The sequence below is a fragment of the Diceros bicornis genome, chromosome 3 (assembly GCF_020826845.1).
Source record: "Diceros bicornis minor isolate mBicDic1 chromosome 3, mDicBic1.mat.cur, whole genome shotgun sequence".
Classification (NCBI taxonomy): Eukaryota; Metazoa; Chordata; class Mammalia; order Perissodactyla; family Rhinocerotidae; genus Diceros; species Diceros bicornis.
In genome coordinates this window covers 83,309,991-83,557,177 of record NC_080742.1, presented here as the reverse complement: position 1 = coordinate 83,557,177, position 247,187 = coordinate 83,309,991, and the positions used below count along the sequence as shown (strand labels likewise).

General features: G+C 44.3%; 5 protein-coding genes and 2 pseudogenes across 9 annotated transcripts; 2 read left to right on the top strand and 5 right to left on the bottom strand.

Moving 5' to 3' along the window:
- Window positions 1-30,802: 30,802 nt before the first annotated feature.
- LOC131397590 (WD repeat-containing protein 91-like) lies at window positions 30,803-44,362 on the bottom strand. Of its 3 annotated transcripts, XR_009216786.1 has the most exons (4): window positions 44,212-44,362; window positions 42,663-42,842; window positions 32,884-33,096; window positions 30,803-32,202 (listed from the first exon to the last, which is right to left on the bottom strand). XR_009216786.1 is itself a non-coding variant. In XM_058530703.1 (3 exons), the coding sequence occupies exons 1-3, from the start codon at window positions 44,332-44,334 to the stop codon at window positions 32,173-32,175; spliced, it is 333 nt and encodes a 110-aa protein (XP_058386686.1). In that variant the 5' UTR covers window positions 44,335-44,362; the 3' UTR covers window positions 30,803-32,172. The 3 variants fall into 3 exon arrangements, 2 of the variants coding, with proteins under 2 accessions (XP_058386686.1, XP_058386693.1); XM_058530703.1 differs by lacking the exon at window positions 32,884-33,096; XM_058530710.1 differs by lacking the exons at window positions 30,803-32,202; window positions 32,884-33,096 and adding an exon at window positions 33,418-33,475.
- Window positions 44,363-56,355: 11,993 nt separating this feature from the next.
- On the bottom strand, window positions 56,356-56,647 carry LOC131397633 (protein S100-A10-like; annotated as a pseudogene).
- Window positions 56,648-66,162: 9,515 nt separating this feature from the next.
- LOC131397572 (stimulated by retinoic acid gene 8 protein-like) lies at window positions 66,163-82,790 on the top strand. 2 transcript variants are annotated; one of them, XM_058530690.1, is made up of 8 exons: window positions 66,163-66,383; window positions 68,684-68,759; window positions 69,414-69,498; window positions 72,428-72,652; window positions 73,533-73,818; window positions 77,592-77,665; window positions 79,440-79,551; window positions 82,555-82,790. In XM_058530690.1, the coding sequence occupies exons 1-8, from the start codon at window positions 66,192-66,194 to the stop codon at window positions 82,627-82,629; spliced, it is 1,125 nt and encodes a 374-aa protein (XP_058386673.1). In that variant the 5' UTR covers window positions 66,163-66,191; the 3' UTR covers window positions 82,630-82,790. The 2 variants fall into 2 exon arrangements, with proteins under 2 accessions (XP_058386673.1, XP_058386677.1); XM_058530694.1 differs by lacking the exon at window positions 79,440-79,551 and having other exon boundaries at window positions 82,555-82,644.
- Window positions 82,791-84,670: 1,880 nt separating this feature from the next.
- Window positions 84,671-136,587, bottom strand: LOC131397557 (solute carrier family 23 member 2-like). Of its 2 annotated transcripts, none has more exons than XM_058530668.1 (13): window positions 136,341-136,587; window positions 129,599-129,745; window positions 126,442-126,599; window positions 113,683-113,842; window positions 107,813-107,994; window positions 106,434-106,554; window positions 105,133-105,289; window positions 104,053-104,306; window positions 96,882-97,046; window positions 96,362-96,470; window positions 96,170-96,265; window positions 94,671-94,844; window positions 84,671-84,782 (listed from the first exon to the last, which is right to left on the bottom strand). In XM_058530668.1, exons 1-13 carry the CDS (start codon window positions 136,380-136,382, stop codon window positions 84,751-84,753), a joined length of 1,797 nt encoding a protein of 598 aa, XP_058386651.1. In that variant the 5' UTR covers window positions 136,383-136,587; the 3' UTR covers window positions 84,671-84,750. The 2 variants fall into 2 exon arrangements, with proteins under 2 accessions (XP_058386651.1, XP_058386641.1); XM_058530658.1 differs by having other exon boundaries at window positions 129,599-129,742; window positions 136,341-136,441.
- Window positions 136,588-189,693: 53,106 nt separating this feature from the next.
- On the top strand, window positions 189,694-211,532 carry LOC131400090 (solute carrier family 23 member 1-like). The gene is given in 11 exon segments (XM_058534805.1): window positions 189,694-189,734; window positions 191,903-192,062; window positions 197,755-197,936; window positions 198,861-198,981; window positions 200,132-200,288; window positions 201,118-201,171; window positions 201,174-201,370; window positions 209,107-209,271; window positions 209,637-209,745; window positions 209,842-209,937; window positions 211,273-211,532. Coding segments are annotated over 11 exon segments (1,542 nt in total).
- A 1,362-nt stretch (window positions 211,533-212,894) lies between these two features.
- On the bottom strand, window positions 212,895-227,102 carry LOC131400083 (WD repeat-containing protein 91-like; the record flags this gene model as incomplete). Its single annotated transcript, XM_058534791.1, is given in 12 exon segments — window positions 212,895-213,046; window positions 213,617-213,725; window positions 215,869-216,037; window positions 216,198-216,292; window positions 217,677-217,792; window positions 217,795-217,823; window positions 218,594-218,787; window positions 220,566-220,714; window positions 221,561-221,579; window positions 224,356-224,503; window positions 225,905-226,035; window positions 227,019-227,102. Coding segments are annotated over 12 exon segments (1,395 nt in total), but the record flags the coding sequence as incomplete, so codon positions are not given.
- A 9,077-nt stretch (window positions 227,103-236,179) lies between these two features.
- Window positions 236,180-236,584, bottom strand: LOC131397611 (protein S100-A10-like; annotated as a pseudogene).
- Window positions 236,585-247,187: the final 10,603 nt, after the last annotated feature.

Here is a 247,187-nt window from a genome sequence, read left to right as displayed (position 1 = left end):
ATGCATCTTTCAGGTCCAAGACAGTGTACCATTTTCGTGATGGGGGGAGGGAGCTGAGTAGGTTATATGGGTTTGGCACGGTAGGGTGTAAATCCTGCACTCTCTTATTTACTTCTCTCAAATCCTGGACCGGCCTATAATCATTAGTTCCAGGCTTTTTTACAGGCAGGAGGGGGGTGTTCCAAGGAGACTGGCAAGGAACCAGGATTCCTTGTTGGAGCAGCCTCTGGATATGGGGGCGGATTCCTTCTCTGGCCTCTTTACTTATTGGGTATTGACGCACCCTTATCGGGAGGGCTCCGGCCTTAAGATCTATCACGACTGGGGGAATTCTCGTAGCCGTCCCTAGTCCCCCGGTTTCAGCCCATGCCGTTGGAAATTCGATCAGCCACTTATCGGTATTGAGCCGAGCTCTAGGCTTAGGCTGCTGATGGAGCCGATATTCTTCCTCTAGCTCCAGGGCCAATATCATGGTGGTAGGTGCGGACCAGGATACTGTAGGCCGAGGTTGAGCAAAATCTATTTGAGCTTTCAGTTTGGTTAAAAGGTCTCGACCTAGCAACGGGGTCGGGCATTCAGGAATCACTAGGAAGGAATGGGACACCCTTCCTTTCCCCAAGTCCACTGTCCGGGAAGTAGTCCATGAGTATTGTTTCTGCCCAGTGGCTCCAACAACCAGAGTCTTTTTAGTTTTTAATTTCCCCAAAGGTTGCTTCAGTACTGAATATTCAGCCCCAGTATCAATCAGAAAACTCATAGGGGTCCCCTCAACAGTTAGGGTTACCCTAGGCTCGGGGAGGGGGCCCGAGCCCCGTCCCCGCTATTCTTCGTCCTCTCCTAAAGACAACACCTTGGGTGTGGCCCTTTTCTTGGGGCATTCCCTTGCCCAGTGTCCTCTCTCCTTACAATAGGCACATTGGTCCTTGTCCAAGGGTTGCCGTCTGCGTGAGCCTGGTCGTGGGGCGTTGCCCAGGTTCCCTGACTGTCTGTGATCTGGCCCTGTCGCTTTTATCACTGCGGCCAGTATTTTAGTTAGTTTTTTTTCTCGTCTCCTGTCTCTCCTGTCTTCCCTCTCCTCAGCCTCCCTTCTCTCTCTCTCTCGCTTTTCCTCTTCACTCTCCCTTTTATGATACACCTTTTCAGCCTCCTTTATTACGTCCCGCAGGTCGTAGTCTTGCAGCCCCTCTAGCCTTTGTAATCTCCTCTTTATATCTGGGGCTGACTGTCCAATAAAGGCCATAATGACAGAGGCCTTCTGCCCTTCCGAGGACGGATCAAAGGGCGTGTACCTGCAGTAAGCCTCCATCAATCGTTCTAGAAAAACGGAGGGGGGTTCAGTGGGTCCTTGCTGAATCTCTCTTACCTTAGCCAAATTGGTGGGCCGCCTTGCGGCTCCCCGGAGATCCGCCACTAGAGCCCGGCGGTAAGCGGACAGCGACCCCCTACCTTCAGCCGTGTTATAGTCCCAGTTGGGCCGGTTGTGCGGAAACCCTTCTTCCGCCTCAGCTATCGTTGCCGGCTGCCCGTTGGTGCCTCGGATATTCTTTCTTGCTTCCTGTGTGATTCTTTCTCTCTCCTCCGTGGTGAAGAGTGCCTGTAAGAGCTGTTGACAGTCATCCCAAGTGGGCTGATGGGAAAACATTAGGGACTCTATCAGGGCGGTTAATCCGGCGGGGTTTTCTGAAAAGGGGGGATGGTTATTTTTCCAGTTATACAGGTCTGAGGAAGAGAAAGGCCAGTACTGGAGGGGTGACAGCTGGTTGGGCCCCGCAGGAGCTCCATACTCTCTTAGCGGGAGCGCCACTGTGGTATCAGGCCCGTCCGGAGTGGCTCCGCGGCGGCTTCGGGTTCCAGCGGAGGGACCCGAGTCAGTCGCCCTCCGTCCTGATTGCGATCCTGGAGCGGGGGAGAGGTAAGGGGGAGGCGAGAAAGGGGGCCATTCGGGAGGAGGCTCAATCTCAGGGTAGACCCCGGGGGGGGGCCGAAGGGGTCTCCGACTCCGCTGTTCGAGTTGATTTCGATTTTTGCCGTGTCTCCGCATCCTGCAGCGCCAGGACTCGGGGGCTTAGTTTTTCTGCTTTTACCCATGGCTTAACCCACGGGAGTGGGTTCTGCACCAGATCCTGCCACACTGTAATATATGGTCGTTGGTCAGGATGGGACCCCGGTCTCTCCTGGAAAACAATAGCCCTCACCGCGAGGATAACAGTTAGATTAAACGTCCCCTCAGGGGGCCAACCCACATTGAGGGAGGGCCACTCAGAGGTGCAAAAAGTCTGCCAACGCCCTTTTTTTATTTCTACCGACAATTCGTGCGCTCTCGCTCTCACTTCAGTCCAGTGGTCTAAGGTCAAAGAGAGGGGGGTCGTCATAGTCTGTCCCATCCCGTCAAATGAGGTCCACGTAACGAACAAAAACAGAACAATGAACATCAAAAACACAGCAAGACAAAAACAACTTTGCCCGGTTGGTGTCTGTACAAGCCAACCGAAGGCGGTTTCAGACGGGAGGGGTTTTCGTGTCCTCCCTGGGAAAAAGAGTGCCGTTTCTTTTTCTACCTGAAAGGGGGTAGTCAGGCTTTCCTGACTCCCCTTGTCCCTTGGGGCGTCCCCCAGGGTTGCAGCCTGCAGTTCCCAGCACGTCTGCCACTGCAGCCGCTGGGCCCTCTCGGCCCGAAGCGGCGGCTGCCCAGATACCGAGACCAAAGCAATGCTTCGCGGCGCCGCACACACTCGCACACCCAGTCACTCAGGCTTACCTCCAAGGGGTCTTCGGAGTCTGGGGTGACCGCGCAGATCCCGGACGAGCCCCCAAATGTAGGATTCCAAAAAGGAAATCCAACTCCAGTCTCGGGAAGGCGCGGACCCACAGACACAGGAGACCGAGCTTGATGCAAATGCACGAGGTTTTATTAAGCGGAGCTCCGGGTCGACACGTATCTCTCGCAGGAGACAGAGGGGTCGACCCTGAACCTTAAGGGGCAAGCTCTTTTATAGGATTCGGAAGCATAAAGCGGGAAAAGGTTGGCGCGGTCTTACATGATTGGCTAATTTAAAACATTTAAACAGTTACATTTTATGGCGCGAATTGCTATGGCGCGAAGCAATTATCAGGTTACACACACGCGTCCCCATCTGGACCCCCTCCACCCTGACCCTCCCAAACTTATCCCTCTGGAGCACTCTCTTGTTCTCAATTTTCCCCGAACAGTTTAGGGCGAGTCTTCTATGAATAGAGTCAGTCAGGATCGATAAACGTTCCCCCTTATACCAGGAATCCTTAGGGTGTGGAGGTGCCTGTCTCTAAGGTATTAACTTTTAAATTTTTAATATAATTTACTTCCTTCACTACCTGGCCCTTTACAGAAAAAGTTTGCTGACTTCTGCTCTAGAACATCAGTCCAAAAACTTATGTTTAAAAAAAAAGCAACACTCAATTTAAAAAGTCTTCAGCATATAATTTATCATCTTAATTACACAATGTAGGTATGATTTAAATAAATTTAAATAAAGTATAACTGAGTACTTTTTTTAACGCTGTTATCTCCTCTTCGATTGATACCAGTCTTTGCTTTCCTCTTCCAGAGCTCAGTGTGCTACAAGCTTTTCTTTGAGTTCACTCTTCCAGAGCACAGGCCTGATTCCAGGGCCGCTTAACAGGAACAGTCATAACAGGCAATTTGCCATTTATAATGTTTTCTCTCTGCTCTTATGTAACTAACTGCTTCTGCTAACCCGTCAGCTTGTCTCTGTCTCTCAGTGTCCAGGCTCTTCTGTTGGACAAGCAGGGCCCAGGGAGGAATCTTCAGGTGGGGTCCCAGGACCTGGATGAGATGGAACTGAGCTGGGGCTGTGGAACCAAGAGCTGAAACCAGCTTATGGAGAGTAGGGTTGAAAACCAGCACTCTAATATAAGCAGACACACTCTAAAGTTAGAACACAGGTTGCCAAAATTTAACTGCTGCTTCAAGCTGCCCCTTCTCAACAGGAGCAGGTCCTGCAGCCAGCTTTGGTGTCTTTATAATTGCAGCTCTTCCTTATGGCACATTCTGGGTCCTCAGGCCAGGTCACTGAGGCTCGGAGTGGAGGATGGGGCTTCAGGAGGCTGGGCGAGCAGAGACCAGTGAAAGTCAGTTGGATTCTCATGCAGAGACACCTCTGGCAGGATAGGTCCTAGCCTTATAGACTCTATCACCTTGAAGCTATCTGATGGTGTGCCCCTTTTGCAGCCTTCTCATGTCACATTGTGACCCACATACCCAGAGGAGAGTATTCCAGAGCCCTGCTTGGCAACCCATGGCTCACCCTGCAGGCCATCAGAGGATCTGGGAAATCAGAGGATGACTGATAAGTGTAAACCACAGGCTATGAGTTATGTTCTTAGTTGCAAGCAACAGAAACTGACTCTGATCAACATTAGAAAGAAATGGGTATTTATTTGAAGAACACTGGTAGCTCACCGAATGAAGAGTTGAACAACCAGACATTGGGAGGGATAATAATAGTGGGTCTAGAGATCACAGTGGCAGCGATCCAGGAATGTTCTCTTTGAGGGTATTACTGTCAGGTGACTCATCCCCATTCACCTTACTTCCTTGTGCCATCAATCAGAAGTCAAATGCCAAGGAGATGGGATCTGATTCGCCCAGCCTGGGTTATGTGTCCTACAGGCAGACCACAGGGATTGGGGTGGAGGTGGGGTCCTGCTACTGTCAGCTCTCCAGGAGGCATAGAGAATGGGGAAGGGGCAGTTTTTCCAAAGGAAAGAGAAGAAAGGTAGTAGGAAGATGCAGGAAGGAGGTGGCCACTCCCCAGAGCTACCATGATAGGGAGCATCCTGGATGGATGAGCCCAGGGAGTATTCCCACGCAAATTCTGTGCTGTTGCAGTAAGAGAACTGGCCACATGGTCAGTAAGAAGTACAATAATGGAGTGTGCCTACTTCCAGTGCTTCATTGGCCACTGCAGAAGCACATTCCACCTCCATCGCCCCTACTCAGCACAAACATTGAAGGCGATTGTCTGCTGCCCATCCTCTTCCCCAAGAAACAGAAGTAATGTAGCCGGTAGACACTGTTTTTGCATGATTAATGCATGCTTTCTGGGCAGGCATTGTCGTCTCCCCCTAACCTTCCACAATTCTAGAAGACACATCACTAAGGGAAGCAGTCAGGAACCCAGAACTGATCGAGTTTTACAACAATAGGGTTAATTTCCTGAAGGCCTGAGTTTTCAGACTGAGAGTCCTGCCCTCCAGCATGGGGACTCACCCAGTTGGCCAAAACCCCGCAGAAAGAGGGGACTGACACAGACCTGAGAATGAGAGCCACACCACTCGAGGCCTGGGGAGCTGGGTAGAATCATGAGCAGTGATGTGGAGCCTCTCAGAGGCCGTGGTTCAGGGTGACTCCCCATGACTGCATGGGGGAGAGTCCCAGAGAACACTAAATGCCCTGAGCAGATCCAGGGCCATCGGAAGGACAAAGAAAGGGAATGATGAGACTGGGAGAGGCTGCGGACCAGATTAATTTCTGATTTCTAGGAAAATACTAGAAAAAGAGGGGCATGGAGGGTGATTTTTAAGCCCCTTACATCAGACTTGGAATTTCTATAGAACTGACCCTCTTCCAGGAGAGAGAAGGGGCCATTCCAAAAGCACCTGCCAGGGGTCTGCCTCTAGGGTAGGGGGGTTGTACCAGAACTAGCAGCCCTGGTGGCACTTGGCAGGTTTCATGAGCCGTCAGGCAGGGGCACCTCTGCTTGATGCAGCCAAGACCGAGGGGCCTCCAAAACAACAAGGGGGCTGGTCTTAACGTAAACTGAATTCAGGGGAGGGTTCTGAACCCACAGCAAAGGTGAGAGAACAAGGCGTAGTTTCCAGACGGCTCTCAAGAACCGAGGGCCTATGTGGGTCCTTGCTGGCTCTGCTTCTAGGAAAATTGACATTTCATGAGAGACCAGACCCATAAACCCGTGAACTCTCAGCCAAATGTGTGGAAGTGAGGTGTGCTTGGGAAGGTCTCAGGAGACCAGCCAGAGCAGAAGCAGGAGCCATAGGGGTCCCCCAAGGTTCTAGACCCAGCTGACCCCAAACCCCTGCCATGGCAGACAGCTGAGGCCCAGGTTGAGGTCAATGACTGAGGAAGAAGCAGATGTGGCTGGAGATTGGAGGCAGGATCTAGCCCATACTTATTGTTGTCTTTGAGGCAAAGACCCCAGGGAAAGCACCTCCATTTAGGTGAGACACTCAGAGGCTTACCTGGAATCAAGGAAAGTTCTGCTGGGTCCCTGGTTGGAGAGGAGAGGGGGAGGGGCAGGTACAGTGCCCAGGAGGGAGGAGACAACTTTGTCCAGTACCCAGTGTCTGCTGGCTGTCCCTGAGAGACCCCGAGGAGTGTCTCACCCACAGAGCCAGGCACAGTTTGTGTGGGGTAGAGCCCAGTCTGCCCCTTTTTTGTGGGGACACAAAGACTTACTAGGAAGACACTGTGGAAGAATAATGTTTTGGAAATAATAATAGTGCCAGGTTCATCAGGCAAAAAAGTCACCATTTATAGAGGGAGGGATTTCACCCCCCAGGAAGTTGAGTGGTCAATGTTGATGGGAAATGGATAGAGCAAGAGCACTGAAGGGTCTCCTAATGTGGGGCTGTGGCCCACTTCCTTGGGGAGAGGCCAGCAAGAGTCCAGCAGGACCCCAGAGAGAGACCATCTCTATGACAGGTGGCAGGGCCACAGACAGCACCCCCCAGGAGACTGAAGCAGTTAAACAATTCCTGGGTCCTCGAGCCAAAGAGTCAGAATGAGGTGGTCAAGATGGCTGAAGGGCCTGAAAGGACAAGGGTCTTTTCAGTGGGACATACATACACTGAAGAACATCGCAGACAGACAATAGACACATTACAGGACACCTGTGAGTGCAAGTGACTCAGGGCCTTCCCTAAAGCCTTGGCAGGACGCAAGTGCTCCCAAATTTAGCCGCAAACTCCAGGAAAAGGTGAACATCCACCATCCCAGTAGAAAGGAGGTTCACCATAAAAATTAACATTATTTGCTTTGCCCACCTGCATTTTAAGATTGAAATTCATATCTATTACGGACACCTTAGGGAGAAAGGAGGGCTCAGCCTCTACATCACCAGAAAATTTCTCCAGGAGTAGCAACTGAGGTTGTGTGAGCCACGGACGAAGCAGAATCAGTGTTTGTCCTCCCCACACGCCACCTCCATCAAATGCTCAAATTGGGGATCAGTTATCACGCAGGGTGCTCCTGGTTGGCCATTCATTACACTATCTCCAATGTTGTGCTTACACCGGTGGTGTCCTGGCACTGGGCTCCATCACAGCTCCTCTGCTATCCAGGGGTTGACTGCAGCGGAGTCGGTCGGAGCCCCAGTCTGAGGACCTGCCCATCTCCTACATGTCCTCCCCACTCTACTGTAAGCACCAGCTCCTCTTTGTGAACTAACTGCAGCTGGGAGGTGGGGGAGCCCAGGGCCAGAGACCTTCTAAGATGTGTGCTATAGACTGAATGTTAGGGTCCCCCAAAATTCATATGTTAAATCTTAATGCCCTATGTGATGATATTTGGAGGTAGGGCCTTTGGGAGGTGATTAGGTCATAGGGTGGAGCCCTCATAAAGGGAATTAATGCCCTTATAAAAGAGACCCCAGAGAGCTCTCTCACCCTTTCTGCCATGTCAGTAAAGAGCAAGGACATCTATGAACCAGGAAGCAGGTCCTCACCAGACAGCAAATCTGCTGGTGCCTTAATCTTGGATTTCTCAGTCTCCAGAAGGGTGAGAAATAAATCTTTATAGTTAAAGCCACTCAGTCTACGGTATTTTTATTATAACAAAATAAGCAGACTAAGGCAATCTGGCATGTGTGGAATTCCCCTTGATTAGCTTTGTAAGAAAAGAATAGGAGTTTTGGCCTCTGGCCTTTTGTTCGCTCAATTCCTCTCAACAGGGGTTTGACGTAAATACTTGTTGCATGCAGTGTCCATCTGCTCTTTGATCACTTTTAAGGGGGTTGAGTAGCAATGGAGCTTGGGCTACATATTAAAGATGCTTCTCCTGAGGATCACACAAGGTGGCCATCATGGGTGGTTTCTGCCCAGCTCTGCCCAAGACCCACGTGTCCTCAGTCCTTCACCGAATGCCAGCCTGGCAAGATGTTCAAAGGCTGACTTCAGGGTCCAGTAGTGTAAACATCCCTTTCCCTTTTTTGCCTCTACCTTCTTGCCAAGAAATTTTCTTTCTGGGAAGTAGAATTCTAGATTATGAAAGCTGGAGGGAACTGTAGAAGAAACGAACGTCCAGAGAAGGAGGATAACTGCTTGGTCCACACGCCACATCTCAGTGAATGACACCAACATCCACCAAACACCCAAGCCAGAGCGTGGTCCACCATATGCAGTTCTTCCCAAGTCCTGCCAAATTCACCTCCTAAATATATCTCCCATGTGTCCAATTCTCTCTAATGGAAGCAAACATATTAACTTCATCTAAGCCAACTTCATTGCTCCTCTTTCAGTTCTGCATCACCTTCCTTATGATGGTATGCACAGCAGTCTGGATAAACTCAAACATAAATCTAGTTGTGTCATTGTACTTTTTAAAACTCTTCCTGCCTCGCCTGTGCCCTGAGGACACAGTAAAACTAAATCTTACCATGGCCTACGATGTCCTTCATGGTTTGGCTCCTCCGAGCCCCACTGCTCACCGCTCCCCATCCCACAGTGTCTGGCACACACAGTAGGACTCCATGAATAGCAGGCGGATTGCATCAAACTATCCAAGCTTATTCAGCATGTCTCAATCATTAACTCATGACTCTGAACTCTTGGGCCAGGATTTTTTCCAGAAAGAGGTGGACTTCAACACCTCCCCTTCCACTGTCCAGGATTCTGGCTACAAAACAATAGGGGATGTCTGAGAGTGCAGGCCAGGTTCTGGTCTCCTCTGCCTGAGCCCTGATTGACAACATGAAGCTGACCACTTGCTGGGTAGACCCCAAGGCAGAAGATGCTGCTGTTATTGCCACATGGGGAGGCACAGGGCTGGCTTTTTTCTAGAACTTTAGAAATCTCATCACTATCCAGAGAGCGACACAGCCCCACAGAGAGAGGCATAGCTTAACCAATGTCCTTAGCCTCCATGCTGGTTTTAAAATGTACCTGGGATTTTGCTTTCACTTCAGTATGGTGGGGCCAGCAGATCAGGAGATGCCTGCCATTGAAAAGATAGGGTGCTACTCACAGTTCCCAAGAGGAGGGGGCACAGCATGCCACACAGGGCCACACAGGGGAGCACCAGGGTCAGTCAGGAGGAAGGAGCGAGGGGAAAGCATGGGTAAAAGCTTTTATTGTGGTTTCTGCAGGGAGGGATGAGCAAGGCAGGGTAAGTAGCTGACCAGGCTTAGATGGGCGAGTTTGAATAATTCTGGCAGGCTCTGAGGCTTAGCTGCTGTCCCAGTTGTCTGGTGTGCAGCCCTGGAATGATTAGGGCAGGGGGTCAGTGACTGGGCCAGATAAAGGAGGGAGTTGAGGGTATGGGCTCTGGATTGGTTGGTTTGCATGTGAAAGGCACCCTCACAGGGAAGTCATTTGCTCCCTCTGAGAACTGGCTAGCCCTGGGAGCCACAGTCTTTCCCTGGTCAGAAAGCCCCAAATGCCAGAGCATCAAGAGTACAGGAAATAAGAAAATGTAGTTAATATGATGCTAGGTGGAAAGGGTTTGAGTTTCTCAGGAGCACGCTACTCCCCAGAGCAGCTACTCAGTGGTCTTACTTTTGCCATCATGCCCTTAGCAACGATCCCAAAAGGCCGTTATTCCATGAAAAGGGTCCATGGAAAAGGGCAAAGAAAGACTTGTTGGAGAGTGAAGTGAGAGTGATAAATAAAACCTTTCCTTGCCATTCTTTCTGAATAAGCTTTGCAGCTTGGCAGCTTGGCAGAAAAAAGAAACGTCAAAGCTGAGAAAGAAGGGAGAGAGCATGCCAGAGATCTCAGAGGAAAGTGGGTGCAAAGAGCTTAGAGCTCAGGAGGGTCACTTGGCTCTTGGTTGTGGATCAATAGGACAGTCGCAAATGTCAGCCCCCGCTGTCTGCTTCCCTCCCTTGGATCTGCTCTTCATTGAATCAAGGTGTGTAGAAGGCCGGGAAGGGGGACACAGCTGCTGATATCAAACCAGCAGCACAATCAGGCTTGGGATCTTGGGTTTGTGGAGAGGGAGGATATCAGAGGATCGTGTGAACAGCTCTGAAAACTATGAACAGGAGAGGGGGAGTGTGAGGGAGAAGTCCCAGTCAGGGCAACTGAAGAACGAGGTGAACAGAACCTTCCCTCGCTGAACTCAGAAGTCCAGTCAGTCCAGGATCTCATGGAAGTTTCTTGAAGGAAACTAGCACACACCTGCATAATACCCTCCTCTTGATACTGTCTTGTTTTCAGTTTTCAGGTTTTCTTCCTTCACAGGATCATGAAAGTGCAAGGGTTGGACCTTTATCTGCTCTGTGTCTGACGCCCTGGAGAAGTCTGACAGCCGCTCCGGCTGCTGCAGGAGATGTGAACGGATTTCCTGAGCAACTCCACTCCCTGAACCAACACTCTAAAGAAATTTTTGGGTATGCTCAGATTCCTGACGGGGTCTGAGAGCCCTGGGCCACCAGGTCAAGCACACTTCTTCTAAGAAAGCCTGGCAAGAGTGACTTCAGTGGCCAGGACAAAAGAGGGTATTTGGTGGGTGCTGTGCGTGTGTGTTTGGAGGGTGGAGGCGGGGGGAAAATGATACATGAAATATTGGAGTAGGGCAGGGAGAAATCCAAAGGCATCATTGATATTAGGTTCAGCTGTAGGTGTTTTTTGCAGTCATGTTAAATTTTAGCCTTAAATTACACACTCTCTAAGTAGAAGTGATGGCTTAGAAGCCTTGGGAGTTAGAAGCAGTTGTCTTGGCATAAAATGATCAAGTCGCAAGCAGAAGCATGTGAAGAAGCCGGGACCCAGGCCAGGACACAAGTCTAGTCACAAGAGTCTCCTGACTGAGCTGTGGCTCAGGTCTCATCTTCCCTCCTGTCTCAGAAGTGGCAGCCACCACCCTTCACAAAGTATCCCTCCCCCAGTGAAGTTCTGACCCATTACCTCCTGACCCCAAAGTCAGTTGCTTTCATGCAACAGAGCATCCTGCTCCTGAACATTGAAAGATGACTAGCCTAGCACTCATAACAGTCACTAAGCCTTCAATAATTAGCTCAAAACGTGCTCCCAGACCAATGGCCACTCTGGGAATTCAGATAGGACACGTAGAGAATAACGGAGATGACTTTAATCTGAGAAAAATGATTTTTGAGGGGAACAACAAAAAAAAAGTCCTTTGGGGAGGGTTGCATTTATGCTGGATCTCATTCAGCCTGGGAGGGCTTTATGAAGGAGGTAGACTGGAAGGAATAGGAGGGAGGCTGTGAAATGAAAGAACTGGGGGATGAGGGGGCAGTTCTGAAGGCTCAGAGAGGTTAGATGCCTGCTCTCTTTGTTGTATCTACCCGTGAGTCCCCAACGAAGTGGCTCACGTTACCTTTCAAAGAATGGTTCTGTGGAGTGAAACCATGTCATAGTCCCAGTGGATGGCACTTTTGATGATTTTACACTTGATGACACACCTTCTTCCACAATCGTTTCCTGGCATAGAGATAGGGGAGTTGCTTCACTCAACTGCAGGCCTGGCCAACGGAAGATGGGACAGATCTACATTCCAGTTTGGGGATGGTGGGAGCTGTAGAATGAGTTCAGTGAGATCATTTGGGATGTTCTGTACTAGAATCACTCATGGAGTTTTCTGCCGAGACATAAGTTTTCTGTGACATAGGAGAGTGGCTCTTTTTGGCATTAGTTCACTTAATTCTGGCCAGGTGCTCTGAGTTGCTCTAAAGAACCCCAATGCCCAGGCCGCTGCCCTTCCCCTTTCAGCTCCTACATCATTATGACAGGCTCAGGCCACTGTTTTGGCTCTGGGGTGACCTTTTTGGTGCTGAGAGGGATGTCAGCTAACAGGCAGCACAGCATTGACCTGTCCCTTGGGGGACGGTGCTTCCATCTGGAGTCCCAGAGGGTGAGTGTGCAGCACACCAACACGCTGTGAGCCCCCTCAATGCAAGTGAGCCACACCAGGGCCTATGCCACTCAGCTCTCTCTTGTAGTCTTGGTCCGAGTCACTCCTGAGCCCTCTGAGGATGGCTTCCATGGAGCAGCGAGAGCCTCTCTCTCAGCGGTGCCATCCTCCTAGCTGGCTCCATCTTCTTCACCCTGTGCTTCCTTCAGGAGAAGGTGCCAAGGAGCTGCTCTGCAGCTGCCTGTTCTGTGTGAGGACCTTGGGTCTGTGAAGCTGAAAGCCCTCAAGCCTGGGCACACCGAGCACACACCAGCCTCTGCTGACCCTAGGGTGGATGGACCCAGGGGAGGCAGGGCACTGAGCCCCAGAACTCCTCCTTGGAAGTGCTCATGCCCACCTTCCAGAGCAGAGGTCTGCAGAGCATGCCCTGGGTATGACAGGAAGCACTGGAGCTGGGGAGTCCTGGCTGCAGGAAACAGCTTCAAGCAGAGAGTTCCATCAGAGAGCTTCCCTCCACCCTAATCTCACCACTGAGGTCAAGAGGGGTCGCTGCATGGTAAACAGCACACGGAGACTATAACCCATGATTGGGCTCCCAGCCAGCATTTCCTGGGCTGACGCAGGCATTCCTTCCCTGTTCCCTACTTTAACCCCTTGCAGCCTGCCAGAGCTTTGTTTGATAGAGAACAAGGGTAGCAGTGACACCCAGAGGAGAAATAGACACCAGCTCTCTTCTCCCCAGAGATAGGAATTGGCCTGCCCTCTACTTCACCAGAATTCTGAGCAGATCCCATCTTCCTGGGACTGGGCTTGAGTGCTGTCCACGGTTCTGACATCCCAGGGTGGGGGAAGGACAAGCTGGACTGGAGGACAATGGAAGGGCCTGACATCTGACATCTGCTGCCTCAGGGGCCTCAAGGCCATAGCTGCCAATCACACGTGACTTCCCAACCCTCTAATGCTGTTTCCCTGAGCCCAGACCCAAGTCCTGGCCTTTGACAAAGGGCCTATTCCTCTTCCGTCCTTCAAGGAGAGAGCAAGGAGAGAAGAGATATTGTTCTCAATCTACAAAGCCATATCAACTTATATCAGAAATCTAAAAGAGAACTTTAGCTTCGAGGCTTTGCTCAAGCACACCTATTAATGAGCATTCCTTCCTTCTTTGCATCCTCCCTGTCTTCCAGCGATCGACCATTCCACAGGTTATAGAGCACTGACCATCACTTAGTATGTTTTTGTTTTTGTGTGTTTGTGAGGAAGACCGGCTCTGAGCTAACATCTATTGCCAATCCTCCTCCTTTCTTTTCCCCAAAGCCCCAGTAGATAGTTGTGTCATAGTTGCACATCCTGCTAGTTGCTGTATGTGGGACGCGGCCTCAGCATGGCCGGAGAAGCGGTGCGTCAGTGCGCGCCCGGGATCCGAACCCGGGCCGGCAGTAGCGGAGCGCGCGCACTTAACCGCTAAGCCACGGGGTTGGCCCCCACTTAGTACGTTTTGGGCATCATGCCAGGCGATGAGTACACCAGAGTGGGCGAAACCAGACACACAGGTCCCCGCCCTCATGGAACTCATCGTCTAGTGTGGGAGACAGGCATTAACCAAACACTCATACAGATCAGCACATAATTTCAACTGTGATCAGTGCTATGGAGGAGAGATGAGTGCTGCTGTGCGACTTTATTACAAGAGAATTTTACCTAGTCAAGGAAGTCAGAAAGACCTTCCCTGGGAAAATAATGACTGTGATTTGATATATTTTGCTGAGTTGAGAATATTTCAGGCAGAGCAAGCACATTGTACAAAGGCCATGGGGCAGGAGAGAGGTTGGAAGCTTGAGGAACTAAAAGAAAACTGGAGTGAGGGGAGTGAGGAGGAGACAAATGCAAGTTGAGGCAGGAGAAGTGGTCAGAGGCCAGATGTGCAAGGCCTTTTTGGCCATGTTAAGAGTTTTATGTTCATCTGAAGAGCAATGGGAAGTTACTGATATGTTTTAACTAGGGAGGTGACATGAGGAGCTTTAGATTCCAAAAAGATCACTCTGGCTTCTGTGTGGAGAACAGACTGTTAAGGGGAAGAATGGACATGCAGATAACAGGTAGGAGGCTCTTGCAGGAGTCTTGGTGCTAAAAGATGGTGTCTCAGACCAGAATGACAGTGAAGGTGGACAGAACTGAATGGAATGAAGAGATACTAGGAGGTAAAATCAACAGAACTTGATGATGGATTGGGCATGGGGGTGGGTAAGGGAGAAGGAAGTATTAGGGGTGACAAGGGTTTCTGGTCTGTTTGATGTGATGGAAGGTGAGGGTTTTTATTGAGTTGGGGAAACCTGGATGGGACCAGGTTTGCAGCAGAAGAGCAAGAGTGCTGTCATCGAGTTCAAGGTGACTTTGAGACACCCAAGTGGAGATGTCAAGGAGGCAGACATACATATAGAGGACCTCCCAGGAGAGGGCTGGAGGTGTCAGTTTTCAGATTCAACTCTGTATAAATGGTCATTGAAGTCATAGGCGTGGATGGTCAGGCCCAGGGAGAGAATACAGAATGAGGAGCAGACACGAGGCCAACGGCACGACAATAACAGCTTAGGAAGGGCCTCAGGGTACCTGCCTCAAGGGTGCACACTTCAGTCCAGGAAGAGCAGCTGGGAGGAGGGGAGAGCCGCTTTTCCTGCTGCCCAGGCTAGAGTTCCAGTCGCTGTGGCCCCACCTGATCGAGGACTGTTGGATGAGATCCTTGGGAGCAGAGACAGAAAGTGGAGACCAGAAAGACACTCATGCTGTGGGGACGTGACCCTGTGGAGCTAGCTCTTGCTTCCTTTGGAGGTGCAGGGAAAAGCAGTGACGGGACATGTCATAAGAGAAAGTGCCCATCCCCTGGGACAGAGAAGCCTAGAGGAGGAGCCCCACACTCTCCCAGGGGTGAGAGGCAGCATTTGTGTCTGAAGAGCGAGACAGGGGGGAGACGCAAAGCCAGGGAGCAGCCCACTCAGCCCAGCCACAGCTCTACACCGTTCTCATCCAGGATCACTCACAGTTCCTTCCTTCCTTCCTCTTTCTTTGCAGCAGTTCCAGGGATGCCTCCTCAAGCCAACAGGCAGGCCAGAGTCTCCCCCCAAGGAGCCTGCACCAGGAGCCCCTACTGGCAGCTCCAACATGCAGCCACCTGCTCCAGGAGCTGAGGGACCTGCCCCTGCTGCTCAGACCTCAGAAGACACTCCTCCCAGAGGGCCACGTGCATCTGAGCTCCCCTGGGAGAGCTGGGAGCAGCAGCAGCAAGATGCCCACCTCCCTGGGCTCCTGCCATGGTCCTCTGAGCACAGCGGAGGTGTCCTAGCCACTGTGGGAGGCATCCCCCCCGCCTCCCGAGGTTCTTTGGTGTTCGTGGCATGGCAGGAGATGGGAACCGTCACCCACTCACAGCCATCTGTCCTGTCTTCTCCATCCTCCCTGGGGCCCAGTCTAGACCTTTTCTAGAGTGGGCTGGAAAGTCCAGGCCACTGGCCAGGATTCTGACTGCAAGCTCCACCCCTGTCAATGGCCTTCACCGTGTCCTCAGAAAGGTCTTTGTAACTCATCATATCCTGATTCTTATCACTGTGTCATCAGAAAGATCTTTCCAACTCATCATATCCTGATTCTTATCACTGTCATCAGAAAGGACTTTCTTCCTCACCATATCCTGATTTTTTAAAAAAACTGGACTTAGGAGGGAAGAGAATGTCCTGAGAAGGCTGAGTTCACAGCAAGGACTAATGAGGAATTGGATGACTCTCTGTCCCTATAGATCTTTAGGAAGAGGACAGGCTGCCTTCCACTGAATAGCAATTGGGGACAGCACAACTCTGAGGACAACTGACCCATGATATTTGCAGGGCCCAGGGCACAAGCACAAATGGAGGCCTACCTACCGTGTGTCTACTTGTCAGAAGATTATAAGTCAAGTTAACAAACTGTGAAATAAGTATGTTCTATCATCCTGCCCTGACAAATGCACCTTCATAACAACCTGGTAGCTGATTTGCATTTAGAATTTTCTGACTCCTTGGATTCTATGCTCAAATGCGGTGGCACGGGGAGAACAGGCCTCAGTTCACAGCCTGATCCCCTGTTTGCCTCACCCTTGGCTCCATTCCACACCCTGAGAGCCTTAGGTGCATGCAAGTGGAGGCCCAGTCCGCACATCCAAACTCTGTCCACCCCTCCCCCGTGAACATCTGCCCTTGGCCACTCCTTCGCTGGGCCTAGGGGTGCACACCTGGGGACAAGGCCTGCACAGGCTCTGCAAGTGACCATTTGGGCAGAAAGGCCAGGGTGTTGGAATGAGAATGTGGTCTGGAAATGGGGCTGTGGCTCCAGGTCGGCATTTCCACTTGGCCCCACAGACTCTTTGCCCCATGGGGAGAGGGCATACCTAGAAGACAGCTAGACTGGACCCCTCTAGCCAGGCCTAAGCGTGGTCCTGGGCAATGCAGCTCATCCACTCACTCTCTCCTCTACTGACAAGTGATCAGCAGGTGGGCCTTCAAGCCTCAGAAATGGTGCCTTCATGTTCCCCTGTCCAAGTTCTTTCTCTTACCCCCGTTCTCCAACATTCCCTCAGTCCGACTCCCCCAAGGAAAGAGATGGCACACTCAAATTAGATCATTTGCAAAGGTGGAGATGGAATATTAGGCCACCACAATGGATATGTAGAAACCCAGAGGTAGTAAGAGTGGAGGAACCATTTCCACTCTTAGGCCCTAGGACAAAGAAAGGGAAGAGGTACTGGAACCCAGGAGGAGAGAGCCATGTTGAGAAGGATGATTTGTGAAGTGCAGGGATGTTGGCTGAGGGATACAACCAAGCCAAGGTGCCTCACAGGTAGGGAGCCAGGAGACTAAAGATCACTGCCTCACTCTCCTTCCTCCCTCTAATTTCCTACTGGTGCTCCCCATGGGCCAAACTCAACCAAAGCCAGAGGGTACAGGATGTTGATGTAGCCCATAGAGGTTGGCCTCCTGGGGCTGAGCATAGGATGGAGAGGGGCAAAGGGTGGGTCTGGAAGGAAATGGAAAATATCCAGCACAGACACTAATAATGACTCAGATAGAAATGATCAGTAACAGGAGATGAAAGGTGGGCATTTATGAACAGAGTTTGCTCTCATGACCAATTAAAACTGAAGTCTTGATAATAATGTGCATGTTCAGTGTTGTGCATCATGGTGATTGGGCATAAGTGGCATGTAGCCCCTGTAGATAATGCTACACCAGGGTTTCCGAACTCCAAAAGGTCAAGAGTCCACCCAAAGACACCCAGCTAAGTGTAAGACTCAGACTAGAATCCAGGCCCACCCCAGCTCACAGCTTTCCCCACATCCCTCTCCAGTACTGACAAGCAAAGTCTACAAACAGGGCAGGGAGGAGAACAGGTTGGGGGAAAATGGAACCAGGCTGGATGTGAAGGGACAGTGCACAACTGCATGGAAATAGCCAGCCAGCAGTTGGACAATACCCATAGGAAAAAATTGCTTACATGTTCCCTATGTTTGAGCACTGGACCCAGATGTGGGTAAGGGGTCTACACCTCCTCTCAACGACGCTGGCTCAGGGACCAGGAGTCCACATGAAGGCCAGGAAGCCACATTCCAGGAAGGAGCATTCCACCATTTCCTTTTCACACCCACTTGCTCAACCCCCTGACGACCGCACCACACATCCTGTGCCTTTGCCCTACCGTCTGCTCACAGAGAGATCTACTGCCCTTTCCTTAGTTCATCTAAAATCCAACAATGAGCAGTATACACCTACAAGGACCAGATTCAAAATGAAACATCATAAAACTTCGATGGGCTAAATCAGAAGAAAATTGAAAGGCATGATGCAAACCAGCTGCGATATTGAATACTATAATGGGAAATCCTACACAGTTTTCCACTGAAACATCATTTGATCTGAGCATATGCACCAGCGAGAAGTGAGTTTCCCTGAATGTCTGACATGAAGCCTAGTCCAGGGAGCTGTTCTCAGTCTGTGACTTAGCTCAGCCCCACCAACGAACAACCACGAGGCTCATCTGGAACAATGTTGATCTGAACGGGAAACGTGTCACCTTTTTCATCATTACTGGCAGATTTCTTAATTAACTTGTGATACTGTCACTGTTTGGGAGTGGAGCCCTACCTCCACTATTTTTAGGGGCTTATCCTAGGAACCCACCTGTCCCTTAGCCAGTATGTCCTCATGCATATCTTGAATGGGGGTACCATGGGCCACACAGGAAAGGGACACTGTTTATGTGAGGCATCCGGGAGAATCGCGCCTCACTTCTTCTTTTTTTTTTTTTTTTGTGAGGAAGATTGGCCCTGAGCTAACATCTGCCAATCCTTCTCTTTTTGCTGAGTAAGATGGGCCCTGGGCTAACATCCATGACCATCTTCCTCCACTTTGTCTGGGACGACGCCACTGCACCGCTTGACAAACGGTGCATCAGTGCGCGCCCCGGATCCTAACCGGCGAACTCGGGGTCGCCGCAGCAGAGTGTGCGCACTTAACCACTTGCGCCACCGGGCCGGCCCCTCGCCTCATTTCTTAAGGGCTCTTTGTCTCCATATCCTCTTTCCATCTCCCCTACCACAGAGTTTCCAGATCAGCTCCTGGCCTTAACGAATCCATCAACAAACACCATGGCCCTAAGAAGCCAGCTGAGGAGAAAGGCTTAGTAGATTGGGCCAAGGACGCCAGAAGCCAGATTAGCCATGAGACTCTGGAGCCTCACAGTCAAGAGGCCTAAGTGGCACTTGATGACAGTGAGTCATAAATACCAAGTCCCAGTGTGGACCAAGAGTTTTGCCATGTTCCCCAGTCATACACAGCACCCCTGGCCCTGGCCAATCGTCTGGCAAATGGTGCCACAGTCACAAAGGTAAGTGAGTGGAAATCCATTAGAACGGGAAAGAATTTTCAAAGTCACTTAATCCAAACCCCTCATTTTATAGATGAAGAAGCTGTGATCCAGAAAAGCAAAATGACTTATAACGTATTCAGCGATACACAGGTGGTTAGAGGCTAAACAGAATTAGGATCCAGGTTTTTTAACACCCGGTTTATCACATGTCAACAATATGAATCATGACCACTGGATACATAAAGCTTAAGTCCCAATTTAGAGTCAAGAAAATCATCTTCATCTACAAAGAGGACAGAATCATTATGCTATTGAAGGGATTCTCTGAAGACACAGAGGGTGCCTCCCACCGAAGGAACCATCTTCACATCATTTATAATTACAGTAGAAGATTCAATGTGATGTTTTTCTATAGTTTAAGACCCTCACATTTAGACTGGAGAAGAGGGCTGAGGGTGTAACAGAGGTTTCACTGAAGACAGTGACAAACAATGGTAAACAAGATGGGGATTTAATTGAAATTATAAGAGTGAACACATAAAGAGATTAAGAATGAGGATTAATAATAAAACTTCTAGTGTTATTCACAAAGGAGATGAAGAATCTCATATTTTAAAAAAATTAGTCTCCACTGACTACTTCTATTTCTTCACTTCCCATTTGCTTCTTAACCCACATAACCGAACTCCCACCTTCCCCCTGGGAAAGGCTACCAAAGACCTCCAGTGTTCCAAATCTACCAACTGAATTCAGTCTTCATCCTAACTGGTCTCCACAGCATTTGACATAATTGATAAGGACACTCTTTTCTCTCTTAGCCTCCATGAAACCATTTATTGTCTGGTTCTTCTTTTCTCTCCATTTCTTCTCAGTCTCACTAGTTGATGTTCTCCAAGATCCCATTTATGGTTCTTTTGTTTTTTCTCCCTCCTTCCTAAATGATTCCAGTTCCATACTGCCCACATCCTGACAACTGCTAAATGGTTTTCTCTAACTCTGTCCTCTTTCCTGAGCTATAGTTTTGTGTGTGTGTGTGTGTGTGTGCGCGCGTGCACATACATATCTTTTTCACTGTATATTACACCCCACAAAATCAAACTCATCATTCTCTGCCTCCTGAACCAACATGCACACAGCTGTGCAAATCAAAGACCCCAGTCATCTCTGTCCCCTTTTCTTCCTTGACCTCTTCATCCAGACATAAGTCCTGCCAATTATCTCTCAGAAATGTCTTTTAAATTTAAATTACTCTTATTGGGGAAAAAAAAAGAAAAACATTTTAATTACTCTTTCCCTCATTGTCTCAATTCAGACTCGTGTGCACTTTCTCACCAGGACAACCGCAACAGCTTTGTTTTTTATCCTAGTAAAATATACATAACATAAAATTTACCATTTTAACCCTTTTTGAGTATACAATTCAGCAGCATTAAGTACATTCACATTATTGTGCTATCCATCTCCAGAACTTTTCCATCATCCCAAACTGAAACTCTGTCCCCGTTACACAGAAACTCCTCATTCTCCCTCCCCTCCAGTAACCACTATTCTACTTTCTCTATGAATTTGACTATTTTTAGGTACCTCAACAAGTGGAATCATTTCATTTTTTTCCTTTTGTGTCTGGATTATTCTCAATAGCTTTTTCACTGGTTTCATTATCTCCAGTTTTTCTTGTCCTCCAATGCTTTTTGTATAAGACAATCCAAATTACCTTTCTAAGATATGGAAAGACCTACGCTTCCATGTTGACTACAAGAGAAAGCCTACGCTCCTTAGCATGGTGGTCAAGGCCTTTCAAAATCTGGCCACAACCTGCCTTTCCAGCTTCAGCTCTTGCTGCTCCTCCAACAATACCCCACTCACATCACTCTATCCAGTAAGGCCTGTCTCACTGTCTTGCACCTGCCATCTCCCCTGCCTGGAATGCCATATCACCTCCACCCTGTGTGCTCTCCTCCAAATCCTTAATCTTAACTTAGTAAACTCTAATCATCCTTTGAAGCCCAGCTTCCATGTTCTTTCCCCTGGGAAGTTGGCTCTGATCCTCCATGACTGGACTAAACCCTCCCTCTACCATGTTACTACATCACTTTGCACATCCAGGCTTTATGTACTTTTCGTTATTACTTATATTTCTCAACCAAAAGCTTTAAGAAATATTGGTGTCAGTCTCACCTTAGAGCCTCTGGTTTCCTTAGTGGTCTTTTCATTCTTGGCAATCTAGCTGGTGGGTACTCAGTAATCATATGGTCAAGGAATAAATAAGCAAACTATACATCCATCCATATTGGATTAAAATTCAGCCTTCTCTGATATATAAGGACATATTAGGTGGTCCTTAAAAGGCTTTGTAGATACGGATTCCAAAATACACTTTAGATACCCTGCCACATACCATATATGAGCATCTTCTCTCAAAATGAAAAGCTGGGATAACAGTTGTTATCACAACATCTGGTTATGATTAGTAGCTCTTTAAGTGTCAAATATAATGACGGTAGTTACTCAAAGTTGTCATCTTGATAGTCTGAGGCAATCAAACCCAAAGCATTGGTTTTCCCCCAGGAGGATTGGTAGCAGAGTTCAAACCTGGAAGCTACTTGAACTGAAGGTCTTCTTGAAAGGAAATTGTGGGTGCCATTCCCAGAGGAAGTGATGTCCAGAGTGCAGTGTGGCTTGTGGGAGCTGCCTAGGGGCTCCTTGACCAACACTAAAGAAATCCATGCAGCCAAAGCTTATGCCCATTATTTCCAGCCACCAGTCTAAAGCTTGGCAGCAATATTTCATGAGAAGAAAGCATGTTGCAGCAAATTATTATACAATCACTCTTTGCATTTGTATTGTACTCTAGCTTTCAGAGCACTTTCATTTACATTATTTCATTTGAGCCTCCCAGCCACATGAGTGTATGATTTCAATGCGTCAATGAAGAAACAGACACCAACACTGGTCTTGTGGTCTTCCCAAGGCCATACAATGAGCAGGAACACTTTTTGCTGTTTCGTATCAGGAACCCCTCAGCTAGAGCCTGGGAACCTTGAGGTTATTTAAGGTTATTAATACATAGGTTGCAAGTATTTTCTCCCACTCTATTGTTGATCTAATTTTGTTTATGGTGTTTTGTTTCATAAAAGTCTTAAATTTAGGTTAGTAAATTGATCAATATTTTTCCTTTTGGGTCTTTTGGGTATTTTGTGTCTCGCTTGCAAATGCTTTCCTTATCCCAAGGATATAAACACATTCTTTGGCTTCTGTTATGTTTCTGTTATGACTGTATATTCACTGCTGGACTGTTTGGTTAATGGTCATCTCCACCACTCGAGTATGAGCTCTAAGAAAGAGGGAGTCACGTCTGTTTCATTCCCAACTGTATCCCTAAAGCATATCACAGTCTACTGGCTCTGTGCTCAATAAACGTTTAGAGTGAGAAAAAGGACGATGTGGGTATTATTAACAAGAAACACAGATATCCCTGGAATAAAGTCAACATACGGAATTTGGCTATTATGAATTTTATAAAAGAATTCTGTGTACATTCTCTTAAATTTTACACTTAATTTTGAATTCTGTCTATTGCCAACTTCTGTAGTAACTCCCAAACAATCGTAAAATCTTGATTTTTGGAAGAAACTTTAGGGATCATTTAGGCGTCCAACTTCTTAGCTGGTGTGGCATTGCCCTATATGGCTCTGTCCCCCTATAGGTTGTGTACTTTGTGTGCACAGCTTCATGGGCACCAATCCCTTTCCCACATGACTGAAGCATAGTTTAAGAGCGCCCCCTACTGTTGGCTTTCTATGGGCCCAAACTTCACAGTGAGCACTGATACCTTCATCCCTCTGACAGCCCAGACCCCAGGATTTTCTGCCACTTCTATTTACTAGAAGCTCCTGGTAACCTCCACCACCTCTTTTCCTTTCTTTTCTCTAAGACTGATGAGCATTTCCGGGCAACAGCAAATTACTCTGACTGGGGCCAATTCAGATAAATGCTAACCTCACCCAGGCCCTATTCTTTAATTCCTAGTCATTCTTTATTCTTCAGTCTACTGCAATTGGCTTCCACTACCTCCACTGGATTAAAATGAGTCCCTTGAAGATCATTACTGATCTCCGGCCAATAAAATTTAGTAACAGCCCAGCACCCAAAGCCTCCTTTCTTCCTTCCCTCATTCATTCAAACTGAATGTTAGGCATACGCTGAGCCCTGGGTATATGTAGATAAAAAGCAATGTTCCTTCATCAGTGAAGGCATATATAAGGCACAAAGGAAGGTAGGACCACCTAAATCTGCCTAGGAGTGTGAGAGAAAGCTTCAAGGAGCAGATTGCCAATACGAGGGTAGGAACAGTGTGCACTTGAGAGAACAGATTGAGAGAACAGATATGCAAGGAACAGGGGCACAGTCACATGAAATAGAGAATATCATTCTGTTAGGCGAGAGGGCACTGGGGGCCACACCAGCAAAACTTAAATTTCTAGGAAGGTATTGGGAGCAGGGGGGTGGAGAGTTTTGACAGGGAAGTGACATGACCCATTTTAGATGCTCTAAACCACAGGTGCTAGCTTGTCTGTTGATAGTTAATCATCAGCTCCACATCCTGCTACCCTCTCCTCTGCAACACAGTTCTCAGATTCCTTATAACTGGATTCCAGGTTAGATCCTGCTGATAAGAGGCAAGTAGGTGAAATTTGAAAGGTGGGAGAGAAGAAGCCATATTTCGAAAGGCAGTAGCTGTGGTCAGGTGCGTGGCACTTGGCAAACATGGGGTTTCGACAGCTGCTTCCCAGAGAGTTGGTGTTGCAGGCAGCTGAGAGCTCTGTGGTGGAGGCTTTCCTATGTCTCCTGCCCTTCCAGATCTCCTGAAAGCCAGCAGAGGTCCTCCTGACCTTTCTTTTCCCAGCCCTTCCAGTGGTTGTGAAATCCCTTGTTTCCTGATGAAACCCTGACACAGAATACCATTTTGAATAATTCTGCCCTAGAAACAGTCCTACATTGACACTATACACTCAATTCTCCCTCATTTCAGACCACTCATCTCTATTTTTCCCAAGATTTCTATCTCACCTCTGTCCCCTATAAAGATGAATCCAAAACTATATTTCTACCTCTGGCCTTTCTCCTAAGTTCCACACCCAAATTTCCAACGATTTCCTGGACACCTCCACCTGGATGACCTGCAGAAACCTAAAACTCGATAAATCCAAAAATAAGACTCATTTTCCTTTTAAATTAGTCCCTTTTCATGAGTTCACATTTCTTTCGAGCACAATACAATTATTTACTCCAGTTATCTGGTTCAAAACCACAGTCATAGTATATTTCACTCTCATTCAGGTAAAATATTTATGGAGAGACTACTATGTGCCAGGCCATGGCTGAGTGCTGGGAATGTATGGTTAACAGGGAGATGTGTTCCCTGCTCTAAAAGAGCTTAGAGTCTAGTGGAGGATCTAGGAGAAACCTAACAAGTTCTCAGATTGTTTTCTTTTTATCCTTTAACTATATCCAATAACTTGCAAAAATTCAAGATGCTGAAATCTCTCTTGAATTCTTTCCCTTTCTTTCCATTCTCAACCCCCTTATCAACCAATAACCTACACGTGGATATTCCTCTGGTTTCCTAGATAGACTTTTTCTTGTATCATGGACATTTTCTGTTTTGATAAAACATACACGCACAAACCATATTTTGCAGACAGTTTCAAGAGGTCATTGATGGCCCTTTTGAGACCAATCTCTAAATCCCTCGAGTTTTTCCATTCACCCAGAGAACCCCACATCAGTGCCCCTCCCATCTTCCCCATTCCCACCTAGGGCTGTATATTTTAAAAGCACCATCCTATCATGTCTCTCTTCTGCTTAGAAATTGTCAGTGGTTCATTTCCAACAAAAGCAGTGCTCAATCTACCCTCAGGCCTTCTCTTCACAGTCCCGTACACAAACCCCAGGTTCCTTCCAAACTGAGATGCAATCCCTAACCATGCCCTATGCAATCTCATCTTGAAGACTTTCTTTGCTCAGGCTGTCCCCCCACCGAAGTCTCAGCTCATCCAAAGCTCTCACTTTGAGCTACTGACATTTTGAATTTCTGACACTCATATTTGGTCTTGTTTCAGAGTTTACCCAAACTTTTTCAGAGTATGAGAGCAGAGATCATTTTATCTTTGCATCCCTGAACACCTGACATAATGCCCAGCCCAAAGTAGATGTTTGAAAAAAATGTTAGATTAAATTAAACCCAAATCTCTCTTTCACATCTTAGTCCCAGTTCCATCTTTCATCCTATTTCCTCTCCTACACACTGTCCTTCAAATATTTGAAGACAATTACCACATCCTTGTTCCTTATCTGTACAAAATCCAGGAAGACACTGGCTAACTTAGTAGTCTAAATTCAGTGTAAACAAAACTCAATATAAGCACAAAATAGTCAAGAAGTCCATAAGGATTCTATTTCCCAACCGACCTTTGACTCATAAATAATATATTTATATATAATAATATATAATAATAATATATAATAATAATATATAATAATATAATAATATATAATAATAATAACTATATTTATATATATAAATATAGTTATCTCTTCATAACCTTTCTTCCACCACTACTTAGCTAAAATAAAGAGGAAACAGATAATATCACCCTTATGTTAGTCATTTTATAAATATAAACAAGAAAACTGGCAAAGCACTTGGAGCTTTGGAACAGAGACAGAGTATGACTAAAGTCATGGATAAATGTAGTTGAGGATGTATAACAATTAGCTCTAGCTCTGCTACTAAATCTGTGACCCCAGATAAAAACCCAACTTTTGAAGGCTGATTTGCCTACTTTTCGCATATCATAGAGACCGATAAAAGCAGAGAAATTCATGCTACTGAAGCAACATTTTAAAAAACCTTCTGGACTGGCTGTAACATGCCAGGCATTTTATTAACAGTATTTTAGCTTTCAAATACTAAAGCTAAAAATAAGAAAGCCACAGATCATTGTTTCTCTTTAAATGCTCTTAATTATTTATGAACTTTGGACTTTTGAAATCACCCAGCCCACACACACAGATTCCATTTGGCCTTTTACTTTCTACTGGTCTTGTACATCTACTCCCCCAACCATGAAGGGAAGATCTGGAAGGAGAGGCGATAATGACACTTACTAACACCTGCCTAATACACTGGTTTCCCACAGAGATGGAGCAAACGGGGAATATATTCTTTAGAATGGCCAATTCTTATTAGATGTGCACTGAATTTTTGGGCAAATGTTTATGTTCTTTCCCAAATTATTAGGTTTACCACCAATAGAAATAATTATGTTACTATTTAAAGGGATTTTTCCTAATCATATACTCATTTTTTAATCAATTTGTTCAGAAACAACTATGGAAATGTATTTTCAAAGGCAGCTCTTCCTGGTAGGAAACTGCCTGAGTGTCTGGAGGCTATGTCAGGGCTCAATTAACAATATGTTAACAAGCACAAAGAAGTGAGCACTGATTTTTGTGACAAAATAAGTATTTGTTTTTTTTAAAGAGTTCATGCTAACGACTTCAGTCATCTTTCACCACTTGGGTCGAAATAGCTACATCTGAGAAAGGATATGTCTCACAATTACGTTTAAGGTATATAAGCTGTCCAACTTTCTGAAGTTTATATACCCTAAATATAATAAGGACCTTAAATCAAATGATGTTGGTAAAAATCTGATAGAAAACTTAAATAACATGTGCAGTGTATGCCATGTTGTGAAGTTCAGGCAGACTGTTGGAGAGCACTAGCTGCATTCGGCTCCATATTGGGTTATCATAGTATAATCCCTGTGAAAATACATGGTTGACACTTATCATCTATTCACAGAATACAATTCATATACAGTTAAGGGTAGGCTATTTTTTCCTCTTCTGCAATTTCTAGAATGGTTCTAATTCACTGTAGCCTAGAAAATGACCCACATCCATCTGACTTACAATCCCCCCTACAACTGCAGTAAAATTTGCCTTTAACATCTGGACCTAAACCTAACCATCAAAATAATCCCCTGTATGATGTCCTTTGGGAAACCAAACTACTGAGTGTAAATCAAAAGAGCTTCATTGGAAAAGGGGATGTCAAAAAAAGAGAAGCCACTTCAAGGTAAACAAAACAAGCATGTGGGCAGGAGCCACTGAAATCAAGGACTACATGACACGGCAGCTAGAGCTCATCGGCCAACAGCAAGAAGCAACCTCTATCTTATTGCCTGACAAGCTATGCCTGTCAGCTTATAAATCAGAGCACAAATATGAGCTAAGATGGTAGGTTAAATCTATGTATTTAATTTGATTTCTTCCTAAAGGTCTCCTAAAATTAAAGAAAAAAGCAGGGGGGACATGAGAGGAAACAACAGAACAAAACATGGTGACCTAGAGAGCAGATGGTTGAGGGAACTTATTTGGCTGACCTGAGAGAGGCCAGCCTCAAGCTAACACTGAAGAAAGCTGAGACCCAATCGAATTTATAGCACAAAATCCTCAAGAGCACAGACACTGACAGTGCCTGGTAACCCTAGAACTAGGGATAAACTGTACAGGGATGGGGCTAAAATAAAGATAACTGAGAAAGCTGTTTTAAGAAGTTAGTTCCCTAGATTCATTCCCCAACTCCACACCATAGTACAACCACATTTCTCCTAAATGGGCAAATATTTGGAGACTCTGGAGAGTCTTTTCCTCTCTGGAGAGGAAAGGACTCAAAACAGAGGGATTAAGTAAATATATGCATAATGAACACAGAGATCACCAACACAGCTTGGCAGTCAGACCCTTACCCTCTAGGCCAGTCAGTGTAAGACTCTTCTCTGCGGAATCTGACCAGCCCAAGAGACAAGATCTTAAGACACTGAAAACAGGAGTTCCCCAACTGAGAGCCCATCCAGATCTTCCAACAGTGAAGTTCAAAGTTGGCAAGCCATATTCTTGTTTTCAAAACTTCCCATCAGCTTTTGAGTCTTATTCATGAGCAGCACCAACGATTACCAGGGGTCTGAGAAGTCTCTGATATGGAAGATAGAGATCAAAGCAAGAAAACAGATAAAAACAACTTGGAGAAACAGAAAAAACACAAGGAGAATAAAATGTAAAGATAAACAATAAAGTTGAGATAAAATTTCCTAGAAAGAACAGCAAAAGGCAGAGATGGAAAGTTGGAAAAAAGAAAAGCAGAAGAGAAGTCCAGAAGGTCTGATACTGAAAAATGGGATTTTTAGAAAAGAAGAACAGAGAAAATAATTGCAAAAGATTCACTAATGGAATAAGTCAACAAAACTTTCAGAACTGAAGGACATGAGTTGCCAGATTTTAACACCTCCTGTGTGTCCACTGTGTCCATCACAATGAATTAAAATGGACCCATGCCAAGGAACACTGTGAAAGTGCAGAACTTTCAGAAGACACAACTTCTACAAGCTTCCAGAGAGGGAGGAAAAAAGGTTACTTATAAAGGATCAGAGATGCTTTGTATTTTTTCAACAGCAATACTAGAATCAAGACGACAACAGAGTAATAATGCCTTCAAAATTCCGAAGGAAAAAAACATCTACAACCTAAATCCTGTATCCACCAAACTCTCAACTGAAAGAATATTTTCAGACATGCAAATTACTAAAATATTTATCTCCCACACACCTTTCTTACTAGAGGATGTCACTCCAACAAAATTAGAGATTAAAAAAAAAAAAAAAAAAGCTAACATATGGCATACAAGAATATTGGGAAAACAAGACCCAGGAAAGGAGAGAGGTGAAGGGATATAGAAGGAATGACAGCTGTGCACCAGATCTGAGTACTGTGACCCGAGAGACAGACATACTGAGGGCTGTCAGTACCAAAGTCCCCACTGCTACCTTTCCAGCAGACTGCCTAAGTCACTTTAGTCCAGGTTCTTTTCTAAACCTATCTGATTTTCACCAAACCTAATGAAATTTCTGTTCTCCCCTCCATGCCTGGTGAATTGATCAGCTGACGCCTATTTTAAACCACCCCACTCCCACCGGTCGTGATTTGATCTACTCCAGAGGATTGGAGGGGAGCCACGCTAAGCATAGACACAGAGAACAGAAAGCAGACCACTCTTTCAGACCCTGTCTCTGCCAGACACCCAGGACCGGGCTCACACGACAGCCCTGTCAGGCGCCCCGACTGTGGTGAACCCTCTTTTCAGGATTCACTCATGACCTCACCCACTGCCTTCCCCAGAATTGGCTTTTATAAATTATCAGACAAGCTAAAGCCAAACTATGACCCAGAGACTCTGTTGAGCTTATTTTCTCCTAAAAGCTTTGATCTAATAGTGACAATATTGCCCTTTTCCTTACACAGCTAGGTGTGAGTTTACTACTCCGCATTTTAAAATTAAACAATGTATTATTCAGGAATACATACTTAAGTGGCCAAACTCTAAAGAAAAGAAAGATTAAGACAGAAATCAAGATAATGGTTATTTATGGATGGTGGGGAAAGAAAAGAAAGTATAACTGGAGAGGGGCAGATAGGGGGTCTTTTAAGATACTGCAGGTCCTATTTTTAACTCAGGTGGTTGGCAAACAAATTTTTATTGTTTGATTATTCTTTAAATGATATTTATACATTTTATAAAGTCTTCTGTAGGTATGGTTCATTAATCATAATCACAGAACAGCCTTGCAAGGTAGAATTTCTTTTTTTTGGGGGGGAGCAACATTTTTATTGATATACTCATATCTCAGGAATATCCAATCCCCCTCCCCACCCAAAAGCCTTGATTACAATTCACTGCTACCTGAATATGGCTTGTGTGTTGGTTCATCACTTTGCAGTGCAATGTGAAGACTCAGGAGACAGAAGCAAAGTTCATAGGCCAAAGAGAGCATGCAGTTTCTAGTCCTCTCCTCTCATCACAGTAACATTTTGGTTGATTTTTAAAAAAACAATTTACTATTCACCTGTAACATCTATTTGTAGTGACACTCGAGACTATCCTGTTTACATTTTTCAAAACTGTGTTGAAGTTGTTGTTACTGTTTTTTTTTTTTTTTTTTTTTTTGGTAGAAAATGAAAGTACAAAGTAAAGGTAAGAAGGAGAAAATCAATTCAAAAGAACAGGATGTAAGACCTAGAAGGTCTACTTAATTCATCCTACAAAGATTCTCTTAATGGATGTGGCTGAATAGATGCCAATTCCAGCTTGGACTTCTGAATGTAATCCAAACCATTTAGATTCCCAGGAATCGGGTAGGGAAGATTTCATTTCTGTCCTCTGCCCTCTTTTGGTCAGCAGAGTGACCATCTCTCCATCATTAGGAATTCCCTAGAATGGCCAGTCATAAAAGATCTATCTGTGGCTTGTCTACATCAGTGTTTTCTGGTCTCTTTCCCGTCATGGCACTCGCACGAGGTGCTGCTACCTGTGCGGCACATTGGCTGCTGCTCCCACCAAGTCTCCCCAAGACAATCAGCATCTCAGCACATGACAGTTCTCTGCTCCCTCCTGGCACATGAGGCTTCTCTGGGAAGCTTTGGTCTACAGAATACAATAGCATAAGAAGAGGTCTCTACTGGAAGCCACTTGAAGAGGAACTTGTGAGGACAAGATGGGCTGATCTTCAAAGATGGCAGTGACTAACAAGAAATGAACTCTTTTTCTAATTTCTTCTTCTCAGCCACTCTCCCTATCGTGGAAGATGTAAAATCAATGGAAACACCTGATGACTGTGAGAATGGAAACACTCTCACAAAATGTTTCAGACTCACATGCAACAAAACGGAGAAACAAAAACAAGAACAACCCAAGGGTCATCATCAAGTTTTCTGTTTTATTTATTATTTTAGTTTTAATTCTGAAGAAAAGATACATTTTCTTGTTTTTAGTTTTAGCGTCAAGTTATAACCATGTTTCTGTTTTCTTTTCTCCTGTCTTTTCAATACTGCACAAATGTCCAGAAACTACAGGGTTAAGTAAAAGCTGCAGGCAAGGAGGTCAGAGATTTGCTCCTGAGGGTGAGCAGATGGCCCCACAGCAGTGCTGTCTCAGAGTGGCCTCCTCAGGGGAATTTAAGGTAAAAGAAAACAAGATTCTGACAGAGGAGAAAGACTGAAGAAATCACTTATATTTTGGCTTTTAAATTATGGATAGGTATTAAATCTGTGAATAATTTTCTTTAAAATGTTTAAATTTACTTTAAATCTAAAGCCAAAACTTTTTTCTCCTTTAAAAAATCACTTCTCCCCTCCTGATAACCTCTTTAGCAATAGGCCAGTTACTAATACAGATCAATTTGTCTTTCTATTAACATCCAATAAATTCTTTTGCTTAACAACACAATCAAATCCTCTCCATCAACTTACCAAAAGAATTAAAAATTAAATTAAAAGCACTTTCCCTACAATAGTGATAAGCTGAAGACAAGATGGATGCCAGGACCACTGTTTTCCCCATGCACTTACTTAGCAATCTCACTTCAATTAACCTGGTTTTCAAACTTCTGCAGTTGATAATGCGTCTACTTGACCTTTCCTATGGATTAATCGTCATTTTCTGCTAAGCAGATTATGTCATTATTACACTCAACAGACAAACAGTAATTTTCTAAGTATCCAGACTGCCCTTTGATTTCTCTTTTTTTCCTCCTTGAAAAGGCATTTTGAAGAAACATTCAACAGTGTCGCTCAAATGCTGGATCAACAGAAACTTTTACAATAAAAAACAGATGGTAATGACCCTGTGATCGCACTGCATCTGGGGGTACGGAGAAAGAAAACTGATCAGGAACTGGATTCTTGAGAACATAAGAGATGAGGAGGGAGCCGTGGGTGGGCTGAGAGGGAGAAAACAGGGTGGGACAAATCCTGCATTTTCTAATGGTTTCTCCTCCTTCCCTAAGGGTGGTCCAGTGTTGAACTCTGTAGTAAATCTGTGGGGGTTTTGCTGGGGGGTCTGAAGGCCGTCTGAAAGCCTGGAGGTGGGGAGTGGAAGCTGGAAGGATTGGAAGGAGGAGGGTAGGGATTCCAACTGGCTCTGTGCAGAGGGATCTGTGTGCTGAAGGGGGCGCCGTGGTGGGTTTGTGACGGAGCAGCACCGGGGCCGTCCATCTCTGTGAGGGCCTGAAGGGATTTTAGCCAGTGTGGAGGACTGTCACCTTGAAGAGAGTCTAAACTGTTTCCTGAAGATGCTGGAATACCTAAGGAGAGTGAAGAAAAGAAGGAAAATGGTGAATTTGTGCAGAAAGAATAAAAAATTCATCAAACAAAAAAATCATAAGATGACTGTTTTATCCAAAAAGAAACGGAGAAGCAATTACAGTGTTAAACTCCTTCCAAATAAGACCTTTTTCATCTTATGTTTCCTTTATCCTCCACCCACACGACATATTGTCACACAAACCCACGCCTCCTCTTCAACTACACAGACATCGTCCTCCACTGTCACAGAGGCAGAGCTGCAAAAATGAGTCCCCAGAATTGTATGACGTTACTGCCCAATTGTGCTTCTCCTTCTCTAATCGGGATACGTAAACAAGACAGCTTTATAATAAAGAGCTTTATTTTAAAAAGTGGAGTATGTTCCTTTAAGAGGGTAAGTCAGATCCTTTTGTACTTTGAGACCTACAAAATACACACATGCTGCCAGACGTTAGCACCTACTTACACCAAAAGAAGCAACCTAGGCACCAAATGCCTTATGACACAACTAGGCCAACAGAATTAACTGAGACTACATGACCCCGGAGAGTGAAACAAGCCACCCCCACTCGTGGCTTTGTGAAAAGAAGCTTATGGTGAGGAGACCTCTGTTTTTATTTAATCTGTGCTAAACACCAAACTGATGGCAGTCAGTGGCGCTGAAGGAGTGAGAAAGTTACCTGTGATGATGGCTGGGTCTGTCCAGCTGCCAGGGCCGTCCCAACTCAGGCTGTCGGTGGTGGCAGTGTTGGACGCTGGTGCACTGTGGTGGGTGTTGGAGAGGGAGGCAGAATTGGGCAGTCCATCAAAGTTGATGTTAATGTTGGGTAGAAGTGCCCTGAGTCCGTCCTGCCATTCCTTCATATTTAAACTCTCTACAGAACTGCTGATGTCTGGGAGATTTACCAACGAAAAATGAAAGAATTAAAAGCTGACGTTAGAAACGTATGTTGTTCTTTAGCGGTTAAGCGGGGGAAGAATTATTCTTTCTTCACTGAGCATTTAAAACGGGTTGTCCTGGCGAGATACACTTGGTTAGGATTTTGCTCGTGAGCTCGGAGCCCCTGAAATAAGGAGGAAACACTTGCTCCAGGATCAGGAGAGGGAGCTTCTGGTCCTTCTTACAGCCTCTTCACCACTTTGCGTTTGTAATCGATCATCCAGTTTAAAGACTCAATGCTCCAGAGCACACTTTAGTTCCAGCCACATGGTAAAGTTTCAGTTAGTGAGGCATTTAGCCAGCTGAGCTGATTTATGCTATAAAACAAAAGCCTGCAAAGTTTAACACAGGAGCTTGTTTCTGAGCCCGTTAAACGGAAGAGAAGTCATTTTATCTGCAATAAAAATAAACCCATAGAAAAATAATTAAGTTCTTCCTGACTATAAAGCTTGGTGATGCATTTCAGAGGAGAAAGGCAGCAAGGAATAGGCTTTTGAATCTGAAAAAGGTTTTTCTGCTGGTCACAAAGGCCAAGGAAGCAGGGGCTGACCCCCTTTCACACGGAATGATTTCCAGCACAGTCTGCCTACTCCACTCCAGCAGTCCTATCAATCACTTAAAACACGAGTCCAGGAGTCCACAGTTCTCTGGTTCTATTTATGAATAGCATCAAATACGATAAGACACCATCAACGTAAAAAGGCTTTTTATAAATTGTACTAAACTAACTTGATCTACCACCATCCAGAATCCACATACTGTAACTAATTGGTTGGGGAGGAAAGTGTAAAGTGTAACTACTACTTAGAAGAACTGTTCTATTGAAAGTAGGAATGTAGGTCAAACTACCAACTGGAGTTTTTGAGAAGAACATAGAAAATTATTTCCAGTTCTACAAAATTGATTAGCAATCACCATTAATGATGATGATGATGATGATACTCTATCAAGCACAGTCTATGCTATTTGGTGAATTCAAAATTTTCTTTTTATAATTTTGCTTTGCACCAGTCACTGTTCTAAGCCAAATTATATGCTTCAGCAACTGAAGCATTTCACCCACTGACCTTATTTATAAAAAGACAAAAAACTACAACCAAACCCAACAAAAGTCATCTCTGAATCTACTGAGATGAAGAAAAGGCAATCTGTGCCATAGAGACAAATCAATAGAAGGGAAAATAAATTCTTCAAACTACTTCCATTTCACAGCGAATGCATTTTCCTAAAGCTCACTGTTCTATTTGCATCCTACTTTACATTTGCATTGTGTTCTACAACTTACAGGGCACTCTCATAGTCACTTATTTCATTTGATCCTCATGATATAAGGTAGGCAGAGCAAGGGGAATAATCTGCATTTAACAGACAAATAAATAGACTCCAGAATAATTTGCCCAAGGTCACAGGACTCGTATAGTGAGGACTTGACCCCAGACCCTACCTGAGTTGTTGTTTTCTAAATAAACTCTTGACCTACTTTGTATAGACTATTAATTGACTTTTTAATGGGTCAAATATTTAAGGCAAAACTCAGGGGCCTATGAGCCCCATGATTAAAAGAAGGCAAAAAAGAAACATAGCAGTATTACAGTATGTCCATCAGCCATGATTAGCAGGATAAAGAACTATTTTGGCTGAAGGAACAAACTGGACTTTGTTTTTCTAATTCTAATCAACAACACAACCATCAGTTTCCCCCTGCCTCCAACTGCATGAGGCATTAACAAGATCACACTAATAAAGGCCCAGAATACCCACAATGACAGGAAGGTTTCGTGGCTATGGCACATTCTAACCTTTACAGTAGCCAAATTGTCAGACTTCAGATGGTTTTCAATTAACCAGAAACTGAACTCAAAACAAGGAAAACTTCCTAGGAGGAAAATAAAATCCCCCTGATGTAAAAAGATGATGTGAAACTACATGGGAAAATAAAACAAAAGGCTATTCCAAGTATTTGTTTTCTCTAATACAATTTGTACAACCAGGTCAGGATTTTCTGTCTTGGAATTCTTGCCTCTACCTTCTTTTGGATTCCCCCTCCTTATGGTCTTTTCATTAAATAATAAACACATAGGCCTTATTATTTAAACTAGCTGGATGCAACTAAATTCACAATTTGCCAATTTCTCTACTGTCACCTTTGGGTGGGGACAACAGGCCCACATATATTCAGCCCTGATCCTTAGGCTACTCCATTCTCCACTGCAATCCCTAGGGCCGAAGACTTCTGATTTCACTGTAAATTTCTCTGTTAGCGGCCAAACACACCCCAACTGGGGAGCAGTCACTGAGAGTCCCAGTCACAAAATATTCCTAAAAGAGTTTATTCTGCTCTTCAGTTTTTAAGCCTTATCTACTGTCACTCCCCAAAGTCTCACTCTGCAACTTGATCTTGTTTTCCAAAAAGCTTTTATCTTCCTTTTCTTCACTACTGTCCTTTACATTTCCAAGTCAGAGGCTCCCTTCAGTGTTCAGCTTACTTAGTGAAACAAATCCTTGTTGGTGCAAAGGTTGTACCTCAGAAATCTAGTTCCCATTATGGTCACCCCTTGCCAATGTGACTCTCAAACCTTCATGCATTTTTAGAAGGACACGGCATACAGCTTGTCTCAGCCGCTACACCCCTCTCTACGCACACCCCTACCTCACCCTATTTTATACTATTTCCTATCAGTTTGGGGACAGAGTCCGTCTCCATCAGTATATGATTTTAAGAAAGCCTAAACTTTCTCAAACTTCAACAACGTATCTCTAAGCAACTCAAATATAAATGGATAATGCTTGTCCTATATGATAAACCAAACTTGAAAGAGCACACAAACTTTCTCCTATTGGAACTTGAAAGAAAGCCTTCATGATATAGGCATGCTGTACTTTAGGACAGCTACAAAAATCATTTAAATTTATTAAACAAAATTCACAGGGAAAATGACTACTTTGTGAATGAATTCTTTCAAACTGATTTATAAAATCAGTTTTTTCATGAAAAACGTTACTCAAACAAAAAGACCTCACACTCCAATTTCTAGGACTATGCCTTTTATAAAGCATAGACCTAGAAATATATTATAAATATTTATATTATAAATATAAATAAATATATATAAAAATATATAAGAAAAATATTATAAATATAGACCAGCACTGCAGAGCAGACTTGCTGGGGGAAAGACAAAAACCTAAGAGTTTAACAGATCTGAAAATAGAGATTAAACTAAGTGAAAAATTCTTAGAATACAAATGAAAAAGAGTTCCGAGAACAGAAGAACTTCAACAAAATAACAACAAAACAAGTGATGTCAGCATCATGGCTGACTGAGCTTTCCCATAAACTCTTCCCCTGATAAGATGCAACAAAAGAAACAGTCACAGACCAACAACAACTCCTAGACAGCGAAAAGCAAGATCGGAAAGATCACACTGCCGCACATCTGAGAGAGGAACGTGCTGGGCCCCCAGAGGAAGTGGGGAGAGGTAAGGAGAACTCCTCTCCTTTCCCAACAGATCAGCAATCCCGGTCCTCGCGGCTCCCAGACAGGGGGGAAGGGGAGCCCTCTGCGGGGAAACCATAGCTCTTTGGGCTATCTCAGCCAGTGGGAAACTCACACACAGAGGACTCAGAACAGCTACAGGGCTACCATCAGCATCTGAGCACCCCAGGAGAGCAGATAATGAGGGGTGAGCAAGAAGCCCCCCATGCCAGGGACCCAGCAGGCAAAAGAGAGAGACCCCCGACCTCCCCTCATGCTGGACACAGCAGCACAGCAGACCGGACCAGACCAAGCGGCCAGCGGATCACAGTGAACAGCGGGGCCAGAGCGCAGGGGGCTCAGATTACACAGCCCTTAACCCCCACACGGTGGCAGCGGGTGGAAATTACAACCAGATATTTCCAGGATAAGGAAAAATAAAGCCAACATAGGAACCACAATGCAAAGGTACATGAAAACACCAGACCAGAAGGAAAATGACAAGCACCCAGAAACCAACCCTGAAGACACAGAAATCCATAACCTAAATGACAGAGATTTCAAAATAGGTATCATAAAAAAACTCAATGAAATACAAGATAACACAAACAATTCAATGAGATAAGGAGTTTCTTCACAAAAGAGATTGAAATCATAAAGAAAAGCTAATCAGTACTGATGGAGATGAAGAACACAATGGAGGAGATAAAGGAGAATCTGGAATCTTTAAAGAACAGAGATGAAAACATGGAGGAAAGAATTAGCATTATAGAGGATAGGAATACAGATATGCTCCAGATGGAAGAGGAGAGAGAACTAAGACTAAAAAGACATGAAGAAAGTCTTCTGAGAAATATCTGACTCTATTAGGAAATGTAACATAAGAATTATAGGTATTCCTGAGGGAGAAGAGAGGGAAAGAGGAACAGAGAGCCTATTCAAGGAAATAATAGCTGAGAACTTCCCAAATCTGGGGAAGGAGCAGGAGATAGCAGTAAATGAAGCCAATAGGTTACCTAAATACGTCAACAGGCAAAGGCCTACTCCACGACATGTAGTGGTAAGGCTGGCCAAAGTCAATGACAAAGAAACAGTATTAAAGGCAGCTAGACAAAAACAAAAAATAACGTACAAAGGAATTCGCATCAGGCTCTCAGCGGATTTCTCAACAGAAACTTTACAGGCTAGGAGAGACTGGAATGACATATTCAAAATACTGAAAGACAAAAACTTTCAGCCAAGAATACTCTATCCAGCAAAAATTTCCTTCAAATATGATGGAGACATAGTAACTTTCCAAGATAAACAAAAGCTAAGGGAGTTCATGGCCATGAGACCCCCACTACAAGAAATACTCAAGAAGGACCTCAGGCCTGAAATAAAGAAGAGAAAGGGAAGACAAAGCTTGGAGCAAGGAGAAAATAGGTAGACAAAATCAGAAAAATAGTAGATCTTTACTGGAATAGGTTAGCAACCACTTAAATACCAAAATCAAAGATCAATGGAAGGAATTCACCAAAAATAAATATAACCTCATCACTGTAAACACACACCCACAACACAAGATAGAATAAGGTATAACAACAACGACTTAGAAGGGGAAGAGGAAAGTGATTGAATTGACTTAGTATAAGGAAATAAGAGGCCATCAGATAATGGACTATCTTATACACAAGATTTTTTATATAAACCTCGAGGTAACCACTAAACAAATAATCAAAACAAAATCACATATGATAAACAAAGAGAAAACTAGAAGAGTCATAAGACAGAACAACCAAAGTCAATTGGCAATCCGAAACAAATGGGATGAGAAACAAAGGAAATACACAAGAACCAGAAAATAAGTGACAAAACAGCAACATTAAGCCCTCGTATATCAATAATTACCCTAAATGTAAATGGATTGAACTCTCCAATCAAAAGATACAGAGTGGCAGGATGGATTAAAAAGCAAGACCCAACAATATGCTGCCTCCAGGAAACACATCTCAGCTCTAAAGACAAGCACAGGCTCAGAGTGAAAGGATGGAAGACAATACTACAAGCTCATGGCAAACAAAAGAAAGCAGGTGTTGCCATACTCATATCAGACAAAGTAGACTTCAAGATAAAACAGGTTGAGAAAGACAAAGAAGGGAAATATATAATGATAAAAGGGACACACCACCAAGAAGACTTATCACTTATAAATATATATGCACCCAACATAGGAGCACCAAAGTACATAAAGCAACTATTAACAAACCTAAAAGGAGACATTAAGAACAAGACAATAATAGTAGGGGATCTTAATAACCCTCTTACATCAACGGATAGATCATCCAGACAAAAAGTCAATAAAGAAATAGTGGACTTAAATGAAAAACTGGACGAGATGGACCTAGTAGACATATACAGAGCACTCCATCCAAAAACATCTGACTACACACTCTTCTCAAGCACGATGGAACATTCTCAAGGATAGACCATATGTTGGGAAACAAAGCAAGCTTCAATAAATTTAAGAAGATTGAAATCATAACAAGCATCTCTTCTGACCACAATGCTATGAAACTGGAAATCAACCATGAAAAAAAACTGGGAAAGTGACAAAAATGTGGAGATTAAACAACATGCTACTGAAAAACCAATGGATCATTGATGAAATTAAAGGAGAAATCAAAAACTATCTGGAAACAAACAAAAATGAAAATATGCCATACCAAATCATATGGGATGCAGCAAAAGAGGTCCTGAGAGGGAAATTCATAGCAATACAAGCCCACCTTAACAGAACTAGAAAAAGAACAAACAAAGGCCAAAGTCAGCAGAAGGAGAGAAATAATAAAAATCAGAGCAGAAATAAATGAAATTGAGACCAAAAAAACAGTAGAAAGGATTAATGAAACAAAGAGTTGGTTCTTTGAGAAGATAAACAAAATTGACAGACCCTTAGCCAGACTTAGTAAGAAAAAAAGAGAAAAGGCTCAAATAAATAAAATTAGAAATGAAAGAGGAGAAATTACAACAGATACCATGGAAATACAAAGGATCATAAGAGAATACTATGAGCAATTATACGCCAAAAAATTGGACAATCTAGAAGAAATGGATAAATTCTTAGACTTATACAACCTCCCAAATTGAACCAAGAAGAAATGGAGGATCTAAATAGACCAATCACAAGTTAAGAGATTGAAATAGTACACAAAAACATCCCAAAAAATAAAAGTCCATGACCAGATGGCTTCTCTGGTGAATTTTACCTAACATTCAAAGAAGATTTAATACCCATCCTTCTCAAACTATTCCAAAAAATAGAGGAAGATGGAACACTTCCTAAATCATTCTACGAGGCCAACATCACCATGATACCAAAGCCAGACAAAGACAATATAAAGAAGGAAAATTACAGGCCAATATCACTGATGAACATAGATGCAAAAATCCTCAACAAAATATTGGCAAACCGAATACAGCAATACATTAAAAAGATCATACACCATGATCAAGTGGGATTCATACCAGGGACGCAGGGATGGTTCAACATCTGCAAATCAATCAACGCGATACACCACATCAACAAAACAAAGAATAAAAACCACATGGTCATCTCAATAGACGCAGATAAGGCATGTGACAAGATACAACATCCATTTATGATAAAAACTCTCAACAAAATAGGTATAGAAGGAAAGTACCTCAACATAATAAAGGCTATTTATGACAAACCCACAGCCAACATCATACTCAATGGGGAAAGACTGAAAGCCATTCCTCTGAGAACAGGAACGAGGCAGGGCTGCCCACTCTCACCACTCCTTTCAACGTACTACTGGAGGTTTTGGCCAGAGCAATTAGGCAAGAAAAAGGAATAAAAGGAATCCAAATAGGCAACGAAGAAGTGAAACTCTCACTATTTGCAGATGACATGATTTTACATATAGAAAACCCTAAAGAATCCTTTGGAAAACTATTAGAAATAATCAACCATCACAGCAAAGTCGCAGGGTACAAAATCAATCTACAAAAATCAGCTGCATTTCTGTACGCTAACAACTAACTAACAGAAAGAGAGCTAAAAAAGATAATACCATTTACAATTGCATCAAAAAGAATAAAATATCTAGGAATAAATCTTACCAAGGAAGTGAAAGACCTATTACAATGAAAACCACAAGACATTATTGAAAGAAATCGATGATGACCTAAAGAAATGGAAAGATATCCCATGCACATGGATTGGAAGAATAAACATAGTTAAAATGTCTATACTACCTAAAGCAATCTACAGATTCAATGCAATCCCAATCAGAATCCCAATGACATTCTTCATGGAAATAGAACAAAGAATACTAAAATTCACATGGGGCAACAAAAGACCCCGAATAGCTAAAGCAATCCTAAGAAAAAAGAACAAAGCTGGAGGCATCACAATCCCTGACTTCAAAACATACTACAAAGCACTAGTAATCAAAACAGCATGGTACTGGTACAAAAACAGACACACGGATCAATGGAACAGAATTGAAAGCCCAGGAACAAAACCACACATATACAGACAGCTAATTTTCGACAAAGGAGCTAGGAACATACAATGGAGAAAGGAAAGTCTCTTCAGTAAATGGTGTTGGGAAAACTGGACAGCCACATGCAAAAGAATGAAAGTGGACCATCTGCTATCGCCATTCACAAAAATTAACTCAAAATGGATCAAAGATCTGAAGGTGAGACCTGAAACTATAAAACTCATAGAAGAAAATATAGGCAACACACTATTTGACATTGGTCGTAAAGGAATCTTTTCGGATGACATGCCTAACCAGACTAGGGAAACTAAAGAAAAAATACGCAAGTGGGATTTTATCAGATTAAAGAGCTTCTACAAGACAAACGAAACCAGAATCAAGATGAATAGACAACCCACCAGCTGGGAGAAAATATTTGCAAAGCATATATCTGACAAGGGGTTAATCTCCATAATATATAAAGAACTCACACAACTGAACAACAAAAATACAAACAACCTAATCAAAAAATGGGCAGAGGAAATGAACAGACATTTCTCCAAAGAAGATAGACAGATGGCCAATAGGCACATGAAAAGATGTTCAACATCACTAAACATCAGGGAAATGCAAATCAAAACAACACTAAGATATCACCTCACGCCCGTCAGAATGGCTATAATCACCAAGACAAAAACAACAAATGTTGGAGAGGATGTGGAGAAACAGGAACCCTCATACACAGCTGGTGGGAATGCAAACTGGTGCAGCCGCTGTGGAAAATGATATGGAGATTCCTCAAAGAATTTAAAATAGAAATACCCTATGATCCAGCTATCCCACTACTGGGAATCTATCTAACGAACCTGAAATCAACAATCCAAAGACGCTTGTGCATCCCTATGTTCATTACAGTGTTATTCATTATAGCCAAGAAGTGGAAGCAACATAAATGTCCCTCGACTGATGACTGGATCAAGACGATGTGGTATACATATACAATGGAATACTACTCAGCCATAAAAAAAGACAAAATCGCCCCATTTGCAACAACATGGATGGGCCTGGAGGGTATTATGTTAAGCGAAATACGCCAGAAAGAGAAAGACAAACACTGTATGATCTCACTCATATGTGAAATATAAACCAACACATGGACAGAGAAAACTGTATTGTGGTTACCAGGGGCAATGGGGGTAGGGGGTGGGCACAAGGGGTGAAGGGAGACATATATATGATGATGGACAAACAAAAATGTATAACCCAAAATTTCACAATGTTATAAACTATTAAAACCTCAATAAAAAAAAAAAAAAACACCACCCAGACTTACAGGCTTAAAGCAAGAGGGGAAATAGGAATGAGGAAGAGAGGTCAGATGATTTACAGATCAGACGGAAAAAAGAGCAGGAAAAGAGTCAAAAATAACTTGCACTGTGACTGTTTCACCTTTTCCCAGAGTAACATACAGAGGCCTCCCTAGGGGTTAAAAGAAAATCTATTTCTGGATCAAAGAACTCTCTCCACCAAGGGAGCCACGTATCAACAAGCACCTGGATTGTGTAGACAAGATAAAAGCGGAACAGGCTAGTTTTCAGTTTGTTGATGGTGGGTCTGTATATATCCTCCAAGCGGCTGAAGAGCCGACGCTCCAGGTAGCTCCAATAATCCCGAAGAGCAGCCAAATCATACACCTGCATTAACTGCTGCAGCTGGTCCACAATCTTGTCCACCTGGTGAGAGAAAGATGGGCTGGAGAAGGTGGCGCAGGACAGAAGGGAATTCTCTCCTCACTCCAGTTAATACAGCTTTTTCCTCTTGCTGTGGCTTCTGGATGTTAACGTTTTTTTAAACTTAGCAATCTATAAAACTTTCAAAACACAGTAGTGTAATAGCGTTTAAGTTATTATCTGTTACATATGTGGTTTGACTCTCTAACAAGCATGGAAATTTCAGGTGTAAAGGTGCTCTGGCTAAGAAAACAGGAGATCTGGGCCCAGGTCTTAGAGCTGCCCCTGACTTACCCAACCAACTTGGCAATGTCACCTCAACGCTCCATTCTCAGTTGACTAAGATTTCGAAAAGTGAACAAAGAGACAGTGAGACAAGCTCCACGGTCCTCCTCCCAGCTCCGCCATGCCAGGATTCCAAGGCTCACGGATCCTGAGACCCCTTGGAGACCCACTGCCTGACTGCAAGTCATCAACACACCACCAAAGCCCTGGCTGCTGCTCAGAGTGTCAGCCAAAGTCACCTCCTTGTGAGACGCCATCACATCAGAACACAACCTGGAAAAGGTTTTGGATACCAATACCAATCCAACACCCCCTTTGTACAGATCAGGACACTGAGGCCTGGAGAGCTGGAATGATTTGCTTTTGCCACTAAGTAGCCACTACCTTTGGCAAGACAGGAACTCAGGTCTCCTAACTCCCCTCCAGTGCTCTTGCTGCGGGCTCACTACCTCTCTCAATTCACCTGCCAACACTGACTGAGGTCAGCAAACATACACACGAATCACACACATATAAATTCCAAGAACTTCTCAACAGAAAATCATGTCCGAGGAGGGGAGGTATAATGTTTTAAAATGTACAGTAAGGGCTTCCTCAACTGCCCAAGCAAAACTGCCAAGGAGTCACTGACACAGCCATTTTAAACAAACATCCCAGACACCTGAGCCTTGCTAACACTGTGGGCTGCAGACCCCTTTACTCTCAGCGCCCTCGGAAGCCAACTTTAGAATATCTCTGTCGCCAAAACTCAACCATGTACCCAACCTTAGCTCCTAAAACCTCATCGCCACCCTGGCCAACGACAGGCCAGCCCCTGCTGGGAGGCAGATGGAGAACGGAGCCTGGACCAGGAGTCAGGGCACCGGTAGCCTCGGCGATGCTCCTGACTCGCTGGGCCACTTCAGGCAGGTCACGTCCCCCCTCAGGGCCTCGGTTCCTCCTCTGTCAAGCGAGGGCCGGACGCGCCGACATCGACGGTCCCCCGGCGCGGTGACAGCGCCGCTCCCGCCCCGGAGGCAGCGCGGGGGGAGAGCCCGCCCCGGGCTCCCTCGGGGTCGCCTCTGTCCACGCCGCGCCCGACCCTCACCCGGAAGCCCCTCTCCTTGTCCGCCTTGATCTCGGCGTCCAGCTGCCGCAGTGTGTGCGTGAAGCCGCGGAAGAGCAGGTACTCGCGGACCAGCTCGTCAGTGCGCTCCACGGCCTCCGCCATCGCTGCGCCAGCGCCGTGAGGGGACGCGGCGGACCAGGGACGGAGGGGCGGGGCCTGGGCCGCGGGGGCGGGGCGGGCGCAGGCACGGTGTATGTGTGGCCGCGGCTGGCCTACCAGCTCGCATGCACGGCGCGCGGTGCGCCTGAGGCCCCGCCCCAGTCCCGCCTTTGGCCCCGCCCGGCTGTTTCGTCATCAGCACCCTCCCGGGGGAGCGACTGGAGGACGCGCTGCTTGCCCGAGTTTCCTGGGGGCGCTGGCGGCGGCTGCCGTCCAACTCAAGGAGGCGTGGGCCCTGGAGAACATCCCAGATAGTCACGAGGCGGGCTGGCGCTGAGGTGCCCTGCTCATTGGCGTTACATCGCGGAATCCTCTGTGCCCTGCCCTCCTTTTACAAATGGGGGAAACAGGAGTCCTAAGGGGCGGAGTGACCTGTGGGAAGTCCCACAACCAAGTGTGTCGTCAGAGCTCTAACTCCCCCCAAACCCCTGCTCTTATTAATATTAATTAACTACACGGCCAGGTACCCAAGGTACACTGTTAAGAGGAAAAAGGCAAGATTCAGGACAGTATGTATAATATGGTCCCAGTTTCTTGTAAAAAACAAAGAAAAGTATGTGTTGGTATATTTTAAAAATTCAGGAAGTTTATACGCTAAGCGCTTGTGGTTGTTTTCTCTAAGAGATGAGACTGAGTGACTTGGATTTCCTATTCTTTACCATTCTCTGTTTGAAACTTTGTTTACAAAGTGTATATATTTTCGTAGGCATAGAAATAGCCAGTGTCTTTGAACCTTACTTTCCTTGTCTGTAAAATAGTGACAATAACACCTACCTTGCAGAGTAGTCATGAAAATTTAGTGACTTAATGTATGTAAAACGCTTAGCAGTAAATAGCCCACTGGTGAAACTCAACGTTTGTTCCCTTCTCTTTCCCTGTAATGGAATGGCTTTTTGTATTTGTCAAAGCACAACTCAGAATCTTTCTGGCACTCTGTCATGACCCTCCAATCCAACAATATGGACATTTAGCTCCAGGGGCAGCTCAGATCTCTGCTGGAGAAACCTGAAAAGATAACAAAGAGCAAGCCACAGCAAGACAAGGTAGAGACTGGTTCCACCTCTCTGCCTGCCTTACCTGTCTCCACAGGTGTAAGCATCCCCCAGGCAACCAGCCTTGCCCCACAGGGCAGGAAAGGAGAGTGACTATGGGGAGGACAAGACCAGATCCTACACTCACTGGGATCTCAGATCTTCAAAAGTGAACCTGGGAAATCTGGACTAGTAGCAACCGCCAAAACCTCCCCCTACAGGAAAGTTGTAAGTTAGATTTCCTGAGGCTTCTGAAGTGTGCAGCCACAGCTCCCACCTCCCCCACCTCCAGCTTCGCTGGCCATTCCCAGACCAGAGCCTATAAAACCACATAAGATTGGTTTTCTGATCAATGAAAGGCAGTTCCTCTGTGCCTTAGCACAAGCTCTTTCCTCTGACTGGAATGTCTTCTCCTAGATACGCACATGGAGATCTCATTTGAGCAGACAGAGGAGGCTTCACAGATTTGTGCAAGTGTCATGGGCTCAGAAAGGCTCTCTTTGACCATCCTGTAGAAGACAGTACTCTGACCTCCAGTATTCCTATGTTACCAAACCCAAACACAGGTTCTTTTACCTGCTGCACAGTAGGGCCAATAACTGAAATGTCAGGCTTATGGAAAGGAAAGAGGATTACTATCGAAAGGCAGCCAGATGAGGAAATGGGAGTTAGAACTCAGATCCACCTCCTTGTAGGGAAAACGGTAGGGGTTTTCATCTGGGGTTTTAGGTAGGGGAGGGGGATCATGTGGCCTTGCTGGTTGGCACCTTCTCACCAGCCCGTGTTTGGCCTTGTGAGGCTGAATCTTGACATCTGGACCTTGACTTCCTGGGAAAGACAGCTCACTCATATACTAAAGAGGGACAGAAAGCCCTGGTTAGTTTGAAACAACAGTTTGATTATGCTGAATATGCACAATTGCAGTTAGCAAAGCTTATCTCAAAGTTTTTTTGGCTCTAGGGAAGAATTTTTTTAGCTTCTTCTTGCTCGGTTTCATTTATTCCCCTGGCCCTGATACATCTTTCTCCATAGTACTTATTACCATGTGACAAACTAGATATTTAACTTATTTAATTTATTGTCTCCCCTCCCACTAAAATATAAGCTGCATGAAAGCAGAGATTTTTGTCTTAATTGTTTGCTACTATATCCCCAGAGCCTAAAAGGGGGATAACAGGCTTATAGTAGATGCTCAATAAATATTAATTCAATGCATGATGGAGGGCAGTTTCAATGAGGGCCCAGCCACCTTCAGACAGGACAGCCCTATTGGAAGGAATATAAACTCTTGGATTACTCCTGTGTGTGGGCTTCTGACTGGTTCCCTGTCCAAAGCATTCCTCTTCCCCCGTCTTCCCTTCATACCATTTTACTCACTTTTTAAAGATTTTTGAATACATTTCACTGAGTTGTCTTATGCTGTGGAGAAGGCACTAGATTCTCCAGCTCCTTCAGTAGCACCAGTTAGTTGATCTGATTAAGCCTTTACTGCTTATGCTCTGGCGCCTGCTGTGAAAGTAGCAGGTAGCCTGGGGTTCATTTAACAAGGTTCTGTCCGGGGCCCGCAGCAGTTCCATTATACAAAGAAAATTATGTGGGTGCCCACAAGGTGAACCACAAGTTATCTTCCAATCTAATAATCTCTCTTTGCTTTCGAGCCTTAGAGTTGGGAGAGAAGGGAGGACAAGGAATATGGGGATAGCAGGGGGAAAACATTTAATGGGCACCTACTAGAAGCCAGGCACTGTGGTAGGTGTCAGGGACATATTAATATGCAAGACCAGGGACTCTGCCCTCAGGACTAGCTCTGGCTGTTTGGAGAAGCCAGACGACTGAAGCACACACACTCTGGCTGCAGCGTGGAGGCTGGATTGGATGGGAGCAGGGCTGGAAGGAGGATGGAGGCCAGTTGGGAAGCTGTGGCATTCCAAGCAAGAGATGAGACTAGACTGGTGGCAGTGGGGATGAAGAGCAGGGGGAAGATCTGAGGATTATTGAGGAGTGTGATCAGCTGGACTTGCTGACTGATTGGCTAAGGTGAGTAAGGAGCAGGTGTGGTCAGTGATTGGCAGTTTTCTGGCTTGAGCATCTGGTGGGTGATAATGCCATTCATGATCAGAGAGAACTCAGAAAGAGGAGACTGTGGGACATCCAGACACACTCTTTTGGGACAAACAGGGACCCTTAAACAGTAAATAAGACTGGATCCTGGAGCCTGGGCACCATCCTACCTCACCCCTGTGGAGGCTTCAACTATTATCTATGCATCGATAACTCCCAAATCTTACCTCCAGCCCAGACCTTCCTCCTGAGCTCCTGCCCGAATACCTGGCGATATTTCCATCTGAATATCCTACAGGCATCTCAAACTTAACTGTACCAGTTCCGTTCAGAAGCATTTATGGAGGCTCTGAGTTCAAAATGGTGAATGAGGGCTTTTGTCCTGCTACTTTAGACTGTAGAATTCAGCTCCTGTTTCTCCAAAGTATAATTGTGTCACCACAAAATCAGGATTACCTCGGGGTCTTGTTAAATTACATTTTCCTGGGACCAAGCCACACCTACTCAATCAGAATTGCTTGGGATGGTGCCTGCGAATCTGCATTTGGATCAAGCTCCAGGTGATTCTTAGGGACACGGGTTTGAGAATCACATTTCATGGTGATAGAGGGTGGAAGGGTCAGCTGCCAATCCTCAGGGCTTCCATGTATCAGTGACTATTTTAAGCTTAATAGTGATAGTAATACTGATAACATTTTGTAGCTGCAAAACAGTTTTACATACCACTTTTACATATTTCATTTGAACCTTACGTGGCCCTATAAATTCCTTTTTTCCTCATCTTAGAAAGAGGAAACTGAAGTTTAGGGAGACTAAATGATTTATTTAAGGTTTCAAATTCACAGATCTGATTTCAAGTCCACCAGTGCTCTGCTAAGAGCTTCACAGCAGTGTCATTGAGTCAGTCAACTTATGAGACAGGGCAGTTGAGTCAATGAGGATGAACTACCCCTTTTCCTGAAGAATATTAGAGCACAGACCACCATGCAGGGTCTCTAATAGCTGGAGCATTCTGCACAGAGCAGGGATCAATCTCTTTAACCCTGGGTAACCAAAGAAAACAAGGCAGAGGTGCAAGAGCCCCTGTAGCTCTCCCAGGGTCTGGGGTTGCATTGGACCTGGCCACCCACTTCCGAAAAATTGGCCATGAAAACCCTATGAATAGCAGTAGAGCATTGTCTGATACAGTGCTGGAAGGTGAAAGGATGGTGCAAAAAACAGGGCAGGGCTCCACTCTGTTGTACACAGAGTTGCTAGGAGTCGGAATCAACTCTATGGCGCTAACCACACAGGACGCACTTGAGGGCATCAACTCACAAAATAGATATTGCGTCAATCAGAAAAGTTTTTTATTGATGTCGTAATGGTGTATAACATTGTGAAATTTCAGTTGTACATTATTGTTTGTGAGTCACCATATAAATGGGCCCCTTCACCCCTTGTGCCCGCCCCCCTTTCCCCTCCCCCCCAACCAGCAAACTATTCTCTCTGTCCATGTGTTAGTTTATCTTCCACATATGAGTGAAGTCATACACTGCTTGTCTTCTGTCTGGCTAATTTTGCTTAACATAACCCTCCAGGTCCCTCCATTTTGTTGCGAATGGGACAATTTTGTCTTTTTTATGTCAGTAGCATTACATTGTATGTATATACCACATCTTCTTTATCCATCATCAATTGATGGACAGTTGAGTTGCTTCCACTTGTTGGCTATAGTGAATAATGCTGCAGTGAACATAGGGGTGCATAAGTCTCTTTGGATTGTTGATTTCAAGTTCTTTGGATAAATATCAAGTACTGGGATAGCCAGATCATAAAGTATTTCTATTTTTAATTTTTTGAGGAATCTCCTTACTGTTTTCCATAGTGGCTGCACCAGTTTGCATTCCCACTGGCAGTGAATGAGGGTTCCCTTTTCTCCACAACCTCTCCAACATTTGTTATTTTTGTCTTCGGAATTATAGCCATTCTAACGGGTGTAAGGTGATATCTTACTGTAGTTTTGATTTGCATGTCTCTGATGATTAGTGATGTTGAACATCTTTTCTTGTGCCTATTGGCCGTCTGTATATCTTCCTTGGAAAAATATCTGTTCATATGCACTGCCCATTTTGTGATCAGGATTTTTTTGTTGTTGTTTAGTTGTGTGAGTTCTTTATATATTTTTGAGATTTACCCCTTCGGATATGTGATTTGCAAATATTTTCTCCCAGCTGGTGAGTTGTCTTTTCATTTTGATCCTGGTTTCCTTTGCCTTGCAGAAGCTCTTTAGTCTGATAAAGTCCCACTAGTTTATTTTTTCTTTTGTTTCCCTTGTCTGAGTAGACATGGATTTCGAAAAGATCCCTCTAAGACTGATGTCAAAGAGTGTAAGGCCTATATTCTGTTCTAGGAGTTTTATAGCTTCAGGTCTTGCCTTCAAATCTTTGATCCATTTTGTGTTAATTTTTGTGTATGGTGAAAGATAATGGTCTACTTTCATTCTTTTTCATGTGGCCGTGCAATTTTCCCAGCACCATTTATTGAAGAGACATTCCTTTCTCTGTTGTATGTTCTTGGCTCCTTTGTCAACGATCAGCTTTCCGTAGATGTGTCGTTTTATTTCTGGGCTTTCAATTCTGTTCCATTGATCTGTGTGTCTGTTTTTGTACGAGTACCATGCTGTTTTGATTATTATAGTTTGAGGTTTGTATAAATAATCTCTTACATGAGATATTCCATTTTCTGATAGCCTCTTATTTCCTTAGACTAAGTGGATTCCATCCCTTTCCTACTCCTCTTCTAAGTTATTACTGTCACAACCTGTTCCATATTGTGTTGTGAGCTTTTGGTTAAAGTGATGAAGTTATATTTATTTTTGATGTTTTCCTTCCAGTTATCTTTGATGTTATAATTAAGTATTTTCTAACCTGTTCTGATAGAGAGCTGCAATTTTTCTGACTTTGTATACCTCTTTTCTCATTGCTCAAGGCTTTGTATCCCCTTTCTCTCTCTCTGTTTTTTTTTTTTAGGTGTAAGGGCCTTCTTGAGCATTTGTTGTAGGGGGGGTCTTATGGCAATGAACTCCCTTAGCTTTTGTTTACCTAGAAAAGTTTTTATTTCTCCATCATATCTGAAGGATATTTTTGCTGGATAGAGTATTCTTGGCTGAAAGTTTTTGTCTTTCAGAATTTTGAATACATCATTCCATTCTTTCCTAGCCTGTAAGGTTTCTGCTGAGAAATCCACTGAAAGCCTGATAGGAGTTCCTTTGTACATTAATTTTTTTGTCTTGCCGCCCTTAATACTTTTTCTTTTATTGACTTTTGCCGGCTTTACTACTATATGCCTTGGAAAGGGTCTTTTTATGTTGATATAGTTAGGACATCTATTGATTTCATTCACTTGTAATTCCAGCTCCTTCCCCAGGTTTGGGAAGTTCTCTCCTATTATTTCTTTGAATAAACTTTCTGCTCCTTTTTCTCTCTCTTCTCCCTCTGGAATACCTATAATCCTTATTTTGCATTTCCTAATTGAGTTGGATATTTCTCAGAGAATTTCTTCATTTCTTTTTAGTCTTAGTTCTCTCTCCTCCTTCATCTGGAGAATTTCTGCATTCCTAGCCTCTAGGTTTCTAATTCTAGCCTCTATATTGTCAGCTCTATTCTTTAAAGAGTCCAGATTTTTCTTTATCTCCTCCATTGTGTTTTTCATCTCCAACTTTTCTGAATGTTTTTGCTTTATAGTTTCAATCTCTTTTATGAAGAAGTTTCTTATTTCATTGAACTATCTGTATTTTATTGTAACTCATCGAGCTTTTTTATGATAGCTATTTTGAATTCTCTGGCTTTTAGATTATAAATTTCTGTGCCTTCAGGATTGATTTCTGGGTGCTTATCATTTTCCTTCTGGTCTGGATATTTAATATATTTTTGCATATTATCTGAGAGCATGACTTTGTTTTTCCTCATGGTGAAAATATCTGGGTCACAGCTTCCTCCTGCCGCCAGTGGGTGGGGGTCAAGAGCTGTGTATTCTGAGCCTGTCGCAATCTGAGGGCACTCTGGCCAACCAGCTGAACTGGACAATCAGGCGGGGGAAGGGGCGATTTCTTTTACCTGCCCGATCCCAAGGTCTTCTCAATCTTTTCTCTCTTCTATCTGCTCTCCTGGGGTGCTAGCTTAATGAAGATACCTCCACAACAGTTCTATCACCTCTGTGTGGGAGTCTCCCATGGGCTGAAAGGGAACTTAGAGAGTGACAGTTTTCTTGCAGAGGGCCGCCCTGCCCCCCCCCCCCCCCCCGAGAGCTGCACTGTGCCAGGGTCGCTGCCATGGAGGAAAGAGAAGAGTTCTCCTTACCCCCTTCCACTTCCTCCATGGGGTCCAGCACCTCCACCTTCAGACATATGGCTGTGGGGTTCTCTCGGACGTCTTTTGTGTTGTGTGCATGTCCTCTGTTGGTATATGAATGTCCTTTTTGTTGTATCTTAGGGGGGAGAGTCTAAGTGGAACGCTCACTCCACCATGATGATGATGTCACTCCTCTCAGAAAAGGTTTTAAACACAGAAGTCAAGTGAGTGACTGTGGGCAAAGCCCATCAAAGCTCTCCTGTGCACCTTGGCCAGCAGATGTCTTGTGTTCTGTCCTATGACAAGGCCATTCCCAAAATGAGGTGGGGCTAGACCGCTCAAAATTGGGCCATTAGGGGCATCCCAGCCCCCCCCCCCCTTTTCCTGGTGCTAAGTTCACCAATGGACCATCTGATTCTCCTGGCACTTGACAATGTGAAGAGTTGTGGCATTCCTATGTCTTTCTCCTGGTAAATTAAAAGAGAATTTCTGATTGTGATAGCCTTCCAACATAGGTGGAAGGGGATGTCATCTATGCCAGTGCTACCATAAACACTCTCTCTCTGTGTGACAGCTGTATTTCTCATTGAACAATGAAAAAACTGGCATCTTGGTGTCTCCCTCAGGCCCCTGTGCAGTGCAGTTATCATGAATCAGCCTTTCAGAACCTGCTCACCCCTGGGCACTGCAAGAACCAGTTCCAGCTGGCCTGTTCTTCACACCAGCTCCACATGCAGGAGTCTATTGATGATTTCTATGTGGAAAAAGAAATGTGAAATAACCGAAATGTTCAACATTAGGGAAAAGCTTAAATAAATTATGATATATCCATCCTATGCTATATTATATTGTCATTAAAAATCATGTTTTTTTCCAACGACTATTTAATTACTTAGAGAAATACTCACACTACGTGTTAAAAATGTATGTTTCACACTCCGAAAAAACTTCTGGCAATTTCTTATAAATTAAACATGCAGTTACTGTGTGACTCAGTAATTGTACTCATTTATCCCAGAGAAATGAAAACTTACCTTCACACAACAATGTGTACACAAATGTTCATAGTAGCTTTATTCATAATAGTGATAAACTGGAAAGCACTCAAATGTCCTTCAACTCTTTTTGGTAGAAGCTAAAATAAACAAGAGCAATGGGCAATACTGGGACCCAGGGCATGGCCAGTCTACCTCACCTCTTCTGGTTAAACAAACTGTGATGCATCCACACCATAGAAATCTATGCAGTGACAAAGAGAAATGAATTAGTGAGGCATCCAGGAGATCCTGGATGGATCTCAAGGAAATTAAGCTGAGTGAAAAAAGCCAATCCCATAAGGTTACATACATACCAAAAGTTATGATTCCATTTATATAACGTTTTTGAAGACAAAATTTAGAGATTTTGGAGAACAGATTAGTGGTTGCCAGGGGTCCTAGGTGTAATTATAAAGGGGCTTCTTGTGGTGATGGAACTGTTTTGCATCTTGACTGTGGTTGTGGGTGTGTGAACCTACATGTGTGATAAAATTGTAGTGAACTAAACATAGAGACACACACACAAATGTGTACCAGGAAACAGGGAAATCTGAATAATATCAGTGGATTGTAAATGTCAATATCCTGGATGTGATAATGAACTCTAGTTTTGTAAGATGTTACCATTGGGGGAAATTTCATATAAGGTACATGGGATCTCTCTGTATTATTTCTTACAACTGCATGTGAAGTCTACAATTATCTCAGAATAAAAATTTTAATTTTAAGAAATGCAATATAAAACTGTAGATGCAATGTGATTGATTTATATAATATTTTTGATATATAGGTACACAAAATATTTACAATTATTGGCTTTAGGTAGTAGAGGTGTTAGATTTTATGGGTGATTTCTGACTTTGTCTTCATACTTTTTAATATTTTTCAAATTCCTTACCATGAACACACATTAATTTTCTTTTATAAATATAATGAATATCTTTAAACATAGCATGTTCATTTGTCGTAACAACCACATCTTAGTGCCAACTCACACAAAGCTTTTATCAACTAACCCTCTAAAACTTTTAACTATAAACTGCTGCTAAACTAGGAATTCCCAATCCTGTGCTTATATGATTCCATTTTTGGAACCAAGTAAATGACCCCATTACTGACCTCTGATTATCAAGTTGGGTGACTTGTCTGGCTCCCAGCTTCCTCATCTGCAATATAAATACTTTGGATTATAAATGTCACTGACTAGGTGCCCCAAGAAACTCAACAGTGGGTTTGGAAGCATTTAACCGTTTTTCGAAGTTGTTTTTTTCTCTTTTGTTCTGTTAGTGAGATGCAACCACCAACCATTCTGAAACTGATCAAGCCTCACCACAAAAGCTACACGCATGACCTTCACCTTATTTTTAATGCTAAGATCTCTCCAGGAGGAGCTTAGGCCTCATTACCATAACCTGCAGTGTATGTGGAAGCATGTTTTCCAACTGAGACTGTGCAAGCGAATACCCATCTCTCCCTTTTGAATATTCATTCCCCAACCAAAATAAAGTTCAGCGCTTCCCTTGGTTTGAGGATGTCATGACTTTGGAAATGATTCCCCATGGTCTCCTATTTGCTGCAAATACACTTTACTTTGTGAGACAACTTCCACTGGTATAGAGTCTTATTTAACTCACCAGGAGGTGAGCCCACTTGGTTCAGTAACAGAAGGACCCTGAGGTTCTTCCCGCTCTTACAGTCCACAGGCCTCATGCTGGTGTCAGGCACCTGCTGGGAACATTGGTCTGTCTATTTAGAGGTAATGAGTCGCAAAGACTGAAAATGAGCCACCTTCTCTCAGGCCACTGTGATGATATCCCTTGAATATCCCTCATTCTCACTAGCTCAAGTGAGAATGAGAACCTGCCTCTCTCTCACCCCTCTGCCTCCCACGCCAGAAGGCAGCAAAGTCCCCATAAGGGACTGCATAGGCCAGTAAACCGCCAACAATGGCATTAGACTGCCAGCAGTAGGAATCCATAGATTTATGAGTCTATAAAATCATTCATTTTAACTCCTGGAGCAATTCAAGTCTCCTAGGTTAATCAGTAATATTGCCTTCACAAACATCAAGTGGAGGACAGCATAGGGGAATCCCATCTCTGTTGCCACACTTCCTGAAAAACACCTCCTTGTCTTATATATATATATATATATTTTTTTTTTTTTTCTACTTCTATGGAGAACCCTCACTAGTACACCTTGCAAAACATTTCTTCACTTTCAACTGAATTCGCTGTTCCTTTATGGTTGTCTGATATACGGAATACTGTGCAGCAATGAAAACAAATAAGGTAGATCTCTATGTACAAATATGAACTCATCTCCAACTATTATTGTTGCGTGGAAACAGCAATTCGCAGAGTGATACATTTATGTAAATTTTTGTCCTCCCAAAACTCACAAAACAACTTTATTTTCCAAGGGAATATCAGTAGACATGCAAATGTCTAGGAAAGGATCTGGAAGCATTCATATCAAACTAATAATAGTAGTTAATTCTGTAAAGGTTGAAAGACCAGGTTGAGGTCTAAATGCTTTCATTTGTACAAGGGGAATGTGTATTGTTTGTGTAATTAAAATTAATTTTATAAAGAAAATTAATCAAGAAGTTGACCAATGATTGAATTATGAGAAGTGAACTCACTGAACCCATGGTCTTGCCCATCCTTTCATTTCATCCTTCTAGTTCTCCAGGCTCAAAACCTGGGAGTCACCTTTGGCTCTCTGTTTTCTGTCGTGCCTCTCCCCAGTCAAAGCATCAGGATATTCTGTTGGTTTTGACTTCAATATCTAATGATTTCTAAACTCCTCCACCACCACCTCTCATATTTTCTTGCCTGTATTATTTTAATGGTCTCCCTGCTTCCACCCTTGTTGCCTCACTGTCTGTTCTCAACATAGCAGCCGGAGTGGCCCAGTGAAAACCCTACACCCCTCCCCATTGCCCCTCTAAACTCACCTCTCACTATTCTCCTCTCATCCTCTCACTCTGCTTCAGCTACAGGGATGCCTTGCTTTGCACTAGGCACACTCCTGCCCCAGGGCTCTTGCATCTGCTATGCCCTCTGCCCAGAGCACTCTCTCGCATCGTATACACGTGGCTTACTCCTTGGTCTCCTTCAGCTCGTGGCTCAAATCTCATCTTTTCTGAGAGTCTTCCTTGACCACCCTATTTCAAATGGACCCCCTCCCCTGTACTCCCTCTCTGCTTTGTTTTTCTCCATAGCACTTAGCACCTTCTTCTTCTTTTTTTTTTTAGAAACTAAAAAGGAATTTGTTCATTGAGGCAAGAGGATGCAGTCAATATAAAAATAAAAAACTTATCTGGCTTTACCTGACTTTTCTTTCTCTGCTTGTCGAACGGGAGTTGGATTTTATTTGTACATTTTCTAAGGGTCACAATCTGCTCCTGAAGTCCTTATGCAGGGGAAGCTATGGGGCAGATTCCTTAAGCGACACTTTGGGAGAACTCTTATCACGGTGAGAGTAATTGCTCAACGCTGTCTACCTCTTTCCCTTCTACTTCACGTGTACTACAAAATAGTCATTGCACTCGTGGTGAGCCCAGCAATTAGGGAAAAGAAGCTCTGGAAGCCCGCTTTGCCATCTCACCACTGGTCCAGGTCCTTCATTATTTTGTCCACAGCCAGAGAGTCTTTTCAATTTCCCAAAAATCCAGGCATCTCTTATTCCATGAGTTCTCTCAGGAGTAGTTTGTTAAATAGCCTTTATCCCCAACAAATTTGTGAAACACGAACATCATGGTTTCCACGATGTCTTCCGCTTGAGATGGCATTTTGGTGAGGTCTGTTGAAACCTTGGCTGGGAGGTATGGTGGGATTGCTTGGCTAGCTGGGGCATGGGGTAGTCTATCACCTTCTAATACACTGTAAACCCATTTATCTTATTTTTTTATCTCACCACACTAGAATTAAAACTTAACAAGGACTAGCATTTATGTCTGTTTTGTTAATCATTGTATCTCCAAGCACCTAAAACAATGTTCAGCAAACAACGAACATGCAATAAATATTTCTTGAATGAGTAAAGACTATATTAACCACAAAGTTTCACGAGTGACACTATAATAATGGGGAAAATACCATATTGAGACACCATTGATTAGCTTTTGAATTTTGAGTAAATCACTTAGCCTCAACTTTCTTTCCTTTTTTTATTGTGGTAAAAAAAAACACATGAGATCTACCCATAACAAATTTGTAAGTGTACAGTACAATATTGTTAACTATAAGCACAATGTTGTATAGCAGATGTCTAGAACTTTTTCATCTTACATGACTGAAACTCTATACTCATTGAACAATAACTCCCCATTCCTGGTGGCAGCTCCTCCAGCCCCTGGAAACCACCATTCTACTCTATGTGTTTCTATGACTTTCACTATTCTAGATACCTCATATAAGTAGAATCACGCAACTTGTCGTTCTGTGACTGGCTTATTTCACTTAGCATAATGTCCTCAAAGTTCATCCATGCAGTAGACTATGACAGAATTTACTTCTTTTTATGACTGAATAATATTCCATTGTGTGTATATACAACATTTTCTTTATCCATTTATCCATTGATGGACATTTGGCTTGTTTCCACTTCTTGGCTATTGTGAATAAAGCCACATTGAACATGGGAGGGCAAATATCTCTTTGAGATCCTGCTTTCTGTTCTTTTGGATAAATACCTGGAAATGGGATTGCTAGGTCATATGGTAGATCTATTTTTAATGTTTTGAGAAACATCCATAGTATTTTCCACAGCACTTGCACCATTTTACACTCCCACAAACAGTGCACAGGGTTGCAATTTCTCTATATCCTCACCAACACTTGTTATTTTCTGTTTTTGGGTTTGTTTTTTTAAATATATATAATAGCCATCCAAGTAGGTGTGAGGTGATATCTCATTGTAGTTTTGATTTGTATTTCCCTGATGATTAGTGATATTGAAGACCTTTTCATGGACCTTTTGGCCATTTGTATGTCTTCTTTTGAGAAATGTCTTTTCAAGTCCTTTGCCTATTTTTAAGTCAGGTTATTTATTTTTTTGTTATTGAGTAGTAGGAGTTCCTTATATATTTGGGGTATTAACCCATTATCGGATATAAAAGTATTTTCTCCCATTCCACAGATTGCCTTTTCACTCTGTTGATTGTTTCCTTTCTTGCATAGAAGCCTTTTAGTTTGATGTAGTCCCACTTGTCTATTTTGCTTGTGCTTTTGGTGTCATATCCATGAAATCATTACCAAAACCAATGTTATGAAGATTTCCCCCTATGTTTTCTTCTAGGAGTTTTATAGTTTCAAGCCTCAACTTTATTTATCAGTATTTGTATAGCTCCTTCCACATTTCAAAGCACTTTCATGTACATTAAACCCATAAAACAGAAACCCCAGAAGGAGGTCCCTTGGACATTGGTGCTGAGTTGTGAAGACAGGTCCAGAGCCCTTGGGAGTTTTACTCTGGAGATCAGGAGAGGGTGGGAACTCTCACCCTGGGACATGTCTTTGGGGGTCATATATCTGCCCACTTATAGCAGGAAGTGTCCAGCCATACTGACCTAGCAATGCCTGCTCCCTACAAAGGAGCTCACTGTATTCACAGGCTTCCCTGGAAGCCAAAGTCTGGCCCTGTGCAAAGGAAAGGGTGGGCAAAAGCTCTTCCGGGAATGCATCTGAGTCTCCTCTTGGCAGAAGTGCTGGGAGCCCCTAACTGGAGTCAGAGGGTGCCCCTCCATTGACCTTTGCCTTTCTCATCCTTCCCTAGGAGCCACTGTTCACAGACCTCAGTTCAAAGCTGATGGTCTTTTGTTCTGAAACTTACCAAATCATGCAAATTTCTCTCTGACCTAAGGTCATCGATATTCATTGAACTAAATGCCACCCAAGGAGGCACAGAGAGCAGAAGATCAGAGAGAACCTTAGGTGTTTGTGTCTTAGCCAAGTCACTGCCCTTCTCCGAGTCTGGCTTCCTCATCTACAAATGGAGATAAGATTCTTCACACGGTTGTGCGTGAGGATTAGGAACACAGTAGATGCTCAGCACACGATCCATCACTCTCATTTTTTGTGGAGGATAAAAAGATGATAGAGTCTGAAGCTCCTGCCCTTTTACACATGAAATGGATAAAAACCCACTATGAAACAAGTGCAAAAAGCTATTCCTCCAACCAGAAAGTCAGAGCTGAGGGGCATAGAACAGGGCACAGAGTGCCTGGCTTGGCATTAATGCAGGGATCTTAGAAGGCTTCCTGGTAGGACTGGTGCTGAACTGGATCTAGGAGAAGGGAATGCTCTCCAACTAGTGAAGGGAGGGGGTGATTCAGGGCAGGATCTATGCTACTGTGAGGGGTGGTATTTCAGGCCAGGATCTGTGCTACCAAGTCATAGGGGGACAGTGGAGGGGTTGTATTTCAGGGCAGGATCTATGCTATTGTGGGGAGAATATTTCAGGGCAGAATCTATGCTACTGGGAGGGAGGGGTCAGGGTCAGAAGGTGATGGCATGTGTGCGTTGATGTTGCCGGGGAGAACTCTCATTGTATCCAAAGCAGGTGAGAGGTCACCAGGAGGTCCCCAGGGTTCGCGCTGCAGGTAAATAATCCTCTTAGTAACATCCCACCCAGGACTGCATTTCTTCTTGGTGCAGATCTGCTCTCCAGTGAGGTGCACCCAGGGAGGCACATGTGTGTGGTGGTGGTTGACTAGGATGAAAGCCTGGGGCAGGTGGGTTTCAGAACCTCTGTGTGTCCTCTCAATGCAACGGGAAGGCTCTCCAAGACAGAGGTGCACAGACTCCTGAACACCCTCTGCTCCCATGGGGGCCCTGCAATGCAGTGAGTGGGCTGGCGCTGGGAGACAGGGAGCAGTGCCAGGGGAGAGAAACAAGGCCGTGGGGGAGAGAGGGAAAACAGCAATTCCTCAGGGGCCCTAAGAGACCCTGGATCAAAGGCTGCCTGAGTGCCAGAAGGGACAAAGCCTTGACCCAGGCAGAATTTTGGAGTGAAATGAACATTTTACATTTGCCTTGAAAGACAGAAGAAGAATTGACTCTTACTGGGTGCTTTCTTAGTGACAGTTTCTTTATACATAACACATCGTTCACTTTAACATTCCACCAAAATCCTTTTGAAGATGAGTCTGCCCCTCACCCAAGTTGAATTTCAGGAGTGTCTGCTCAAGCCAGGTACCCTATTTGGTAGGGTTCATTTGTGGTCCTCACAGTCACTGCGAGTTGGACCCTGGGTCAGAATCCAAATCCATGTGCTGCCAAACCCATGCTGCTTCTGCTGGGCTGTGTGACCTCTGTTTAACCCTTGCCCGGGTGAAGTAACTTGCCCCAGGTCAGAGAGCAGCAAGAGGGCACCTGCCTGGCTGCTGCTCCTAGTGTTAAACTGAAGTAGTGGGATCATGACCATCATGAAATACTTAGGGGTGCAGGGATTCAAGCAAAAAGGGGCCTAAAGACAATAGTTACCTACATTTTTGGGGAAAAAAGAATTTTTTCCTCTAAACCAGAAAGATGCCTACTTCCTATTGTCCCAAAGAGTGAGCACTTTTTCCCTTATCTTCTTGATAATTTTAATCCGAGCTTTTAAAGATCTCTTCTGTGCAACCCCTCTTACATCTCATCCCCCATTTCTTCTTCCCTTATTTAAAACATCATCTCCTGTACCCCTTTTATGCATCTTTTTCCTTCAGACCGACGTGTTTTCACTTTTTCCCTGAGACACGAGCCCGTGCTCTGGACCCTGTATTTAAGGAGGCTTCTCTAAGCCGCAGGATAACCCTATAAGGCAAGTGTCACAGCCCCATTTGAGGGATGAGGAAAGTGGGGCTCAACGTCAGGTGAGTGGAACCTTGGAGGACATCCATTTAGTCCTCCGTGGGCACATACAGGCCGTGTGGGGCATCTGAGGTGACACAAGTAGCCCCTCCCTGTCCCACTTGGCTTCCACTTGAAAAGGAGCCACCTGGCAAGGTGAGAAGGTCAGCCTTGCCCCCCTCTTACCTTTTTGCGCCGCCTTCTGACAATTTGGTAACTGTTTCTTCCACTGCTGGCGCCCTCATTGGCCCGCCGCCGCGCGTCCCCATTGGCTGTGGGGGCTGGAGACCCACTGCGATTGGTCCGCTCCTCTGTGCCAAGGCGCTAGGTCTGTCTTCTGTCCTGGGCAGAAGCCGCGGTCCGCACCCTGGCTGGTGCGCGAGGCCCATGATCGCTGTCACCGCTGTCACCGCTGTCAGGGCTTCAGGGGGCCCGCGTGTCCGGGGAGTGGGGACGTCGTGTGCATCGCTGCCCATCTCCCTCCAAGCGTGAGTATCGACTAAACGCTGCGGTTCTGGTGCCCGCTCACCTCCGGAAAGGTGCACTTGGCCATGTGGGTGTTTATGCACATGCTGATTGATTCAAGCCGGTGCCTCGGAACAGGGGAACATTTAGGTCTGGGGCCAGCCTTTAATATGAACGTTTGTATATGTCATCGTGACGACCTATGTATTTCTGAGGATGATTCTGGATTTTTTTTGTTTTACATGATCTGATAAGCATAGGGAATCAAAGGAAGCTGCCAGCAGGTTGCAAAAATTATCCAGTGTATTGCATGTGTTTGCCTAGGGTTTGCTAAAGAGAATGGATCACACTCAAATGTTTGTGGAGTGATGCTTTAAAATGATGGAAAGTTTCTCTGAACCTTGGAGAGGGAAAGGTCATATATTTTTATTTAGTCTAGGGAGTTTTAAAAATGTCAGCTCCAAGTGGGTATTAAGTGGTGTTTTAACAGGAAAGTATTTGGTGATGAAAGTATGCTTTGCTTCAAAGATGAGAAGTAATAAAACCATGACATGACGGTATGAATTTTCACAAAACGCGGTTTTAGAAGAATGTATCAAAGAAACTGTCTTCTAACCTTGCTAGACTGAAGGTTATGCTTAGCAAGCTGATCTGATGAACAGGCTTGAACACAGTGAAACATTTATAAAAGGGAAAACATGTCAGAGCTATGGCCATTCTGAAATGCCTAATATTATTTTTGGCCTCAGTTCCCTGAAGAATGAATGGGCTTTGCACAGGAAAGGGCTCAATAAACATTTCTGCACTGAACTAGTCTCCAGAATTCCATCAGATGCAGCTTCCCACGCTGTTGTATGCTCCCAGCTCCCCTTCTGTTGGAGTATGAGCAGCTTGTGCCACTTGCCCTCGCTCCAGATAGTCATAGAATTATGACATCGACCTTATAGTGGTGGAAAAGTCTAAAGTATAATCTACTTAAAGACTTTTTCACTTCCTTTATACAGATGAAGAAATTAAGAATTTAGAGAAGTTTCTTTGCTCATACGAAGTCACATGGCTGGTTAACATAGACCTAGAGTTATAGTCTCTAGGTCTCCAGCCAATCCATAATCCAGCCTTCCTTCTCCTACACCAGTTCATCCCATTGGACCCGTACCATTTCTGGGTGCGTCCCCGTATCATCCCACCCACTCTGGATTCTTAGAACTAGCTTCCTTCCACCTACTGTCTCTGTACTAGGTTCCCTCGATTCTCACGTTTCAGATGCCCAAACACTCACACTCACGCCTCCAAACATGACCACTTTCCTGAGTCAGAATAGGATATCCAGGTTCTTGCCGCTGTATAATGCCTCCCCACATCTCTTACGTGGCAATTAGGCAGCATCACCTTCCAATGTTTTTTTTTTTTTTTTTTTGCTGAGGAAAATTCGCCCGGAGCTAACATCTGCTGCCAATCATCCTCTATTTTGTATGTGAGCCAACACCACAGCATAGCCGCTGACAGATGAACGGTGTAGATCTGCCCCCAGGAACTGAACCTGGGCTGCCGAAGCAGAGGCACTGAACTTAACCACTAGGCATCAAGGCTGGCCATCAAAGGCGTTTCTAAGCTTCTGAAATGCATGCCTCTCACTGTGAATCTTGCCAAGAACTCAATTCTTGAGACTGTAAATGCTTAGGATCCAGAGGGATCTTTTGGGTTAGGGTGGACCTAGCTGTTATTCTCTGCCCCCAAGGTTTTCTCTTAATCTTCCTTTTCCTTTAGCTCATTCAGCCCAGCACTTCTGCTTGTTCCCACCCCTGGGAGATTCTGTCCTAGTGGTCCAGGCAGCAGAACTCTTAGTGGATTTAGTCTGGGAGGAGCAGCTGGGAAAGGGAGTGTTGGAGTTAATGGTGTATGCCCGCACATGGCGTGCACCCTGTGAGGGACACCTTGGATGCTGGATACGTGGATCCTGACCAAGGATCTTACTGATTTGTCGGCAAAACAAGATTAAGTTAGAAACCAGTGTGGGCTAGGGCTGGGAAATTTCTGAGAGGAATTGGGACTCAAACTGGGAATTGAAGACAAAGTGACTCGAGAGAGGTAGACTCTGGTTGTAGGAGGGGGTGGCAGAGAGGGGTGGCATTCTAGGTGGGAGGAAAGGCAATAGAGGGTGGGTGGGAGAGCAAATGTTTCTTTTGTTAATAGCGAGAGAAAGGGGAAATGGAAGATTCTGAGTTTACAAGGCTATTAAAATGCAGATTTCCAGGCCCCTGGGATGGCATCTCAGACTACACTCTCTACACTGCTCTAATTCCTTATAGTGCTGGGAGCAGTTTCCTTAACATGCTCTGCATCTGCATAGGGCTTTGGTAGAAAAGGTTTGTTTTTGTTTTGTTTTTCAATAAAAGATGACTTCTTGATCTCATTTTCACAATACGGTTAGTTTCCCCATTCCTATCAAAAGACCCAACCTCAGAATAAGGCTAGGAGGGTCTTATTCTCCCCACACTCCCTATCTGAGATTGTGACTTCTGTGGTACTTGTCCTGGGCGATCCACCCCTTCACACAGCTCAGAGGTGCTGACAGGTCACATCCAACTGCATCATTGTAATGGAAAGCTCTATCTGAAAAATGTTGACCTAAGCTCCTGTCAGGGCCACAGTGCAAGTCAATGAAAATAGCTTCAAAAGAATGCCTTTTGTAGATCATAGCAAATTACTCCCAGTGGAGAGCAGGAGGCAGCATGTAGGGGTAGGAGATTTAAAATTGCACGAGGTCTAATCAGGCTTGACATCTACTTGGCTTGATTCTCCCCTCGAAGTGGAGTGGAAGGATCTTTTCCCATCTTCCTTGAGGTGTTCCCCCCTCTCATCCCAGGCGGGGGAAATATCTCCCAGCTCCTGACCAGGGCACCTGAGGCAGGTGGGGTGAGGTGGAGGTCACAGCTCCCAGCAGCCAGACAGGCTGCTCTGGCGCCCTCTTCACCCCTAGAGGTGGGCAGGGAAGGCTGCATCTAGGGGGAGCCGGTAATGGGAGGGTCTGCCCCCTATGGGAGAGGCAGACGGCTGCCCCCTTATGCAGTGACTGATGTCCACACAGCCATCCAGATACTTCAGGGGGAGTGTGTTTAAGTAGAAGCCTGGGAGGAAACCCAAATTATCGGCATTGGCACTGGGAGAACTCCAGATTCCCCACAAGCTCAAAGGCCTTGGTAATAGTATTCTCAGACTATTAGAGAATTCGAGATCCTGGGAGGACCCTGGGATTTTTACTTCCATTCTTCTAGAACAATGTTTCCCATCAGGGTATCTTTTTATGTATATTGACCTAAATTCCCTGGGGTCCAGGTACCTTCATTTCTCTTTAATGTAAACAAGTAAAGAAAACCTATGTTCTTAGGGTCAAAAGTTTCCCATTTTTCCCTAGGCAGTTCAAAACTTCCACTGTTTCACCTTGCTTCCTGTTAAAGATCTGTCGGTGTCTGGAAACTGGAGACTATAAAGATGTGGCCTCTGACTTAACCTAGCCCTCGGGTTGGGTGGGCCTCTGCAGATTCTGCGCCATCCTCTCTGCACTGATGGTGTAACCCCTGGTGATGAATGTTACAGGAGTTACCGGGATCCACGCAGTAAAGTGGCCCCCACGTACCCTCCTCCTGCCATTGCTCTGAGAAGCAAACAGAGGGAAAGTAGACACACTGGGAAGACCACATTGTTGATGGAAGTTTGCTTTCTGACCTAAAAGATGTTTTAAAATCCCACACTGCCTGATTGGGTTCACTACCTCTGTGGGCAACTCTCCTCCTAGAACTTAGTGGGAGAGCTTTCTTCCACCACCTTCCCCAATATTCCTGCTATAGAAGAGATACTCTTCCCAGCTGCTGCCAGCTGTGGTGCTACTATGAGTGCCCTAGTGTAGATGGCTCAAATCGTGAAAGTATCAGAATCGCCTGGGACGGTATTGCCCACCGATGCCTGGGCCCACCCCAGTAGATTCAGATCCAGTGTTTCGAGGTGGGGCCTGGGCATGTGTATTTTCAGCAGTCTCCCCAGGTGACTGACATACATCTAAATTGGCAGACCCCTGGCGAGGTCATGCATTGTCCTCGTGTAGCAGGACTGAGCTCAGGGGAGAGTGGACCCAGCGGAGACCTCCTATTCTAATTCACTCAAAATCTCAGCACTGAGCACCCACCGGGGATATGGAGGGGATGAAGACACAGCCTCTCTGTCCAAAGAGCTGGCAGGGCAGTGGGGAGCCAGCCTCCCTCTGAGTGGTGGGGGGAGCGCCTGATGGAGGGGTCCATGGCTCAGGTAAGAGACCCTGGTCCCTGTCTCTTAATACTATTACGTATCAGTCCCAGAATCACCTCTCCTAGGAAAGGGCTCCTGGTTTGTAAACTCATATGTGACAAAAGACACCAATGATCATCTTCAGAGCCCACCAGAGACAGGACAAGGCGAACCCACTTCCACTTCTGTCGTCTTGTGACCTTTTGCTTCCACAGGTAGAAGAGTGTGTTTTCTTCTTTTTGAGACATAATATGTATATACAGAAAAGTCCACAAATCTAAAAAATACACCTTGACGAATTTTTTTCATAAATATACACCTGTGTAACCACTACCCAGATCAAAGAGGGGTGCATTCTTCACCTCGAAGAGTGGGACACATATCTGTTCAGCTTTTAACAGACTGCAAAGCGTGAGATCTCGGGGAATGGCTCCTTCTCCTTGGCCACAGCAGTCAATTAGCAAGTGCCTGATGAGTCTCTGCAATTTCTGGAAGCTTCCCAGTGTAAAGCAGCAGTGCTGATCAAATTTAAGTCCAAATGTGAGCAGTTTGTGTTTTTAGGAATCAAGCTTAAATAACAGATTTTGTGTGTTTGCTTTTTATTGTGTATCTGTTATTGACTATATTCATTGGTCTGGGACCTTTTACTTGGGAGTGGTAACTCTTTCTGTCTGCTTCAACCTGCCTTCCTTTTCCTTTAATGTGTGTCTTTATTATTTAGGGCAAAAAAAGCATAATATCACCTTGCAGCCTGTAATGGAGACCTCTGGAGGAGGCAGCATCCCCAGCGGCAGAGCCGTGCCCCGGCCTCTGGCGCAGCTGCAGAAGCTTGAGACACGGGTGGCCCGCAGACGCCTGTCCCAGGCCCGCCACCGGGCCACCATGGCAGGGCTCTTCAGCAACCTCAGGAAAACCGTTTACTCCCAGTCTGACGTCACAGCCTCAAAGGTATGGGGATCTGAGTGTGGGGAGAAGTTTCCACACATAGAGGAACTGAAGAGCGAGGTGGGGACTGGCCCGGAGCTCCCCCCACGCCTCCCGACAGCTGTGGCCTGGGTGGGGTCAGCGATCAGCTGCGGACACCTCATGATGCCACGTCTGCTGCTGCACGAGGGGAAAGAGTGAGAGCCGGCCCGTACCTACCAGCTGCAGACAAGCTTGACGTGAGAAGGGAAATCCGGGCCTGAGAGGCCTGGTGAGCCAGCGACTCCTCCGCCTGTGCTTCTCATGGGCAGTGCTGAGCCTCCGGGAGCTGCTCCCAGACCCGGTATCTCCACCCCAAACACACACACACACCACACATGCGTGCACACACACCCACATATACGCGCATGTGTGAGGCTCTTGAGTTTTATGCACCAACCAGGTCTTTCCCCCAGGCAACAGGGCTCTCCAGGTAAGCATTTATCTTTCCTTTTCTTAATTTTGCTTTTCTCGTTACATGGCTTTTTATAGCTAATTAGTGCCTCTGGCAGAGCACGGAGGAAGGTTCGGGTGGTTTTGGGTGGTGGTAGAAGGAATGGAGTTGATGTTACTGGAGGAAGCACTGTAGGAGGTCTCCAGTAGTGGAGAGATCCTCAAGAGCCTCTAGCTCCTCTACCCTCTTTTAACAGAAGAGGGAACTGGAGTTGAGAAAAGCCCCGTCAGCTGCTTGGTGGCAGGACCAGGAAGTGGCCCCGTTCCCAGCTCTGGACGTGGCATCTTTCCACCGTCCACCTCTCCAGACCAACTCGTCATCCTGTGACTGTTTCCAGCCAGTGGGTTTTGCTTCCTGGGCTGGTGCTTTCAGCAGAGTGACACTAATGGAGAGGGATTGTTTGATGGGCATGAGCTTCTCGCTGCTGGGGCTGGCACAGGACTCTCGCTGAGGCATGCAGAAGGGCTCCTCAGCAGCGCAGCGCCAGGGCCTCTGTGGAAATTAGAGAAAGGCGCCCCTGAGCACCCTTGTGCAGGGATCCACATAGGGGCACGATTGTGGTTAGCTGAGAGAATCAACAGAGATCCCACCGGCTCTTGTAGCAGGGCATGGAGGGTGGGAGGCGTGGGGGGCTGTTCCTTCTCTCTCTGGTGAGCCAGGCTCAGGGGCTCAGGATTCAGGGTTTGAGTGGGGGAGATCCCATGTCTGGGCCTCACAGCAAAGAGCCAGTCTAGCATAGCTCTGCTCCATGTCCCCTGCATGAGGAGGTATATGGTGCAGACTTCCAGGGGTGCATTAAAACCCAAAGTCCCAGGCCGGCCTCATGGCTTAGCAGTTAAGTGTGTGCACTCCGCTACTGGTGGAGTGCCCGGGTTCGGATCCCGGGCATGCACCGACGCACCGATTCTCTGGCCATGCTGATGCCGCGTCCCACATACAGCAACTAGAAGGATGTGCAGCTATGACATACAACCATCTACTGGGGCTTTGGTGGAAAAAAAAAGGAGGAGGATTGGCAATAGATGTTAGCTCAGAGCCGGTCTTCCTCAGCAAAAAAAGAGGAGGATTAGCATAGATGTCAGCTCAGGGCTGATCTTCCTCCAAAAAAAAAAAAAAAAACCAAAGTCCCTGTCATCGGTCAGTGAAGAAGCCTGCACAGACTGGCAGCATGACCATAGAAGGAACAGGCATTCAGGTCCTCCAAGTAAGAAATGGAAGTCAATCTAGAGGAAAACCATTGTTACCTCCTAAAATTTGTACCTCATGAGGTGGTGGTTGAGAGCCTGGCTGTTAACTGGCCTCAGTCCACGTGAGGGAAGTTACTTGCTAGGTCAGTGAACACATCTATTAAACAGGGACAATAGTCATGGCTTCCTCAGAGGCCTGTCGTGGGGTTTAACAAGATAATGGCATGAAAAGATGCAGCATTGTCATAAGTAGTTAGAAATGTTCGTCTCATTTGCCAATGGATTACCTCATTCATTCCTCACAATTCTATTCATATCATCCTCGTTTTACAGATGAGAACACTGAGCCTCTAGAAAGTTAAATTATTTGCCTTGAGTGGCACAGCAGTAGTCTGCTGAATGCAGCTTAGTTGTTGCCAAACACTTTAGTATTTCAGAGAGAAACATTTCTAGAATACAAATTAAACTCCATGCCTTCTGTGCCTCAGATCAAACCTCCTCCTTTTTTTTACTGACCACGGCAAGGACCCTGACTTTGCATCTGCGGGAGCGTGGCCTCAGACTGGGGAAGGGGCTCCTGTGTCCACAGAGCCATGTCTGCGGTGGAAGGCCGGCTTTTCAGCATTGTCTGTCTCTGTCCTCAGTGGCAGGTTTTGAATAAGGCGAAGAATCACATTCAGGAACTGGAACAAACCTTGGATAATCTGCTGAAGCTGAAAGGTAATAGAGCCTTACCCGCCATCCACCCCAACACCCAGGGGAAGGCTGGTCGGTTTTTCTATGAAAACAGAAAAGATTGGGTTAAACTGAGTGAACAAAAATATTTATTGAGGGCCTACTCTGTGCCAGATACTGCGCCTGGGCTGGGGGTGTGATGAGCTTCACGCCCCTGTCCTCAGGGGGCTTGCTGTCTACCGGGACAGACAGAAGCTCAGGCTGTGTGAGCATGATGAGTTCCTTTTTGGGGTGCTGGTGAAGGGAACCTGATCTCATCTCGAGAGGCCAGAGAAGAAGTGGACCAGGGCTTGTCAGACTCACAAGCTAAGGGCAGAACCCGTCCCCCTTCCTTGTCACTCAGTTTGGGAGACATGGCTGGCTGAGGATGGGGGTTTAATAGGCTGGTGGAAGCTGAACTCTGAAAGGGATATTTTCGATGTCTTGATTGAGAAGGGCCAGTTCTAGAACCCCTTCCCCCTGGTCTGGTGTTCTCCCCTCACACCTAGAAGGAGAGGTGAAACTGGGCTCTTGACTCCCTAATACTGAACCTGGGCAGCTCAGGGACCACCCACGGTCCATCCAGGCCAGACAGGCACAAGAGACTCCACAAAGGCCTGACTTTCTTCTCTGTGACCCTTGCCTTCAACTCCCCAATAGAATCCTTCAACCTGGAGGATGGGAATGCAAACAGCTTAGAGGAGGTCAAGGAAGAATATGCCAGCATGTACTCCAGAAACCACAGGTAAGACCCTCAAGCACCAGGAGAACCAGAGCCCCCTGTTCTTTTACTGCTCTGCTGTGTCACAGCAGCTCAACTTTCCCGTCCAGAATGCGGAACAGAGGACGAGCTGCTGCTTGCCTATTTAGAACAGACTTGTGCCAGAGAAAATTCTTCTATTTTGTTCTAACAACATGCATTGCATGTTTTTGCTGATTACGACAGTAATCTATGCTCACTATAGAAAATGTCAAAAATACAGAAAAGCCCAAAAAGAAAATAAAAATACATATTGTCTCACTTCTCAAGGAAAATCACTGTTAATTTCAAAGAATATCCCGTTTTTTTAAATTTTGCACATTATTTTATAGAGAAATGAGTTCATAATGTATTATAGCTTTAAAAAAACTCAACTAACAGCTTTATTGAAGGATGCATGTAAAAACAAGGAAACTCCAAATCTCTTCCTACTTTTCAAGCCTCATAGGAACATAAGAAAAGCCAAACTGGACTTCAGAGAGGAAAGGAAAAAATAGTACATCCAGGTTCACACAGGCTGAAAGGGAACCTCGTTCATAGTGTCGCACCCAGACTTTGAAAGAGAGAGACTGACTTGAGAGGTGTCTTTCTTTACTTCTATGAGCTCACTTTTGGTATTTCACTCTCATGCTCTCTGGGCTCTTTATGTGTACTGTGTAGACGCATCCTTTGCTGTGCTCTCCAAGGATGACGTAACCCCCTGCACCACATCTTCATCCTGCAGGGCTGCTTCAAGAGCAGCCTGGGTTTTTGGGGGCAGTGGCTGGGCCCTCGTCATCTCTGGTGGCCCCAGGGCGTGCGCAGCGCAGAGGCATCCAGGTAGGCCTTAGGTGAGACTCAAGAGCACGAGCAATTTTACCCACTCTGCAGATGGGAACGCAAACTGCTTGCTATTCAGAACCTACCACGAGCCTGCCTAGACGAAGTGATGTCTCCTTTTGTTTTTGGTGGGGTTGCTGATGACTTTTATTTTCTTCTCTGTGCTTTTTTGTTTTCAGATTTTTAAAAAAATAATGAACGTGTATTATATCCTAAGGGAGATAATCAGGAGAAATGATGAATTATTAAAATTAAGTAAAATTCACATTGTAGCCACTGTGACAATACAGAACAGTATAAAGAAGGCCATGTCACCTATAATCACACTCCATACAGACAACTTCAGTCACCATTTTGGTTGCAGAGGGGAGGAGGCAGGTGTGGTGTGTGTACCTGTTGAATGTATGTGGCAGCGTGTTTGTGGCCACATCTTACAAGTCAGCCTGGGCCCTGCCTCACAATCAGCCTGGAGATGGTCTCAGAGAGGTGCACGTCTGCATTGGCGTTTCCCAAGCGGTTAACCGCGGATCCCACCGCATTTCTGACACGAGCTGTCCTTTCCTTACTGGTTTAGGACACAAACTTTATCACGTACTACAGTCTTATCAATGCCTATGTCACTTGCCCAGGTGAGAATGGCTAAATTTCTTTTAAAATCATGATAATTAGGGAGAATTTTTCACTAGAAATGTTATAAAACTACAATAATTAAAACTGAGGTACCCGCATAGGAAAGGATTACTTATATTTTACGATTATTATATTTTAGTTACTTAAGTATTTAAATTATGAGTGAGCTTAAGTGCCTTTGTTCAAGATTATTTGTATTTCTCTTCCTGAGAACTATTTGTGCCTATTCTTTGCCCGTTTTTCTGTTGGGTTGCTGGTCTTTTTCTTATTTAATGGTAGAAGCTCTTTATGTATATTGAGAAATTAGATCTTTTTCTAGTATATGACTAGCAAACAATTTTCCCTTGGTCGTTTGTTTTATTCTTTTGCTTTTGATGTTTTTGGTTTTTGTTTTGGCCATGGGAAGAAGTCTAATCTACTAATCCGTTATGGCTCCTGAGTTTGGGGAAATATTCAGAGCTTCCTCCACTCTCAGATTTAAAAAAAAAGATTCCTCCTATGTTTCCTCTGGTGCACTTGCTTTTTCACTCAACATAACACCTTGGGGATTACTCCTATTGGTATAAAGAGATTCTGGGTACAAGTCCTGGTTTTCCAAATTGTGTCATGTTGTTTCGTTGTTTTAAAACTGTCTTTTGAGGAGCAGAATTTTAAAATTTTGATAAAGTACAACTTATCCATTTTTTCTTTTCTTGATTGAGCTTTTGGTTTAAACCTAAGTATTTAACTTAAGTATTTCATGATTTTTGGTGCTTTTATAAATGGTACTTTTTAAAATTTCAATTTCCAATTGTTCATTGCTAATACATAGAAATATTATTGATTTTTGTATATTGACCTTGTATTCTGCAACCTTGTTAAACACTCCTTTCTCAGTTCTAGTTATTATTTGTAGATTCTTTGGGATTTTCTACATAATCACATTGTCTGCAAATAAAGACAGTTTTACTTCTTCCTTTCCAGTCTGTATACCTTTTACCTCTTTTTTCTCCTTATTGGACTGGCTAGAATCTCCAGTACGATTTTGAACAGAATGGTAAGAGTGGACATCCCTGCCTTGTTTCTGATCTTAACAAGAGAAACATTGTCTTTTACTGTTAAGTATGATGTCAGCTGTAGGTTTTTTGTAGACGGTCTGTAGCAGGTCGAGGAAGTTCTCTTCTATTCCTAGTTTGCTGAGAGTTTTATCATGAATGGATATTGAATTTTGCCAAGGGCTTTTTCTGCATCTATTGAGATGATCATGTGGTTTTTCTTCTTTGGTCTGTTGATAATGGTGAGTTACATTGATTGATGTTCAAAGTTTGAAGCAGCCATCTTGCATTCCCAGGATAAACCCTACTTGGTCATGATGTGTTCACCTTTATGTATGTGTATATTGTTGCTAAAATCGTGTTTAGAATTTCGGTGTCGATTTCATGAGGGACATTAGTCTATAGTCGTCTCGTTTCTCTTTCCTCCCCAGTTTGTTCTCAAATAAGTTTTATCAGAAGGGCTCTGTCACTTGGTACCCAATTGAGGCAGTTGGGAAGGATGCTGAGGAGGAAGAAGAGGAGGAGGAAGAGGAGGAAGACCAAGAAGAAGAGGAAGAGGAGGAAGAGGAGGAGGAAGACGAGGAGGAAGAGGAGAAAACAGTGGAGCTCTTACACTCCCCAGTCACCTTGTTGCCAGACCTCATGGAATTTGAACGGTGTGAAATGCTGGGAGAGGTGGCTTCGTGCACAGCTGAAGCTCCTGTGGGGAAGGGGATAGAGGCTCCAGCTGGGGCATGCTGCAGCCTCAGTGCACTCTCAGACCAGGCCCTGAGTCATGGAATCTCCAGAATTTCCGTATAGCTGGGACGTGGGAATGGGGTTGGTGCCAGGGATAGAGAAATAGTCTTGAAGCTACATTGGCATGGCACATACACTGTGTTTACTTAGACCGGGTCTTTATGTGGGGTGCCATTGAGGGAGCTATTGATGGGGATTATGAGGGCTAACACCCCCACCCCACTGCCACCACACGCCCCACAAATCTGCTTTCAGCAGCATTACTGGTCTTACAGGAAGAAAGACAGCAAATGGCTGGCTCAGACTCCCACTGCCCCTCCACAGACTCGAGACTCTTGACATCCATGTTGGCTTCCAGAGGCATTGGCCAGTAGAAGGAGGCTCACTCCACAGCTGAGCCTGACTTTCAGGCCTCAAATTAAAGCGAGCATCATATGGTGTCTGCACATTCATGGGCTGGGAATTTTAAGCAGTTTTCCCATGGGGGAGAGCTGAGCCAGCCACACCTCTCATCCTCTCTTCTATCGGGGAGATCTTCATGGGGGGAGCTCGGGGAGGACTTGGGGAAGGACCCCAGAGCACAAAGCTATATCATTCATGGCTCCCAAGATGGCTTCTGTGTTCTAAGCATTGCGGACACACAGAGACTAGTAGGGCTAAGCCTCTGGTCCAGCACAGACCTGTGGTAAGGCCTGTGTGCTGTGGACCACCCCATGAGCGGAATCCCGAGGAGACGGCTTGGGGAGGGACCATCAACCACTAGCTTTAGTTCTGGGAGATGGTGTGTTTCTGTTCCAGGTATCTCAACTTTTACAAGCAGACGATGGACCTTCTGATCAGGAACGGGATTGTCTCCTCGCAGGAGGTGACACTCCCCATCGTCTCTGCGGCCATCTCCCACCTGTGGCAGAACCTCTCTGAGGAGAGGAAGGCCAGTCTCCTGCAGGCCTGGGCGCAGAAGCACAGAGGCCCCCCGGGCCTCGCAGGGGCCTGTCAGGAGCCAGCCTGTGCTGAGGGCAGCGTGAAGGACAGTGGAGTCGACAGCCAAGGGGCCAGCTGCTCGCTGGTCTCCACCCCGGAGGAGGTGAGCAGACCCTGTGGGAGTTGGGTAGAGGGGTGCACAGGAACAATTTGGAGACACCAGGGATCTGCTCTGGTCACTGAGCAAGTTTGAGGTGCCGTTTGGATTCTGGCTCACGCAGTAGGTTTTTGCTTTTCCCGACATGATCTCCAGGACCACAGAACAGCATTTCTTTTCCTCTCGTTAGTTTCCTGGCCTTTCCATGGGGATTTTGACGAGAAGGCTTAGAAGGTTCTATCAGTTGGGATTCTTCTGGCTACAAGTTACTTGCTCATTAAACCATGAAGAAATGTATACTCACAGCCAGGGAGGTCCCGGGGCAGGGAGGGCTTCTGCAACCTTGGTGATGTCGCCACGGACTCAGCTCTTCCCTTCTCCCTGCTCTGCCTCATCTTAAGGCTGGTTTCTCACCTTTTCTCCCCTCTCTGCCATCCCCACTCCCTGTGACTGTGGGATGGCAGCTGGTAGCAGCCAAGCTGTCATTCTTCCTTTTCTACACCAAGTAAGAGAGAGAAAGATTCCTTGTGGCTTTTTCTTAAGGGTCAAGGAAGAACTTTTCCAGAAACTTCCACCGGCCCTCTCCTGTACTCTTATTGGCCAGAATTGGCCTGATTGCCAGATTACTGAGCCAATGACTGGAATGATCTAGATAGGATTACATTTATACCAATCAGGCCCAATCCCTGAGAGGAGGCTAGTTCCCACCCCAAAGAGCATTGCTGCCACTCCGTGAAGAGAGAGGAACGCATGTCAAGGAGGCTACCTCAGGGCCACTGTAAATGGGGTCTCAGAGTGCAAGTTGTAAGAACGGCCATGGTCAGCAAAGCAGAGCATCCGGTGGCGTTAGCAGTCACTCTGTGCTGAGGTCAACGTGGGCCCCTCAGCTGCTCTTCCAGAATTAGGACAGCCTCAGAAGCCTGCTGCCACCACACGGGCTGTGTCTGCCCTCACTTCTCCAGCCCAGGGGCAGGCAGTTCTTGGCTCACTGCGCCTGTCCTGTGCTTTGCAGGACATCTAGCATCCATGGCCTCCAGCAGGTACAGCCCTGGAACGCCCCCATCCTCCGGGAAGTTTCCCAGCCATCAGGGCCCAGGCCTGGAGACAAGGGGATGTCGGTTACTAGTCCAGTCCTTCCAGTTTACAGACGAGGCCTAGCGAGTAGGGAGACTTGTCCAGGATGTCCAGTTCCTGCCTCAGGGATCATATCTGCTTCATCACAGATTTTTTCAAAGCTCTTTACCCTTTGGTTACCTGTTTATGGTCAACCCTCCACGATCTTCCCAGATGCTTCTCAGCTGGAGTTTAGTACAAAGGCAGGTGCTTGGCTAATACCACAGACCCACTGAATCAGAGTCCCTGAGGGGGGGGGTGGCTCAGAATCTGCATTTTAACAAGCTCCCCAGGTGACTGATGCACGTGGGCCGTATTGGAGGGAACTCCCGGTGCAGATCTGCAACAGTCAATCAGCTACCGCCCGTGCCCCCGCCCCCAGTCGTCACTCTGCCGGACTTCTCATCTGTTTGTCCACTGATGTTGGGTCCACCATGAGAGGAATGAGTTCTCCTCCATTGCGGTCAAAGCGGGGCCAGATGACCAGCAGATGAAGACCTCATTCCCGAGGCATGCACCAGCCAGCCTAGACACCTTTGTAGCCCCAAAGTGCCTGGCTCTGGTGTCTCACAGCAAAGTAGGCAAAGGAAGAAATATGCCAAACGCATGAACAACTCAGTCAAACTGTAAACTGACTGTGTGTGTGTGCGTTTGCAAGCATGTACCTTTCCTTAAGGAAGAGCACACCCAAAGAGAAAACCCCAGAATCTAATGTCCCCAAATCATGGAGGCAACTTATCTGGCCTTTTTCAGGAAGGGCTAAGGGCTCATGTTCTTCTGGTGTTGAGGAAGCTGGCAGCAGAGTCCCTCAGTCGTGCCCAAAGTGAGGCTCTGCTCGCACCACCGTCCCCAGGCTTAGGCCAACCTGGGGCTGGTGAAATGTTGGCAGAACACAGAACAGTTACGCCCAGGGCAAGGCTGGAGCCCAGGCAACTCCTGTTGTGGGTTCTAAATTAGTGCAGTGAAACCTCGGTATCTCCTGGTTCATCTGGAGTGGTGGTGCTGTGGAACAATAGTGTTCGGGGCCAGCCCCTGGACTCAGGGTCAGGTGTGCCAGGAGGTGTCTGGATGGTGCCCCTTCAGTGCTGAGAGGCGTGGCCTGTAAGTGTGCTGGGCACTCCAGATGGACCAAGCAGTCTGGCCGTGCCCCTTGGACTGGCTTGTAGAAGGGGTTTGCATAGGTGGGGACAGTGTGTGGCCACAGCTTTGGTGGGCTGATGGGTTGAGGACAGGAATTTAGGTCCTGGGTCCCTGCCTCAAGCCTATTGGGGAGGAACATGGAGCCGATGGGCTTCTGGGCTGGTGGACACAAGAGCTCAGGCCTTTCAGTGACCCCTTTCCAGATCCTCTTTGAGGTGACCAAAGGAATAGCAAAAAGAAGGACACCAGAAAATGTCCAGAAAACCAGGAGGGGGCCAATTCACACGGCCAGAATCCCAAGGGATTCAGTTCAGGGGAAGCAAATTGTAAGAAGACATGAAGGGCAGACACAAGGCCTACAGGGAAAAAGCAGAGTGTCCCAGGTAAGGGGAAGGGAGAGACCCTGAGGAACCTGCCAGAACCTGCCAGAACCTGCCAACTCAGGGCTGGAGAACTCCCTCTCTTCAGAATGGCTGTCTACGTAAATGAGGTGCCAGATAAAACAAAGCATGCCCAGTTAAAATTTTAGTATAAGAATGTCCCATGCAAAATTACTCGTTCTTTATCTAATATTCAAATTTAACCAAGCATCGTATTTTTTATTTGCTAAATCTTGCAATCTTAAATGTATATCACATTTTGTGGAATAGTTCATATTCTTCAACAAATTAAAGAAAAGCAGGACTGAAAATTATCTAAATAGCAAGGATCCAAAATCGAGAATCTATGATATAATGTGTCTAGAGAAATGACTGGAGGGAACAGATCAATATGTCAACAATGGGCATCTCTGGGTGGAATTGTTTTTCAATGATTTTTATTTTCTTCATCTATTTCTATTTCCCAAAATTTCCACAAAGAACATTGTTTCTTTTATAAAGCAGATAATATTCAATAATAGCTAACATATTTGAGCCACTATTGTATGCCAGGTGCTTCACATATAACATCTTATTTAATTCTCAGGATGTTGCTGTTGTGATTCCCCTTCATAGAGGAGGATTGGCGAAAATGAGTCACTTGCCTGAGGTCACACAGCTTAGCAAGTGGCAGGGCTGGGAGTTGGCTCACCTGCAGCCTAACTCCAGAGCCCCCTGACCCCTATATTCTGCTGCCCTGGCATGAAACTGCTAGATGGTGGGTCCTGGGCTCAAACAGTCTTTGCTCCTCGGGCGGTGTGGACGAGACTGTGCCAGTGTAAACTGAGGCTTGGCTCTGGCTGCTGCATCTTGCACATGAGCTCCCACCTTCTTTAGAAAGAGGACATCGCCGTCCCCAGGGCTTTCTTGTCCCTCTCAGCCACCTCCGGGGTTGGCAGTTTGTTTTGGGCAGGCAAGAGCTGAATGTGTACCCCCTGGGAAGGTCACCAAGCAGAGACCCTGGGTGTGGGCCCCAGCTTTAACATGCTTGCCTTTCGGGGGTGAGGAGTAAGAGAGAGCCTTTGTGCTCATCTCCCTGCAGCAGCCCAAGCAAGAGTCAAACCGTAGAGTTATGTCTGACACACGAAGTTCTGTGTTTTCTTTCAGATCCTTTTTGAAGATGCTTTCGACGTGGCAAGTTTCCTGGACAAAAGTGAGGCTCCAAGTACCTCTAGCCCCAGGTGAGGAAGGGGGTGTGAGACAGTGTGTGTGTGAGTGTGTATACGAGTGAGTGTATGAGTGTGTGAGTGTATGTGTGTGTCTGGGCATGTGTGTGTACCCCTGCTGGATGTTTAGGAGCCTCTCCTGCAGCACCCCGGATGGGTGCATAATTGAATGGAAGTTCTTGGAGAGCCACTCTTTTCTGTGATTCGAAGGGCACTGCAGGTCCCAGGATTGTGCCATTACGCTGGGGGTGAGATTGTCTGGGGCTTCATCAGAGTAGAAAATTCTTCCATCCTGGCCTGGGCTGAGACACGACAGGCTATCAGCTCCAAATTGTGTGTGTTGCACTGTTTTCCCAGGGCAAGGTGGTTGAGGGCACGTTACAGCCGTCGGTCCAGTCCAAGAGGTGGGCAAAGGGCTCTGGGGCACGGAGAACAGGGCCGACGGGAAAACAGGCCTGTGCGCTGAGCTTAGGGGAGTCTCTGAGCTGCGCAAGGGGGAGCAGCTGCTTTTCACGGTGCTGATGTGTTGGATGTGGAAGGAGGGGAGGAGGCATGGCTGACCCCGTGAAGTGAGAAGACACAGAACAGGATCTGGGGAGACTATAAAACAAACAGCTTGACTAAATCTCTAGGCCAGGGGCGTTTTATCAAAGAGAGCTAGTTTAGGACTGAAATTCCCTCATGTTTTGAAAAGCTGTGGTCTTATGGCCTGAAGGACCAGGCCCTCCAGAGACCTGTGCTGGTGTCATGGCTAAAAAGAAGCCTGAACACTTAGTTGTTGTGCTTTGCGAGAGAGGGCAACATTCATGTCCCCATAATCCCAAAGAATATCTCCATTCACCCCTGAGGCCGTGCGGCCACAGCTGTGCCTGGGAACCTGGCCTCCTGCGGGCAGATCAGACACCAGCATCCGTTCCTCCGCTCCTCTTGCTCCACCTCGGCCTAGACAGACTTGTCCAAAACCTCCAAAGCAATTTTTTGTGTGACTCAGCTCTTCTCAGCTGTGTGTGGAGACTGATTTTGCTGAAACTGGCTGGAGGCACACATTCCTCTTTCTGAGCGGTGCTCGGGCTGCCAGGACAACTTTGTTGAGAAGTTGCCAAAGTGTACTTGTCAAGCAATATTTGGAACCCCTTACCCTGCTGGTGGAACAAAGAAACAACTCACTAAAATTCTTTTTCTACTTTCCCTAGAAAAGGCAGGGGCTGCTGCCAGAGGGTTCCTCAGCTGACTGTGGGACCTCCTTCCAGGAGGAAGTGAGGTCTAAATGCTGGCTGTCTGGGCACGACTCCCAGCTTCTCTGCTCTATGGCCCTGGTTCTTGGGCTCCTCCCCTTGTCCCAGCAAGGCAGTGGGAAAGGAATCTGCAAGACAGGCCTCCTCTCTGTGTCAGGCTTGTGAGCCTGTTAGACCTGCTGAGTGGAGGCACGTCAAGGGGCTGAACTCAGACGGGCCGTGTGCTCCCTGAGCTGCCTCAGCAGCCACAGGTGGGACAGTGCTGTACCAGGCTGACTTGGAGGCACAGAGGAAATCCTGCTGCCTTGTTCCAGAGGCGGCAGCTCAGACACTGAATTAGGACACAAGACCCCGTCCCCCTAAAGTCTCGCTTTCCCAGCAGATTCCAGGTATGACTTTGGAACGGATGCAATGCCAACCTTCCAAGAAGGGCTCCAGGCTATCCAAGGATTCACTTGGTTTACACTGTCATCCAGATACATTAGGGGGCACAAGCAGAGGTGAGAGTTGAGGATTCTAAATATTTGCTGTTTCTTCTTCCTCTCTGTTGTCAGTTCAGTGTTTGCCAACTGTGACCCAGAAAATCCAGAAGAGAATTTTCAGCTCTATATGCAGATCATCGATTTTTTTAAAGGCCTTTGCTGTGTTAATCCTCAGGTCAAACAGGTAGGACAGAGCAGAGTGCAATGAGACCCCCGCTCCCCTCCCTTAGGATGGCGAAAAGGGCTCTTGAGGGAGCCCTGGCTGGACCTCACCCAGATGACATTACAAGGAGCCACTGGCAGGGGCGTTCTTTCCTTCTCTCTGGCCTGCTCCATGGATGGTCGACTTCAGCCTAATGCGTCCTGTGGCATGGAAGATGTCGGGGGAAGAGAGACAGGGGGATGCTCTTGAGGGCAGACCTGAGACTGGGAGCCCCTTGAAGTAGAGACCAGACCCCAGGGGCCTGGCTCTTCGCAGGCGTTCCTAAACGTTGTGTGAGTCCTTGACACCTTTCCAAGAGGCTGAACTGTTTCATCATCTTCTGAGACCCTGGGGTGATATTTTCTTTCAGCTTTTGAAGGATATTCATTTCTGCTTCCAAAAAGCTGACTCTGCAGCTTATGGTGACATAAGATCTGGGGGTCTTGGTTAGAAGGTTCATTCCTGGAAGCTTTCATGGGGGGAGGGGGTTATGCCTGAGCCGGCAAGGGGACAGGCCCTTTCAGATTCGTACCCATGGATTTTCTCACTAAATAGAAAACATACAACTGTTTATTTCAAAAGAGAAGTGATAAAAGTGAAAATGTCTAAAAATCGTTAAGACGGCTTTTCAATAGGCTGAGGAAAATGGGGCCCTCTTCCCACTAATCTTTACGGTCCTCTGCCGAGACTACATAAATCTCATTTGGAGCTGAGGGCCCTCCCTGCGCTGTGCTCGCCTCCTCCCACCAGTCCTTGGCTGCCCTTCCCTCACCGCTGTGTCCCACTTCCTCTGGGACACGGTGAAGTCAGCCCACTTTACCAAGGCCTAGAGAACGGATTAACGGGACAATCTTAGCTTTCCTGCTTCCTTTCTCCACACACAGCAGAAGAGGAAGAACTAGCAGGGACCAGGGGATCCGTATAGAGCAGAGGTGCTCAAACCTGAATCACGCGGGAGCTTATTGGAAACGCAGATTCCTGATGCCCCAGCACCCAAGATTCCCCTTCAGCCTTGCGAGATGGGACTCCAGGAACCTGCATTTTGAACAAGCTGTCCAAGAGGTTCTGGTGCAGGAGGCCTCTGGCTTTGATAGACGCTGATGTAAAGAGGGAAATTTCCTTCTCTTCCCCATTCACCTGACTCTGTCAGCTTCATGGGAGGTGGTGGATGAAACTAATGAGCACTGTATTGGTTTCCTGGGACTGCTGTAGCAAATAACCACAAACGTGGCGGCTTAAAATAACAAGAATTTATTGTCTCATAGTTTTGGAGGCCAGAAGGTCAAATTAAGGTTTTGGCAGGGCCATGCCATCTCTGAAAGCTCTAGGGAAATATCCTTCGTTCCTTTTCCTCGCTTCAGGTGGCTCCCAGCAATCCTTGGCATTCCTTGACTTGTAGCTGTGTCCCTCCAGTCACTGCCTCTGCCTTCACATGCCTTCTTCTGTGTGTCTCTGTCCCTCTCACCCAGTTATTTGGATTGAGGGACCCCCTAAATCCAGGATAGTTTCACCTTGACATCCTTGACTACTTACATCTGCAAAGACTCTATTTCCAAATGAGGTTCCAGGTGGACATGAATTTGGGGGGAGGACTATTCAACATACTTCAACACCCAGTTCCAGCAAACACTTCTCACAGCCTCTTGATTTCCCAAATCTGCAGCTTAAACATGCCTCAGACACCATTTTCAGGGGCTTAAGGAAGTGAAAGGTTCTACATGACATTCAAGCACTTTGTGTGACAGAGATTTGAGTGGGTGGTTCCCTCCTAGGATGCTTGGCCTCCCAGCACCCCTTATGCTCTGATTCCCTCTTTTACCAACCTTTGCCGTTGTCTTCACCCTGAACAAGGGGCCCTGGTGATTTTCCCCAAGACCACCTGGTCCCCCTTCTTGGAGACTCTGGCTCCCCATGTACTCCCACCTCCATCAGTAGAGGACCGTTCTACTGTCCTCCGTTCTCTCTGTCAGCTCTCTGTCACTCTCACAGAGTGAGGACAGTTCTCCAGAGCTGGGAAGGCTTCGTTTGTGGGGTCATCCCCCAATCTGGCCGTCCCCCTTGGGACCAGGTCCCACATTCAAGAGATGGATGACTGGGGTGAGGGATGCTTCCCAGGGCACAAGGGGATCAACCTCTGACCAGCAGGGCTAACAAATTACAAGGGTCATTTTCTACTGGTGGGGACAGACAAGAAGAGCAAAAACCTGGGAACATACCTTTAGAGGAAGAGGGAATGTGGAGTCAGAGAGGTTGGCTGGGTCATCATAAAGGGAATGAAAAATGCTTGCTACACAAACATAGTGCTACTTACTAAGAAAATTATTTCCTAATAGCTAACCCAGGCACATGGTTTAAAATTCGAAAGTTACGAAGAGATATACAAAGAATCGGCAACAAGAATCCCTTGGTTAATACCCCATACTCTTCCCCAAAGGCAACTACCATTCCCAGTTTCTTTTATAGCCATCCAAAGATATGCTCAAATATTCATATATTCTTTCAAACACAAATGGTAGGCTGCCATGCACGTGGCTTTACCTTGCCCTTTGTAATAGCATATGCCACAGAGAGAGAACAATCTCATTCCTTTTTTTGAACCAGCTGCATGGTATTCCATTGGTGGGTGCACGATGGTGTAATTCACCATCTTCTACTAATGGACATTTGCATAAAGCTATAAGATTTTCCCTGTCTCTCTCATGCGATCCTGGAAATCTCCAGGATAGGAAAGAAGCCAGTTCTGCTGTATCCAGGAAAAGCCTTTCTGGAGATTCTAGAGTATGGAGTTGAGTGAAATAGAAATGGGACCTTCCCCCATGTGGCCCTCACCTCCTGGCCAGAAGCTGGAGAAGAAGATACAGCTGAAGAGACGTGGAGTAGCGACTGAGGGAGCAGGGCACGCCTGAGATGGTGGGGGCTTCTCACCTGCCTGGGGCCTGGGGTCCTTAAATAAAATTTAATCCTCTTCCACCTTGTGTTTTGCAGGAACCGGATGTTCCCTTTGACGATGAGATGATAATGTTGAGGTGCATGGAGACCTTTGACGATGAAGATTTGTGATGCAGAAGGGCTGGGAGGGGGAGGGAACGATGAGTGTGCACAGCTTCCAAGTTTGAATGCTGGCAGCCCAGGTTGCACCTGCCTCAGCCTTCTGGAGAAGTTTTGGAGTGGGCTGTCCCAAAAGCATTTTGATGGTTTTAGTTTCCAATTATTATAAAGTATCTAAATGTATCACACGCCTGTGTTGGTCTTTCAGGATTGTTTGGTATAAGAGGCTGGCCTGCTGCAGGGCACCCTCCCGCTCTCACTCTGCTCCTATTCAGGGGTGCTGGGTGCAGCTGAGGCCCAGGCCACCAGCCTTGCAAGAAGAGGACAGGCAGGATCTGTTCCTGGAGGTGCCATAACACTGGGTTCTTGCAGCACACTCTGGGTTCAGGGCATTGTTCTGATGAGTCTAGAGTTCTGGAGGCTACCCACTCATCCTGCATGTTCTGGGAACCCAGGAATGGTGCTGACCTCAGCCCTATGCTACAGGACATCAGGGTAAAACCAGCTACATCTGCTTCTTCTGGTAACAAAGACTCCTACTGGAGTCCAAGCCAGATCCCATAGTGTTCTGAGCACTTTCTGGTGAGGTTTCTGGGCAAAGAGTGTATAATGTCCCTGGGCGTGTACACTGGATGTGATAGTTAATTCTATTTGTCACCTTGGCTAGGCCATGGTACCCAGATATTTGGTCAAACATTATCCTAGATGTTTCTATGGAGGTATTTTTGGATGAGATTAACAGTTAAATCAGTAGACTTTGGGTAAAGCAGATTACCCTCCATTATGTGGGTGGGCCTCATCCAATCAGTCAAAGGACTGAATATAGCAAAAGACTGACCTCCCTGGAGGAAGAGGGAAATCTGCCAGTGACTGCCTTCAGACTCGAACTGCAACTCTTCCCAACCTGCCAGCCCATCCTGCAGATTTTGGACTTGTTAGCCTCTATGATCACATAAGCCTATTCCTTAAAATAAGTCAATCTCTCTCTCTCTATATATATATGTATGTGTGCATGTACATCTATCTATCTATATACATATGTATAGACATGTGTGTGTGTGTGTACAACCTGCATCCTATTGGCTCTGTTTCTCTGGAGAACTCTAATCCACTGAGTGAACAGAGAGAATGGGTTCGCCTGGTTCTTTACAGTTTACACATCATAACAACAGTGGCTGCCCTCCACTGAAGGCTTCCCAAATGCTTTGACTGTTTCATCTCCACATGATACCTTGACATGCAGGTTAAGTCTTAGGATCTAATCCCAGTCTGTCTGATGCCACAGCCCCAGCTCTCACTGCCTCACCGCACCATCCTATGGCACAAGAGCCGAACGACCCCTAAGGACTCCCCCGGGGGATATGCAGGGATCGGAGCTTTGCCAGCATTACACTGTCCAAATCGAGGGGCAGCCAGGGGCTTTTCAGGCAGCTTGGCAGGCAGGGCCTTCATGCTTGGGGGTTGCCTGAACTTGTGTTGGGAAGAAAGGAAAGAGGAGTGCCCATGGCACTGGTGCTCAGGCCAGCCACCCCCAGTAACTCAGCAAGCCAGGAACAAGCCAGCAGGTGGAAAAGAAGAAATGTGTGTTACAGAGGTGCCAGCACATAGTAGGCCTTTAAGGAACACATACTGGCTCTAACTAGCCCTTCCCTCATTGTACCAGCACAAACCATGATCCTATTTAGTCTAAGCCTTTGACTTCATTCCCAGAGCAGTATGTGCCAGGGGGCCCCTGGTCAGAGTGGACCTCAGCAAATGCTGTGTCCTTTCTCCCCACAGTGAGGTGCTAGGAGTGTTGTTCCCACCTTCACTCCTCAGCACCAACAGCCCTCTGCTTCCCTCCCCCTCTCCTGCAGGGTGCATTGGATATTGGCACAGCCTGGGATGGATTTGTTGCATAAAAATACCCTGAGGTGGTACTACCACTCATTCTCCTTTCCTCCCCACCAAGGACTCTCCCTCTATCTTGACTGATGAAATATTCCTGTATCAGCCAGTACTATATCTGTCAGAGAAAAAAATCAAAAGAATAGATACAAATGTAGCTATAGAGATTTATTTGAAGGAATTGTTTCACACAATTGTGGAGACTGCAAATCTGAAATTTGTAGGGCAGATCAGCAGGCTGGAAACTCAGACAGGAGTTGATGCTACAGTCTCCAAGCCTGTTAAAATAATTAAACAAAGAGGCCATTAGGTTGAGGTGGATCTGATACCTTGGAAGCCTACATAAGCAAACCAAAACTAAGCCAGAGTCAATGTACTCGAATCCAAGAAAGTGACATTTCAGAACAACCCATCACAGAATGATGTCAGCATCCATGGACAGAGTGACTTTTTCCTTTTGTCTCTCCCCTCTGAGTTACAACTAAATGGACATTCATTAACCGACAGAAAATTCCCTACACAACACAACAGGATTCCTGAGAGATCCACACAGCTATACATCTGAAGATGGGTGGACTGGATCCTCGGAGAGCAGTGGGACTAGATGACCAGATCCCTCCCCATCCCAGACAGCAGAGATCCAGGTTGCAGATCCTCACAGAGTGGCTGGAATGACTGTGACTGGAGGTGGGGACAGCCTGGCCTGCACATGAATGTTTTTGGAGTGGTAGCCCAGCCCACGGGAGCACCCACCTACCAAGGTGGCCTGGCCATGCAAATGCTCCCTACTGAGAGGCGGCTAAGCCCACACAAAGGTGCCTCACCTGTTGAATGCAGCAGGTCAGACAGACCTGCCCACTGAGCAAGTTGCCCTGCCCATGTGAGGGGCAGCCAGTCTGTGTGAACACAGAGCAGCCCAACTGGCACAACTACCAGTGGACAGTGTGGGATCAGAAAATGCAGCTCTTGCCCTGCCCAGCAGTGGTGGGTGGAATCTGTACCTAATATTACCAAAAATGCACTGGCAGAGGATCAATTCATCAAACACGATGAAGAACTACACTAACACTGCAGAAAAGAAGAAAAATGACAAGTCTCCAGAAACCAAACCTGAAGTCACAGAAGACTACAATCTAAACGACAAAGGATTCAAAAATAGTTATTGTAGACTTAACGAGTTACAAGAAAAAAAAGAACGATAGTTCAATGTGCTAGGAATAAAATTAATGAACAAGAAGAATACTTCAGCAAAGAGATTGAAGTCCTTAAACAAAACTATACAGAAATTATGGATGTGAAGAGCACAATTAATGAGATAAAAAAATAATGTAGAAACCATAAAAAATAGGGTACATATTATGATGGACAGAATTAGTGACTTAGAAGATAGAAATATAGAAATGCTTCAGGTGGAGGAGGAGAGAGAACTAAGATATAAAAAAAATGAATATTCTTACAGAAATATCCAACCCAATTAAGAAAAGTAACATATGAATTATAGGTATCCCAGAGGGAGAAGAGGGGGAGAAAGGAGTAGAGAGCTTGTTCAAAGAAATAATAGCTGAGAACTTCCCAAACCTGGGGAAGGCACTGGATTTACATGTACAGGAAGCCAGTAGAACTCCTCATTAGATCAATGCAAAAAAGACCTTCTCCAAGGGATTTAATATGAAAACTGTCAAAATCAATGACAAAGAAAAATATTAAGGGAAGCAAGGCAGAAGAAAATAACGTACAAAGGAACCCCTATAAGGCTTTCAGTGGATTTCTCGGCAGAAATCTTAGATTCTAGGAGAAAATGGAGTGATATATTCAAAATACTGAAAGACAAAAACTTTCATCCAAGAATACTCTATCAGGCAAAATAATACTTCAGATATGACAGAGAAATAAAAGCTTTCCCAGATAAACAAAAGCTGAGGGAGTTCATTGCCACTAGACCTGACTTACAAGGAATGATGAAGGGAGCCCTCCTACCTGAAACAAAAAGGCAAAGATTTACAAAACTTTGAGCAAGGAGATAAATAGACAAAACCGGACTATTACAGCTCTCTATCAGAACAGGTTATCAAACACTTAATTATAACATAAAAGGTAAAAGGAAGAAACACATCAAAAATAACTATAAACACTTCGATTTAGTCACAAACTCACAACACAAAAAAGAAAATTTGTGACAACAATAATACAGAAGGGGAAGAGGAAAGGGATTGAACTGGCTTAAGCTAACGGAGATAAGAGTCTATCAGAAAATGGACTATCTCATCTAGAGATCTTTTATACCAACCTCATGGTAAACACTAAAAAAAAATCAGAGCAAGTCACAAATCACAAATAAAGAGAAAACTGAGAAAACCATCACAGAAAACCACGAAACTGAAATGGCAGTCAGAAATACAGGGAAAAGAAAAAATGGAAATATAGAATAACTGGAAAACAAGGGATAAAATGGCAGCATTAAACCCTCATATATCAATAATCACTCTAAATGTAAATGGATTGAATTCTCCAATCAAAAGACACAGAATGGTAGGATGGAATAAAAAACAAGACCCAACAATATGCTACCTCCAGGAAACACAACTCAGCTCTAAAGACAAACATAGGCTCAGAGTGAAGGGATAGAAAATGATCCTCCAAGCAAAAGACAAAAGTGAATGTTGCCATACTTATATCAGACAAAGCAGACTTAAAGATAAAAAGACAATGAGAAACAAAGAGGGTCAGTAAATAATGATAAAAGGGACATTCCACTAAGAGGACACAATACTTACAAATATATATGCACCTAACACAGGAGCACCAAATATATAAAGCAACTATTAAGAGACCTAAAAGGAGAAACTATCAGCAACACAATAATAGTGGGAGACCTCAATACCCCACTTACATCAATGGATAGATCATCCAGACATAAAGTCAACAAGGAAACAGTGGCTTTAAATGAAACACTAGACCGGATAGACTTAATAGATATACATAGAACATTCCATCCCAAACCAGCAGAATACACATTCTTCTCATGTGCACATGGAACGTTCTCAAAGATAGACTATATGTTCTGAAACAAGCCAAGCCTCAATAAATTTAAGAAGACAAATCATATTGAGCATCTTTTCTGACCACAATTATGAAACTAGAAATCAACTACAAGAAAAAAGCTGTGAACATGACAAATATGTGGAGACTAAACAATATGCTACTGAACAACCGTTGGATCAATGAAGAAATCAAAAGAGAAATCAAAAAATACCTAGAGACAAATGAAAGTGCAAACATAACATGCCAACTCTTATGGGATGCAGCAAATGTGGTACTAAGATGGGAAATTTATAGCAATACAGGGCCACCTCAACAAACAAGAAAAATCTCAAATAAGTATCTTAAACTATACCTAACAGAACTAGAAAAAGAAGAACAAAGACCAAAGTCAGAAACAATAAAAATTAGTGAAGAAATAAATGAAACAGAGACTAAAAAAATGATAGAAAGGATCAATGAAACTAAGAGCTAGGTCTTGGAGAAGATAAACAAAATTGACAAACCCTTAGCCAGAGTCAGTAAGAAAAAAGGAAAGAAGGCTCAAATAAATAAAATTAAAAATGAAAGAGGAGAAATTCCAATGGATACCACAGAAATACAAAGGATTATTAAAGAATACTATGAAAAACTATATGCCAACAAGTTGGATAACCTAGGAGAAATGGATAAATTCTTAGACTCGTACAACCTCCCAAAACTATATCAAGAAGAAATAGAGAATCTGAATATACCAATCACAACTAACGAGATTGAAACAATAATCAGAAACCTCCCCAAAAACAAAAGTCCAGGACCAGATGATTTCTTTGGAGAATTCTACTAAACACTTAAAGAAAATTTAATACATATCCTTCTCAAACTATTTGGAAAAGTTGAAGAAGATGGGATGCTTCCTAACTCACTCTATGAGGTCAACATTATTCTGATACCAAAACCAGACAAGGACAACACAAACAAGGAAAATTACAGACCAATATCACTGATGAACATAGATACAGATATCCTCAAAAAAATACTAGCAAATCGAATACAGCAATACATTAAAAGGATCATACACCATGATCAAGTGGGATTTACACCAGGGACACAGGGATGGTTCAACAACCGCAAATCAATCAATGTGATACACCACATTAACAAAATGAGGAATAAAAATCATGATCATCTCAATAGATGCAGAGAAAGCATTTGACAAGATCCAACATCCATTTATGATAAAATGGGTATAGAAGGAAAGTACCTCAACATAAGAAAGGCCATATATGACAAACCCACAGGCAACACCATACTTGACAGTGAAAAACTGAAAGCCAACCCTCTGAGAACAGGAACAAGACAAGGGTGCCCACTCTCACCACTCTTATTCAACATAGTACTGGAGGTTTTGACCAGAACAATAAGGCAAGAACAATAAATAAAGGGTATCCAAATTGGAAAGGAAGAAGGAAACCTCTTGCTGTTTGCAGATAACATGATTCTATATATAGAAAACCCTAAAGAAACCATCAGAAAAGCATTAGAAATAATCAACTACTACAGCAAAGTTGCAGGGTACAAAATCAACTTACAAAAATCAGTTGCATTTCTATACACTGATAATGAACTAGCAGAAAGAGAAGTCAAGAATACAATCCCATTTATAACTGCAACAAAAAGAATAAAATATCTAGGAATAAATTTAACCAAGGAAGTTAAAAAACCTACACTGAAAACTATGTCATTATTGAAAGAAATCGAAGAAGACCTAATGAAATGGAAAGAAATTCCATCTCGTGGATTGGAAGAATAAACATAGTTAAAACGCCCTTATTGCCTAAAGCAATCTACAGATTCAATGCAATCACAATCCCAATCCCAATCCCAATGACATTCTTCACAGAAATGGAAGAAAGAATTCTAAAATCTATAGGGAACAACAAAAGACCCCCAATAGCCAAAGGAATCCTGAGAAGAAAGAACAAACCTAGAGGCATCACAATCCCTGACTTCAAAATATACTACAAAGCTATAGTAATCAAAACACATGATACTGACAGAAAAACAGACATACAGATTAGTGGAACAGAACTGAACGCCCAGAAATAAAACCACACATTTATTGATAGCGGCTCTTTGACAAAAGAGCCAAGAACATACAATGAAGAAAGGACAGTCTCTTCAATAAATGGTGTTCGGAAAACTGGAAAGCCATGTGCAAAAGAATGAAAGTAGACCATTATCCTACACCATACACAAAAATGAGCTCAAAATGGATTGAAGACTTGAAGCCATAAAACTCCTAGAAGAAAATATAGGCTGTACCCTCTTTGACATTGGTCTTAGCAGTATCTTTTCGAATACCATGTCTACTCAGGCAAGGGAAACAAAAGAAAAAATAAACAAATGGGACTATATCACACTAAAGAGCTCTTGCAAGGCAAAGGAAACCATGAACAAAATGAAAAGACAATCCGCCAACTCGAAGAACATATTTGCATATCATATATCCAAAAAGGGGTTAATTTCCAAAATATATAAAGAACTCATACAACTGAACAACAAAAAAACAAAGAACCCAATCAAAAAAATGGGCAGAGGATATGAACAGACATTTTTCCAAGGAAGATATACAGATGGCCAACAGACACATGGAAAGATGTTCAACATCACTAATTATTAGGGAAATGCAAACCAAAACTACAATGAGATATCAGCTTATACCTGTCAGAATGCCTATGATAACCATGACAAAAAATAACAAATATTGGAGAGGATGTGGAGAAAAGGGAACTGCCATGCACTGCTGGTGGGAATGCAAACTGGTGCAGCCACTTTGGAAAACAGTATGGAGATTTCTCCAAAATTAAAAATAGAAATACCACATGACCCACCTATCCCACTACTAGATATTTATCCAAAGAAAATGAAATCAATAATACAAAGATATTTATGCACACCTATGTTCATGGCAGCATTATTCATAGTAGCCAAGACATGGAAGCAACCCATGTGCCCATCAACTGATGAATGGATATAGAAGATGTAGTATATATATATACAATGGAATACTACTGAGCCATACAAAAGACAAAATTGTCCCATTTGTATCAACATGGATGGATCTTGAGGGTATGATGTTAAGCTGAATAAGCCAGACAGAGAAAGATAAACACCGTATGATTTCTCTCATACGTGGATGATAAACAAACACATGGATAAGCAGAACAGATTAGTGGTTACCAGAGGGGAAGGGGGTGGGGGTAGGGAAAAAGGGATAAAAAGGCACATGTGTGTGGTGACGGATAAAATCTAGAGTATTGGTGGTGAACACAATGCAGTCTACACAGAAACTAATATATAATAATGTACACCTGAAATTTACAAAATGTTATAAGCCAATATGACCTCAATCAAACAATTTAAAAAAAAGAACAACCCACCACAAATAGCCAACTATCTTTCCCAAATAATACAACTGTTTAAGCTATAGCCCATCAAACAATTTCTTTGCTTTGCTTCAGTGTTTTCTCTATAAAATTCAATGGGAGAATTGGAGAGGCTTTGAAGAACAAAAGGGCAGAAGAGGGGATATGACTGCTCTTGACTGATTTGGGAGGCATCCAGGCCCCCCTAGAGCTAAGCCCAGGTCCTGAATACACAGCATATTTATTACAGCACTTTATATGGGCAGACCCTACCACTTTAAGTCTACCATATGACACATTCACAAAATGAGACTTTTTAAAAGATAATAGTAATAACAGTAGGTGTGTATGCTGACATAAATTATTCAAAGAAAGAGAAAATTTGATGATGCAAGAGGAAGGGGGGAGGAATTTAACTTTTTGCTACAGTGAATCATTGAGTAGGAACGAAGGGATGGGCTCTGGAGCACAAAGGGAGGGAATTAGCTCTAGAGAAGAACCAGATGGTCCATTCATTGTAACAGGAGGGAAAGCCGAGGATAGGGGTGCAGAAGCTGTAGGTGGAGAGATATGGATGCTTCTGATTGCAACCCCACAGAGCTCTCAGTGAGACAGGAAGCTGAGGACAGAGGTGGAAGGGGCTTCTGAAGTGAGAAAAAGAGAGAGCAATTGGACTTGGGAAAGGTGGCATGACTGTTGGGCAGCATTGAAGACCCACATGAAGTTCATGGTTATGAATCTAAGATAAGAGCAGTCAGCTCAGTTCAGCTGCATGGGCGCAGGCACAGAGTAGGTGAAGGTTGCTTTTGATCAGCATTAAGGTTTTTCCAAGTGAATGCAATGAAGAGAGAACAGACCAATGGTGTTAAGAATGCAAGAAAGTGATTGTTATGACTGACCATGGAATTGAAGCTGGGTAAGGAGGGAAGAGAGGACAAGAAGGAGGTGGGAAGACAGTAGATTCAGATCCTGGCCAATTAAAGGGTTATTGGAGTGGAGGGACTAAAGGTAGCAAGCTAGAAAAATAGAGGACAGGGGGAAGTGGTCAGAGATTGCTCTAAATTGAGACTGCAGGAGGTGGATTGCAAGGTCCAGACTGGAATGTGGCCATGAGAATGAGCTGCTGAGATGGTGTGAAGGACCAGGTTATTGAAGGAGGAACAAGAGGCCAGGGTGGGGGAAGGACGAGCTATGTGGATATGAAGTCATCAATTATTAAGACAGGAGGATGGTTGGAGAGACAGTGACCGATGCACTGACATCCTCAAGGAAGGGGGATTAGTGACCGGGGTCTGTAGCTGTCACCAACAAAACAGCACACGGGAGGAAAGTCTGATGGCGTGAGCTTCAAAGCCGAAGTAGAGTGGAGATGTCCTGTAGGAGGTGAAATGAAAGTTCTTCCCCATTTTCACTATCCTAAAATAAAGTGTTAACTTCTGTTTGTTAGTCAGCTTCCAGAAGAATTTTACAAAAGTTATATTTCATTTGAGTATATTATCTTTTATAGCAAAAAGGAAAATGTGTAGAGGCTTATCTTTGTAAAGATAACTGTCAGTTTTTCATGGGCTAAGGCTTCAAAATGTCTTCTCAGAACAGACTGGACACATTATAAAATCAGCACAAGATGAATATATTAGGAATAAAAAACTGTTCAAAAGAGCAGAATTGGTTTAAAGACTTCACTGGCAAATGGTGAAAAAGCAATACACGACTTTTCCCCAACTAAGGCTATATGCAAGGAGGATCCCTTCCATGCTGAGTCCAGCCAGTGTATTTGGAAGTGTGGAAGTGACAAGGTGACCAGGAAACCCTACTGCCAGTGGGAGCTGACGTGGCTTCACAGGGAGAAAATTTAGAGTCAATAAAGCAGATTTGTGCAACTATGACATACAACTATCTACTGGGGCTTTGGGGGTGGGGGAAGGAGGAGGATTGGCAATAGATGTTAGCTCAGAGTTGGTCTTCCTCAGCAAAAAGAGGAGGATTAGCACGGATGTTAGCTCAGGGCTGATCTTCCTCGCAAAAAAAAAATAAATAAATAAAGCAGATTTGTAAAGAGTTTGATCTCTGTATATCAATTTCCCCAAGGATGGCAGCGTCTTCAGGCTCATATTCTTCAGGAACCGCTGCCATATTATAAAGTTACTACTATAGGATTTTTAATTAGGGATGGTAGTAGGCTGAATAATGGCTCCTAAAGATATCCACGTCCTAATCACCAGAATCTGTGAGTATCACCTTATAGGGCAAAGGCACTTTGCAGATGTGACTAAGCTAAGGATCTTGAGATGGGGAGATTATTCTTGATCAACTGGGTGGGCCCTTACTGTAATCACAGGCGTCCTTAGAAGAATGAGGCAAGAAGGTCAAAGGAGACAGAAAAAGGTGGGAAGATGGAAAAGGAGGTTGTAGAGTTATGCTTTGAAGACGGGGAAGGGGTTCCAAGGTAAGGAATATGGGCCAACTCTAAAAGCTAGAAAAGGCAAGGAAATGAATTTTTCCCTGGAACATCTAGAGGAGTCAGCCTTGCTGACACCTTGATGTTAGCCTTGTAAGACTCATTCCAGACTTCTGACCTCCAGAACTCTAAGGGAATCAGTTTGTGTTGTTTTAGGACATTAAGTATTTGGTAATTTGTTAGAGTAGCCCTGGCAAACTAATACAGGTTAATTAACATAAAGTCTTCAAACTCAGCACTTAGAAAATTACTTTGCATAGGATACCCTGGGATACCATAGTCCTCCCTGGAATGTCTCTGGTAGACACAGTGGGGAAAGCTCTTTTCCCTTTGTCTCGGCAGTCACTGTGGATGGACGTAAATCTGGGGTGGTGTATGGCCATCGTCCTCAGCTGCAGTGGGAGAGAATGAGGCTAACAGGCATGGAGAGGCAGTGATGGGACAGGGACAGAGTACGTGTGTGTGTGTGTGTGTGTGTGTGTGTGTGTGTGACACAGAGACAGAGAGAGAGACAGAGAGATAGAGAAAGAAACATCAGTTCTCATCCTTAAGATCCTGGTTCATATGATTCCTCCTATGGTTTTGTGAGCTCTCCCAGTGTGCTTCCTTTCCAGTTAAAAGAACCAATAGATCTCCCATTTTTTGAGTTACACTTTTCTCATTTCCAGCCAAAAGGGCCCTAACCAATTCCACAGAGATCTCCTGTGTGGCTCAGCAGGGAATTTGGAGGCTAAGGCCACCCACCTGGCTGCACCAGGGCAGAGCTGTCTGATTTATTTCACTTAGCATAATGCCATCGAGGTCCATCCATGTTGTTGCAAATTGCAAGATTTCAAACTTTTTTATGGCAGAATATATTCCACTGTGTGTGTGTGTGTGTGTGTGTGTGTGTGTGTGTGTGTGTGTGTGTATACCACATTTTCTTCATCCATTGATCCATCAATGGACACCTAGGTTGTTTCCATATCTTGGCTATCACAAATAACACTGCAATGAACATGGGGATGTAATATATCTTTTCGAATTAGTGTTTTCATTTTCCTCAGATAAATACCCAGAAGTAGAATTGCTGTATCATATGGTAGTTCGATTTTAAAATTTTTGAGGAACCTCCATACTGCTTTCCATTGTGATTGTGCCAATTTACATTCCCACCCGCAGTGCAGAGAGTTCCTCTTATATCCTGGTTTCTGTGGCACCCTTCAGACACTTTCTTGGGGAATCCTGGGAGCAGAGGGTAAGCTGGCACACTCCCACCTCACCTTTCCTACCATGTTCCAATCTCGGCAAGAAGGGGAGGTAGCGAGTATAGGAGGAAGTGCAGAACTTTGTGCCAATCCCATAGGGGAGGCTGTAGACCTCTGATGCCTTTGTAGTCTCCTCAGACTCCTCGTGGATTTGATCCCATGTCAGGAGACCTCTCTCCTCCGGACTTCCTAATAGGAGACAGTGAGCAGTCAAGACTGGGCCCTGATGGAGCTGGGCGGAGGTGGGCTGGAGGGAGCCTCTGGTGCCCTCTGCAGGCTCTCATGACATCTCCTCTCAGTGCCCTCCAGCTGCCAAAGGGCCTCCTCAAGAATCACAGCTCAGCTTATCAGGCATCCCGAGCTCCCACTGTGGGGCTGACATGGTGCAGATCTCCAGGGGACGATCTTATATGAACCACCATCCTCTCCTCATCTTCAGGAGTGGGCCTCTCCATGTTTAATGTTTCTGGAATGCAGATGCATTTTATACTTGGTAGAGAGAAGTAAGTGGAAAATAGAATACTGTGAAGCAGGGGCTAGCATAGAGGTCCTGTTGAGAAGCTGTGCCAGGATCAAGAAGGGAGCATTGAAACCCATCAGTGATGGCAGCTCTGCACTCTTCACCTTCAGTGTCCTCAGCACTTATAGACTCAGTTTGCTCATCATCACACTTATTACCCTGTATTGTAGTTGTCTGTTTTCTTGTCTCTCTCCCCTGTTAGCCTGTGGGTTTCTGGAAGGCAGCAGGCATGTCTTTCTGCTCTTTGTATTCTCAGTACATGGCGTCTAGAATACAGCAAGTGCTCAATGGGTTTTTACTGAAAATACGAATGAATGAGTGAATGAATAAATGAATACATGTGTTCTCTCCTTCACCAACTAGACTGCAGGCTCTGGGGATGGGACTGAGTCTTTTTCTTTTTGCTTCTAGTGTATTTCTCATCTTAGGGCCGCGTTATGGGCAGAATTGTGTCCCCTCAAAAGTCATATGTTGATGCCTTAAACCCCCATCCTTCAGAATGTGACTGTATTTGGAGATAGGACCTTTGAAGAAGTGATTAAGTTAAAGATAAGGTCTTTAGGGTGGGCCCCAAATAAATCTGACTGGCGTATTTCTAAGAAGTGAAGATTAGAACACAGAGAGAGAGACACCAGGGATGCATATACACAGACGAAAAGGCACATGAGGACACTGCAAGAAAGTGGCCATCTGCAAGCCAAGGAGAGAGGTCTCAGGAGAAACCAACCTTGCCAACTCCTTGATCTCAGCCTTCTAGCCTCCAGACTGTGAGAAAATACATTTCAGTTGTTTAAGACCCCCAGTCTGTGGTATTTTGTTATGGAAACGCTAGAAAGTTAACACATGCCCATACAACCCACTGAGACCCAGGGCCTACTCAAGATATGCTGTGGCCAGCCTCACATGGCAATCCGGAGCAGAGAGGCAATGTGGGTGGCCCAAATACTGACCATCTACCCAAACTGCTAGCTTATAGAATGAAAGTGAGCCGTACCTGGGATGGTGTTGTCCAATAGAAAGCCCAGAAATCCCCCTACAAACATGTCCGTGGTCAGCAGCACCTGGATGACCTGGTCCAGTTGGAGAATCCCTAGAGTGGAAACAAAAGTGACAGGGATTCCCAGGGACAAAGGGTCCTAGTGGCTTTGCCCCTAGAGTGGTCACAATCTAGAGAATGGTGAATTACCTGTTTGGAGCTTCTCAACGTTCTTGTTCACCCAGGTGGGAATGGCAAGCCCACAGAAGATGGAGAAGCCAAAGACAAAAATGTTCCTGGACGAGTTCATGTCCACGTACTGCAGGAGAGAGGCCCCCATGGCAGCCCAGAACCATCAGCTCCTGTACTGCACCTCAATCTAACATCCCTCAAATGCCCCCTTCCCTCCCACCACCACCACCAGAGTTCAGTAGGAAGCTGGACTCAGAGTGACACATGCTCTCAGTGGGCCAGCCAGGCCCCAATTCCAACTTGACCTTGGCAGTTGAGTGGTTTAGATGATCTAATGCACGCTGATGCAATTTCTGTTTATCAGAATTTTGGATGCTTCTGGTATTTGTTTCTTCCATTTGGGATCCACTGTGGTTCCTGGAACCGAGGATGCCCTACTCCTCCTCCCCTGCCCCAGCTCTGTTCCGTTCATCTCATCCCCATGGGCTCCTTTCAGGAGATGTAATGCTGCTGCTTTTCCAAGGGTGCCTTGCCTAACCTGCAGATTGGAAATCCCCACGGCAGCGATGACTCCGAACATGACCAGGAACATGCCTCCAATCACGGGGGGTGGAATGGTGGCAAATGCAGCCCCGATCTTCCCTAATACTCCCATCACAAGGAGCACGCAGCCCGCGGCGACAATCACCATCCTGCTCCCCACCTGTAGCGCTCAAGGAGAGGGGGTACAAGGAGCTCAGCACCATCCAGGCCACATGCCCAGAAGACTCAGCCCTGGGGCTGGGGCATCACTCCAGTGGACTTTTATGAACAGCACCACCTAACCCCCAAAATGAACCCCCTTTGCTCCCACATGGGGTTTGGGAAAGGATGAGGGTGTGACCTTGGATCTCAGCCTCTGCCCTCGCCTCTCCACTCTACTGCTCTCACACTTGTCTTCAAGTCTTGACTCAAATGCTCCTCCTCTAAGAAGCCTTTAGCTTCAGTGAGGCAAGAAGTCTCTCTTGGGAGGCAGTGGCCCAATGCTTAAGAATGGAGGTTTGAGGGTCAATCGCAGCTCTGCCTTTAGCTGTGTGACTTTGGGTACATTACTTAACCTCTCCAAATGTCAGCCTCCAAATTTACCAAATGGGATTAATAATACTTATTTCACATTCTCATTGTATGAGGTCAGCATTATCCTGATACCAAAGTCACATAAGGACACTACTAGAAAACTACAGACCAATAACCCTGATGAATATAGAGGGAAAAATTCTCAACAAAATATTAGCAAACCAAACTCAACAGCACATTAAAAGGATCATACACAATGAGTAAGTGGGACTTATTCCAGGGAGGCAAGGATAATTCAACATCTGCATATCAATCAATGTGGTACACCACACTAATAGAAAGAAAGATAAAAATCATATGATCATCTCAATAGACGCAGAAAAAGCATTGGACAAAATTCAAGATTCTTTCAAGATAAAAACTCTCAACAAATTGGGTATAGAAGGAATGTACCTCAACACAATAAAGGCCATATGTGACAAACCTACAGCTAATATCATACTCAACAGTGAAAGGTTGAAATCTTTTCCTCTAAGATAAGGAACAAGAAAAGGGTGCCCACTTTCACTACTCCTATTCAACATAGGAGTAGAACAGAGTACTGGAAGTCCCAGCTAGAGCAATCAGGTAAGATAAAGAAATAAAAGTCATCCAAATCAGACAGGAAGAAGCAAAATTATCTTTGTTTGCAAATCATAAGATCTTATGTGTCAAAAATGTGTAAAAAAGACTCAACCAAGTAACTGTTAGAACTAATCAATGAACCAGTAAAGTTGCAGGACACAAAAACCAACATACAGAATGAGTTGCATTTCTATACACTAATAGCAAAATATCTCCAAAAGAAATAAAGAAACAGTCCTCTCACAATAGCATTAAAACAACTAAACACTTAGGAATAAACTTAACCAAGGAAATGAAAGATCTGTACACTAAAAACAGTAAGACTCTGATGAAAGAAATAGAAAAAGACACAAATAAATGAAAAGATATCCCATGTTCATGGATCTGAAGAATTAATATTGTTAAAATATCCATACTACCCAACGCCATCTATAGACTCAATGCAATCGCTATCAAAATTCCAATGGCATTTTCCACAGAAATAGAAAAAACAATCTTAAAACTCATATGTAATCACAAAAGACCTTGAATAGCCAAAGCAATCCTGAGGAAGAAGAATAAAGCTAGAGGCATCACAATTCCTCATTTCAAACTATACTACAAAGCCATAGTAATTAAAACAGTAGGGTACTGGCATAAAAATAGACACATAGACCAATGAAACAGAATCAAGAGCCCACAGATCAACCCCTGCATATACAGTCAACTAATATTTAACAAGAGAGCCAATAATACTCAATGGGGAAAGGATAGTCTCTTCAATAAATGTGTTGGGAAAACTGGATAACCACATGCAGAAAAATGACATTGGACCCCTATCTTACTCCACTCACAAAATTTAACTTGAAATGGATTAAAGACGTGAATGTAAGACCTGAAACCATAAAACGTCTAGAAGAAAACATAGCGAAAAATTTCCTTGACAGTGGTCTTGGTGGTGATTTTTTGGATTTGATGCCATAAACACAAGCAACAAAAGCAAAAATCAACAAGCGGGACTACATCGAACCAAAAAGCTTCGGCACAGCAAAAGAAACCATCAACAAAATGAAAAGGGAACCTATGAAATGAGAGAAAATATTTGCAAACTATATATCAGATAAGGGTTTAATATCCAAATGTATAGAGGACTCATACAACTCAATAATAACAACAAAAATGATTTAAAAAATGGGCAGAACTGAATAGATATTTTTCCAAAGAAGATATACAAATGGCCAATGCGTACATGAAAAGATGCTCAACATCACTAATCATCAGGGAAATGTAAATCAAAACCACAATGAGATATTATCCATACCTGTTAGAATGGTTATCATCAAAAAGACAAGAGATAACAAGCGTTGATGACGATATGGAGAAAAGGGAACCCTTGTGAACTGTTGGTGGGAATGTAAATTGGTGTAGCCACTGTGGAATACAGTGTGAATGTTCCTTAAAAATTTAAAAATCAAACTACCGTGTGATCCAGCAATACTACTTCTAGGTATTTATCTGAAGAGAATGAAAACATTAACTGGAAAAGATATATGCACCCCTGTGGTCATTGTAGCATTATTGACAATAGCCAAGATATGGATAACCTAAGTGTCCATCGATGGATGAATGGATAAAGAAAATGTGGTGTGTGTGTATATATATATATATATACACATACATACATATAATGGAATATTATTCAGCCATAATAGAAGAAGGAAATCCTGCCATTTGTGACAATATGGATGGACCTTGAGGGCATTATGCTAAGTGAAAGAAGTCACAGAGAGAAAGACAAATACTATATGATATCATTTATATGTGGAATCTTAAAAAGCTAAACCTGTAGTTATAGAGAGTAGAATGGTGGTTACCAGAAGATGTGGGGTTCGGGATATGGGGAGATGTTTTTCAAAGGGTACAACTTCCAGTTCGATGATGAATAAGTTCTGGGGATCTAATGTATGACATTTTGATTCTAGTTAACAATACTGTATTATATCTTTGAAAGTTGCTAAGAGAGTAGATATTAAATGTTCTCACCACGGAAGAGAAGAGGTAACTATGTAACATCATAGAAGGGTTAGCAAATGGTGGTAATCACATTGCAGTATGTAAGTGTACCAAATAAACACATTGTACACCTTAAACTTCCACAACATTATGTGTCACGTATATCTCAATACAGCTGAGTGGAATAAAAGAAAAATCAGTGCGCCTGGAGCACAGTGACACAGGGAGAGAGAGGAGACAGGATGGAGAGTAAGGCAAAGGATCTACCATGTAGGGCTCTAAGGGCGATAGAAAGGAGTTAGAATAAAATCCAAAGACAGAGCATCAGCAAAATGTGGTTCATATATAGAGAGGAATGTTAGCCTTAAAAGGAGAGGAAATTCTGACACATGCTACAACGTGGATGAACCTTGAGGACATTATGTTAAGTGAAATAAGCCAGACACAACAAGACAGATACTGTGTGATTCCACTTATATGAGATACCCAGAGTAGTCAAATTCATAGGAACAGAAACTAGAATGGTGGTTGACAGGTGCTGGGGGAGGGGGAATAAGGAGTTGTTTAACTGCTATAGAGTTCAGATTTGCAAGATGAAAAGAGTTCTGGAGATCAGCCACACAACAATTTGAATGTATTTAACTCTACTGAACTGCACACTTAGAAGTGGTTAAGATGTAAATTTATGTTATGTATATTTTATCACAATTAAAAATAAAAAATCCAAAACAAAGGAAACTCTCAGTAGAGTTGTGTCAAGCAGGGTGGTGACATGATGTGATCTACATTTCAGAAAGTTCTGTCTATAAATGTCGCTTCATTATTATTAATTGACACATTTCCTCAGGACAAATTCGATTTTCTCAACAAGCAAATATTATGGAATATGTGTAAACTAAGATTTTTCCTTAAACTCCATGGAGGTTCATTTAGGATACAAAACCGAGACGAGGCCCCCTCCCGTGGTGTTATACAGCATTAAGTGGCCCTATCAAGAATCTTACAAGTGAGGTTTTTTCTAGTTCATTTCACCAGAAGATCGTTGCACTAGAGTCACTACTAACTGCTATTACCTGGTTGTATAGAGCTTTTCGAGAAGCTAGGGGTATGGGAATGCTAAGGAAGTACATTTCACCCCCTTGGAGTAGATCTTAAAATTAAGTTTCTACAAAGGTTAAAAAAACAAAACAAAACACTTTACTGTGAGGATCATGGACCATGGGCCATATCCCATCCCATCACAGAACATGTCCCAGTGCCAGGTGCACAAACTGTCACACTGCTGGACATTACTGCTTGTTGTGCTAGTCAAGGGTTATAGCTGGGGTCTGAGTGACAGCTAGTACCAGTGAGACAAAAATGACCTCTGACCTTGAGGCATTCAGCATAATCCTCAAAAGTTAGACTTGTACTGCAAATGTTTGAATATCCCATCATGAGTCTATTGTCAATGAATGTATTTAGATAGTTCTTGAACCTTTTCAAATTCGTTTGTGTCTACTCTCACTCCTTAAAAGTTACTCTAATGTAGTCTCAGCTTTGCAAGATGAAAAAGTTCTGGAGATCTGTTGCACAAGTATATAGTAGACTATATTATTAGATATTACTATACCGTATTATATGACAGTATATTAAGTAAATATACTTAACACTACTGAACTGCACACTTAAAAATGGTTAAGATGGTAGATTTTATGTTATATGTCTTTAACCATAATTAAAAATATTTTTTTTAAAAGATACTCTAATGTCACTACTTGAAATCCATTGAGGCAGCGATAAAGTAGCAGATTCTGCCTTTGCCTATGTTTCTTTCTAGTCTAAGAGCTTCTTTACTTAACTGTCTTCATTAGAAGACATGTGGTAAGAATTTCCCACATCAAAAGCACTTTTTGCCTTGTTTTGTTTACAACCCTAACAATGCACTGTGGGAACAAGAGCACGAATCCCAGCACAAGAGATCAATTTGTCAGGTCAATCAGACCCTTTGGACATGCTGATGGTCTCATAAAGATGGCAGTCATCCCCAATCCTGCTACCACAGAATTTATCATGCAGCCCTGGGCTTCTTTTGTCCTCAGGATTGACATCTGGGCTGGGAGCATGACTTCTGGGAGAACAGATAGGAGATTTCTGGCCTTCAGCCAGATCCCACCTCTCCCATCACCAACACACATACAGGGAGAGAACCAAGAATTGGTCAGAGCTCTTTCCTTGCAGGTGCAACATGAAGCAACACCTTAAAACACCACAAGGAGGAGGTGTGAGTCCAGACTAGAGTTAATCTATCTCCTACTGGATTCACAGCCTGCTTTGTGTCTATTATATTTCTTTCCTCCTCTTTCCCTCTTCTCTAAAGGCCTTAGTTTAGAAATGATACATCAAAGAAATGTTCTGTTTATTGAATATAATTTTCTGTTCTGCACCAGATTTGTTCTCTTCAACAAGAAAAATATTTGCTGCTTTATACCTATGTAGCCCACTCCAGCTGTATTTCTGTGTGGATCAGTGGCCCTCATGTGGCATAATGTTCCCCTCACTTGCACTAAAGGTTTAGAAATCTTGGGCAAGTACCAAAGAGTCCACAGTGTCACAGCACACAGAACTTGCTGTAGGGGTGGGTCCTGGCTCAGCTGTTTGCTTACAGATCCTAGCCCCACTGTGGGTCAGAGGCCATGCAGAGTTCAAAGGTGGACAGATCTGATGCTAGAAAGATGCAGTGCCACCTGGCTGCACATCAGAACCACAGAGGGAGCTATCAGAAAATGCAGATTAGGGGATGTGGGTGGGGGGATCTTGTTTTCCAAAGCTCACAGGACTTGTGCTGGGAACCATTGCAAATATACCTGAAGCATGTCGAAAGCAACATGAATAATACTATTCTTTTCTAAGTCACCTTAGAGAGCACATTCCAGAAGAATTCTGGCTGTCAGATGGACTTTCCCTGTGGAAAATGGGGAACCATGAAGAGATTTTAAGCAGGGAGTCATCTAATTGAGTTCTAGAAAGATCCTTGGGCAGCCATGTGGTATCTAGATTAGAGACCGGAAAGACCCTTAGAAAAGAGGGTGTTAGGGAGACTGCAGTGTCCAGGCGAGAGATGATAAAGCTGTGGCACTGGGAATGGGGAAGGGAGGACAGGAAGGGCAGCAGGCATGTTGAGAAAATAGAATCCACAGTGAGGATGCAGGACAGTGAGAAGTTAGACGACTTGGGTGAACGCACTAAGACGAGGTTACGGGAAGAGAAGTAAGGATAGGGGCATGCACTGAGCATCACAGAGGCCATACTGAGTGTGATGTGCCCTTGGGACATTCCGGTGGAGGTGACCAGGTGGCCTTTGAATATTCAGGTTTGGAGCTTCGACACAGAGTTGGGCCAGAGGTAATGGACCACCCACCTAAACCTCAGAAAGTAAGGACTTTCCTCAGTGCTCATAGGCCACTGACGTCTGCCAGTGCCAGATAGACTTTCTGCCTGTGGAAACACCACAGCCAAGAAGGTCAAGTATGGTAGGCAGAAAGATGCCATGCCCTAATACCCAAACCTGTGAATATGTCATCTGGTTTGGCAAAAGGAGCTTTGCAGTTATGATTATGTTCCGTTAAGTGTTTTGAGATGGAGAGAGTATCCTGAATAATCTGGGTGGGCCCAGTCTAATTACATGAATCCTTATAAGCAGGGACTCTTTCCTGGCTGTGTTCAGAGGGAGATGTGACCATGGAAGAAGAGTCAGAGAGACGCAACATTGCTGGCTTTGAAGATGGAGGAAGGGGGCCCTGAGCCATGGAATGTGGGCAGCGTCTGGCTGATGGAAAAAGCGAGGAAATGGATGTTCTCCTGGAGCATCGAGAGAGGAACACAGCCCTGCGAGACCCATGTTGGACTCCTGAACTCCAGATCAGTAAAAGAAGAACTTTGGGTATTTGAAATCACTAAGTTTGTGATCATTTCTCACAGCAATACTAAGAGACTAATACTTTGATGACAGATTCAGGTGTCCAGCCTGCCCCAAGAGGCACCATCAGCAGCCTTACCTTGGTGATACTCAGTGCCCCAATATTCTGGCTGTAGGAGGTGGTGCCATTCCCGGACCCCCAGGCCCCTGCTAGCAGGCAGCCAATGCCCTCAATGCCAATGCCGCGGTTGATGGCGTGCTTCGGAGGGGGTGGGGCCCCCGCCAGCCGGGCACAGGCATAATAATCGCCTACTGACTCCACCATGGAGGAGATCACTCCTGCTATGATCCCAAATACCCCAGCCGGGCTGACGGTGGGGAGGCCCCACTGTCCTGCGAAGGCAATGCAGAGGGAATATTAATCCAGAAGACAATAGGCTGCTGAACCCCAAATCATTTCTTTGCTGGAGAGGTCTCTCAAAGGCTTTAAAGACAAGGCAGCGTGTCTTCCAACCCCACAACTGTCCAGAGGCTTTGGCTGGGACTCCTGCCTTACCATTCATCCCTGAGGTGGTCAGACGCCCTGACCTTGATGTCACTGTGCACAAAAAGAGCCAGCAACAGGGCCTCTTCCCAGGAAGGCCTTGAAGCATTGGAAGCTGAGATGCTTAGTCAGGGAGGCCCTAGAACCACAGTCCATGAGGCCAGGCCAGCCATCCCTGGAACCTGGTTATTTGTATACCCTGAGCTAAGAATTGCAGGGAAAGGAGACCAGAAGCGGCCTAAGGGATGGCCTTGACCTTGTCTCCTCAGAAATGTTCTCATTCAGTCCCAGGCCTCCCTTGTGTGGGATCCACTGAATCCAGCAGGATACTCAAAGTTCTGGCTAGGAGGTCAAGACCTCACTGCCCTCACCCCACTCCCAGGCTCATGGGTCTCAGCAATGTGAAGAAGGGGATGAGGGTTGTAGGCCAGCTGAGAGGTAGGTCTGGGAGTGGGAGCCTTTGGCCTGGCACCCCCAAAGGATTCTTAGGGCAACCCAAGGGTCTTGTTTTCTTAGGGGAATGATATGGACTCCCTAGGGCCTGTCCCTCCTTGTCAGATCCCTTGGAGGAGATCTCCCCCACCGGCCCTATTCAACTCTCCCTCCAGTGCCTGGGCCCCATGGGCAGTCCTGGGAAATGTGTCCCAGGCAAGAAGGGGCCCATCTTCTCATTACCTGGGTAAGGGAAGCGAAACCAAGGAGCCTGGCTCAGGACGTTGGCTTTGGTGTCGGTGCGGGCCCCGTACCCATAGGCTGTGGGGTCCACAGGGAGGGCGTTGGTGACTGTGAGCACGAAGCAGATGAGCCATGAGATGCAGAGGGCCAGCAGCACCTGCCAGAAGGAGCCGCCCTTCACTGCTGGGTCTCACCCCCAACCCAGGTCAACAACCTCCCAGAGGGTGGGGCAAAGGAGGTAGTTCAGGAAAGCCCTTTGGAAGGAGGAAGTGTTGGGTTACTCACCCTTCCAGTGACAACAGGAATCTGGTGTGTCAGTGGATAATTAGCATATTAAAGGAACGTAGCAAATAAACTAAGGGGAGACCTTGTGTCAAACACATGGAAATGTCTGGTAAAGTGGGCACAGCTGGGTTCAGAGGGATTACCATCTGGCTCCCTTTCCACAGTTTGCTGGTCACATGACCTTGGATCAAACTCTCTGAGCTTCAGTTTCCTCCTCTCTACAGTGGAATGACGACCCCTGCTCTGCAGAGCCGGAAACAGGATTTCTTCAAGTAGAATCCTCAGACACGTTGATTTTTTAATCTCTGGTGGCAGATGCCAGAAATCTGTATTTTTAACAATGTCCCCAGGTGATTCTTATGCACATTGAATTTTAGAACCACTGGCCTACAGTGTTGTTGAAGGAGCAATAAGATCATTGTGTGGAAGGATCTTTTTACAATGTGAAATGTAGTTTACAGCTGAATGAAACCTGCAAACATATTTTTGTGGTTGACAACTACATATACTTGACAGTGTGGTTCAAGAAAGAATTCAACAGGGAAGGCTCTGAAAAGGGAGGTACCATCCTCACCCTGGGGTATTTGGACTATCCATAGTCCACGAAGAAAGAACCAGATCTAAGCAACTTAGCCCTTATTGTTTTATAATTAGCGGTGAACCTTGCTGTGTGCCCCAGTACCTTGCTATGAGGACAGCTCAGGGAAGGTGAGAAGGCTGTCTCACACTGGTGCGCAGAGCAGGGACCTAGGGCAGGGTTCTCTGCTCCTGGGAGAGAAGCACTGAGGGAAGACGTGGGACGGCATTTCACCAAGGGTCAGGAGGCATCTCCACTGGCCACCGTCCTCCCCTCAGACTCCTTCTCCTTCTCTAGTGGATTGAGGAAGGCTGAGGAAGAGAGGCCACTGCAGGTGGGGGAGCATTTTCTTTGGGGGCCCTCTGGGAGTGTGAGAGGCTGTGCCTCATTCTCCAGGTGAGTCAACTCAGAATGGAAGGGGGTGGGGAGTGCTTCTTACAGGGAAGACCTGAAACAGGTAGAACTTAGAGGTGTGCCACTTCCTCTCTCGTCCATAAATGGGCACGGGCACCATGACGTTTTTCAGGTACTGAGAAAACAGCACGATGAGGAAGATGGTCCTGAAACAGAAACAGACCACACCCAACCTGGTGAGCGGGGGCTCCTCTGAGTGAGGGTCCAGAAAGCTGGGCCACCACATGTCTCTAGGATTTGGGGCAGTGCCCAAGCTGGGAGGGTCCCCATCTAGTCCCCACTCTGCAGCACAGGCAGCATCCTGCCATCTCTGAAAAGGTGGGCTGTTGCCTTTCAGAAGCTGCTGGTGGCTGAGGAGGAGGAGTGGGAGGGGAGGCTGTTATTCCTTGGGGGTCAGCAGCTGGTTGGATCCAGCAGGTGGAGCCAAGGAGGCCAGACTCAGAGAACGTCTTCTCTCCCAGGTTCTTCTGCAGGTCCTTGTGGTCAGACCAGAGCAGGCACAGTGAAAGACAGCGTTCAGTGTCATCCTCAAGTCCATTTAAAGCTCTGTTTAAATGCTTAAGGCCTCTTTTTCCAGGATGCTTTCCTGATCTTCCCAGCTGGCTGTCCTCACCCCTCCCCTGAACATGCATGACATTCTGTGACTCTCATCACTGTCTCCTGGTGGCATAGGTACTGGATCCAAGTCTTGTCTCTCTCCCACACTCTACAAGATGGTTGAGAGCTGAGACCATGTCTTTGCAGCATCCCCAGGGGCCAGAAGTTTATAAACATTTGCTCAATGAAAACCTATTTGGCAGGGGACTGGTAGTTTCAACATTTTGTGAACACTACACTAAGTATTCTTATACACTGCCTGCGATGAACTCCAAATTCGTTGTCTGTGAGCACTAATAATGTAACAAATAGTAACAATAATAAATTATAAGTAGCAATTTTCCTGCTTTTTAAGGTATCATAATGTTCATAAAAGTATTTCTTTTTTTTTTTTTTTTTTGTGAGGAAGATCAGCCCTGAGCTAACATCCATGCTAATCCTCCTCTTTTTGTTGAGGAAGACCGGCCCTGAGCTAACATCTATTGCCAATCCTCCTCCGTTTTTCTTTTTCCCCCCAAAGCCCCAGTAGATAGTTGTATGTCATAGTTGCACATCCTTCTAGTTGCTGTATGTGGGATGTGGCCTCAGCATGGCTGGAGAAGCAGTGCCTCGGTGTGCGCCTGGGATCCGAACACAGGCCGCCAGTAGTGGAGCGCGCGCACTTAACCCCTAAGCCACAGGGCCGGCCCCGTAAAAGTATTTCTAAACCACAAGAGTTTGCCAATATCCAGGAATCTTATTCTTCTTACTGGGTAACCTTCCACCAAAGAGAACTTAGATGGTGCTCCCACCCCAGAGAGTACTTACACGGCTGCAATTCCCCAGTGGATCCCGGCGTCATTGCCTGCGGAATGGAAGAGAGGCAAGGCCACCAGGGAGATGGTCGGAGCAATGGTCAAGGGGCCAATGAAGCGCATGAGAAAGCCGATGAGGCCTGAGAAGCCCGCTAGAATCTGGACACAGGAAGCGACCATGACGGCGCCCTGCAACTGAAGAGGAAGAGTGCAGCTCAGGCACCTCAAAGCTTGCAGCAGGACTGTGGGCCTCAGCCCAGCCCAGGCCCCGAGAACAGGCCCCGCTGCTGCAGCCCACCTCTAAATCTGGTCACCCCTGGGTGGTGCATTCAGAGGCAGTGCAGAGGCAAAGCTGGACCCTGAAGGAACTGAGGAAAGAAGAGCTCTGATCTGGCTCCTCTCTCCAGTTCTGGATTTCCAACCAGCTGTTGGACACTTTCCCTTAATAGGAAGGTTTTCAGGGAGTAGCCTTCACCATTATTGAATGATCATAGTGATGATGGTGATGCTTGTAAAGCAGCGTCACTCAGCAGTGTATTGGGTATGTTGCTGCTTCACTTTTCTCTGTTTTCCCACTTTCTATTGCAGGGGTTGGCCCTATTTTTCTGTAAAGCACCAGATAGTGAACATTTTAGGCTTTGTGGGCCATATGGGCTCTGTCATACTTTTCCAGACAAGAAGTGAACAAATGAGCCTAGCTGTGTTCCAATAAAACTTCACTTGCAGGCAGTGAAATTTGAATTTCATATACTTTTGACATGTCATGAAATATTACTCTTTATTTTATTTTTTTCGATGAAAAAATAGAAATCTTTAATTTAAAATAGAAAACTGTTTTTAGCTTGTGGGCTCTCCAAAAACAGGCACCTGGCCAGGTTTGGCTACTGGTCTGTGGTTTGCCAACCCCTGATCTCTTGGACTGATTGAGTTTGCTTTACTTCTCCTTTTCTACTTTACTGGTTTGGATGTTATACCTTCTATTTTGTCCTGGAAAACTTTCCTTGCTTTGAAGTCCACTGTTTCTGAAAGTAAAATACTGACTCCTGCTTTTTTGCAATTTGTGTTAGCATGGTATATCTTTCTCCATCATTTTACTCTTAATCCATCTATGTCTTTCTAGTAAGTTAATTTCTTGAAGACAACATATAGTTAGGTCTTATTTTTTGAGCCACCCTGACAATGTCTGCCTTTTAATAGATGCATTTAGACCATTGACGTTCAAAGTAACCATCGAAACAGTTGGATTAATATCAACCATATTCGTTACTCTTTTCTATTTGTTGCCCTTGTTCTTTGTTCCTATTTCTATTTTCCACTCTTTTTTTCCCTTTGGTGGTTTTAATTGAGCATTTTATATGATCCTGTTTTCTCTCCTTCCTTAGCATATCAGTTATACTTCTTTTTTTTTAACTTTTCACTGGTTGCCCTAGAGTTTGCCATACACATTTACAGCTAATCCAAGTCCACTTCCAAATAACACTATACCACTTCCTAGGTAGTGTGAGTACCTTACAGTAACAAAATAATCCTGATTTCTTCCTCACATGCCTTGCATCATTGCTGTCATTTCTTTCATTTATCTATAAGCACATGTAAGTATATAAATAAAAACCACCATGATACTGGAAGATGAAGTGTAAATTGGTCTAATGTGTTGAAAACTGAACTTACCATTTCTTCTCATGGTTTTCGCTTTTTTCTACTACCACCATTTCCTTAAAGTAGAATCATTGTTCACTTTTACTTCTCCTTTATTTCTTATATCTGAGTAATTTATGACATTGCTATTGGTCCTGTATTTGCATCACTTTCATCTGTGGCTGGCATTGTGATGTGCAATTGGCCTGCCAGCATCAGTGGTTTCAAGCCTTGAGATGTGTGTGGACAAGTATAACTCAGGGAAATATGGAGAATCTACCTTAAATTCCAATAGACTGGCTCAGTGAATTTACCTAATCAATCAATCAACTAATAAAATGTGGTTGAAACTTATAAGAACTTTTTTCTCTTGTTTATAGCACTGGAGAAAACAGTGGACCAGCTAGGGGAGCAAAAAACCACGGGTGAGACTCTGGGTTTGGACACTAGGAGGTGCTGTGGGAAACATACTAGAGAGGACTGTCTAGACCCGGGTAAGAGGAACACCTGTCCCAGGCCCTGGGTCTCAGAGCAGGGCTTGGTGAACCTTTTCTACAAAAGGCCAGAGAGTAAATCTTTTAGATATTGTGGGCCACATGTAGTTTTATCACATATTCTTTTTTTAAACAACCTTTTAAAATGTAAAATCCATTCTTAGTTTGTGGACAGTAAAGATACAGACCACAGGCTGGATTTGTTCCCAGAGGCATAGTTTGCTGACTTCTGCTTTAGAGGACTGCATGTATCACAAGCACAAAAGTAAACAGGAAACGTATTAAAGGAAATATGGGTGTGTCTGTCCCTGGGGATGCCGTGCTCAATGCAGGCGCAGCAGGGCCCATATCCTAAACATCCTCTCTCACTGCTAATACTGGTCAAGCCCCAGGGAAATTCTTCCCCATAACTCTTGCCCAGTGTGCTCAGAACACAAGGTAACTGCTCCTGAATGTGGTGAAGGTTCATGCCATTGCAGAGGTGGAGGCAGACACTTCATTAGAACACAGGGAGGATTGAGCAGTACGAGTGCTTAGGTAGGAGAAGAGACAAACCACTGTGCCAGATCTTTCTTCTTGGATAGTATGAAGGTAATAGATTCCTGCCTAAGGAATTATAGTTCTCAGGAGATCTGAAGGAAAGGGAAATCCCGCCACTGGCATCTGGCATAGCAGGGTAAGGCAACCCTGCTTCTCGTTCTTTGCTTAGTTTCAATTTGGATAAACCAAAGCCGAGTATACATTCACTAGGGGATAGAAAAAAACAAACAAAAATAACCCTCCACAAACCGAACGTGTTCCGTGATTCATTCTATGATGATCTAGTAACACTAGGTTGCACTGAAGAAGAAGTACATCCTGATTTGGAAAAGCTGGTGCAACACACAACATTCTGAGATTGGCCAATCCACCTGGCAAAAATCCAGGGCCCGCCAGCTTGACAAATGCAAGTATATCTTGGTCTGGAACTACATGAAAAAGTTCTTGAAAGATTAAAAAGCCCTGTTAATTCTGGTCTACCCTGAGAGAAGAAGGAAGCACAACGGCTTGATGAGATTATTGACGTTCACCCACATCTGGGTGCCCTTTTGGACTGTATCTCAGAGCACAGGCACGTGTAAAAGGCTGTTTTGGAGACTGAAGAACAGCAGAACGTTCTGGCTGAGATTGAGAAGTTCTGGCTCATAAAGGTCTACCGTGTCCTTACAAGCACGGTGCTCTCCGAGGAATCAGATGTCTCAGTGGTGGAGTTCACGCTGAATGAGGACTGACCTGGATGGAAGCCAGGTTCTTCTGCTCTACTGGGGGCTTTTGGTGTGGATGTGGCCTGGAGCAGCTACCCAACACTCTCCCTTTGAAAGACCATTACTAACTAGTCTGCTACTGGGCACTGTTTTTGGATTAGCCCACTACTGAATGGTACCAAATAACTCTTAGGTCAGGGATCCCAATCATATCTTGAGTGATGTCAGAAAGACATTCAAATAAGCAAGGGGCTGATCAACAAAACTTGCTGATTCAAGGGGTATAGCTATATTCAGGAAAAGAAAAGGCAGTTACACAGGAGGGGTTCATAGGATCCATCAGCAAGTGACAGTCATCCCTCCCCTGGGGTGGACACTACCTCACAAGATAATCTAACTCAAGCAACACAGACTTGGATCCTACTGTGTGAGTCTTTGAGTTCAAAAAGCACTGGTTGGAATTTTGCTAAAGGTGCTGCTCAGCTGGCTAAGAAAGATGGAGACTGGAAGAGTATAACATTTCAGCAGAAGGACCTTGATGGAAGAAGTAAGGCATGTCTAAATCCAGCCAGTGGACCGAGTTATGTGTGATGTGACTGACTGCACACATAAATACCTGGAATTATCCCTATGTAATTATACAGGTTCGTGGGCTATGGCCGATGGACTAGCAATGTGATCTGGCAAGTGGGTCATAGAAAACTCTACCGAAATTTCACCTTTTGTAGGACAGGACTTCATATTCAAATCTCCAATACTGTTAGTTCATGTTGATGCCCCTAAGTCTTAAAAAGAAGAGGGAAGTATGATTTTGAATGTAGTCACTAGGGCCCACGAGATAACACCTCAGGCCACAAGCCATGTGCCTGTGGACTCACAAACAACATAATTCTCATCTGCATCTGCAGTCACTTATGCCACCCAGGATGATCCAGATTGTCAACAGCAGTGGGCACATGTGCCTTTGGTAGGAGAATGTGAGGATATATGGCCTAACAGAGAGCTGGCAGGCTGCCTATACTGGACATTTCACAGAGCATGGGAGGTTTTAATATTTTTTTAAACTGATATTGACAGTGTTTCTGGTCTGAGCTTTGCCTGTTCTGCAATTGAAGCCCTGGTCCAGACTACTATAAAAGACTGGTGGCCCAGATTGCCCACCAACAAGAATATCAATTTATATATCAAATAGCTTAAGGATCACTTTTCACAGACTGAACAGGACAGGAGTGGACCAAGAAATATAATATCAACTGATCTTTTCATGTTTCATATTACTTCATAAAAGCAGTGAAATTATTGCAAAATTAGAATGTTCCTGAAGCAACAAAATGTACGTGACAAAGGCATGAAGGGCTGGCTTTCCAGGCTGGGATAGTGTGAGATCCCGCTAAACATGGGGCACAAAAGTGAATCACCAGAGGCGCCGTTTCTAAAGGATGCATTGAGAAATGAGAGGGTAAAGAAACCTTATTTCCCAGGACTAGGAATTTGGTCGTCTTCCTGAAGATGGAAATAATAGAAAGCACTTTAATTCGACTTGGAATTCTGATGGTATTAATGGGCCACATTGGAAAGTACAGTGTTTTCAGGGTGCATCTTAACCAATGGAGAGGATCCAGTGACAATATACTTACTAAATCATTGGAAAGTACCTTGGGGAAGGACATAAAGGAGAGCTGAACAGTGTTACTTTTGCCCACTATTTGAAGGATAGCCGAGAATGATTCAAAATCTCTTCCTCCAACAGCAGCAGGGGAATGGGCTAAGGAGGGCTCCCAGTGGGCAAAAAGAAAGATGGCAGCAGAAAGAACTAGAGTCACCAAATTACTGTATTGAATAATGCTCCTTTTCCCTTTACATTTAAAATAAGTTGGAAATAAGAAAATGATTTTTTAGCAATATTTCTTAGATACATCTTCAGTCTGGGATGAGGGATGATAGCACCAGAGTTGATTCTACCAAACTAAGCACATCTAATAAAACTGGACCCAGAGTATACTGGGCTGTACTGGATGGACAATGAGGAATGAACATTGTGAAAGTAGCCATTGCTACCGTGATGCTGGCATATTAGGACATAGTCTGTTGCTTGAACTTTTGTGTATGATTAAGATGAGTCATGAACTAAATATGAAATATGTGAGTGTTTCCCACTAAACCTATTTTCACTCTCCATCCATTCCACCCCAGCAGCCCCAAGCCCTCTCTTGCTCATCATCCTGTTTTATTTTCATCATTGCACTTATAACTCCCTGAAATTTTCCTTTTCTATTTACTTATTGGAGTATTTGTCTCTCCATCCCACTCCACCCCACCACATACACACAATAGAATGTTAGCTTCACGAGGGCAGGTTCCTTGTCTGTCTTACCTACAGCAGTATCTTAAAGCCTGGAATCTTGCCCAGCAGTGAGTTGAACAACAAATGTTGAACAAATGAGTCAACTCAGGAGCCCCTGTTGAGTACCCTCCATTCCTCCCACCCACCTCCCTTGCCCCATTACCTCCCGGATCCTCTTCTGCCATTCCTCGGTGAATTCAGAAGAGCTGGTGTTCACCTGGTTGGCATTGAGTGTCCACTCGGGACACTTCCAGGCAGGAAGGGAGAGCATGGCCAGGGAGGGTGCCACAAAAGCAAATGTCCCTCCCTGGAGAATGGGCAGCCTGGGGGAGGGGAAAGGATGCAGTTACTCATAAGATCCTTTAGTACTAGTCTGTCACTGGCACCAGTGGTAGCCTTTTAATCCCAATTCCTACCTCAGTTTCCAGGCAACACATGACCCCCGTTATTCTCAGTTTACAAAGAACTCCTGCCAAGCTCCAACTCAGACCCACGAACTCTCCTAAACTTTGTACTGGTAGGAGAGGTGGGGAGGGGAAAGACAAGCAGACCTAACCCCAGTCCTGGAGATGCAAGCCCAGGAGGAGAGAGTCAGGTACTGGGAAAAGATTTGGAGACAGCACAAAGCTCAGCGAACACAGTTAGTGGGTGCCATTGTCTTCCCCAGTACCAGAGAATCTTCGCTGGACCCAGGATTAAAGCACAGCTCACACATGTGGAGTTCCCCCATTAACAAGAGATGCACAGCCTAGAGTCTGGGTTGCCAGATTCCTTTGTGTCTTCAAAAATGAACAGCAGTCCCAGACCGCTACCTTCAGGCTCCTTTTTATCACATGGACAGAACAGGACTGAGGTTGTTCTCAGGGCATGTCCCCCATCCAGGCCCTTCTCACTCCTGGTCAATGTCTCACTCTGGCCTCTGTGAGAACTTCTAGAAGTGCCTCCTTGCCTTGTCTTCCCTTCGAGGTGAACACAGCCTGACAAGTCAACCTCCAATAATCCTCTCTTACTAGAGGGTCAGAAGCTGTCAAGTCTGCCCGACCTGGACATTAGAATTTGGGAGGGAAGAGGTGGAACAGAGAGACCTTAGCATCTTGATGGTATTTGTCACTATGGCTCACCCTGGCCAGGTACTTTTTCTTAACAATACTAGCAGGGTATTTTTGAACTCAGGATTCCATGAAGACAGCGTAAAGCATTATTCTTGAGAATGACTGAACACATTTTATGTAATCAAATATAAAGTGTATGAAAGAATTTTGCTGCCTAAGTGGCGTTTGTGTTCCGGAGGAACACAGGGATCAGCGATGCTTGGGCATCACCCTCAGACAAGTTCAAGGGCTTGTCTAGGAGTGTGCCCTGGCATGGGGACTGCCCAAATCTCCGGGTGAGGCCAGTGCGCAGCCAGAGCTGAGAACAATTGATCTAGATTCATAAATTCAGACTCATAACACTCCAAAATGGAATGGAATACACTGCACACACACAGGGCAGGAACACACGGATGGTCGTATGAGTATGTGTTTGTAACTCCTTTAACTTAAAAATTATGAATCTAAGTATCTTGAGAGAGAAGGGAAACATGCTTTACTTACATCACTGCAAAATGCCTTTTGAACTTCTAAAATGAACATGGAATTCTTTGTATAAGGGTATAACCAGAGAGTACATAATATAGGACTTGTGTTTTATGTTTTTGCTATAATTCTCTATGCACATTTCATTTATGCAACAGAAGTTTATTGAGGATCTACTGTGTGGCAGGCACTGGGTGCCAGGTATTGGAGATTCCATGGCGAGTGAGACAAAACTCCTACTTCTCTTCTAGGTACACATTTCTCTGTTAGCACTAGTACTAACAAACTAACCATTTGTAGTAACTGACTCTCAGGGATTTCTTTAAACACTTTAGGATTATGCTTACAAACACTCCACCATGTTAGTATGCCACCACTCCCCCATTTCAGTATTACTGGGTTCCATGAGGGCAGGGAGTCACTATTTTTCCTTTCCATCCCTCCTGCACTGAGCCTAATGCCACAAAAAACCTGCTGACATTGGGTTTTATCATTTTATTTTTTTTTAGTTTAATAGGCATGTAATGAAACCCTAACAACTGTTAATTTGCATTTCATTAAGTCATAAAGGGTGTGCACTCATTCATGTGATTTCATGTCTGTTTTTCCTTGTGTGTAAGCTGTCTATTCATTACATAGAATTTGTATACTGTCAAAAAATATTTATAATATTTCTTTTTGTTTAGGAAGAGTGTGGCTGAGCTAATATCTGTGCCAGTCTTCCTCTATTTCATACGTAGGTTGCTTCCACAGCATGGCTTGATGAACGGTGCATAGGTCCTCGCCTGGGACCTGAACCTGCGAACTTCGGCTGCCAAAGCAGAGCACGCTAACTTAACCACTATACCACCAGGCTGGCCCCTATAATAATTCTTTACTTATGATAGTGAGCTTTATTTTCATTTTTAAAAAACGTTTTCTGTTATTGTATGCAGGAATTCATCCCTAACTCAGAAATTATTTAAAGGAGTGTTTCAAAATTTTCAAGTAGTTGAGCACTTTTCTAACTCCATGTTTCATCTTTCAAGATTATTAGATATAGTTGGGGTAATATGATATGGACTTTCTGCCTTTCTGTGATTGCTAAATACCTTTTATGTTCAAGAGCAAGATTACTTTTTTTTTCCATTTATTTGCTTCAGTGTATTATCATGTCCTACCTTTAGATTCACACAATGTATCAATAAATTCTTCCCCCATTATTCTACACTCAGAACTTCCAATTCCATTCGTTCCTCTTTCTCTCCCCACCTCATTTCATTAGCATTCCCATTTCTTTCCCATAACTTCTTATTGATACCCTTTTGATAGATAGATAGATAGATAGATAGATAGATAGATAGATAGATAGATAGATCTATATATATTTCCTGTATTTCTGCTAGGTTTTCTATTACACACTTTCCTGGAACATATTTGGGATATATGCACTCAGTATCATTACTAGGCTTTCATTGTTCAGCGTATCTCTTACCTTTTATGATGACTTTAATGTGTATCTCAGTGTTCTTTTAAATTTCATCTGCTAGCATGATGGCAACTCCATTTTTTTAAATTTGCCTGTGAGTATGATTCACTGTTATTATACATGTGCCTTCTGACTTAAATGTCTCTCTTGTAAGCCACAGACTGCTGATTAAAGAACTCGACATCTTAGAACTAGAAGAGCCCTGTGAAATTTATCCAGCCTGGCCTTGCCATATTTTGGATAGCGGATCTGGGGCCCAAGGGCACTGAGTTAGCCAGCATGAGAGCTTGGGTCTCCTCACTGGTCATCACTCCCCTGTGACACCGATAAGCATAGCGTAGACCTAAGGCGATTTTGAAGCTGGCTCTACCTTACTAGTGTGTGACCTAGGCATGTTGCCCAACTTCTGCAAACCTCAGTGTCCTCTTCGATAAAATAAAGATAATAGTACTCTCCCCAAGGAGTAGCTGTGAAGAAAAAATATATGTAAATGCTTAGCCCAGTGCCTGGGGCATAGAAGAGCTCAATAAATAGCAATAATTGTCATTATTATTCTCTCTGAAATGTGTGGGTACTTCCTGAGAAGGTAGTCCACGTCAGGACATTTTCTTAATGTTTCCTCTAAATAGCAGATGTTACCGTGTGGGCCTGTTTTATACTGTTGTTTGGCATTCCCATTTCTTGCAGGTTAGTTCTCTAAGATTTGTTTTCTATGATCCTTGTTTTCTCACGTTTTGTTGGAATCCATGTGCTTGAGCTGGTCCTAGGCTGCATCTCTGCATCAATTACCCCTTGCTCTGTGGCATCCACTCAGCCCTCAGGTAGCACAGCCTTACCTGCACAGTGCTTCACAGCTTTCACTTTACTCCTCTGTGTTATTTCTTCTGTTCTAGTTCTTCAAGTAGACAGTGTCCATCTACTTTAGGGGCTCACATGCATATTTAAGGGTTAATGTCTGATGCATGCCTCTCTTCATGTGATGTCACATGTGTCAACTGGGATGGAGTTGCTTTTATTAGATCTACTAATTATTTTGAAGCTTATCATTCTAGTAGTGTTGTTGGATTGATTTCTGATCCTCTCTCTCTCACTATCTCTGTTTCTTTTGTTTGTTTGTTTTTGTTAGATTTTATTTGGAGGGAGTGGCCTAATAATGTCCCACAAGTCCCAACATGCTATGTATTAACTTTAGCTTTTGAGTTACACTTCATCTTGTTCCAAATAGTATTTACGGGGATTCACAAATATGATATGATACATTAAGGACCTGCCACTCTATACTCAGACCTTCCAATTTCATTTTCTACCTATTCCTTCTCCCCATCCCCACCCCTTCTCACCCACAGCTGGCCTCATGAACCATTATAGAAAAAAGGCAGTCTGGGCTCAGAAGCATTGAGATCTGGGTACAAATCTCCACTGCGACCCTTATAACATCCCATAGAAAACATGGGCAAACTCTCTCTGTCCATCCTACTGCTCTCTCCATCCTTCACCATCTCATCTGTTGGCTTGAGTACAAAGAAGAGAAAACTCCCTACCATTTTCCCTTACAACAATGACCTGCATGTGTTCTAATAGGAGGTAAAATGTCAAAATCTGCAGTCTCAGGAATGTATCCTAAAAGTCTGATAAGATTGGTATTTTAGGTTGGCAAAACCACAGAAATGTATCCCTGGGGGTAGTATTAACATCTAAGTTTATACAGTCTTTACAAACTACACAGTGTTTTCCTATCATTATCTCAAGAGTACTTCAGAGTGGGTAGCGTGATATCAGAGAAAACTGATGCCGGGAGGAAGCCAGTGGCAGGGTTCAGCTGGGAAGTGGGGGAGCCCTGATCAGAATGTCTAGAGTCATGGGGCCAAATTGCAACACTGTGTTTGTTACAGGGACAACTGACAACAGGACTTGTGGTAAGAACAATCTACTTGAAGAGTTTATGCTAATGATCAGGTGGGACATTTTTCTCCTCTCTTTGTAGTCCCATTTTGGCCCATAAAACAGGAACATCTAACCTTTTGGAAGTATTGGGAAAGTAAGCCTCAACCCTTCTCTCTGAGCTCTCATGTACTCTTGTTAAAGAGAATGTTATTCATGATACTTGTTAAAGAGGTTAAGGTAGATTTTGTTCGAGGGGAGTGGCACTACAATGGGGTTTTGTGGTGGGATAGAGATCAGACTCAAGTCCCCATACAAGGAAAAGTGGGAATTTATAGCCAAGGAGCAGGGTGGGTGTCAGTGGATGGAAAATTACTAAGAGGAAGTCTGCTGGATTTAGCAACAGTATGGTCATAGTCAATCTTGTATGTTAGATACTGTGACTAGACAGACCTCTCCTGGTTAAATGCTAAATAGAAAGTAAACCCAGTATGACTTGGGCCTGTACAAAATCCTGCAGAGAAGGAGGAAGGGAACATAAGTGTTTGGACTTCTCAAAATCACAGTGGAAACTAGAAGACAGTGTAGCAATTCTTTCAAAATTCTGAAAGAAAATTATTTCCAATCTAAAATTCTATACCCAGCCAAGCTATCAATCAAGCATGAGAGTAGAATCAAGACCTTTTCAGTTATGCAAAGTCTTATAAAATTTACCTCCCATGTGCTTCCTCTTAGGAAAATACTAGATAATTGTGTTCCACCAAAGAAAGAGGAAGATACGAAAACATGAGATCTATACTTGAGAACTGACATAAAGGGAATTCCCAGGATAAGGGTGAAGAGGCATCTCAGGATGACAGCTGAGCACCGGGCATAGACAGCAACTGTTCCAGGTTGCAGCAAGTCAGACAGTTCATCTAGAAGATGAAGCTAATAGACTGTGTGATGTGAATGAAATTATTAAGAAGAGGTTTAGACAACAGGCAGAGAGTTTAGAATTGAATTAGAAATAAGTACATAGAAAATTAAGTATATTAAAAACAAGAAAGATATTAGCTCCAGGGTAAACAACAAGTTGAGCAGGAAAGGAACTTTGTGATTCAGTTCTGAATAGCATCATAGTCATAACGTAAGCACAGAGTATTGATCTGTGCTGGGAGTGTGGAAGAATAGGAAGATGGGAAGTGTGCTTGTATGTGGTGGTGGGGGGTGGGGCTGTGAGAGAAAGAGAAATTATACTCATCCATATCGGCACCTCAATCAGTAATGCCTAAAACAGAAGCATATTAGTTAGAGACTTGGAGGAAAATGCATAAATAATTAGCTTGAAGGGATGAGAGTGCTTGTATCTGTCTAGAAGAAAAGGGAGGAAGATCTCTGGTGGGGAAAGGAAGCCTGTCCATCTGTCTTCTTTAAACCCATGACTTCTCACTGTCCTGAGTGTGCCTTTGACACCTGCCCCCAAACTGGCAGTGAACTGGGGGCCACTGGTCCAGTCCTTCCTTCTGTTCTGCCCCAAAGACATGCACAGTTGCCCCCTTTTTTTTTGCAGGGAAAGATTCGCCCTGAGCTGACATTTGTTGCCAGTTTTTTTCTTTTTTTTTTTTTTGCTGCCCAAAGCCCCAGTATATGGTTGTATATACTAGTTATAAGTCATTCTAGTTCTTCTATATGAGCTGTCGCCACAGCATGGCAACTGACAGATAGGTGATGGTGTGGTTCCATGACCCGGAAGCAAACCCAGGCTGCACATGGTGAGCGCTGAACTTTAACCACTAGGCCATCAGGGCTGGCTCTGCCATTGTTTGCTCTTAAAGGCTTTAATGCTAATAATTACAGGGAAACAAAGATAAAAGCAGGTGAGCTGACAAAGTTTGAAGAATCTCAGAAACTTCTCAAGGATTCACAAGGCTGGGGCCTTGAACCATAGCTCCCAGCCCCCCTTCCAAGATGGTAATGGGCAGCCAGCTGGACTTTGGCTCTCAGGCACAGATTCAAAGGGTGTGGCTCATGAAACATACCCTGATACTTTTCTAAAAAAACATTTTAAGTGGTTTTTATTTTTCCCAGTTATAAAGTAACACATGGACTTTGAAGGAAAATAAGTGGAAAATAAAGAAAAATATAAAGAATAAACTTGTCACCGTAATTCTACAACCAGAAATAACCATTAACATTTTGTTCTAGTCTTTTTTTTTATCTTTAACTAGATAAACTTTATTAGCACACATATAATAATACCTTTCATGTATAATGTATACCACCCAGAAATAATCTTTAATATTTCTTCCAGTCTTTTTTCTGTCTTTAACTAGATAAATGATTGTCAGTGCACATAAAATTTATACCTCTCATAATTATGAATTACATTGGTCACTATCACAATAGTGAAAACCTCAAAACAACTTAAATATCCTTTAATAAGAAAGGGTTAAATAAGCTAGAATATATTGATATATTCTAGAATATGGAATATTAAGTGAATATTTTTAAAAAGTGCTATTGTAGAAATGTGTTTATTGAAATGGAAAGATATTTATAAAGCATTGCATATGTTTATAAAAGGGGGAGGAGTGTTTTTTACCACAATTGAATTTTTTTTAATTGTTAAAAAAGGAAGGGAAGGTCAAAATTTTGTGTGTGGTACAATCCTTTTCTTGATGTGAAAAATAAATGTTCTGTACTGAGCTTAATGTGCATTATCTAATTTAATTCTCAAGGATTTGAAAAAATTCAAAAACAGGTCCTCTTCACAGAAACATGAAAACTCCAAGAGGAAATAAATGCAAATATTGTCAGGGGTGGAAAGATCAGGGAGCATGAAGTCTCCCTAGGCAGGACAATATGCCCTGAGTGTCCAGGAACCTGGAGGGGTTGAGGAGGAACGGAAGCAGGAACCCTGAGGAGGTTTGGGGTGGGGCCATGTGGAGTTTGGGGGGCTCGTGGGTAAACGGGGAAGAGGTCCACAGGTGAGGACAGATGCATCTGGGGCTTGAGTTGCTGGAATCCAAACTCACCTCTGACATCATTTTGATGTTCCCTTCTTGGAGCCAATCCAACGAGTGGGCAAAAGATAATATCACAGGGACTTTTCTTTGAAATAGATCAGGATGGGGAGCAGAGCCTCAGGAATGTAGGATGGGACTGATGAATTCTTCTTGAATTTAAAAGGGTCACTGTGTTGTGAGAAATCCTGGGCACCCCAAGAGCCCCACCTACTTCACTCTTGGACAAAGAGCACTTTGTTCATCTTTTGACTGAGCTCCCTACACCAAGCAGGTCAGGACCTGCTAAACTGTGGGAAAGCCCATTACGGGACTTCCCTGTAGATATCTACCCAACTTAAACCCACAGGAAGCAGAAGCACCAGCACCCTCTTTGGGACACATCAACCCCCTCTCCCTCCTCTGATGTGACTGATTGCCAGGTCACTCTTCTACCCCAACGGCCACCACTGTTCCTGCTCCAGCCAAAGCTCCAATGGCACATCGTTTCACCTAGCTGTCAACAGGGCAGGAGAAAGGTGGCTGCACACCTCTGGCATGGGGCACGGCCTTTCTGCATAACCAGGGACAGGTGCAGAGCTAGGGCAGGGTAGGGGTGGGCCTGCAGGGAATTTGTTGGGTGGAAAGGACCTAGGCCAGGGCTGACTCAGGCAAAACTGTATGCAAGCAAACATAAGGCATCTGAGTGCACTTTGTGGCAGGAGTACTTGCTCCACACTTGCGATAATGGAAAGGAATGGAAAATGGAAAGGAAGTCATATCACATGGAATGACTCCAGAAAAACAAATTACCGGGTAAAAATCATGAATACTTCCAGAAGTGGAGTTAAGACGCAGAAGTGATTGCTTCTTATCATTCCTTTTTGGTTATTTAACACAGTTTTAAGTACTAAGACCTTCTGAAATCTTATTGCGACTGCAGTGCTTTATTTCTAATCTAGAAAAGTACACCATAAAATCCTGGTTAGCAGATAATCAACAACCAAATCTACTTGGCCTTTGATTCATAAGCTGTCAGTTAGGTTTTACCATCTATAATATCTTAGGCAGTTACTCATCAGTATGTGAAAGGGAAGCCCATTTTGACGGGTGGAACCAAACTCAAGTGTATTCCTGTCACCACTTTAGTCTAATGACATTACCATGATTTTATTTCCCTCTTTCTTTCCATGTTTAATTAGGGTGTAAGTTCTTTGAACCCTAGCTCCTGATTAGTTTGTGTTTCTCAAAGAACTTACCAGAAGGCTAAGACCACATGTACTATTACTACTGATTATCCACTTGAAACATGGCACTTCATCTTCTTTGTCACCATCATAGCTGTCCACAATATTAGATATGTAAGGGACTTTTAGATATTATATAGTTCAACTCCTTCATCTGACAGATGAGAAAATTGAGTCTTAGAGAGGACCAATGACTTGTCCAACTTCCCACAGCACAGACACCAGGACTGGCATTCAGGCCTCCAGTTTCCAAGCTCAATGCTTTGCGATAATTATAATTAACACCATCTCAGGTTTAAGGGGAGGGGCTCCCCCATCCAGAAGAGCTTTGTGTTTGTAACTCTCCATGGGGCCGGGGCAGGGCTGAGGGCCCCTGAGAATCCAGGTAGCTTGTTACAAGGCCTGTCTAATGCTCCTGCCGCATCTGACATTCCAGGGGTCAATCCTGGGAAAGAGAGAGGCGTCTTGGATTTTAGGGGCCTGAGAGACAGACCAGATCACACCCTGTACCTCTTTGAGTTCTTCATGGAGAACTTGGAAGAAATCTTGGCTCACAGAGATGGTGACAGAAGAAGGAAGAGGGAGAAGGGAAATAACCTGCCAAAGATGTAGGCACTAGTCTCCCACTCCTTGGCGGAGAATGGGAAAACTTAAGCACTGGCACAGCTCCTGGAAATGACTTGCAAAGGAAGCACCTTGTAAAGTGCCTTTGACTTGATTTAGCAAAAGACCATGGTAGGAATTAATATTCTCCTCTGGATGCTGCCTGAAGTCAGCCTGTCCTGGAAACAATGGGCCAACCGCCTATCAGGCTACACCTGTGTGGCTTGATTCAGATAATTGATAAAGAACAAATGGATATTAGTTTTTCCTGTCCAGTCATTTTCTCTTAAGACAGGTCAGGCAGAAGCACACTATAGGGAATGTTTTCCATTTTCCTCTGCAACTCCAGGGCTGAATACAAGCCTGGCATAGATTAGGTCAAAGCAGATTTACAGTGACGGGCCCCTCACTTGCATGGCTCCTTCTAAAGGCCAGGAAGGGGTCCTGCAATGTGTTCACTAGCCGTACACTGTCGTAAATTTGCAAAAGTAAAAGGTTTCAGCCACAAGTGTCTTTAACTACTGTCTCTTTCCACCGCCACCTCCATAACTCTAACCCTTGTGTCAGATAGCATTTGAAAGGCTATGGGCACTTTTAGGATCTGGCTAAGGGAGAGTTGAGTCAGGATAAATTTAGTTTGAATGTAGTGGGATATGTTTCATGGTTCAAGATCACTAAACTGATGTGGGGCACATTCATTATGATATGAATGTGTCCTATGGCACCCACCCCTTGACATTTGTGGGTGGTAGACGAGAAACAAGGTTTGAAATGTACAGTGTCAGAAGCTAGTCTGTGGCAAATTTTCCAACCATCAGATATACAAAATTACCAGAGAAGGTCTGGTTCTCACTGATGTGCAGGCAAAATGGAAGTTTTCTCCTTTCAGGAATATACTTAATAATGCAACATGTGTGATAACAAATGCACCATGCATTTAAAAAAAATTGACAGGAATCACACTGTAGGGCACAAATCTATAGCAGAACTACAGTTTGTGTGTGAAGGCGTGATACTGCATCCCAACTAGCAGTCATAACAAGCAGATTTGCACTGACCCCTGCTAGAGGAATGACTGAATTATCTTTACTTCTCTCTGTGAAATGAAGAGGGGATTGAATGGTATGCAACCACAAAATGTGGGGAAAAATGTATTACAGGGCACTGTAAAAAAGTTAAACAAACAAAAAAAATACCATGCTATGTTTTGTAATTTGTGGCATTTGTGGTGTTTATCTGCTTTTAATAATTTGTAATTTGTTGTGATTTTTTCTTTTTCAATTTAATAATATTCTATTTGTCCATGAGTTCTATTCATAATTTTGTGTTCTTTTTCTTAAAAGGGACACCAAAAACTGTATAAGCATCAGGCTGAAGAAAACTTGGGTCTGTCCTTGGAGTAGGTGCTAAATAAGTGTGAGAGGAAGAAGATACAGGACTAACAGATTTGGGGTGAGGGAGGTGAGCAGGAACCGTTGGGAGGACCCACAGAGAGGAATTTCCTGAGAAGATGGTACCCAAGGGAGCCACTGTGTGGTGTGGAATCCAGGTGGGGCAAGGTGTGGTGGTGGAGAATGTGAAGAGAGGATTTGTGCAAATGAGGAGGGGAAGGTTCCAAAGATATGTTTTCCAGGCTTCATTCACAGTTTTGTCCAGGCCAGCTCCAGAGAAATAGGACTCCATTTCACTCAGGCTAATTATAGCAGTTTACATATGAACACAAAAGACTAGATGGTTTAAAAAAAAAGTGACTCCACCAATCATCACAATTGATTATCTCAATGATAGCATAAGGGAGCGGGGCACATGTCATCATGAGCCTTTTCTGACAGATCTCAAACCACATATCTGGTTAAGTGAACGCCTGCTGTCTTGTCTACCCAGAACAGAACTTGTCTTCCCAAATGGGAGTTGCCATATTTGTTGCCCTGGTGGGGCCAGAGCTGGGCATTTGGCTTAAACTGGGCCAATCAGAGCTCTTCCCTGGAATTTTTAAAGTGTGAGACCAGCCAGAATAGTACTTGCCTGCTTTGGAGGGGTAAGTGAGAGGACGGCCAGCAGCCTTGTCTATGGACACGTGCAGGAAGCCTGTCTGCGAGAATGAAGCACAGGCTTTGGCAGAGTAATGAAGAGACAGTCTTGTCTTCAGTCTAGGAAAGCAGAGCCCCCGGCACTTAGCCCGATGCTCTAGAGGGCTCCACTCTGGCCTCCTCTGGGGAGGCGACTGCAGGGCCAAAGGGTTATGCCCACCTCAAGTCTATGCGCCTCCTCCCCTTAGAGTCCCCAAAATTCTCTGCCCTGAGCCTCTTCCAGAGCCTGCTTGGACCTCTTTCCCAGGTCTGTCCTGCTAAAGGCAGACGACGATGCTGATGTGCACATCCTCAGGACTGAAGGATGGCCAAGGGGCAGCCGTTTGGGGAATCTGGTGTGTGTGTGGGGGTGTGTGGATGGAACTTGGATGTGCAGGTTAGACTGTCACCATTCTTGCGTGTGAGACCATTTGTGATCTGGAACAAAGCGTGAGGTGGGAAGAGAAGGGGGAAGGCCACAGGCTGAGGGCCAGCCCTCCTCATGCTGTAAGGTTCCAAAGCAGAACTTGAAGGAATCACGGAATTCTAAATTCACACCTGGCCTTCCAGGTAGGATGATCAGAAAATATTTTATTTAAGAGCTTGTAAGCTTGGTGTATAACTCTCTGATATTTAGACATGGAGTGTGTGGGTCTCCATTTGTCTTGGGTCTCACGAATATTAGGGGCAGACCTGAGTAGAGACAAGAGATGAAGAGAAACTCCTAATGGCATCTGAGTCCCTGGCTGGACATGTTCCTGATGCGTAATGCACCCTGTCTTTCTCTTGGCTTGATCTTGTAAGGTAGTAAAGAAAAAATTTTTGCCTAAGTATATCTGGATTTGTGTTACTTAGTAATCAAGAATTCTAGCTAATATAGACAATAAATGTTGAAGCTAGGACTTGAACCCAGGCTCTGACTGCTGGCTCTGTGCTCTCTCTATCATGTCACACCAGCTTCCTAACTGCCTCTCTTGCTATAAGCCAAGCAAGACTTACTGATACACTAGCAGTAAGTCTGCTACTAGTAAAAGTAGCAGATACTGATACACTACTAGTAAAAGTCTGAACCCACAGGGAGAATTTTACTTACCTGATTCCTAAAAGCACTTGCAGGAGAGTGCAGATGCCAGAGACAAAGAACATGGTGCTGATGAGGTAGCTCTGGGTCAGGGGGTCATGCTGCAGACACAGGTCCTTGGCTAGGATTAGTGGCACTGCCACGAGCCCCCCCAGGGCCGTAAGGAAGTGCTGTGGGCAGAGCAGAGAGAGTAGACAGGCGTGTAGATGCTGTGGCTTCCTGCTCCACCCTCATTCTCATTCCAACTCTCAGAGCCAAGAGTTCCACCTCCGGTCTCAGAGGATCCTGGCCATGAGTGATAGGCAGAGATCCAGGCAACCAGTGGGATCTCGGAAGGCCTGGCAGCAAGTAGCAGGGGCCCCGCCAGAGGGTCTGCGGTTCAAGGGCAGACCCTGGGCAGGACCCTAGTGATGGGAACTGATATCTTGGGTAAGAAACCAAGGCAGAAACACAGCCCAGGTGGACATAACAGGAAGCACGGAGAGGGCCTCAAGAACAAGAACAAGGCAAGAGGCTCATTATTATAACAAGGCACACGGTGAGGGCAAGACCATTGACCAGGAAGTCCTGATCACTCTCTCCAGGATAGATTCTAGATTAAGTCACAAACAGCTTTAGCAAATTTAAGAAGTTTGAAATCCTACCAAGTATCTTTTCCAACTAAAGTGGTACGAAACTAGAAATCATTAACAGGAGGAAACTGCAAAATTCACAAATTGTGGAAATTAAGCAACAGACTCCTGAACAACCAATGCGTCAAAGAAATCAAAAAATATCTTGAGACAAATGCAAATGAAAACAGAATGTACCAAAACTTACAGGATGCAGCAAAAGCAGTTCTAAAAAGGAAGTTTAGGGAGGCCAGCCCAGTGCCACAAGCAGTTAAGTGCACCTGCTCTACTGCAGTGGCCCAGGGTTCGCAGGTTCAGACCCCGGGTGTGCACTGATGCACTGCTTGTCAAGCCATGCTGTGGTGGCATCCCATATAAAGTAGAGAAATATGGGCATGCATGTTAGCTCAGGGCGAATCTTTCTCAGCAAAAAAAAAAAAAAAAAAAAGAGGAAGATTGGTCTCAGATGTCAGCTCAGGGCTGATCTTCCTCACAAAAAAAACACAAGGAAGTTTACAGCAATGAATGTCTACATTAAGAAAGAAGAAAGATCTCTAATAAACAACCTAACTTTACTTCTCAAGCAACTAGAAAAACAACAAACTAAACCCAAAACTAGAAGAAGAAAAGAAATAACAAAGATCAGAGCAGAAATGAATGAAACAGAGACCAGAAAAACAACAGAAAAGATCAACTGGCTTTTTGAAAAGATAAACAAACCCTTAGCTAGACTAAGAAAAAAAAAAGGAGAGGACTCAAACAAAATCAGAAATTAAACAGGAGCCATTACAACTGATATGACAGAAATACAAAGAACCAGCAGACACTAGTATGAACAATTATAGGCCAACAAATTGGATAACTTAGAAGAAATGGATAGCTTCCTAGAAACATATAACTTACCAAGACCAAATCATAAAGAAACAGAAAATGTGAACAGACCAACGACAAGTGAGGGGATTGAGTCAGTAATCCAAATGCTCCCAACAAAGAAAAGTCTAGGACCAGCTGGTTTCATTGGTGAATTCTACCAAACATTAAAGAAAAATCAACACCAATCCTCAAACTCTTCCAAAAAACTGAAGAGGAGGGAACACTCCCAAACTCATTTTATGAGGCCAGCATAACCCTAATACCAAAGCCAGATAAGGACCCTACAAAAAAAAGAACACTACAGGCCAATATCCCTGATGAATAGAGGTGCAAAAATTCTCAACAAAATACTGGCAAACTGAATTCAACAGTACCTTAAAAGGATCATACACCACAATCAAGCAGAATTCATCCCTGGGATGCAAGCATGGTTCAACATACACAAATCAATAAATACGACACAGTGCATTAAGAAAATGAAAGATAAAAATCATATGATCATCTCAATAGATGCAGAAAAAGTGTTTGACAAAATTCAGCATCCTTTCATGAGAAAATATCTACATTATCCATTATACTGGCTCATAATAATATTTTAATAATAGTATGACATTTGCTCTTATTTTATAGAAAAGTACAAAGAAGCAAACAAAAATGTGTACCACAACCCTGCTATCCCATATTGAACAGTTTGTAATAGTAAAAGAAACATGTCTACGAAATTAGAAAATTCATGCTATAAAATGTTACAGAATAAATAAATGAAAGTTGAAAGCTACATTATCTTTCCTAGTTCCTCTTCCCAAGGCTAAATACCTTTCTTAGTTTCTTCTGAATCTTTCAGAACATACAAACATACTACATATACTAATTTCTACTGTTCAATCTCTTTTTTTTGTTTGTTTTTAATACAAAACAGAAAACACATATAGACAGTTATCTACTTTGTTTCTTTCATTTAATATATCTTGGGGGAACATTCCCTAACTGCAAGGTAAGTATAGCCTTCTCTTTTTAAACAGCTGCATGAAAACATCGTTTGTTAGGATGTGTGCCACAATTTATTTAACCTGTTTTCTATGATGGATATTTTGATTATTTCTCAGGTTTTGTTTGTTTGTTGTGTGTTTTGCTTTTACTGTTACCAATAATGTTACAAGAACTTCTTTGTACTTATCTTAATGAATCTTGTCAGCATATCCGCAGAAAAATTCTTAAGCATTGGGGACTGGGTGAAAGGGTGTATGTGTTTTACATGTTGAAAGAAATCACCAAATTGTCATCAAGAAAGACTGCACCAAATAACACTTCAACAAAAGTGTCAGAGAGTGCTTGTTTCCCAAAACTCCCCAAGCGTTGATTATCAAATATTTTAGTTGTTGCCAATCAATTAAATTAAAATTGGTATCTTGAAAAGAAAAAACAATGACCCAGTTGGTGTCCTTGATGTTACTTATCAGCCCAGCATGAGAGAGAATCCTCCCTAATCCCACCCCCATCCCCAAACTCCTGGACAGAAAGAGAGACCAGAGGAGCTTTGAGTTCCCCTAGAGGTTAATTACATGGAAGACAACAGTATCAGCAACTGAAGTCGTGGATCTTGACTAATTAATTTGACCTGGGTGTATATTGATGTGGCTTTTGAGGCAGAGTCTCTTTGGATGCAGTTTGCTGGGTGGCATTACCTGGATCCCCAAGAAGATGCAGAGATACCATGGTGGGATGTCCAAGATGCCATATCTCAGGTTGCTGCTGCTGGGACTCCCCGACTGGCCATCCTTCTTCTTGCCTTGGCCATCATCGTGGGAGCTGAGGAAGCTATCACCCCTCTGCTGGGAACAAGAGAAGGACAAATCTGGACATTTCCAATGGAATCAAATGGAATTCCACATTTCAACCACTCTGATGGACAGCCTTCCAGAGGCAAGAGGCAAGGAGACAGGGACAACTCTTGGCCGGCTTGGGATTTACAGGTCCAGACTGAAAAGAGCAGTGATTGTCTATATTATACATCTGCACAGGCCCTCTGTGTGAAGTCTGGGGCCATGCAAGAGGCATGGATGCCTTGCCTGAACCCCTGACAGAGAAGCAGCTTTGTGCAGGAGGAGATGGGGGCCAACTCCAAGGTCAGAAAATGAGCAGGTTTCCCTCCCAGACAGTCAGGTAAATGAAGATCCTGGCCCCAGAATGAAGTAGATGCCCTCGGGCTCTGTGCTTAGATCTGCCAAAGCCCTCACCACAGCGTGGTTATTGCATGGATGGTTTCTTTGTCCATCTCTTCTGCTGGATCATGAGTTCTTAGAATGCATTGACCGTGCCTTACTCTTCTTTGTTGCCCCAGCTTCCAGAGCAGTCCCTGTGCTCAGTGTAGACCGAATGAATGGATAAATGTCACACACAAATGTAAATGGGTGCAGTGCATACAGAATGCTCTAGGGGCAAGAGCCAACTTACATTCCTACCAGTTTAACCAAAATTAACTTTGAATTATAAACTTTCCCCTCCAACTTATTGGCTACATAGCTTACCAACCTTGGGCAAATTACTAACATTTATAAGCCTCAATTTTCTGATCTGTAAGACAGAAATGTCAATAACATCTACTTCATAAATAGTTGAAAAAATTAAATTGGAGTGTGAAGAAATGGGGAGATGCTGGTCAAAGGGAATACAAATATTATAACAAATAAGTTCTAGAGATCTAATGTACAGCATGGTGAGTACAGTCAGCAATCCTGTATTCTATACTTGAAAGTTGCTAAGAGAGTGGATCTTAAATGTTGTCACCACAAAAAAGAAACGGTCATTATGTGATGTGATGCAGATGTTAGCTAATGCTATGGTGGGAATCATTTTGCAATATAGAAGTGTATCAAAGCAACATGTTGTACACCTTAAACTTACGCAATATTATTTGTCAATTATATCTCAATAAAGCTGGAAAAAAATTGGAGCAGGAAACACAAAGTCCAGTGCCTGGCACAGTTAATTGTCTAATAAATATTAGCTGTTATAATTAAGATAAGCTTCCAGTCTCATGTTTCAAAGACTTTAAATTTGTGCTTAGGGCTGACATTTGAGCATCCAGTTGTGGGTGACAGGAGCATGAGAACAGTGTCTCTGGTGTGGCCAGAAGGTGGCAAGGTCGCCAGCATGAAAATTAGGCAAGCCTAGGAGATATGCCCCAGCGGGGTTGGCCCTGATCAGACTACAGAGGGCAGGGTCTGCACAGTGACACAGCCAGGTCTGCCCTGAGGGTGGTGTGGGCTTCTCCTGGAGAAAGTTCCAGAAAGGGACTGTAACACCCACCTCCATGCCTCAGCACCCTTTACTTCAGCCAAGCCTCAAAGAACAACTTCTGAACCAGGGATGCACGATGATTCTCGAGGGTGCTGAACACTCATACTCTTGGATCCTTCTTCCATAAAAAAATGTATTATTATATTTTGTGGCTACATTGGAATAAAGACAGATTTTATTATATATGAAAATATTTTCTTTGATCTAAAAGTTCTTTTTTTTTTCCTTCTGATTTTAAAAGAAGTGAAAACATTTTTGTAGGCCCCTAAAAGAATGATGGGCCCTGGGCACTGTGTCTGCTGTACCTAATGGGTCGGTGGCCCTGCTCTGGATAAGTGGGAGAAGGAGAGAGGGGAGGAGAGCCTTTATCCACTTGCTTAGAAGTGGAGAGGGAAGAAAGCCACCAGGTCAAGAACTGGGTGGTTGTCCCCTACCACCTCCAGGACAGCACTGGTCCCTAGGGAACGTTATATTTGAAGACAGGGTTTCTCAACCTCAGCACTATTGACATTTTGGATGGGATAATTCTCTGTTGTGTTGTGTATGTGTGGCCGGGGTGTGGGGGCTGGACTGTGCACTGTAGGATGGTAAGCAAAGCAGCATGGGTGGCCTCTACTCACTAGATGCCAGTAGTACTCCCTCCCCTACAGTTGTGCCAGCCAAAAATGTCTCTGGACATTGCAAATGTCCCTGGGGGTGGGGGGTGGTAAAATCACCCCTAGTTAAAAATTGCTGTTTTGAATATTGACCAGTTCCCACTACGGAAGTCCTAACTAGGGACAGTGCTGCCTGTCATGGGGAGGTGGGCAGGCAGACCATCCCATCTCCTGTGTGGAGACAGAGGAAGCCAGGCCACCTCCTCCATGGGGTTAGAGCATTAGCAAACGCTGATGCTAATTTCTTCCCAGTGCCACCTCTGGGGTCCACATCACTGAACATGGGGAAGGCGTGGCATAGCGCGCTGAGCCTCCGGGCAGCCGGGGGAGCCCAGGGCTATGGTCAGGCTGCTGACAGTGGGCTGACTGATCCAGCCGAGCACAGCTCTGCAGAGTCATTTTGTTCCTGGGGTTCTGAACAGTGTTTTCTCATTAATCTTCTAACACTTATGTCCTAAAACATCAGTGTAGGAGTTTTGCTTCTGCTCGTCTATTTAGTGATGCCTGGAAGTATGCATTCCTCACCTGCACCAGGAAGCCTTCCCTGACCTCGCCCAACATCAGCCTCAACTAAACTAGGCCTTTCCTCTTCAGAGGCTCCTACAACACCATAAACATGTTTACTCCAGCCCAAAACATGCCTGATTGCAGCCACGTTTCCTTGTCTGAAAGACCATAAAGTGTCTACTGCCATCTCCAGCACACAGTTAGTGCTCATGTAACTATCTGTTGACTGATGCAATAAATGAACGAATGTATAAACTAGTGACTGTAGAGAATTTTTCTTAGTAATTTTTATTAATAAGTCCCTAACTAACTAGTTGGAACTCTTTTGAAACATCATGCTTATCCTATTTAGACTTCTGAGGAGAAGGATGTACTGATGCTGCTCGGTACTTGGGTTGCACAGGAAAGTTGTTTTGCCTAAGGAGGATAAGGCTGGTCAAAGACAGACTGGAGTATGCTGGAGAGAAGGATCTCTGGGCTCCTGAGCACTTATCACAAGTTTTTAGTGAATGTATTGAGGAATCAGTGATGGTGACAGAGGAAAAACAGGTTGAGGAAAAGAGGAGAGGGAGAAGGAAAGAGAGAGTGATTGAATGATTGATTGGTTGGTTGATTGATTCTCCGTAGGCTACATGGAAAAATAGAGCATGCAGTTGGAAATTGACACGGTCTGTCAGTCCCCTGTTTAGAGGCCACAGGCACATCACTTCACCTCTCCCAGCCTCAGTCTCCCCATTTAAATCTGGATGGTTGCAAGGATACAGGAAGACTCCAGTGTGTGCAGTGTATGTGGCATCCTGTTGTGTGTGCCCATGCGTGAGCTCACAGGGCTGCGGCTGGTACAGCTGTGTGTGTTCCACCAACAAGCTCACCTCACAGCCTCTCTCAGGACATCACAGAATTCTCAGGAAGGTGACAGGGAGGGAAACACTGACTGGGGGGAACTGTTGGTTCTGGACCTCCTGGTGTTTTTCCTCATAGGAGCCAATGACTCAAAGACTGTCCCCAGCCTGAGGACCTCTTACTGTCCTAAGTTCTGTCTGGATATCAAATTGGACCATCTGAAGGATATGGAAACCACCTCTGCATCTGCTTTAAAACAATTATCTGGGAGCCAGCCCTGACGGCCTAGAGATTAAAGTTTGGCATGCTCTGCTTCAGTGTCCAGGGTTCGGTTCCTGGGCGTGGAACCACATCACTCATCTGTCAGTAGCCGTGTTGTGGTGGTGGCTCACATAGAAGAGCTAGAAGGACTTACAACTGGAATATACAACTATGTACTGAGCCTTTGGGGAGAAAAAAAAAATAAAGAGAGAGAGGAAGATTGGCAACAGATGTTAGCTCAGGGCATATCTTTCCCAGCAAAAAAAAAAAAAAGCAAAAGAAAAAGATGCATAAGCTCGACTTTAAAACAAAACAAAACGAAACACAATTATCTGGGAAATTGACCTTGCATGAGGCCCTACATGAAAAAAAGTTGTTTAGAACTTAGAGATTGGAAAGTCCTGTCTTCCTTGAGAACAGCTGGTTCTTCTCTTCTGGTAAGAGTGTGTGACTTCTGGGAAGGCCATCAGCCATGGCTGTAGAAAGCACAGAGCCTGATCAAAATATGCCTCTCGTTTTAAATGACCTCATGTCACTTTTGCAAAGAGATGGGGCAAAAAATACAACAAGCAGGTACACAGTGAGCTAAGACTCCTGTGGGTCAGGGATGAATCATTAGCATATTAAAGACACACTTAGAAACAAGGATGTCCCAAAGGTATATCTCTGATGGAGGAGGGAGCTGTCCCATCTTTGGGCATATCTGGATCTGGGAGGTGCTTTTCTCCCAGGAGAATCCCCAGCAGGGAGGAGTCTGCATGTGTGACTCACACAGCGGCAGATGGAAGCTTGCGAGCCTCTTTGATGAGAAAGAATGTATTCTCAGTGAAGCTTCCCTGCCAGTGAGCACTGGGGTGAGAAGAGAGGCTACAGCTCTTCTGGCTGGAGGTGAGTTTATCAACTCAACACCTGGGCTATAATTTCACTGAAAGTCTTGATCAAAAGAGGCGTTCTGATGCACGTTGGCATTTTATAGAGCTTTATAGTTTAGAAAGAGCTTCCAATGCATCCTCTCATTTGATTCTCACCACCATTGTATCAGCCCCAATTTACAGGTGAGGAGACTGAGGCTCAGTGAGGGTCCATGGCTTGTCCAACGTCCCGCTGTAAATGGGAGAATGGAACTGTCCTCTTTTGGTGTCGAGGGCAGTTGCCTGCAGGTGCGTCCCTGTGCATACAGCCCTCCAGCTCCCTGGAGCAGATGAGCAGAGCAGGAGGAGACCCTGGTGCAGGGAGAGCAGCAGTGGGAAGGGGGAGCTCCTGGGGTAGATGGAGCACTTGCCCCTCTGACTCCATCCATATCCCACACAGCCTTCGTTCCCCCACCCGACCCTCTAGGTTCCTTTCCTAACATTCCCATTCCCTTGGCTCTAGCCAATGGAATCCTCCAGGTTTCTTCACAAATGTGACCTCAATTATCCTGCCACAGAGCCTTTGCTCACCCTGTGCTCCCACTCGACCCCCCTTCTTCCCCTCCCCACTCCCTGCTTCCAGGAGCTCAGTGCCTCTTCCCCCATCACCTCTCCTGACCCCGCACCCCCATGCAATTTTTCTCCCTTGTACTCCCAGCACATTTTGTCTCTCTCTTATGTAATTTATCATTTTCTCCCTTGTATCAGAAGTATTTTTGGTGCACCCTGATTTCCCCTAGCTAGGCCATAAGCTGTCTTCCCCATGTTTATATCTCTAGAAGTTTCTAGCAGAGCAACACGCATGTGAAAACCAAAAACATCTCAGAAAAGTGACTTCTTAACCTAGATGCTGAAACTGAGGTTTTGAGGACAATGAAGAGAAGACAGGCCACTGAAGGGGAGATGGTACATTCCCAGTCCCCTCCAGTCCCCAACTGGCCTCATGTAAGCCCCAAATGTGGGAAACATCCCAGCCTTCAGAAAATAGAGTCTTCAGCTTATTTCCCAAGATTTCTTTTGTTTGTTTTTGGTTTTGGCTTCCATGAGGCAGTGGCAGAAAGAATTCTGAGGAGAAGAAAGGAGAATTCTCTTGGGTGCCTCCCACAATTTTCTAGAAGACATTCCAGGGCCCATTTACCAGAAGGCTGACCAGTGTGGGCAGGGTCTGGCACCTGGCTCCAGGGGACAGCTCTGGGAACCCAGCCCAGGTTCACAGGTGGCACCTGTCCCACAGAGGCCGTGCTGGGCCGCATTCGGGCTACAGCCCTGGCCTGGTGCAGAGGGGCTCTTTCTACCTGTGGTGGGAGTGGCAAGAACAGAGGGCTTCTGCTCAGTTCCCCCTGTCAGTTTCAAGTGGCCAGAACAGGGTGGAGAGGTGCTGGGGCCAGGACTAGCTAGCGAGGCCTCCAGACGGGTTACTGTGACTATTCCTCTGGGCCTCAGCCGACTCATCGGTCAAGTGGAAACAGATGTACCTGTTGCATTGGCTCAGGAGGACGAAAATTAAGTATATAGAGTGCCTGGGGCATACGAGTTGTTCAGTAAACGTTAGTTCTCTCTCTCTCTGCTTCCCTCTCTCTTTCCCTTTGCTTTGCTTCAGAAAGGGCTTCTGAGCAAAGAAATTGTGAAGAACCTGGAAACAAACATTTAGATTCAACAAAAACCAACCTAAGAGCAAAGGTAAAGCAGAGGCTCTTCCAGCTGCTCCAGCTCCTCCTCAGTCCTTTGTAATTCATCACAGAGGCCTCTGCCTCTGGTGACCAGGTCGGGAGGGCAGCTGCCACCCCCGTGTAATCATCTGAAATCTCGTCTAGACTGTGAGCCACCGTCCTTAGCACTAATGATGAATCAGGGCTTTAGGACTCCCTGCTGGGTTCCCCTCTGCGTCTGTCTCTTCCTTTCTGCTTGCCCCCCTCTTCTCTTTCCCTCTCTCTTCTACCAGCACTCACCAAGAAGTCGGAGTGCTCGCAGCTTGTCATGGTAGAGTTCATGGCAACTTGAGGTCTTCTCCTCTTGGCGTCCTCACAGGGTGAAAAAAACGGGAAGCCGCTCCGGTAGAGAATGATTAACTTCCGAATGCCTGCCAAAATAATAAGAGACAGACAGGGATCCGGGGCCTGGCTCTGGGGAGGGTGGGGCCTCCAGGCCCCATCTGCGGATCTACACAGACTCCCGCAGCCCCCCGTCGCCCTCTCCAGTCATAATTTGGTAAGTTTGGGTAATTGGAGAGAAGTTGATACCCCATGACACTAAGGAAACAAATCAGGGCACAGCCTGGCTGGGTGTGGCAGGAGATCATTTTCGGGCAGCCAAGATCTCGGACGTATGAAAGGAGGGGGGTGAGGGGAGGCTGTGGCTGAAGAGTCCTTTCAGTTTTCTAAAGCTGATTTCTAGTGACTGGTTGAGCTGGAATGAAAGCACTGCAAAAATAGCCCAAACAGCCTGGCCCCTGAGATGCATTAATAAAGTCATCAATGAGGGAAAGTGTATTACTGTTGACCTGGGGGCAACCACTAAAGCTCATGGGTGCAGCAAAGGCCTCAGGTGAGAGATGGAGAAGAAAAATGCTTCTAATTCTTAGGGGCTTGTCTCCCTAACACCCAAAGACATCTAATAATCCACCTTTTAGAGAGACAAGTCCAGGAAGGCATAGTCTTTCTCTTATTCTGTGCAGGGCACTTGAAAGGCTCTCCTCCAAAACGCTTGATAAACCCTATTCCATGAAGCGCAAAGCAAGCCAAGTACCAGCTACTCATGATGGTATAATGTTCTGGAATTGGTGTCACTGGGTCTCAAAGTTCAAAAAACACGCAGGACACACAGACATCAATGGGAGTTGGTCCAAAAGGGAACACTGAGAAAAACAATATGTTTGATGAGGGAGAAGACAGACCTGATCTGAGCTGAGACAGAAAAGCTAAGGTCAGAAGAAAGTCAAAAAATGACCGATAACCATTCTATAGGTAAGAGAAATAAGGTGAGTTTACTTGAGCCAGAGTGAGGATTATAACCCCAGAAGGCCTGAGAAAGCGTTCCAGAGAAGCATGGTTTTCAGTACAGTCTTACATCTTTTTTTTTTTTTTAATATTTTAATTGATGTCATAGTAGTTTATAACATTGTGAAATTTTTGTTGTACATTATTGTTTGTCATTCACCATTTAAATGTGTCCATTCACCCCTTGTGCCCACCCCCAAGCCCCTTCTCCCTGGTAACCACCAAACAGTTCTCTCTGTCCCAGTGTTAGTTTATCTTCCATATATAAGTGAAGCAATGTGTTGTTTGTCTTTCTCTGGTTTATTTCGCTTAACATCATATCCTCCAGGTCCATCCATGTTGAGTTGTTGCAAATGGGACGATTTTCCTTTTCTTATGGCTGAGTATTATTCCATTGTATGTATATCCTACATCTTTATCCAATCATCAGTCGAGGGACACTTGGGTTGCTTCCACTTCTTGGCTATAGTGAATAATGCTGCAGTGAAGATAGGGGTGCATAGGTCTCTTTGGATTGTTGATTTCAGATTCTTTGGGTAAATACCCAGTAGTGGAATAGCTGGATCATAAGGTATTACTATTTTTAATTTTTTGAGGAATCTCCATAATGTTTTCCATAGTGGATGTGCCAGTTTGCATTCCCACCAGCAGTGAATTAGGGTTCCAATTCTCCACAACCTCTCCAACATTTGTTATTTTTTGTCTTGGTGATTATAGCCATTCTAACAGGTGTAAGGTGATATCTTAGCATAGTTTTGATTTGCATTTCCCTGATGATTAGTGATGTTGAACATCTTTTCATGTGCCTATTGGCCACTGTATATCTTCTTTGGAAAAATGCCTGTTCATATTCTCTGACCATTTTTTGATTGTGTTGTTTGTTTTTTTTCTTGTTCAGTTACGTAAGTTCTTGATATTTTATGGAGGTTAAACCCTTGTTGGATATATGCTTTGAAAATATTTTCTCCCAGGTGGTGGGTTGTCTTTTCATTTTGATCCTGGTTTCATTTGCCTTGTAGAAGCTCTTTAGTCTGATGAAGGCCCATTTGTTTATTTTTTCTTTTGTTTCCCTTGTCTGAGTAGACATGGAATTAGAAAAGATCCCTCTAAAACTGATGTCAAAGAGTGTACTGCCTATGTTTTCCTCTGGGAGTTTTATAGTTTCAGGTCTTATCGTCAAGTCTTTGATCCATTTTGAGTTAATTTTGTGTATGGTGAAAGAAAATTTCATTCTTTTGCACGTGGCTGTCCAGTTTTCCCAGCACAATTTATTAAAGAGATTTTCCTTTCTCCGTTGTATGTTTTTAGTTCCTTTGTTGAAGATTAGCTGTCCATAGATGTGTGGTTTTATTTCTGGGCTTTCAATTCTGTTCCATTGATCTGTGTGTCTGTTTTTGTACCAGTACCATGCTATTTTGATTATTATAGCTTTGTTGTATATTTTGAAGTCAGGGATTGTGATGCCTCCAGCTTTGTTCTTTTTTCTCAAGATTGCTTTAGCTATTCGGGGTCTTTTGTTGCCCCACAAAAATTTTAGGATTCTTTTTTGTATTTCTGTGAAGAATGTCATTGGGATTCTGATCGAATCTGTAGATTGCTAGAGGTAGTATGGACATTTTAACTATGGTTATTCTTCCAATCCATGTGCATGGATATCTTTCCATTTCTTTATGTCATCATCGATTTCTTTCAGTGTCCTATAGTTTTCATTGTATAGGTCTTTCACCTGCTTGGTTAAATTTATTCCTAGATATTTTATTCTTTTTGCTGTGATTGTAAATAGGATTGTCTTCTTGAGTTCTCTTTCTGTTAGTTTGCTATTAGAGTATAGAAATGCAACTGATTTTCGTAAGTTGATTTTGTACCCTGCAACTTTGCTGTAGTAATTGATTATTTCTAATAGGTTTCCCATGGATTCTTTAGGGTGTTCTATATATAAAATCATGTCATCTGCAAACAGAGAGAGTTTCACTTCTTCATTGCCTATTTGGATTTCTTTTATTCCTTTTTCTTGACTAATTGCTCTTGCTGGAACCTCCAATACTATGTTGAATAGGAGTGGCGAGAGTGGGCACCCTTGTCTTGTTCTTGTTCTCAGAGGGATGGCTTTCAGTTTTTCCCACTGAGTATGATGTTGGCTGTGGGTTTGTCATATATGAACTTTATTATGTTGAGGTACTTTCCTTCTATACCCATTTTGTTGATAGTTTTTATCATAAATGGATGTTGGAGCTTCTCAAATGCTTTCTCTGCATCTACTGAGATGAACATTCCTCATTCTGTTGATGTGGTGTATCACGTTGATTTATTTGCTGATGTTGCACCATCCCTATGTCCCTGGTATAAATCCCATTTGATCATGGTGTATGATCTTTTTAATGTATTGCCGTATTTGGTTTGCCAATATTTTGTTGAGGATTTTTGCATCTATGTTCATCAGTGATACTGGCCTTTAATTTTCCTTCTTTGTATTGTCCTTGTCTGGCTTTGGTATCAGGGTGATTTTGGCCTCATAGAATGTGTTAGGAAGTGTTCCATCATGTTCAATTTTTTGGAATAGTTTGAGAAGGATAGGTATTAAATCTTCTTTGAATGTTTGGTAAAATTCTCCAGAGAAGCCATCTGGTCCTGGACTTTTATTTTTTGGGAGGTTTTTGATTACTGTTTCACTCTCTTTACTTCTGATGAGTCTATTCAGATTCTCTATTTCCTCTTGATTCAGTTTTGGGAGGTTGTATGAGTCTAAGAATTTATCCATTTCTTCTAGATTATCCAATTTGTTGGCATATCGTTTTTCATAGTATTCTCTTATAATCCTTTGTATTTCTGTGGTATCCGTTGTAATTTTTCCTCTTTCATTTCTAATTTTATTTATTTTAGCCTTCTCTCGTTTTTTCTTGGTCAGTCTGGCTAAGAGTTTGTCAATTTTGTTTATCTTATCAAAGAACCAGCTCTTTGTTTCATTGATCCTGTCTACTGTTCTTTGGTTTCAGTTTCATTTATTTCTGCTCTAATTTTTATCATCTCCCTCCTTCTGCTGACTTTGGGCTTTGTTTGTTCTTTTTCTAATTCTGTTAGGTGTAGTTTAAGATTGCTTATTTGGGATTTTTCTTGTTTGTTAAGGTGGGCCTGTATTGCTATGAGTTTCCCTCTCAGGACTGCTTTTGCTGCATCCCATATGAGTTGGTATGATGTATTTTCATTTTCATTTGTCTCCAGATGTTTTTTGATTTCTCCTTTAATTTCATCAATGACCCATTTGTTGTTCAGTAGCATGTTGTTTAGTCTCCACATCTTTGTCACTTTTTCAGCTTTTTTCTTGTAGTTGATTTCTAGTTTCATAACATTATGGTTGGAAAAGATACTTGTTATGATTTCAGTCTTCTTAAATTTATAAAGGCTTACCTTGTTTCCCAACATATGGTCTGTCCTTGAGAATATTCCATGTGCACTTGAGAAGAAAGTGCAATCTGATGTGTTTAGATGGACTGCTCTCTACATATCTATTAAGTCCCTCTCATCTAGTTTATCATTTAATTCCACTCTTTCCTTATTGACTTTCTGTCTGGATGATCTATCCATTGATGTAAGTGGGGTGTTAAGATCTCCTACTATTATTGTGTTTTTGTTAATATCTCCTTTTAGGTTTGTTAATAGTTGCTTTATGTACTTGGGTGCTTCTATGTTGGGTGCATATATATTTATAAGTGATATGTCTTCTTGGTGGAATGTCCCTTTTATCATTATATATTGCCCCTCCTTGTTTCTCATTACCTGTTTTATCTTGAAGTCTCCTTTTTCTAATATAAGTATGGCAACACCTGCTTTCTTTTGTTTGCCATTAGCTTGGAGTATTGTCTTGCATCCTTACACTCTGAGCCTGTGTTTGTCTTTAGAGCTGAGACGTGTTTCCTGGAGGCAGCATCTTGTTGGATCTTGTTTATTTATTTATTTATTTTTGAGGAAGATTAGCTCTGAGCTGACATTCGTTGCCAACTCTCCACTTTTTTGCTGAAGAAGCTTGGCTCTGGGCTAACATCCGTACCTATATTCCACTACTTTATATGGGACATTACCACAGCATGTCTTTGATATGTGGTCCGTAGGTCTGCCTCTAGGATCTGAACTGGCAAACCCTGGGCCACCAAAGTGGAGCTTGCGAACTTAACTGCTACGCCACCAGGCTGGCCCCAGATCTTGTTTTTTAATCCATCCCACCACTCTGAGTCTTTTGATTGGAGAATTCAATCCATTTACATTTAGAGTGATTATTGATATGTGAGGGCTTAATGTTGCTATTTTATCATTCATTTTCTAGTTCTTTTGCATTTGTTTTGTTTCTCATCCCAATTCAGTTTGGTAGTTCACTATGATGGTTTTCTTAGTTTTCTCTTTATTTATCATATATGTCTCTGTTCTGATTATTTGTTTAGTGGTTACCATGAGGTTTGTATAAAAAAATCTCGTAGATGAGATAGCCCATTTTCTGACGGCCTCTTATTACCTTTGACTAAGTTGATTCCATCGCTACCCTCTTCCCCTTCAAAATTATTGTTGTCATAACTATTCCATCTTGTGTTGTGAGCTTGTGTTTAAAGTAATGAGGTTATATTTATTTTTGATGTTTTCCTTCCCTTAATCTTTGATGTTATAATTGATTGTTTGCTAACCTATTCTGATAGAAAGCTGCAATTTATCTGACTTTGTCTACCTATTTTTTCCTTGCTCAAAGCTTTCTATCCTCTTTCTCAATTTTTTTCCAGGCATGAGGGCATTCTTGAGCATTTCTTGTAGTTGGGGTCTTGTGGCAATGAACTCCCTTAGCTTTTATTTATCTGGGATAGTTATTATTTCTCCATCATATCTGAAGGATATTTTTGCTGGATAGAGTATTCTTGGCTGAAAGTTTTTCTCTTTCAGAATTTTGAATATATCATTTCACTCTCTCCTAGTCTGTAAAGTTTCTGCTGAGAAATCTGCTGAGAGCCTGATTGGAATTCCTTTGTACTTTATTCTTTTTTGTCTTACTGCCCTTCATATTTTTTCTTTGTCATTGACTTTCCCCAGCTTTACTATTATATGCCTTGGAGAGGGTTTTTTTTGTTGTTGTTGATATCTTTAGAAGATCTATTGACTTCATTTACTTGTATTTCCAGCACCTTCCCTGGGTTTGCAAAGTTCTCATCTATTATTTCTTTGAACCAGGTCTCTGCTCCTTTTTCCCTCTCTTCTCCCTCTGGAATACCTATAATCCTTATGTGGCATTTCCTAATTGAGTTGGATATTTCTTGGAGAATTTCTTCATTTCTTTTTAGTCTTAGTTCTCTTTCCTCCTCTGTCTGGAGCACTTCTGCATTCCTATCCTAAACAATGCTAATTCTTTCCTCCATATTTTCAACCCTGTTCTTGTAAGATTCCAGATCCTTCTTTATGTCCTACATTGTGGTTTTCATCTCCAACATTTCTGATTCATTTTTCTTTACAGTTTCAATCTCTTTTGTGAAGAAGCTCCTGATTTCATTGAATTGTCTGTCTGTATTTTCTTGTAATTCATTGAGCTTTTTTATGATAGCTATTTTGAATTCTCTGTCATTTAGGTTATAAATTTCTGTGCCTTCAGGGTTGATTTCTGGGTGCTTGTCATTTTCCTTCTGGTCTGGAGATTTATTATATTTTTGCATAGTGCTTGAGGGTATGGGTTTATTTTTCCTCATCCCGAAAATATCTGGTCACAGTTTCCACCTGCTGCCACTAGGTGGGGGTCAAGAGCTGTGTATTCTGAACCCACCGCAGTCTATGGGTTCTCTGGACAACCCGCTGAGGTGAAGCATGGCTGACGTGAAGCGCGGCTGTGCTGAAGTCGCTGAAGCTGAGGTGCTGCTTAAGCTGAGGTGCCGCTGAGGTAAAGCACTGCTGAGCTGAGGCTGATGAGCAGCTGAGCTGAGGCTGACGTGCGGCTGAGTTGAAGTGCTGGGCGGAGTGGGGAGGGGCGCTTACTTTCGCTTCCTGATCCCAGGGTCGTCTCATTCTTCCCTTGCTATCTTCTCTCCTGCGGTGCTAGCTCGATGAAGGCACCCCCGCAAGAGTTCTGTTCCCTCCACGAGGGAGTTCCCCATGGGCTGAGCGGGCACTTGGAGAGCAAAGTTTTCCTGTGGAGGGCTGCCTCTTCCCCCTCGAGAGCCATGCGGTTTTGGTCTCAGAGTCGCTGTCATTGGGGAAGGAGGAGGTTTCTCCTTACCTCCTTCCACTTCCTGTGGGGGTTCTAGCACCTCCACCTTCGCATGCAAGGCTTCAAGGGTCTCTCAGATGTCTTTTTTGTTGTGTGAATGTCCTCTATTGCTATATGAATGACCTTTCTGTTGTATCATGGGGGGGGGAAGTCTATGGGGTAAATCTCACTCTGCCATGATGCTGACGTCACTTTCCAGTCTGACAGCTTTTTAGAAAAAAGTATATGTGATTCATCATTGACCAAAATGTTGTTATGTGGTGCATGACTGTATTCATTTGAGTGAAGGATCTTATGGACAAATGGGTGTTAAATTGTTCCCCAATCCTCTCGGATTGTTTTTGCCATCTTTTAGACAATTAATTCTGTTGTGGAAAAATATGTTGAGGTGGTTAGCATTAGAACTAATGTTTAAGTTACTTTTAATGCTCTTCGAAATTTAACAATCATTGTTAGCAATGGGTAAAATATTAGCACATATTGTGTTAGTAATTCTAGAAAAAGGACTGGTCTAGGATTGGAGATAAAACTGTAAGTTGCAAATGACTGAAAACCCAAATCAAATTGGTTTAAGCCAAAAAGAGAATTTACTAGCTGAAGTGTATGGCTAGATATATGGATTCAAATATCCCTGGGAACCAGTCTTTCTCCATCTCAGCTCTGTTCTCCATGTTAGCTTCCTTCTCAGGCTCTGTATAGTTGTGAAATGGCTGCCAGCAGCTATAGAGAAGCATCCTCCAGGTTCAAGTTTAGTGAGGAAAAGAGAATGCCTCTCTCCCCAAAGTCCCAGCAAAAGTCTTATTGCATCTCATTGGCTCTAACTGGGCCCCATGCCCATCACTAATCCAACCAAGGCTGTGGCCAGGAGTCTGCAGTGCTCCAACTGCCCCACACCCTCCTGCAGGGCAGCCACGGGGCAAAGTAAACTCTGCCGGGAGCACACGGACTGGTTGCTGTGGATCAGGATGGTTCCCAAGAGGAAAATGAGAGAAAGCTAAATGGATTCTGAATGGCAAAACCAAAAGCTGCACCCACAGTTTAGTTTGACCTACTCCTAGAAGCTCTGCTGGCCTTCTTCATGCTTGTTGTTAGGTGTGATTTGCCTCACGGCAGTGTCTTGGCACATTTCCTCCTACAACAGCCAACTGCCCATTTATGTGACCTCAGTGAAGAAAAGGTCTAAGTCAAGCCTATTTGCTTATCCTACTCCACACATGACGATGGTGCATCCAAGGGGCCATCATGCATCGTATACGGAGAAGCCCAATGCTTTTCTCCTACCAAAGTGCCTGGAGCCTGAGGAATTGCCGTAAATTTGGGATTAGAAGTTTATGTTTGAAAATGTAATGGAAGAGTTTTAACTCCATCATGTGCTTGAGGAAAGATCATAGGTTCCCAGAGAAACCTCATATTCTTAAAACAAATTCCTCTCATTGCTTGAGCTAATTACCAGAACTAGATTTCTGTAACTCAAAACACAGAGTCATAAATAATTCATGTAAATGTATTGGGTGTGTCGGGGGAAGAGGGAGAATCTCCCTCAGCCCTTTTCCTTAAGGTTCTTATGGCTGGCCAAATAATTAACAAGACAGGTTAGCAGGAGAAAATAATACCAAGTTTAATAACATGTATACATGGGAGAAACTCAGAAATGAGCAACTCGTCTCTCTGTCTAAGCTGCTTGCTTAAGTATTGCAGCTAAAGGCGAGGAGCGTGTTGGGGGCGGGTAGTGGCCTGGGACTTCAGAGGGCAGGAAGACAATTCTTTTCAGGGTCATCTATAGATATGTGGTCAGGGAGAGACAGAGTTTTTGATAAAAGAGGCTTGGTGCCTTTCCTATTGTAACCTCTATCCTACATTATCTTTACAGCCATCATGATAGAAGATCTGTTCTAGGAAGGAGCCACCATGTCAAATTCTTTAGGCAGTTAGTGGGGGAGGTCAAATGTCCTCAGAGAAAACAACCAAGGTAAAGAGATATATTTCAGGGTGGCCAAATCTTGGTCTCCCACAGGTGTATATTGCAAACCTCGGGCTGGTGTGTGTATGGGGTGTCAGGATGATTCCAGCTGCAGCAGGAGGGCGAGGCCAGCAGCTGGGGCAGCTGAGGCTGTGGCACAGTTATGGGGTACCACAGTGGCTTTAGTGTGAGAGATGGTGGCAGAAGCTAGGTCAGGCCAATGAGTGGAGAGACCACCATATGTGGAAGTGACTTCTGAGGGGCGGTAGGTGGAAGACAAGGAACAGTGCTGGCTTTGCTCCTCACCTGAGCTGCTGAGGGAGGTGGAGACTATACAGACAGCAGCAATGACCACAAGCCACAGGGTGAACTCAGAAAGGACTTGTGCAAAGAACCTGTCCAAAGAACAAGCACCAGCCCAAGAGTCGCAATATACACCCAACACATTCACATTAATTATTTATGACTCTATGTTTTGAGTACAGAAATCTAGTTCTGGTAATTATCTCAAGCAATGAGAGGAATTTCTTTAAAGAATATGGGAGCCCTCTAGGAACCCATGATCTTTCCTCAAACACAAGATGGAGTTAAAACTCTTCCATTACATTTTCAGACATAAACTTCTAATGAAACAAAGAGTGTCAGGCCCAGAAGAGAGGACTTGAAGATGAAGAGTGAGGAAGCTTCTAGAACACATTGAACAGGCAGCCAAACGAAGTGGCTAACAGTAGACCATCCTTGTGATTTACCTCAATTGTGGAGCTAACCCTGCATCATCTTTCCTCACACTCTAGGGGAGTTTAATTGTACACCTAAACAATTGAGAGGGAGGGGAAAGGGCAAAGCCAAGAAAGGCAGGATCTTCAGTGTGGGGAGGACAGCATCTTGGAGAAGTCCCCTTCTTCCGTGTTACACCAAAAGGTGACAGAGAAAAGAGCTGTCCACCATGAACCCAACTTTGCCCATGCCCACAGGTCTGTGAGGGTGGAGCTTGTGGTGGACAGTGCAGGCAGCCCCTTGCTCTGATTCTCACCAGCCAGGCCCTCCTGTAGCAAGGAAGTTTGTGCTGCTCACTGTGGAGATCCACTTGAATATTAGCACCTGCTCTCTGTCCTCACTTTGTAACTTGCCCAGCCCAGGAACTGCACATTTTGTGTGTTCAGGGGAACCCAACATACACAGGAGTCCATGCCCTCCTGAAGCTAAGCAGTCTCACATTCACTTCTGAGGTGAACTTGGGGCCCCTGGGTGCCATTTGTAGAGGATCTATGTTTCCTCTCAGGGATAGCATGGGGAAGCCCCTCTGTGTCCACACTCTGTGAGCCATCTCCCCCGGAGCCTTGTCTTTCCATTCTCCAGACCCAGAGGGTTTGCATGTCTCCGTTCAGCATCTCCTTGATGCCTGCAGGCTGTGGAACAAGACTGTCTGGGTTTGAATCTCAGCTCCTTTGTTTGCCATGAACCTCAGGCACATAGCTTAACCCATTAACACTTGAATTTCTTAATCTATACAATAAGGATGTGAATGCTAGTTTGTCATGAACATTAAATAAGATAATACAAAAGAGTTGTAGCAAGTGTACATAGTTAAGTGTTGGCAAGAGATTCTCGCATATTGAGATATATTGGGTAACTCTTCAGGTTCAAAACTCATTCAGCTTGTACTAAAAAGCCAGACTTATGGCCTAGCAAATGTACATTGTTCCTCTTCTTAACCATTAAAATAAGAATGCATTCTCTTACTATAAGAATCCCCTCCTATGCCCTATTGTTAACACCAGTATTGGTAAGGCTCAGATTAGTCCCTTTCCTGACATCAGGGTAATGTTGACCTGCTAATTTGCAACTGAATACCTCTTTGCAATTTTGATGAAAATGTATCCTGGGTGTGTTTAACATTTTGGTCAATGATGGATCACATATACAACAGTGGTCCCATAAGATTAGTACCATATAGCCTAGGCATGCAGTAGGCTTTACCATCTAGGTTTGTTATTGCACCAGGTCTGTTTTTGCCCACTACCTAGAAAACCAAACACTGAGACGATGGGATTGCAGCAGAGAGAGAGCGGGTTTATTAATCACAAGGCAGCCAAGTGAGGAAACGGGACAATGAATCTCAAATCTGCTTCCCCAAAAATAGGGACTCAGGGATATTTATGGGGTAGGGGGCAAGGCGGTCTGAAACGATTGGAGGTGAGGAGAGATGTGGTAGTTGATGATCTGTACAAGTGTAGTCAGGCTTCATGCCTCTTTGTAGGACACATGTTCACAGAATGGTGGCATTAGCATGCCCTGAGGGTGGAGTTTTAACCTCTTGACATCAAAAAGTCTCTTATAGGACATATGTCTGTGTGGGCCCAGTTGATGTTTGGTGGTCTCAACTGGACTGAAGTGGACAAGGGGTTCCAATTCCTGAAAAAAATGGCTCAAACACCCATTACCAAAGTGACCCAGGCTCCAGGGAGATGTTATCCATAGGAACCTAGTGTGAGTCAGATAGGATATTGCCTAAACAGTACAGTTAACAATGGGTAAGTTTATCATGCAGATTTAAGTCCTTGCCTTCTGTTCTGATAAGTTACTAGGTAAGGTCATCCTCCCCCTTCTTCCTGGTACAAGGAAGAAGATACCTTTACAAATGGAGATTTCCTTTACAAATGTAAATGTTTCTTACAAATGGAAAGCAGAACTAAGAATGGGCTTAGCAAGGACCCTCCCAGATACCTGGAGATGTCTATGGTGATGGCCTGTTCTGGGGGAAGATCTCCCATCCCAAACTCTTTTGGTCAGTTAATGGGGGTGGGGGTCAAAGTGTCTTTCAGGCAGAGACATATTTTGAGGTGGCCAATTCTGATACCCCATAGTTACCAGCTGCTTAATCATCAATGGCTAACTGTTTGCCAGTTTCAGGTTTGTGTAAGTATACTCTGTGATGTTTTGTAGGGGGAAGAGGGAGAATCTCCCTCTGCCCTTTTCCTTAAGGTTCTTATGGCTGGCCAAATAATTAACAAGACAGGTTAGCAGGAGAAAATAATACCAAGTTTAATAACATGCATACATGGGAGAAGGCAGGGACACTGTGTTTCTCAACACAATAGCAGAAATTCTCGTCTTAAATACCATGTTCAGCCAATGACAAAGGAGGATTTTGGGGGTGGGGGGAGTCAGTTACAGGAGATTGCCACTAAAGCACAGTAAACAAGAGTAAGGTTTATTATGCAGCTTTAAGGCCTCAACTTCCACATTGATAAGCCTCTAGAAATGAGGCCATCCCCCTCTCTTCTCAAAACAGAGAGGGAGATACCTTTACAAATGGAGATTTCCCTTATAAATGTAAATGATTGTCTGGCAACTCCTCGCAGGGCCATCCAGAGAATGTGGCCAGAGAGACAGAACTTCTGATAAGAGGGGCTTGTTGGTGCCTTTCCTATTGTAACATTTACCCTACGTTATCTTTACAACCATCATGATAGATCTGTTCCAGGAAGGAGCCACCATGTCAAATTCTTTAGGCAGTTAGTGGGGGAGGTCAAATGTCCCTAGAGAAAACAACCAAGGTAAAGAGATAGATTTCAGGGTGGCAAAATCTTGATCTCCCACAGTTTGCACAACAACGATACCACCTAAGGACGCATCTTTCAGAATGTGTCTCCATTGGTAAGCAATGCATGGCTGTACCTATTTTCATATACTCTTGATCTGAAAGGTCAAGAAACCAACATTAACCTTGGAGAGCAGGGTTTTCTAACAACTTCTTTATAGAGCCCTGGCTTGTTTCTTGTTTCGCCAGAGATTGGAGTTGTAGAATTTTAGGTTTGGATTTGCAAAATTATTTACTTCAAATTTTGATATGTGCAGCTTGGAAAAGCTGCCTCAAGTGGATTGTGGCTCTGGATTTATGACTTCCTGGTCTAAATGATTCCCTTACTCATGTTTAATTGAATCTCAGTTTCCAGGAAAGGGGTTGGAAAACTATGACTCACAAGCCAAATGTGACCCACTACCTACTTGTGTAAACGGAGCTTTACTGGAACACATCTGTTATTGCCCAAGGAGGGTTGTCAGCCTGCTGCAAGACATGCCAATAATAAAGAGGCAAGGTGGTAGGACAGAAAGTGTTTTATTACAGCTTGCTAGTAAGGGGAAGACGGCTGACTAATGCCTGAAAGAACCATCTTACATAACAAAGACTACAGGCCAATTATATAGGGGGCTGGTCTCTGGGTGGGGGAGGCATCTGGTCTCTAGGTTGGGGCATTCATCTGATCTCTCAGTGGGGGGCAGACATCTGGTCTTAGTTCCTAATAGTCTTTTGTTTTAATGGATATTCATCAAAGACTGGAGCAACGCCCCATACCCAGATCTTTCAGTTGTCATTGATGACAGCTATCAGCATAGACTCTATGCCTGGGGGTCATCACATTCCTAAGGAACTCAAAAGAACAAAGTTATCAAGTTATTGCAGCTGGGAGGGGCCATAAAATCCACAGAGCATGCTTATCTCCTGGAGGTTGCATATCCAGCTGGGTTAATCAGCTCATTCAAAGTTACAATATGGTTTCTTTTCTACAGTATGGCTTCCCTTATGTCAACCCTGTGTTGAGTCGGTATCACATCCATACCCATTTGTTTCCACATTCTTTATAGCTGCTTTTGGGTTACAACAGCAGGGTTGAATTGTTGTGAGGGGCCCACAAAGCCTAAAATAATTTACTACCTGGCCCTAGAGTCAGAAGTTTGCTGACTTCTGCTCTACAATATCACTCCAAAAACTTATGTTTAAAAAAAAAAGCAACACACTGGGGCCAGCCCAGTGGCACAAGCGGTTAAGTGCACACACTCTGCTGCAGTGGCCCGGCGTTCGCCGGTTCAGATCCTGGGCGCGCACCGACGCGCCGCTTGGCAAGCCATGCTGTGGCAGCGTCCCGTATAAGGTGGAGGAGGATGGGCACGGATGTTGGCCCGGGGCCGGTCTTCCTCAGCAAAAAGAGGAGGATTGGCAGATGTTAGCTGAGGGCCAATCTTCCTCACGAAAAAAAAAAAAAGCAACACTGAATTTAAAAAGTCTTCAGCATATAATTTTTCATCTTTAATTACACAATGTAAGTATGATTTAAATAAATTTAAATAAAGTATAACTAAGTACTTTTTTTAACCCTATTATCTCCTCTTCAATTTATACCAGTCTTTGCTTTCCACTTCTCAATGTGCTAGAAGCTTGTCTTTGAGTTCACTCTTCCAGAGCACATGCCTGATTCCAGGGCTGCTCAACAGGAACAGTCATAACAGGCAATTTGCCATTTATAATGTTTTCTCTCTGCTCTTATGTAACTAACTGCTTCTGCTAACCCTTCAACTTGTCTCTGTCTCTCAGTGTCCAAGCTCTTCTGGACAAGCAGGGCCCAGGCAGGAATCTCCAGGTGGGGTCCCAGGACCTGGATGAGATGGAACTGAGCTGGGGCTGTGGAACCAAGAGCTGAAACCAGCTTATGGAGAGTAAGGTTGAAAACCGCTACTCTGACATAAGCAGGCAGCTTCCAAAGTTGGAACACAGGTTGCCAAAATTTAACTGTTGCTTCAAGCTGCCCCTTCTCAACAGGAGCAGGTCCTGCAGCCAGCTTTGGTGTCTTCATATTGCAGCCTTTCCTTATGGCACATTCTGGGTCCCCAGGCCAGGTCACTGAGGCTCAGAGTGGAGAATGGGGCTTCAGGAGGCTGGGCAAGCAGAGAGCAGTGAAAGTCAGATGGATTCTCACCTAGAGACTCCTCTGGCAGGAGAGGTCCTGTACTTATAGACTCCATCACCTTGAAGCTATCTGATGGTGTGCCCCTTCTGCAGCATTCTCATGTCACCTCGTGACCCGCATACCCAGAGGACAGTATTCCAGACTCACTCTGCTACTGCAGCCCATCAGGGGATCTGGGAAATCAGATGATGCCTGATAGGAGTAAACCAGAGGCTATGAGTTATGTTCTTAGTTGCAAGCAACAGAAACTGACTCTGACCAACGTTAGAAAGAACTGGGTATTTATTTGAAGAATAGTGGTAGCTCACAGAATGAAGAGTTGAACAACCAGGCATTGGGAATGATAACAATAGTGGTATCAATGGGTAACAATGATAACCCATAGTGGGTCTAGGGATCACAGTGGCAGGGGTCCATGGACTTTCTCTTTGAGGGTGTCACTGTCAGGCGACAGCCCCAACCACCTTCTCTTCCTTGTGCCATCACTCAGAAGTCAAACGCCAAGGAGGTGGGATCGGATTGGCTCAGCCTGGGTTATGCGTCCTGCAGGTAGCTCACAGGAATTGGGGTGGAGGTGGGGTCCTGCAACTGGCAGCTCTCCAGGAGACACAGAGAATGGGAAAGTGGCAGTTTTTCCAAAGGAAAGAGAAGAAAGGCAGGAGGAAGATGCAGGAAGGAGGTGGGGCCACTCCCCACAGTTACTATGATAGGGAGCATCCTGTGTGGAGGAGCCAGGGAGTTTCCCCATGCAAATTCTGTGCTGTTGCAGCAAGAGAACTGGCCATGTAGTCAGTAAGAAGTACAACACTGGAGTGTGCCTGCTTCCTGTGCTTCACTGGCCACTGCAGAAGCACATTCCACCTCCTTCTCCCCTACTCAGCACAAACCTGGAAGGCGATTGTCTGCTGCCCACCCCCTTCCCCAAGAAACAGAAGTTAATGTAGCTGGTAGACAGTTTTTGCATGATTAATGCATGCTTTCTGGGCAGGCATTTTCCTCTCCCCCTGCCCCCCCCCCCACCTATTCTAGAAGACACATCACTAAGGGAAGCAGGCAGGAACCCGGAACTGATCAAGTTTGAGAACAATGGGGTTAATTTCCTAAATCCCTGATTTTTCAGACTGAGAGTGCTACCCTCCAGCATGTGGACTCACCCAGTTGGCCGAGACCCCTCAGGCAGAGGGGACTGACACAGACCTGAGAATGAGAGACATGCCATTGGAGGCTGCGGGTCGCCGGGTAGAATTGTGTGCAGTGATGTGGAGTCCCTCAGAGGCTGGGGTTCAGGGTGACTCCCCATGACTGCATGGGGGAGAGTCCTACAGAACACTAAATGCCCTGAGCAGGTCCAGGGCCATCGGCAAGACAAAGAAAGGGAGTGATGCGACTGGTAGAGGCTGTGGACCAGATTAATTCCTGATTTCTAAGAAAGTACTAGAGAAATAGGGGCATGAAGTGTGATTTTTGAGCCCCCTACACCAGACTTGGAATTTCTATAGAGCTGACTCCCATCCAGGAGAGAGAAGGGGCCATTCCAAAAGCAGCAGCCAGGGGTCTGCCTTGAGGGCAGGAGGGTTGTACCAGAACTGGCAGCCCTGGTGGCACTTGGCAGGTGTCCTGGGCCATCAGGCAGATGCACCTCTACTTGAGGCAGCCAAGACCAAGGGGCCTCCCTGTGCCCACCAAACGGCCAGGAGGCTGGTCTTAATGTAAACTGAATTCAGGGGAGGATTCTGAACCCACAGCAAAGGTGAGAGAACAAGGCTTGGTTCCCAGATGGCTCACAAGAACCGAAGGCCTGTGCGGGTCCTTGTTGGCTCTGCTTCTAGGACGATTGACATTTCATGTGAGACCAGACCCATAAACCCGTGAACTCTCAGCCAAATGTGTGGAAGTGAGGTGTGCTTGGGAAGGTCTCAGGAGACCAGCCAGAGCAGAAGCAAGAGCCATGAAGGTCCCCCAAGGTTCTAGACCTAGCTGACCCCAAACCCCTGCCATGGCAGACAGCTGAAGCCCAGGTTGGGGACAATGACTGAGGAAGAAGCAGATGTGGCTGGAGATTGGGGGCATGAGTAGCCCACACTTATTGCTGCCTTTGAGGCAAAGACCCCAGGGAAAGCACCTCCATTTAGGTGGGACACTCAGAGGCTTAACTGGATTCAACAAAAATTCTGCTGGGCCCCTAGTTGGAGAGGAGAGGGGGAGGGGCGGGCACAGTGCCCAGGAGGGAGGAGAGAACTTTCCCCAGTACCCAGTGTCTTCTAGCTGTCCCTGAGAGACCCTGAGGAGTGTCTCACCCACAGAACCAGGCACAGTTTGTGTGGGGTAGAGCCCAGTCTTCCCCTTTTTTGTGGGGACACAAAGACTTATTAGGAAGACACTGTGGAAGAATAATGTTTTGGAAATAATAATAGTACTAGGTTCCTCAGGCAAAAATATCCCCATTTATAGAGGGAGGGATTCACCCTGCAGGAAGTTGAGGGGTCAATGGTGAGGGGAAATGGATAAAGCAAAAGCACTGAAGGGTCTCCTATTGTGGGGCTATGCCCCACTTCCTTGAGGAGAGGCCAGTAAGAGTCCAGCAGGACCCCAGAGACAGACCATCTGTATGACAGGTGGCAGTGCTACAGAGCACACCCCCCAGGACACTGAAGCAACTGAATGATTCCTGGGCCCTCGAGCCAAAGAGTCACAATCTGAGGTGGTCAAGATGGCTAATGGGCCTGAAGGAACAAGGGCCTTCTCAGTGGGACATACATGCACTGAAGAACATGGACCAGACAGACAATAGACACCTCAGGTGACACCTATGAGCACAGGTAACTCAGGGCCTTCGCTAAAGCCTTGGGACTACCCAAGTGCTCCCAAATTTAGCCACAAACTCCAGGAGAGGTGTGAACATCCACCATCCCAGTAGAAAGGAGATTCACCGTAAAAATTAACGTTATTTACTTTGCCCACCTGCATTTTAAGATTGAAATTCATACCTGTTACGGACACCTTAGGGAGAAAGGAGGGCTCAGCATCTGCATCACCAGAAAATTTCTCCAGGAGTAGCAACTGAGGTTGTGTGAGCCATGGACAAAGCAGAATTAGTGTTTGTCCTCCCCACACGCCACCTCCATCAAATGCTCAAATCGGGGACCAGTTATCATGGAGGGTGCCCCTGGTTGGCCCTTCATTACACTAGCTCCAATGTTGTGCTTACACCGGTGGTGTCCTGGCACTGGGCTCCATCGCAGCTCCTCTGATATCCAGGGGTTGACTGCAGAGGAGTTGGTGGGAGCCCTGGTCTGAGGACCCTCCCATCTCCTGCATGTCCTCCCCACTCTACTGTAAGCACCGGCTTCTCTTTGTGAACCAGCTGCAGCTGGGGGGTGGGGGATCCCAGGGCCAGAGACCTTCTAAGAAGTGTGCTATACACTGAATGTTAGGGTCCCGCCTAATTTCATATGTTAAATCTTAATGCTCAATGTGATGATATTTGGAGGTGGGTCCTTTGGGAGGTGATTAGGTCATAAGGGTGGAGCCCTCATAAATGGAATTAATACCCTTATAAAAGAGACCCCAGAGAGCTCTCTCACCCCTTCTGCCATGTGAGTAAAGAGCAAGGACATCTATGAACCAGGAAGCAGGTCCTCACCAGATAACGAATCTGCTGGTGCCTTGATCTTGGACTTCTCAGCCTCCAGAAGGTGAGAATTTTATGTTTATAGTTAAAGCCACCCAGTCTATGGTATTTTTATTGTAACAAACTAAGCAGACTAAGACAACCTGGGATGTGTGGGATTCTCCTTGACTAGCTTTGTGAGAAAAGAATAGTGGTTTTGATCTCTGGCCTTTTGCTGGCTCAATTCCTCTCAACAGGGGTTTGACCTAAATACTTCTTGCATGCAGTGTCCATCTGCTCTTTGATCACTTTTAAGGGGGCTGAGTAGCAATGGAGCTTGGGCTACATATTAAAGATGCTTCTCCTGAGGATCACACAAGGTGGCCATCATGGGTGGTTTCTGCCCAGCTCTGCCCAAGACCCACGTGTCCTCAGTCCTTCACTGAATGCCAGCCTGGCAAGATGTTCAAAGGCTGCCTTCCATTAGTGTAAACACCCCTTTCCCTTTTTTGCCTCTACCTTCTTGCAGAGAAATTTTCTTTCTAGGGAGTAGAATTCTAGATTATGAAAGCTAGATGGAACTGTAGAAGAAACGAACGTCCAGAGAAGGAGGACAACTGCTTGATCCACGCTCCGCATCTCAGTGAATGACACCAACATCCACCAAACACCCAAGCCAGAGCGTGGTCCACCATATGCAGTTCTTCCCAAGTCCTGCCAAATTCACCTCCTAAATATATCTCCCATGTGTCCAATTCTCTCTAATGGCAGCAAACATGTTAACTTCATCTAAGCCAACTTCATTGCTCCTCTTTCAGTTCTGCATCAGCTTCTTTATGATGGTATGCACAGCAGTCTGGATAAACTCAAACATAAATCTAGTCGTGTCATTGTACTTTTTAAAACTCTTCCTGCCTCGCCTGTGCCCTGAGGACACAGTAAAACTAAATCTTACCACGGCCTACAATGTCCTTCACGGTTTGGCTCCTCCGAGCCCCACTGCTCACCGCTCCCCATCCCACAGTGTCTGGCACACACAGTAGGACTCCATGAATAGCAGGCGGATTGAATCAAACTATCCAAGCTTATTCAGCATGTCTCAGTCATTAACTCATAACTCTGAACTCTTGGGCCAGGATTTTTTCCAGAAAGAGGTGGACTTCAACACCTCCCCTTCCACTGTCCAGGATTCTGGCTACGAAACAACAGGGGATGTCTGAGAGTGCAGGCCAGGTTCTGGTCTCCTCTGCCCGAGCCCTGATTGACAACATGAGGCTGACCACTTGCTGGGCAGACCCCAAGACACAAGATGCTGCTATCATTGCCACATGGGGAGGCACAGGGCTGACTTTTCTCTAGAACTTTAGAAATCTCATCACTATCCAGAGAGCGACACAGCCCCACAGAGAGAGGCATAGCTTAACCAAGGTCTTTAGCCTCCATGCTGGTTTTAGAATGTACCTGGGATTCTGCATTCATTTCGGTACGGTGGGGCCAGCAGATCAGGAGACGCCTGCCATTGAAGAGATAGTGTGTTACTCACAGTTCCCAAGAGGAGGGAGCACAGCATGCCAGGCAGGGCCACATAGGGGACCACCAGGGTCCTTTAGGAGGAAGCAGGAGTGAGGGGAAAGCATGGGCTAAAGCATTTACTGTGGTTTCTGCAGGGATGGATGAGCAAGGCAGGGTAAGTAGCCTACTAGGCTTAGGATGGGCGAGTTTGAATAATTCTGGCAGGCTCTGGGGCTTAGCTGCTGTCTCAGTTGTCTGGTGTGCATTCCTGGGATGATTAGGGCAGGGAGACAGTGACTGGGCCATATAAAGGAGGGAGTTGAGGGTATGGGCTCTGGATTGGTTGGTTTGCATGTGAAAGGTACCCTCACAGGGAAGTCATTTGCTCCCTCTGAGAACTGGCTATCCCTGGGAGCCAAAGTCTTTCCCTGGTCAGCAAGCCCCAAATGCCAGAGCATCAGGAGTACAGGAAATAAGAAAATGTAGTTAATACAGTGGAGAGGGTTTTAGTTTCTCAGGAGCACACTACTCCCCAGAGCAGCTACTCAGTGGTCTTACCTTTGCCTTCATCCCCTTTGCAAGGACCTCAAAAGTCCCTTCTTCCGTAAAAAGGGTCAATGGAAAAGGGCAAGGGAAGACTTCTGGGAGACTGAAGTTACTGTGTTAAATAAAATCTTTCTGGTCCTGGCCTGGTTGCATAGTGGTTAAGTTTGCGCATTCTGCTTTGGCGGCCCGGGGTTCGCCAGTTTGGATCCTGGGCGCAGACCTACGCACTGGTCATCAAGCCAAGCTGAGGCAGCATCCCATATAAAAAAGAGCTACAACTCTACAACTATGATACACAACCATGTACTGGGGCTTTGGGGAGGGAAAAAAAAAGTGGAAGATTGGCAATAGATGTTAGTGAAAGGCCAATCTTCCTCAAAAAAATTAAAATAAAAGAAAATAAAACATTTCCTTGCCATTCTTCCTAAATAAGCTTTGCAGCTTGGCAGAAAAAATAAACATCAGAGCTGAGAAAGAAGGGAGAGAGGTGCCAGAGATCTCAGAGGAAAGTGGATGCAAAGAGCTTAGCGCTCAGGAGGATCACTTGGCTCTTGGTTGTGGATCAACTGGACGGTCGCAAAGGTCAGTCCTCGCTGATTTCTGCTTCCCTCCCTTTGATCTGCTCTGGGTTGAATCAAGGCGTGTAGAAGGCGGAGAAGGGGACACAGGTGCTGATATGAAAGCAGCAGCACAATCAGGTTTGAGAACTTGAGTTTGTGGAGAGGGAACATATCAGAGGATCGCATGAACAGCTCTGAAAACTACGAACAGGAGAAGGGGAGTGCGAGGGAGAAGTCCCGGTCGGGGCAACTGAAGAGTGAGGTGAACAGAACCTTCCCTCACTGAACTCAGAGGTCCAGTCAGTCCAGGATCTCATGGAAGTTTCTTGAAGGAAACTAGCACACACCTGCATAACTTTACACACCCTTCTCTTGATACTGTCTTGTTTTCAGTTTTCTGGTTTTTTCTCTCCCAGGATCATGGAAGTGCAAGGGTTGGACCTTTATCTGCTCTGTGTCTGACGCCCTGGAGAAGTCTGAAAGCCGCTCCGGCTGCTGCAGGAGATGTGAACAGATTTCCTGAGCAACTCCGCTCCCTGGACCAACACTCTCAAGAAGTTTTATGTATGCTCAGAATCCTAGGATGGGGTCTGAGAGCCCTGGGCCACCAAGTCAAGCACACTTCTTGTAAGATTGTCTGGGAAAAGTGACTTTAGTGGAAGGACACCCTCATTGACCAAAGGGTATTCAGTAGGTGCTGTGCATGTGTGTTTCGAGGGTGGGGGAAGGGAGAGAATGATAAACTTGAAATGGTGGAGCAGGGCAGGGAGAAATCCAAAGGCATCATTGATATTATGTTCAGCTGTAGGTGTCTTTTGCAGTCATGTTAAATTTTAGCCTTAAATTACACACTCTCTAAGTAGAAGTGATGGCTTAGAAGCCTTGGGAGTTAGAAATAATTGTCTTGGCATAAAATGATCAAGTCACAAGCAGAAGCATGTGAAGAAGCCAGGACCCAGGCCAGGACAACCCTTCCTCACAAGAGCCTCCTGATTGAGCTGTCGCTCAGGTCTCATCTTCCCTCCTGTCTCAGAAGTGGCAGCCACCACCCTTCACAAAGTATCCCTCCCCCAGGGAAGTCCTGACCCCATTACCTCCTGTCCCCAAAGTCAGTTGCTTTCAGGCAACAGAGCATCCTGCTCCTGAACATTGAAAGATGACTGGCCCAGCACTCAGAACGGTCACTAAATCTCCAATAATTAACTTAAAACATGCTTAAAATGGCCACTCTGGGAATCCAGATAAGACACATTAGAGAATAAAGGAGATGACTCAAATTGGAGAAAAATGATTTTTAAAGGGAACAAAAAAAATGTCCTGTGGGGAGGGTTGCATTTATGCTTGATCTCATTCAGCCTGGGAGGGCTTTATGAAGAGGTAGGCTGGAGAGATAGGAGGGAGGCTGTGAAATGAAAGAACTGGACGGGGGGCAGTGATGAAGTCTCAGAGAGGTTAGATGCCTGCTCTTTCTGTTGTATCCGCCTGTGAGTCCCCACTGCAGTAGCTCACATTACCTTTCAAAGGATGGTTCTGTGGGGTGAAACCATGTCATGGTCCCAGTGGATGGCACTTTTGTTGATTTTACACTTGATGACACACTTTCTCCCAGAATCGTTTCCTGGCATAGAGATATAGGGATTGCTTCTCCCTCAACTCAACTGCAGGCCTGGTCTACGGAAGATGGAACAGATCTACATTCCAATTTGGGGATGGTGGGAGCTGCAGAATGACTTCAATGAGATCATTTGGGGTGTTCTGTACTATCATCACTCTTGGGATTTTCTGCCAAGAAATATGTTTTCTGCAATATTGGAGAGTTGTTCTTTTTGGCGTTAGTTCTCTTAATTCTGGTCAGGTCCTCTGAGTTGCTCTAAAGAACCCCAGTGCCCAGGCTGCTGCCCTCCCCCTTTCAGCTCCTAAATCATTATGACAGGCTCAGGCCACTCTTTGGGCTCTGGAGTGACCTTCTTAGTGCTGAGAGGGATGTCAACTAACAGGCAGCACAGCGTTGACCTGTCCCTGGGGGGACGGTGCTTCCGTCTGGAGTCCCAGAGGGTGAGCGTGCAGCACACCAACACGCTGTGAGCCCCCTCAATGCAAGTGAGCCACACCAGGGGCTTTGCCACTCAGCTCTCTCTTGTAGTCTCGGTCCCAGTCACTCCTGAGCCCCCTGAGGATGGCTTCCATGGAGCAGCGAGAGCCTCTCTCTCAGCGGTGGCATCCTCCTAGCTGGGTCCATCTTCTTCGCCCTGTGCTTCCTTCAGGAGAAGGTGCCAAGGAGCTGCTCTGCAGCTGCCTGTTCTGGGTAAGGACTTCCGGTCTGTGAAGCTTAAAGCCCTAAAGCCTGGGCACACCTAGCATGCACCGACCTGTGATGATCCTGTGGGCGAATGGGCCCAGGGGAGTCAGAGGACCAAGCCCCAGCACTCCTCCTCAGAAGTGCTCATGCCCACCTCCCAGAGCAGAGGTCTGCAGAGGATGCGCTGGGTATGACAGGAAGCACTGGAGCTGGGGGAGTCCTGGCTGCAGGAAACAGCTTCAAGCAGAGTTCCATCAGAGAGCTTCCCTCCACCCTAATCTCACCATTGAGGTCAAGAGGGGTCGCTGCAGGGTAAACAGCACACGAAGACTATAACCCATGACTGGGTTCCCAGCCAGCATTCCCTGGGCTGACCCACAAAATTCCTTCCCTGTTCCCTATTTGGGGGAGAGGGATGGGCCTCCTTGGCTTTATCCCCTTGCAGCTGCCAGAGCTTTGTGTGATAGAGAACAAGGGTAGCAGTGACACCCAGAGGAGAAATAGACTCCAGCTCTCTTCTCCCTAGAGACAGGAATTGGCCCGCCCTCTGCTTCACCAGAATTCTGAGCAGATCCCATCTTCCTGGGACTGGGCTTGAGTGCTGTCCGTGATTCTGACATCCTAGGGTCGGGGAAGGACAAGCTGGACTGGAGGGCAATGGAAGGGCCTGACATCTGACATCTGCTGCCTCAGGGGCCTCAAGGCCACAGTCGCCAATCACACGTGACTTCCCAACCCTCTAATGCTGTTTCCCTGAGCCCAGACCCAAGTCCTGGCCTTTGTCAAGGGGCCTATTCCTCTTCCGTCCTTCAAGGAGAGAGCAAGGAGAGAAGAGATATTGTTCTCAATCTACAAAGCCATATCAACTTATATCAGAAATCTAAAAGAGAACTTTAGCTTCGAGGCTTGCTCAAGCACACCTATTAATGAGCATTCCTTCCTTCTCTGCATCCTCCCTGTCTTCCAGCCATCGACCATTTCACACATTCTAGAACACAGACCATCAATTAGTGTGTTCTGAGCATTATGCCAGGTGATGAGTACACCAGAGTGGGCAAAAACAGACACACAGGTCCCCACCCTCATGGAACTCATCATCTAGTGTGGGAGACAGGCATTAATCAAACACTTATACAGATCAATATATAATTTCAATTGTGATCAGTACTATGGAGGAGAGATGAATGCTGCTGTAAGACTTTATTACAAGAGAATTTTACCTAGTTAAGGAAGTCAGAAAGACCTTCCCTGGGAAAATAATGACTGTGATTTGATATATTTTGCTGAGTTGAGAATATTTCAGGCAGAGGAAGCAGCTTGTGCAAAGGCCACAGGGCAGGAGAGAGGCTGGAATGCTTGAGGAACTAAAAGAAGACTGGAGCGCAGAGACTGAGGAGGAGAGCGATACAAGTTGAGGCAGGAGAAGTGGTCAGAGGCCAGACATGCAAGGCCTTGCTGGCCATGTTAAGAGTTTTATGTTCATCTGAAGAGCAATGGGAAGTTACTGATATGTTTTAACTAGGGAGGTGACATGAGCAGCTTTAGATTCCAAAAAGATCACTCTGGCTGCTGTGTGGAGAACAGACTGGGAAGGGGAAGAATGGACATGGAGATAACAGGTAGGAGGCTCTTGCAGGAGTCTTGGTGCTAAAAGATGGTGGCTCAGATCAGAATGACAGTGAAGGTGGACAGAACTGAATGGAATGAAGAGATACTAGGAGGTAAAATCAACAGAACTTGATGATGGATTGGGCATGGGGGTGGGTAAGGGAGAAGGAAGTATTAGGGGTGACAAGGGTTTCTGGTCTGTTTGATATGATGGAAGGTGAGGGTTTTTATTGAGTTGGGGAAACCTGGATGGGACCAGGTTTGCAGCGGAAGAGCAGGAGTGCAGTCATTGAGTTCAAGGTGACTTTGAGACACTCAAGTGGAGATGTCAAGGAGGCAGACATACATACAGAGGACCTCCCAGGAGAGGGCTGGAGGTGTCAGTTTTCAGATTCAACTCTGTATAAATGGTCATTGAAGTCATAGGCATGGATGGTCAGGCCCAGGGAGAGAATACAGAATGAGGAGCAGACACGAGGCCACTGGCACGACAATAACATCTTAGGAAGGGCCTCAGGGTCCCTGCCCCGAGGGTGCACACTTCAGTCCAGGAAGAGCAGCTAGGAGGAGAGGAGAGCCACTTCTCCTGCTGCCCAGGCTAGAGTTACAGTCGCTGCGGCCCCACCTGATCGAGGACTGTTGGATCAGATCCCTGGGAGCAGAGACAGAAAGTGGAGACCAGAGAGAAGGACGCTCACGCTGCGGGGAGGTGACCCTGTGGGCCTAGCTCTTGCTTCCTTCTGTCCCTCTCTCTGTGGTGGAGCAGCCCCTGGCTGGGGCTCCCCGCTGACAGAGCAGAATGACACAGGGCCCTGAGCTGATTCTGCGGAGAGTCGACATGGGAGAGGTGAGACTGGGTGACCTCCTCATTCCCCTCCCAGCTCTGCCCAGCCTGTGATGAAGCCAGAGTCCTTCCTGTGCTCTAGGTCACACTCCAGGCAGGGAGGAGAGTGCAGGCTTGTGGGGCCTGATGCACATGCAGGAGGGAGGGAAACCCACGCAGTCATGCCTGGCTCCCAACTGCCTCTCCCAGGACTAGGCCCCTTCTCTCCACCCTCCAGGTACTACCCACGGAGGTGGCCCCACACAGGAGGCGAAGCCACCTTCTTCAGCCTGGCACTGGGGAGGCACTTGGGGTTTACGGACAAGACTGACCCAGGGACATGGAGCCACCTTCCTGCCTCACCTTGTGCTCCAATAACTGGGGTTTTCAGAGGTAATGCTCTCAAGATGGACCATGCCCTTATCTCCAGGGCCCCAAAGGCCTGAGCAGCCCGGCCTGGGGGCAGTGTGGGTCACACACAGGCCGAGTTACCAATTGGTCATTGTTGCTCCATGCTGAGGGTAGTAAGAAGAAGGTGCTGTACGCAGCACAGACATTAGATTCAGGTCCAGTTTCTTGCCCCCACATTTTTGCCAGCACCTTACAGCCCTCCAGCCCAGCTTCTCCTTGTCAGAGGCCAGGGCCCTCACACAGTGTCCCTAACACTCACTCGGCCTCCCCACAGAGGTGGCCTTCACTCCCTGGAGCAGCCTCCTGGCCTCCCTCGCTCATGCCCTGCCCCAGCAACCTTCTGCTCCCTCCTCTGCAGCCAGGCTCCCAGCGGGCATCTGGGCCTTGACCAGCGGTCACCAGCAGCAGGCCCCACCTCATTGCTCACCCCTGAAACCTCTCTTTCTCCCCTTTTATGCCCAACAATGGGTTTCCTGTGCTTCACTGGTGTGCGTTGACAACGCGCACAGACCTCACTCCCATAGCCAATCAAGGCCTTTAATTCAATGGTAAGATGACTTTGTGGTGATGGTGGGCGCAGGAGAGGAGGAGTGTCTGGAAAATGGCTGGAATAGGTAGCTGACTCTGCCCTCATTGGCACTTATCATCTATTGGGGGGGCAGGGAAAAGCAGTGACGGGACATGTCATAAGAGAAAGTGCCCACCCCCTAGGCCAGAGAAGCCTAGAGGAGGAGGCCCACACTCGCCCAGGGGTGAGAGGCAGCATTTGTGTCTGAAGAGCAAGACAGGGGGGAGATGCAAAGCCAGGGAGCAGCCCACTCAGCCCAGCCACAGCTCTACACCGTTCTCGTCCAGGATCACTCACACTTCCTTCCTTCCTTCCCTCCTCCCTAGCTCTTTCTTTGCAGCAGTTCCAGGGATGCCTCCTCAAGCCAACAGGCAGGCCAGAGTCTCCCCCCAAGGAGCCTGCACCAGGAGCCCCTACTGGCAGCTCCAACATGCAGCCACCTGCTCCAGGAGCTGAGGGACCTGCCCCTGCTGCTCAGACCTCAGAAAACACTCCTCCCTGAGAGCCGCCTGCATCTGAGCTCCCCAGGGAGAGCTGGGAGAAGGAGCAGCAAGATGCCCACCTCCCTGGGCTCCTGCCATGGTCCTCTGAGCGCAGCGGAGGTGTCCTACCCACTATGGGAGGCATCCCCCCGCCTCCCGAGGTTCTTTGGTGAGCGTGGCATGGCAGGAGATGGGAACCAGCACTCACTCACAGCATCTGTCCTGTCATCTCCATCCTCCCTGGGTCCCAATCCAGACCTTTTCTAGTTTGGCCTGGAAAGTCCAGGCCACCCACCAGGATTCTGAATGTAGCTCTGCCCCTGTCAATGGGCTTCACTGTATCCTCAGAAAGATCTTTCTAACTCACCATATCCTGATTCTTATCACTGTGTCATCAGAAAGGACTTTCTTTCTCATCATATCCTGATTCTTAAGGAAACTGGACTTAGGAGGGAAGAGAATGTCCTGAGAAGGCTGAGTTTATAGCAAGGACTACTGAGGAATTGGATGACTCTCTGTCCCCATAGATCTTTAGGAAGAGGACAGGCTACCTGCCATGGAATAACAGCAACTGGGGACAACACGACTCTGAGGACAACCCACTCATGATATTTGCAGGGCCCAAGACACAAGCACAAATGGAGGTCTACCTACCATGTGTCTACTTATGAAAAGGTTATAAGTCAAGTTAAGAAACTGTGAAATAAGTATGTTCTATCATCCTACTTTGACAAGTGCACCTTCATAACAACCTGGTAGCTGATTTGCGTTTAGCATTCTCCGACTCCTTGGATTCTGTGCTCAAATGCGGTGGCATGGGGAGAGCAGGCCTCAGTTCACAGCCCCGATCCCCTGCTTTCCTCACCCTTGGCTCCATCACACACCCTGAGAGCCTTGGGTGCATGAAAGTGGAGGCCCAGTCCACACACCCAAGCTCTGTCCGCCCCTCCCCTGTGAACATCTGCCCTTGGCCACTCCTTGGCTGGGCCTAGGGGCGCACACCTGGGAACAAGGCCTGCACATGCTCTGTAGGTGACCATTTGGGCAGGAAGACCAGGGTCTTGGAGTGAAGGTGTGGTCTGGAAAGGGGGCTGTGGCTCCAGGTCGGCATTTCCCCTTGGACCCACACAATTCTTGCCCCATGGGGAGAAGGCACACCCAGAAAAGGGCTACAGTGGACCCCTCTAGCCAGGCCTAAGAGTGGTCCTGGGCAATGTAGCTCAGGCACTCACTCTCTCCTCTAATGGCAAGTGATCAGCAGGTGGGCCTTTGAGCCTCGGAAATGGTGCCTTCGTGTTCCGCTGTCCAAGTTCGCCCTCTCGCCCCTGTTCTCCAACACTCCATCAGTCAGACCCCTACCAGGAAACAGAGGGCTCACTCAAATTTGATCATTTGCAAAGGTGGAGATGGAATATGAGGCAACCACGACGGATATGTAGAAACCCAGAAGTAGTAAGAGTGGAGGAACCATTTCCACTCTTAGGCCCAAGGACAAAGAAAGGGAAGAGGTACTGGAACCCAGGAGAAGAGAGTCATGTCGAGAAGGATGATTTGTGAAGTGCAGGGACCTTGGTTGAGGGATACAACCAAGCCAAGGTGTCTCACGTGGAGGGAGCCAGGAGACTAAAGATCACAGCCTCACTCTCCTTCCTCCGTCTAATTTCCTACTGGTGCTCCCCATGGGCCAAACTCAACAAAAGCCAGAGGGCACAGGATATTGATGTAGCCCATAGAAATCGGCCTCCTAGGGCTGAGCATAAAATGGAGAGGGGTGAAGGGTGGGTCTGAAAGGGAAACAGAACATATCCAGCATATATACTAAATAATGACTCAGAGAAGATCGGTAACAGGAGATGAAAGGTGGGTATTCATGAACAGAGTTTGCTCTCATGACCAATTGATAATAACGTGCATCTTCAGTGCTGTGCACCGTGGTGATTGGGTGTAAGTGGCATGCAGCCCCCGTAGATAATGCTACACCAGAGTTGCCCAACTCCAAAAGGTCAAGAGTCCACCCAAAGACACCCAGCTAAGAGTAAGACTCAGACTAGAATCCAGGCCCACCTCCCAGCCCACAGCTTTCCCCACATTTCTCTCCAGTTCTGACAAGCACAAACAGGGCAGAAAGGAGAATAGGTTGAGGGAAAATAGACCCATGTTTCATGCATGTTGGATGTGAAGGGACAGTGAACATCTGCATGGACATTCCCAGCCAGCAGCTGGACATGCAGGACAATACCCATAGGAAAAAATTGCTTACATGCTCCCTATGCTTGAGCACTGGACCCAGATGTGGGTGAGGGGTCTACACCTCCTCTCAACAGATGCTGCCTCAGGGACCAGAAGTTCACATGAAGGCCAGGAAGCCACATTCCAGGAAGGAGGATTTCACCATTTCCTTTTCACACCTACTTGCTCAACCCCCTGACGACTGCCTCATATATCCTGTGCCTTTGACCTACTGTCAGCACACTGAGAGAGCTACTGCCCTTTCTTTAGTTCATCTAAAACCCAACAATGAGCGGTATACACCTACAAGGACCAGATTCAAAATGAAACATCATAAAATTTCTATGGGTTAAATTAGAAGAAAATTAAAAGGCAAGATGTAAACCAGCTGTGATATTGGATACTATAATGGAAATCCTACACAGTTTTCCATTGAAACATCATCTGATCTGAGCATATGCACCAGTGAGAAGTGAGTTTCCCTGAATGTCTGACATGAAGCCTAGTCCAGGGAGCTATTCTCAGTCTGTGACTTAGCTTAGCCCCACCAACGAACACCTGCTAGGCTCATCTGGAACAGTGTTGATCTGAACGGGATATTTGCCAGCTTTCTCACCATTACTGGCAGATTTCTTCATTAACTTGTGATACTGTCACTGTTTGGGAGTGGAACCCTACCTCCACTATTTTTAGGGGCTTGTACTAGGAAGCCACCTGTCCCCTAGCCAGTGTTTCCTCATGCTTGACTTGAATGTGGGCACCATGGGTCACAAAGGAAAGGGACACTGCCTATGTGAGGCATCCGGGAGAATCTTACCTCACTTCTTAAGAGCTCTTTGGCTCCATATCCTCTTCCCATCTCCCCTACCCTAGAGTTTCCAGATCAGCTCCTGGCCTTAACGAATCCATCAACCAACACCATGGCCCTACCAGCCTAGTGGGAAGGCTTACTAGATTGGGCCAAGGATGCCAGAAGCCAGATTAGCCATGAGGCCTTGGAGTCCTGTAGGCAAGAGAACTAAGAAACATTCAATGACAGGGAGTCATAAAAACCAAGTCCCAGTGTGGTCTAAGAGTTTTGTCATATTCCACAGTCATATACAGCACCCCTGGCCTTGCCCAATTGTCTGGCAAATGGTGCCACAGTGACAAAGGTAAGTGAGTGGGAATGCATTAGAATGGGGAAGAATTTTCAAAATCAAGGTGTGATCCAGAAAGCAAAATGACTTATAACGTATTCAGTGTTACACAGGTGGTTAGAGGCTAAACGGAACTAGGATTCAGGTTTTTTAACACCCTGTTTATCACATGTCAACAATATGAATCATGACCACTAGATACACAAAGTTTAAGTCCCGATTTAGAGTTAAGAAAATCATCCTCATCTACAAAGAGGAGAGAATCATTACGCTATTGAAGGGATTCTCTGAAGACACAGAGAGTGCCTTCCACTGAAATAGGAGCCATCTTCACAGTATCATTTATAATTACAGTAGAAGATTCAATGTGATGTTTTTCTATAGTTTAAGACCCTCACATTTAGACTGGAGAAGAGGGCTGAGGGTGTAATAGAGGTTTCACCAAAGACAGTGACAAACAATGGTAAACAAGTAAGATTGGGCTTTAATTGAAACTATAAGAGTGAACACATAGATTAAGAATGAGGATTAATAATAAAACTTCTAGTGTTATTCACAAAGGAGATGAAGAATCTCATATTTAAAAAAAATTAGTCTCCACTGACTACTTCTATTTCTTCACTTCCCATTTGCTTCTTAACCCACATAACCGAACTCCTACCTTCTCCCTTTGAAAGGTCACCAAAGACCTCCAGTGTTCCAAATCTACCAACTGAATTCAGTCTTCATCCTAACTGGTCTCCACAGCATTTGACATAATTGATAAGGACACTCTTTTCTCTCTTAGCCTCCATGAAACCATTTATTGTCTGGTTCTTCTTTTCTCTCTATTTCTTCTCAGTCTCACTAGTTGATGTTCTCCAAGATCCCATTTATGGTTCTTTTGTTTTTTCTCCCTCCTTCCTAAATGATTCCAGTTCCATACTGCCCACATCCTGACAACTGCTAAATGGTTTTCTCTAACTCCGTCCTCTTTCCTGAGCTATGGTTGTGTGTGTGTGTGTGTGTGTGTGCGCGCGCGTGCACATACATATCTTTTTCACTGTATATTACACCCCACAAAATCAAACTCATCATTCTCTGCCTCCTGAACCAACATGCACACAGCTGTGCAAATCGAAGACCCCAGTCATCTCTGTCCCCTTCTCTTCCTTGACCTCTTCATCCAGACATAAGTCCTGCCAATTATCTCTCAGAAATGCCTCTTAAATTTGAATTACTCTTATTGGGGAAAAAAAGAAAAACATTTTAATTACTCTTTTCCTCATTGTCTCAATTCAGACTCACGTGCCTTTCTTACCAAGACAACTGCAACAGCTTTGTTTTTTTTTCTTCTTTTCTTTTTTCATTTTTTTATTGCTGTTTTAATAGTTTTTAACATTGTGAAATCTTGGGTTGTACATTTTTGTTTGTCCATCACCATATATATGTCTCCCTTCACCCCTTGTGCCCACCCCCTACCCCCATTGCCCCTGGTAACCACAATACAGTTTTCTCTGTCCATGTGTTGGTTTATATTCCACATATGAGCGAGATCATACAGTGTTTGTCTTTCTTTTTCTGGCTTACTTCACTTAACATAATACCCTCCAGGCCCATCCATGTTGTTGCAAATGGGACGATTTTGTCTTTTTTTATGGCTGAGTAGTATTCCATTGTGTGTGTGTATATATATATATATATATATATATATATATATATATACACATACGACATTTTCTTGATCCAATCATCAGTCGAGGGACACTTAGGTTGCTTCCACTTCTTGGCTATAGTGAATAAGGCTGCAATGAACATAGGGGTGTATAAGCCTCTTTGGATTGTTGATTTCAGGTTTGTTGGATAGATTCCCAGTAGTGGATGGCTGGATCATAGGGCATCTCTATTATTAATTCCTTGAAGAATCTCCATACTGTTTTCCACAGAGGCTGCACCAGTTTGCATTCCCACCAGCTGTGTATGAGGGTTCCTGTTTCTCCACATCCTCTCCAACATTTGTTGCGCTTTGTCTTGGTGATTATAGCCATTCTAATGTGCATGAGGTGATATCTTAGTATTGTTTTGATTTGCATTTCCCTGATGATTAATGATGTTGAACATCTTTTCACGTGCCTATTGGCCATCTGTATATCTTCTTTGGAGAAGTGTCTCTTCATCTCCTCTGCCCATTTTTTGATTGGGTTGTTTACTTTTTGTTGTTCAGTTGTGTGAGTTCTTTATATATTATGGAGATCAACCCCTTGTCAGATGTATGTTTTGCAAATATTCTCTCCCAGCTGGTGGGTTGTCTGTTCATCTTTATTCTGGTTTAGTTTGTCTTGTAGAAGCTCTTTAATCTGATAAAGTCCCACTTGTTTATTTTTTCTTTAGTTTCCCTAGTCTGGGTAGGCATGTCATCCGAAAAGATTCCTTTATGACCAATGTCAAATAGTGTGTTGCCTATATTTTCTTCTATGAGTTTTATAGTTTCAGATCTCACCTTCAGGTCGTTGATCCATTTTGAGTTAATTTTTGTGAATGGCGATAGCAACAGCTTTGTTTTTTATCCTAGTAAAATATACATAACATAAAATTTACCATTTTAACCCTTTTTGAGTATACAATTCAGTGGCATTAAGTACATTCACATTGTTGTGCTATCCATCTCCAGAACTTTTCCATCATCCCAAACTGAAACTCTGTTCCCATTAAACAGAAACTCCTCATTCTCCCTCACTCCCAGTAACCGCTATTCTACTTTCTTTCTCTATGAATTTGACTATTTTTAGGTACATTATACAAGTGGAATCATATAATTTTTTTCCTTTTGTGTCTGGATTATTCTCAATAGCTTTTTCACTGGTTTCATTACCTCCAGTTTTTCTTATCCTCCAATGCTTTTTGTATAAGACAATCCAAATTACCTTTCTAAGATATGGAAAGACCTACTCTTCCATGTTGACTACAAGAGAAAGCCTACTCTCCTTAACATGGTGGTCAAAGGCCTTTCAAAATCTGGCCACAACCTGCCTTTCCAGCTTCACCTCTTGCTGCTCCTCCAACAATACCCCACTCACATCACTCTATCCGGTAAGGCCTTTCTCACTGTCTTGCACCTGCCATCTCCCCTGCCCGGAATACCATATCGCCTCCACCCTGTGTGCTCTCCTCCAAATCCTTAGTCTTCACTTAGTAAACTCTAATCATCCTTTGAAGCCCAGCTTCCACGTTCTTTCCCCTGGGAAGTTGGCCCTGATCCTCCGTAACTGGACTAAACCCTCCCTCTACCATGTTACTACATCACTTTGCACATCTAGGCTTTATGTACTTTTCGTTATTACTTATATTTTTCAATCAAAAGTTTTAAGAAATATTGGTGTCAGTCTCTCTTTTGAGCCTCTGATTTCCTTAGTGGTCAGGAATACATCTTTTCATTCTTGGCACTCTAGCTGGTGGGTACTCAATAATCGTATGTTCAAGGAATAAACAAACTATTTATCCATCCATACTGGATTAAAATTCAGCCTTCTCTGATATATAAGGACATATTAGGTGGTCCTTAAAAGGCTTTGTAGATATAGGATTCTAAAATACACTTTAGATACCCTGTCACATACCATATATGAGCATCTTCTCCCAAAATGAAAAGCTGGGATAACAGTTGTTATCACAACATCTGGTTATGATTAGTAGCTCTTTAAGTGTCAAACATAATAAGGGTAATTACTCAAATTTGTCATCTTGATAGTCTGAGGCAATCAAACCAGAAGCATTGGTTTTCCCCCAGGAGGATTGGTAGCAGAGTTCAAACCTGGAAGCCACTTGAACTGAAGGCCTTCTTGAAAGGAAACTGTGGGTACCATTCCCAGAGGGAGTGATGTCCAGAGTGCAGTGTGGCCTGTGGGAGCTGCCTAGGGGCTCCTTGACTGACACTAAAGAAATCCATGCAGCCAAAGCTTATGCCCACATTGCCAACCATCAGCCTAAAGCTTGGCAGTAGTGTTTCATGAGAAGAAAGCATTTTGCAGCAAATTATTACACAATCATTCTTTGCATTTGTGTTGTCCTTTCGCTTTCAGAGCACTTTCAATTGCATTATTTCATTTGAGCCTCCCAACCACATGAGTATATGATGTTCATGTGTCGAGGGAGAAACAGAGGCCAGCAGTGGACTTGTGGTCTTCCCAAGGCCATACAATGAGCAGGAACACTTTTTGCTGTTTCATATCAGGAACCCCTCAGCTAGAGCCTGGGAACCTTGAGTTTATTTAAGTTTATTAATACATAGGTTGCAAGTACTTTCTCCCAGTCTGTTGTTGATCTAATTTAATTTATGGTGTTTTGTTTCATAAAAGTCTTAAATTTAGGTTAGTAAATTGATCAATATTTTTCCTTTTGGGTCCTTTGGGTATTTTGTGTTTTGCTTGCAAATGCTTTTCTTATCCCAAGGTTATAAACACATTCTTTGGCTTCTGTTATGTTTCTGTTATGACTGTATTTTCACTGCTGGACTGTTTGGTTAATGGTCATCTCCACCACTCGAGTATGAGCTCTAAGAAAGAGGGAGTCACGTCTGTTTCATTCCCAACTGTATCCCTAAAGCATATCACAGCCTACTGGCTCTGTGCTCAATAAGTGTTTAGAGTGAAAAAAAGGATGATGTGGGTTTATTAACAAGAAACGCAGATATCCCTGGAATAAAGTCAAGATATGGAATTTGGCTATTATGAGTTTTATAAAAGAATTCTGTGTACATTCTCTTAAATTTTACACTTAATTTTGAATTCTGTCTATTGCCAACTTCTGCAATAATTCCCAAATAATCATAAAATCTTGAATTTTAGAAGAAACTTTAGGGATCATAGAGGGGTCCAACTTCTTAGTTGGTGTGCATTGCCCTATATGGCTCTGTCCCCCAATAGGTTGTGTACTTTGTATGCACAGCTTCATGGGCACCAATCCTTTTCCCAAGAGACTGAAGCATAGTTTAAGAGCGCCCCCTACTTTTGGCCTTCTATGGGCCCAAACTTCACAGTGAACACTGATACCTTCATCCCTCTGAAAGCCCAGACCCCAGGATTTTCTGCTACTTCTATTTACTAGAAGCTCCTGGTAACCTCCACCACTTCCTTTCCTTTCTTTTTCTCTAAGACTGATGAGCATTTCTGGGCAACACCAAATTATTCTGATTGGGTCCAATTCAGATAAATGCTAACCTCACCCAGGCCCTATTCTTTAATTCCTAGTCATTCTTTATTCTTCAGTCTACTACAATTGGCTTCCAGTACCTCCACTGGATTAAAATCAGTCCTTTGAAGATCATTACTGATCTCCTGCCAACAAAATTTAGTAACAGCCCAGCACCCAAAGCTTCCTTCCTTCCTTCCCTCATTCATTCAAACTGAATGTTAGGCATATGCTGAGCCCTAGGTATATGTAGACAAAAAGCAACATTCCATATCAGTGAAGGCACATATAAGGCACAAAGGAAGGTAGGACCACCTAAATCTGCCTAGGAGTGGGAGAGAAAGCTTCAAGGAGCAGATTGGCAGGAGGAGGGTAGGAACAGTGTGCACATTCCAGGTTGAGAGAACAGATATGCAAGGAACAGAGGCACAGTCACATGAAATAGAGAATATCATTCTGTCTGTTAGGGGAGAGGGCAGTGGGGGCCACACCAGCAAAACTTAAATTTCTAGGAAGGTATTGGGAGAGGGGGTTGGAGAGTTTTGACAGGAAAGTGACATGACCCATTTTAGATCCTCTAAACCACAGGTCTTAGCTTGTCTGTTGACAGTTAATCATCAGCTCCGCACCCTGCTACCCTCTCCTCAGGCGGTAGCGTGGGCAGGTGGGTGGCCATTGGTGAATGTGAGGTTTTGTCAGCTGCTTCCCAGAGAGTTGGTGCTGCAGGCAGCTGAGAGCTCTGTGTTGGAGGCTTTCCTGTGTCTCCTGCCCTTCCAGATCTGAAAGCCAGCAGAGGTCCTCCGGACCTCTCCTTTCCCAGCCCTTCCAGTGTGTGTGAAATCCTTTGTTTCCTGATGAAACCCTGACACAGAATACCATTTTGAATAATTCTGCCCTAGAAACAGCCCTACTCTGACACTATACACTCAGTTCTCCCTCATTTCAGACCACTCATCTCTATTTCCCAAGATTTCTATCTCACCTCTGTCCTCTATAAAGATGAATCCAAAACTATATTTCTACCTCTGGCCTTTCTCCTAAGTTCCACACCCAAATTTCCGACGATTTCCTGGACACCTCCACCTGGATGACCTGCAGAAACCTAAAACTCAACAAATCCAAAAATAAGACTCATTTTCCTTTTAAACTAGTCCCTTTCCATGAGTCCACATTTATTTCAGGCATAATACAATTATTTACTCCAGTTATCTGGCTCGAAACCACAGTCATAGTATATTTCACACTCCTTTGGGTAAAATATTTATGGAGAGGCTACTGTGTGCCAGGCCCATGGCTGAGTGTTGAGAATCTATGGTAACAAACAGATGTGTTCCCTGCTCTCAAAGAGCTTAGAGTCTAGTGGAGGATCTAGGAGAAACCTAATAAATTCTGAGATTGTTTTTCTTTTATCCTTTAACTATATCCAGTAACTTGTAAAAATTCAAGATTCTGAAATCTCTCTTGAATTCTTTCCCCTTCTTTCCACTCTCAACCCCCTTATCAACCAATAACCTACACGTGGATATTCCCCTGGTTTCCTAGCTAGACTTTTTCTTGTATCATGGACATTTTCTGTTTTGATAAAACGTACATGCACAGACCAGATTTTGTAGACAATATCAGGTGGTCATCGATGGTCCTTTTGAGAACAATCCCTAAATCTCTTGAGTTCTTCCATTCACCCAGAGAACCCCACCTGAGTGTCCCTCCCATCTTCCCCATTCCCGCCTAGGGCTGTATATATTTTTGTGTGTGTGTGTGAGAAAGATCAGCCCTGAGCTAACATCCATGCCAATCCTCCTCTTTTTGCTGAGGAAGACTGGCCCTGGGCTACCATCTGTGCCCATCTTCCTCCACTTTGTATGGGATGCCACCACAGCATGGCCTTACAAGCGGTATGTAGGTGTGTGCCTAGGATCCGAACTCCGGCCACCAGCAGCAGAGCGCGCACACTTAACCACTACGCCACAGGGCCTGCTCCAGAGCTGTATATTTTAAAAGTACAAGCCTATCATGTGTCTCCTCTGCTTAGAAATTGTCAGTGGTTCATTTACAACAAAAGCAGTGCTCAATCTACCGTCAGGCCTTCTCTTTCACAGTCCTGTGCACAACCCCAGGTTTCTTCCAAACTGAGATGCAATCCCTAACCATGACCTATGGAATCTCATCTTGAAGACTTTCTTTGCTCAGGCTGTCCCCCAACCAAAGTCTCAGCTTATCCAAAGCTCTCACTTTGAGCTACTTTGACATTTTGATCTTCTGACACTCACATTTGGTCTTGTTTCAGAGTTGACTACCCAAACTTTTTCAGAGTATGAGAGCAGGGATCATTTTATCTTTGCATCCCTGAACACCTGACATAATCCCAGCCCAAAGTAGTGGTTTGAAAAAATGTTAGACTAAATTAAACCCAAATCTCTCTTTCACATCTTAGTCCCAGTTGCATCCTTCATCCTATTTCCTCTCCTACACGCTGTCCTTCAAATATTTGAAGACAATTACTTCATCCTTGTTCCTTATCTGTACAAAATCCACAAGACACTGGCTAACTTGGTAGCCTAAATTCAATGTAAACAAAACTCAATGTAAGCACAAAATAGTCAAGAAGTCCATAAAGATTCTATTTCCCAACCAGCCTTTCACCCACACTCTGATTTGGGATAAATAGAGTATCTCTTCATAACATTTCTTCCACCACAACTTAGGTAAAATAAAGAGGAAACAGATAATACCATGCTTATCTTAGTCATTTTATAAACATAAACAAGAAAATTGGCAAAGCACTTGGAGCTTTGGAACAGAGACGGAGTATGACTAAAGTCATGGATAAATGTAGTTGAGGATGCGTAACAATCACTTCTAGCTCTGCTATTAAATCTGTGACCCCAGATAAAAACCAAACTTTCGGGGACTGATTTGTCTACTTTTTGCATATTATGGAGACCAATAAAAGCTGAGAAATTCATGCTACTGAAACAACATTTTAAAAAAATTTCTGGACTAGAGGTAAAATACCAGGCATTTTATTAACAGTGTTTTAGTTTTGAAACGCTAAAGCTGAAAATAAGAAAGCCACAGATCATTGTTTCTCTTTAAATACTCTTAATTATTTATGAACTTTGGAGTTTTTAAATCACCCAGCCCCCACACACACAAATTCCATTTGGCCTTTTACTTTCTATTGGTCTCGTACATCTACTTCCTTCGACAATGAAGGGAAGCTCTGGAAGGAGGGGCGATGACGACACTTATTAACACCTGCCTAATACACTCGGTTTCCCGCAGAGATGGATCAAATGGGGAATATATTCTTTAGAATGGGCAATTCTTATTAGATGTGCCCTGAATTTTTGGGCTAATGTTTATGTTCTTTCCCAAATTATTAGAGTTACCACCAATAGAAATAATTATGTTACTCTTTAAAGGGATTTTTCTAATCATACGCTCATTTTTTAATCAATTTGTTCATAAACAACTTTAGAAGTGTATTTTCAAAGGCAGCTCTTTTTGGTAGGAAACTGCCTGAGTTTCCAGAGGCTACGTCAGGGCTCAATTAACAATGTGTTATAAAGCACAAAGAAGTGAGTACTGATTTTTGTGACAAAATAAGTGTTTATTTCTTTTAAAGAGTTCACACTAATGACCTCAGTCATCTTTCACCACGTGGGCAGAAATAACTACATCTGACAAAGGTATGTCTCACAATTATGTTTAAGGTATATAAGCTGCCCAACTTTCTGAAGTTTACATACCCTAAACATAATAAGACTTTAAATAAAATGATGTTGGTAAAAACTTGATAGAAAACTCAAATAACATGTGCAGTGTATGCCACGTTGTGAAGTTCAGGCAAACTGTTGGAGAGCACTAACTGCATTCGGCTCCATATTGGGATATCATAGCATAATCCCTGCGAAAATACATGGTTGACACTTATCATCTATTCACAAAATACAATTTGTATACAGTTAAGGGTAGGCTATTTTTTTCCCTCTTCTGCAATTTCTAGAATGGTTCTAATTCACTGTAGCCTAGAAACCCACCCAAACCCATCTGACTTAACAATCCCCCCTACAATTGCAGTAAAACTTGCCTTTAACATCTGGACTAAAACCTAACCATCAAAATAATCCCCTGTATGATGTCCTTTCGGAAACCAAACTACTAAGTGTAAATCAAAAGAGCTTCATTGGAAAAGAGGACGTCAAAAAAAGAGAAGCCACTTCAAGGTAAACAAAACAATCATGTGGGCAGGAGCCATTGAAATCAAGGACTATACGACACGGCAGCTAGCGCTCATCGGCCAACAGCAAGAAGCAACCTCTATCTTATTGCCTAACAAGCTATGCCTGTCAGCTTATAAATCAGAGCATAAATATGAGCTAAGATGGTAGGTTAAATCTATGTATTTAATTTCATTTATTCCTAAAGTTCTACTAAAACTAAAGAAAAAAGCGTGGGGGAATGAGAGGAAACAACAGAACAAAATGTGGTGACCTAGAGAGCAGATGGTTGGGGGAACTTATCTGACTGACCCGAGAGAGGCCAGCCTCAGGTTGACAATGAGGAAAGCCGAGAGCCAACCCAATTTATAGCACAGAATCCTCAAGAGCACAGACACTGACAGTGCCCAGTAACCCTAGAACCAGGGATAAAACATGTGAGAGTGGGGCTAAGATAAAGATAACTGAGAAAGCTGTTTTAGGAAGTTAGTTCCTTAGATTCATTCCCCAAGTCCACACCATAGTACAACTACACTTCTCCTAAATGGGCAAATATTTGGAGACAATCTCTGGAGAGGAAAGGACTCAAAACAGAGGGATTAAGTAAATATATGCATAATGAACACAGATACCACCAATACAGCTTGGCAGTCAGACCCGTACCCTCTAGGCCAGTCAGTGTAAGACTCTTCTCTGTGGAATCTGACCAGCCCAAGAGAAAAGATCTAAAGACATTGAAAACAGGAGTTCCCCAACTGAGATCCCATCCAGATCTTCCAACAGTGAAGTTCAAAGCTGGCAAACCATGTTCTTGTTTTCAAAACTTCCCGTCAGCTTTTTAGTCTTATTCATGAGCAGATCACCAAGGATCACCAGGGGTCTGAGAAATCTCTCATATGGAAGATAGAGATCAAAGCAAACACACAGATAAAAACAACTTGGAGAAACAGAAAAAACACAAGGAGAATAAAATATAAAGATTAAACAATAAAGTTGAGATAAAACTTCCTAGAAAGAAGAACAAAAGACAGAGATGGAAAACTGGAAAAAAGAAAAGCAGAAGAGAAGTCCAGAAGGTCTGATATTGAAAAACGGGATTTTTAGAAAATGAGAACAGAGAAAATAATTGCAAAAAATTCCCTAATGGAATAAGTCAAAAAAACTTTCAGAACTGAAGGACATGAGTTGCCACATTTTAAAACCTCCTGTGTGGCCACTGTGTCCATCACAATGAATTAAAATGGACCCATGCCAAGGAACATTGTGAAAGTTCAGATCTTTCAGAAGACACAACTTCTACAAGCTTCCCGAGAGGGAGGAAAAAAGGTTACTTATAAAGGGTCAGAATGGCTTTGAATTTTTTCAACAGCAATACTGGAAGCAAGAATTCAAAATTCTGAAGGAAAAAAACATCTACAACCTAAATCCTGTATCCACCAAACTCTCAACTGAGAGAATATTTTCAGACATGCAAATTACTAAAATATTTATCTCCCACATACCTTTCTTACTAGAGGATGTCACTCCAACAAAATTAGAGATTTAAAAAAAAAAAAAGCTAACATATGGCATACGAGAATATAGGGAAAACGAGACCCAGGAAAGGAGAGAGGTGAAGGGAAATAGCAGGAATGACAGCTGTGCACCAGATCTGAGTACTGTGACCCGAGAGACAGACATACTGAGGGCTGTCAGTACCAAAGTTCCCACTGCTACCTTTCCAGCAGACTGCCTAAGTCAGTCTAGTCCAGATTCTTTTCTGTACTTATCTGATTTTCACCAAACCTAATGAAATTTCTATTCTCCCCTCCATGCCTGGTGCATTGATCAGCTGATGCCTATTTTTAACCACCCCACTCCCACCAGTCGTGATTTGATCTACTCCAGAGGATTGGAGGGGAGCCACGCTGAGCAGAGACCCAGAGAACAGAAAGCAGACCACTCTTTCAGACCCTGTCTCTGCCAGACACCCAGGACCGGGCTCACATGACAGCCCTGTCAGGCGCCCCGACTGTGGTGAACCCTCTTTTCAGGATTCACTCATGACCTCACCCATTGTCTTCCCCAGAATTGGCTTTTATAAATTAGCAGACAAGCTAAAGCCAAACTATGACCCAGAGACTCTGTTGAGCTTATCTTCTCCTAAAAGCCTTGATCTAATAGTGACAATATTGCTCTTTTCCTTACACAGCTGGGTGTTAGTGTACTACTCTGCTTTTTAAAATTAAACAATGTATTATTCAGGAATACATACTTAAGTGGCCAAACTCTAAAGAACAGACAGATTAAGACAGAAATCAAGATAATGGTTATTTATGGATGGTGGGGAAAGAAAAGAAAGTATAACTGGAGAGGGGCAGATAGGGGGTCTTTTAAGATACTGCAGGTCCTATTTTTAACTCAGGTGGTTGGCACACAAATTTTTATTGTTTTATTATTCTTTAAATGATATTTATACATTTTATAAAGTCTTCTGTAGGTATGGTTCATTAAACATATAATCATAGAACAGCCTTGCAAGGTAGAATTTCTCTTTTTTTCCTGGGGGGGGGGTGAAGCAACATTTTTATTGATATACTCACATCTCAGGAATATCGGATCTCCCTCCCCACCCAAAAGCCTTGATTACAATTCACTGCTACCAGAATATTGCTTGTGTGTTGGTCCATCACTTTGCAGTGCAATGTGAACATTGAGGAGACAGAAGCAAAGTTCACAGGTCAAAGAGAGCCTGCAGTTTCTAGTCCTGTCCTCTCTATCACAGTAACATTTTGGTTGATTTTTCAAAAAACAATTTACTATTCACCCACAACATCTATTTGTAGTGACACTCGAGACTATCCTGTTTACATTTTTCAAAATTGTGTTGAAGTTGTTGTTATTGTTGTGGGCTTTTTGGTAGCAAATTGAAGTATGAAGTAAAGGTAAGGAGAAAATCAATTCAAAAGCACAGGATGTAAGATTTAGAAGGTCTACTTAATTCATCCTACAAAGATTCCCTTAATGGATGTGGCTGAAAATATGCCAACTCCAGCTTTGGACTTCTGAATGTAATCCAAACCCTTCAGATTCCCAGAAATCTGGTAGGGAACATTTCATTTCTGTCCTCTGCCCTCTTTTGGTCAGTGGAGTGACCATCTCTCCATCATTAGGAACTCCCTAGAATGGCCAGTCATAGAAGATCTATCTGTGGCTTGTCTACATTAGTGTTTTCCAATCTCTTTCCCGTCATGGCACGGGCATGAGGTGCTGCTATGTGTGTGGCACATTGGCTGCTGCTCCCGCCGGGTCTCCGCAAGACAAGCAGCATCTCAGCAAGGACAGCCCTCTGCTCCTTCCTGGCACACGAGGCTTCTCAGCTGGGATGCTTTGGTCTGCAGAATACAATAGCATAAGAAGAGCTTTCTACTGAAAGCCACTAGAAGAGGAACTCTTGAGGACAAGATGGGCTGATCTTCAAAGATGGCAGTGATTGACAAGAAATGAACTCTTTTTGTAATTTCTTCTTCTCAGCTACCCTCCCTATCGTGGAAGATGTAAAATCAATGGAAACAACTGATGACTGCTATCACAAAATGTTTCAGACTCACATGCAACAAAACGGAGAAACAAAAACAAGAACAACCCAAGGGTCATCACCAAGTTTACTGTTTTATTTATGATTTTAGTTTTAATTCTCAAGAAAGAGGTACATTTCCTTGTTTTGAGTTTTAGCATCAGGTTATAACCAGGTTTCTGTTTTCTTTTCTCCTGTCTTTTCAGTACTGCACAAACGTCCAGAAACTACAGGGTTAAGTACAAGTCACAGGCAAGGAGGTCAGAGATTTGCTCCTGATGGTGTACAAGTCACAGGCAAGGAGGTCAGAGATTTGCTCCTGATGGTGAGCAGATGGCCCCAGAGCAGTGCTGTCTCAGAGCGCCCTCGTCAAGGGAATTTAGGTAAAAGAAAACAAGATTCTGACAGAGGAGAAAGACTGAAGAAGTCACTTATATTTCAGCTTTTATATTATGGATAGGTATTAAATCTGTGAATACTTTTTTTCTTTACAACATTTGAATTTACTTTAAATCTAAAGCCAAAACTTTTTTCTCCTTTAAAAAAATCACATCTCCCCTCCTGATAACCTCTTTAGCAATAGGCCAATTACCAATACAGATCAATTTGTCTTTCCATCAACATCCAATAAATTCTTTTGCTTAACACGATTAAATCCTCTCCGTCAACTTAACAAAAGAATTAAAAATTAAATTAAAAGCATTTTCTCTGCAATAGTGATAAGCAGAATACAAGATGGATGCCAGGACCACTGCTTTCCCCATGCACGCACTTAGCAATCTCATTTCAATTAACCTGGTTTTCAAACTTCTGCAGTTGATAATGCGTCTACTTGACCTTTCCTATGGATTAATCGTCATTTTCTGCTAAGCAGATTATGTCATTATTATGCGCAACAGACACACAGTAATTTTCTAAGTATTGAGACTGCCCTTTGATTTCTTTTTTTTTCCTCTTTAAAAAGGCATTTTAAAGAAACATTCAACAGTGTCACTCAAATGCTGGATCAACAGAAACTTTTACAATAAAAAACAGATGGTAATGACCCTGTGATCACATTGCATCTGGGGGTAGGGAGAAAGAAAACTAATGAGGAACTGGATTCTTGAGAACATAAGAGATGAGGAGGGAGCTGTGGGTGGGCTGAGAGGGAGAAAACAGGGTGGGACAAATCCTGCATTTTCCAGTGGTTTCTCCTCCTTCCCTAAGGGCGGTCCAGTGTTGAACTCTGTAGTAAATCTGTGGGGGTTTTGCTGGGGGGTCTGAAGGCCGTCTGAAAGCCTGGGGGTGGGGAGTGGAAGCTGGAAGGATTGGAAGGAGGAGGGTAGGGATTCCAACTGGCTCTGTGCAGAGGGATCTGTGTGCTGAAGGGGGCGCTGTGGTGGGTTTCTGACGGAGCAGCACTGGGGCCCTCCATCTCTGAGGGCCTGGAGGGATTTTAGCCAGTGTGGAGGATTGTCATCTTGAAGAGAGTCTAAACTGTTTCCTGAAGATGCTGGAATACCTAAGGAGAGAAAAGAAAACAAGAAGGAAAATAGTGAGTTTGTGCAGAAAGAATACAAAATTCGTCAAGAAAGATATTTTAAAGTGACGAGTTTATCCAAAAAAGAAAAAGAGAAGAAATTACGATTTTAAACTCCTTCCAAATAAGACCTTTCTAATCTTATGTTTCCTTTATCCTCCACCCACACGATGTATTGTCACACAAACCCATGCCTCCTCTTCAACTACACAGACATCGTCCTCCACTGTCACAGAGGCAGAGCTGCAAAAATGAGTCCCCAGAATTGTATGACGTTACTGCCCAATTGTGCTTCTCCTTCTCTAATCGGGATACGTAAACAAGACAGCTTTTTAATAAAGAGCTTTATTTTAAAAAGTGGAGTATGTTCCTTTAAGAGGGTAAGTTGGATCCTTTTGTACTTTGAGACCTACAAAATACACACATGCTGCCAGACGTTAGCACCTACTTACACCAAAAGAAGCAACCTAGGCACCAAATGCCTTATGACACAACTAGGCCAACTGAGACTGCATGACCCCGGAGAGTGAAACAAGCCACCCACATTCGTGGCTTTGTGAAAAGAAGCTTATGGTGAAGAGACCTCTGTTTTTACTTAATCTGTGCTAAACACAAAATTGATGGCAGTCAGTGGCGCTGAAGGAGTGAGAAAGTTACCTGTGATGATGGCTGGGTCTGTCCAGCTGCCAGGGCCGTCCCAACTCAGGCTGTCGGTGGTGGCAGTGTTGGACGCTGGTGCACTGTGGTGGGCGTTGGAGGGGGAGGCAGAATTGGGCAGTCCACCAAAGCTGATGTTAATGTTGGGTAGAAGTGCCCTGAGCCCGTCCTGCCATTCCTTCATATTTAAACTCTCTACAGAACTGCTGTTGTCTGGGAGATTTACCAACGAAAAATGAAAGAATAAAAAAAATAAAAAGCTGACGTTAGAAACGTATGTTGTTCTTTAGCGGTTAAGCAGGGGAAGAATTATTCTTTTTTCACTGAGCATTTAAAACGGGTTGTCCTAGCGAGAGACACTTGGTTAGGATTTTGCTCGTGAGCTCGGAGCCCCTGAAATAAGGAGGAAACACTTGCTCCAGGATCAGGAGAGGGAGCTTCTGGTCCTTCTTACAGCCTCTACACCACTTTGCGTTTGTAATCGATCATCCAGTTTAAAGACTCGATGCTCCAGAGCACACTTTAGTTCCAGCCACACGGTGAAGTTTCAGTTAGTGAGGCATTTAGCCAGCTGAGCTGATTTATGCTATAAAACAAAAGCCTGCAAAGTTCAACACAGGAGCTTGTTTCTGAGCCCGTTAAACGGAAGAGAAGTCATTTTATCTGCACTAAAAATAAACCTATAGAAAAATAATTAAGTTCTTCCTGACTATAAAGCTTGGTAATGCATTTCAGAGGAGAAAGGCAGCAAGGGATAGGCTTTTGAATCTGAAAAGTGTTTTTCTGCTGGTCACAAAGGCCAAGGAGGCAGGGGCTGAGCTCCTTTCAGAAGGAATGATTTCCAGCACAGTCCGCCTACTCCACCCCAGCAGTCCTACCAATCACTTAAAACACGAGTCCAGGAGTCCACAGTTCTCTGATTCTATTTATGAATAGCGTCAAATATGATAAGACACCATCAACGTAAAAAGGCTTTTTATAAATTGTACTAAACTAACTTGATCTACCACCATCCAGAATCCACATAAGTCTAACTAATTGGTTGGGGAGGAAAGTGTAAAGTGTAACTACTACTTAGAAGAACTGTTTTATTGAAAATAGGAATGTAGGTCAATATACCAACTGGAGTTTTTTAGAATATAGAAAATTATTTCTAGCTCTACGGAATTGATTAGCAATCACCATTAATGATGATATGATGATGATATTCTATCAAGCACAGTGTATGCTATTTGGTGAATTCAAAATTTTCTTTTTATAATTTTGCTTTGCACCAGTCACTGTTCTATGCCAAATTATATGTTTCAGCAAGTGAAGCATTTCAGCCTATTGACCACATTTATAAAAAGACAAAAAACTGCAACCAAACCCAACAAAAGTCATCTCTGAATCTACTAAGATGAAGAAAAGGCAATCTGCACCATAGAGATAAATCAATAGAAGGGAAAATAAATTCTTCAAACTACTTCCATTTCACAATGAATGCATTTTCCTAAAGCTCACCCTTCTATTTGCATCCTACTTTACATTTGCATTGTGTTCTACAACTTACAAGGCACTCTCATAGTCACTTATTATTTCATTTGATCCTCATGATATAAGGTAGGCAGAGCAAGGGGAATAATCTGCATTCAACAGACAAATAAATAGACTCCAGAATAATTTGCCCAAGGTCACAGGACTTGTATAGTGAGGACTTGACCCCAGACCCTACCTGAGTTGTTGTTTTCTAAATAAACTCTTGATCTACTTTGTATAGACTGTTAATTGACTTTTTAATGGGTCAAATATGTAAGGGAAAACTCAGGGGCCTATGAGCCCCACGACTAAAAGAAGGCAAAAACGAACACAGCAGTATTACAGTATGTCCATCAGCCATGATTAGCAGGATAAAGAACTATTTTAGCTGAAGGAACAAACTGGACTTTGTTTTTCTAATTCTAATCAACAACACAACCATCAGTTTCCCCCTGCCTCCAACTGCATGAGGCATTAACAAGATCACACTAATAAAGGCCTAGAATACCCACAATTACAGGAAGGTTTGGTGGCTATGGCACATTCTAACCTTTACAGTAGTCAAATTGTCAGACTTCAGATGGTTTTCAATTAACCGGAAACTGAACTCAAAACAAGGAAAACTTCCTAGGAGAAAAATAAAATCCCCTGATGTAAAAAGATGATGTGTAACTACGTGGGAAAACAAAACAAAAGGCTATTCCAAGTATTTGTTTTCTCTAATACAATTTGTACAACCAGGTCAGGATTTTCTGTCTCCTCTTGGAATTTTTGCCTCTAACTTCTTTTTGGTTCCCCCCCTGAAAGTCTTTTCATTAAATAAGAAACACATAGGTCTTATTAATTAAGCTAGCTAGATGCAACTAAATTCACAATTTGCCAATTTCCCTACTGTCACCTTTGGGTGGGGACAACGGGTCCACATATATTCAGCCCTGATCCTTAGGCTACTCCATTCTCCACTGCAGCCCCTAGGGCCAGAGACCGCTGATTTCAAGTTAAATTTCTCTGTTAGCCGCCAAACACACCCCAACTTGGGAGCAGTCACTGAGAGTCCCAGTCACAAAATATTCCTAAAAGAGTTTATTCTGCTCTTCAGTTTTTAAGCCTTACCTACTGCCTACTCCCCAAAGCCTCACTCTGCAACCTGATCTTGTTTTCTAAAAAGCTTTTATCTTCCTTTTCTTCACCGCTTTCCTTTACATTTTGAAGTCAGAGGCTCCCTCCAGTGTTCAGGTTACTTAGTGGAACAAATCTTTGTTGGTGCAAGTGGTTGTACATTAGAGATCTAGTTCCCATTATGGTTACCCCTTGCCAATGTGACTCTCAAACATTCATGCATTTTTAGAAGGACACAGCATACAGCTTGTCTAAGCCACTACACACCTCTCTACACACACCCCCACCTCGCCCTATTTTATACTATTTCCTATCAGTTTGGGGATGGAGTCCATCTCCATCAGTATATGATTTTAAGAAAGCCTAAACTTTCTCAAACTTCAACAACATATCTCTAAGCAACTCAAATGTAAATGGATAATGCTTATCCTATATGATAAACCAAACTTTAAAGAGCACACAAACTTCTCCTATTGGAACTTGAAAGAAAGCCTTCATGATATAGGCATGCTGTACTTTAGGACAGCTACAAAAATCATTTCAATTTATTAACTAAAATTCCCAGGGAAAATGACTAGTTTGTGAATGAATTCTTTCAAACTGATTTATAAAATCAGTTTTTTCATGAAAAAAAGTTACTCTACTTAAACAAAAAGAACTCACACTCGGGGCTGGCCCCGTGGCTTAGCGGTTAAGTGCGCGCGCTCCGCTACTGGCAGCCCGGGTTCGGACCCCGGGCGCGCACCGACGCACTGCTTCTCCGGCCATGCTGAGGCCGTGTCCCACATACAGCAACTAGAAGGATGTGCAACTATGACATACAACTATCTACTGGGGCTTTGGGGAAAAAAAGGAGGAGGATTGGCAATAGACGTTAGCTCAGAGCCGGTTTTCCTTGGCAAAAAGAAAAGGATTAGCATGGAAGTTAGCTCAGGGCTGATCTTCCTCACCAAAAAAAAAAAAAAAAAAAAGAACTCACACTCAAATTTCTAAGACTATGTTTATTATAAAGCAAGATAGACCAGCACTGCAGAGCAGATTTGCTGGGGCAAAGACCAAAACCTAAGGGTTTAATAGTTCTGAAAGTAGAGATTAAACTGAGTGAAAAATTCTAAGAATTTAAATGGAAAAGATTCCTGAGAACAGAAGAGCTTCAACAAAATAACAACAAAACACAATCAAAATTTACTCCCACTAGTAGAAAGAAGTAGAAATGACATAAACAGGAAGAGAGAGGCCGTGAGGATCAGCTAAATATGATCTGGGCTTTCTGGACTCTGTCTTTACTTCCTGCCTTTCTCCTTGTCTAGAACGCTCTCCTGATCTCTTCATTTTTTTTACTAGATCTCTAATTTTTACTAGATCTTACAAAAGTCTGTCTTTTTTATCTTTCACTCAGATCATCCTAGATGACAGCACTTGTGGTCTGAACAACACCCATTTGGCAGCACACCGTGCTGTGACATCCACTGGAGTTACTGTTTCCCTTCGTGCACTCACACCTTCTCTCTCACAACTCTACTGACAGGCCTGCAAGGGGATATTTTGTACATTCTTCAGCACGTAGCTCAGCGTCTTAGAGACGTGACGTGCTTCAAGGCACCTGCTGAATCGAAGATCCAATTGAGGGGAGCCGGAAAATCACCTTCCCCCAAAAAATCTGCTTGATTCATATCTGTATCATGCTATCAATCAAATCTTTCTCTCCAAAGAGAGGCAAATCTTTCTGAAAGCAGGAATCAGATAACTTCTGGGATCCAAAAGTATTCTCTGCATGTAAATTGTGGGATAGTAGCCACTAAGATAATATGTTTCCAACAGTGCTTGAGATGAAAAACACAAGCAAATATAATTTTTAAAATCCAATGTACCAAAATTATTTAAATAAGGAAAGCTTTTTAAAAGAGATACTCTAATATAATGTGTACAGGAGGGTAACCAAGTCTATTAGCTTATATTCTATCCATTTGTCTACTCTAGACACTATTCATTGACTCACTATGCACTTTACATACTTGATTACTTTAGTACCAACAATCCAATGAGCTAAGTAGTAGCTTCCTTTTACAAATGAGGAGACTGAGTGGGCTCTGGTGGTTTAAAGAATTTGCCCAAGGTTATTCAGGAAAAAGTGCTGAAGTCACTAATCAAACCCAGTCTGGCTCCCAAGTGTTTGTTCTCGCCACCAAGCACACCACCAACCAGTCCTTGCCCTGGCAGAACTCATGGGCCAAGAGAGGGGGGGCACAGACAAAAATAACTACACTATGTGATAATAAATGCTATTCTGGTATGAACAAAACCCTGTGGAGAATAAAGAAGAAAATAACAATTCTGCCATTCTGTGTGCAGAATAAACAATGACTACAGAATCTCAGAGGAAGAGAAGTTGATGTGGAAGAGGGAAAGGGCGTTCCATACAGAACAGAGAGTAGCAGAAGCAGCTAATCATAAAATACAGTAGGAACACTTCAAAATATAAGTAGATGTGTTTTGCACAATGTGTACTTTTCTCTTCTAAAATGTTCCTATAAGGATCTACAAGTCTGTTTTGGGAGAGAATCAGATCATCCAATGAGAACCAGGAAAACATCTAGATGTTTGCTTTATGAAGGATCTAAGGAAACAGAATCTATTAAAAACAACAACAACAGGGAAAAATTCTTAATGGAAAAATGTCTACATATAAAGCTATCTATAGAATGAGGAAAAAGCAAACAAAATTTAATGCAAAAGATAAGTACATTCTTAGAAGCATTACAGACTGGATTACATGGAACCTGAACCAGAACAAAAAAGCACATAGCTAAATGACATGCGGGGACAAAAATCCAATATCAGAAATCTATAAAATCAGAAATAGGGAGGAAAGCATTTAAGTGAGCACAAAACTGAGCACAGACTGTGAACAAAGCCTGCGAGGAGATTCAAGGACGACCGAGGGAGCTTATCATCCAGGAGAGGATACAGAGATCACAGGAATATGATTTCACCAACACAAATTCTAAAACCGCAGAGACATGGAGCGGGCCTACCATCCTAACATCTCTGAGGTCTAAATCTGCTAGAAGAAAATAAACCTGATAAAATTCACTTCCTGACCATCTCTCTTTTCCAAGGTGGAAACAAAGAGGGAAACTTTTATTCTGGACTTTTGACCAAAAAAGAACTGGTTGGCTATTGTGAACATAACAGAAGCCCTAAGAGTATGTGACATAATTTTAGGATTTACAGAAGCAAAGAATGAGAATAACTAGACTTGAGTGCTTGGACGGCAGGTATCCTGGCTATTTTTGCAATTACCACAGTGTATTACAATCACCTGTTTATCTGTTAGTTTTTTCCACCAGACTGTAAGTTCCTCCAGGAAAGAGGCCTTGATTTAATCCTCTCTGTATATAGTGAACAGTTCCTGAACCTGAACCTCAAGAAATACTTAATGTTTCCTAAATGAACAGCCCTGAACATTTGCTTCCAAGTTTTTTTGAGAAAACAGCTTTCCAAAAATGGTCAAAAAAAAAAATGATGGGTCAGGTGGAACTCCTCCTGCTTGACTACAGAGCTGGGACTTAGTCTTTTCCTGTCTTCAGATTTGAATTGAAACATGGCTCCTCTTAGGTCTGAAGCCTGTTGGCTTTTGGACCAGAGTTTATACCACTGACTCTTCTGATTCTCAGGCCTTTGGGCTTGGACTAGACTTACACCATTGACTCACCCTAGTCTCCAGCTTGCTGACTGCAGATGTTGTGACTTCTTAGCCTCCCTAATCATGTGTAAATAAAAGTCTGCTGAAGCATATCGGAAAGCAGACCTTATGGCTACCATCCTTCACTATTCCTGAATTGTGAATGTGCTGCCAGAAGCTACAGTAGTCATTTTGTAACTATGAGGTCACAAGCATGAAGACAAAAAACCAAAAGGACCCTTGAAATTGGAAGTGGCCAATACTTAAACGAGTATAAACCAAAAACAGATCATTTACCTGCACAGCTTCTGTGGAAAATTCCCTGAATGAAATATAAAAACTGTGTTACCTGCCAGAAGGCTAATGAAATTCTTTGCTGATAATATGATTCCTTCCTCTCATCTTCAAGGATGTGGAGACTCTAAAAACAATTAAGGAAAAAAATAAAGAGATAACCAGATGGGTCAGCATCATGGCGGAATGAGCTCTTCCCTTGGAGTCTCCCAAGATACAATGAAAAGGACACTCATAAATTAAGAGAGGACATTCACACAACACAAGAGATGTCTAAGAGATCCACACAGCCAAACGTCTGAAGGTAGAGGTGCTGGACCCCCTGTGAGACAGTGGAAGGAGGTAAGGGGATCTCCTCTCTTTTCCTGAATGGCAGCAATCTAGGGCGCAGGACTGCATGTGGCTCTGAGAGAAGAGGTGTGCAGGGGTGGCCCTCTGCAGGAATGTCTTTGCTCTTAGAGCTGTCTCTCAGCCCATAGGAAAGCTCCACACCAAGGAGGCTGAGCAATTGTGGGAATGTCTTCACCAAGCACAGCAGCCAGGAGGGCAGACAGCGAGTGCAGAGCAGGAATGTCCCCATGATTGTGCATGTGAAGGAAAGTGTCCCTTCCACCACCAGATGCACCAGCTTGGCCAGTTGGCCAGAGAATGGGACCCCCGCCAGAGCACCTGCACATACGTGTGTAAAACAGTGGTGGCCAGTGGGCAAATGCAGATGGGCCCTGTCAGCATAGCTTCCACAGGACAGGCACAGCTGCCAGGGATCACGTTGGCTCAGAATACACAGCTCCTGCCCCCGATGGTGGCAACAGGTGGAATATGCGACCAGATACTACGAGTATGCAACAGCAAAAATCCACCCAATCAAATAGTATGAAGAGGTACATTAACACTCCAGACCAGAAGGAAAATGACAAGCATCAAGATATCAATACAGAAGGCACAGAAATTTACAATCTAAATGACAGAGAATTCAAAATAGCTATAATAAAAAAACCTCAATGAGTTACAATAAAACTCAGAAAGACAGTTCAATGAAATCAGGAACAAAATTAATGAACAGAGGGAAATCTGCACAAAAAAGATAGAAATTATAAGAAACAAACCAGTCAGAAATGTTGGAGATGAAAAACACAATGAATGAGATAAAGAAAAATCTGGAGTCCTTAAAAAGCAGAGGAGACATTATAGAGGCCAGAATTAGCAATTTAGAGGACAGAAATATAGAAATACTTCAGATGGAGGAGGAGAGAGAATTAAGACTAAAAAGAAATGAAAAAATTCTCCAAGAAATATATGACTCAATTAGGAAATGCAACACAAGGATTATAGGTATTCCAGAGGCAGAAAGGAACAGGGAACTTTTTCAAAGAAATAATAGCTGAGAACTTCCCAAGCCTGGGGAAGGAGCTGGAATTACAAGTAAGGGAAGCTAATAGAACTCCTAACTACATCAATCTAAAAAGACCTTCTCCAAGGCATATATTAGTAAAACAGGCAAATGACAATGACAAAGAAAAAATATTAAGAGCAGCAAGGCAGAAGAAAATAACCTACAAAGAAACCCCCAACAGGCTTTCAATGGATATCTCAGCAGAAACCTTACAGGCTAGGAGAGAGTGGAATGATATATTCAAATTCTGAAAGACAAAAAATCTCAGCCAAGAATACTCTATCTGGTGAAAATATCCTTCAGATATGATGGAGAAATAAAAACTTTCCCAATACACAAAAGCTGAAGGAGTTCATTCCCACAAGATGCCCCCCCTCCCACATGCACTCCCCATGCCTGGGTGCAATCCTAGACAAGCCCTTTAACTTCTGTCAGGGTGATGCCCAGGCATCACTGATCCCAGTGTTCAGCCAGGATACAAAGGCTACTTAAGCAGCAAAATTCTTTCATACACTTTATGTTTTAATATGTATTAAATGTGTTCAGTCATTCTCAAGAATAATCCTTTAAGATGTCTTCATGGAGTCCTGAGTTCAAAAATACCCTGATAGTGTTGTTAAGAAAAAGTACCTGGGGGCCAGCCCAGAAGTGCAGTGGTTAAGTTTGGGTACTCTGCTTCAGGGCCCAGGGTTCGTGGGTTCAGATCCCGGGTGCTGACCTACACACCGCTCATCAAGCCATGCTGTGTAGGTGTCCCACATACAATAGAGAAAGACTGGTGACAGATGTTAGCTCAGGGCCACTATTCCTCATCAAAAAAAAAAAAAAAAAAACGAAAAGAAAAAATACCTGACCAGGAAGGGCCATAGTGACAAATGCAATCAAGAGGCTGGGATCCCTCTGTTCCACCCCTTTCCCCTCCAAATTCTAATGTCCAGCATGGCCAGACTTGATAGCTTCTGACCCTCTAGTAAGAGAGGATTGTTGGAGGTTGACTTGTCAGGCTGTGTTCACCTCGAAGGGAAGACAAGTCAGGGAGGCACTGCTAGAAGTTCTCACAGAGGCCAGAGTGAGACACCGACCAAGAGTGAGAAGGGCCTGGATGGGGGACACGCCCTGAGAATGACCTCAATCCTCTTCTGTCCATGGGATAAAAAGGAGCCTGAAGGTAGAGGTCTGGGACTGCAGTTCATTTTTGAAGACACAAAGGAATCAGGCAACCCAGACTCTAGGCTGTGCATCTCTTGTTATTGGGAGAACTACACATGTGGGAGCTGTGCTTTGATCCTGGGTCCGGGGAAGATTCTGTGGGATGGGGATAGACCATGCACCCACTAACTGTGTTTGCTGAGCTCTGTACTATCTCCAAATCTTTTCCCAGCATCTGACTCTCTCGTCCTGGGCTTGTATCTCCAGGACTGGGGTTAGGTCTGCTTGTCTTTCCCCTCCCCACCTCTCCTACCTGTCCAAAGTTTAGGAGAGTTCATGGGTCTGACTTGGAGCTTGGCAGGAGTTCTCTGTAAACCGAGAACAAGAGGAGTCATTTGTTGCCTAGAAACTGAGGTAGGCCTGGGGATTAAAAGTCCCCCACTGGTGTCAGTGACAGACTAGTACTAAAGGATCTTATGGGTGACTGTAGCCATTCCCCTCCTCCAGGCTGCCCATTCTCCAGGGAGGGCCATTTCGTTTTGTGTCGCCTGCCCTGGCCATGCTCTCCCTTTCTGCCTGGAAGTGCTCTGAGGCGACATTCAATGCCAGCCAGGTGAACACCAGCTCTCCTGAATTCACCGAGGAATGGCAGAAGAGGATCCGAGAGGTAATGGGGCAAAGGAGGTGGGTGGGAGGAATGGAGGGGTACTCAACAGTGGCTCCCGAGTTGACTCATTTGTTCAACATTTATTCTTCAACTCACTGTTGGGCAAGATTTCAGGCTTTAAGATACTGCTGTAGGTAAGTCAGACAAGGAAACTGCCCTCATGGAGCTAACATTCTAGTTTGTGTATGTGGAGGGGAGGAGTGGGAGAGACAAATACTCCAATAAGTAAACAGAAAAGGAAAATTTCAGGGAATTATTAGCGCAGTGAAGAAAATAAAACAGGGTCATGAACATGACAGGGCTTGGGGCTGCTGGGGTGGAAAGGATAGGGAGTAAAATAGGTTTACTTGGAAACGCTCACATATTTCATATATAGTCCATGACCCATCTTAATCTTACACAAAAGTTCAAGCAAAAGACTATGTCCTAATAGGCCAGCATCATGGTAGGAATTGGCTACTTTCACACTGTTCGTTCCTCATTGTCCATCCAGTACAGCCCAGTATACTCCGGGTCCAGTTTTATTAGATGCGCTTCAGTTTGGAAGAATCAACTCTGGTTCTAGCATCCCTCATCCCAGAGGAAGATGTATCTACAAACATTGCTAAGAAATCATTTTCCTGTTTCCAACTTATTTTAAATGTAAAGGGCAAAGGAGCATGATTCGATACAGTAATTTGTCTGGTGACTCCAGTTCTTTCTGCCGCCATCTTTCTTTCTGCCCACTGGGAGCCCTTCTTAGTCCATTCCTTTGCTCCTTTTGGAGGAGGAGATTGTGAGTCATTCTCAGCTATCCTTTAAATAGTGGGCCCAAGTAACACTGTTAAACCCTCCTGTGTGTCCTTCCCCAAGGTACTTTACAATGAGTTAAGTAGTATATTATCACTGGTTCCTCTCCATTGGTTAAGAGGCATCCTGAAAACATCATACTTTCCAATGTGGGCCATTAATAGCATCAGAATTCCAACAAGTCGAATTAAAGTGATTTCTATTATTTCCATCCTAGGGAACATGAAAGAAAAATCCCTAGTCCTGGGAAAATAAGGCTTCTTTACCCTCTCATTTCTCAACTCGTCCTTTAGAAACCGCTCTATGGGTGGCTCCCTTTTGTGCTCCATGTTTAACGTGATCTCACAGTATCCCAACCTAGAAAGCCAGCCGTTCGTGCCTTTGTCACACACATTTTGTTGCCTCAAGCACATTCTAATTTTGCAATAATTTCACTGCTTTTGTGAAGTGATATGAAACATGACAAGATCACTTGATATTGTATTTCTTGGTCCACTCTTGTCCTGTTCAGGCTGTAAAAAGTGATATTTAAGCTGTTAGATATGTAAGTTTATATTCATGTTGGTGGGCAATCTGGGTCACCAGTCTTCTACAGTAGTCTGGGGCAGGGCTTCAGTTGCAGAACAGGCAAAGCTCAGACCAGAAACACTGTCAATACCAGATTAAAAAGATATTAAAACCTCCCATGCTCTGTGAAATGTCCAGTATAGGCAGCCTGCCAGCTCTCTGATATGCCATATATCCTCATATTCTCCCACCAAAGGCACATGTGCCCCCCGCTGTTGGAAATCTGGATCATTCTGGGCAGCGAAAACGACTGCAGATGGAGATGTGGATTATGTTGTTTGTGAGTCCGTGGGTGCATGACTTGTGGCCCAAGGTGTCATCTCATGGCCCGTAGTGACTACATTCAAAATCATACTTCCCTCTTCTTTTTAAGACTTAGGGGCATCAACATGAAACACCAGTATTGGAGATTTGACTAGAAAGGCCTGTCCCATAAAAGGTGAAATTTCAATAGAGTTTTCTATGATCCACTTGCCAGACCACACTGCTAGTCCATTGGCCACAGCCCACGAATCTGTATAATTATGTAGGGATAATTCCAGGTATTTCTGTGGGCAGTCAGTCACATCACACGTAACTCAGTCCACTGGCTGGATTTAGACATGCCTTACTTCTTCCTTCAAGGTCCTTCTGTTGAAACGTTATACTCTTCCAGTCTCCATCTTTCTCAGCCAGCAGAACAGCACATCTAGCAAGATTCCAAGTAGTGCTTTCTGAACTCAAAGACTCACACAGTGGAATCCAAGTCTGTGTTGCTAGAGTTAGATTATCTTGTGAGGTAGCGTCCACCCCAGGGGAGAGGGGACTGTCATTTGCTTATGGATCCTATGAACCCCTCCTGTGTAGCTGCCCTTTCTTTCCCTAAATATAGCTATTTCCCTTTAATAAGCATATTTTATTGATCAGCCCCTTCCTTATTGGAATGTCTTTCTGACATCACTCAAGATATGATTGGGATCTCTGACCTAGGAGTTTCTGGTGCCATTCAGTAGTGGGCTAATTCCAACCAGTGCCCAGTAACAGACTAGTTAGTAAAAGTCTTTCAAGAGGAGAGTGTAGGGTAGCTGCTCCAGGCCACATCCCCACCAAAAGCCACCAGCAGAGCAGAAGCACCTGGCTTCTATCCGGGTCAGTCCTCATTCAGCGTGGACTCCACCACCAACACTTCTGATTCCTCAGGGAGCACTGTGCTTGTAAGGACACAGTAGACCAGTCTGAGCCAGAACTTGTGAATCTCAGCCAGAACCTTCTGTTGTTCTTCCCTCTCCAAAACAGCCATTTACAGGTGCCTGTGCTCTGATATACAGTCCAAAAGGGCACCCAGATGTGGGTGAACTTCAATAATCTCATCAGGTGCTCGTGCTTCCTTCTTCTCTCAGGGTGGACCAGAGTTAACAGGGCTTTTTAACCTTTAAAAAACTTTTCCATGTAGTTCCAGACGAAGATACACTTAAGAATTTCACTTGTCAAGCTGGTGGGCCCTGGATTTTTGCCACGTTGATTGGCCAATCTCAGAATGCTGTGTGTTGCACCAGCTTTTCCAAATCAGGATGTGCTTCTTCTTCAGTGCAGCCTACTGTTACTACATCATCATAGAATGAATCACAGAACACATGCGGTTTGAGGAGGGATCTTTTTGTTTGTTTTTTCCTGTCCCCCAGGGAGCCTAACACTTGGCTTTGGTAAATCCAAATTAAACCTAAGCAAAGAATGAGAAGCAGAGTTGCATTACCCTGCTCTGCTAGATGCCAGGGGCAGGATTTCCCTTTCACTTAGACCTCCTGAGAACTATAATTCCTTAGGTAAGAATCTGTTTCCTTCATCCTATCCAAGAGGAAACATCTGACACGGTGATTTGTCTCTTCTACCTAAGTACTCACACTGCTCAACCCTCCCTGTGTTCTAATGAAGTGTCTGCCTCCGCCTCTGCAATGGCGTGAACCTTCACCACATTCAGAAGCAGTTACCTTGTGTTCTGAGGACACTGGGCAAGAGTCATGGCAAAGAATTTCCCTGGGGCTTGAACAGTATTAGTAGTGAGTGAGGATGTTTAGGGATACAGGCCATGCTGCACCTGCATTGAGCATGGCATCCCCAGGGACAGACACACCATCTTTCCTTGAATACATTTACTGTTTACTTTAGTGTTTGTGATACATGCAGTCCTCTGAAGCAGAAGTCAGCAAAGTACGCCTCTGGGACCAAATCTAGCCTCTGATCTGTATCTTTACTGCCCACAAACTAAGAATCATTTTTACATTTTAAAAGGTTGTCTAAAAAAAGAATATGTAATAGAAACCACATTTGGCCCACAAAATCTGAAAGATTTACTCTTGGGCCTTTTATAGAAAACGTTTACCAAGCCCTGCTCTGAGACAGGGCCCAGGGCAGGCGTTCCTCTTGCCGGGGTCTAGACAGTCGTCTCTAGTACTTTTCCCACATCACCTCCTAGTGGCCAACACAGTGAGCCCAAACCCAGAGTCTCATCTGTGGTTTTTAGCTCCCCCTGCTGGTCCAGTGTTTTCTACAGTGCTGTAAACAAGAGAAAAAAGTTATAAGTTTCAACTGCATTTTATAAATTGATTGCTTGAACGCTTAAATTCACTGAGTCAGTCTACCGAAATTTAAGGTAAATTCTCCATTTTTTGCTGAGTTATATTTGTCCACACACATCTCAAGGCTTGCAACCACTGATGCTGGTAGGCCAATTGCACATCACAATGCCAGCCACAGATGAAAGTGATGTGAATACAGGACCAATAGGAATGTCATTAATTACTGTGATATAAGAAATATAGGAGAGGTAAAAGTGAACAATGATTCTATTTTAAGGAAATGGTGGTAGCAGAAAAAGGAGAAAACCATGAGAAGAGATGGTAAATTCACTTTTCAACACATTAGACCAATTTACACTTCATCTTCCAGTATCATGGTAGTTTTTATTTATATACTTATAGGTGCTTATATATAAGTGAAAGAAATGACAGCAATGATGCAAGGGATGGGAGGGAGAAATCAGGATTATTTTCTGATTATAAGGTACTCATACTACCCATGAAGTGTTGTAGTGTTATTTGGAAGTGGACTTGGATTAGCTTTACATGTATATGGCCAACTCTAGGGCAACCACTAAAAAGTAAAAAAACAAAGAAGTATAACTGCTATGCTGAGAAAGGAGAGAAAACAGGATCATATAAAATGCTCAATTAAAACCACAAAAGGCAAAAAGAGAGTGGAAGATAGAAACAGGAGCAAAGAACAGGGGCAACAAATAGAAAAGTGTAACGAATACGGTCGATATTAATCCAAATGTTTCAATGGTCACTTTGAACATCAGTGGTCTAAATGCATTAATTAAAAGGCAGAGATTGTCAGGGTGGATCAAAAAATAAGACCTAACTATATGTTGTCTATAAGAAACCCACTTTAACTAGAAAGACAGTTGGACTAAAAGTAAAGGGATGGAGAAAGATATACGATGCTAACACTAATCGCAAAAGAGGAGGAGTCACTATTTTACTTTCAGAATGAGCAGACTTCAAAGTAAGGAAGGTTTTCAGGGATAAAATACAAGGTATAACATCCAAACTAGTAAAGCAAAAATGGATAAGTAAAGCAAACTCCTTCAGTCTAAGAGATCAGGGGTTGACAATCCACAGCCCAGGAGCCAAATCTGGCCAGGTGCCTGTTTCTGTAGAGCCCATAAGCTAAAAATGGTTTTGTATTTTAAATGGCTGCAAAATCTCAAATGAAGAATATTGCATGACAAGTCAAAAGTATATGAAATTCAAATTTCAGTGTCTATAAATGAAGTTTTATTGGAACACAGCTATGCTCATTTGTTCACTTCTTGTCCTGAAAAGTATGACAGAGCCCATATGGCCCACAAAGCCTAAAATGTTCACTATCTGGTGCTTTACAGAAAAAAAAAAGGGCCAACCTCTGCAAAAGAAAGTAGGAAAACAGAGAAAAGTAAAGCAGCAAAATGTACAATACACAGCTGAGTGATGCTGCTTTACGAGTTGTCATCATCATCACCCTGATCAATCAACAATGTTGAAGGCTACTCCCTGAAAAACGTCCTATTAAGTGAAAATGCCCAACAGCTAGTTGGAAATCCAGAACTGGAGAGAGGAGCGAGATCAGAGCTCTTCTTTCCTCAGTTCCTTCAGGGTCCAGCTTTGCCTCTGCACTGCCTCTGAATGCACCACCCAGGGGTGACCAGATTTAGAGGTGGGCTGCAGCAGCGGGGCCTGTTCTCGGGGCCTGGGCTGGGCTGAGGCCCACAGTCCTGCTGCAAGCTTTGAGGTGCCTGAGCTGCACTCTTCCTCTTCAGTTGCAGGGCGCCATCATGGTCGCTTCCTGTGTCCAGATTCTAGCGGGCTTCTCAGGCCTCATTGGCTTTCTCATGCGCTTCATTGGCCCCTTGACCATTGCTCCAACCATCACCCTGGTGGCCCTGCCTCTCTTCCATTCTGCGGGGAATAACGCTGGGAGCCACTGGGGGATTGCTGCCATGTAAGTACTCTCTGGGGAGGGAGCACCATCTAAATTCTCTTTGGTGGAAGGTTACCCAGTGAGAATAGTAAGAGTCCTGCATATCGGCAAACTCTTGTGGTTTAGAAATACTTTCATGAACGTTATGATACCTTAAAAAGCAGAATAATAGCTACTTCTAATTCATTATTCTTACTATTTATTATTAGTAGTCACAGACAATGAGTTCATCACAGGCAGTGTATAAGAATACTTAGTATAGTGTTCAGAAAAAGTTGATACTACCAGTCCCCTGCCAAATAGATTTTCATTGAGCAATTGTTTGTAAACTTCTGGCCCCTGGGGAAGCTGCAAAGACGTGGCCTCAGCTGTCAAGCATCTTGTAGTGTGTGGGAGAGAGACAAGACTTGGATCCAAGTACCTGTGATACCAAGAGACAGTGATGAGAGTCACAGAATGTCATGCATGTTCAGGGGAGGGGATGAGGACAGCCAGCTGGGAGGATCAGGAAGGCTTCCTGGAAAAAGAGGTCTCATGCATTTAAAGAGAGATTTGAAGGGGCTTGGGGATGACACTGGACACTCTCGTTCACTCTGCCTGCTGTCGTCTGACCACAAGGACCTGCAGGAGGACCTGGGAGACATATTCTCTGAGTCTGGCTGCATTGGCTCCACCTGCTGGATCCATCCAGCTGCTGACCCACAGGAATAACAGCCTCCCCTCCCACTCCTCCTCCTCAGCCACCAGCAGCTTCTGAAAGGCAACAGCCCACCTTTTCAGAAATGGCAGGATGCTGCCTGTGCTGCTGAGTGGGGTCTAGATGGGGACCCTCCCACCTTGGCCACTGTCCCCTATCCCAGAGACATGTGGTGGCCCAGCTTTCTGGACCCTCACTCAGGATGAGCCCCCACTCACCAGGTTGGGTGTGGTCTGTTTCTGTTTCAGGACCATCTTCCTCATTGTGCTGTTTTCTCAGTACCTGAAAAATGTCGCGGTGCCCGTGCCTGTTTATGGACGAGAGAGGAAGTGGAACATCTCTAAGTTCTACCTGTTTCAGGTCTTCCCTGTAAGAAGCACTCCCCACCCCCTTCCATTCTGAGTTGACTCACCTGGAGAGTGAGGCACAGCCTCTTGCACTCCCAGAGGGCCCCCAAAGCAAATGCTCCCTCATCTGCCATGGCCTCTCCTTCCTGACCTTCCTTAATCCACGGGAGAAGGAGAAGGAGAAGGAGGCCGAGAGGAGGCCAGCGGCCTGTGGGGCGCTTCCTGACAATTGGTGGAATGCTGTCCCACGTCTTCCCTCAGTGCTTCTCTCCCAGGGGCAGAGAACCCTGCCCTAGGTCGCTGCTCTGGGCACCAGTGTGGGACAGCCTTCTCATGTTCCCTGGGCCATCCTCATAGCAAGGTACTGGGGGACACAGCCAGGTTCACCACTAATTATATAAAACTAAGGGCCAAGTTGTCTAGATCAGGTTCTTTCTCTGTGGCTCATGGGTAGTCCAAATACCCGGGATGAGGATGGTACTGCCCATGTCAGAGCCTTCCCTGTTGCATTCTCTCTTGAACCACACTGTCAAGTATGTGTAGCTGTCAACCACACAAATATGTTTGCAAGTTTCATTCAACTGTAAACTAGATTTTGCCTTGTAAAATGATCCTTCCACACAATGATCTCATTGTTCCTTCAACAACACTATACGCCACTGGTTCTAAAATTCAATATGCATCAGATCACTTGGGGACATTGTTAAATATACAGATTTCTGGGTTTCTGCCACCAGAAATTAAAAATAAATGTATCTGAGGATTCTACTGGAAGAAATCCTGCTTCAGGCTCTGCAGAGCAGTGGTGGTCATTCCACTGTACAGATGAGGAACCTGAGGTTCAGGGAGTTTGATCCAAGGTCATGTGACCAACAAACAGTGGAAAGGGAGGCGGATGGTAATCTTTCTGAACCCAGCTGTGCCCGCCTTACCAGACATTTCTGCCTATGTTTGACACACGGTCTCTCCGTAGTTTATTTTCTATGTTCCTTTAATGTGCTAACTACCCACTGACACACCAGATTCCCGTTGTCACTGGAAGGGTGAGTAACCCAACACTTCCTCATTCCAAAGAACTTTCCTGAACTCGCTCCTTTGCCCCACCCCTCTAGGAGGTTGTTGACCTGGGCTGAGGGTGAGACCCAGTGGTGAAGGGTGGCTCCTTCTGGCAGGTGCTGCTGGCCCTCTGCATCTTATGGCTCCTCTGCTTAGTGGTCACGGTCACCAAAGCCCTCCCCACAGACCCCACAGCCTATGGGTACCTGGGCCGCACCGACACCAAAGCCAAAGTCCTGAGCCAGGCTCCTTGGTTTCGCTTCCCTTACCCAGGTAATGAGAAGATGGGCCCCTTCTTGCCTGGGACACATGTTTCTCAGGACTGCCCATGGGGCCCGGGCACTGGAGGGAGAGTTGAATGGGGCCAGCGGGGGCAATCTCCTCCAAGGGATGTGACAAAGAGGGACAGGCCCTAGGGAGCCCATATCAGACCCGAAAGAGAAGAAGACACTTGGGTTGTCCTAAGAATCCTTTGGGGGTGTCAGGCCAAAGGCTCCCACTCCCAGACCTACCTCTGAGCTGGCTTACATCCCTCAGCCCCTCCTCCACATTGCTTAGAATCCATGAGCCTGGGAGTGGGGCAAGGACAGTGAGGACTTGACCTCCTAGCCAGACCTTTGGGTCTCCTCCTGGATTCGGTGGATCCCACACAAGGGAGGCCTGGGACTGAATGAGAGCATTTCTGAGGAGACAAGGTCAAGGCCATCCATTAAGCCACTTCTGGTCTCCTTTCCCTGCAATTCTTAGCTCAGTGTGTACAAATAACCAAGTTCCAGGGATGGCTGGCCTGGCCTCGTGGACTGTGGTGCTAGGGCCTCCCTGACTAAGCAACATGGCTTACCAATTCTTCAAGGTCTTCCTGGAAGAGGCCCTGTTGATGCCTCTTTTTGTGCACAGTGACGTCAAGGTCAGGGCATCCGACCACCCTCAGGGATGAATGGTAGGGCAGGAGTCCCAGCCAAAGCCTCTGGACAGTTGAGGGGTTGGAAGACATGCTGCCTGGTCTTTAAAGCCTTTGAGAGACCTCTCCAGCAAAGAAATGATTTGGGGTTCAGAGCCTGTTGTCTTCTGGATTAATATTCCCTCTGCATTGCCTTTGCAGGACAGTGGGGCCTCCCCACCGTCAGCCTGGCTGGTATCTTTGGGATCACAGCAGGGGTATCTCCTGGATGGTGGAGTCAGTAGGTGATTATTATACCTGTGCCCGGCTGATGTGGGCCTCACCCCCTCAGAAGCATGCCATCAACCGTGGCATCGGCATTGAGGGCATCGTCTGCCTGCTGGCAGGGGCCTGGGGGTCCGGGAACAGCACCACCTCCTACAGGCAGAATATCTGGGTACTGGGGATCACTGAGGTAAGGGTGCTGTTGGTGGCTCTTGGGGCAGGCTGGACACCTGAATCTGTCATCAAAGTATTAGTCTCTTAGTACTGCTGTAACAAATGATCACAAACTTAGTGGTTTCAAATACCCAAAGTTCTTCTTTTACTGATCTGGAGTTCAGAAGTCTAACGTGGGTCTCGCAGGGCTGTGTTCTTCTCTGGAAGTTCCAGGGCACAATCCATTTCCTTGTTTTTTCCATCAGCCAGAGGCTGCCCACATTCCTTGGCTCAGGGTCCCCTTCCTCCATCTTCTAAGCCAGCAATGTTGCATCTCTCTGACTCCTCTTCCATGGTCACATCTCCCTCTGAGCACAGCCAGGAAAGATTCTCTGCTTATAAGGATTCATGTAATTATATTGGGCCCACCTAGATGATTCAGGATACTCTCTCCATCTCAAAATACTTAACAGAACTTCATCATGTCTTAACAGAACTTAATCATAACTGCAGAGTTCCTTTTGCCAAACAAGGTGACATATTCACAGGTTTGGGGATTAGGCATCTTCAGGGGCCATTTTTCTGCCGCCCATATTTGACCCTCTTGCTTGTGGTGGTTCCACTGGCAGACGTCAGTGGCTTTATGAGCACTGAAGAAAGTCATTACTTTCTGAAGTGTAGGTGGGTGGTCCATTACCTCTGGCCCAACCCTGTGTAGAAGCTCCAAACCTGAATATTCAAAAGCCATCTGGTCACCTCCACCTCAATGTCCCAAGGGCACCTCACACTCAGTATGGCCTCTGTGATGCTCAGTGCATGCTCCCATCCTTACTTCTCCTCCTGTAAACCTCGTCTTAGTGAGTTCATCCAAGTCATCTAGCTTCTTGCTGTCCTGCATCCTCACTGTGGATTCTATTTTCTCAACATGCCTGCTGCCCTTTCTGTCCTCTCTTCCCCATTCCCAGTGCCACAGCTTTATCATCTCTCGCCTGGACACTGCAGTCTCCCTAACACCCTCTTTTCTAAGGATATTTCCCATCTCTAATCTAGCTACCTCATGGCTGCCCAAGGATCTTTCTAGAACTCAATTAAATGACTCCCTGCTTAAAATCTCTTCATGGCTCCCCATTTTCCACAGGGAAACTCCATAATGTCAGCAAGAATTCTTCAGGAATATGTTCTTTAAGGTAAATTATAAAAGAACAGTGTTATGATGTTGCCTCCCACATGCTTCAGGTATCTTTGCAAGGGTTCCCAGCACAAGTCCTGTGAGCTTTGGAAAACACAGATCCCCCACCCACATCCCCCACCCTGCATTTTCTGATAGCTCCCTCAGTGGTCCTGATATGCAGCCAGGTGGCACTGCATCTTTGTAGCATCAGATCTGTCCACCTTTGAACCCTGCATGGCCTCTGGCCCACAGCGGGGGCTAAAATCTGGAGCAAACAGCTGAGACAGCAACCACCCCTACATCTAGTCCCGTGTGCTTTGAAACTCGGAACTCTTTGGTACTTGTCCAAGGTTTCAAATCCTTTAGTGCCAGTGAGGTGAACATTATGCCACATGAGGGCCAATGACCCACAAAGAAATATAGCCGGAGTGGGCTACATAGGTATAAAGCAGCAAATATTTTTCCTGTTAAAGTGAACAAATCTGATGCAGAAAAGAAAATTATATTCAATAAACAGAACATTTCTTTGATGTATCGTTTCTAAACTAAGGCCTTTAGAGGAGAGGGAAAAAGGAGGAAAGAAAGATAACACATAGAGCAGGCTGCGAATCCAGTAGGAGACAGATTAACCCTGGTCTGGGCTCACACCTCCTCCTTGTGGCCTTTCAAGGTGTTGCTTCATGTTGCATCTGCAAGGAAAGAGCTCTGACCAATTGTTGCTTCTCTCCCTGTGCGTGCGCGCGTGTGTGTGTGTGTGTGTGTGTGTGTGTGTGTGTGTGTGTGTGTAAGTGTGGAGGAGAGATCTGGCTGAAGGCTGGAGATCTCCCATCACTTCTCCAGGAGGTCATGATCCCAGCCCAGATGTCAATCCTGAGGACAAAAGAAGCCCAGGGCTGCATGACAAATTCTGTGGTAGCAGGATTGGGGAGGACTGCTATCTTTATGAGACCATCAGTATGTCCAAAGGGTCTGGTTGACCTGACAAATTGATCTCTTGTGCTTGGATTCATGCCCTTCTTCCCACAGTGCATTGTTAGGGTTGTAAACAAAACATCAAACAGTTCTTTTGACGTGGGAAAAGATATTTACCATGTCTTCTAATGAAGAAAGTTAAGTAAAGAAGCTCTTAGACTAGAAAGAAAAATAAGCAAAGGCAGAATCTGCTACTCGATCGCTGCCTTAATGGACTTCATGTAGTGACATTATAGTATCTTTTAAAAAAATATTTGTAATTGTGGTTAAAGACACATAACATAAAATCTACTATCTTAACCATTTTTAAGTGTGCAGTTCAATAGTGTTAAGTATATTTACTTAATATACTATACTATTTGATATACTATAATAATATACTCTACTATATATTTGTGCAACAGATCTCCAGAACTTTTTTATCTTGCAAAGCTGAGACTACATTAGAGTAACTTTTAAGGACTAGGAGTAGACCCAAAAGGATGAGAAAAAGTTCAAGAACTATCCAAATACATTCATTGACAGTAGACTCGTGATGAGATGTTCAGACATTTATAGTACAAGTCTAACTTTTGAGGACGATGACAAATGTCTCAAGGTCAGACATCATTTTTGTCTCGCTGGTAGTAGCTGTCACTCAAACCCAGCTATAACCCTTGACTAGCACAACAAGCAGTAATGTCCATCAGTGTGACAGCTGTGTGCACCTGGCACTGGGACATGTTCTGTGATGGGATGGGATGTGGCCCATGGTCCGTGATCCTCACAGCAGAGTGTTTTGTGTGTTTTTTTTAATCTTCGTAGAAACTTAATTTTATGATCAATCCCAAGGGGGTGAAATGTACTTCTTTAGCGTTCCCACACCCATAGCTACTTGAAAAACTCTAAGCAACCAGGTAACAGCGATTAGTAGCGACTCTAGTGCAACACTTGGTCCTCTGGAGAAATGAACTAGAAAAAACCTCACTTGTAAGATTCCTGGTAGGACCACTTAATGCTGTATACCACCATGGGAGGGGGCTTTGTCTCAGTTTTGTATCCTAAATGAACCTCCATAGAGATTAAGGAGAAATCATAGATTACACATATTCCATAGTAATTGCTTATTGAGAAAATTGAATTTCCTGAGGAAATGTATCAGTTAATAATAATGAAGTGACTTTTATAGACACAACTTTCTGTAATGTAGATCACACCATGTCACCACTCTGCTTGACATAACTCTACTGAGAGTTTCTTTTGTTTTGGATTCTTTATTTTTAATTGTGATAAAATGCACGTAACACAAATTCACCCTCTTAACCACTTCTAAGTGTACAATTCAGTAGAGTTAAATACACTCAAATTGTGCAGCTGATCTCTAGAACTCTTTTCATCTTGCAAATCTGAACTCCACAGCAGTTAAACAACTCCTTATTCCCCCTCCTCCAGCCCCTGTCAACCACCATTCTGGTTTCTGTTCCTATGAATTTAACTACTCTGGGTACCTCATATAAGTGGAATCGTACAGTATCTGTCTTTATGTGTCTGGCTTATTTCACATAACATAATGACCTCAAGATCATCCACGTTGTAGCATGTGTCAGAATTTCCTCCCTTTTTAAGGCTGACTAATATTCCACTGTATATATGGACCACGTTTTGCTTATGCTCTGTCTTTGGATTGTATTCTACCTCCTGTCTATGACCCTTAGAGCTCTATGTGACAGATCCTTTGCCTTACTCTCCATCCCGTCTCTTGTCTCTCCCTGTGTCACTGTGCTCCAGGCACACTGATTTTCCTTTTATTCCCCTCAGCTGTATTGAGATATATGCTACATATAACATTGTGGAAGTTTAAGGTGTACAATGTGTTTATTCGGTGCACTTATATACTGCAATATGATTGCCACCCTGTGCTAACACCTCCATCACATTACATAATTACCACATCTCTTTTGTGGTGAGAACATTTAATATCTACTCTCTTAGCAACTTTCAAGGCTATAATACAGTATTGTTAACTAGAATCACAATGCCGTACATTAGATCCCCAGAACTTATTCATCTTCTAACTGGAAGCTGTACTTTGAAAAACATCTCCTCATATCCCCAGCCCCACATCTTTCAGTAACCAGTATTCTACTCTCTATTTCTACAAGTGTAGCTTTTTTAGATTCCACATATAAATGATATCATACAGTATTTGTCTTTCTCTCTCTGACTTCTTTTACTTAGCATAACACCCTCAAGGTCCATCCATGTTATCACAAATGGCAGGATTTCCTTCTTCTATTATGGCTGAATAATATTCCATTGTATACACATATACCACATTTTCTTCATCCATTCATCCATCGATGGACACTTAGGTTGTCCATATCTTGGCTATTGTAAATAATGCTACAATGAACATGTGGGTGCATATATCTTTTCCAGTTAGCGTTTTTGTTATCTTCAGATAAATACCCAGAAGTGGTATTGCTGGATCACATGGTAGCTTGATTTTTAAATTTTTAAGGAACCTCCACACTGTATTCCACAGTGGCTGCACCAATTAACATTCCCACCAATAGTGCACAAGTGTTCCCTTTTCTCCATATCCTCATCAGCACTTGTTATCTCTTGTCTTTTTGATGATAACCATTCCAACATGTATGAGATAATATCTCATTGTGGTTTTGATTTACATTTTCCTGATGATTAGTGATGTTGAGCATCTTTTCATGTAACCATTGGCCATTTGTAGATCTTCTTTGGAAAAATGTCTATTCAGTTCCTCTGCCCAGTTTTTAATCATTTTAGTTGTTGTTATTATTGAGTTGTATGATCCCTTTATACATTTGGATATTAAACCCTTATCTGATATATAGTTTCCAAATATTTTCTCCCATTTCATAGATTGCCTTTTCATTTTGTGGATTGTTTCTTTTGCTGTGCAGAACCTTTTTAGTTCAACGTAGTCCCACTTGTTGATATTTGCTTTTATTGCTTGTACTTCTGGTCTCATATCTAAAAAGTCATTGCCAAGGTCAATGTCAAGGAGATTTTTCCCTATGTTTTCTTCTAGGATTTTTAAAGTTTCAGGTCTTACATTTAATTCTTTAATCCATTTCAAGCTAAATTTTGTGAGTGGTATAAGACAGGGGTCCAATTTCATTTTTCTGCATATGGTTATCCAGTTTTCCCAACACCATTTATAGAAGAGACTATCCTTTCCCCACTGAGTATTCTTGGCTCCCTCGTCAAATATTAGTTTAGTGTATATGCAGGGGTTTATTTGTGGGCTCTTGATTCTGTTTCATTGGTCTATGTGTCTATTTTTATGCCAGTACCCTACTGTTTTAATCACTATAGCTTTGTAGTATAGTTTGAAATGAAGAATTGTGATGCCTCTAGCTTTTTCTTTCTAGGATTCCTTTGGCCATTCAGGGTCTTTTGTGGTTATGTATGAATTTTAGGATTGTTTTTTCTATTTCTGTGGAAAACGCCATTGGAATTTTGATAGGGATTGCACTGAGTCTATCGATGGCTTTGGGTAGTAGGGACATTTTTTTAAATTGGTGCCATAATAGTTTATAACATTGTGAAATTTCAGTTGTACATTATAATTTGTCAGTCACCATACATATGCGCCCCTTTACCCCTTATGCCCACCCCCCAAACCCCTTCCCCTCTGGTAACCACTAATTTGTTCTCTTTGCCCATGTACTTGTTTATCTTCCACATGAGTGAAATCCTACGATGTTTGTCTTTGTCTGTCTGGCTTATTTCACTTAATATGATACCCTCAAGTTTCTTCCATGTTCTTGTGAGTGGGAAAATTTTGTGTTTTTTTAGGGCTGAGTAGTATTCATTGTAAATGTATACCACACCTTCTTTAACCATTCATCAGTCGATGGGCACTTGGGTTGCTTAGCCATCTTGGCTATTGTGAATAATGCTGCAATGAACATAGGGGTGCATTAGTCTCTTTGAATTGTTGATTTCAAGCTCTTTGGATAAATACAGCAAGGACATTTTAATGATATTAAGTCTTCAGATCCATGAATGTGAGATATCCTTCCATTTATTTGTGTCTTCTTCAATTTCTTTCATCAGAGTCTTATAGTTTTTAGTGTACAGATCTTTCATTTCCTTGGTTAAATTTATTCCTAAGTATTTTATTGTTTTTGATGCTATTGGGAGAGGATAGTTTTATTTTTTTTTCAGATATTATGTTGTTAGTGTATAGAAATGCAACTGATTCTGTATGTCGGTTTTTGTATTCTGCAACTTTACTGGTTCGTTGATTAGTTCTAACAGTTACTTGGTTGAGTCCTTTTTACACGTTTTCTACACAAAAGATCATATCATCTGCAAATAAAGACAATTTCACTTGCTTTTTTTTTTTTTGTGAGGAGATCAGCTCTATGTTAACATCTGTCCATCCTCCTTTTTTTTTTGCTGAGGAAGACTGGCCCTGGGCTAACACCCGTGGCCATCTTCCTCCACTTTATATGGGACGCCGCCATAGCATGGCTTGCCAAGCAGTGCATCGGTGCGCACCCGGGATCTGAACCGGCGAAACCTGGGCTGCCAGAGCAGAGTGCACGCACTTAACCGCTTGCGCCACCGGGCTGGCCCCTTCACTTCTTCCTTTCTGATTTGTATGCCTTTTATTTCTTTATCTTACCTGATTGCTCTAGCTGGGACTTCCAGTGCTATGTTCCACTCCTATGTTGAATAGGAGTAATGAAAGTGGGCACCCTTGTCTTCTTGATCTTAGAGGAAAAGCTTTCAACCTTTCAGGGTTGAGTATGATATTAGCTGTGGGTTTGTCCCATATGGTCTTTATGGTGTTGAATTATATTCCTTCTATACTCAATTTGTTGAGAGTTTTTATCTTGAGAGAATGTTGAATTTTCTCAAATGCTTTCTCTGCATCTATTGAGATGATCATATGATTTTATCTTTCTTTCTGTCAGTGTGGTGTAACACACTGATTGATTTGCAGATGTTGAACCATCCTTGCATCCCTGGAATAAATTGCACTTACTCATGTTCTTTTTAATGTGCTGTTGGGTTCAGTTAGCTAATATTTTGTTGAGAATTTTTGCATCTATATTCATCAAAGATATTGGTCTGTAGTTTTCTTGTAGTGTCTTTATCTGGCTTTGGTATCAGGGTAATGCTGGCCTCATACAGTGAATGCATGAAGTAAATATTATTAATCCCATTTGGTTTGTGGAGGCTGACATTTGGAGAGATTACGTAATGTACCCAAAGCCACACAGCTAGTTAGAGGCAGAGCTGGGATCGACTCTCAAACCTCCATTCTTAAGCACTTGGCCACTGGCTTCCTAGAGAGACTTCTTGCCTCACGGTAAAGGTTTATTAGAGGAGGAGCATTTGAGTCAGGACTTGAAGACAAGTGTGAGAACAGCCGAGTGGAGAGGTGAGGGCAGAGGTTGGGATCCAAGGTCACACCCTCGTCCTTTCCCAAACCCAATGTGGGAGCACATGGGGGGCCATTTTGGGGTTAGGTGGTGCTGTTCCTGCAAGTCCACTGGAGTGATGTTCCAGGTGCCCCAGGAGCAGGGCAGAGGCCTCTGGGCTTGTGGCCTGGCTGGTGCTGAGCTCCTTGTCCCCCATCTCCTTGAGCACTGCAGGTGGGGAGCAGGATGGTGATGGTCACTCCGGGCTGTGTGCTGCTCATGATAGGAGTATTTGGGAAGATCGGGACTTCATTTGCCACTATCCCAACCCCTGTGATCAGAGGCATGTTCCTGGTGAAGTTTGGGACCATCACTGCCTTGGGGATTTCCAATCTGCAGGTGAGGCGAGGCACCCTTGGAAAAGCAGTAGCCCACATCCCCTGAGAGGAGCCCATGGGGATGAGATGAATGGTCCCAGGAACCACACTGGCCTCCAAATGGAAGAAATAAATAGCCAGTATCATCCAAACATCTGAAAAACAGAAATTGCATCAGCTTGCATTAGATCATCTAAACCACTCAACTCAAGGTCAAGTTGGAATTGGGGCCTGGCTGGCCCACTGAGAGCATGTGTCACTCTGATTCCAGCCTCCCTTCCCACTCTGGTGGTGGTGGGAGAGGAGGGCGCATTTGAGGGATGTTAGATTGATGTGCAATACAGGTGCCAATGCTTCTGGACTGCCATGGGGGCCTCTCTCCTGCAGTACGTGGACATGAACTCGTCCAGGAACACTTTTGTCTTTGGCTTCTCCATCTTCTATGGGATTGCCATTTCCAAATGGGTGAACAGGAATGCTGAGATGCTCCACACAGGTGATTCTCCATCCTATAGACTGTGCCCACTCCAGGGGAAGAGCCAGTGGGGCCCTTTTTCCCTGGGAATCCCTGTCACTTTTGTCTCCACTCTAGGGATTCTCCAACTGGACCAGGTCATCCAGGTGCTGCTGACCATGGACATGTTTGTAGGGGGATTTCTGGGCTTTCTACTGGACAACACCATCCCAGGTAGGGCTCACTTTCGCCTATAAGCTAGCCATTTGGGTAGATGGTCAGTATTTGGGCCACCCACGTTGCCTCTTTGCCTCGGATTACCATGTCAGGCTGGCCACAGCATACCTTGAGGAGGCCCTGGGTCTGCGTGGGGTGTAAGGCATGTATTAGCTTTCTAGGGCTGCCATAACAAAATACCACACACTGGGGGGGCTTAAACAACTGAAATGTATTTTCTCACAGTCTGGATGCTAGAAGGCTGAGATCAAGGAGTTGGCAGGCTTAGTTTCTCCTGAGACCTGTCTCCTTGGCTCCAGAGGGCCACCTTCTTGCTGTGTCCTCATGTGCCTTCTCCTCTGAGTATGTGCAGCCCTGCTGTCTCTGTGTTCTAATCTCCTCTTCTTAGAAAGACACAAGTCAGATTAGATTAGGGCCCATCCTAAAGACCTTATCTTTAACTTAACCACTTCTTTAAAGGTCCTATCACCAAATAAGTCACATTCTGAAATATGGGGGGTGAAGGCGTCAACATATGATTTTGGGGGGGACACAATTCAGTCCATAACACAGCCCGAAGGTGAACAATGCACCAGAAGCAAAGCCAAAAAGATACAACCCCATGCCCACAGCCTGCAGTCTACTTGGTGAGGGAGAGAACACATGTATTCATTCATTCATCCATTCATATGTTCAATAAAAACCCGTTGAGCACTTGTTGTACTCCAGATGCTATGTACTGAGAATACAAAGAGCAGAAAGACGTGCCCACTGCCTTCTGGAAGTCCACAGGCTAATAGGGCAGAGAGACAAGAAAACAGACAACTACAATACAGGGTAACAAATGTGATGATGAGCAAACTGAGTCTATAAGTGCTGAGGACACTGAAGGTGAAGAGTGCAGAGCTGCCATCACTGATGGCTGTCAATGCTGCCTTCTTGATCCTCGCACAGCCTCTCGACAGGACCTCTATGCTAGCCCCTGCTTCATGGTATTCTATTTTCCACCTTTCTTCTCTCTACCAAGTATAAAACGCATCTGCATTCCAGAAACATTAAATGTGGAGAGGCCCACTCCTGAAGATGAGGAGGGGATGTTGGTTCATATAAGGTCGTACCCCAGAGCTTTGCACCATGTCAGCCCCACAGTGGGAGCTCAGGTTATGCCTGATGAGCTGAGCTGTGATTCTTGGATGGGCTTGGAGGAGGAGGTGGAGGAATCCCTTTTGGCAGGTGGAGAGCACTGAGAGGAGACCTCATGAGTGCCTGCAGAGGGCACCGAAGGCTCCCTCCAGCCCACCTCCACCCAGCTACATCAGGGCCCAGTCTTGACTGCTCACTGTCTCCTATTAGGAAGTCCAGAGGAGAGAGGCCTCCTGGCAGAGGATCAAATCCAGGAGGTGTCTGAGGAGACTCTGAAGGCATCAGAGGTCTACAGCCTCCGCTGTGGGATTGGCACAAATTTCTGCACTTCCTCCCATACTCGCTACCTCCCCTTCTGGCCAAGACTGGAACATGATAGGAAAGGTGAGGTGGGAGTGTGCCAGCTTACCCTCTGCTCCCAGGATTCCTCAGGAGAGTGTCTGAAGGGTGCCACAGAAACCAGGTTGTAAGGAGAACTGTCTGCACTGCTGCTGGGAATGTAAATGGGTACAACCACAATGGAAAGCAGTATGCAGGTTCCTCAAAAATTTAAAAATAGAACTACTATATGATCCAGCAATTCTACTGCTAGGTATTTTTCTGAAGAAAATGAAAACATTAATTCAAAAAGATATATATATCTCCGTGTTCTTTGCAGCATTATTTACAATAGCCAAGATATGGAAACAACTTAGGTGTCCATTGATAGATGAATGGATGAAGATATGTGGTGTATATATATACCATGGAATATTATTCTGCTGTAAAAAAGAATGAAATCTTGCATTTTGTGACAACATGAATAGAACTCAAGAGCATTATGCTAAGTGAAATAAGTCAGACTTCTCTGCCCTAGTGCAACACGGTGGTGGCCACAGCCCCCAATTCCCTGCTGAGCCACAGAGGAGATTTCTGTGGAATTGATTAGCACCCTTTTTGGCTGGAAATGAGAAAAGTGTAACTCAAAAAATGGGAGATGGGATTTATTGATTCTTGTAGCTGGGAAGGAAAGACACTGGGAGAGTTTATAAAATGACACGAGGAATCCTATGAATATAGGATAATACTGGTAGATAGTATAAAATCCAAAAGGTCCAGGAGAGCATACATGAAAAGCAAGTCTTTCTCCCACCTCTGCCTGCCCCACCCTGTAGAAAAGCTACAAGAGAGCAGTTGGTTTTACTTTTTTCCCCCAGCTTCCTTTTTACAACATTTCTTGACTCTGCTCAGGCCTACACAGCTGCCTCTGGGAAGCTGAGTGCAGCTCCCCACCCCCCAGCAAACTCTACACATCCATGCTGTGACCACCCAACGACCAAGCTCACCACAGCACAACCTGAGCCCAGATCCGGACCCCAGTGCTCCACCTATGGTGGGATGAGTCATTTTGCTACCACAAGGAGAAGGGATGTGGATAGTCCCCTTTCATAAGAATAGCCAACGCCCACTGAACTCATTTAAACGTCACAAAGATCCTCTCCGATTGGTTACTATTAGTACCCCTATTTTACAGATGACAAAACTGGGCAGAGAAAGGCCCAAGGTTAGAGCCAGTAAAAGGAATGGTCAGGATTTAAACCCAGCCCATCCTGCTATTCTGGTGTGTTCTGGAGTCTCAGATGCCTAAGCCAGAGGGAAGGAAGTTCCTGATCTGGACCCTGCTCACCTACCTTCCCGTCCTCGCCAATGCTGTACACGGTGTTCTCATCGTAGCTGAACTCCACGGAGTAGACCTCCCCTCAGTGGGCCTTCCAGTTCATAGCGCACTCGTGCTGCTGCATATCTGAGGCAACAGATGTCGCTGAGATTCCCGCCCGGGCCCTGAGGAGGCATCAGCCCAGGACAGGAGGCACCCCTCGCCCTCTGCCCAGTGGGTGGGAGCTGTTCTGGAGGCAGAGGGCCTCCAGGACCCGACAGGTGTCACAGGGCTGATGCTTGCCGAAGAGGCCAGGCTGCCTCTGAGCCCCACAAGCAGCTTCTTTCACTGGGTCAAAAGTAAGGTTCTGGAATCCTTAGGCAGAGCCCGTTTGTCTAGGAGGACACACAAGTCCTTCCTACGAGGCCTCTGTAACTTCCCACCAGGGCGCCCTGGGGATCTGCTAAAGATACAGTCCCTAGTCCCATCCCTGACCCTCTGACTCTGGGTCTCCTGGGACAGAGGTGGCATGAGCATCTTTAAACAGCGTGCCAGATGATTCCGATGCACACTGTTCTAACGCTTTCATGGGGAGAATGAACTAGCCTCACCGAGAGGACAGGACAGCATCAGCTCATGTGTCCTCTTGGATCTCACTCAGGCCTGAGGGCTCAGATGCAACAGCTCAAGACTGAAGGACTGCTAAGCTCCACCCTCCCGCGTCCACTCACACTGACCACGTGCAAGGTGATTACAGAGGGTGCTCTGGAAACAGCAGACCCTGACCAAAGTTAAGCTCTATTGTGAGCATCTTGAATCGGGTTTGCAACAGCCTCTGGTCTGGCTGGCAAAAATCCAACTCTCTTCTCTGAGCCATTTAAAGAGGGGACCAGGATTGTCATGAGCACACCTGCTTACCAAACAGCCGGGTGACGCCGTCAGCCGCCCCTGTGATCAGCAGGTTCCCGTTGTGATTGAAGGCCATGCAGTTGACAGCAATGGGCTCCGGATCCAGGGAGAACTGGAGCTGGTAAGAAAAATAAAAATAAAAAATAAATGCAAAAATGTAACGCAATAATAAACCAAAATTCAAGACAGTTCTCTCTGGTAGGGGGAAGGAGACCAAAATTGGGGAGGGGCACGCAGGAACATAAAAAGTATTGGTAATAATACTTTTATTGGTAATAATACTATTATTGGTAATAATACCACCTGTGGTGGTATATAGGTGCTTATTTTACAACTTTTATTCTCATTATACCATTTATCTATGAGTTCAATATCCTTCTGCATGTATTCAATATTTAATTGGAAATTTTAAATTAACAAGTAAACATAAAATTAGAAATCATGGTACGTGCCTTGAGGAAAACAGCAAGACTAAGAAGGACCTAATTAAACTGGGTTGTAAACGGGAAAGCTTCTAAGAGATGCTGGAGCACAGATGTCTGCCAGACAGGGTGGGGTAAGAAGCCTCTGGAAAGGGGGCAGCACACAGGAAGGGCCTGCGGCTGCAGGATGAGAAGGGCAGGAAGCACCAGGAGGCCGGAGTGTGGGGAGGGGCAGCGTGCAGGGCCTTGAGGGACAGGGGATGGGAAACCTGGAAGAGCAGGAAGGAGCATGACATGCTGCACTGTCTGCCTGTCCCCTGGGTGGTGGTGGGGAGACGGGGGGTGGGTGCCACAGCAGGAGGTCCTGTAGCTGTCCAGCTGAGGGGCACTAGACAGCGGGTCTAGGGTGTGTCCTTGGAAATGCAGAGAAGTGGTCAGACTGGAAACACATTTTGGAGTTGGAACTGACAATGTTTGCTCATAGATTGGTGGTGTAGTCTGAGGGAGAAGGATGGGCGGTGGTGTAGTCTGAGGGAGAAGGATGGGCCTGGAAAGGCACGGTTTCTCAGTGGGATGCAGCAAGACTAGAGGAGGAACAGGTGTGGTGGGGCGTGGTCAAGAATTCGGGTGTGGCCCTCATAGGCCTGAGACACCTGTGAGACTTCCCAATGGGAATTTACAGCATCTCTGCCAGCAGATGCGGTAAGGTGCAAACTGAACACTTGGAACACAGCCCACCTATGAGACAGGGACCCTTCAAGCGTCCAGCAACATCAGGAAACAACCTGTTCAACATAAGGGCCACACCACTTTTGAGTATCAACACTAATTTTAACAAGAAACATCACTGCCTTTTACAGAGGTGAGTTCAGACATCAATGAATCTCTCTAGGGGTTAGGGTCACAGCTGCAAGCATCTCCTGTTCTGGATGGGAACGGGTCCTCAGCTCCTGAGGAAGGTGGGCCACACAGCCCTGTGAGCAAGCTTTCACAGGGCTGTTGCTTCTTCAGAATACGCATGTGTCCTCACTACTCCAAGTGCTGCTGTCATTTCTATGCAATTCTAAGCTAACTGGGAGTCACAAGGAGACTCCAGTCGTCTCCCCAAAATAACCACTGGAATCACAATATTAAGTGAAAGAGGCCAATCTGAAAAGGCTGTATGATTCCAACTATATGATATTCTGGAAAAGGCAAAACTATGCAGACAGTATATGATCCGCAGTTGCAGGGTTGGGGGGAGGGGGATGAACAGGTGGAGCACAGACGATTTTTAGGGCTGTGAAAATTCCCTGTATGATACTACAAGGGGGGATACATGTCATTACACACTTGTCCAAACCCACAGAATGTTCAACACCAAGAATGAACCCTAATGTAAACTATGGACTTTGAGTGATTATTATGAGTCAGTGTAGATGCATCAATTGTAACAAACATACCACACTCTGGTGGGGGTGTTGATAGCTCGGGAGGCCGTGCATGTGAAGGGGCAGGGGGTATATGGGAAATCTCTGTACCTTCCTCTCAGTCTTGCTGTGAACCTAAAACTGCTCAAAAATAAAGTCTTTACATATGAACAAAAGATTAAAGTAAAAATTTTTTAAAATAAACCACAAGGGCCCTCTCATAGGCTCTGTGCGACTTCTCAGTTTGTGGCTCAATTCTGAATGACTTAAGCTGCTAGCAATCTGCCCAGCTGGAGTATTACTCCTTTTCAACACTTGAACTTTGAAATTTCCTCACAAATCAAAACCTGAGGAGACCAAAGCAAAGAGAGCAAAGAGACTCTCAGAAATCGAGTCCTGGGAGGGTGACCCGCAGGGGCAGGGCCCGCACCTGCTGCTTCATGGTTTTCGTGTTCCACAGCAGCAGCTTGCCAGGAACCTGGTTAGTGCTCTTGCTGCCGATGTCTGGTGCCGAGAAGTCCACCTGAGAAGCGAGGCTCGGAGCTGCAGCTGAACAGACGAAAGAGGCCCCGGTGGGGCTGCAGGCGAGAGACAGGATTCTGCAACAGACGTGGGGCAGGGTCAGCACTCCGCCGGCGCAGAGGAAGGATGAGCTTCGGCTCTGAGGCTGGGGCCCGCCACAGGAGGTGGGGCAGAAGGCTCAGCCAAGGACTGGGCCCCGCAGAGCACAGTGAGTGGGGGGAGTGGCCTCCAGCTCACCTGGGCATATCGTCGTTGACAGTGATTTCACAGAGATTCTTCTTGGCTTCCGTGTCATAAAGGCGCACTGTCCCCACACCACTGCCCAGCAAGAGCTGGAATGAGAAGGGGCGGGAGGTGCGAAGAACAGCATGGGGTCAGGCCCAGTCGGGGAGGACCACGTGGGGCCAGGCCTGCTCCTGGGAGGTACGGGTCTGGGCAGGCTGCAGGGGTGAGGCCCCCTCACTTCTCCAGGTAGTTCAGTGAAATCTGGCTAAAAAGAACCTCATCTCACATTTAAATAAAGACATCAGAGCTGACCTTGAACACAAGCACAATCACAAAAGGATCTGTGGACGGCAGAGAGGTATCACCTCAGATACAAGGCAGTGGGAAAGTTCTGGCTGATTAAATGACACCCTCGTATCTTCCCTCCCTTTCTTTCAGTTTTAAAGCCCAGCTGTTCCAGCCCTTCCTTCTTGCTCCTGACCTCCCCACCACCACCTCCCTAGGTGCTGGCCCCGGTGCTCACCAGACCTGGGTGACTGGCCCATGTTCAGGTTCTGGGGACAGCTCCAGCTCTGGGCCTATGAAGGCCTCCAGAAGAAATAGAAGAAGCTATCCTTGCCTTCAGGAATTTGTGACTTATTTGGTGAAAAGCTTCAAAGGTAATAATGACTGCCGCCAGAAGAAAACACCAGAAGCAGGTCTGAGGGTGTCCCCCAGGAATGTTCCCTATATCAGGACCTCAGCATTCACTTGGCAAATTACAGTGGTACAGGGTAAGCCCCAAGATCCTAGTACCATAAGGATAATTCCTGCAGCTGTCAAAAATTATAAAGAAACAAGGTTTGCCCCTTGGGCTGCCTGGTATGATCCCTTCAAAATCGAATACAATGAAAGAAAAAACTATGAATCAACTTTACCTCCTCAACTACAAATCCTATCACAAATATTAAAGTCCAGAAGGAATAAAAACACTGAGTGACACAATTGCATTAGACCTGGGAACCATGAAATAGGACACCACCCCCACCAGCTTAAGCTGCTTCCCTTGGGCATTGGCAAAGGGAGGGGTCTTAGTAGTCGGAGGGAACAGCTGAGAATGTTCAAAGTGGGTTGTTAGAAACGCGGAAAGACGACAGGAGCTCCTGGGGGAGAACAGGAAGTAAGCCAGTACCTCCACAGGCAGATGGAGAAGCGGGCCAGATCACCACAGGTGGGAAGAAGGCCTCTGCCGTCTGACGGGAGAGTGTTCTCCAGGTCCCATGCAGTCTAATCACAATTCTTGTGAATCCAGTAACCTTCCTGCCGCCCCCCCACAGATGCCGGCTGGGACAGTCTTGGATGTCTGGTCTCCAAATTCCCAATGACAGAGAGAGGGGAGGGGGTCTGGTTTGGCTGCCTCAACTTGGCCTGTGGTGCCATAGCTGGGTGGAGAGCCCTGGGGAATTCGTCACTTAGACTGCAGAGCGAGCAACGAGGCAAGACGTTACTCACCAGCCTGTCCCGCTTGGCGGCCCACTCGAGAGAGAGCAGCGGTGACTTGGAAATGGACGACAGTTTGGTCTGCATGATGGGGCTGAAGGACCCCACTTTGATGACCCCGTCTACAAGCTGGCGACCCTCCACCCTGAGCAGTCCACTCTAAGGACAAAAAAAGAGGGAAGCTGTTAGCATTCTTACCTCAGTCAGCCGTCCTCCTCAGCTAACGCCCAGATGATGGATCTTCTGACTTTCCTACTGTTTTAAAAAATAATGCCGAAATGCCTACACTCCAAGGGTGGGCATGGACAATTTCTAGAAATATTTATTGATCCAAGAACTACCTATGTAGTTCGGCATGGTATACTGAGCCCGGTGGTAAACCCTGAGGACAGAACAGCGGGCAACCTGGCCCCGCACTCAGCACTGGCAGGCTCTGGAGACAGAGAACCTCCTGCATCATAGGTCCAGAGCCCATCAGGGCTGTCAGAGCAAGGAACCCACTGACCCTCTGAACATGGTACCCCAGGAGGGCTTGTTCATGAAAGGTCATGCTTTCACCATGTAAAATATTTACACGTGGTAAATATTTACCTAAAAGTACCCACATAAAGCAAATTGAAACTGAGTAAGTCTTAGAGGGTTAAAATAAAAAGTAACTTGTTCCTAAAACTCAGACTCTCACAGTTAGGAAGGATAGAGAGGTTCACCAAGCCAACAGCAACTCTGAGTAGGACCCCTGATGACAGCTGCCCAGTCCTCCTCTGACTGTTCAGGGGTGACTGGGGTCCTTCAGGGACCATCCCACCATCTGCGCCTACAGTCACCCCCATCCTCCTGTCTGCCACACCTCACATGCACAGCCTGAAAAGACCAGCCCCCACCCTGGTCAGCGTTTTCCCTGGTGGGCCTCGGCCCCGGCCCGAACCTGCCTGCAGTGCATGATGGAGGAGTGGTGCTCTCCATACTCCTCCTGCCCCAGCATGATGAACTGCTGCTTGAGACGGACCCCTCTGCCCTCAGGGCCTGCTGTGGAAGCCCACGTCAGCGTCTCCAGGGCCTCCACGTGGAGCTCTGGGCAGGGCTCTCCCTCTGGGCCACTAGCTTCAGGCTTCTTCTTCGCACACTGTGCCAAGCAAAGCGGGGACAAGTCAGCTGTGGCTGTCTGCGCTGGGCCCAGCCATTCGCCACACCCGGGGACACACTGGGGGACATCTAGAACACCAGGCCGCAGCACTCTGAGGGGGCTCGCGGTGGTCTCGAAGTCTAGAGGAGAGAGCTCTGAACGGCGAGAGTAGCGCCCAGTTCGCCCCAGGAGAGGTGGTGCCTCCTTCACCAACCGCCCCTTTCTAGAGACCCTGCTCCTCACACAGGCCCTGCTGAGGAAGGAGCGGGCCACGGGCACCCCTCCCTGTCAGAGCTGAGGGGACTCAGGATACACACCATCTTGACAGGCCAGGCCAATGATGACAGAAGTCGGTTAGTGAGCGCCTACTGTGAGCCAGACACTGTGTGAATACCACTGATTCTCTCACTTAATCCTCCCCCAAACCATGTGGATCCTATCATCAACGCCATTTTACAGCTGTGGAAACTAGGACTGAAAGCAGCAGCAGTTAAGTAACTTGCCCAAGGTCAAGAGCTGGCCAGGGGCAGGACTTGGACGTGAAGCCAGGTCAGTCAGAGGTAAGCTGGCCCCTCAGCAGTACACCACCACGCCAGCCAGCGCCTCCTCCTGGGAGGGGCTCACTGAGACACTGAGGCCACCGGCCAGGCATAAAGACAGAGACCCATGGACAGCAGCAGAGCCAGAGCAAGGCCAGACGCCAGAGGGCACCCCACATGCCCTGGCACCCGGGGTCTGCAGCAGCCCTGGTCTCTGCTCCTGGTGCACTAAGTGGTGGCCACCACGATTACAACCCGCTCACCCAGACATAACCCAGGCCAGGGCATCAGCTGGCATCACCACCACCCCCAGAGCTCCTGATGCTCCTTTAAACCCTCCCCAGGGTCACAGGAAGAGCAGTTCTACAGCAAAATAATAACAGAGAAGAGAGACTGGAGCTCAGAAAAGTGCCCTATGGGAGTGGCTGAGCTCAGGAGTGTCTTTAATCCTACAGCGCCGGACAGGAGGGTTTGAGATCAGAGCCATGAGTGTCTATTACCATCAACCTGGAACCGTAGAGGGCTGGGAATCGGCAGAAATATCTTTAAAATAGGCATTTATCTCCTGATAAATGGACAACAAGGTGCTCAGGCAGTAAATCCCTCAGGCTTTTGTCTTCAACCCAGAGTATCTGAAGGAAAAGGAGGCAGCTCACAGTGCCAGGAAGAGCAGACCCCGACTCATTCAGCAGTGAGAGGAATCTCAGGGTCAGCGTGGCAAGGGTCTGGGCTGCAGCACGACACTGTGTGGGCACGTGGCCCTCAGGGACGCCTCTTCAGCAGATGGGCGTCAGGGGGCTCAGGAGGAAAGGCTCCTGTGATCAAGCAAGTCTGGGGGATTCTGGGTTAAACCAAGGGAAACAGGTCTCTGTGGAGTCTGAGAGCCTGCGACACGCTACCATTAATACGCACAGTTAACTTCGGGGAAGGACGCAGTACGCAAGGGGTCCCAAACCAATTCAGTCACAGAACTCATCTTGCAGGACCATTTTCAGTTGGCATCTTATGGCCCCTACTTAGGGAAATGCTACATCGGGAAAAGCGACCACAGAAGAGCCAGGCACAATATCAACAAAACAACCAAAGCACAAGCAATTAAACCCAGTTAGGCAAAACCACGCTCTACACAGCAGCATAATCAAGAGAGGTAAGAGCGGGCCCTGCACCCCCACATTTCCCACGACCATCCACGGTAGCCGTGTGCTGTCCCCGTGGTGGGGAGGAGAGGACAAACCGTACCTGCAAAGTAGAGAGAAGCTCCTTCCTCTCCTTTCTGTGATCCTGCAGGCACCACTGCCGGTGCTGCGACCAGCTGGACTCCCCGGTGGCCAGTCCGCTGAAGAGACCCTTTCCAACCTTGGGCCCACACGCTGGGTCCTTTCCCTTCGCTGTCCAGAGCGGGAGACATCAGGCTGTAAGTCTCATCTAGTTTGTGCCCATACAATCTGGAGGGAAAAAGGAATACAATACCCTCTCTTGTTTCAGGCCAAGTGTATGGCTAAGAGAATAAACTCGACCACAGTCTGCTTGTTGCTTTCTAGTTCTTTTACTTCTAATTTTTTATGTTAACACTAAACAATTTAAAATGATTAACATAGATTCCTTGGGACCTTGGAGCCATGTGAATATGTGTTAAGAAATGAAATTTTAAAGGACAATTAGTTTACCTGGAGTCTAACTGTTTCTGACCTACAGGGTATTTGCTATTTTTGTTTTTATGACTGAGGCAACCTCCAGTGGTATCTACTTACGGTTTTTACAGATATTTTTTCTAGAGAAAGTATTTGTTCTCTGAATTCTGGCTTATTTTGGGAGAAGTAGGGTTCTTGTTCAAGAGAAAACAAATAAGAAGAAAACCAACAACAATAATGATAATAGAGCCAATATATATCAATCATTGAATGTTTACCATATGTAAAGCACCATGCTAAGAACTTCACAAATATCCCCTTAAAGATGAGGACACAGGGCCGGCCCCATGGCTTAGTGGTTAAGTGCACGTGCTCCGCTGCTGGCAGCCCGGGTTCGGATCATGGGCACGCACTGACGCACCGCTTCCCCGGTCATGCTGAGGCCGCGTCCCACATACAGCAACTAGAAGGATGTGCAACTATGACATACAACTATCTACTGGGGCTTTGGGGGAAAAAATAAATAAATAAAAATTAAAAAAATAAAAAAGATGAGGACACAATTTTAACATGAGGAACTGAGGCTTAGAAAGGTTAAGTTACTTGCTCTACACAAGGAGAACTTGTCATAGCTGGAATTCGCACCCAGATCTGACAGCAAACCCCATTCTCGGAGAAAGCCGAGAAAAGCAATACCATAAAGGGAGCACTTGGGAGAAAGGGACACTGAACAGAAAAGATAAGAAGAAATGTTATAATCCTGGAGCTACATAACATAACCAAGACAAGGCCCTTCTCTCAGTGCTTCCGGCCATTCTTGAGAAGTATCCCATGGTCCGTGGAACACTGAACAGGTTCCACAGATTTAGAAAGTGGAAGAAGACTTCTCTCATCTTCCCAGAAGCAAGACAGGGTCAAGACAACTGATAACAGACAGGTCACGTGGTAACCATGAGGGATGTGACCCAAGGGCGACGGCCCTCATTACATAAATCCATTGATTCCTCTCTATATCTACTGATCCAGAGGGCAAATTAGACTGAAGAATTCCACAGGGGTAGCTAAACTTATATCAGACAAAACAGATTTCAAGCCAAAGACTGTAATAAGAGACAAGGTCATTATATAATGATAAAGGGGTCAATCCAACAAGATAAAACATTTGTAAATATTTATGCACCTGACATAAGAGCACCTAAATATATAAAGCAAATACTAAAGGACCTGAAGGGAGAAATAGGCAGCAATACAATAATAGTAGGGCACTTTAACATCCTACTTTTGACAATGGAGAGATCATCCAGACAGGAAATCAATAAGGAAACATTGGACTTAACCTATACACTAGATCAAATGCACTTAATGGACATTTACAGAATGCTCCATCCAAAAGTAGCAGAATACACATTCTTCTCAAGTGCACATAGAACATTCTCCAAGATAGATCATATGTTAGGCCACAAACCAAGGCTTAATGAATTTAAGAAGATTGAAATCATATCAAGCATCACAATGGTATAAAGCTAAAAATCAGTTACATGAAGAAAACTAAAAAATTCACAAATATGTGGAGGTTAAACAACATGGTCCTGAACAACCAACGGCCAAAGAAGAAATCAAGAGAAATCAAAAAATACCTTGAGACATATGAAAGTGGAAACACAACATATCAAAACTTATGGGATACAGCAAAAGCAGTTCTAAAAAGCACGTTCATAGCAATAAACGCCTACATTAAGAAAAAACAAAGATCTCAAATAAACAATCTCCTCAAGGAACTAGAAAAAGAATAAATGAAGCCCAAAGTTAATAGAAGGAAGGAAATAACAAAGATCAGAGTAGAAATTAATGAAATAGAGACAAAAAAGACAATAAAAATGATCAAGGAAATTAAAAGCTGTTTTTTTTTTAAGACAGACAAAATAGACAAACCTTTAGCTAGACTTACCAAGAAAAAAAGGGGACTCAAAGTGAGAAATGAAGAATTCTAAAACATGTCTCTATAAGCTCTAACATTTTGATAGAAAAGACAAAAGAACTGGTAGTAGAGGCTGCATTTTCTGAATCTAAAAGATGGCTGTGGGAACTCTATAGCTAGCTCCATAAACAGTGCTAAGGAGAAGGAAAATTGGTTTCCTGGGTTGACAGCTGTTTTCCAAAAGACTGGGATCCTGGCAAGTGAGGACGTCTCAGAAAGCCTTGAACAACTATTATGCAGGTTTGACAGGTTTATTAACCTGACCAAGAGATCTTTAAACTGAATATCTGAGAAGAAAAGGGAAAAGAATCCATATAATATTGCATTCATGCCAAGGGAAAAGTACATGGACCACAGGGATATCCTGCCTGAGACCAAAGCTGGGGAATGCTAGAGGGGAGACAGGCACTTTGTGGACCTCTTTTCTTTCCTTACTCACTCACTACAGCTGGTAAATGGTGTCTTTTCCTTTTCAACGTTTGGTGTTAAGAGTGTTCAATTCAGTTGGCCCACACTGATGGAATAGGGAGGCTTAGGATGGACTTCAAATGCCTCTAGGTGACAGAAAAGCCAATTGTTAACACTTCCCCAGCAAGGACAGGAAATATAACATTAAGACGTACAAAGGCAGTGCTTCCCTCACAAGTCAAGGTGGCAAGGAAGTTGTCCAGTACATCACCAGGCTGGGGGCTGGACAGTATTCCAAAATGAAAACTCACACAGGCATTAACAAAGGGCACTGCAATAAATTAAGAACCACTTTTACAGTGACAGAGTAGTTCGCACCCAGACAGCTTGGACCCATCAGAGCCTGCTGAAAGAGAGCCTCTCCTTAAACTACATTTAAGTTATTTACTAAAGAAGGGTGAAAAACAACAAAAAATAATAATGTCCTAAACGCTGATGAATGCAGCTGTGCACAAAACACTTTAAGTAGGTTAAGATAAACTTGCATCTAGCTACAAATGTACGTAAATAAATGTTTACTATGACCTAATTGGTAGTTGAATGTTTTATTTTTTTTAAAGAGCAAACTTCATAAAAATCTTAACTACTGGATTCATATAAGATTCCAATGGTCCAAATTATATTGTCATAGTCTGTCGTAATCCACCTGTCTCCTAGAGCTCAGCAGAGATATCTGAACCTATGTTTTATCATTTGACCTTCTTGCTTCTCACTCTGGAGAAGGATATAAATTAATTTTCAGTGGCCTGAAAAGAGCTTGCCAGGCAGTCATCCAAATGGGGCAGGGAACAAGGGCCAGTAATTTGGTCTCACCTGAAGCAAAATAATGCCACCCAGAAGACAAGCCCTCCTAACACTGGAATTACAGAATGAAAGACGTGGAAGAGGGCTCCCTCTTCCTCATCCGGCTAAGATCCATGGAAACAGCCCCAAGGGCAGCTGTTCTTACCACTGACATCTCAGTAGCTATGAGGTCATTTGATACTGGGTAAGGCAACAACCTTGAGGGGCTCTTCTTACTCTGAGGCAGCAGTGAGGCCAGGAAGCCCACACGAGGAGACCGGGAGAGGGAAGCGTTCCTCTGGCTGCACACCATGGCTCTGGTCAAGCAGATACACCACAAGGTCACAGGGCTGGAGGGGGACCTGGGAGGCTTAGCTGTGGACTGGGCTATGGACGGCGCCAGTGACCAGGGCCTTCGCCAGGTCCACATGCCTGGGCTCTAAGGCGGCGTTATCCCTGGTACTATTTCTTGTACCGAAGGGAGCCAGCAGCCTATCTGGCACAATGGTGACGTCTGTGGCTCTTCTTTGAGGGCCACGGGAAAGCTCAGAGCTGTGCTGTCCCACAACCACTGACCACATGTGCCCCTGAGCACCTGAAATGTGGTTGGGCCAAATCGGGAGGCACTGGTGGTGTGAAATATATGCTAAAATTCAAGACTTAGCATGCAAAAAGTGAAAAAATTAATATTTTGTTTATATTCACTACATGTTGAAATGATATTTTGCATATATTGGGCTAAATAAAATACATCGTTAAAATTAGCTTCACCTGTTTCTTTTAATTTTTCTTTTTGGTGAGGAAGATTGGCCCTGAGCTAACACCTGTTGCCAATCTTCCTCTTTTTGCTTGAGGACGAGTGGCCCTGTGCCCATCTTCCTCTATTTTGTATGTGGGTTGCTGCCACACTATGGCTTGATGAGTGGTGTAGGTCTGCACTAGAGATCCAAACTTGCGAACCCGGGGCTGCCAAAGCGAAGCACACCAAACTTAACCCCTATACCATCAGGCTGGCCTCACTTTTAATTTTCTTTTCACATAGCTACTAAAAATTTTTAAATTACATTTTGGCTTGCATTTTATTTCCAGCAGATGGCAGTAGCTCAGAAATCTCTATAGAGCAGTTTCACCTGGTGCAGCACTTGGCCATATGTAGGTTTGGAATCTGACTGCCTGGGTTTGCATCCTGGCTCACAATCACTGTGACCTGTCTTCAACTGCTACTGTGATTATCATCACTTGAGTCTTTCACTTTAACTGGCTGTTTCTCAACGTCACTCAAATACCTCTCTCCAATCTGCCTACCTCTTCAAACCCTGACAGGAACATGCCTCTACCACTGAATGCATCCAACATGAGGTGGCCAATCTTTCCACCCACGAGTGCTCCTTTCAATGCACAGAAACTTCCTGAGGCTTCCAACAGGGGTTGTGTTTTTTTATGCAGGCTGCTCACATCTGGATGTGCAGACCCCTGGCAGAGCTGTGCAGTTCCCCCTCCCTGGGGAGGCTCAGAGGCTGGGAAGGGGGAACAACTCCTAGGGTACCTTTCTCAGACAGCTCAGACAAGAACAGTGAGGGCCAGGAGGCTCTTTGGCAATTCCTATTTTGGCAATAGGAGCAGGAGGGTCAGGGCGAGGTGCTTTCCAGGGGAGAGAGCACGGGAGACAGGAGAGGAGGGTCATGGCCTCCCACCCGGGAGGGGCAGTGAACACTCACAGTTCCGAGTCCCCCAGGCGGTCCATGTTGCAGACATAAGGAGGTAATTTGTGTTGGACCAGGGCCTCTTCCTCGTCTGGCTGTTGCTCCTCTTTCTTCAGTGGGTGGATTTCGGCTTGCAACGCAAAAAGCTACATAGGAGTAGGGGCGGGTCAGATGGTGATCCCACCTAATCATCCCTCCCCTGGGGAAGATTAGACACATCACATCCAAAACCCACCCTCACTGGCTCAAAAGGCCCCTGGCCCTTGGCCGCAGTGCCCATCTCACTCTCTGCTCACCGTGGACTGGAAAAATGGGCAAGTGGCCGCTGTTACCTGACTCTAGTGAGGTGAGAAAACTAAAAACCGTTAATTATACAAAACCCCTTTTTGTTCTTTTTATCCTTTAACTTGCTCCCCTTTTGTCATCCGCCTTGCTTCTTCCTGAATTCACTGAGAAAAACAGCTCCACCCTATCCTGCTTTGCTCTTTGGAATCTACAAAATCAGACTTTGGAACTCGCACATAAAAAACATCTTAAATGTATTTCAGAATTTTTGACCTTTCGCCTAGAGAAAACTATACACCCACACACACAACCCAAGAATCTCAAACCCCAAAACCTAAACAGCTTTCAATCTTCCTTTTTCTGAAAATCTTCCTCTTTCAGATGCTACCTTAATTTCAAGAACAGAGAAATTCTCCTCAGGCAAAATCTAAGGCAAAAGTGGGTCTCCTGGCTCTAGCATTTTACCAAACTAGAGAAACAGAGCTGAACAGACCAATTAAACTATTTCTGGGCTGTAAACAATATACATGTGGAAAAGGACTCAGGGGACAAAATAGACAGGAAAACAGGTTAGTTGTGAGGCATGAGTGCTACAGCCTTCTCTTTGAAGTTCGTTACTGTTACTATGTTGTTCACGCTACACACATGACTTTAAAATAGGAACCTCACCTCCGGTTTTCAGAGACTCTTACAGCCCCCGAATCCCCAACACTGACTTCTGGTGACACGCTTTCACCTGAGATCAGTGTTTTCCTGTATTTAATCAGCCCTCCACTGCCACTACCTAATCTCACACACAAAAAGCAGAAGTACTTCCCAAGGAGCAAGCACGTTCAGAACACACCTTCTGGCGCAGAACTTCATTTTCTTCTTGAACCTGGTTGGTCCTCTGGCACTCCGCATCAAAGTTCAGGATCACGGGAACTGGTGCAGGAAATTAAAGAATAAGCCTGCCTGTGAAACGAGTAAAAGCCCTTCCCACACTGCTGACACAGCAGCAACATCCTTGAACGTGAGATGCAGGGAACAGAGAAAGACTCGGTGCTGTGGGCTCTTCCCAGCTTTATGGAATCATCTCTCCCCACGCCGGGCCTGGCCTGATTTCGTTCAGACAGACTCACAGACATCTGACAATCTGCCCGGCCAGCCCACAGAGAGGTCATAAATCCAAACCTGAGTGTTTTTTCCCAAATACCAGCAGTAAAGAGCTAGGATCCAGTGGGCTTCACAGGCAGTCTAAGCTTTAGCGACATCCAGCTAAAAGCGAGCCCAGTGGCCAGTGGCTCTGCAGGCATACTGCCAGCTGCTCTGCCAGCAGGGCAGGAGGACTGGCCACACGCCACCCCATGAACATTCACATTCTGGGTCAGGGTGTCAGTCTTTCCCAGTCATCTCAAACAGCTTCAGTCACGAGGGGCACAGCAGGCAGGGCCTCTGCACTGGGCATTGAACCTTGGCTGGAGGGAGCATGGCCCAGTTGGCAGAGCACTGTCTTGCCCTGAAAAGATCTGGTGTGACTTTTCCAATTTCCCTTAGAGGGCCCACATGGTCATGGGCTGAGCCCCCTACTAGTTTCATTTGAAAGACCCTCAGGATGAAGAGCAGCAGCAGGGGGAGAAAAAAGACAATGGCAGGGGCGGAATTCATGCTCATGCTGGACATGAAAGGAAAGGGCGCTCTTCCTACTGCCCCCAGCAGACGCTCCTCCCAGAGGCCAAAGCAGCTGCTGCGGGTGGCCCTCTACACACCCAATTTATCAGTGCCTCACCAGACTCCCTTCTCCGCCTGTGTTTGGCCTTGTGAGGCTGAATCTTGACGTCTGGACCTTGACTTCCTGGGAAAGACAGCTCACTCATATACTAAAGTGGCACAGAAAGACCTGGTTAGTTTTAAACAACAGTTGATTATGCTGAATATGCACAACTGCAGTTAGCAAAGCTATCTCAAAGTTTTTCTCTTCATGCTCGGTTTCTCTTATCCCCCTGGCCCTGATAGATCTTTGTCCATAACACTTATCACGAGCTGACAAACTAGATATTTAGTTTACTTAATTTATTGTCTATCCCCCCCCACTAAAATATAAACTGCATGAAAGCAGAGATTTTTGTCTGAGTTGTTTGCTACTGTATCCCCAGAACCTAAAACAGGGATAACGTGCTTATAATAGATGCTCAATAAATATTTATTCAATACATGAGGGAGGGCAGTTTCAGTGAGGGCCCAGCCACCTTCAGACAGGACAGCCCTATTGAAAAGCATATAAACTCTTGGATTACTCCTGTGTGTGGGCTTCTGACCGGTTCCCTGTCCAAAGCATTCCTCTTCCCGCATCTTCCCTTCATACCATTTTACTGGCTCTTCAAAGATATTTGGAGACATTTCACTGAGTTGTCTTCTGCCGTGGAGAAGGCACTAGATTCTCCAGCTACTTCATTGGCTCCAGTTAGTTGATCTGATTAAGCCTTTACTGCTTATGCTCTGGCGCCTGCTGTGAAAGTAGCAGGTAGCCTGGGGTTCATTTAACAAGGTTCTGTCCGGGGCCCGCAGCAGTTCCATTATACAAAGAACATTATGTGGGTGCCCACAAGGTGAACCACAAGTTATCTTTTCTTCCAATCTAATAATCTCTTTTGCCTTTGAGCCTTAGAGTTGGGAGAGAAGGGAGGACAAGGAGCATGGGGATGGTGAGGGATAAACAATTAATGAGTGCCTACTAGAAGCCAAGCACTGTGGTAGGTGTCAGGGACATATTAACAAGCAAGACCAGAGTCTCTGCCCTCGCGACTAGCTCAGCTGGTTGGAGAAGCCAGATGACTGAAGCACACACACTCTGGCTGCAGCGTGGAGGCTGGATTGGATGGGAGCAGGGCTGGAAAGAGGATGGAGGCCAGTTAGGAAGCTGTGGCATTCCAAGCGAGAGATGAGACTAGACTGGTGGCAGTGGGGATGAAGAGCAGGGGGAGGATCTGAGGATTATTGAGGAGTGCGATCAGCTGGACTTGGTGACTGATTCGCTAAGTGATGGTCAGTGATTTGCAGGTTTCTGGTTTGGGCATCTGGTGGATGATAAGGCCATTCATGATCAGAGAGAACTCAGGAAGAGGAGACTGTGGGACATCCAGACACACTCTTTTGGTAAACGGTGAATGAGACTGGGACCCGGACCATGGCCGCCATCGTACCTCACCCCCTGGAGGCTTCAACTATTATCTATGCATTGATAACTCCCAAATCTTACCTCCAGCCCAGACCTTCTTCCTGAGCTCCCATCCAAATACCTGGCGATAGTTCCATCTGAATATCCTACAGATGTCTCAAACTTAACTGCACCAGTTCCATTCAGAAGCATTGATGGAGGTTCTGAGTTCAAAATTGTGAACGAGGGCTTTAGTCCTGCTACATTAGACTGTAGAATTCAGCTTCTCTTTCTCCAAAGGGTAATTGTGTCACCACCAAATCAGGATTACCTCAGAGTCTTGTTACATGACAAATTCCTGAGACCAATCCAGACCTACTCAATCAGAATTGCTTGGGATGGTGCCTGGGAATTTGCATTTGGAGCAAGCTCCAGGTGATTCTTAGGGACACATAAGTTTGAGAATCACTTATTTCATGATAATAGAGGGTAGAAGGGGTCAGCTGCCAATCAACAGGGTTTTCATGTATCAGTGATTATTTTAAGCTTAATAGTAACAGTAACAGTTATACTGATAACGTTTTGTAGCTGCAAAACACTTTTACGTACCTTATTTCACTTGAACCTCATGCGGTCCTATAAATTCCTTTTTTCCTCATCTTAGAAATAGGAAACTGAAGTTTAGGGAGACTAAATGATTTATTTAAGTTCTCAAATTCAAGTATCTGATTCGAAGTCCACCAGTGCTCTGCTGAGAGCTTCACAGCAGCATCATTGAGTCAGTCAACTTGTGAGACAGGCCACTTGGGTGAATGAGGATGAACTACCCGTCCTCCTGAAGAGTATTAGAGCTCAGACCACTACGCAGCGTCTCTTTAACAGCTGGAGCATTCTACACGGAGCAGGGATCAATCTCTTGAACCCTGGGTAGCCAAAGAAAACAGGACAGAGGTGCAAGAGCTCCCGCAGCTCTCCCAGGGTCTGGGGTTACCTTAGAATTTCGCCTCCTGCCCTTACTTCTAACCTTGATGCTCTGGGCCACCCTTTGTGCGCCCTGTGATTTCTGAGGTTTCTTTTCACCCAGTCCTTTGCCTGACTCTGCCCATGGTTGTTCACTTGAACTCCCACTATCCTTCAAGACTCAGTCTCATCACCCCTGGCCCCGCCTTCTCCAGTAACACTGGGTGTTTCTCACTCTCTGTTCCCACAGCATAGCACCCTATATGTGCTTACCACATTGCTTTGTAACTGTCTGTCTGTCTTACCTCCTTGATTGTAAACACCTAAAATCAGAGAGTGTGTCTTGCTGTTCCTAGTGTCTGCGATGCCTAGCACAGTCCCTTGAAGGTAGGTGCTCAATAGCTGTTTGTTGAATTAATGAGTGAGTGAATAAATTCCGTGTGGCTGTACCGCCTGGACCTCCAGTTACGTGCTCAGTACAGAGCATCCATTGTCATTGCCTTCAGCAGAGGAATCTTTTCTTACTGTAGTCAGCGCCATAAAAATGTACAAGCACTTCTGGGAACTGGAAGTGGCCCACCAGGACCCGTCTAGCAATTCACGGGTTCTCTGTTGATAATCCTCGGCCTTGCCTCAGGAGACAGCGTGTTTACGTGTTAGTGTGGAGCTCACTGAAAATAATGACATACTAATGAAAAAAGATGCAGTTTTCACCTATCAAATTTGCATTTTAAAAAAAGCTATTGCCCAGTGTTGGTAAAAATAAAATGAAGTGGGCATTCTCATAAAGCTCCAAGATGAGCTACTTTATTAGGGATAAATTTATAAATGGTCAAACCCCCCAAAATGTTATACTCTTGAACCCAATGATTTCACTGCTAAAATTTACCTTAAAGAAATAATAAAGAATGACAAGATTCATGTAGAATGGGTTGTTTATAAGAGTGCAAGTTACTTGTAGTAATGAAAGTTACTTGCAGTAGTGAAAGTTGTAACTACTTAGAGGCTATATTGTGGTATCCTCTAAAAACCTGAGGATGAGGCAACTGCATTTCCCACTGAGTGTTAAACTGCACAGTCAACTCAAGATGAATCAGAAACCAAAGATACAAAGTTAGTGGAAAAAGAGAAAAGCTACTGGCTCACAGGATGGAACCAGCCCTGGTGGTCTAGTGGTTAAGATTCAGTACACTCAGTGCCCGGCCCAGGTTCAGGGAACCACACCACCTCTCTGTGGGTTGTCATTCTGTGGTTGCTGTGATGCTGGAAGCTCTGCCACCAGTATTTCAAATACCAGCAGGGTCACCCATGGTGGACAGTCCTCAGCGGAGCTTCCAGACTAAGGTAGAGTAGGAAGAGTGGGCCTGGCCACCCTCTTCCAAAAAATTGTCCCTGAAATCTCTATGAATAGCAGCAGAGCTTTGTCTGATATAGGCTGGAAGGTGAGAGGACGGCGCAGAAACACCAGGCAAGGCTATACTCTGCTGTACACAGAGTTGCTAGGAGTTGAAGTCCACTCTATGGCACTAACAACAACACAGGACGTGATTGAGGGCATCAACTCACAAAATAAACATTGCATCAATCAGAAAAGGTTTTAAACACATAAATCAAGAGAATGACCATGGGCAGAGCCCACCAAAGCTCTCCTGTGTGCCTTGGTCAGCAGACATCTTGTGTTCTGTCCAATAACAAGGCCATTCCCAAAATGAGAAGGAGGGGCTAGACCACTCAAAATTGGGCCATTAGAGGCATCCCCCTCACCTCCACCTTTTCCTGGTGCCACATTCACCAACGGACCATCTGATTCTCCTGGCACTTGAAACATGAAGAGTTGTGGCATTCAGATGTCTTTCTCCTTGTAAACTAAAAGGGAATTTCTGATTGTGATAGCCTTCCAACATAGGTGGAAAGGGGTGTCGTTTATGCCAGTGCTACCATAAACACTCTCTGTCTGTGTGACAGGTGTATTTCTCATTGAACAAGACAAAAAGTGGCATCCTGATGTCTCCCTCAGGCCCCTAGGCAGTGCAGTTATCATGAATCAGCCTTTCAGAACCTGCTCATCCCTGGGCACTGCAAAAACCAGTTCCAGCTGGCCTGTTCTTCACACCAGCTCCACATGCAGGAGTCTATTAGTGATTTCTACGTGGAAAAAGAAATGTGAAACAACCAAAATGCTCAACCTTAGGGAAAAGCTTAAATAAATTATACTATATCCATCCCATGCAATACTATGTAATCATTAAAAATCATGTTTTTTTCAAAGACTATTTAGTTACTTAGAGAAATACTCACACTACATGTTAAAATGTATGTTTCACACTCCAGAAAAAAATTTGGGCAGTTTCTCATAACTTAAACATACAATTACAACACAACTCAGTAATTTACTCTTGGGCATTTATCCCAGAGAAATGAAAACTTATTTTCACATAAAAACTTGTACGTAAATGTTCATAGCAGCTTTATTCATAATAGTCGAAAATCTGTGAACCACTCAAATGTCCAACTCTTTTTGGTAGAAGCTAAAATAAACAAGGGCAATATGCAGTACTAGGACCCAGGGCATGGCTGGTCTACCTCGCCTCTTCTGGTTAAACAAACTGTGGTGCATCCACACCATGGAATACTATGCAGCAATAAAGAGAAATGAATTAGTGAGGCACACACGACCTGGATGGATCTCAAAGAAATATGCTAAGTGAAAAAAACAGCCAATATCATAAGGTTACATACATACCAAAAGGTACGATTTCATTTATACAACATCTTTTAATACACAAAATTTAGAGAATTTGGAGAACAGATTAGTGGTTGCCAGGGGTCAGGGATGGGTGAGGCATATGAGAGGAAGGGGGTGTGATTATAAAGGGGCTCCTTGTGGTGATGGCACTGTTCTGCATCTTAACTGTGGTTGTGGGTGCATGAACCTACATGTGTGATAAAATTGTAGGGAGCGAAATGCACACACACACACACACACACACACGTACGAGTAAAACAGGGAAATCTGAATAATGTCAGTGGATTGTAAATGTCAATATCCTGGTTGTGATATTGAACTACAGTTTTGCAAGACGTTACTATCAGGGAAAATTTGGTAAAGGGTACGTGGGATCTCTCTATGTTATTTTTTACAACTGCATGTGAATTCTACTATTATCTCAAAAAGTTTAATTTTAAGAAGTGTGATACAGACCTGTAGATGCAATATGATTGCTTTATACAGTAGATATATATTTTTTTTTGAGGAAGATTGGCCCTGAGCTAACATCTGTTGGCAATCTTCCTCTTTTTCTTTTTTCTCCTCGAAGCCCCAGTACATGGTTGTATATCCTAGTTGTAGGTCCTTCTAGCTCTTCCATGTGGGATGCTGCCTCAGCATGGCTTGACGAGTGGTGAGTAGGTCCGGGCTCAGGATCCGAACAGGTGAACCCTGGGCCTCCATAGTGGAATGCATAAACCTAACCGCTATGCCATTGGCCAGCCCTAATATTTTTGATATATACGTACACATATAATATTTACAATTATTGGCTTTAGGTAGTAGAGGTGTTGGATTTTATGGGTGATTTCTGACTTTGTCTTTATACTTTTTAATATTTTTCAAATTCCTTACTATGAACACATATTAATTTTATTTTATAAATATAATGAATGTCTTTAAACAAACCATGTTCATTTGTCATAACAACCATATCTTAGTGCCGACTCACTCTAGGATTTTATCAACTAACCCCCAAAACTTTTAAAATATAAACTGCTGCTAAATTAGGAATTCCCACTCCTGTGCTTATACAATTCCGTTTTTGGAAGCAAACATACGACCTCACTACTGAACACTGATTATCGAGTTGCGTCATTTCTCTGGCTCTCAGCTCCCTCATCTGTGACATAAAGACCTTGGGTTAGAAGGACTCTGAGGTCCTTCCAACTCTTACAGTCCCCAGGCCTCATGCTGGTGTCAGGCACCTGCCGGGAAGCTTTGTCTGTCGGTTTAGAGGTAATGAGTCCCAAAGACTGAAAGTGAATCACCTTCTCTCAGGCCACTGTGATCATATCCCTGGAGGACTAGCTCAAATGAGAATGAGAACATGCCTCTCTCCCACTCCTCTGCCTTCCACCCCATTTGCACAGGGCAGTAAACCACCAATAATGGCATCTGGAGGTTCACGGTAGGAATCCATAGCTTTGTGAGTCTATACAATCATTCACTTTCACTGCTGGAACAAGTCAAGTCTCCTAGGTTAATCAGGAATACTGCCTTCGCACACATCAAGTGGAGGACAGCATGGAGGAACCCCATCTCTGTTGCCACACTTCCTAAAAAACAACTCCTTGCCCTCTACAATCCTGCTTCCACCTTCTGCAGTAGCTGGGGCAGCTTCTCTCTCTCTCTCTCTCTCTCTCTCTCTCTATATATATATATACATGTGTGTATATGTATATATGTATATATATACATATATGTATATATACGTGTATATATGTATGTATATATGTATATATATATGTATGTATATGTATAGAAAGAAAAAATATATAAATATATTTATAAATAAAATTTGTATATTATATACAAATAGATATATATAGAGAGAGAGCTCTATATATCTATATCTATGTACATATATCTCTATATATACATATATTCTACTTCTCTGGAGAACTCTGACTGGTACACCTTGCAAAAGGTTTCTTCACTTTCAAATGAATTCACCATTCCTTTATAGTTGTCTAATATATGGAATACTATGCAGCAGTGGAAACAAATGAGGTAGATCTCTATGTACAAACATGAACTCATCTCCAACTCATATTATTCCATGAAAACAGCAAGTTGAACAGTAATACATTGATGCAAATTTTTCCCCTCCAAATACTGACTAAACAAAACTATATTTTCTAATGGAATATCAGTATGTATGTAAACGTCTAGCAAAGGATCTGGAAACCTTCATACCAAACTAATAATAGTAGTTAATTCTGTAAAGTTTGAAAGAAGACCAGGGTGGGGTCAAAATGCTTTCCCTTGTAAGAGTGGAATGTGTATTGTTTGTGTAATTAAAATTAATTTTATAAAGAAAATTAATCAAGAAGTTGACCAATGATTGATTTAGAAGAATTGAACTCACCTGACCCATGGTCTAGCCCATCCTTTCATTTCATCCTTCCAGTTCTCCAGGCTCAAAACCTGGGAGTCACCTTTGACTCCCTGTTTTCTGTCGTGCCTCATCCCAATCAATGCATCAGGATATTCTATTGGCTTTCCCTTCAATATCCAGTGATTTCTAACCTCCTCCACCACCACCTCTTGTATTTTCTCACCTGTGTTATTGTAATGACTTAACTGGTCTCCCTGCTTCCACCCTTGCCCCCTCACTGTCTGTTCTCAACACAGCAGCCAGAGTGGTCCCATAAAACCCTGCACCACTCCCCAGTGCCCCTTTAACCTCACCTCTCACTATTCTCCTCATCTCACTCCCTCACTCTGCTCAAGCCACAGAGACATCTCGCTTTGTCCTAAGCACACTCCTGCCCCACGGCTCTTGCATCTGCTCTGCCCTCCACCCAGAGCACTCTCCCCCATCATAGACACATGGCTTGTTCCTTGGCCTCCTTCAGCTTGTGGCTCAAATCTCATCTTTTCTGAGAGTCTTCTCTGACCACCCTATTTAAAATAGACACCCTCCCCTGTACTCCCTATCTCCCTCCCTGCTTTATTTTCCTCCTTAGCATCTCTTCTCCTTCTCCTTCTCCTTCTCCTTCTCCTTCTCCTTCTCCTTCTCCTCCTTCTACAAGGGTCCCAATCTTCTTCTGAAGTCCTTATGCAGGAGAAGCTATGGGGCAGACTCCTTAAGCGACCCTTTGGGAGAACTCTTATCATGGTGATTGCTCAGTGCTGCCTACCTTTCTCCCTTCTGCTTCACGTGTACTACAAAATAGTCATTGCACACGATAGTGAGCCCAGCAATTAGCGAAAAGAAGCTCTGGAAGCCCGCTTTGCCGTCTCAGCACTAGTCCAAGGCCTTCATTATTTCATCCACAACCAGAGGCTCTTTTTTTTTGTGAAGAAGATCAGCCTGGAGCTAACATCCGATGCTAATCCTCCTCTTTTTGCCAAGGAAGATTGGCCCTGGGCTAACATCTGTGCCCATCTTCCAGAGGGTCTTTTTGATTTCCCAAAAATCCATGAATCTCCTACTCCATGAGTACTCTCAGGAGTGCTTTGTTAAGTAGCTTTCATCTCCAGCAAATTTGTGAAACACAAACATCATTCTTTCCATGATGTGTTCCATTTGAGATGGCATTTTGGTGAGGTCTGTTGAAATCATGGCTGGGAAGTGCACTGGGGTCGCTTGGCTAGCTGGGATGTGGGGCTAGTATATCACCTTCTAATACACTATAAACCCATTTATCTTATTTTTTTTATCTCTCCAGCACTAGAATTAGAACTCAACAAGGATCAGAATTTATGTCTATTTTCTTAATCTTTGTATCTCCAAGCACCTAAAACAATGGTTAGCAAACAGTGAACATGCAATAAATATTTCTTGAATGAGTAAAGACTATATTAACCACAAAGTTCGTGAGTGACAATATAATAACGGAAAAAATCCCATATCAAGAAACCATTGACTAGCTTTTGAATTTTGAGTAAATCACTTAGCCTCAACTTTCTTTTTTCTTTTTTATTCTGGTAAAAAAAAAAAACACATGAGATCTATGCTTAAGAAATTTGTAAGTGTACAGTACAGTATTGTTAACTATAAGCACAATGTTGTACAGCAGATGTCTAGAACTTTTTCATCTAGAACTTTTTTGATTACTGAAACTCTATACTCATTGAAGAGTAACTCCCCATTTCCCCCTGGCAACTCCCCCCAGGCCCTGGAAATCACCATTCTACTCTACACGTTTCTACGACATTCACTACTCTAGATACCTCATATAAGTAGAATCATGCAATTTGTCATTCTGTGACTGGCTTATTTCACTTAGCATAATGTCCTTAAAGTTCATCGATGTAGTGGACTATGACAGAATTTCCTTCTTTTTATGACTGGATGATATTCCATTGTGCGTATATGCTACATTTTTTTTCTTTTTTTTTTTGATTGTGAAATTTTTTTGTACATTATTGTTTATCAGTCACCATATAAGTGCATCCTTCCACCCCTTGTGCCCACCCCTCACCCTCCTAGCCCCTGGTAACCACCAAAACATTCTATCTGTCCATGTGTTGGTTTATCTTCCACATATGAGTGAAATCATGCACTGTTTGTCTTTCTCTTTCTGGCTTATTTCACTTAACATAATACCCTCCAGGTCCATCCATGTTGTTGCAAATGGGACGATTTTGTCTCTTTTATGGCTGAGTAGTATTCCATGGTATATATATACTGCATCTTCTTTGTCCTCATCAGTCGAGGGACACTTGGGTTACGTCCATGTCTTGGCTATAGTGAATAATGCTGCGATGAACATAGGGGTGTATAAGCCTCTTTGGATTGTTGATTTCAAGTTCATTGGGTAGATACCCAGTAGTGGGATAGCTAGATGATAAGGTATTTCTATTTTTGATTTTTTGAGGAAACTCCATACTGTTTTCCATAGAGGCTGCACCAGTTTGCATTCCCACCAGCAGTGGATTAGGGTTCCTGTTTCTCCACAGCCTCTCCAGCACTTGTTGCTTTTTGTCTTGGTGATTATAGCCATTCTAATGGGGGTAAGACGATATCTTAGTGTGGTTTTGATTTGCATTTCCCTGATGTTTAGTGCTGCTTGGCCATCTTTTCATGTGCCTATTGGCCATCTGTATATCTTCTTTGGAGAAGTGTCTGTTCATTTCCTCTGCCCATTTTTTGATTGGGTTGTTTGTTTTTTTTGTTATTCAGTTGTGTGAGTTCTTTATATACTATGGAGATTAACCCCTTGTCAGATATATGGTTTGCAAATATTTTTTCCCAGCTGGTGGGTTCCCTATTCATTTCGATCTTGGTTTCATTTGCCATGTAGAAGCTCTTTAATCTGATGAAGTCCCACTTGTTTATTTTTTCTTTTGTTTCCCTTGTCTGAGTAGACATGGAATTCAAAAAGATCCCTTCATGGCTGATGACGAGTAGTGCAGTACCTATATTTTCCTCCAGGAGTTTTATAGTTTCAGGTCTCACCTTCAGGTCTTTGATCCATTTTGAGTTAATTTTTGTGTATGGAGAAAGAAGATGGTCTACTTTCATTCTTTTGCAAGTAGCTGTCCAGTTTTCCCCGCACCACTTATTGAAGAGACTTTCCTTTCTCCATTGTATGTCCTTAGTTCCTTTGTCAAAGATTAGCTGCCCATAGATATCAGATTTTATTTCTGGACTTTCAATTCTGTTCCATTGATATGTGTGTCTGTTTTTGTACCAGTACCATGCGGTTTTAATTACTATCGCTTTGTAGTATGTTTTGAAGTCAGAGATTGTGATGCCTCCAGCCTTGTTCTTCTTTTTCAGAATTGCTTTAGCTATACAAGGTCTTTTGTTGCCCCATATGAATATTAGTATTCTTTATTCTATTTCTGTGAAGAATGTCCTTGGGATTCTGATTGGGATTGCATTGAATCTGTAGATTGCTTTAGGTAGTATGGACATTTTAAATATATTTATTCTTCCAATCCAAGTGCATGGTAAATTTTTCCATTTCTTTATGTCATCATTGATTTAACTCAATAGTGTCTTATAGTTTTCATTATATGGGTCTTTCACTTCCTTGGCTAAATTTACTCCTATATATATATATATATATTTTATTTTGTGAGGAAGATCAGCCCTGAGCTAATATCTATGTTAATCCTCCTCTTTTTGCTGAGGAAGACTGGCTCTGAGCTAACATCTATACTAATCCTCCTCCTTTTTTATTTTTTTCCCCCCAAAGCCCCAGTAGATAGTTGTACATCATAGTTGCACATCCTTCTAGTTGCTGTATGTGGGACGTGGCCTCAGCATGGCTGGAGAAGCAGTGCGTCAGTGCGCGCCCGGGATCCGAACCCGGGCTGCCAGTAGCAGAGCGCACACACTTAACCGCTAAGCCACAGGCCGGCCCACTCCTATATATTTTATTCTTTTTGTTTATGCTACATTTTCTTTATCCATTCATCCATTGATGGACATTTAGGTTGTTTCCACTTCTTGGCTATTGTGAATAAAGCTGCAGTGAACATGAGAGTGCAAATATCTCTTCATGATCCTACTTTCAGTTCTTTTGGATCAATACCCAGAAGTGGAATTGCTGGATCATATGGTAGTTTTTTGAGAAACATACATACAATTTTCCTTGGCAGATACACCATTTTACATTCCCACAAAAGATGCACAGGGTTCCAATTTCCCTACACCCTCATCAACACTTGTTATTTTCTGTTTTTTGTTTTTATAAAGTATATAATAGCCATCCCAATAGGTGTGAGGTGATATCTCATTGTAGTTTTGATTTGTATTTCCCTGATGAGTGGTGGTGATATTGAACACCTTTTCATGGACCTTTTGACCATTTGTATGTCTTCTTTGGAGAAATGACTTTTCAAGCCCTTTGTCTATTTTTAAGTCAGGTTGTTTTTTTTTTTTTTTTTTTTTGTTATTGAGTAGTAGGAGTTCCTTATATATTTGGGGTATTAACACATTATCAAAAGTATTTTCTCCCATTCCACAGGTTGCCTTTTCACTCTGTTGATTGTTTCCTTTGTTGTGCAGAAGACTTTTAGTTTGATATAGTCCCACATGTCTACTTTGCTTGTGCTTTTGGTGTCATATCCATGAAATCATTGCCAAAACCAATGTTATGAAGATTTCGCCCTATGTTTTCTTCTAGGAGTTTTATAGTTTCAAGCCTCAACTTTATTTATCAGTAATTGTATAGCTCTTTCCACATTTTCAAAGCACCTTCATGTACATTAAACCCATAAAACAGAAACCCCAGAAGGAGGTCCCTTGAACATTGGTGCTGAGTTGTGATGACAAGTCCTGAGCCCTTGGGAGTTTTACTCTGGAGATCAGGAGAGGGTGGGAACTCTCACCCTGGGACATGTCTTTGGGGGTCGTATATCTGCCCACTTACAGCAGAAAGTGCCCAGCCATACTGACCCAGCAAAGCCTGCTCCCCACAAAAGAGCTCACTGTATTCACAGGCTTCCTTGGAAGCCAAAGTCTGTCCCTGTACAAAGGAGATGGTAGACAAAAGCTTTTCTGGGATTGCATCTGAATCTCCTCTTGGCAGAAGTGCTGGGAGCCCCTAACTGGAATCAGAGGGTGCCCTTCTGTTGACCTTTGCCTTTCTCTCCCTTCCTTAGGAACCACTGTCCACACACCTCAGTTCAAAGCTGATGGTCTTTTGTTATGAAACTTACCAAATCATGCAAATTTCTCTCTGACCTAAGGTCATTGATATTCTTTGAACTAAATGCCACCCAAGGAGACGCAGAGAGCAGAGAACCAGTGCGAACCTTAGGTGCTTGTGTCTTAGGTAAGTCACTTCCCTTCTCTGAGTCTGGCTTCCTCATGTATAAATGGAGATAAGACTCTTCACAGGGTTGTGCATGAGGATTAGGAACACAATACTCAGCACACGATCTATCACTCTCATTTTGTGTGGAGCATAAAAAGATGATAGAGTTTGAGGCCCCTGCCCTTTTTCACATCAAATGGATAGAAACACACAATGAAGAACAAGTGCAAAAAGCTGTTCCTCAAACCAGAAAGTCAGACCTGAGGGGCACAGAACAGGGCACAGAGTGCCTGGTTTGGCATTAATGTATGGATCTTAGAAGACTTCCTGGTGGGACTGGTGCTGAGCTGGATCTAGGGGGAGGGAATGCTCTCCAACTGGTAAAGGGAGGGGAGTGATTCAGGGCAGGATCTATGTTACTGTTTTTACTTATAAATTAAGTTTTCTAAGGGTTAAAATTTCTAATATATGTGATTAAAGCTACTAAAAATGAAGGAAAATGTGTTTGTATTCAAGGAAAGTGAGATATGTTTTCATAAGAAAGATAAATTTGTCCTAAAGTAATAGAAGGGAAAAAAAGAAAGTCATGGGACAAATTCTGCATGTAAAAAGAAAGTTATAGAAGACTTGTTGAAGAGGAACTCTGATAAAAGAGCTTTATGCATGGTCAAGTTGGCTAAGATTAAAATAAATTTAATTAAGTAAATAAGTTTTTATATCAGAAGTAAGCTGGTACAAAAATTAGAATTTGGTTTTCTCTTTCTCTTCAAAGGGATAATTTTCTTAAACTCTTAGTCTGCTCTTGATAAAGAGGTTATAAAAGGTTTTTCTTTACTTTTGAGTAAGTTTACTTAAAAGATAGAGATCTATGTTTTGTTAAGATAATTTCCTATGTTCAAAAAGACAGACATCTCGCTATTAAGGTTTTTTTGATGTTTTTAGTGCTCTATTTGCCCCTGACTGTTTCTGTTGCCACTTTGTTTGAATGGATAACTAAGCACTGTTTCATGGCGACAAGATCAACAACCACTTGATCTTGTTTGCCCAAGTGTTTTAAGACCTTTTGATATTTTTGACAAGCTCCCAAAAATTCATATGCTAAATGAAGTCTTTTTCACTTTTTTCTTTGAAACTTTTCAGAGGGCCTCTGGGACTTCTCAAAGAAATTTGTTCTCTCTTCCTATAAAGGGGGAGATACTAATTAGCCTTGTTTGGTATGATAAATTGCATGGGAAGCATTGTCAAGTAAATGATGATAAACCTTCTTAGGCTATATTACATAGGTAAATATTATTCACTATTTTAACCCTGCTACCTTGCTTCCAACATCACAAGAGGAAAAGACCACAACTGCATTCTATTATCTAATTGAGTTTACAGATGGGTCTTACTTAAACAATAAGCAAGGACATTATCAAGATGAATATACTGTCCAACCTTGAGAATGTCTGTTACTTTCTATTAACGCTGCTAACCCAGTAAAATATTTCCTTCTAAAGGCTCAAGAAATCACCACGGAAGAAGAGAAACAGATATGATAGTCAAAAGTGGAAATTTTTGACACCCCCTCACAGATATGGTTCAGGCCCAATAAAAAACCCATAGTACCTATTGGAACACAATTGCCACTGTGCCAGCATATACAACAATTAACCCATTGGGTACCTGAAAAGATGATTTTATAGGGAAAACAATACTTTTGGAAACTTTCTCCCACAGTGGCCCATAAAGCCTACACTCGTTGTGTTATATGCCCAGAATATAATCTAGAGAAACTATTTCATGAATCACAAGGCCACTTTCCCCTCCCTAAAGGATCCTTTGAGGTATGGAAATTGGACTTTGTCCAAATGCCACCATCTCAAGGATATAAATATATCTTGTAATGATCTGTATGTTCTCACACTGGGTTGAGACCTTTCCTTGCAGAAGACCTATGGCTTTAGGTAAATTATTATTGGAGAGAATAATTCCTGTTTGGGGAATTCCTACTGAGTTAAATCTATTTGTAATATTTGGCCAATAATGAAGAATTTCCACTGTGCTTACCATCCCCAATCCTCAGGATTCATAGAAAGAACTAACAGCACAATCAAAACTCAATTGGCAAAGATTTCAGAGGCATTTACTCTCTCATGGCCAAAAGCTCTTCTGCTAGTGCTCCTTAATCTTAGATCTACACCCTTTGGTAAATATCAGCTGTCTCCTTCCATGATAATAACTGTACGGTCTATGCAATTAGACAAAGAAATGTATGAACCAACTCTGCTAAAAGGAAATATCTTAACTATTGTCAAGGTCTCATTGAGGCACTTAAAAAGAGAGAGAGGGAGAGGTTCGTAGCTGATTCTTTTCACAGAGAGCTCCCAGACCTTAAGGATCATGGACGATAACCTGGAGAATTTATTTATCCGAAGAGACATCAAATAAAAGACTCTTTGCAGTCCTGTTAGAAAGGACCATACCAGGTACTTTTAACCACTTCATACACTGCATAATCAAAAGGCATAGACTCATGGATTCACATTTGTTATTTAAAAAAGGTTTCTCCACCTGAGTGGGTTTCACTTCCTATTTCTGATACCCGAATTCAACTGACCAATGCAAATATCTCCACACCAGGTGAGAAGAAAATGGCATCTGTTTTGGACAGCTGTCTCAAGACGCTGGATCAGGCCTGTATTCCCAACCTTAAATCTCCTCATTTAAACCTTTGTAATGCTTAAACTGTATACCTACTTTATAATTGTTCCATTTAAGGTTTTCAAAGTACTATCATACTTAAAGAAAGTGTTTGATTTGGAACAGACTGGTCTCGAAGACCAAGCATTTATTGGGTGGCTTCTAATGGAACTCAGTGGTTATGTGGAACAAATCTCTGGCCTTGGCTATGGCCTGGATGGCTAAAACATTGCTCCCTGAGTTTCCCTTGGATGAAGGGAAGGATTCACTCTGAACTAACAACTGTCTCCAATCTTCCTCTCTTTAAGGTCAGATGGGCTCATTCAGTGTTCCACTGGTATGACCATTGAGCAGCTAGCTATATTTGTTCCTTCTTTAGGGCTAGAAGATGTCATATCACATACAGAAGCCCTTAATGATAATCAAACAGAAATAGCCTTATTAGATACTGAAATGTCTTTAATGAGAAAGGCTGTCCTTCAAAATAGAATGGCCTTAGATATTCTTACAGCACCCCAAGATGGTACATATATATCATTCAAACTGAACGCTGTGTTTTTATACCTGATGAGTCTTCCAGTGTATCATCTCTGCTAAAGCACATGAGAAAAACAGGTGAATGCCTTAAGCGATCCTATGCCTATCCTAAACGATCTTGATTTGTTTAGTTAGCTCCTTTCTGGTATTGGCTTCCATTTGCAACCTGGATCGCAATTCCGATTTCTATTACCTCTTAGAATTCTTGTATTAGTCATACTATTCAAACTAATTACTGTTTTCTTTCTCAGTGTTGTAAGACTGGCATGCAAGTTAGAGTAATGATTGCTCCGTGACTTGAGATGGTTGATCTATCTTACAACTCTGGACAAATCTCCTTTTTTTTTTTTTTTAATTTTTTGTTTATTGCAGTAACATTGGTTTATAACATTGTAAAAATTTCAGGTGTACATCATTGTACTTCTATTTCTGCATAGATTACATCATGTTCACCACCAAAATACTAATTACAACCCATCACCACACACATGTACCGAATTATCCCTTTCACCCTCCTCCCTCCCCCCTTCCCCTCTGGTAACCACCAATCCAATCTCTGTCCCTATGTGTTTGTTTATTGTTGTTATTATCTACTACTTAATGAAGGAAATCATGCGGTATTTGACCTTCTCCCTCTGACTTATTTCACTTTGCATTATACCCTCAATGTCCATCCATGATGTCACAAATGGCTGGATTTCATCGCTTCTTATGGCTGAGTAGTATTCCATTGTGTATATATACCACAGCTTCTTTATCCATTCGTCCCTTGATGGGCACTTAGGTTGCTTCCAAGTCTTGGCTATTGTGAATAACGCTGCAATGAACACATGGGTGCATGTCCCTTTACAAATTGGTGTTTTCAAGTTCTTTGGATAAATACCCAGCAGTGGGATGGCTGGATCATATGGTAGTTCTATCCTTGATTTTTTGAGGAATCTCCATACTGTTTTCCATAGTGGCTGCACCAGTTTGCACTCCCACCAGCAGTGTATGAGAGTTCCCTTCTCTCCACAACCTCTCCAACACATGTTGTTTCCTGTCTTGTTAATTATAGCCATTCTGACTGGCGTCAGGTGATATCTCATTGTAGTTTTGATTTGCATTTCCCTGATAGTTAATGATTTTGAACATCTTTTCATGTGTCTGTTGGCCATCTGTATATCTTCTTTGGAGAAATGTCTGTTCAGGTCCTTTGCCCATTTTTTAATTGGGTTGGTAGTTTTTTTGTTGGTAAGATGCATGAGTTCTTTATGTATTTTGGAGATTAAGCCCTTATCAGAAGTATGGTTTGCAAATATCTTCTCCCAATTGTTAGGTTGTCTTTTCGTTTTGTTGATGGTTTCCTTTGCTGTGTAGAAGCTTTTTAGTTTGATGTAGTCCCATTTGTTTATTTTTTCTATTGTTTCTCTTGCCCGGTCAGACGTGGTGTTTGAGAAGATGTTGCGAAGACTGATGTCGAAGAGCGTACTGCCTATGTTTTCTTCTAGAAGTTTCACAGTTTCAGGTCTTACATTCAAGTCTTTAGTCCATTTGGAGTTAATTTTTGTGTATGGTGTAAGGTAAGGGTCTACTTTCATTTTTTTGCATATGGCTATCCAGTTTTCCCAACACCATTTGTTGAAGAGACTTTCTTTTCCCCATTGTATGTTCTTGGCTCCTTTGTCAAAGATTAGCTGTCCATAGATGTGTGGGTTTATTTCTGGGCTTTCGATTCTATTCCATTGGTCTGTGTGTCTGTTTTTGTGCCAGTACCATGCTGTTTTGGTTACTATAGCTTTGTAGTATATTTTGAAATCAGGGAGTGTGATACCTCCAGCTTTGTTCTTTTTTCTCAGGATTCCTTTAGCTATTCGGGGTCTTTTGTTGTTCCATATAAATTTTAGGATTCTTTGTTCTATTTCTGTGAAAAATGTTGTTGGAACTTTGATAGGGATTGCATTGAATCTATAGATGGCTTTAGGAAGTATGGACATCTTAACTATGTTAATTCTTCCAATCCAAGAGCACGGAATATCTTTCCATTTCTTTGTGTCTTCTTCAATTTCTTTCAGAAATGTTTTATAGTTTTCGGTGTACAGATCTTTCACCTCTTTGGTTAAGTTTATTCCTAGGTATTTTATTCTTTTTGTTGCAATTGTAAATGGGATGGTATTCTTAATTTCTCTTTCTGCTACTTCGTTGTTAGTGTACAGAAATGCAACTGATTTTTGTGTGTTGATTTTGTATCCTGCAACTTTACCATATTCGTTTATTACTTCTAAAAGTTTTCTGGTGGATTCTTTGGGGTTTTCTATATATAAAATCATGTCATCTGCAAATAGTGACAGTTTCACTTCTTCCTTTCCAATTTGGATCCCTTTTATTTCTTTCTCTTGCCTGATTGCTCTGGCTAGGACTTCCAGTACTATGTTAAATAGGAGTGGTGACAGTGGGCATCCTTGTCTGGTTCCTGTTCTTAGAGGGATGGCTTTTAGTTTTTCACCATTGAGGATGATATTAGCTGTGGGTTTCTCATATATGGTCTTTATTATGTTGAGGTACTTTCCTTCTATACCCATTTTATTCAGAGTTTTTATCATAAATGGATGCTGTATCTTGTCAAATGCTTTCTCTGCATCTATTGAGATGATCATGTGATTTTTATTCTTCATTTTATTAATGTGGTGTATTACGTTGATTGATTTGCGAATGTTAAACCATCCCTGCATCCCTGGAATAAATCCCACTTGATCATGGTGTATAATCTTTTTAACGTATTGTTGTATGCGATTTGCTAGTATTTTATTGAGGATTTTTGCATCGATGTTCATCAGTGATATTGGCCTGTAGTTTTCTTTTTTTGTGTTGTCCTTGTCTGGTTTTGGTATCAGGGTAATGTCAGCTTCGTAGAATGAGTTAGGGAGCTTCCCCCCCTCCTCAATTTTTTGGAAGATTTTGAGAAGGATAGGTATTAAGTCTTCTTTGAATGTTTGGTAGAATTCACCAGGGAAGCCGTCTGGTCCTGGACTTTTATTTTTGGGGAGGTTTGTGATTACTGTTTCGATCTCCTTACTGGTGATTGGTCTATTCAAATTCTCTACTTCTTCTTGATCTAGTTTTGGAAGGTTGTATGATTCTAAGAATTTATCCATTTCTTCCAGATTGTCAAATTGGTTGGCATATAGCTTTTCATAGTATTCTCTTATAATCTTTTGTATTTCTGAGGTG

Excerpts from the sequence above, each read along its gene's own strand:
- LOC131397590 (XM_058530703.1), bottom strand. The coding sequence starts at position 44,334 with ATGGCGGAGGCCGTGGAGCGCACTGACGAGCTGGTCCGCGAGTACCTG. Across the intron at positions 42,843-44,211 it reads ACAAGGAGAGGGGCTTCCGG|GTGGACAAGATTGTGGACCA; the intron begins GTGAGGGTCGGG and ends TTCTCTCACCAG. Across the intron at positions 32,203-42,662 it reads ATCTTGTCTACACAATCCAG|GTATTCCAGCATCTTCAGGA; the intron begins GTGCTTGTTGAT and ends CACTCTCCTTAG.
- LOC131397572 (XM_058530690.1), top strand. The coding sequence starts at position 66,192 with ATGGAGACCTCTGGAGGAGGCAGCATCCCCAGCGGCAGAGCCGTGCCC. Across the intron at positions 72,653-73,532 it reads GACCTCATGGAATTTGAACG|GTATCTCAACTTTTACAAGC; the intron begins GTGTGAAATGCT and ends TTTCTGTTCCAG. Across the intron at positions 73,819-77,591 it reads TGGTCTCCACCCCGGAGGAG|ATCCTTTTTGAAGATGCTTT; the intron begins GTGAGCAGACCC and ends GTTTTCTTTCAG.
- LOC131397557 (XM_058530668.1), bottom strand. The coding sequence starts at position 136,382 with ATGAACTCTACCATGACAAGCTGCGAGCACTCCGACTTCTTG. Across the intron at positions 113,843-126,441 it reads CAAGTGCTTTTAGGAATCAG|GCTGCCCATTCTCCAGGGAG; the intron begins GTAAGTAAAATT and ends CCCCTCCCCCAG. Across the intron at positions 104,307-105,132 it reads GTTTCGCTTCCCTTACCCAG|GACAGTGGGGCCTCCCCACC; the intron begins GTAATGAGAAGA and ends TTGCCTTCGCAG.